The following is a 286,863-nucleotide window of genomic DNA, read 5'->3' as shown; positions in this document are numbered from 1 at the left end:
CACTTAGGGGTTGTACACCATCATTTTCACATCTGCAAGATTTTATAAATGAAAAAAGTTTCTTACAGGATTTTTTACTCCCTCTCTGGGCTGACACAGTTCTCGCCAAAGCTGTTAAATGCTGATAAGTTTTCCTAGATTCCTTTGTTAGTCGTTTGAAGCGCTCCCAATTGGCAGACTTTGATAATCTTTTAACAAGTCTATTTTCCAAGTCACTTTTCTTTTGCCGAGATAGTTGTTTGCATTTCTGTGTTATCCATGGTTGAAAATATCGAGTTGATGTATACTTTGAAGGAACATAGTATGGCATTTTCAATGACAGCTTTGAGTGCCTCCAATATTACATTCTGGGGATTTTTTGTCATAAATGTGATGGTGAATTCAGCAATTTCAGTACAGATTCGATCTCAAATGGACCCAATATTTGCCATTCAATATGAAAATTTTGTGTTTGTTAGATTGGGAATGAATAGGATAGTACACAATATCAAGAGGGACAGAAGTGTCATAGTCACAGAATCCTGTTGACGAATATTGGTCTGTTTGGTGGAATGTTTTTCTCACGCGTTGGAACTAGTTGTTCATCAAGTGTCAAGGAAACTCACATTGATATTGATATTTTTGGTGTATTGGTTTACAAGGAATGGCATTATTATTCCAATCTATGTCTGGGACATTCAAGTCTCCACCAAACCAATGAGGAAAATTTTTGAGGTGTTATTCAAGTCTTTGATTTCATTACAACAATGTTGGTAGTTTCGAGTAGGTGTTCGAGCTAGGAAGTTTGTACAACGAAGTGATGATAACTGTGAGCTTTTCTGTCTGGATTTTGATTGAAATGAGTTCAAAAGTGTCCAATTTCTTGAATTGCACCAAACTTTACAAAACATATCACTTCTGTTATGTCTTGCCTGTATTGACGATAAGTCTGTTTAGATGGAATCATTGACCAACCTCAGACTATTGATCTGAGAGCTACTGAGAGATCTTTTTGAGCGTCATTGGACAACCAGAGCTACAAGAGCTAATAGCAATGGTTGTATATCACAGTATATCAGCATAAAGGTGATGGAAAGAAGACTTTTGGACAAATGCCGAGTTGGTTTTTCTTGTTCCCTTATATCTACTGATACTAAAAATTTTACTCGGCATCCGAAAATTTTTTTAACGGACACGTCCGGTAGTAATTTGTCAACTGAAACACCAAAAATGAAAATTTGATTTCAGCACATAGTAATGATATATACTTTTTGACACCTTTTTTTATGTATATTCCAATTCACATCAGTCTCAATAGGTAAAAATTTAGACTTCAAAAGTTATGACTTAAATTCGACATGTGAATTTGGTCAATCATGACCTTTTAACCCGATAAAAATGTCAAACTTCAACGTCATCAAAACGAAAAACAATTTATACCAGTCGAAAGCTTGTCAAAAACTATTAAAACTTAAAATACAAACACTATCAACTTGAATGTTATTATTATTTTTATCGCTATTGTACAGTTCGAGGAAACTGAACGGAGAATCTCGCCTGACTGCTTAGTCGGCCTTGAGCAAGGTATAAATAGCCAGAAAAAGCACTCCAGGCATGCTCCACGTCCATACCAGGATGAAAGCACCCATTCTCATCAGATCACAGAAGTTAAGCATCGTCAGGCTGGCATAGTACTTGGATAGGGAACCGCCTGGGAACTCCCGGTGGCGTGGAGTGGAGGTGGAGGTTTTTCTTCAAGTAATGCTATGCTATGCTTTTGGGTGGTGGTCTTTACTTTTGCACCTTTAGACGTTTCTACAACCACTGTAGGCCTAAAGCTCTAAACCAGCATCTAATAACATGAAAACCAGAATATGATTCTTCAATGGGAATCAAAACTATAAAGTGCACTTACAAACATCAATTTGTCAGATCTAACAAAATCAATAACCGCACTGTCATCATTGACAATAAAATAAACGATTTTCTTTCAAGAGCCTTGTAAACATTCCAACAACTTCCATCGAAATTATCTATCAGCGCTCAGTCTACCATTTTTAGCGCAGTCCGAGGATTGAGCTCCGCAAACTCCTGCGCGGATGAAAAACTTCAATCTGTCAATCATTTTCTCAAGCGAAGAGTATGCGAAGCGATTCTAGCTTTACGATAGTGCCGCGGATCATCAATGGATAATATTCAATTATCATTATCCCTTTATTTTCATTCCAAGAACTTTTGCAAAAAAAAAGGAAAAATAGAAAAGTTGTTTTTTTATTGCTCTATTCACATACTGAATTTTAAAGATCTTATATGTGGCGTTTTTTTGCAAACTTCAAAAAACAGATTTTTGTCCCGCCTTTGCGGGACTTTGGCTTAAGTGCTTGAGTGCAGCATACTGTAGGGTACAAAGCCCAAACATGCGTTTCCCGTAATTTTTGTGTGAAGAGTTAGGCCTACACTGACAACTCGTGAACCACTTGGTGCTGACGTACACCTTCAGCCAAGTTTATAAAATACTTTGAAGGGTCCCTATTGAGCTATGGGCCAAGTCAAGCTAGCGAAAGAATGACATCCCTCAGAAATTTTGCCAGCGCACAGTTGGAAGTTGGCCCAGTGATATAAGGCGTTGGGTTCACGCACTAGGGATCCCCAGTTCGAATCGGGTCAGGGTCACCTTTTACATTTTTTATCCAGGTTTTGATGTTTTTGTTGGGTGTAGATGCGGAGGACCATAAATGACCCCCTCCCCTAGCGCCAGACTGGGTGGGTCTCACAAGGGGGAAAGCATGCCAAATTTCATTGTTCCACCGTCACCGGTCATGGCTCCGCCCCCCCCACTCATTTGGGGGGGGGGGTGTAAATCTAAAATTGGCCTAAAAGTGGGTGGGAGCTGTCTCATTTTTTAAAATCAGGGGGGGGCCTAAAAAAGTGGGGGGACCTGAAGGGCTGCACTAAAGTTCTGGGGGCTAATTAAAATAATTAAGAAATTGTAAAAATATCTTTTTGTTTGATTGTAATGTTCTGTTTTTAAATGTTCTACCGTTTTATTTATATCTGCGTACGAGAGGGGATGGTACACACACCACAAAAAGAAGACATTCCATTGTTGCGAAGCGATTCGATAAAAATATATAATATATTGAAATCGAAATAATTTGGTGCCAAATTATTTTTCTTTGCTGGGACCTGAACCTTGAAAGTTCTTTTTGCAGGGACCTGAACCTTGAAAGTTCTTTTTGCAGGGACCTGAACCTTTAGATTTCAACTGGGACCTGAACCTTACTGAAAAAAGGGGGAACCTAAAACTTAGGGGGGACCTAAATTTGTTGGGGGGACCTAGAACCCCATTCAGAGCCATGCTGGTCACCAGGCTACGGGCCACGAAAGGTGTACTGCAGGACGTCCCTGTAAATACGATTGCCGGGCCGTACAGCGTTTTCAGCCGGTCAAACTGGCTGCCTTGTCATACAGTGTAAGTTCCACGAAGAGCCCATATAATGCGCATGCGTAGACTAAAACCGCAAGTCATTATTACACGCAATATACAAGGAAATGTACCCTTATCCTGTCTCATATTTTTCGAAGTTTTCGTTTATGTTTGCAATTTTTTAATTTGTTAGTGTTTGCATTTTTAAGCTATTATTGTTTGCATTTTAGTTGAAAGTGTTTGCATTTTAGTTGTTAGTGTTTGTAATTTTAAGTTGTTAATGTTTGCTTTAAAGTTGTTAGTGTTAGCATTTTAGTTGTTAGTGTTTGCATTTTAGTTGATAGTGTTTGCATTTTAGTTGATAGTGTTTGCATTTTAGTTGATAGTGTTTGCATTTTAGTTGTTAGTGTTTGCATTTTAGTTGTTAGTGTTTGTAATTTTAAGTTATTAGTCAGTGCAGCTGGAACCTCGATATTCCAGGATTAGAAAAAGCTATACCTGTCATCTTTTTTCTCAAATCAACAAGCCATCAACATCGATAAATTACACACATTTCCTACATTGGGCTCTTCCAGAAAAAAACCATTCATGGGGGGTGGAGGATATATTGTCCAGGGGTATTGAAAAAACCCTGAAAAACTACCATGTCCATGGGGTGAATCTGCGATTTCCAGGGGTAAATATTTGTGTCCAGGGGGTCAACTTGATGCTTGTCCAGGGGTAAAACACCTGTCCAGGGGGTGAAAAATCGAAATGTCCAGGGGTAGATCACAGAAAAAATAATATATCCTCCACCCCCTATGAACGAATTTTTTCTGGAAAAGCCCATTACATAACTTTCAAAATTATCTGCCATTATGACTTTCTTGAAGCCGTCCCAAAATTAACCAATCGGACAGTGTATTGGAATTCCTATGGGAGTTCTTTTCCGAGATTTGTAAAACAGCTAAGTTGACAAAAAAACTTTTTCCGGGGGTTTAAGGAAAAAAGAGAACTGCATTATTTGCTTTTTATTTAACTATGTATTTAAATTTGCGCTCAAAAATACTTAAATAAATAAGGTATATAATAATAATCAATATACTATTTGTATCTCTCAGAAAATAAATACTTACAGAACGACATTGTTTATCATTTGGAATACCCCCGTATTCGGACCATTCTATTGTGGGCGCAAAATAGGGCGGAAACTAAGTAGCACCCTCAGTGCAAGATTGGCACCTCATCTTTATTTGCCCGCGCAAGAACGTGAACTAATCATTTTTTTCTTGCCCGCTCAAGGGGAAAAGGAAAGTGAAAAACGTCAGTTACCTTGAGTTACCTTGAGCTTGTTTCGTAATATCTTTACGCATCCATCCTGTGAGGACCGATGTAAATTTTCATATTGATGATGCTGTTTGTTTCAGCTCGTCTCATCATAGTGTAGCCAGTCACGAGTGGCTCGTCGGGAACTGTAAAAAGATATTTATCCAGCTCAGTTTTGAATTTCAATTTCTTGCACCCAGTGAGATCCCTTAGACGTTTTGGCAGCGAGTTGAAAAGCCTTGGTCCTTGGACTTTAAAACTTGAGTATATGACTTTTTGCCAGGGCCCCCTTTTCACTAGTGGTATGTGACATTTTCTTCCTTGTCTGGGATTGGCATAGAACGTGATTGTCCCAGGATTTGGGACAAGCTTCTCAATAATACACCAAGTGTATATGATAATATATCTTTCACGCCTTCTCTGCAGTGAAAACAGTTTTAATGTTTGTAGTCTTTCCCAATAGTTTTGGTTGTGTAGGTTTTTAATCCTCCTTGTGAATGATTTTTGGAGATCTTCGATCTGCTGGATCAGATTAACTTCATTGGGTGACCATAGTTGAGAACAGTTGTCGATGTGTGGTATGACTAAAGACTTTCAAAGAGTGAGCATGACATCATGTTCTCTTGAGCTGAATGTTCTCAGAATCCAACCAATGAGTAGCTGTACTTTTTCTACAATGGTTAGAATATGTTGGTTGAATTTCCCATCGTCTGACATGGTAACACCAAGATCCCTTGTTGAAGATTTGGTTTGGATTATCTTTCCTTCACCTGTGAAATAACTGGTGGCTGGTCCGTTTCCATAATGGAGATGCTCGAACTTTTTTCCATTTAACATCATTTTGTTTATGGTCGACCATTGATAAACATTGTTAAGGTCGTTTTGTAGGTGAAACTGGTCAATGATGTTTTGGATTCCTTTCTTTACTCGTGTGTCATCAGCAAAACTTGCAAGTTCTGCTTTGGTTGTCCCTTCATCAATGTCTGATATCATGATGATGAAGAATAATGGCCCAAGAACCGATCCTTGAGGTACTCCTGATTGAATTTTTGCCTGGTACGACTTGTGACCGTCTACAAATACTACTTGGTTTCTGTCTTGAAGAAATGACTTAATCCATTTAAGTAGTTTGTCTGTTATTCCAATAGATTTCAGTTTGATAGCAGTATCCTGTGGTCGACTTTATCAAATGCTTTTGAAAAATCGAGATATACAACATCTACATCCAATCCTTCTTCTAGTTTTGATAGGATACTGTCATAGTGGCTGAGTAATTGACTAAGGCATGATCGCCCTTCCCGGAAACCATGCTGTGTTGGGTTGAACAAGTCATTGTTGTTGATAAATTCGACTATCTTCTTTCGAACTATTTTTTCAAACACCTTGGTGAGATGGGACGTAAGTGATACTGGCCTGTAGTTAGATGGCTCTCCTTGATCTCCACCCTTTGATATTGGTGTGATATGATTTCTTTTGTGAATCTCCTCTGTTACTCCATGGTTCAGACAGTTCCTCCAGAATATTGCGAGTGGCTTAGCAAGTTCTTCTTTGCAATTTTTCAGCAAAATCGCAGGAAATCCATCAGGACCTGGAGCAGAGTTTGGTGACAATGTTGAGATTGCTTCAATGAAGTCTTTTTTGTCAAAGTCTATGTCTTTTAGCACGTTTGGACATATTGTTGGATGAGTGACGTCATTTTCCGATGGTACACTGAAAACCGATGTGTATTGGTCTTGGAGTATATTAGCAATACGGTCAGCATCATATATCAAAGAATTATTTTTGTCACGCAGTGGTCCAACTTTGGATTTTGATTTACTATGCTTTTTTGCATATGCATAAAAAAATTTAGGATTGTTTTTTAGTGATTCTGTTGCCTTCCTTTCCTGGCTTTTCTTCTCTGATTCGTAGGATAGCTTTAGTTTAGTTTCAATGTCTATTAATTTTGTTTGGATTTTGCATTTTCATTGGGTTTGGAAATTTTCTAAAAATGTTTTTTCTTTTTCTGAATAAAATCTTTCGCTCGCGTGGTATCTTCTGAAATTTTTTAGTGTTTGGTTTTCGTTTTGGTACATATTCCTTAATTATGTCTATGATCCAGTCTGTGATTGTTGACAATTGGTCAGCTGTCGGTTGATCATGAAGGTCTGTCCACAATTTATCCTTCATTTTTTCCTTGATTGATACCCAGTTTATTGTTTTTGAATGAAAATTGTACTCATCAAATACATTACGCACAACAAAGGGATCCTCCTTTTGGAAACTTGAGTGTAAATCAAAGTGAATTTTAACATTGATCATTGAGTGATGGGATATGTAATCTGGTGATGGGGCTGATTCATAGCTGTGTATTAGTAGAGGGTTATTTGTGAGCATTAAATCCAGTGTATTTCCTGCTTTGTGTGTGGCTCCTCTAATGTGTTGAATCAGATTATGGTCATTCATAAGAGTGAATATTTCACTAGTCATTCTTTGTTCCTCTGTAGATGCCCCAGGGTTTGAGCACTTGCTGTCCCAATTTGCGTGTGGCAGGTTAAAATCACCCGCTATGAAGATGTCTGGTGTTTTTCCTTCAGTTTTGTCTAGTTCTGATTTAATTAACTCTATAACTGGTTTGAATTGTTCATTCTTAGATGGATTTCCGTTTGATGAGTCATCTGGCTGTCGGTATATTCCCCATATTTGGATATCCAATGTATTCGAACTCAGACAGATGACTTCGATAACGCCATTTGAGTGTGTAACGGTCTGTTTGAAGTGTGATGAAATATCTTCTCTCATGTATATAGCGACACCACCACTACATCTTCCAAATCGTGACTTTGGTCTTTTTCTGTCGGACCGAAATATTTCATAGCCTTCTATGTGTAACTCAGCATCATTATGGTCTTTGAGCCAAGTTTCTGTTAAAATCATAAATAAAAAGTTATTCTCAATCAACTTGTCTTTGATATATGGTACTGTTGATTGAACTGTTTGTGGTTTAAGTCCTTGAACGTTTAAAATTGAAAATGAATTTAGCGAGACGGGTTGATCATTGACGGGTTTATTCCCCAGTTGGTGTTCTGAGGGGACATCATTCGTTGAGGATACTGGTATTGTAGTGGTATTTCCTTCCTCACTTGTTTGTCCATCAGTGTGGATATTTTCTGATCGATCTCCAGCATTAAGTCTTTTTTGAATTTTTGAAAAATAGCTAAAAAATCCATTTCTTTGTTTGTATTCTGGTTATTCCTTTGATGGGTTTCTTGAGATCCATACTCCCTGTTGTCATGCTGATAGTGTTGTTCCTTAAAATCATTTTGGTACTGATTTTCTTTGACATCCCATTTGTTTTGATATTCTCTCTCTCTCTGTGGGTAGGTTTCGGTTTTTCGTCAGAAACAAACCCAAAGACCAGAAGATGTATTTCGTTGTTGAGAATCAATCCTGTGAAGATGAAAAAATTTCTGCTATGCATGCATTTTTTTCGGAACGCTGAAAAACTCTAATTTCAATCTTCCATAAGGTAAAGAGGTTGCAAGATTTGGGTTAGCGAGGCAAAAATCGCTAAAAAGCTGGTTAAATTGTAATCCTCAAAAATCGTAGTTCCAGCTTCACACTGTTAGTGTTTGCATTTTAGTTGTCAGTGTTTGCATTTTAGTTGATAGTGTTTGTAATTTTCGTTTGTGTACTTCGAACTTGTACTGTATATTTTAATATATATGTTTGCATATATGATGGGCCACCGAAGAGAACCCCCTGGAAGCCTTCAATAACCCCCTTGGAAAATCAAAGCTTGGACCCCCTGGAAAAGTTCGTCAATACCCCCCTGTGCTGTATGGTTTAAAAATGGAATAGTCAAATTCATAAATTATTTTCAGACACGTCTGGTAAAGATTTTTAAACACGCCAAGTAAATTTTTCTGACTCTCTAAACTATTATATGGATTTCAAAATAAGTACTCAATATTTGTCCCTCAATTTTCACTTATTTCACTTTTTTTGATGTTATCAGCTGCCTGCCTTTTGTGTCTAATGCATTAAAACTAATTTTAAAATGTAAAAAAAAACAGCTCTTCCAACTTATTCATAAAATGATTAAATGATGATGATACCTTGCTTCCATCTTTGCATAAAGATAATCAAAGTTAATATGTTATTATTCATGCATTCATGATATGCATCATATTCATGGTTTCGTTATTTTGATTGCCACTTCCACTTCTGGACTTTTTCGTCTGTTTCTCTACCACGTGCGATATAAAAAAACTTTCGTATTTTCTAAAAAATTCCCGCTTCGAATTTAATTTATGGGATTCATTTCCAGTCCCCTTTTTCCTTTGCCTTCCGTGGGGGCGTGAGTAGAGGAAACTCGGGCGGAGAAATATAAATCTCGTGTTTCTCCTCTCGGCTCTCGCCCATATTATTCTGATTATTCATCCGTCATCTACAGTATTCTCCTCGTCATAACTAATTTGATCAAGATCAACTCAATGACGATTGTAAAAGATCTTTAATAATCGGTAATGGAAAAATGAAGCCCTGCCAAGATTTATTTTAAGCTTTTACTATAAGCCCCGGGGGGGGGGGGGCAGCTGGGCAAAAGGACCGACGGGTATGTGCGGGTGCTAAGGGTACCTTTTCCAATATGTTTAAAATGCACTGTAAGGGTCGGAAAAACTAGAGATGCACTGTAAGGATAGAAATTTCAGAAAATTCTTGAAAAATCTAGATATTTTGACCAAAAATGCTAGAATTTTGACAATTTTTTGCACAAAAGGGATCGAAAATTTGGGGGAAAATGCACTCTAAGGGTACGATTTTCACTGATTTTTGCTGCACTGTAAGGGTGCAATTTTAAAAGCCAATTTTTGGCCCGCACATACCGTCAGTCTGCAAACCCAGTGCCCCCCCCCCCCCGGGCTATAAGCTTGTCTTCTCTGTCTGTTCTGTGTATTGCCCGCGCCGTCATATTTATTATTGATCAAATCTCTAGTCATTAAAAATCGATACTTTTTTCTTCAGCTGCCGCTCATGTTTACGTCCATGTGGTCGAGATTTACAGTTTTTCATTCATTAGAATCCGGGATTAAAATCCATTTCGTGCTCTTGGTGAAGTTGCTTTATGCATGAAGGCGGGCGGGTTGGGCGGTTGTTTGCTACGTTATAATTCCAGGAAAAAAGATTCACATGTGAAGGAGGGCGTCAAAACAAAAAGCCTCCGGCGGAGGGTTATAACTTGTGCGGACGCGAACAGCAAATAAAAACAAACATGGCGAAATTCAAATTGGGCCCTGGTTTGGTGTCTTTCTTCTGTCTTCAATTCATCTAAAAGTTTCCTGTCCAGTCATTGTAATATTCAATTAAACTTTTTTTTTATGTACAGGTACAGTTTTCATTTCACAAACAGTTGGGTGTTTATTATAAAAGGCAATTGTCGAGCGAGTTGTTGCTCTTGCTTTTTTATTTAGATAATTGAGAAAAATTGCCATTTTCTCTGTCTTTTTTTAACTTTTTTTTCCAATCGAATTTTAAAACTGCTCTCTGTGTTGCGCGGAGCGTACTTTGGCCTTTCACGGGAAACGCAAAAGTCCGCTTGGTCTAATTACCGTTCCTCTTTGGCCTCTAATGGACCGGTCTCTTTTTACCGCTAACTAAGGCCGTTCAAATAATGAAAGGGGCCGATGCATTATATATATATATAAACAAAACTCAACATCCTTACAAAAGTTGTCTTTTTAATTTCCCAAACATTGGTCTTAAGCGTTCACTTCCACAATAATTTATGTAAATTGCAATTTCGGCAGTCACGGAAATCCTTGCATTTGCACAGGGTTCGACATGCGGCAAATTCAACGGGTCGGAAACAAAAGTGACGAAAAAACCCCGCACAAATACACTCGATCACTGCGACCGTTGCATTTACACAGAGTGGAAAAATGTTACACTTGATCATAAAAAAATGCACAGATCTAAATTTTAAAACCCGTAGACAAAAATTTTCTAAAAAGGCTTAGGCAAATACTTTTTTATTTACTGGTTTACGGATCCGCCGACCCGCCGACGTTATTTTTGCCAAAAAAAATAAAAAATAAAATAGAGATTTCAAAAACTTTTATTTAGTTTTTCACCTCCGACCTTCAAAAAAGACAGTTACATCAATATGCCTTCTTACCTGTCTTTAAAAATATAAATAAAAGTAATCACGGAAAAGGACGCGAAAAAAAAGACATAAGTGTGAGAACAGAGTAATCAAACTCGTTAGAAAAAGTACCATTAGAAGTCATAAAAAATCAACCTGAATAAATGCAATCGAAATCCCAGAGAACTTCATAATTCCCCAAACAACATTACATTACTATGTCAAACTCCCATTACATAAATTGTACAATTACGTCAGAGTAGACTACGCTCGCCACCGAAGAGGTTTATTTGGAAAGGGTAATTACATTTTATTGTTCGCTTCTTTTTTAAAGATTGGCCGGGTTGGAAAAGTATGAATTTCTTTGTACATATTTTACCTACCCCAAATATTTAGGAGGCTGAGTTTTAAACAAATGGTCAAGTTGAAACGAACGATAAATGTATTAAGGTCTGTTTTATTTACCCCCTGGTGACTTAACAAAAGAGACTTAACTCGATGTTACAATCCAATTATTGAAAGTTTGTCTCGGCCTTTTTATAATGAGCGAGACATACGTTCTCTGATTACGCAATTTTCATATTGACATTTTCGAGGCATTTTGATGTAACTGAAAGAAGAAAAAAATAAAAAAAACCTTTACTTAAACAGGAAAACAAAAGAAAAAGGGGGTTAAATGATCTAACACAGCTGTGCCCTCTTCTGCCAATGTAAAGATACTCCTTCCCTTAATGTCAGGGAACTTCCCCATGGAATTTCCCTATCCACAAAAAACAAACTAAATTATATAACTCTTTGTATACACAATGGATTTTCTTCATTTTTTTCTTTCTTTTGTAATTGTTTTTTATTTAAAGTCCTTTATGTGATTGTTAAAATTCAAGAGTAGATATAAAAATAGGCATACCAGAAAAGTGGGATGAGGGAACCTAAGTGGGAACCCTAATAAGGGTGAACCTTAAATGGGAACCGTCTTACATATACAAGTATCAGTCTTTATGTGTACATTTTTATGTTTCAGTTTATTCTTAGTGTATTTTATCCATAGACTCTGTCTATAACAACATCTTGCACTTTATTCTTTTGTCAATATTAAATCAATATTCAAAAACTGTTACTATATTTGGATATAAATCTAAAATTGATCGCTTCCTTACACTTATCAATAATCTAAATTATATCCAATCATAGAATATTGATCTATTATAATTTGGGCCCGTACACTTGCTCAAAATTATAGGTAATACTGCAAACAATAGCAACACTTGCCCTTTGTTCAAGAAGAGAATTTTTTCTGTCTCTCTTGGAGAAAAAAATGAATGAAAATATTTGTTTACATTAGCGAAATCAATAGTTTTTCCTAACTCTTCATACTAAAATTATGGGAAACGCATGCTTGGACTTTGTACCCTATGCTAGATCTGACAAATTGATGTTTGCAAGTGCACTTTATAGTTTTGATTCCCATTGAAGAATCATATTCTGGTTTTCATGTTATTAGATGCTGTTTTATAGCTTTAGAGCTAGCCTGCTAAAGAGAAAATGAAAATGCCATTCGTCTTTGTTTTATGCCATTTTCATTTTAAAGTTGAGATTTGTTAATTTTTGCGCATTTTGCCTTACACGTTCTAGCTCATTTGCACAGGGTCGGAAAAAATCGTTGAAACTGTTGCAAATACACACCCCGTGCAAATGCAAGGATTTCCGTGACTGTTCGGTCAGTCCACAGTCGGGTCTAGACTATACTATCGTTTTTAATCGATATTTAATCAATCAATTAATTATCGATTAACTATAAATTTTAATTGATAATCAATTTTATCGATTAGTAACGTCTGGTCGTGTTCAACATATACGCGTGTTTTTATTCACGTGACCAAAGTGTCTACTAAAACAATCCCGGGGTAAGTGACGAAACAACACCGCAGATCATTTGTAAAGTAAAAAAATATATTTTGGCTTTGACAATCAAATATAATATATTACATTATGTTTCCTTAATTCAAAAATCAAAAAATTCATTTTGCATTCCTGTGCATTCGCAAAAAATAAAAATAAAATAAAAAAGAATTTAATATTACATACTAAAATACCCCCGTCTTTTACTCTCGTCTAATTTCCAATCTCGGAACGTTCAAAAACGCCCGTCCGCCCAATATCCACCCAATCATCTTAAATTCACTTTAATTGTCCTTTGACTTTCAAAAAATAGTATTTAAAAACTATGAATTTATGATAATTACAAAAAACAAAAAGTTTGATACTTCATTAGTGAAATATTCAATAAATTCTAGTTTCAATTTTCAGTGGGCGTTTTTCTAGTGCTTTGTTTTATCGCGCGATTTTTGTGTCACTCAAACTTCATTTTTAAAATGAGTAAACGATTCTGACAATTAACAAAATTGACGATGATGATTTTTTTTTGGTCAGGCAAATGTCTCATATTGTGGGTTCTAGTCTTGACCCCTAAGCCTACGCAAGATTGAAGCGTTTGGGACGAGACAAAACTTGAAAAAAGCTGGTGTTTTGAAGCGCTTCTGTGGGATCGAAATATCGCTCATTGTGACGGACTGCTAAAGGGGCCCTAGAACGGTCTGGTGCGCTTCGTTCCGATGGCTGCAATTTAGTGATAGAAACTTATCGATAACAATAACAAAATTTGCAATAGAAAATTAGCGATAAAACTTTATCGCTACAACTTAGAAGTCATTGTAGTGTTTTTAAGTGTTCTTTTACAAAGAAAAATGTCTTAAAAGTATAGTAGGTTGCTGCTGTTTTGGGTGGTGACTTATTGCGCGGACAGTGCGTCTCTTTTGGTAAGAGTTTTGTTAAACCATGACATTGAGCCATATACCGCAATTCCATTGGTCAGTTCTGTGTCAATCCTGTGTCGTTTTTTGAAAACTTTTTGGCTTTTCTGTTGTTGCAAGTTAGAGAAATGGACAGAAATGGACTTGTCGACTTTGATGTTGAAGACTTGTCTGAAGATGTCTGGTGTAGTAAATGCAAACAGCAAGGGTGGTGCCTAAATTCTTTTTCTGAAAACAGTTACTACCCAGGTGTAGTAACTGTAATGGGTGGTGGTCCTAAAAAAAAGTGCTGAAAAGGCACTTATTACACATACTGTTTTGTAGTAACTGCGTGGGGAGGGGCTAAACTCGTGCTAAACTTTATTGATGTCTCCTCAATTATATTTCTCCTAGAAAAGGCATTAAAAATTGTTTGTGCAAATTTTCAAAAATTTTGCAGAAAAAATGTGTATTAAACAGACCAGAGTACAATTTTCTTACCGTCGAAAAAAGATCTTTTTCTCTCAAAATTTGTCTTTTTGTCTGAAATGAATTAGTGAAATGATGCTTACTAAGGTTTAGAGCCACTCGATTCTTCATATTATACTCAGAGAGGTACCTGGGGAATATATAAGGGCTAAATGTGTCTGGTTAGCACTTTATAAGCATGTTTTTTTGGTAAGATTTGATCCAAAAAACGGTGAAACTTCCAAGCTATTACTCAAATATTTGACAAAGTCTCTCATTGTATTTCGACATTAAACAAAGTTGAACCTTATTCTTTAGTTTGACACATGCAAAGAATCAAGAATACATGTAAATCGCTGTGTGTATACAGACCAGAATTAAGTGCTTCTAGGTGGTTATATTGCCCTAAAATGTTTAGACTTACCACGGAAAAACCCGAGCTGGAGAATTTTACTGAGTAAAATCCGTCAAGATCCTCTAATTCCTATATCTTTATTATTCATGCATGTAACGAGAAATCTGTGTAGCCTATCTTTGAGACTTCGAGAAGTGCTTACTACTTCCAGAACTGCGTAGCTACATAAGCATAAAATTTTGATGAAATTACTCGAAATTAGTCTGGCTTTGAGACCACTAAGCCTGGATAGCTTTGTATGCGCCAGACATCAGACTTTGAATTATTTTCCTAAAAAAGAGCAAAGCCCCAAAGTTTTTATTTCTTGCAAGCTTGCTAGACACTAGCACAGATTTGTCGCACAGTCACTGAACGGCCTGTAGAGTTTCTGTCCACCCTACGACCATCACATGGTATGGGTTGATCCTAGCAAAGTAGCATTTACTTTTCATTAAGTGAAACACAGCACCGATATGGAGTTAGTCCTGATCTCCTAGACGACGGTCAATACTTGGTACACTACTGCGCCTTCACATGGGATAAATCATAACTGGACGTCTATCTTCCATTGTGTCTTTGAAGCGAGCTTCGTTGCCGCTTGATAGTTTGAAAATCTATATATTAATATGCTAAAACGTGTGTGTTTACAACGTTTTATAAAAAGCTTTCGAAAATCTAACAAAGCTCTACAAAGCCTCCTCTTCATGGCGTTGAACTTTTTTCTCCTTTCTTTTATAAAATCAAAATCTTATCATCAATCAGCAGCTATCTTTCTTCCGTTGGGTTTTTTTTAGATGTATAGTGGGAAACGCAGCGTGCGACGCTGCGCATACGGCTAGTTACTCTCAAGTCACAAAATAATTATTTTCAATTTTTTTTATACGCTGAAATGGAGAATTTCAACTGCGTGTATACTTTTGAATCACTTTTGTCATTCCAATAGCATACCGTAGTATGAACCCCCCCCTTTTTTAAGGGGGGGATCCGAGTTTTCAAGGAAGGCTTTATAGGGGGGGATGGGCAATTTTCCAGTTAAAATGGGGGGTTTGAGCTTATAGGGGGGGGTCAAATAAAAATGGGGGGGATAGTAACTTTTTGGTTAAAAAATTATTAGTTTACTGTTTATTTTTCAAGTTCATTGACTATTGGTACGAATTCACACTGAAAAATATATTTCATTCATCAAAATTCTTCCCCAATACTGGGAGTACAAATTATATGCTGGGGGCTCGGACCCCTGTAAATCGTGCGGGATCAAAAAATTTTAAAAATAGGGGGGATACCTTTATAGGGGGGGATGAAATATTAATGGGGGGGTTCAGACCCCTCTGCACACTATGGAATCTAAAAAAAGACATTGATTTTTCTGTTTGACCGAAATTCAATCCCGTCAACCTTTGCGTCAATTATGCTTGCACGCAAATTACACTCAATTACAAAGAAAAAGTAATGAATTTCACGACTTTTGAATTAAAACAAAAAAGGATTGTGGGATTGAATTTTGGTCAAATGAGAGGGACAAGCTGGAGTTTTTACAAGCTCTTATTTGATTTGGTTGGTCGTTAAGATGTAATAAAAGAATCTTATTACTTTTTCTAAAGAAAGCGTCATCTCTATCACTTTAAATGACCAATTAGTGAAGTATCTTGTAAAAACTCCAAGTCATCTCAAATGAGAGAAGTAATAATCGTGACGTTTGCACGACGACGCGCTATTAGTTTTTTTATTGACTTGAAAAAAAAGTATGCCAAAGTTGTGAGCCTGTTTCATAAGAATATCATAATTTGAATCCTATACTCTCAATCCTATATACTCGATATTATTTCATCGGAGTTTTGAAAAATGACGATGATTTCGCATCTGTTATCTTTGTTATGATATAGATAAAAGACTGGAGAAGAGTAGAACAACAGAGACTTTGTATAAGTTTTGACGTTGTTAGCAAGGTATTCCCAAGGTAGATCATCAATACCTATTGTTTCATTTTATGTTTTAACGAGGCGGCAACGAAGCTAGCAGTGCTTGCCAAGGAGAAGGATGTCCAGTCGTTTGTTCATGTTCTGACAAAGCCACAGAGACCAGATGATTCTCATGAGGGGAAAGGAAAATGGGATCACCATCAGCAAGCCATCTCCGAAACAAATAAGAATTTTAAAATCAAGATTTCTTAATATTATACTTAGATTTTTGTAAGAAAACGGGGATATTTTGGACATGTAGCTTAAAGCATTATTTTATATGGCAATAGCTTCTTTAAAGCGCTTTAAGTTAAAATTCCTACAGTCTGACTAGCTGAAGGCATTGTGTTGTATTCATGTAGTTAAAGCGGATACACAATGATGCATTGGACCATTATACGCCTCTTATAATTGTAACAGTAACCAGAATAGCCCCAAGCAGGTTCACAAATATGGCTCCATCACTAGGCTTCCTACAATAGCCTAGGATTATCGCCTCTCGAAGCCATATTATGCCGACGTTTTTTGGCCCTACAGACAACACAGATTCTAAGCCCTCTAAATCTCGTTTCATGCATGAACAATAAAGATAAAGGAATTGGCGAATTTTGACGGATTAACTCAGTAAATTCTCAAGTTCAGGTATTTCTGTAGTAATCTAAAGCGTTTTAGAACAAGACAAGCTCCTAGAAGCACTTAAATCTGGTCTGTAAAATACACACTGTAACGATTTACATTATTCATAATTCTTTGCATTAGTCAATCTAAGGAACAGAAGGTTCGCGTTTAATGTTGAGATGCAATGAGAGAGAATTTTTCATTAATTATTTGGAAATTTCACTGTTTTTGGGATCATGTCTTACCATAAATCATACTTATAAAGTGCTGACCGGATACATTTAGCCCTTACTTGTTCCTAAGTACCCCTCTGAGTGAGATTACGAAGAAGTGATTGGTTCTAAACCCTATTGGGAAACATTTCGCTCATTCATTTCAGACAAAAAGGCCAATTTTGAGAGAAAAAGATCTTTTCTCAATGGTAAGGAAATTGTACTCTGGTCTGTAAAATACACATTTTTACTGCAAACTTATTGAAAATTTGCACAAACAATTTTTAATGCCTTTTCTAGGAGCACATGAAGTTTTGATATGTTTAAAAGCATATTTCTTGAGATATGACTAAAAGAATTGCCTCACTCCATGAAAGCCCGCCTACAACTGCAGCCAAACCTGAGAAAACGAAAGTGATTTATATCTCGAGATAGAAAAGTTTTCAGACCCAACTTTGTATCTCAAAATTAATCAGTATCAAATTTCCGATCGATTGATATATGATATGCCTATATTTGGGTTGGAAGAATTTTCAGTTTTGCCTACGGGGGTCACACACATGACCAAAAATCCGCCATTATGGATACCCAGGTGAGAAATCCAGGTGGCCCAGAAGCTTAAAATATTCTTATTACCATAAGGAACAAGAAAAACCCCAAGAAAGTTAGTCCACCAAATGGATAAGATACTTCCCGGCACGTACCTGTCTAAAATCCCCTTTTTCGATTTTTAACCAATAAAAAATGAAACTTTTCCATGTTTCACTTTTTTGCACCAATTCTTTAAAATGAAAATATTTAAGATTTGAAAAAAGTTCTCCTTTTATTCAATGGTTTTTTACAGTGCTTTGTTGACAATCTAACTCTTGCATCAAATTCCCGCTTTCTTCCACTTGTTTTTTTGTAAATCAACACACTGTGTTATTTTCTTTTTTTTATAATTATCTACTTACATATAAAAAAGAGTGTGTAGGTTTAATCTTAGTGTTGACTTTGCATTCATTAATCTATAAATTCTTCTTCTATGTGAGTCATAGATACCTATTTGTATATAAGTTTTCATTTTACTACTGAACTTTGATTTTGATGTACACATTTGTAGAGATGAAATCTGTCTAATTTAAAAAGATATTTATGTTTTATTTCTTTTTTGGTTAAGTTCATATTGAAAGTTACTCAAATGTATTTTTAAACAAAAGCTTGTTTCATATTACGATTCCTCTGAATTCAATTTTGAATACTTAAATTTATTTCAGAAAAAGTAAACAAATTATTGGTATTGATTGCAGTAGTAATGGATAGTAGAGATCGTGAGTTCTTGCGTTCAAATCGCAGAGAAATATGTCTTATAGACTTTGATGCACCCAATGTTGCTTCAAAACTTCATGAACTTGGTATCCTATCGAAAAATGAGAATGAAATGATTTCATTAGAGGAAAAAGACTTGAGACAAAAGGAGAGGCTGTTGGATATTTTGCCAAGAAGGGGACCAAAAGCTTTTGCAAAATTCATTGAAACTGCAAAAGAATTAAGAATATTGAAATTATATAAGATACTTGGTGGGGATCCAGCATTGTATGGTGATGAGGAAAGCAAAGTGTCTTCAGAAGAGACAGGTAGGCTTCTTGATATCTTGTTGATTCATCATTACCATAGAATACTCGATTAGGGGCTGTATGTTTTAGAAAATTCTGGGTGTTGAATGTTGTGATAGAGCTGGAGGCAGAGCTAATAGGTTACAAATATTTAAAATTATGTTAAAATCTAAGTTGGGGAGAAGGTTTGGACCCCTCTTAAAAAAATTTTGCCAGCAGGGCAATAAAATTGAGAATTTACATGCAAAGTTTCTTCGACATTTTGCTTTGTGAAGGTGGGAGCTACGTTTTTCAAATTTCTTTAGCCCCCCCCTGAAAAAGCTTTGGGCTGGACCCCTCAGCATTCTATGATTACTCTTTTTCGATATATATTATTTTGTATCATCTTTTATATTTCTTTCGTTTACTTTTCCTGTTCACTTAAAGGATGTTTCTGTAATAAAGGATCTAAAAACTAGCACAATAGTCTCAGGAGGAAAATTACATAAAAAGTACATTTCTTTTTGTCTAAATAATTCTATAATTGGCCTTTTATACCTACTTAGAGGACCTTTTCGGTTGTTTTCTTGATTTAATAATTTGTATCAAATCAAAGGGAACATTTTTTAATACAGTTGATATTTTTTCTTCATTTTTGTGAAGAAAATATTTGTCTATACTTTCAGAAAAAGGTCTAAGGTAGCTCAGCATGAGATCACTTCCTGATGTTCATGATAAAATTCTTGATATTTTTTCTTCATTAACAAATGGAAGAAAAAAGTTTCTCTACTGTGTATTCGATCATCATTCTCATGTGTTTTGTGTTACAGAATTTTATATTTTGAGATAATAGTTTTTTTGGTTGGTTAGCAGGCATCGGCTATATAAAATTGATATATCATGTTTTTCATTCTTGTTCAAAGTCTTTTGTCAAGATTCTATTGTTCAGGTAATATTCTTTTTTTTGTGTTGTGAAAGTAGTTTTTTGTATGGTTTATTTTTGTAAAAGGTGCAAGTAGTATTTGTAAAGGTTAGAGAGGATTTGAGTATGTGACAAAGTCACCCTGAAATCTCGTGAAATAAAAAAAGAATTAGTTTTGTCGTAAATAGTGGGTACAAATTCTCAATCATAAAGTCCTCTAAACCAGTTTTGGCAAAACATTGAATCGGGTACTGTATAATTGAGTAATAATCTAGATTTTAAAGATCTGATATTTATTTCAGGAGATTTTCAAAGTAAAATAATGTACTGACTTGTTGTGATTTGTTGAAATTTGAGACTTCTTTTAATGACAAATGCTTAACCTTTCTTACTCTTATGGAAACAAACATTATCAAAATACTTTGTGAAAAACATTACACTTTTATTAAAGCAAACGTCATTCAAAGTAACATACTTAAGCTTGAAAAAAATTCTCTTTTAAAATATTGATGCTCTGGCATGTTTTCTGCTGTCTAATGCTTGACTGAAAGGGAATTTTCAAATTCGAATTCATGGAAATGACTTTTTTGTGCTTCAGTATATTGATAGTATGGTGCTGCTTAATCTTTTCAGTCAAAAAGTTTTAGAAACATTTTTAATGATTTAAATTGATTCTAACAAATTATTTTGCAATATATTTTGATTTTGTCTTAGTTTCTCAAACTTCTAGTTTTCAGATTGTGATGAAATAATTTTGAAAAAAATTTCGGCTTCTCCAGAAAATGGGTTTAGCAAGACTCTTTCTGTTCCAAGGAAGGAGACTCCGAACTCCATTGAAGTAAAAAGGGAAGTCCCAATGGATTACCCCTGGAATCGCCTGGTATTCAGGCGTTAAATTATTTTAGTTAGAATTTCCAAAGGGGAAGTGACAACTGAGGTGACAATGTTATAAAATCTAAAATTCTTTGAATTTCAAAAACATGGAAAAACTCATCATTTTTGCGCAGTTTTGAATTAATGCTTACTTTCGAATGTTATTTTGATTTCAAAATTCTACGAAGCTCTTAGTCAGACTAAATTAAAAAGGTACTTAACATTCTTAAAAACTTACCAAATTAAGATAAGATCTCGTGAAAGGTCTTATAAAAGTTTCAACCTTTCGTATGTATTTGAAAATTGTACTGCGTTTTAAAATAAAGATGGTTACCTCAAGTAAGTCAACCACTGTTTGAATGAATTAGATTTTAAGATTTAGCTTCTTTGATGTCAATAAGCATTTCAAAGTACGATCGTTGACATTGAACATATTGGAATTTTGTTTAAAAAGTTTTCGCAGCTAAGGTTTTTTCCAATTTCCATTGCCGCTAAACTCATGAATTTTGTCTAAGGCTTGGGTTGAGCTTTAGAAGCTCCAACAGAAAGTTTCAACCAAGTTTCCTTTGAGTAGCCTGGTATAGCCAATGTGCTTTATCACTTTATTGTTGCAATCATTTCTAGATTCTCAGTGTTAAAAGAATAAATAGTACTCTACTCTCGGGTACCTAATAGCCGGGGGGGGGGTTGGAATAAGAATGTCCTGGGTGGAAAATTTTAGAAAAATTAATTATCGGGGGAGGGGGATATTAGGTACCAGAGAGTAGTATTCCATAGCCCACACACTATCTTACATATCCGTTGATTTCATTCCAGACAAAACAAAAATGGAAGACGATAGAACTGATGGTCCACCAAGACAATTACCTTTGAAAGAACAAAACCCTGATGATGAAAAACCAACAAAAGACACGGTTGATACTCCTCCTGGTATGTGCTTAAAGATTGACCCGCCGGAAAAAAAAAATTAAGTGGCTGTTCAAACCGTAGAGAGAAAGCGTGTGAGATAAAAATATGGATGTTGAAACCGTTCTATGGAGCTTTTTCTTGTTTTCTTAAGTTGCGTAATTTCCGCCATTATGGAAGCAAACGTTCGAATTGTGCATCGAATCTTCCTATTCGAACATTTGCTTTCATAATGGCGAAAATTAACAGGTTTTTCTTGTTTTGTTAAGTTACGTAATTTTTGCCAAACTGGAAGCATACGTTCGATATGAAAAGTTTTGAACCTTTGCTTCAATAATACTAATTTCAATAATGGATTATTAAATTCAATAATAGCGAAAATAACCAAACATGAAACACCTCTATAGCTTTAGAAGAAAACCGAAACGGGATACTTAAAATTTTTAGCTTTTTTCTTTCACAGACATACCTCACATTGAAAAAAAAACATGCTTGATAGTAAGATTTTATTTATCTTTCTTTTCAGAAACGGAGACAGACGGCCGACCAAGTTTGTTCGGTGGTAGCGGTAAAAAGAAGACCAAAACTTCGTCCACCTCTGAAGGGGATGAACGTGTTCCTCTGTCACCTTCAAGCTTTATAGAAGCTCCTATTGACCTGAAGGAATGCTACGCCATGCAGTCAACACCGCGCGGTCATTTCATTTTGGTCAACAACAAACACTTTTTGCCGTCTTCAGGTAAGGACTCAGATTATCAATATCTCTTATCGAGTCATGTTATGGTAATACACAGGTTGTAAAATTAAAGTCTAAAGACAAAATCACGTTTTACTCGAAATATTTATGTGTTTGTTACATTACATCTATTTCCGATTTGTTCGAATTTATTGACACTAATAAAGATATCAGCTGTAAGTTGTAAAGCAAGTAACATAGGAATAAGATCACGTGAACTTTTTCGAGTAATCACATGTTTTGACTGCATTGGTATGATTTTGCAAGCCGTGTATACAGCTAATACTGAATCCAGGCCTCAAATTCTTGTATTCCCTCATATACAGGTATGGAAAACTATCCACGTAACGGAACGGATGTAGATGGTGCTGCTATTACGGAACTCTTCCAAGAGATGGGATTCCTCGTAGAAGCTCACAGTAATCTCTCCGTCTACGAAATGCGGAAAGTTTTCAAACAGGCCGCACACAAAGACTATTCCGGAGTATCGTGTCTAACTTGTTGTATACTAAGTCACGGACAAGAAGGTGTGATTTACGGTACAGATGGTACGATTGAGATTCGGGAGATTACGTCATTCTTCCACGGAACGAATTTATCAGGAAAACCGAAATTGTTCTTTTTCCAGGCGTGTCAAGGTATGACTTTTTCATTTTTCACCTCTTCTTAATGATTGTTTTCCCATTGTTTTCAAATGGTTTTCGTTATCCGAATTGTGAGATTTTTTCTTTGTCAGATTTTTTTATCAATTCCATCATTACTTTTGTACCTCGATGACCTGGGAATCAGCTACTCCTGATTATAGGATGACTGAGGCACAAAGTTTCTATATTTGCCTCATTTGCCTATCAGGTCTGGGTTTCAGAGGCTTTTCCGTCTCCAAATTCAACAAAATTCTGCAAAACATGAAGAATCTGGCCAGATTTGTTTGCAAAGTCCATTTCTGACTTTGATGAAAACTTTGCTTTATGACCACTGTTTTATGTTTATTTTGAATTCAATGTTTTCTATTGATCACTTGTTTACGAATTATTTTACCTACATGACCCTTCATCCTTTCAAATTAATTTCTGTTTTTGTCTCGTTCTCCCAGGCTCAGATTATATGGATTCAATTACACCAGACGAGGTAATGGAGACAGACGGGCCAGCGAGTGAAGGGAATGATATAACACTACCATCAGAAGCAGATTTCTTATACGCTTATTCAACGGTACCTGGATATTATTCGTGGCGAAATTCTCAAAGAGGATCTTGGTGAGTTTCTAAGAGAATGTTCATCTAACGTTTCCAGACAATCTAAAAAGAACGACAAATCACTATTAAAAAGCGACATAAAGAACAATAAGCCCTAATCCTAACTATTTTGCCGTCCCAAACCCCGACGTTGGTCAGTGACTACCACCCCTACATTCATTAATTTTTGTACTTAACGCTATTTAACGACTAGCGGTTTAAAGAACGATAAATTACGCATACGTATAAGTCTCTATTTGGGTGAGCTGGAAACATTAGATGAACTATTCTAACTCTAATACGTTTTTGACGCTTTTAATAACACGCGTCAGTTGTTTTAAAGATTTCATGAATCACTCGTGATGCTCCAAAAGTGAACGGGCAAATGTCCTCGTCCGAAAATGTTTAACACAAAAGGAAAGTTGTACAAACAAAATAGGTGTCATTTTCTCAGACAGAAACTCAAACGCACTATTTTTACATAACTCAACGATAGGCCAAGAATCTCAAAGAAGAGGAATACGACCCTAACACAACATCAAATTGGTTGTGTGTCATTTTCCTCGGGGGCTTAATTGTCTTAAGTAAATTACGCGATTCTTTTAAAAATTAGTCAATCACAAAGCCGTTAAACCGAACAGATACCTTTAAGCTTGGCAGATGTTCTTTCGGCCTTCAGATCACACGGGTAAAATGCATGAAACAATTAGGCTGTTCGGATATTAGAAAACATAATAGTAAACACCAACCGTTTATGATTTCAGTGAAGTGAAATGAACCCAATTAACACATTCATTTGGTCAAAATAACAGTGGTACTTCAAAGGGCCATAACTTTTTATATAGAAACTTTTGCATGTTTTATTGTATTTTTGGAACTTACTATACGCGTCGAGCCTCTGAATGTCAAACTTTTTATAAAATTCCAAGAGGTCAATTTTTTTGGCTTCTAAAAAGGGCTCTGCAGTTAACGTTAATATATCATTATTTTTAACTCTTTTTTTCTCAGGTTTATTCAATCCATTTGTGAAGTGTTCCGTAAGCATGCGCACAAAATGGACGTGGTACGTATGCTAACACGTGTCAACGCAATCGTCTCTACGAAGAAATCACAAACGGGACAACGTGCTTCACACCACAAGCGTCAAATCTCATCTATAGTTACGCAGTTACGTAAAGAACTTTATTTCTTCCCTATGCACGGGCCGTTGGCTACATATCAAGGGAATTATTAATTTTTTGGTTGGTTTGTTAAGGGTCGTTGATGCACTGATGACTGATTTAGACACTAAATGGAGTTACTCTACCGCTTCCAGGATCTTGACCTTAAAGTAAAATAATGAGCCATCTTAGACCATAAGATAACCTGTTTTCTTATTGCTGGCACTACAACGGCATTAAAATATAAAGGCATCTCATGAGCAAAAACGTGGCTTACTTAAGTTGACACAAAATTTCACATCACCAGAGAGAAGCGCCATCTAGTGTTTTATGAAAGGAATCTGTGTGTTTAAGGCCTCGTTACATTTCTTGAAAAATAATAAGTACTCAAACTTTAGGGTCCGTATAGACTGTTTATTTTTTTCTTCTTACTTCATTTCAAAAATGATACTGTACTTTTTTGGGACAATCTGGAGTTTTTACAAGCTCTTATTTGATTTGGTTGGTCGTTAACCAGTAATAAAACAATTTTGTTACTTTTTCTAAAGAACGCGTCATCTCTATCACTTCAAATGACCAATTAGTGAAGTATCTTATAAAAACTCCAGCTCATCCCACTTTTTTGTATGTGCGTGGTCTACGATTTTGGTTCAAAGTTCTGCATTTTCAACATTTAATATAATTTAGTTTAATTTAGTAATAATTTAGTTAAGTTAGTATTTTTCCATATTTTTTTCTATTCACCTTTGATTGGTATTTGTTGATACTCGCTTCGGTTTATTGCCGGAAAAAGTATCAATTCATATTGTTTCTTACAGCGTGGCATTCTACCAAGAATTGCTTTACTGCTGGCATCCAATATAAGGGTTTTTGTTTCAAACTGTATTATGTGGTTTAGTACATACTAAGAATTAAAAGCATTGATTTTTCTTTGCGTTTTTTGTACGAAACTCTTCTGGACAGTATTCTTTCTATCTCGGTAAAGGCTTTTTATGACCAATTTTTTAAATCAAGATTTATTAAACGTTATTTTATTATATGATACCAGATTAATTTTCTATGTCTTTCATTATGCTTTGCTCGTTTCGCCAGGTTTGCTAATAAGATACTGAATTTAGGGTTTCGAATCTAAACATATTGTTGGATTCTTACCTAATTTTAGAATGTGACTGCGAATTCTACAGATAGAAGTCTTCTTGACGATTTCTCGAGTAATCGTTTCTCTCAAAGTCTAATCGCTTTAAATGTGGACTCTTCTTTGCTACCACATGGAAACTAAGTCAGCGTAATTAAACTGACTCCCTTGAGAGTGTTTTTGGAGGATATAATAGAGGAAAATAATAGGCTACAAAGCAAACACGACTTCGCTTAGAAAACTAAAGTCTGTCCAGATATAATTGGCAGTGGAAACAAGAATGCCTCTAACTTTTGATAGTCAAATATAATTATGGAAATTTTTTTTTTTTTTTTTTTGTTTCAGAGAATCAAAAGCGCTATATTTGAATGTACTTTTGGTTGAAAAATTCGCGATTTTTAGCGGTTAAATTTGCGATTGCAAAAATTGAGCTTTTTTTCTACCTATGCTATAACGTTCATTTTTACACCAGTGGTAGTTCAACCTTAGGTTAAGAAGTTTGTTAAATTTAAAGGCAAACAGAAAAGTCCTTCGGAAGATATGGGACCCGAAATACCCCTTGGTATCACTTTTCTGTGAAATATCGAATCTCCAACTTATTACTAAAAACGGGGGTAGTGATATGATTGATAAAACAGTTTTTCGATCATAAAACATTTTACGATCTCTTTAATGACCTCATAGCCAAACTGTGTTTAGTGTTTTGGGAACTAGCAAAGTTCTTTAGACTTAAAAATAACAAAGGCAATATAAGTTCATGCTTATCTTTTCAATAAAATCAATTATACTGTGATTTCACTTCGTTTCGAAATAATAAATGGTACCAATAGCAATAATACCAATGCACCAACACTTAACATTTTCCAACTTTTAATTGCACTGTTCAAAAAAGATAACATAACCCCCGTTTTTAGTAATAAGTTGGAGATACGATATTTCACAGAAAAGTGCTACCAAGGGGTATTTCGGGTCCCATATCTTCCGAAGGACTTTTCTGTTCGCCTTGAAATTTAAAAAAATTCTTAACCTAACGTTGAACTACCACTGGTGTAAAAATGACCGTTATAGCATAAGTAGAAAAAAAGCTCAATTTTTGCAATCGCAAATTTAACCGCTAAAAATCGCGAATTTTTCAACCAAAAATACATTCAAATATAGCGCTTTTAATTCTCTGAAACAAGCAAATAAAAATTCCATAATTATATTTGACTATCAAAAGTTACAGGCATTCTTGTTTCCACTGCCAATTATATCTGGACAGACTTTAGATGAAAGTATAGTTTTTGGACTCTACCAGGTTAAAGGAGTAATCTTCGGTTGTTATTTTTCATAATTTCAGTTTATATGATAATAATTTATATAGATACTGTATAAAAATATTTACGCCTAACAACCCTTAATGTTACAATAGGATCAGAGAAAAGTTTACCAGGGTATTTTGCTTTGTTTTTGCTAAGTTGCCGAATTCCTATTTAGTAAGCTCAATGTTTTGATTATTTCATCAGCCGTTAGATCGTTGCAAATCTCTCCGTAACTTGGGTCTTAGCTCGATGTTTGTTTGGCAAAAATTGACTCATGCCTAAGCTCGGATCCAATCCTCTTTTAAGGGTTGATAGGCGTATTCATTTCCCATCTTCATTCATCATTAATATTAGTACGAACTTTTAGTAAAAATTATTGTATTTTTTATAAAATTCTATACATTAAAAAGATAGAAATTACGTTGATTTTGAAATCTTATTATTTGATTGTTTTGCATGTCGAAGACTTGAACGTAAAAACCATGTGAGAACCCATTTTCAGAAATTTCAAATTGTGATATCTCGACTGACTTTGGAAAATCGTTTGACCAAAATACTTAGAGGTTTTACTCAGGACCGTAGAAGGTTTCTGCAGGCCAAATATCTCAAACCATCCGATTACTGTATATTTCCTTTTTAATGATTTTTTAAATCTTGATACGCGTTTGAAATTAATGACACTCAAGACGTAATGTTTTTTACGGAAATACCCCGGTTTTAGCCCGTAGTGACAAATTTAAACTAAACAAAAGTTGTATAAAATTTGCCACTACTGGCAAAAACCGGGGTCTTTTCGTAGAAAACATTACGTCATGAATATCATGAATTCTACTAAAAAAGAGCTGGTATTTTGCGGATTACATTAATTCTGACATAGGTGTATCGAGAACAAAAGCTCGGATTCTTCAGTACAAAGCATTATTTTTAAACAACTTTTCAGCCGTTCGAATTAGAAAAAATAATTGAAAAGTAGGGACTCGAATTAAAGTGCGAGAGTTGACTTAATCGATTTAGAATAAAACGAAGAATACTCGAAATGGTGTTAGCTTTTCAAAAAAAGTCACCTACTTGGCTTGCTATAAATAAATAGGAAAAAGAAAAAAATTTGCTTCATGCCGTTTTAATTCAAACTAGAATCATATCAATATGAAAATTGATAAACTTTTATATGATTGTTTTCGATACAAAGATATATTTAAAAAAAGTTGAAATATTCCGTTATATTTTATATTCACATTTGCCTAGCTACGTTTTGAAACATTAGATTGAAAATTTTTAAATATTTGATATTATGAATCCATATCATAATAATCAAGTGTCTTGTTGCCAATATGAATTTATATTTTGCTTTTTGGTCGAAATTTTCTTTCTTCACAACTAGGATTTTTTTAATGTTTCATATTGCGTGATCGTTGGAATTTTGAAATATTGTGAAGTTAAGTAGGTCGTTTTTTTTCTTTTTTAGTGAAAGAAAAAGCTCTGGCACAGTGTGGTGAAAAAGTCTTATTTTCACTAGACTATAATATTTATCTGTAGATGATTCAGTTTGGATACCTAGAAAGGTTTTATATAATGTGGGATTGGTTAGATTTTTAGTTCAGAAGTTGCTGTTCGAAAAATGTTTTACGGAATGTACAAGGGAAGAATCAAACTTTTGAACTTCATGGAAATGTCTGATTCCTGCGCCCGGGGGCACTACAATTGCGAGCTGACGGGCATGTGTCACCCGACTTTTAACTCCCTCGGACCCTTAGCGGGACTAAAAAGCAGGAAAAAAAGAGAAATTTTGTGAATTTTACGATCTTTATTGGTCCTAATCTGACCAAATTTTGATGTTTTTAAGGGCAAAAAATTGAAATTTTCCTTTTTTCCCGACCTTTAGTGGGACTGAAATTTGATTTTTTGATTTTTCCAATCCGCACTCTTCATTTGCCTAAATAAGAACATATCCCTGTCTCTATCGCTGATGGATTTGTGAGTGAGCAAGCTTACGACCGCATTCAAGAGTTTTCTAAAGGACTTAAAGGCAAAGGAGGTCACCGCTCTTGCTCGCCACTGGATTTTCATCTCGTTTCAACAGTAGAGTTGGAGTGAGAAATCGTAGAAAAGGGCATGTGTAAAGTAGGAAGATTTGCATGAAGATATTTCAGCACTATGGACCGTTGAAGAAGGGAAGTTTTTGCACATGAAATTTTTCACATATCAGATATTTGCTTTTCTAAGACAACAGATTGTTTCTATGGAATATGGAAAAAAGTTCTTTTGTTGGGCGTTTAACATCTTTGAGAAAACAGGCAAGTGTGAAATTAAAAATATTGTAGAAAATTTTATAATTTGAAGATGAAGTTAAAAAGGTTTTAGATTTTTTTGCTTTCTTGTAGATATTAAGTTGGAAAATTGAAAAAAATCGTGGATTTCTGAAAACAACTAATTTTTGTAAGTAACCGCAGAATAATCAGGCGGAAGATTGTTTTGGAAGTACAGTTGAGTCTCCATAACTCGAATACACACAGGGAATCGAAATTTGTCATAGAAATTTTGAGTTATTAAAAGTCATTTATAAGCCATTAACTGAGGGGACAAGAAAACTTGTTCGAGTTAAGAAGACCTTTGAGTAATAGAGGCTCGAGTTCTGAAGACACCAGTGTGGCAATAGGATATGTAATGTAATTTCAATAATTTTTTTACAAGACTTAATCAAGACGTAATCACCGAATCAAATCCATTCCAAAATTGTGGTTTAGTTCAAAGTCATATTTAGCTACAAATTTGAAATCATTTTCTAATTTCCATAGGGTAAAAGAAATTGAGTGAAAGACAACACAGAACAAGATTAAGAATGGTGTCAACCTAAAAAGTAACGAGTATCTCGAAAAAATTGCAAAATTGTTCTTGAACACAAATATAAATCAAAATGAATATCGAAAATATGATGGAACAACGCCTCAAGTCCAAAAAAGGCGGAAAGATTAACATTTGTGTGATCTTATCATGGTTCCTCATTATTGGTGGTACCATGTTAGAATTGGTTGCCATAGCGACATCTTATTGGAGAGGGAACACACCAGATTACCATGAAGGGATTTTCCAGAGATGCAATGGAGCTGATTGTGAAAGTGTGACTTTCTTCAATGGGACGGGTAAGAAATTTTGTAAACTAGAGAACAAACTTGTCCCCGATCCCTTCTCCGCTTTTTGTGATCTTAATTGTTCTCACGAAAGTTTGTACCGATGCCACGTACGTCAGCCTTTTACTGAGTGGGGTTGGAAATTGTCATAAAATCTTTTTTATTTCAAAACTGCCAGTTTAGGATGGTATTGGAGGATATATTTCAGTTCTCGCTGACTTTTCAAAAGCATTTGATACAGTTGATTTTGAAACTCTTATCAAAAAACTTCACACACTACGATTCTCAAAAAAGTCACTCTATGTTATCTCCAACTATCTGAGCAATCGACTTCAGTACGTACAGATCAACGACAAGAAGTCATCCATTCTCACAGTTACTAATGGCGTCCCCCAAGGAAGCATACTTGGACCCATTCTCTTCAACATTTACGTGTACGACATGGCAACAAAAACCACCGCAAAATGTGTTCAATATGCTGATGACACGACTATATATCGCCACACCAAACCAAACGAGCTTGAAAATTGTGTCACTGAAATGAACTCTGATATTAGCGTAATTGAGAAATGGTCGCTGGATTCGAACTTGATATTTAACGCCAGAAAAACTAAATCGATGCTCTTTGCCACATCTCAAATGGCAAGGAGGCATAATTTTGAATTCGAAATCAAGTCAAATAACGAAAATGTGATTGAGCGTGTTCCCCTATTCAAGCTGTTAGGAATCATCTTCACCGAAAACCTAACATGGAATAAACATGTCAAAAAAATCGTCACTAAAGCATATGGCACGCTGAAGAGTCTATCCCTCATCAAACGATATTTACCATACCGTGTACGACGCCAATTGGCAGAATCTCTTGTATTGAGTAAAATAGACTATGGTAATACCGTAATTCACAAAGCACCACAATATCTATTCAACCAATTACAACGAGTCCAAAATGCCACAGCTAGCTTCGTCCGGAAGAGCTACTCTCGCAAGTCTGACGTAATAGATATGAAATGGCTACCTGTCAAAGAACGGACCGAATACAGTTTGGCTAAACTTGCGTGGAAATCAGTGAATATGAATGACTGGCCCAAATTCCTCCCTATGGAGAAATATGTGCAAGCCAAGACTCGAACGGATGTAATTGGTGGAACTAAATTGCGTGAAACCTGTAATGTTAGTGGTTCCTTTGAATCTGAAGCTTCTAAAAATTTTAATGAACTACCTGTTAACTGTCGTGACTCAGAAACTTACAAAGCCTTTTGTCAAGAAACAAAAAAATATTTTTTCGACAAAGCCCTAGCTAGGAGCTTACAGTAGTACCATATTCTACCAACTGTAGTCCCTGCGTTGCTACTCGCTATTTCCTAGCTGGTGCTTTCTATGTTATATTATTTCTTATACCTAGTTTTAGTCTAATTCTCGATTTGATTCACGCGCCATTTTAGTTTTAAATTAATTCTGATTTCAATTCTTCTAATATCCCTACTCGTAGCCTTGGTTCCCTAGTCTCCATTCTGATTTTTAGATTTAGCCCATCTGTTCTTAGGTTTACTTAGTCTGTATTTTCTTCAGTGCATATATATGACTTTATTATATTCTAGTTCTATGAAGTTTTTTTTTTTTTTTTCCATTTGATGTTTAATTATTTTCAATTAATTTAATTTAGATAGTTGATAGCTCACTTATTTATGTCAAAATACTGGTCGTGTTTTGCAAGGTCCAGTACACTTTTACACAGCCTTCGGTGTTGCAATCTATGCAAGTTTTACTCATTCTATCTTACGCTCTGTCGTGATTCTCGGGTGAGTTAGGGCGTGTCTAGATTTTTAAAAATCACAAATCCCGAATCCGCGACCAATAGCAACCATTCTCAGGGATTCACTTATGGATTTTTAGATGACCTATACCTTCAAGTTTCAGGACCCGGTGTTACGTAATTAAATATTAACCTAAAAATTAATTATTAAAGAAAATGTGAATTGTGACGTCATCAAATTATGACGTCATAAATCGTAAATTAGCTCTAACTCTATAAGTACATGTCAAATCTTTGTCAAATTTGGACCAAAGACGCATCTTAATGGTGCCGAGCTTTTCAATGAAAAATATTTTGAAGATTTTCATGACGTCAGCAAAAAATTCAAAAAATTGAAAAATGCAATTTTTCGCTGACGTCATCAAATTTTTCCAAAATTTTTTTTTCAAAAAGTTATATTTTAGTTAGATGTATCTTTGGTTCAAATTTGGGATAGATTTGACATGTATTTTTTATATTATAGCGATTATACGATTCATGACGTCACTAAATTCGATCAAATTATGACGTCATGATTACAATTTCTTTAATAATTAATTTTTAGGTTAATATTTAATTACGTAACAACCGGGCCCTGAAACCTTAAGGTATAGAGGTACTTTAGAGCCCTAAGTGGATCTCTGAATCTGGCTGCTATTGGTAGCGAAAACTTAGGGGAAACTGTTAGGTTTTTGAGACTTGCCCTAAGTCACTCGAGTTCTATCTCACCGAGTTCTTAGATCTATTTTGTCGCTTACTTTACCTCTAGCCACCAATAGTACTTGAACCTTAGTCTAGTCTAGCTTATAACATTATGTTAGTATTTTTTTTTTTTTAATATATTCGTTAATTTTTTATAATAGCACACATTGCGATGGCCTCAGCTAGCATACTCAGATACTCGGATTTGTTTAGGTTTTAGTCTAGCTCTATCACTATCACTATTTACATTTTACCCCTTATACTTCTTAATCCTAATCATTTTATTCGTCATACTAGCCCACCGCTTCGTCCCTATCTGCTTGTCCGCATACAGTCCCAATTTTTCTTCAGTATACTATCAGGTTATTTTACAATTTTTTTTTCTAGACATTGCACATATATTATATACAGAATTTTCAGGTGAAGAGCCAAATGTAAATTTTGGAAATGCCAGAAATATATCATTATTATTATTATTATTATTATTATTATTATATATTTTCCCATTTTATTTCCAATGGTCCAATGGGGAGGAGATGTCATAGTATAAGGATAAGCGTTTTAAGGCTGTCTACTTTTGAGTGAAAAAATATATTTTCTTCGAATTTTGTTCCATCGTGTTACCAATTTTATGGCTTTAAACTCGCGTAGTAAATCAATACTTCTATAGCCCCTGGAATTGCTCTACTTAGATTTTGAAGAAAGTCCAACCTACTGTCCTCACAATATGCAGCTATTGTTGTATATTCTTTTGCTTTTTTTTAGACGGTGAATTAGATCTTGTACGAATCTTGATGTTGATTGGTAACTTCTACATTTTTTTGGCATTGATGTTAGCAATCTTGAATATTGGTCCTTTGACTGCTGGAACGATTCTTCGTGTTCTATCCTGTAAGTCTTTACTACCTTAAACTATCATTTTCAATTTTCTGAGCTACTTTTTCAAAAGAATTATAATATGATCTACACACTTAAGGTAGCTTTTCTTCCTTGACAAAAAGTAAAATCAAACATACAGAGATTAACATAAAAACTATCCAAAATTTTTCCCTAGTGTAGTTGGGTGGACGACTGTTTGGACTGTTTGTCATCCAATTTTGTCCTGTGGATCTTCCCTTGGACCTTGGATATCCTCCCTTTAAAAATACACTAACACGAGTTTGAGTGCTAATATCAGATAAAGTATGAATATTTCCTTCTTCAAATTTCATTATAGTTGTCCATTGTATCGTGGCAATGGCTTGTTATATCGTTTTCTACAACGACCTTCCCTACCAATGGTCTTTCTACGTTTGTTGGATTGGCCTGTTCTTTTTGTTCGTTGGTATCGTCTTAAGTGTTTATTTGGATATTCGAAAGTCACGTGACAAAGATTTGCCGGCAGCCGAAGAAAGTGAAGAAGAGTTGGACGATGACGAAAGTATTTCAAGTGAAAAACATCGATGAAAAAGCAACAACAAATCAAAACAATAAAAATGATTTCCCAGCTAGCACACAACGTTGCTTCAACGTTCATCTAACGTTATATGGACGTTATGCGTTAGATAAACGTTAAAACAACGTTGTGTGCCAGCTGGGTTGGGATCTTCCAGCACAGTCAGTTCATGGGGATGAGAGGAAGGACATAGTGATGTCAAGGGGGGCGATGCATTGTTCGGCAGTAAATCTCAGAAGCAAATATATCCTCTGAACCAACCATGCATGTATTCCTACTGGATTAGCACATTGTTTTTTTGCCTTGAAACTTGTCACTTTCCCACGACTTTTCTCTTAAATTCTATTGATCACATAAATTAATGTATGATTATCCTAGAAAAGGTTCAGCCAAACAACTAAAATACAAGTTGCTTTTTTGCAAAATATACTTCCCGAAGCTTCCCTAAGATCTGTCTAAAAGACTCGATTTTAAAGGCCTTCCTGAGATCGACTGAATCCCTGCTGGCTTGATGTTTCGATAGTTTACTCGCTAATTCATCTAGTATGATATCTATTTTCGAACTGACTTATGCAGACAACCGGCTGTTATAATATATACTAACCATATTTTTAAAACTGAAACAAAAAAGAAGTATTATTTATTAACAAAAATCAAAACAAGTAATTTATCAAAACTAATTTGTAACTATGAATGAATTGTCCGAAATATAGATCTTGTCCAAAATATGGATCTTGTCCGAAATGTGTAATTGGAGATTTCTAAGTTTTTAATTTGATTTATTTTCTTTGTAAATAGAATTTGAAATACTGAAGGAATAAAAAAAACCTTAATGTATTCCTTAAAGCTTTGCTCTTTGGTCAAATATTAGCAGTGAAAATTATTTGGCGCCAGCAATACAGGATGTAAGATTTATTGAGGCGTCCTGAGGATACTGACAAAAAATTATTGATAAGTATCAATTGTTTTTTAAAAATGTCATTCTTTTTTCCGAAAAAAATGAAATAAAAATGAGTTATAAAAATCCAAACTTAGTTTAAAAATATTGATTGATACTCCTGTTGTGGATGTACCGACCATTAGTACTATCAGTGGTCACTTTTGTATCAATATTGATCTCTTATGCACCGAGATTGAATTATGTACCGAGATCGAAATCACTCCTGTACTTGTCCAGTACCAGTCCCCATTCGATGAGGATCTTGAGACGGGTAATGGACTTGGGTACGGGGAGGTCGGCTCCCACTATCAGATGGGTTGCGTGGTGCAAACTGTGGTGGTGGTGGCCCCATTAGGCTGGGTGGAGGAGGGAAGCCACCAGGTGGGGGACCGGGCATCCTACCCCTAGGAGGTGGTCCATAGTTATGTGGTGGCGGAAACATATGATGTGGTGGTGGTGGAGGTCGGTTCATTGGAGGTGGCATACGTTGGGAGCGGCTTCCTCCTGACTGCTCAGTGGAGGATGCCCCACCACCTACAGAGGGTGGTAGGGGGACGTCGGTGATGTTACCAGATACAGGAGGCAAAGCTGAAGAAATGAAAGTGAAATTAAAAATTAGTGTGTTCGTAGATAGATATCGGCATTTCTAACGTTTTTAAGCTAATTTTTGCAGTTTAAAGCCAAGGTTATAGAATGATTTTGTTGACCTCTGCCAGAGGCTTCGTAATGCTTGTACAATTCTTGGGGAGTTGAATTAAAGCCAAGTGTACACTGCAACGCTACCACCGAAAAAACTTTGTGCGTGTGGCCACAAGATATAAAATCGAAAACATGCTTTCTCCATCTCGGCGTCTTAGTATATCCCTTGCATATGAGCAGCTAAAACTTCTCTTGCTAGGCTAAACAAAAAAACAAAAAACAGGTTCCTAAATATCTAACCTCCAGGTAATCCGGGTACTGGTGCATAGTGTTTGGAATTTCGATCCTCTTTGCTTTTTCCAGCGTTTCTTTCCTCTTGAGATCTTCCCCATGACACTTTCAATCGTTTGCCTTTGACGATTGCTTTATTGAATGAGCGATCAGCGGCAAATTCGGCAGCCATACGAGTCGTGTAGCAAACGAATGCACAGCTTTTCCCAGTGGCTATGTTGATAGAACGGATTTCACCAAACTGGTAAAAGTAATCTCTATAAAAGAAAAGTTTTAAGAGTTCTGCAAAAGACACCTCCTTGAATAGTTATTTTGGGGGGTTAAGCAAAAAAGTATTTTTCTCGGGTACCTCAAATCAAACCTCAAAACATTGAGATGTAATAAGTTTAAATAGGCATGTCCAAGTGGGAAGGCTTAGGTACCCGAGAGTAAAATTATAAGATAGTTAACTCAAGGGAAGAAATTTTCGCGGTTTTTTGAAAAATCTACAAAATTCAATTCCGCGAAACACGAATATTCTCAGGATTTAAAAAATCACCTTTAAAATTGGTCTTTCCAGGGCAAAATAGGCCATATTGTAAACAAAAAGGTTCTCTCATCCGCGAAACTTCCAAATTTTGAGCTGTGCGAAAATTTCTTCCCACAAAAATTTCTCCCCTTAAGGTACTAGTGGTTATTTCTAAAGAAAAACGAATTGAAAAGAAAATTCTCTCGCCACTTGGTTCAAATGGTAACAAAAACACTCACCTCAAATCTTTGTCTGTGATTCGATCGTCAAGTCCACCAACATACAGCGTAGTGACGGTTTTGTCTGACGGTTTCTCTAGTTTCGGCATGGCTGCTGCCCTCTGCATCATCTTATCAGCTACTGGGTCGTTAACACCATAATAACGGTCTTTAATGTTCTGGTTGGCCAGTGGATCGTCAGGAGCTCTCGGCATCTCATGTCTACAAATAGTAAAATGAGTGTGAAAACATTTTGCATCCATTTTGAGATATCTTAAAAACGACTTTAAAGTGCCAATTATTGGATAATATTTCCAACCCTTAAGATCGACGAAAGAAATGAAAAGGAAAAATTGAAAAAAAAACCAAATCAATTAAAAATTGCCATCACCAAAAGCTTATAATAATTTAATCAACTAATTTAGTCAGATGATAGGTAACAACTATTGCAGAAAAACTGCAGTGAAAGCTATACAATAAACTCTTTATTAGCAGAAGGCTCACAATGTCAACGAGCTTTTTCAAAAAAGATTTTGCATTTTAATATGGAAGATATGCTGTTGTGAGATCAGGTGGGGTAGCAAACATATTGTCAAAATTTGATTCATCCAAAGAGGGAAGGGACTATTGAGGGAGTATCAGGACTGAAAGAAACATGTCAAATGTATAAAAAGAAGGGACTAAGAAAGGGGGAAGAAACTTCACCTCACCTAGGACTGAAATGCAGTAAATCACACACCTATAAGGGCATTCTTCACCCCTCTTACACTCTCCTTTCACCCAAAATGAACAGATGTGTGGTCGATTCCTCTTGTAATAAGGCGTGGTACGTGCCAACTTCATTAGAAGATCACTGGATGCTTGAGCCTTACCAACAGCTCCTGCAGCTACTGTTCCATCGGTGTTGGCCAGCTGTTTGTTGATGAATTAAGTGAGATTAATGTCATTCGAATGCAGTAACTATAGCAATTTTTCTTTTGTCTCTCAGACAGAAATAGACTTTTAATCAACAAGTTAGTAAGGCAAGATTCATTAAATTTTGTAGAATTTTGTTGAGTTTGTAGGTGGAAAAGCCACTTTTTGTAACTTGCTGAGACAGGAATCCGCCTTAGAGGGAAGAAATTTTTACACTGCAAATGTGATTTAATGATCAAGATTAGTTGAAAATTACATATTATCCTGATTATCAGAGCTCTCTGTAAATTCAAATTCTCACACGAGTTTTCTGCAGAAAACGTTGCCCATCCTTGATGACTAAAAATTGACTTTATTCCATTTCATTAAGGGCTACATACACTAGACTACACAATTACGGTCCGACAAACAATATTGTCAAATATTGTTTTCAATATATTGTGTAGTCTAAGTAGCCCTAACTAAGCATTAAGTAAGCATTAACCATTTCATTAGAGTAAGCATATTTTGTCAGGTAAGCCAACAATCATACCTCTTTCTCAATATTTTGTGTGAAGAATTCCTTGTTAACATCTGACTTTGGTAAATTATCTTGGATGGCAAGTGCTTTATCCCTTACTTCAATGGGTAAACCATATTCCAGATCAAGTAAACACGTTTGACAAACATTTTTTAGTTTAGAGCATGTTTGACAGACTTCAGTCTTCTTGTAACGCATTTTTGCACCTGGACACCACTTGAAGATGGTAAAAGGTCTTTGGCAAATCTGAAAGAAAAATCAAATGACTGTGAGGGAAGTGCCTATGAAAATAGTAACTGTCAAGAAAATTTAAATCCTTATTTATAGAGGCATGTCAGCTAATTGCAACCGATGGGTAATTTTGCAAATGAGATAAAACTAACAAATTTTTTAAATTTCTTTTCAACTTTTGTAAAGTCCAACTACTTCCACAAAATTTCATTCACAGAAACCTTTCCATCTTCGAGAAATGTAGTAAAGTTAGCGTCACGTTGTAAAAATGCAAAAAAGTGAGATCATGGTTTCTGCCTACTTTTTCAGCAGTTTTCAGTCCCCCCTTAAAATGCAATTTTGCCCTGAAAGAAAACTTCCCCTTAAATCGAACAAAAATTACCAGTACCCCTTGTTAGAATGTCCCCCTCAGATTTTTCTCTTTAGAGTTTGACAATAGCGAAGTACAACGATTGGTTTGATATCGATGCCATCAACATTATACCTACTGATATCCAACTAAATAAAACTCAATAAATAAAAAGAAATTGGAAGATTGGAAATAAGCTGGATGCTATAATCAAATGATACAAATAAAACTTTTTATTAATAAAAGCAATCAAAAGATGCAGTATCTGGTATAACAGTTGTGTTTTGCTAATATCTTAGGCCTTGCAAATTAATGTCTTCTGTTTGTAGTCCTAGTTTAAGTTAGGTCAAGCAAGAGGTCCTCCCAAGTAAAAAATTTAGGCAGTAAAACACAAGTAAAAAATTTCATGCTTATGACATTGATTTTGGATGTGACAAAACTTGTAAAAATAAGTCTCTGCTGCAAATGTCAAAGATCATTGATGTCGACCAACTATTCAAAGAAAATCTTTGTACCCTTCAGCAAATATTTTTTACAATAGAGAGAGAGGGTGCAGATTCATGGGCCCCTAGCAGCCATTTTGAGTGGGGGGGGGGCAAGATTTTAGAAAAAATGTTGAAGAAATTCTCTTTTTACAACACCTTTTTACTTTTTCAAAACACCTTAAAACGTTATCTAATTAGGGAGAATAATAGTTTTTATTTGGTCTGTTAAAAGTTGTTCTAATGTACATAAGTTTCAATATAGCATGGTCTGCAAAAAGTGGGTATGAAATTGGGAGCATGAAAACGGGAAAGAAGATATTATTAATATTCAAGACATAACATCTGAAATTCAATCAACAATTTTCAAATTTTAGTCCCCCCTTTTTTCTTGTTTTAGTAGATTCTTGCAGGCCTTGATAAAGAATCCCCCTTATTTTAAAAAAATTACAAAAATCCCCCTTTTTTAAAAGGCAATTTCTTTACTCCCCCCTTATTTTAAGGGGCAGAAACCATGGTGAAAAATTACCTTTTAAACATTTTGGCATTTAAAATGCTCATCTACTGAAATAGTTTAGTTGACTGAAAAAGTATTTACTATTCAAATGATGTGTTCACAAAGAAATTCGACATAACATAACTTTGTTCGCAATTCAATGACATGACTCTATAATAGTAATAATAAGCCATTAAAAACAGAAAAAATATTTATATCATACCTTACACTCTTTGCCATATTTGTCTTTTATCTGAAAAGGTAAAAGAGTAATTTAAATATAAAATATAAACACAGTCTCGTTGATCCTTTAAGTAAAATTTGTAAAATTTGTAAAATTTGTTTGGTTTCATTCGCTTATTGCTTGGATACAAAAAATCAATCTCAAACTGAAGAATAATAAGGCCTTCCTGAAGGGTTGCACCTTCACAATGATACTTTCTGACAAGATAAAAAGTCTCAAGGTTCGATTGCTTGATTGTCTCTGAATTGTCCTTATTGTGTAGGTGTTTGAAGCATTATTTTAAACAGAGTCATCTTTTCTGTTGAGCGTTGACTTCTATAATTTGGAAATTTTTTCTTCAAAAAATTGGAGAATGCAAAAGGGACTCTTGTATTTGTGATTTGATTAGATGAAAGAAATACCGTGACATCGGGTAACTTGCATCAGTGGAGGCTAACATGCATAGCCCTCAAATGAATGACCTGGCTGGTCATTAAAATACAAAATTGAATCAAAACAAAATGAGTAGAGCTGAGAGCGGAGCTGCGTAGTTCATGTCTTTTTAAATTTTACTGCTTTGATTAGTCAGTCATTTGATGCCTATGCAAGTTTCTCCCTCCAGTGATGCAAGTTACCCGACCATTACATCAACAGAAAAAAGGAGTCATCAAACTAATTTACAAGTTTAAAAGTCCATTGGTTTTTAATATTTGAGATATTGCAAAAAGAAGTAATTTATATCAGAAACCAACCAATGATACTACACACAACAACTGAAAGTTATATATCATATAAGAAAATATTTATCAAAAAAGAGGTATACAGAAATTAAAGAGAATGAAAAGAAAAAGACCTACCATTCGTACATATGGATTATCACCAAGACATGTTTGACATAGAATGGGAAAATCCTGGAAAAAAATGATAAATTGAAATTATTTGTCAAAAATAACAATCAAAGTACTTTCCAATTTAATTTAGCTTAGAGGTTCAGCTGAAATGTTTGTGAAACTATCGTCACCCAAGAAAATGTATTTTCATACCCTTCAAGCCTCGAAATAATGATTTCAAGTGGGTCCGACAAAATGTCTGATCAGGGTTGCTTTAGCTTGAAAATTATAATTTTTAGGTCGGACATGAAGCTATTTGGGTAGGACAATGTCCGATGTCCGACCGTTATTTCGAGCCCTGCCCTTTGGATTAGTTTATAGAAAAAAATGTTGCCATTGACAGGGTTTTAAAGACTTCCTCATGTTTTGTCATATTTTTGTCAAGGTTAAAAACAAAAATGTCTTTTCAGTCAGGGTTACTTAAAAATTTAAGGCAAAATTTTAACAGAAAAATTTTTAGCTTAAAAACCTTCTTTTTTTACGATATACACCTCTATGCTGAACAAGCAAAATAGACTAAAGAATTCCTCAAAATTTGTGCTCCTGCTGCTCTGAAAGGGGAGAAAGTTGCTCTTTCTTTTTTTAAGCAAATGGTTGGATATACCTTATATGATACTTTCACTTTAGAAAAAATATATGCCTTTTTTAAGGGCTAATTGAAAGTCTGTAGTTTCATAGGCATTTAGGATAGTTTTGGGACAAAGCAAATTGGCTGAGGGAAAGTAATGTATGTGGAGTAATTTGTTATTCAATAGGCCAGTTGGGTGTTTAAGATAAAAATGGCAATTATTGCTCTTTTCTACAACTATTGCCAAAAACGGCATCTTTTTTAACAATGAAATGTTGAGTCAGCAGAAATGTGCTGTCCTTATAAGGGCAAAGATGTCAAAGGTGTTTGAAAAATGTAAAATTATATTGAGGGAAAGGTTTTACGGATCTTTAAAAGTGATTTGTTCAATTTTTCATTGCTCAATAACATAAAAAGTTCTGAAATGATATGTAAAAAGATCCTGCATTGATGCCGAAACACAGCTAGAAGGAGAAAACCGAATCCCCGTTGTAAGTTTGTTTACATATGACTTGATTTTGTTATCTCCATTTCCAACAAAAACCAGTTGAAAACAAAACTAAACGAGGGTGTCAAATAAAATACCACGTGTTCAATAATAAAATCAACCTTTCTTTCCAAAAACGGCAATAATTGCCGAAAACGGTAATTTTCATTTACTTACTTTTTTTACTTTTCTGCTGATTCAGCATTTCATTGTCTAAAAAACTGGTGTTGTCAGCAATATTTCCCAAAAAGAGCAATAATTGCTGTTTTTATCTTAAATAACCAACTGTTTAGTGAATAAAGCTGCTATTTCAAATTCTGTCAAAAACCACTCCAAATGAATGGGCCATTCCAGAAAACTTTTGTTAGCCCTGTCAGACGACTTACATTTTCTATTTTTTTCTAGCCTCTGAAATAGTTTTTTTCTTCCAGTGGTGTTCGTAAATTCCGATGGAAATCCATGTTCTTTCACAAAATGTGTCAGATATTCCACTCTTTTTTGCCGTTTTTGTTAAAAATTCAATTGCCTTGGAAATTTTGAATTTTGGTAAAAGCTTTTGTCCTCGGAAATCCTGTGCCGTTCGCCCTCTTATTACAGACAAATTCTGGAATGGCCCAATAAATTTCAATCTCATAGAAGTTTTACGTGTTTGCCTTTAATTCAAAGGAGCCACTGTTTTAATGCTGGGGTTTTTAATTATTCAACACAACATCCTGATTAGCAAAAGTTCTATTCTTCTGTTTTAAGATTATAATAGTCACCCAGTTGCTTATGAGCCCAAGATGATTTTAGGCCTGCCTGCCTGAAAAAAACCAGACACGATCAATCGAACTTGTCAAACCAATCGAACAATCAAACTAATCGAACTCCATCGAACGATTAAAAAAATTAATCAAACTCTAAGATTTTTAACAAAATTGTGAGTGTTCGATTAAGTTTGATCAATGGGGCCAAAAAAAAAAGTAGTCTTGTTTCCGGAAATCGGCCGGGTGAACTTTTTTTTGGAAAAAAATATATCTCACCAGGCCGCAAAAGCAAACAAACAGCGAGCTCGTCGCAATAAAAAAGATACATAAAGAGTTTATTTTCCATTTTACGATTTTACGATCCATTTAACGATTGTATTCAAAGATTTATAAAGAGTTTATTTCCCATTTTATGATTTTACGATCCATTTAACGATTGTATTCAAAGATTTACGTATGTCACTTGTGTTTTGAAAAAGAAAATCTTCTGTCACAAATGTTTTCTACTTTCCTGTTTTATGTTGTTGTGAATAGAATTACCTTAGAGTACAGCTTCTTCTTAAAATTTCGTTTTTTCAAGTAAAGAGACATCGAACCTGGATTATTTTTTCGTACACGTCAATTAGAGTTTTTCTAGGAAAATTGAAAAAAAAAAAATTTTCCGGCCGCCTGGGTGAGATTTTTTTTCGTCACCCGCATTTCCGGAAACAAAACTTTTTTTTTGGCCTGGGTTGCGGTTCCATCAGTAACCCAATTTTGTTTGACAAGTTCGTGCCGCTCCGCCACCGTATTTTAGCTTCTTCCCAATGCCAAATTCGACCAAATTCTTGTATTCAAAGATTTACGTATGTCACTTGTGTTTTGAAAAAGAAAATCTTCTGTCACAAATGTTTTCTACTTTCCTGTTTTATGTTGTTGTGAATAGAATTACCTTAGAGTACACCTTAAATGTAAATCGGGAAATTACTTTCCGATAACGGAAATACACACTTTTCCTGTATCTGATCCTTTAAACGCCAGAGGCAGTTTGTTGGGGCGTAGTATTCTGCGGCCGCGGGTGAAATCACAACAGAGGGGTTACGGACTTCATTCTGGATGGACGAATTCGGGGTACAACAAACCTTAAGTCTGGGAACTGTTGAAAAGGCGATCGCGTGCCACAATAAAAGTTTTTGCAAGTGAGGGGGAAGATATGATATGCGGATTTAATATCATCAAACTAATCTAACTTTTTACTGACCGAACTAATCAAACTCCTCCTATTGCTATAAATTGTGAGTGTTCGATTAGGTTCGTTTAATTTTTTTAATCGAACTTTAATCGTTCGATGGCAGTTACATCAAAATGCCTCAAAAATGTCAAAATGAAAATTGCGTAATCAGAGAACGTATGTCTCGCTCATTATAAAAAGGCCGAGACAAACTTTCAATAATTGGATTGTAACATCGAGTTAAGTCTCTTTTGTTAAGTTACCAGGGGGTAAATAAAACAGACCTTGATACATTTATCGTTCGTTTCAACTTGACCATTTGTTTAAAACTCAGCCTCCTAAATATTTGGGGTAGGTAAAATATGTTCAAAGAAATTCATACTTTTCCAACCCGGCCAATTTTTAAAAAAGAAGCGAACAATAAAATGTAATTACCCTTTCCAAATAAACCTCTTCGGTGGCGAGCGTAGTCTACTCTGACGTAATTGTAAAATTTATGTAATGGGAGTTTGACATAGTAATGTAATGTTGTTTGGGGAATTATGAAGTTCTCTGAGATTTCAATTGCATTTATTCAGGTTGATTTTTTATGACTTCTAATGGTACTTTTTCTAACGAGTTTGATTACTCTGTTCTCACACTTATGTCTTTTTTTTTCGCGTCCTTTTCCGTGATTACTTTTATTTATATTTTTAAAGACAGGTAAGAAGGCATATTGATGTAACTGGATGGCATGGAGTTTTTGGAAAAAAAGTATCTGCAAACTGTTCTGAGATCGGACTAAAAAAAAAACCTGGATTAGGATGAGGTTCCTATCGAAAGGGTCCCATCTTAAAGACCATATTGAGCATACTAATCATCATACAAATGTTAAATGAATGTATAATATCTTACCGCTTCTTCCCAATTTTGACGATTGTACGTATTTGCTCCTTTCGATACCGCCATTTTTTTCTTAAGCTTTCTTTTCGCTGGTTCAGCAAAACCCGTACTGTATGTCGTACTAAAAGTTCAACTCTCCAATTAAAAGAGTCCAATTTTACTTGACAGCATAAGTGCCAACCCGGTTCAATATCTTCTTTCAATGCCGCGACTCACGCGGGTGAACAGAATCAAGTCGAAGCTTCAAAGATCGATTTCGTCCCGTCCAACTTGAAAAGTCGAACAACAGACACATTAAGGCAGTTCAATCTTCATCCTAACAACAGTATTTCAACAGGTATAAACGTTCAGAACTTTTATAGATTTTCAATTTTCTTCTTTCAAATCAATTTAGTGTTAGTGCAGTTTATCAGTAATACTTGCACAGGATGCCAGTTCAAGACTGTAGATTTTCAGTTGACTCAATTTTTCCCAATAGTTCAAGTGATTCAACAAGGAAATCCCGTTCAAAAATGATTTTTGCAGCAGCTCCAATTGTTGGATGTGGCATCGCTTTGACGGAGACCATAGTCTATAGACTTAAACCATGGCTCCGACTGGGGTTCTAGGTCCCCCGGCCAAATTTAGGTCCCCCCTGAGAACAAGGTCCCCCCAGCCTGATAAAATTTTAGGTCCCAGTATAGGGGAAAAATTTTATGGCATTCACAAAGCTCTATTTACATGTGTGTGCACTTTTAGAGATGAGAATGCAATAGAATGTCTTCATTTTTGCATTTTAAGGATCAGATCACACTTTGCATGAAAACATAAAGGTTTAGAGAAATTAAAAACCAACAGTAAAGAAAAATATTTTGGAAGTGTTATTTAGCCCCCAGAGGAGTTACATAAACAAATGCAGGTCCCCCCTTAAGATATTAGAGCTCCCCCCTCCTGTTGGGAAAAACAAGCAGCTCCCACCTCTTATATGGCAAATTTTAGGTGTAGCCCCATATAAACTCGTACATTAAGATTACGAGATTTTGAAGTACAGGCTGATTCTAGTTTTGTTTTGAGTGGTTTCATTTTTGATTTCAAGCCAACATCTTAGCAATGGGGTGCTCGCCCATAGTTACAGGGGTTTGTGCAAAAAACAGAACATAGAAAATTTTCCGAATCCCCCATTTCAATTAAAGCAATGAAAAATGAAACTTTCTATGTTTCACTTTTTTGCACCTATTCTTCAAAATTAAAATATTTAAGATTTTAAGTTCTTCTTTTATTCAATGATTTTTTACGACACTTTGTTGACAATCTAATTCTCGCATCAAATTCCTGCTTCCTCGGTAAATTGATGATGAGAAAAAACCTAAGCCACGGATCACAGATTGAAACAAATATATGAAGGGTGGGATTTTACAGCCGCCAGTCGCGCAAGGCACTGAAAGGACACGTGTGCCAAAAAGAAGGGCTGTTTGAAATGTGGCAACCTCATTGGTGGAAATTTGATAAACAGCTGCAAAGGAGTGCTGGGAAGATAAAACCAGACGGTACTAATTGAACGTTCGATTTGGTAGTTAAAAATCATGTCTGTATTATTTGTCAAAAGAAAATCTAAAATATTTCCGTACAATACAATGCTGTCAAGTTGACACATCGTGATTCTTGACAAGTAATCCCTATGAGAAGTTTATATATCAAAATCTGCAACATAAACGGAATTGGTCTCTTCTCTACTGATTGCTTCCCAGCGCTTCTTTGAGGACTGTTATCAAATTTCCACCAATGAGATAGGCACCAATGAGCATTTCAAGTGACCTTTCTTTTTGGCACTCGTAGCCTCTTGCTTGGTGTCTTGCTACTTGCACAATGGGTGGCTGTAAAGACTCGCCTCGTATATTTGTTTCAATCTGTGATCCTAAGGCTTAGGGCTTTTTCTAATCTAACGTGGAAAAGTTAGCTTTTTTTGGTTTAATTATTGAAAAATATGGGATTTGGAAAACTTTCTATGTTTGTTTTTTTGCCCTTTTAGGGCACCAATAGGGTTGGGAGCTTTTTTAATTAAGGTGTAAGGGGTCACTGATGAATCAATTTTTGGACCTACCTCCCGGTGGAGGTCCTATAAATTAACCTGTGTCCGTTCGTTCGTTCGTCCGTCTGTTTGTTACCAGCTTTTCTCGAGATTGGCTCATTAGTTTTTTCTGATTTTTGGCACAAAGATGCAAAATGGCAATGCCCAAAGTATGACGGAGCCCGATTTTGGAAAAAAAATATATATGGGCAAATTTGGGCCAAAAACTGCCTAAAAATTAGGTTTTTTGGACTTTGTGCAAAATCCTGTCATTACTTTTTTCTGATTTTTTGTACAAAGATGGAAGGCAAGATTCTCTAAAGAATGGCTGAAGTGGTTTTTTCCAGAAAATTCTTATTCACCTTAAAAAACGGATTTTCATATTTTGGGGAAATTCCCTTTAACCAAATAAGAAAATATAGCTTTTCTCTATGTTGACTCATAATTTTTTTCTGATTTTTTGCACAATAATGCAAAATGGCAATGCCCAAAATGTGACTGAGCCAGATTTTTAAGGAAAATTTTTTTGGGCAAATTTGGGCCAAAAACTGCTTACAAATAGGGTTTTTTGGGCCTGAATGGTTTAAGTGATTTTCGTATTTGGGGAAATTCCTTTTTACCATTTTACATTATTCAACACACAAGCTTTATTTTTCCATTCTGAATTTTGGTACAATTATTGTCACTTTTTTCTTATTTTTATCTGATGTTAATCATTAGGTAGGTCCATTCTGCATGTTGCTTGTTGGTTATAAAAATGTCAATTGAAGTTTCAAAAGCAGAGAGTGTCATAGTGGAGTCTTTTTCAAAAAATTGGAAAGGGGGGCAATATTGTTCTCAAAAATCAAGGGGAGAGAGAAAAAATCAGAAGAAACATCGCAGCACTTTTATCTAAGCTTTTAAAGAGCCATTGCTATGAGTAAATAACCCATTGCTAAGGATTTTTCAGGCATAAAATCTTAGTAAACTAGACTCACTTCTAGGGCTTATTCTGACTCAAAGAGACTAGGGCCCAGGGGGGGGGTCTTGCAGTTACTCCTTGACACTATGTGGAGTAACTGCAATTTTGGACATTTTCTACAGACACCACCACCCTTGCAGTTATTCCATAGTGTACTAACTGATTTTACCCTCAAAATTGGTGTATACCACCCCCAAAAATGCCAAATTTGACGATTTTTTCACTGAATTCCTCATTTTTGATACCATTTTACTGGGTACGTCTTATTAACGACCGTTCAAGAGTTAAATATCTCAATCATTTTCCAAGTTTGTTAAAATGTCTTTCATGCCTTGATTGAAGAAAAAATTTTGTGATTTTTTTTTGACTTTCGAAAAAAATATTTTGAATTTTTTTGCTCCCGGAATTTTTAAAAACCTAAAATTTTAAGTGAAAAATTGAAAAATGTGCTCACTTAGTACACCATATCCTACCAAAATCGACAATTTTGGGCTTAGTCACCACCCATGTTGCAGTTAGTCCACTGGTGGAGTAACTGTTTTCCCAAATTTTGGTTTATATACCACCACGGTAGTAATTGTCATAGTGTTTATATAATAACTGCATGACCCCCCCCCCCTGTAGGGCCCATGAATTTCTTTTCAGATATGGAAAGGGGAAGAAGGGTAATAGCACCTAATTCTTCAAAAAAATATTTGTAAAAGTGAGGGCCATTATAGACCGTGAAAGTGGGAACATTTTTTAACTTTAAAAAATTTCAGAATGGCGACAGAGGCCACGCCCATTCTCTTTACATTCCTCTGGTCTATAGGCACTGCTATAGGTGGCCACTAGTAGCCCCCACCGGGAATTGCTTATTAATAGGTGTAAACATAATAGACAACTTTCACAAAAGATGTTTATCAATAGAGATTTCAAATAAAAGAAAGTTTAATAATACACAGCTGATTGGCTTAGGTTTCGAAACTATCTATTGTATCATTAAAACCTCAGTGCGCATGCGATTTATCCAAAGAATTTCAATATTCAAAACAAGAGCAGTGCTCATATCCCGGAGAGTATGAGTTTTACGCTCAAAACGAAGGAAGATATGACGTAGCCTAAGAGATGGGCTACTAAGCAAAAAGTGTAATTTATGGCCCTGGGTTAAGTTGACCTGTGCTGATTTTACTTAACTTAAAATCATTCACTCTCAACCTCAGATTAAGAATGAGTACATATGTCATCAAAGCAAGAGGCCTGCCATGGTCTGCTACACCAAGCGAAGTTACCAAGTTCTTTTCAGGTAAAGTTTCTGCTTTCACTTTAACTTATAATATTTCAAATCAGGGAAATTTAACCTGAATAGTGAGGCTTGAAATACTTATGGTAGACTTCTTGTCACATTGAAAACAATACCAAATCACATTAATGGGTCATCAAGGGGCTAAAGAGTTCATTCTAAATGTTATGGGCACTCTGTTTTCCTATCATGTGGGAACCACTCCCAACAAAATTACTATTCCACATTATAACAAAAAAGTCGAATTTTAAATTCACTGAAAACATCTAGGGTGGTGGTGATTAAAACTTTGGGAAAATGTGTATTATTAAGAGATTTTGTCCAATGATGATGACTTAATCTTTTTCTTATGTAGATGTGAACATCTTGAATGGAGAAAATGGAGTTCATTTCACTTTCAACAAAGAAGGACGACCATCAGGAGAATGTTTCATTGAAGTTGGCACTGAGGCTGATCGCGAAGCGTAAGAATTTTGTGCTTAGTTGAATAGTTTCAGTTTAATCAGCTGCTCGTTCGATTTTGATTATTTTTGTTTTAGACTTCACTTTTTTAGTGCTACTAAACAATATAATGAAAACAATGGCATAACTAATTGTTTACTGATAATTTCTAATACACGTTTTTTTTTTTTTAAGAAACATACTTTTAAGAAACATGAGGCTCAGAATGCCTAAAAACTAAGAAACATCTAAGAAACATGCTGAGGCTGAGAATGAGAAAATAACATTTTTTAATTCTGTTTTTCTTAAGAACCTTCCAATCCAGCCTTCCATGAGGCTGATTATGTCAAAAAGTTTAGAAACATGTAAGAAACATTTAAGGCTCAAAAGGCCGATTTCTTAAGAAACATTGAGGCTGCTTGGTAAAACTAGTTTCTTAAAAAAAAAACCGTGTACCTTCCCATTTCTGCCTTTTTCTCAACTCTCATCTTACACCGCTTTTTCAGCTAGATACAGTTTGCATGCATCTATTTTTTAGTGCATTGGCCCATGACAATGAACACATGGGGAAACGATATATTGAAATCAAGGAAGCTAAACACACTGAAATGGAATGGGTTGTAAATAAAATGGGTCATGAACCAGGAAACACAGAAAACATTGTTCGTCTACGAGGTCTTCCTTATGGTTGTACCAAACAAGACATTGATGCGTTTTTCCCAGGTATATCTTTTTACATTTAAATAAAATGCTCCGAAATCTTTGTTAAAACTTGTTTGTAGATTTAAAATATTACTCAGCTTTTTTTCAACTCATAGCAGCATCACTGTTCCTAATTTTCGACTTAATTATTCTTATACCTGTGACTTCTTTCCCAGATCTGTCCAGGGACTCTTTAGCAAGACTTACAGTTTAGCTTCCTTATTCCCAAATTCATAATATCCATGAACCTTTTTTGAAATCACAAAACCTTCTTTCAATAATGAAAGTTTCAAATTTTAAATCTTTGTTTTTTAAGAATGAAGGTTTCAGGACTTAAATTTCTAAAAAAAAACTGAGCAAAATCATTTTAAAGTTATTGAAGTTGCTAGAGATCTGTCACATGGTTTGCACATGAAGTCTAACTGACCTTAGTGGAAATGATATTCTGCTATTGAAATGTCTCTCAATTTCCTTAAAATCTTCAGCTTTTGTTTTCTTTGTTGATAGTCCATGGCCTTTTCCATTTCAATCGATTTTTATCATGATTTTGAACTAGCAAAATTAATAGTGCTTTTATTGAAATTTTTCTTATAAAATCAATTTCGATCATTGAAGTTGCTAGAGATCTGTCGCCTGGTTTGCGCATGAAGTTCAACTGAGCGCCATGTGATAGCCTTAGTAGAAATGATATTCTGCTATTGAAAAGTCTCGCAACTTCCTTAAAATATTAAGTTTTTTCAATGGTTTGTCCTTTGAGATCTACCATAAAGTTTCGCAAGTAAATTTAGCATTCCAATGAATCATTTGAAACTTGCCTTAGTGTCTAGTATAAAAAAGATGCTGTTCGCATTGAAATAGAATATAAAAAATACCATGGATATTATGAATTTCCCCCAGGTTGGATAAACAGCACTGTTATATTAACACAATACCTCACTCTTATTCTTTTGGGTCTGGTTTTAAGGGTTGCAGATAATTCCTCATGGGATAACTTTGACAATGGATCAGGATGGACGGGCTTCGGGGGATGCTTACATAGAGTTTGCCTCATCAAGCGACGTAGAAGAAGCTTTGAAAAAGCATAAAGAAAAAATGGGGCACAGGTGGGGTCATCATCTCTCGTATCATGCTTTGTGATCGAGAACGGTTACTTTGGTTGGTTTAGTTGGTTTATTTTCATTGTCCTACGAAATGGGTCTCTTACATTTTTATTTTCTTTGGATAGGGACCTTTAAATAACACTTCATGTATGGCTTTTTGGGTGGCAAAATCATATGAGCTTTTGTAGCTATAATTTGTTCAAATATTAAAGGAATGTGTAAATGCTTCAATGAAAAGTACACTTTGAGGTTACAAAATTAAGTTTACAATCAATTCAAGTCCTTTGCATATTGTAATCAAGTGAATAATAAATTCTTAGTGTTATGAAAAAATTCCTATTACTTTTGAAACTCTTTGAAATTTTAGTTAAAGCTTACCTTTTATTAACTTTGTTTTTCAATATTTACTTTAGATACATTGAAGTCTTCCGTAGTTCCAGGAATGATATCAAACATGTAGTTGGTCAAAGAAATTTTGGTGGTGGACCAAAATTTATGGGCCAGAGGCCAGGACCTTATGATAGACCAAACTTTCCAAGGTACATAGAATTTTTGACTGAAACTCCAGTCTTTTGAAATAGCTGTAGTCAAGTCTATTCAAATAGTTTTGAATAGAGGGTTATAAGTACACTCTCTTTTTTCTAAATACAGGAAAATCTGGTCGAGGCTCAGTATGCTTAGCAAAATCTCATTTTCAGCCTTAATTTATGCTTATTTAAATGTTTAGACTTCGTTTTGTTGATTTTCTTTGGGTTCTTGGAGAGGTATGCTTAGCATTATGCTATATTTCTCGCCGAGTTTGACCCTAAGTATGCTTATAAACGTTATGCTTACAGAGAAAGAGTGTATTCTTTTGCGATTATTAGGGGAAGAGAAAGAAATATTGTAGTCTTACTCCTCTAAAATTGTGTGAAATATAAATGAGCAAAATCTCAGGTTCTCGGGTCACCTTAAATAATGATACAATGTCATTAATAAATACATTTAGAGAAATAGAAATTCTTCCATGCTTTATGTTATGCTAAAAATTCATCTTCTAATTTTAAGACGTGGTGCACCAAATCTTGGACCAAGTGGGTTCAATTCAGGAGGTGGTGGTGGCGGCGGTCGCCCAATGCGTGGAGGTCGAAGTGGACCCATGCATCATGGTGGTCGTGGTGGACGAATGGGTGGTGGCTCAATGGGAGGTATGAAACTTCTCTCGAATTTAATCTTTGGGATATTACAAATCCTAACGGGTCTTTCAAAATTCCTTTTATATTTAAAATATTCAAATATTCGTTTGAAAAGCAATCCCAAACCTAACTGGAATTTTTAATTTTTACATAAAGATGCAAAGTAACAATACTCCAAAATGTGACAGAGCCCAATTTTTGATTAAAAAATTTCAGAAATTTTCAGTTTGAAATATCTCCTTTTAAATCGTTGTTTTTTTTTTCACAAGAAAATACTAATGGTAGCAACCTTGAAGAAGGGGGGATCAGAGATTTTCATTAAAAAGGGGGATAGCAAGGAGGGGGATCGTTTAAGAAGGGGGGGCTTACATATATTGTAGATTATTTTCCAGCACTGTTATGAAATTTGGTCTGCATGAAAGGAAGTTCTTTATTTTCACTAAAAAGTGGTATTATATTTGCCAGACTTAATTTTTCTTTACTGTTTCCCTTCCCTTTTTACCATAAAAAATTTAACCCAAAACCCTTGGGGGATAGGCAATTTTAAATATTGGGGGGATGCCAAGAAGGGGGGATCAGACCCCTTTCCACACTATGCTTAATTTTCAACAAATGCGATTTATTTTTGCACAATTTTTTAGAAGTTGCTAGAGCAACCGATTATTGCCCTTTAATTCGTTCTATATTCTGTCAAGATTTTGTCGATCAGCTTTTTATTCTCATTGGGTAGGTCCAATCAGTTTGCAACTGTTAGGTTTTGAGTTTTCTGGACTTTGTTTTCTTTCAAGGCGGACCAAGCAGCAATATGCCACAAACAGCTAGCAAAACAGGTATGTCTTTTTGCTCAAATAACTGTAAAACCCCAAATTTTTAACAGAAGAGGGCGGTCAATGAAAAATCTCGTATAGTAAAGATTACATCATTAATAGCATAATTAGTATAATTATGCTATTGTTTCGGGCTCCAACCCTAACCCTATCTGGGATGATCTATATTCTTATAAAAAATGTTTCTTATAAAAACATCGATATTCGTTAAGAGTGACCACCCTTTAGTCTTCATTTCGTGGTATATCATCGCGTGTAATAATCACTTGTGGTTTTAATTTACGCATGCGCATTATATGTGATGTAGAACATTTATATATACGCAATGGTTTCTTCCAAATATGGTAATACGAGATTTTGCATTGAACTGACTGGAAAGTTAAAAGCAGTATTTTACCTGCTAGACAGTGATCTTAGCATGCGAATATAATAACGCTGTAACGTCAAAATAAATCTATAGAATTATTTTCAAGGGGTTCGGTACTAACATCTCAAACGTCGTGTCGTTTAGTGACGTGGTGGTATACCCAGAAAACTATAATTCTTAAGTACTGTAGGGTACTTCAATTCCAAAAAGGTCTTATGCTGACAAAATTTTGAGAAAGAAACCTTTTTAGTATTCGTATGGTTTTAGTATCGACCTTCCTCTGTCATTTTCAATTTCAGAATTTTTCTTTTATTGAGATACCAATTTCTGTTCAACAAAATTTGTTTTTTCGTCTGCGTGACCGAATTATTTATTAATTTTCTGTTAAATTACTTCCGCAGGTCACTGTGTACATTTGCGCGGTCTGCCGTTCGAAGCAACGACCAAAGATGTTAACAACTTTTTCGCCCCACTCAACCCTGTTGATATTCGAATCCTATACGATCAAGTCTCGGGACGTGCGAAGGGTGAATGTGATGTCGACTTTTCCACACACGCTGATGCAGAAGCAGCAATGCAAAAAGATAAACAAAATATTGGTGAGTATTTAGGGAACTAACTTTCGTGAGGTGTGGGCATTAAATGGTGTTTTTTTTTGCTGAGCTATTTTTAGCTAAGCTATTTTTGGCAGTCGACAATCTTCCTTCATTTTCTAGGGGTTATCGAGAATTTTAATAAATTTCCCTTGTAAAAACTTCTTAGTTTTTTCTGGCTCTTAGTAATGCATTTCATCAAAAACATTCTCTTGTATAGGATTTATTTTGTTTTAAAGAATGTAAGTTGTAATTCTTTTTTTCGTCACCCGGTGGACCGGAAACGAAAAATTTTTTAAGGGTCGGCCCAAGGTTTTTAATATATAATAAAAGCATCACAGCAAGGAAATATATAAATGTTGAGATGCTGAATACACACATTTTCACTAAAGAAGTTTGAGTTTATCAATCCAGTGATATTCATATTTTCGTATATTTTTGTTTTTTTCTCTTTCAGGACATCGATACATCGAGTTGTTTTTGCAATCAAGTCCAATGGGAGGTTCCGGTGGCGGATGGTCTAACAATGACATGAGTGGTGGTAATGGTAAGTTTTCATTTGCTGTGCTTTTTCGTTTTTACCGATTTTTTAACAAAATACTTACGGTACTAAAACTAGACTTGTTATACGAAATGGCGAATAGGTAGGTACTTTAATGGGTTAATGGGATAAATTTCGCGGTTGAGCTCATCCGCGAAATTTTAAGACTTACGGATAACGGTCGTTTCTGGATGTTTTGCGGGGACTTAATTTCGCGGATCGGGGTAGAAATGGCAAATTGGAAAATTGAAAATTTCGCGGATGATACCCAAATCAGCGAAATTAGATCTACCAGAAAATTTATCTGGTTAAAGTACACAAACCAGCACACGGCAAAGCTTATTCTCCAAGTACGTGCTCCTCTATAGCGAGCACCTCACCAAAAACCGGGATTTTCCATATCGTTCATTGGTTGGTTCCACTTTGACGATCTTCTGAAAAAAGAAGCCTTTCAAGTGTTCTGACGCAAATTCGATTTTCCCTACTGCAAGAGCTGACGTCTTTAAAGTGACGTCAAAAATCGAATGTTTTGAACCTGAAAACCCGGGCTCCACGTAAAGTGGAATAGACGTTAATTGTGTAGAAAAAACACGGGTGACGTCTAGTATAGGGCTTATTCCGACCACTTACTTAAAGTGGGCTGAATCAAAATTTACCGTGCTGTGGTGCTGTGTTGCAGATTTTACACGACTTCCCAGCTGCGGGGATCAATATTAAGTTAAATTTATAGATAAATTCGAGGTTCGAATTAAAGAGTTAACTGAAGGAACATTTCCAGGTTAAAAGTTTAGAATTAAAGGGGAACTAAACATTTTTTGAGGTCATGCTTTTTTTGTCTCCAAGAACTACACAACACAGTATAACTTCGAAAAAATATAATTTCCACTCTCAATGTCTTTCCTATTTTGTATAAAACCTTCTTTAAGCCTTGTGTCCACTCCGGAAAGTTTGCAACGGATCGGTACGGTTCGGAACGGTTTCTATTGTTCTGGGGATTATCTTCAACCCATTTGCCACATGTTTGTTTCACGTGAACGGTTCGATTGTTCACGTGATTGGATCAAAACGGATCGAAAAAAAAGTTGGATTTTTTCAACTTTTTTTGCGATCCGTTTCGATCCAAAACGGATCGAAATCTTTTCAACCAATCAAATGTTTCAAAATAGGTCACATGACTAGAAAAATATGTACAAGAAGAGCAAACAAGATTTAAAAGGGCATAAACAAAAATTTAAAGAGATAAAAAACACTACGAAAGAAAATCTTTTTATTTTACTTGTTTTTCAAAAACTTTATCATAAGAAAGCTGTGTGTATGTAGTGCGTGAAAGCAAAGTGAAGTCGTAATGGATGGAAGAAATATTAGCCAGGACCAATATAAAGGACTTGGGGAAAGCAGCCAACTTAATCTACCATCACCCCAGAGCAGAAATAACTTTAGAGAATGGCAACAACAGTTTCGCCAAGAGCAACATTTCAACCAGCTGTACTATCCCTATCAGCACTATCAACAACCGAACCCACAATCCAACTTAACTTCAACTCCGGTTAATACAACAAGATCAACGAATTTCCTCGTCGAAAATATCACTACCCCTGCAGATGCTAATGAAGGAGATCACGAGGGAGATCAATCGTCCAGTGATAATGATGAAGAAGAAGAAGACTTTGCTGAGTCACTCGCCTCCCCTGCACCAAGCGAGGTATTCGATCAGACAACAAACACAAGTCTGGCATCCCGTATCGTTGATATCATGCAGGATTATCCAAGCGTTTGGAAAACAGACCTTCGATCATACAAGGATCTAAACTGTAGGGAGCAAACGTGGAAAGATTTAGCAAAAAGTCTAAACGCAAACAGTAAGTTTTTTGTTTTTCTAGATTATTTTTATAAAAACTATAAGATTCGAGTCCTCCATTCTTATTCCAGTCATATTCGTCTTATCTTAGAAAAGCCAAGGTGTTGTGATATATGAAATATTTCCGAGCATATTCAATAGATGAATTTTATATATTTTTTTCAGTCGATGAAGTGAAAAATACGTGGACAAGACTCAGAGAGAACTTCCGAAAATGCCTGAAGAAAAGAGCGCTTCAAGGAGAAGGAAAGTCTGGTAGTCGAGGAAAAAAGAAATTTGCCACATGCAATTTCTTCAATGAGTTGCAATTCTTGAAAGACACTCTTTTGAATAAACAGACTGATAGCAACCTGATGATTTCAAACGAAAATAAGGAGAATGAAGCTTCAGTTGAAACTGATAACGAAAACGCATTAGCGGATGTCACACCTGTAAAACCATTACCCAGCAACAAGAAATCAAGAAAACGAAATCACCCCCAAGCAGCAGAATCCCTTGAAAAAGTCAGTCCTATTGATCTAACCATCCTGGAGACTATGAAATCATTAAAAAAAGATGACGATGATGATGAACTGAAAGAAAGGGACGGAAATCATTGGTTCTGTATGAGTCTCGTTGACACATTGAAGGCTTTGCCTCCAAGAAAAAATGCTCTTGCGAAATTAAAAATTCAGCAAACCCTTTTTGAAATAGAATATGAAGAATGAAAGACAGATTTACATGGGTTTTGATATTTTTCTCAAAAGATCATATATATTTTTAAGGCTGTAAGGTTTATATTTTTCTCAAAGTAGTATATATTTTTTCAAAATCTGAAAACAAAGTTAGTAAAACACTAAAAAGGTATGTTTTTAATATGGTCGAGATAAATACTCTTTATCAAAATAATCTAAATTTCTATGAATACGATCTGATTGCCAAGAAAGAGCTCCTTTTTCAGACATAAAGTAATCCTTGAAATCATCTCGAACATTTTTCGCATCATGTGATGAGTTATTCGAACCAAGCTGAGTTATATTTAGCAGTCCACGAAATTCGCCTGCTTCTTTTCTCCAGTCTCCGGGCCTATTGTCTGAATCAATTAAATTCTTAAAGCAATAGCCATTATCATCAATCAAGAAATTATGCAGTGCTACTGCTGCCTTGGTAATGTCCTTAACCCTATGTGGTCTACACATCATGGGTCTATGGAAAATTCGAAAACGGGAAGCCATGATTCCAAAGGCATTTTCGATTACCCTTCTTGCTCTTGAAAGTCGGTAGTTAAATATTCTCTTTTCGTCATCTAGAACATTGCGAGCATAAGGCTTTATCAAATAATGTTTGAGGGGAAATGCTTCATCTCCTACAATGACATGTGGAAATTTTTTTTCACTCCCTGGCAATTGACAGTCTTTTGGAATATCCAAAACGTTAGAAGAAAGGGCGCTTCCAATGTTACTTGCAGCAAATACACTACCATCACTCTCTCTTCCACTGTCACCAATATCAACAAGAGTGAACCTATAATCGAAACTGCAAATTGCCATTAAAACAATGCTATGAGTCTTTTTGTAGTTGAAGTAGGATGACCCTGATCTTGGAGGAGCTTGAATTACGACATGCTTGCCATCAATAGCTCCTATGCAGTTAGGAAAGTTCCACATGGCATCAAAACCATTTGCAATTTTGATCCATTCTTCTGACGTTTTAGGAGCTTTGATAACGCCTTGATCTAAGAGAACCTTCCATATAACACGACATGTTTCGTATACAATCTTGTGAACGGTTGAAAGGCCCACTCTGTAGCTACATGATATAGTAACTGCGCTGTCCCCACTGCACAAAAAACGAAGCGTGATACATAACCGTTCTGCTGGGCAAATTACATTTCTTCTCTTTGAAGATTTTAACAGAAACGGTCCAACCAGTTTCAGTAATTCATCAAATCTTTCTGGGGACATCCGAAATTGTTTGTAAAATAACTCATGATCATGGGATTTTAACTGTTGAACAAGTACCTGAAATTCTCCTTTCCAGGATCTTTCGGCAAAAATCCTCCTCACCCAAAACCTGTGTTGTCTTATTTTTAATGTCTGTTTTAGTTTTTTTTGATGATCACGTTTCTTTTTTAATAGCAATGCTAGCAGCAAAAGTTTTTTACTTTTCTTCATTTTACAATCATCCTTCTTCCTTACTCGCCATCAACTAACTGTTATTACTTACACCACTCATTATAGAAAACATTAAGTTGAAAACCGTTCATCTCTTTTTTGAGTGGATTTCAACAAACGGATCGGTACGGATCGGTACGGAACGGAAAGTTGAACCGAACCGTACCGATCCGTTGCAAACTTTCCGGAGTGGACACTAAAATGAACCCCCACTTTACACATGTTTGTGACGTCATATCGTTCATATTTTCTATGAATTTTCTGTATGTTCATCAACTTTAAAGCTTGATATTTCGTGAACAAGAAATAATAGGAAGATAGTAAAATCATTTTTGATTTCAGGAAGGATTCAGTTTTACGTAAACTAAATTTGGGGTTTTCAGCTTATTCCAATAAAAAGTTCAATTTTTTCAATCGACTCTAAAATCATTTTCACTCACTTGTTTTCGAAAGTTCAAACATAGTTTTACTCCACTCAAAAATGGCTTTTTCGTGAATTCTGTCTCTTGGTTAAACCATTTGTGGATAAAAAGTTATGGCTACACTAAAAAGTTAAAGGTTCTCTATCAACTAAAAGTAAGAGCTTTTCCAATTACTTTCTGAACGTATTTACGTCAAACAGATGGCTCGACCTATTCCCCTAACAAAATACGCATTGCTTTAAAAAGATTAGATTTTCTGTAAACATAAAGAGCTATATCTTTTGATAGAGAAGTTTTTAGAGAAAAATATTTTCAGAGGTCATTCCTTGGAAGTATGTGATGTGATTTAGGTATTTTCAAAAAAAATGTTTAGTTCCCCTTTAAGGTTTCAAAATTTTTAACGTTCTAACCTGTGTGCTGTGATATGTGCTTTAGATGGAATTGTTGGGAAGAAGAAACATCCTCTACAATTTATCTTCTTTTTTTTCAATTCTAGATGTGGCACCTTTGATGGGTTCTAACAACCGCCCACCAAGTCTCATGAGCAGTGGTGGAGCGCCCCAACAAAATTACTCGCAAAACAGTTATAATCAATATGGTGGTGGCTACAATAACTCTCAACAGAATTCCGGTGGATATGGTGGCCAACCGAACAACCAAGGATACAATGCGGGCAATCAAGGATACGGAACTGGTGGCTACAACCAACCCAGTGGTGGTGCTATAAATAATATGTCGTACCCGGCTGTCCAACAAAGCGGTGGTACCGGAAATAACTATTACGGAAGTATGCGTTAAGTAACTACGAAAAAAATGCGAAGTTTTTGGTGGGTGATTTATTTTGCGATTAATCCTTGTCTCAGAACATAAGCTAACTGATGATTGGTTGAATAACAAATCGTAAACTACGAGAGTCGCCCTGTACAACGCCCTGTTTTTACAACTTCCAAACGGATTTTCTTGTGTAAATATTTTTGTTTTTCGAAAGATTTTTAATCCAGTGTCGCAAGAGGAAGCACGTACTGGTGTTGCAAAATAACTTTTCTGACAAAGGAGCTTTTTCACTTATTATACTGAGTCATATTTATAGCCATTTATATTAGCTGGAATAACAACGCCTTGCAAGCAGGTGGAATAACTGTGCACTTTGTTCATTTTTTTATCGTTTTCCCTTCTGAAGAGCTTTTATTTTTTAATTTGTTACACTTAGGAGTTGTATTTGTATTTTTCTTCTAGTGTATTTTACAAAAATGATCAAAAAATAAACTGAACATTAAAAATTTCTGTTAATCTATAAGATTGTGTGTGTGTCTCAAACCATGGAGTTTACATCCCCAAACAATACCTAACACCCTGATTTCTAAAATTCTTGCCATATCCCGCGGGAAAAGTGACCATAGGAGTTAGGTAAGCCTATTCTTGCAAACGCCCGCCCTCTGACATGATTAATTAACAGACTAGTTTGCTAGTCTACGTTTCAGAGAGTGCTTTGCAATCCCTGCTCTGACACTTTTACCGTTCAAACATACCCTTAGCCTACTTTGCCTAAAGTTGCTGCCTCCCCAGGCGGAGCCTAAACCATAAAGAGTTGGTAAAATAATTGCTCAAGGCATGCCAGCTTTGACTTTTGTTAGGTTTCAATATATAGGTAATCAATATCTCTCCGTACGAGGTGGTTATAGCTTAAATATCAGCCTTCCTATATGGTCGGCTCAAAGCGGCCTGGTTGCATAGTGACGAACCACGTGGTTGCTGGGAAAGAAATCGAAATACTATGCAGCTACAGGTATTTTTATCTATTTTATTTGGAGATGACGGTGTCCTTCCTCCATACATAGATCCAGTGAAAATCATCGATGATATCGGCCGCTCAGAAAATGTTAAAACGACTTAATATGTTATCTGGTACCAGATGTGGAAATATGCTACGACACGCTTTGCTCTAAAGGTCGGGCATATTTTAACATCTGGAAGGTTTGCATTACGGGATTTGACTTGACCGCGTTTAAACATTTTGTGAGGAGCTTGGAAACGATCAACATAACAAGTTAGCATCTAATTCCTGTCGGATGCGAGTGCTAAGCAGAAAATAATAACAATTTGTTATATTCTCTAGGCTAGCACCATATTCGATATTAGCACCACATTCGATATGGTTCGGAATCATATTCATGTACTAGTAAACAAACATAAACAGTCCCTAATTTAGCTTCATTTACATGAAAATACAACTTAAAACATGAATTTATTGCTTTTTCCTACTTACCTAGACATACTCGATAAATATTACACTAACCTTCATAGTTTTCAGGACCTCAAAAGTGAATTTTCAATGTGCTCTGTAAAATTACAAAATTGGGCTGTTCTGTTGGTACACAAAAAAAGTGAGGTTAATCGTTAGTAAGATACAAACTACCTATACAGAAGTCTGTAGATCTTTCTGAAGACAAAATTATCTGTTTTGTACACATATTTGTACTGCTGCTAGAGACTTTGACTGACTTTGACTGTTGTCGGTCAGTCGGTTGTGTTCAGTTGTCTGGCGGTCAACAGTCGTTTTGATATAGGACCGCACAAGATTATACCAACATGAAACCAAAGATTTATTATACACTGGATAAACGACTCATAAAACGATGGAGAGCGATCATTGTATTTTCATTGTTTCAGAAAACAATTGATGTTCTAGCTTTGTCCGCAAAGGACAACTGTCATGGCGGCTCGAAGATGTCTAATTTTTAAAAATGTTTATCAGTCTTATTTTTAAAAAGTTCTCTAGCTCTTTATTTTTGTACATTTGCAGAAAAAAAGTTTGAAAGTAAGGCTAGCATTCCGAGCTGGATACATTTGTGAAATGTAATGTGAGAAAAACATCATTAGACAAGAAATTCACGCAAAATGCTTATAGTGACACGAAATTTTCAATTGGAAATATCTTTCCAAGACTGTCCCCAGAAGAGACTAAATTAACATACATAAGACTTGAGTGTCTTGGCTCCACTGTGGTATGAAAATCCTTTGGAAGCACGTGGTGGCAAAGTGTTTTTTTTTGAGGTTGAAGTTTGAAAATTTCCGGTGTCAACATTAAATTTCTTATACACGACACGTCTTTTGCATCTTTCTCACAGCTTGAAACGTCATAACGACTTATAATTAGCAATTAAGTGGAAGAATCTGACTCTCACAGGAAAGTTTTAAGTCTCTTTTGGGAATTGGATGAGTGATTTTCGATAAAAAATGCAATAAAAATGCTTCGAAAAATCATTTAATGAGGGAAGGAGAGTGAACAATAATAAAAAAAATCCACCAAAACAAACCAAAAACAACCAAAATCTAACAAAAGTTCTTCACTACGTGCCCCTCTTGAATCGAAATTTGCTTTGTCATTGAAGGGCCAAACCTGTAAATAAAATTAGTTTTTGACGGTCGGCGCAGCAGACATTTTCATGCTAAATTTTGTTCAGTCGGGACGAACAAAATTCTTGACCAAGCGAAGATATAGCCATTGAACCCGACTGTTGTCGGCACATCAAAGGGCCACTACTAAACCTCTCCGATGGTATATTGGTCCGCTCCTTTAGAGCTTCAGCGTGGGCGGCCGCCAATACGCCATCGGAATATCAGATAACTTAATATGTTGAATTAAGGGCTCTGACCATAGTGAATTTTTCATAATTGCCGTGTTTAAAATGTTTTCTAACTGATGTAACCAACAAAACTATGGCATGTTATACATTTTTTGTTAGACAAACTATTCCTGAATCTGAAAATTCAAAAATTGCATTGAAAAAATTTGATGAAGAAGAAAATGAAGACTTTTGCGAGGAAGAGTATTTCAACTTTGAAGAGCAATTTTGAAATTTTTTTTGCAGTAGATGGTGTATCTTTTACCGAACAATAAAAATTTTTGCGGAAAATTTTTGTAAATGCTTCTTTGTCTCGAAATCTTCAAAATAGTGGTTTTTCATCAGTTTTTCATCTGGATTTTGCTTAAAAAAACAGTCTTATTAACTTTTGACACATCTTTTTAGAAAAATTTTCCGCAAAATTTAAAATAGTTCAATTCTTTGCGGACAGTGTAAAGAAATTTTGAAACAAAAAAGTTAATTACTAATTAAAACTAAGCAATTTTTGTAAAAGAGGGTGATGCAACATATTATTAACATCTTTTTAAAGTTCATAACATCATTTTTGCAATTAAATTCTTAATTACTCTTAAAGGATTCGATTAAAAAGCAATTTATAAAGGTAATTCTTTGTTAAAAGTGTTAACCTGAAATATAACTTTTATGTTCAAATACCAAAATCAATTTTTGGACTATGGTCAGAGCCCTTAATATGAAGATCATCCTGAAAATTGCCATGTAAAGTTAGAAACACGCAGTATGTAAGATTTCCGTGTTATTATGAAGGAGAGTTCAAAGCGGAGTGGTGACCATTTATTTGAGAGTTCTGAAGCCAGCTCCTAGTACGTCGAAATCTTAAACCGTACCTAAGTGTGACTCGGTATATACTATGTACCAGAGTGTATTTGGAAAACGTTTATCGCTTCGTACACTACGGCAATGAATTTTGAAATAAGCCGTAGATACTGTGTACAGACAAAACTCAGTAGCGCCATAGGTAAAAACGCTGCACTTCGAATCCAGTGTGTACTTATGTCACGGGTTCCATTCCGGGTGAGTCAATCGGAATGACCAAATGCTGTACTGAGATATTTCCTATTCGAAAAAGCAGATTGAGCATGTGAATACGCGCATGAGTAACTAAAAACCGCAAGCGGTTAATACATGAAAATATATAAGCATAATGAAATGCGGTAGCATAATGAAATGCGGTAGCATAATGAAATGCGGTAGCATAATGAAATGCGGTAGCATAATGAAATGCGGTAGCATAATGAAATGCGGTAGCATAATGAAATGCGGTAGCATAATGAAATGCGGTAGCATAATGAAATGCGGTAGCATAATGAAATGCGGTAGCATAATGAAATGCGGTAGCATAATGAAATGCGGTAGCATAATGAAATGCGGTAGCATAATGAAATGCGGTAGCATAATGAAATGCGGTGGGTTGGACGGTCGGGGAGGAGGTGTCCTATAGTAACTCAATAATATATCCAAATCACTTAAAGAATTGAAGTACCTTAGTTTATCTAGAATAAAAATAGGTGGTTTTTGTTGAAATTTCTTATTTTTCTATTCAATTTTCATATTTTAAGAGTGTTATGAAAAAGAGTGTCCGGGACATAGCGCATCGCTGCCTTAGGGGTGGTCTAAGGAAGGCGTACGACCACGCCCTTCCAGACACCTCTATGGTGGGTTTCGAGCAATGCACTTTTGATACACCGGTCGTCAACGGTACTGACTGTGCACGCACAATCAAGCAACTATGTTGAGAGCAATGGGTATCGCAAGTACTCGAGCTTCGATTGAACAAGTTCTCAACAAGAAACAGGATGCCATAACATTCCCAAGAACCGGCTGTCGCATGTTAAACCATGGTTAGACGCTTACAGACTGGTATGGACTGCAGCGTGGAAAGTTCTATTTTCCTGGGGACGGGCCCTGTCGCTTGTCATTTGTCGCATGTCAATTACGACAATCGTAATATAATGTAGAGATTTGCTTCGACCCACTCGATGCGCTATATTATCGCTTGTGGTAGTGAGTCAAATTCAATGATAACTACCGATTATGGATTAACGATATTCTAATTCTTGCTTGAGCTTTAAGGAGAGAATTCAAGTGTCATAATTCAAAGGCTTTGATTCAACCAGGCTTGGGGATTGAACCCACAACTTTACGTACCGTAGCCAGATCTTTTGTGCTACGAGTACTGATTGTAGCATGGAATTAACATTTGATTAGCCACAGTAGATAGCAGTGGCGTTGTGGGAAAATTTTTCTGGAGGGGCCAAAGTCAATTTTTTTTTAAATGGCGCCCCCCTTCAATTTTCCAAAGTGGTGCCCCCACCCACCATTTTCTAAACTAATTCATTTGCCTACGCATTATGAGGAAGGAAATATTTAGTGGAGAAGAGTAGATATATCTTTGATGAATGGAAAAGCAGGCCCCACCATGGTTGGGGCCGACTAGAAAAATTTTAAAAATCGACTGCCAAGACACCCTAAATCACTAAATAAAAATAGACAAATCTGACACTTGCTAGAGGGAAAAGAAACTTAAAGAAACAATGTAAAATGCGAGCGAAGCGAGCAAAAAAATTGATGTTCTATGATTTCAATATTGTTGTCAGCAAATTGGTCTTGGGGCGCAGTTACATTCTCATTTAATAATGCTATATTATACACAAAAAAACTTATAAATAAGCTAGATTGCAAAGAAGTTACCAATTAAACTGTATTGCGAGCGAAGCGAGCGAAAAAAATTGAAAGTATTTTAAAATTATCTCAGTAAAGTTGGTCCTGTGCGCAATTTAAGGCGCATAAAGTATGATTTTTAAGATTGGGCGTTAAAAAAAATCTCTTTTGGCGCCCCTTGCTCTTCGGCGCCCCTTCAAAAAAGCTCCGCTGGGGGGGCCATGGCCCCCCCGGCCTCCCCCTGCCACAACGCCACTGGTAGATAGTCTAAACCTTTATGAAGCATGTATAATACAGCCAATCATACTTTTGTCATTGACTTCCAAGCCCGAAAGGCTAGACTCGAGACTCCTGGGTGGGAAATGAAACCACTTATTTCCCATCCAGAACGCCTGCGACCTGCTTTTTACACATATGCCGGATATTAAAACTAAAGTCTATCGCTAGATTTCAAAAAATGCAGTCCTCAAAAAACAAAGGAACCACTAGATACAATCCGTCCGTCATTTTATTACAGCGCGGTTACGGTGTGTTCTGGATTGGAAATAAGTGGCTTCACGTTTTCTTGCCTGGGAAAGGTTGGATATTCTACTCTACTAGCCCTTCAGGATTTAAACTCAATGACTTTTGTGTAGGGCGTAATAAAACCCACGCGAAGGATAAACAATGCTGACGATTTTTCCGTGAATATACCTTTTTGGAATAATTTGAAAAGAGTGGAGATTTTTGTTAGCAAAAATGATTTCACAAAGTCATTCGGAATTAGAGTCCATTCGTTCAGTCGATCCTAAATGATACCATCAGTTCATTCTGCTACCCTCCTTAAAATTATAAAACCGGTCTAAAGTCTGCCACATTAGAGACTTACTCGATTAAAATTTGTTGTTTAGTAGTTGCTAGAGTTGCACTTTCTTTGTATTGATCCTTAGACTACGTCATATCTTCCTTCGTTTCGAGCCTAAAACTCTTACTCAAGAGTAAGGCCTAAAAGCCTGGAGCTGTCTATTGGGTAGACTAATTGATTATCGCCTTTCTCATGTACTTCTCAGAATCCCATTAAAAGTCAACCGACACAAAATCATAACAAATCATTGATTGACAAAATTCTATTTTATTTTTCTTAAAAGAATATCTAGATTGATACAATAAATTCACAAATGACACAAAAATTATTTCGAAAAATACTTTGAGTTTGACTAGAAATATTTAGTGTCCGAAACAAAATCTGTGAAAAATATTTAAGAAATTGCAAAAATAAAGACAAACTACTTTAAAAACAGATAACATTTGAAAATCAGTATTCTTACATGAAATAAGCCAATTAAAAAACAAAAACTGAGCAAATTATATCTAGCTTAATAATACCGATTTCATAGAAAATCACTTTTCAATCCGATGAGAAAAAAACGTCAATCATATATTAAGTTTCGGTATAGCATTATAAGTGGTATCATTTTGCAATGTCTACAAAAATGACAACAAAATACAATCAAATGTAGTAGAAGTGATATTCTGTAAAGTACTTTGATAAATTATTAGGTGTTATGGTAAAGTTCGTTTGGTCTTTTGGTATATTCAAGGCTATATCCCGGGGGCACTCAAGGTAAACGACCTACACTTTCTTTTTTATAAGAGCATCTAAATCTTTTTAAGCCTTTGGATGTTCTTAACTTTTTCGGTTTTAAGCCTAGAAATTCTTAACATATTCTTATTTTCACCATTTTGTGACCATTTTTACCCATTTTCCTTAGAAATCGGATGTTTTCGAGTATGCAAAAGAATAGAATTTGCAAAGATTTGTGTAAAATTTGGAAAATCTGACCATATTTTGCCTTAAAATGGTAAAAAATTTACAAGAAAATGCACCGTAAGGGTCACTTTTTCTCTGTACTGTAAAGGTACAATTTCAAGGGCCTATTTTTGGGTGCACGTACGGCCGCTTTTGAATCAAGTGCCCCCGGGGGCATATGTAAGTTGAAAATACATACAGCTTGAATAGTGAATAGTTCGTTCAGGATAGTTTTTTGTCTAAGCTTTCTAGGTGGGAGAGTCCCTATTAGTCTGTGATAAAGGGGTATATAAAATGAGTGGAGATAGTGATATTAAACGCATGCCTCTAACCTTCAAGGAGCTTCATGATGTTTTACGATACAAGAGAGGTTGCTAAGACTTACCAAATCAGTATTGCTCAGCTCTGGCTATGAGGTTGTTGTACGTATCCAGGCTGTAAGCTTGAAACCAGATTGGGTAAATAATGCGCGTCTAAAGTAAGAGAAAAATAGTCATTAACTAGGTAATAATGATTGCTAAATTCAGAGAAATACCAATTCAACTTTTTTGAGGTTTGTTTATGTTAGAGATTAGAACTTTTTATTCTGTAAGAGTTTCACTACGAAGTTCCGTGTATGTTAGTTCACGCTTTGACTTGCCGAAAGTGAAACATACTTTCTCGTTTGTGTGAGACACAAATCAAGAGGTAAAGTGTTTTGATCGAGCAAAGGGTAAATATGATATATGGTGGAAGAAATAGGAACAGGCGTTCCAAATGGTGGATCCAAAGTCTACAGTTTATGATCCAAAGATAGATACAGAAATGTTATAGAATACAATCAAAGTCTATTTCAAATTAGCTGGCAGTGTTTTTTCAAACCTCAATAACTTTTGATAGAATTTGAATTAAGTAGCGATTTTGTGCTCGTTGAAAAGACAAACTGGATAGTGGAATATTGTTATATAGAGGAAACTTATTACTTTCGGCTAAAGTTACAGCTAATTTGAAATAGACTTTACATATTTGGAGCTATTTAAAATTCATTCGAAAGAATCTTTTCATACCTAAATTCTGAATATTTTTAATCTAGTGTCAATTTGCTCTGAATCAGGTCATCTCTTTTGCTACCATGTGGACACCATGCCATTGTAATTTGAAAGATTCCTATGAAACTGGTTTCCACATCGGAGCAAAAAATAAATACATTCTTAAATCAAATGGATTTAAATGCTTGTTACTTTTTCACAGAGCCAAAGTGAAAATAATGTTTCGTAAATATGAGTTTACCACTTAAAAGCTTTGCCTGATAGTTGATGTCAACATTTAATGGAAACCTTTGAGATCTATTGGACGTCAAAAAACGTCAAGCAAACGTCGAAATAACGTCAAACAAACGTATTGGACGTATCAAAGGTATTGGAGGTCAAACAAACGTCAGACAAACGTCAGACAAACGTAAGACAAACGTCAACAAACGTCAAACAAACGTCGAACAAACGTCAAACAACGTGTGCAGATTGCATCTCCTTCCTGGACAGTAAAAGATAAATACGGACAATGAAGGCTACGGTGCTTTTTCTATTTCTGATTTTCGTGACAGGTAAACTTTATTTATAACTTTTTAAGTATTGCTTTTCGAAAGAAACAATTTTTAACCTATTATCGGGATATTGGGAAACGAACGTCCTATCCAGGGATTCTACGGTTCTCTTAGTGAATTCTATGAGGGGGTGTACGAGGGTCACGACCACCGAAATACTGAAACATTGACGCCTTTCTCGGAACACCACACCAACGAAAACAGGCTTAAACTGTCAAACTAGTTCATCCCCTTCTTACCTAGTAAGTAGTAAGTCTGCGACCAAAGTCGGAGGTGACCCGAAGGCTCCTCTTTCGATAGCTATCTATCCGAAGGTAGAGGAGGGCGCCACTCTTTCTCCTTGATCCTTCTCTTAATTGCTGAGCATCAAGCAAAGAGGCATCAAGTGCCATTGTGAGAATCTTTGGTATGACCCAGCTAGGGGTTGAACCCAACAACATGGACCTAGGTTCAGCCATGACTGCTATCATTTCTCCAGATTCTCAATTATTAGTAGAAACTTATAATCCGCTTTGTTTTAAATTCATAAAACCTGAAATTGACTCAAAACATTCCTGTTTACAGAACTGGTAATCAAAGCTGAAAGTCTGGCCTCATCTGTTATACCCACAATACATTATAATAATTCTAACAATGCAACAGTAGTAAAAACGCCAGCCAAAATAACGGCACCGCCAACACCAAAACTTAAAATTGATGTCCAATTCATAGTCAGCCTTCGAGATGATAAAGAAGCAGAAATTTCTTGCATCATTACCACTTGGAATAATATTTCCTCAACCAAAGGTTTTTACAATGTAAGTAGTGCCTTATGTTTTTTGATAAACTGGAAATCTTCTTAGTGTTAAAAGTGCAATGTATAGTGTTAAAAGTGAAAACTAAAATTTGAATTCATTCATTTCTTGATGTTTCGGTGTCTTCTTTGCACCATGATCAGATGAGATGGAGTTTTTATAAGATACTTTAATAATTGGCCATTTAAAGTAATAAAAATGGCGCGCTCTTTAGAAAAAGTAACAAAATTGCTTTATTACTGGTTAACGACCAACAAGCAAATCAAATAAAAGGTTGTAAAAACTCCATCTCGTCCCACCATGATCACAAGTAGAGTAAAAAATCTTCTTTGGACAGGAAACTAGACACGCTTTTTTTTATAAGAATGGTACCATAATATAAATCCATTTCATCATGGATATTCTTTTTTGGGCAAATCATCTTAAAATATTTTTACAGCATTCTTAGGTTAGGACCCTAATTCAGACTAGATGTAACATTTAGCACATACGTCTCAAGCATAAAATGGCATTTTTGTGAAAGCAGTGAGCCTTACTTGGGGGTAATTGACAATTTCTAATTGAAAATGCTCTAAAAATGACATTCTTAGTTTCAGTAGCCAAATTCCATGATGGTGATATTCTTAGCATTATTCTTAATTTTTTGGCCATTTTCATCATGGACATTCTTATAAAGTGTATTCTTATAAAAAAAGCGTGTATCAGTAAATCAAATAAGTTTCTCAATGCACCAAGAGAATTCGCTTCGAGTTAACAAGAATCAAATACATTAATTTTTTGTGAGTGTATAATACACCTCTGTGTCAAAGACCCGGTTGAGCCCTCGCTACTACAAAATTTCGTCCCCAGTAGAAAAAATACCCTACAATTTCAGTCCTACTTGGAAATTACCTTTGTTTTCATCTCCATTCAAAATTCACTCCAAAACCATCCCCACTGGACTTTCTGAGCTGGCGACAAAAGAGTTTCTATTCCTATGTAGTTTTTCCCTCGCTATGGGAAAAAGCTTCACTGGGGCTATGAGACATGGGTGTTAAAATATTTTCTTATCATCTCATAGGTAGAATATTATCAAAGGTTTCAGATATCAGGTGTTGAAGACATTCTACAGACGTACCAAACATCATTCCAACTTTCGCATAAATTATGCAAGAAAGAGACAATTCAAAGTTCAACAGGAATCAGAGTCAAAGTCATAAGACAAGTGTCTGGTGGTTTCAGATATAATGCTTCATCAACAGAATTCGATCTAAATACGTTCAAAGAAGCAAGTAAGCGTTTTAATTACCCTGGTGTTATTTCCGCTGGATTTTTGAGCTGTAATAACAATAATTTTACCAATGCCTTTTTGTCAAAACCGTACATAACTGTCACCTATTGTGCCACAAAGGGGAGATTGAGTGAGGTTCTAAGGGTTAGGTCCCTTTTTGTTATTCTGATAGCCCTCACGAAAGTACAGTACTCTTCACAATGTCATACCTAGAATCACAAAAAGGAACAAATGGACTGGGTTCGAGTTTGCACTCTTCAATTAAAATAGTTTGAACATGCTCTCGGTTAGCTCTTGGTATGAGATTGTAATGATAAACTTTTTCTATGATTTAGTTAACCCAAAAGCCAAAGAAACTACCAAAAATCAGATTTGGATAGCCAGTGCAATCGCTGCATTTCTGATCATACTGAGTATTACTTTAACTCTATACATCTGCAAGCTAAAAAGATTGTGTTGCTGTTCAAAAAACACAGGTTAGTTCACTTGATAGGGATAATAGACCTGATCGGAGTTTTTGATTTTTAGTATTACAATAGATCCCTCGAGGAATTCCTAAGAGATTTCTTCAAAAAAATGTTTATTCCAAATTCGGTTTTGATATAACCAGGTTAGATCATCACACTCACAATATCTCCTTGAAGGAGTGTTTGGTGTTCCGAGAACGGGTGATCTGAGGAACCAACCATTAAACATAAAACAGCTCCTAAAATTTTAAACAAACTTTTCATTAATCCTAAACATCAATTAGGTACCAGAATCCAAGGGGAATGCCTTGTTCACTATACACTTTGACCAATCACTATCTCCAATTCGTTTCTATGGTCCCCAATGCTGGAATCAAAACTGTTTGCAATTCAGTTCTTTGACAAGTCAAACTTCGTTTTCATCCAAACTCAAATCCAAGATCATGAATAACGTTGGTTCCTCCGATCACGCAATCACGCATAAACGCATCTTCTTCTTAGATGACAATCCATCTAATAACAATTCTAAGATTGAAAGGTCTTTTTAGCGCTCTGAGTCGCTGATATAAGTCTCAAAATTTGATTTTTGAGAACCTTCCAAACCCTTTTTTCGTTCTTTAAGGAAAGTCCAGATGCCATAATGTGAGCCAACGATCGGGAAATTTCGAAATGCATTCTGGGTATAGAATGAACAACAACGAGGATCAAAACCGTAGTCAAGGAAACCTCTATGAGCCAATTCCAGACACGGACCATCATAAAAAGCGTGAGATATTTTTTTTCTTTAAAAATACATTTCATGTCCTGAAGCTCAAAATAATATGTTCTTGGTAAAAGTTTTAAATTTTGATCAATTTTATGCCGCTATTCCCCAAAATTGTGCTATTTCGTGACACGAGTTTTTTTGTTGGTCCGCTAAATTAAATTTCCGCAAAAATTTCTTCCTTTAGGTATCATAAATTGTAAGTCACAGTACTGTGGACTCATCTTAGAACGTCCTAGCTCCGGGTAACTGAAGACATACTGCCCTGATTTTACTCAGCAGGAACTAAAAATTAGAATCCAAAAATTTGAAATTTCGAATAATTGAGGGAGTCTTTGCGTGAGTCGAGTAAGGGGAAAGCCACCTGACTTCTAGTCATACTGTTCAAAAAAGTAGTTTTGAGTTAGAATAGGACTGCTTTTCAATCTACACCGCTGAAAAAAAGTCTGCGACAATTACCTTTAGTTATGTTAGCCAATCATAAAATTCGACATTATTTGTTTCTTCTTTTATAGCATTGGAACAAAAACAGGATGAAAGTACATATGTTGATGTTGATAAAATACGCGATAATTCACCTCCTCAAAAGGGTCAGGAACTTTACTTTCACTAGGGGGCCGTCCACATAGTACGTACGGACTAAGGGGGGGGGGTCTTCTCAGAAGCGTATGCTTGCGTACAGGAAGGATCAAAGGAAAATGTACGTAAGCAGAGAAAATTTTTCATGGCCCTATTTTGCTTGTTTTTTGTCGACTTTTACGATCTTATACGCATCAAGGAAAAAGAAAAAGAAAGTTTCTTAATAAACATTATGAGTTTCATGTATGAAATAAAGGTCCGAACCAAACGATTTGAACTCGAAATTTTCTTCAACCGAGGGGGGGGGGTGAATGAAAAAGTATGTACTTACCAGGGGGTATAGCCATTTGCGTACGCTTCCGTACAGGGGGGAGGGGGTACTCGATTTTCGACATTTTATTGCGTACGTACTATGTGGACAGCCCCTAGACGAAACAGATAGATTTCAAAAAATGGAAATTTAGTAGAAAAGATATTTCCTTATCAGTTTTGAAAATATACATATTTGACTATTGCATATTTACAATTTCTAGGAAAACTTATATTTCCCTGCATTTCAAGGAATGGAAATATCGTATTTACTAAAATGTAAATTTCAACGTTGTGAATTTTGTGTTAATACACGCTTATTTTTATAAGAATGGTGTTTTTTCATTTCATCATGGATAATTTTAATTTTTTTGGGTATTATTGGCAATTTACACGTGACAATGCTTTAAAATGGAATTCTTAGGTTCAGTTGCTTAATTCCATGATGGTAATATTCTTTGGCCATTTTCATCATGGACATTCTGATAAAGTGTATTCTTATAAAAAAGCGTGTATGATAATGCAAATCGTTAAAATCAAAAGGAAATATGATATTTCTAAGACCTCATAAAAGGGAAAGGTATTTTGGTAAATCTTTCAGTGGGAGGGGTCCCACCGGGTCTGTGAGAAGAGGGGGTAGAGTAAGAGTAGAAATCAAGGGGTGAAGTCGATCTACGCTCCTAGTTTTAGGTAGTCATCGACGAAGTCTACTACTTTACTGAAATTTTTAAAGCCTTTGGATGATTTTAAAGCCTAAAAATGTTTATGTTCTTATTTTCACCATTTTTTGAACATTTTGGCCATTTTTCTTAAGAAACCGGCTGTTTTAGAGTCCACAAAGCTTTAAAATGTTCTTAAAACTTCTTCTTAACATTTCGGTCATCAAAGCCTTATGTTCTTATATAGTTTGTTCTCATAAAAAAACGTGTACTGAGCCAGTAGCGAGGTTAAGCAAGTGTTTATTTACATTGTTCAATGCGATATCGTAGGCCTGTACATAAGATTTCACTTGCATGGTTTGCTTTGGCAAGTTATGTACAGGCCTACAGTATCGCACTTTACGGTGCTTAACCTCGCTAGTAACTATGTGCAGTAGTTGTGATGTTGTTTGGAGAGCGTTGTAATCTGTTAGATTACCTTTGCCCATTGCGGATTTTGTTATCAACAACTTAGTTTCTGCATTCAGCTTACTGAGAAACTCGCTAGTTACTATGTGCACTTAATAGTCAAAACCTTTTTATTTCAGCGACTAGAGCTATGGCTGAAATAAAAGTTATACTAGCCATAATTTTCATTAAAGTGCCACCGCAGAAGAACGATCAAGTTGTTGAATTTTGAAAGAAATGTTACTGATAGCCTTTACTTCTGTTAGAATGGCATCTCATCTGAAGCAAAATTTAGTCTACAAATATTAGCAAGTTGTGTCTATCTCATAGATATCTTCTTATAGAGATAAGATAAAGTTATTTTTACTTTTTTTTTGTCATCTCTTTTATTACCAAAATAATGGTATATAATGGCTTGTTTATATCATAGTAAACGCTACTGTACTAATCTGCCTTTTTAATGTAATAGTCACGCGACAAGTTTTAAAAAGACTCAAATTTTCTAATTTGCTTTGCTCAGAGCGGTTAATAACTACTTGTGGTTTAAATAGGGAATTTCCCAACAAAAAAGGAATTTCCCTTAATTCGACTCCCTGAGGTAATAAAAAAAGACATATAGAGCTTTGAAAATGGGTAATCAGATCAAAACTAATCCGGAAAAGTGTTTTTAATGATGATAAAACAATAGAAATGCAGTCAAGCTAAGAATGTTACGGTACACCATTTAACCGGAACTAAAATACTGAAACGCGCGCGCAAAATTATGAGATGTTTTCCCAACTTTCCCTCACGAGTGAAGCTATGAATGCCATCCTCGGAAGCTTTAGGCTTCCTGCGGTGGCAATGATATAAAAGTTGTAAAATTTATATAAAAGTTATATGATTTTATACGTTTTCAGATGGGTGCGCTATTAATGACGATTCGGCATATGATGATGTAACTTTGAAGAACGGCAATGAAAATTATGCTGACTCAGCATACGATGACGTAGCATTATTACGTAATGATGAAAATTATGCTGACTCGTCATACGATGACGTAGCATTATTACGTAATGATGAAAATAAAGAATCGAATAGAAAAGACGAAGCTGTGGAAGAAAATGGATGCAAACAATATACTCATTTGAAAAAAGTCAAACCAGAACTGTACGTGGACCTTCAAGAAGATGGTAAGATTGGATGAGTTTTGAAATATGAATTCAATTCGGCAAATGCATTGACATAGAACGATAGACGTGAGACCCGGGGGGGGGGGGGTACTTAGGCAAAATGGGTGCCGGGTATGTGCGAGCCATAAGGGTACCTTTTCTCATTCCTCAAAAGTCTCTCAAAGGGGTACAAATTCAAAAGTTAGTCTCTGAAAGGGTCCCAAAATCACAAAAATCAAAAATTTCTCTCTCAAAGGGTCACGATTTCCAAGAATTTTGACCAAAATTCGGTGAAAATCAAACCAAAATTTGGAAAAAATGGACCAAAATTTAGGAAAAAGTCTCTCAAAGGGTCCCAAAATCACCAAAATTTTGTCTCTCAAAGGGTCGATTTTCGATTTTTGGCTCGGACATACCCGTCACCTCGCAAACCTAGTACCCCCCCCCCCCCCGGGCGTGAGACCAAGGAATTATAAGAGCCACTGGATAAATGACTCGTAAAACGATGGAGAGCGACAATTGTATTTCCTTTGTTTCAGAAAACAATTGATGTTCTATTCTAGATATGTCCGCAAAGGACAACTGTCATGGCGGCTCGAATGTATCTGATTTAAAAAAATATTATTAATCTCATTATAAAAAAGTTCTCTAGCGTTTTCTTTTCGTACTTTTGCAGGGAAAAAAATTGAAAGTAAGGCTAGAATACCAAGCCGGATACATTCAGCCAGTTCAATGCAAAATCTCGTATTACCATATTTGGAAGAAGCCATTGCGTAATGTTATATAAATGTTCAACATCACATATAATGCGCATGCATGCGTAAATTTAAACCACAAGCGATTATTACACGCGATGATAATGACGGTCGGGGATGTGGCGGTTACCTAATTTATACGATGTTTTATAAAAAACACTGCTTATAAATATCGATGTTTTATAAGAAACATATTTTATAAGAATATCGATGTTTTATAAGAAACACTGCTTATAAATATCTATGTTTTATAAGAAACATTTTTTATAAGAATATCGATCATCCCAGTTAGGGTTAGGGTTGGAGCCCCAAACAATAGCATAATTATACTAATTATGCTATAAATGACGTAATCTTTACTATACGAGATTTTTCATTGACCGCGCTCTTATAGTAACACGAAATTTTCAATTGGGAATATCTTTCCCAAACTGTTACCACAAGAGCTAAAAGTAACAAACATTAGACTTGAGTGTCTTTGGTGTCAAATGTGGTATGAAAATCTTTTGGAGGCACATGGTTGCAAGGTGGTTTTTTTGTGGTTGAAGTTTGAAAATTTCCGGTGTCAACATTCAATTTCTTATGCACAACACAATCTTTTGCATCTTTCTCACAAAAAACGACATAACTGCACATGATTGGCAATTAAACAGAAGAATCTGACTCTCACAGGAAAATTCTAAGTCTCTTTTGGGAATTGGATAAGTGATTTTCGATAAAAAACGCAATCAAAATATTTCGAAAAATCATCTAATCAGGAAAGGAGAGTGAACAATAATATCATTACTGCGGACATAGCTAGATCATGAGACATCAGCAAAAATCAGGTACTTGTATATCCAGTGTATAATAAATCCTTGGTGAGACATATAAACACTCGGGCAAAGAGTACTCTCATCCTTATCAAAACCGTTTTAATACTACAATCAACTCTCTCTAATTCGAACTTCTATTATTCGAAATATTGTTCCCCTCAGCCGAAAAGTAGTGTAAAATACTCCCTGTAATTCGAATATTTCTCTAATTCGAAGAGAATTCCTAGTCGAAGATCGAATTAGAGAGAGTCAACTGTACTTGACTTCAATCAATCATTATGCTTTTAACTTCTTAATTTCAGTGCCTTTCTCGTGTTTAGTGTTCATGTTTTTTTTAAATAATTTTTTTCTTAGAACGTTTAGCCACAGTAGGTTTGTCTTGCAAATCCTGACATTATAACACGCATGCGTAATTAGTTGTTTTTTTTAAATCACATGTAATTAATTCCCGTGATAAACAAAAAGGAATGAATCTGTAAGGATGTACATAGCCAATTTTGGTCGGGCTTGTGGACGGCGAAATTTGTCGTTCTTTGTCGTTCTTTATGAAATTTGTCGTTTTTTTTGTCTATTTTTTAGTAAATGTATGATTTGTTTCATAGACCCTCTCTCATCCAACACCCCAAATAAAAATCACAATCCTCATTTTCCGATTTTATTCGGTAATTTTTTGCATTCTAAATTTTTACTTCAGATGAGAACGAAAATGAAGAAGAAGCACTCCTCAAAGATGCTGAGGTGAAGGTTTTGCCGCAATACAAAAAAGATGGTTCAAAAAATGTAAGGAAATAGTTTGATCAATCTTCTTAAACCAGGAGCCGCACTGCACGGGACAAAAAAATTATACATCTTTCTTGTTCAGCAAAATCGATTTGGGTTTGAGTTTGAGTGAGTGAGAGTCATGAAGACTGAATTTGAGATATTGTTGACTGAAGGGGGGCTATGTTATGCTGATCATGCAGTGAAAATCTAAAGGATATTGTTAACTGAAGGGAATGGGACAAGATGGAGTTTTTAACACGCTCTTATTTGATTTGGTTGGTCGTTAACCACTAATAAAACGATTTTGTTACTTTTTCCAAAGAACGCATATCAAATAACCAATTATTAAAGTATCTTATAAAAACTCCATCTCATATGAAGGGACTAGAAAACTTCTTCGAGTTAAGGTAATACTCGCTCGAGTTATAGAGGTTCGAGTTATAGAGGTTTCACTGAATTATATTGTGATTGCACCGATTTCCACTCATCTACAGGTTGAAGTGTACAATCCAAAACTTTCGAAAAAATCCAAGTTAAAAAGTGGCCAAGATGAAGATTATGAGAAATTCAAAGCCATCAAAGGGAAAGAGAAGAATTGGCCTCAAAATGAATCACAACATATTTATTCTGACCCGACAGATGAGCAAGAGAATTCTCAACTGAAAAATGAAGGTATGGCTATCTGTACGTATTTATACTGAATTTTGGGCCTTTACAGTCTGAAAGCCATTCCGAACGGTCCGAATCATATTTTGTCGGTGCATTCACACGATTCACACTGAAATCTCACGTTTATCGTTTTGTAGTATTAAATTGTTTGATAAAAAAAATTCCCGTACGGAAACTTCTGCGATGAAGTATGATTTATGATTTATAAATAGCAGCTCTAGTCGTCCCTCCTCTCTCACCCGTATTTCATCGAAGCGGTCGGTTTGAAAAATCTAAAATCTGAAAAGACAATGACAAGACCCTCAACGGCAATGAATTTTGAAATTAGCCGTAGATATCGGGTCTGCGTATAGTTGAAGGTAGACTTTAGAAAAAGACTAGAGAGGTATCAACATCGAATTTAATATAAAAAATGCATCAATCTCTAATAATCAAAAACATAATACGATGTAACATTTCCGTAGAAAACATTACGTCATTAATATCACTACTTTTTTTAACACAGGGCAAGAGTTTAATTACGGCGGTGGCTTACCGAAAGGACCAAGTGTAAGACAAACTATTTACGAAATGAATGAAGACGGAAGCCACAATGAACAATCCGAAAAGTCGAAATCGGGAAAATCGAATCTGGAATCAGATAAACAGGATACAGGACTAAAACCTTCAGAAAGTGGAAAGAAAAAACAGAGTGGCAAGAATGCAAATGGTTATGAACTTGCGGATGTTGCAATGAAGCGCGGAAAATCTACACCTGTGGAAAAGGGGAAACCCGAGAAAATTGGGAAGAAAAATCGGTCAGTTGTAGAAGATAGGAAGAAGTTGTTTGAGCAAAGGGGAACAGAGAATTCTACGGGACCGAAAAAAAGAACCAAAACTGGTGAATCTAAATGCGAAAGAGAATCGGTCGCAATTTAGTGAGAGACGTGGTTTGAAGGTTTTAAGAAAGCCCCATTGAACTCAATTTTTTATTTCCGTGTATTTGGAAAACGGCCTGCACTATAAGACTTTAATTTGAGATCCCAATTTTTTGCTGAATTTAGGATCAGCCCAGATTGATTATTCTCTCCCAAGGAGCCTAGCTAGCCTGCAAAGATAAAGCAAAAATCACAGTCTGGGTCTGGTAATGTGTCTCAGACAACACTCATAGGAAAGCAATTTCTTTCTAGCTTTGATCAAATGACAAAGGGCTGGCAAGATATTCGCCGTGGTAAAGGTTAAAGACAAGCTTATGAAATTGCTCTAAATCATATGCGACCGTAGCATAAAGGTAGAGCATCCAGCTGCGGTGCGCAAGGTTGTGGGTTCAATCCCCAGCTGGGTCATACCAAAGATTCCCAAAATGGTACTTGGTGCCTCTCTGCTTGATGCTCAGCAACTAAAGGGTAAGTGGAGAAATCCAGGGAAAGGAGTAGCGCCCTCCCCTACCTTCGGGTAGACATCTATACGAAAAGGGAGCTTTCGGGTCGCCCTCGACTGCGGTTGCAAACTTACTTACTTACTTACTAAATAATATTTAGCCAGTTCAGGAACATCATTTGGACAATCTGGAGCAGTTTCAAAGCCTCTAAAATTTCTTCTTAAGTTTTTTAGCCCTTTTTGTGCTCACGGGGAAAAATGGCAATAAAATTGACAAAGATTTTCGAGGCGATGCAGTTTTTTTCGGCGGGAGAAAATGAAAAAAGTGTTTTGAGCAGCCGATGGCATGTATATTTGTCCTCATCAGTTGTTAGCCGCCAGGCCCAATGTCAAATATACTGGACATTTCTTTTTTGCCCAGTTTTTTTTTGTGCAGCTGCTCAATTCATTCTAGAAAAACATTTCGCAATCATTGAAAATACTTGAGACATGGGCACGGAAGGGGTTAATGTTATAACATTGTATAAAGTTAGTTTCAATCATTTTTCGTTCAAACATTTTACAAATCTTTATATTGTACAGTACTTAGAATTTACATCTTCTTATAGAAAGAAAATCAAAGTAAAATGACCATATGACCCTTGTGCCAAACCTCTTAATAATAAACAGGCCCGGCGGGATAATCTTGAAAATGAGATAAAATGCGCCAAAAATTCGAGAAAAAAAATCTCCGTTACTCGAAAGTGAGGAGGCTGACCCTCCCCAGCCTCCCCGCTTCCGCCTGGCCTGACCAAGTAGAAAAGAAGGGCGCAAAATTCGTGAAGGAGAAGAAGATTTTCATGACACTATCAATATCCAATCATAATATAAAAAGATAATTACTTAACTGTGTTAAAAGAATAAACTCTCCAACACAATTTTTGTATCCCTCTTACCAATGCGTAAGAGCCACCAAAAGTATTCCAAGATAATGTGGATTTTAGGAAAAAATCAATTTTTTGCCTTTTTGAGGAAGAAAGATTTGCCAAAATTTCAACATTAATAGTTTCAGTCCCCTCTCAATATTTCTATAATTTAGATCTCTCTTTAATTCGAGCGAAGTAGATTTTCTGTTAAAGGTTTGAATTAGCTAGGCTGACATTATCCCTCAAACGCAAATCAAAAGGCGCTCTCAAATATGTTTAGACGTGATTGAGGTAAAAACTTTAGAATTGGAAGCAAAAATATCAACCGCAAAGTTCTATTGCGCAACTCTCACACTTGATGACAAAGTCTATAATGATATAAGAATTAACAGAAAATTTAAAAAGGTGAACGAAAGTAGTGTAAAAGTGATAGCTTTACTTTCGAGTTTATCTACAATCATAGACCAGCGGCCGAGGTAGTGAATTGTGTCACTTCGTAGAGATATTTTGGTTTAAATATTGAAAATCATTGATACTTTTCGCTGAGTCAGCAGTTTATCAGCATATTTACCATCCTTAAAAATGAATGCGCATTATGGATGTTTTGTATATAGTAGAAGGGAATTAGGTTATGACCGGAAAAAAATACATATAAAGCTGAAATTTTGCACATAGTTAGGGAAAGGTCTTGGGAACCTCCCATTAAAACCCCCCACCTTCAGCACCTTGGCGTCACGAGCTATGACGTCATAATCCATAATGGCTGCGCTAAAATTTGTTCAAATTTAAAGTTGTTCAAACATAGGAATATTATATACTGTTGGAAAGCTTATTGAATTCTGAACAACTTTTTTGTTTACGAAATTTTCGAAATATGTACTGAATGTGAGTAAATTGGGCTTAAAGGTCTATGACGTCATCAGGTCAAAAACTTCGGAAATCAAACTTCTTCAAACATAGGCATATATATACCGTTGGAGCCTTGCAGAAAGCTGAACAACATTTTTGCTTACAAAATACCCTATAAATGCACTGAATAACAGTAAATTGAGCCTAAACTTATGGCGTCATAATGAGAAAATTCCATATTAAATTAAGTTAGAGCTTATAGCAAGTCGAAAAAAAGTCAATAAATCTGCTATTATGTCAGCTGCTTTTGTTTTTTATATTCTAATTATAATAAATATTTTCATTTTGTTTTCTTATAATTAGTATATGTTTTGATTTTCATATTTTCTTTATAATTATAGGCCATGTGCGAATATCTAAATTTATTCCAGTTCCTACACGAAGTTTTGTTAGATCTTTGTTGTTAGTAAAAAGCTTTTGGTGTATGAAGGAGACGCTTGGATTTGAGTTTTGGTTGTTTGAGTATTGGAATATCATTCTAGTCTTACTTCGATTTTCATTTAGAGTATAAGAAGGAAAAATTAAAATAAAGTTATGGAATATTGCATTATATGTAAGAAAGATTTCAGCGATGTCAAGAAAGTTACCGTTACAAGAAAAGGTCTAAATACTTTGATCAGAGCATGCAATTATCGTGGTTTGGATATCTTGCTCGGGTAAGCTTAATTTTTAGTTTAAATGTGGACCTTTATTTCCTTTTAATATTGGACTAGAAGCTAGAAAGAATGTTGACAAGTTTAAAAACCAAGTCTGATCTAAATTAAAGTTCTATAGGAGCTGATAGGAGGTGTTGTGTTTGTGATATGTAACCTGCTAGAAATATTTGATTGTTGATTTCTCCTTTAAGTTTATTTTCATTTCACTTATTGTGTAAAGGGAGCTAAACGATGCATCGAATTCAGAGTCCAGTATCGCAGTGCATGAATCATGTAGGAAAAAGACAATCGATAAGCGTACCCTTCCAGTTCCAGATAACCTCCCAACTCCACAACCAAAGCGCTTACGATCATCGTATGCTGCAAAACCTGTTTTTGATTGGAAGAAAAACTGCTTTCTATGCGACGAAAAAGCTAACCGTAAATATTCGACCGTTATTGCTATAGAACTCTAGAACTCTACCGATCAAGAAGCAGTTGTTGAAATGTTCACGAGAGAGAGATGATGGGTGGGGAGGAAAGGTAGAGGCTCGTTTGAACTCCATAATCGACTTACCGGCTGAAGAAGCCGTTTACCATATAGTTTGTATGAATCGATTCCGTTTAATCAAGCCTACTAACGATAAATCCTCAGGTAGACCAGTCGATACCTCTTTGATGGAAAATTTTTTGAAAGTGTGCCAGTGGCTAGATGAAGGAGATGGGGAATTGTATACGCTTACTGAGATTTACGATAAGATGATTGAACTGAGTGAAGGGACTGACTGTTATCATAAAAAGTATTTAAAAACAAAACTCATCGAAAACTACAAGGAACATATATATTTCTTTCAATCTGAAGGACGTAGCGACATCATCGGATTTAGACATATGAGCAAATTCAAATATATAAGAGAAATATAGACCAAAAGTGCCATAAAATGTTACCTTGAATATCCAGGAAATGTAAATCCTGGTGTTCCTTCCCAGTAGTCATAGCTTCACGCATAGATATTGGAAATGAATCTCGATTTTTGCGCTTTGTGTGTTTGTGTCTGACATACATCGGCGTTCCGGCCAATTATTAAGGTGTCCGTAATAAATATGGCGGTGAATTATACAGCGGTAAATGTTATACATATTTTCATGTTACATTATATGGTATTACCATTATTACGTTGATTTAGCATTGAAAAGCTGAAGCGAGTGTCGAGAGTGTTATAAATGCAAATTATAGACACCATAACACGAATTACAATCTTGCCCAAATCAAAACAAACAAAATGGCAGACTGGTTATATGATGATGAGCTGATTCATTGACTGGAAAAAGTGTTTTGTATCTCAAATTTTGTTTCTTGTCTTTGAAACTGAATACTAAATACTGTAATTTAGTCAGAAGGCAGTAATGATTTCAATTCTTTTTCTGGAATTTTTAAAGAAATTTGCTCAAGTTTTCAAATGTACATTTGATATTTTTGTTCTAACTGTAATTGATCTTCAGTTAGTCACAATAGGAAATCTAGCTTTCAGAAAAAACAACATCAGTCATCTACATGATGTATTTGCAACAACAAGGATGAGAGTTACCTGAATCAAGTTTGAAACAAAATAAAACGTGCAGCAGCCAAAAACAACTGTAAAAACGGAAATTTATGTTAATTCCTTTCAGGAAAATCAGGATAGTCACTTCAAACAATATGTTCAATAAATTTCATGATGCACCTTATCTTCTATAAAATACTGAAATAAGAGAGCGACCTTCTAAACACGAGGCCGTTATAAGTGAAAAATTAGCCAATAAAAATAAGTCACAAAAGTCACGTGATAAACTACCAAGCAAATAATAAGAAAATTAAGTACATCGAAGCGAGCGCTTACGGCGCGTGCCAAAAATAAAGAAAAAGTAGAAAATTATTTATAAGAAAAAATAACTGTAAAAAGTGAGGTTTTTACATCCTCAGCGACCAAAGAAATAAAAGTTCATGAAAAATTGATATGATATTGATTTCGTAATCTTCGCAGGTTCTGTCCCTCGATTGCAGCCCTTCTCGTACTGGTTCTCCCCCGATTATGTACTACTTTCTCACAGTTTTCAACCATTTGAGCTGGTTCGGTAGCGGTGGGTGAAACAGGTGTCTCAGGCGTCTGTTGATGGTTATCGACGATTTCAAAAGGAATGATTTTGGCCAGTGGGCGGTGAATGGATCCTCGTTTTTCCATTCTTGGTGACGGTAGATAACTTTGCACCGCGGATGTTGCCATCTTTTCCACTGACAAGTTCTTCAACTTTAGCGATGGGCCATCTTGATCTCGGAAGGTGTGTGTCGTCTTTGACCAAAACTATGTCTCCGACGACGAGCTTACGTTTATCCGGTTTGTTGATCTCTCTGTACATATGTGATTGACGGAGTTCATTTATATAAATCGACGAAAAACGGTTACGGAAATGTTCTAAAATTTTATGTAAGTGACGAAGACGTTTAACTGGAACGAAAGTGTTCGCAGAAACAAAAGAAAAATTATCATGAATGTCAGTTCCAAAAATAAGATGATTAGGAGTATGATGGTTTCGGTATCATCCTCGTTAACGTAGGTTAGTGGCCGTGTGTTGATGGAACTTTCAATTTCAATCAACACGGTCTCAAGTTCTTCATAAGTAAGGAAAGAAAGTCCTAAAATCTTTTAAGTGAGGATTTAACAGATCTCACCAGTCTCTCATAAAATCCTCCCCACCAAGGAGAAGCTGGAAGAATAAAACGTTGTTTAATGTTGAGCGATGTCATAAATCTTTTGACGGTAGACGAACGGAATGTTTTTGCATTGTCACTAATAACAAGCGAAGGCGTACCCCTTCGGGCGACGAAACGTTTGAATGCACGGATGAACGATTCTTTTGACAAGTCCGGTACCAACTCTAAATGGACTGCTCGAGAAGTAGCACACGTAAGGAGAAGAATGTAACATTTCAGACTGTCCTTTTTGGTTTTATCATTATCTAAAAAATTTCTAAAATAAAGGGGACCTGCAAAATCCATGCCAACAGAATTAAATGAACGTTCGTGAAAATCAACCCTAAAATCGGGTAAGTCCGGTGTTGGAGGTGAACGCAATGTTCTACCTTGAAAACGAATACATACGACACATTGTCTGATGGTGTTCTTCACAGCTTTTCTTCCTTGCACAATCCAATATCTTCTTCGAACGTCGGCCAGAGTTGAATCAATCCCCTGATGCTTTGTCCGTTCGTGTGAATTCCAAATGACAAGCTTCGTGAACGGGCTGGTGGCGTTGCGAATCAATATTGGATGCTTTTGGTCTGGGGTGATATCAGCATTGTCAAAACGACCACGGACACGTAATAAATCGTCTCCCTCGAAGACACCAAGTGATTTCGTCAGCTTTCGATATGTTGGAATGGACTTCATTAGGCGTTGTTCCTCCTTGATCCAGTTGGTAAGAGCAGCTTCTTGTTCTTCAGATGAAATGACATCTTTGATAACATGGCCATTGTTGCGTTTAGCTTTGATGTTGGAGACGAAGCGGTATACAAGTGCGGTAACTTTAATCAATTTTTGTAAGGTGCTGTATCTACCAACATCAATGATTTTGCTCAGGCCGATGTCATTGTCAGATTTGTCAGTCGTAAAAAGAAAAGAAACGCTACTCAAAACTTCATCCTTGCACTCAAAAGGATCATAAGAAGAACGACCATCAAAGTCAACAAAACGATTTCGAGCTTCAGAAAGAACGTCAGACTTATCAGTGTCGAGAAGAGAAGATTCGTTAGAAAGAAAAAAGAAAGCTTATCTTCGTCAAAGAGTATCTCCGGTCCTTTAAACCATTTCTCACAAAAAGCGTCTTTAAACTGAGGAACCATCCTTGTAGGGATATCCGCAGGATTATCCTTTCCAGGGATGTGATGCCAATCCTCCTTCTGAACAACCTTTCTTGCAGACACTACACGGTTCTCAACCCAAGGCTTCCAAGTCTTTCTATTCCCTTTTATCCAGCACAAGGCAACCTTTGAATCAGACCAACATCGAGTAGCATCAACAGAAATACGACCGGAGAGAGCAGATCTAACATTATTCAACAAATCACTTAACAACACACAACTAAGAAGTTCAAGTCTAGGAATCGTCACCTTTTTCAAAGGAGCAACCTTACTTTTCGAAGTCAAAAAGAAAACACTGATCCCAGTCTCGGAAATCAGTCTCAAATAAACAACACTACAGTAATCTCAGAACTATCACAAAATCCATGCAACTCAACTCTCAAAGTATCACTGTTGCAGGAAACAAAAGCAAATCGATCAATTTCAACAATCTTCACACTTTCCAAAGCGTCTAAAAAACCATACCAAACACAAGCTATGTCTGGTGGAACCTTGTCGTCCCAACCACACTTAACTTTGCAAACAAGCTGAAAAATAGTCTTCACTCTAGCAGTGATAGGAGTCAAAATTCCTAAAGGGTCGTAAATAGAAGCAGCAAGACTCAAAATGGTTCTTTTAGTTAAGGTTATCGTTCGACCCTTTTCCAGAAATGAATCAAACCTAAAGACAAATACATCTTTGGAAATATCCCACTCAACACCAAGTACCCTTTTGCATTCATCCTGAGATTGAAATTGGGATTGAGCAAAAGAGCTATCATCTTCAATACACTTGGGTTGTAACGGTGGTTCTTTAGATGAGAAAATTCTTGCAGTTCAGCGTCATTGGAAGTCCATTTCCTTAACTGAAGTCCTGCATCAGACATACTAGAAAGTGCTTTTTCACAGAAAATCTTACCACTTTCCACGGTATCAGTACCAGTGGTTATGTCATCGACATACAAATCAGATAAAAATTGTTCAACAAAAGCTTTGTCAGACTCGAGGTACTTCGACATGTGTTGACGAATCGTACCATTGAGTAAAAAAGGACTAGACGTCAAACCAAAAACAACTCTCAAAAAACGATAGACAACGATTTCTCTATCAGAGGACGAAGGGTCTCTCCAGAGAAATCTCAAAAAGTCTCTATGATCAGGATGGATGCTGATATTCAAGAAAGCTTGCTTGATATCAGCTAAAATACCAATCTTGTTCATTCTAAAACGTAGTAAAATGTCAAAAATCTTAGCAAGTAAATTTGGACCAGGATAAAGGCAATCATTCAAAGATACACCATTGACAGAACAAGAAGCATCAAACACGGGCCTTATCTTAGTGGTGACCTTGTCTTCACGGATAACTGGTCTATGGGGAATGTAATGAACGGTACCCTCCTCTTTCGCAATCTGCGCCTCAGGCACACGTTCGATAATTCCGTCTTTCTCATAATCAATAAAAATTTTCTCGTAGTCAGCATTGATACCAAGACGATCGAGACGCGAATTAAGGGATTCCAGACGTTTCACACAGGTCGAAAAGTTGTCAGGCACACTCTCGTGGTCAGGCTTGAAAGGCAGTTTCGCGACATACCTAGTACCATCATGGTAAATGTCTTTGGTAAATTGGTTAATCACTGAGTTATCCTCGGCACTCTCTGCCTCCTCTATCTGCCAAAACTTATGGAGCTTGGCATCAAGTGGATCAACAGTTTGTACCTCAACTCTCATTTGATGACTATAAGTCACTTCAGTCAAACCTTTGAAAACAACAGATCCACTCAAAATCCAACCAAGTGAAGATTCACAAGCCACAACACCTTCCTTGCTCTCACGTCTCTTACCAGTAAAAAAGCGAAAATAAAAATCGATACCAACCAATACACCTATACTCAAGTCAAACTCCTCGGAAACATCTGCAAACACCAAATCAGAGAATTCATTTAACTTCTTTGCACAATCCAACTTCTGGTTTGCAATCGGGCTACAAATGTCCGGAACACAAAGAGCTTCAACCAAAACGTATTTAGAAGACTTCCGATGTTTCACTTTGAATTGAACAACTTCCAAACGTTTGATTTCCGCATTATTCAAATTTCCAAAAGTCTTAATCACTACATTCTCTTTTCTCACGCACTTTAATTTTAAACGGTCTTTTAAGGGCTCTGATCATAGTCCAAAAATTGATTTTGGTATTTGAACATAAAAGTTATATTTCAGGTTCCTTAACACTTTTAACAAAGAATTGCCTTTATAAATTGCTTTTTAATCGAATCCCTTAAGAGTAATTAAGAATTTAATCGCAAAAATTACGTTATGAACTTTAAAAAGATGTTAATAATATGTTGCATCACCCTCTTTTACAAAAAGTGCTTAGTTTTAATGGGTAAACTTTTTTGTTTCAAAATTTCTTTACACTGTCCGCAAAGAATTGAACTATTTTAAATGTTGCGGAAAATTTCTCTAAAACGATGTGTCAAAAGTTATGACTGTTTTTTTAAGCAAAATCCAGACGAAGAATTGATGAAAAACCACTATTTTGAAGATTTCGAGACAAAGAAGCATTTACAAAAATTTTCCGCAAAAATTTTTATTGTTCGGTAAAAGATACACCATCTACTGCGAAAAATTTTTCAAAATGTTTTTTCTTCGCCGAAACTAAGCTCTTCAAAGTTAAAATACTCTTCTTCGCAAAAGTCTTCATTTTCTTCTTCAACAAATTTTTTCATTGCGATTCTTAAATTTTCAGACTCACGGATAATTGGCCTAACAGAATATGTATAACATGCCATAGTTTTGTGTGCTACATCTAGTAGAAATTTATATTTTGTACGTGGCAAATCTTAAAAATTCACTATGGTCAGAGCCCTTAACTCTGTCGTAATGTAGCTTCTTTGGCTTCCAGTGTCGAACAACAATCTTGTTTTCACACTGTTGTGACAACTGGAACCAAAGATCTCACTAGTTGCAGTCTGCAACAAAACGCTACGTGAAGAAACTTGAGCACAATTTTGAGAAACAGGAGTAGGAACAGAGTTGCAACTACAACTACAAGGAGCTTTGGATTCAGACTGAGGCTCACTATTTGCATCAGTCAAGATCGAGATCTGATTGTTAGAAATGTTATCAGCTTCAGATCTTTGTTTACCTTCATCGCAAATAGAAATGTGATGCCTCTTGTTACACCTATTACATGAGTACTTATCTCTACAAGCATTGGAACGATGTCCACGAGCCAAACAAACAAAACACCTCTTTTCTCTAATTAGAATATCCCGACGTGACTGTGTATTTGTGACCTTTCGACATTTAGCAGAGCTGTGACTCTTTTTACAAAAGACACAGACGTTCTTCTCAGTATTAGAAAAAAGACCAAGGGCACTATAAAGTGGATCACTCTCATCAGTTCGCTCAGCTTTTCCGCCACCAGAATTGGTGCAATTTTCCTGAGCTCTAAGTTCTTCATTGAGATAAGTGAGCAATAAATCTAGTGTCCAGATGGAACTTCCAAACTTCCTAGAGATCACAATTTTTAGCTCGTCAGGGAGTTTTTCTTTTAAGATAGGGATCAAAAGACTGCCATAACCTTTAGCTTCGAGCTTCAAGGCTTTCAAATTTCGCACACAGCTTCAACGTGGTTGTAAAGCGTTCGAAGGCTCTTTATGTTGTCTTTTGATCTTATCTTCTGTATCCTCAAGAGGGATTGCATGTGTGACGAAATCAAAACTTGCTCGTTCCCATACCTCTCGCATAATATTTCCTATGGCTTCCTTGTAATTATCAGAGTTAGAGTCAACCTTTAATCGAATCCAAGGCTTCGCCAGCCAAATATTTTTCAAAAAATTAAAGCGGTCAATGTCGTTTATGCGCTCATTTTCGTGGATGGAAATCTTGAACTGATCCCCAAACCCTTGCCACTTGAGCGGATCACCTTTAAACGTAGGGAGCTCTATCTTTGGAAGTCGAGAAACACTTGTCCCAGAAGAAACGGATGCAGTTGGCAAAGAAACAGACGCGGAGCCATTCGATTTTGCTATCTCCAAAAGCTTAATGTCAAGACAAGCATCGATCTCAGTTGCAGGAAGCATTAATCCCATGCTTTGAACTACATCGTCCTGATCTTTTCAGGGTCTAAAAGTGGGAGAATCTCTTCATTGATGTCGGAAAGTTGGGCACAAGTGGAATCTAGCATAGACTTAAAGGATCTTAACTTTGCCTCAGAAATGTCATCACCTTTAAGATACTTTTCGATATTCTCCATAGTGGATTTTAAGAAGCTCTAAGGCCTTCTCTCCGCTTGAGTTTTCGATCCAGTGTCATGGTGATATAAAAGACGGAAACTTCAAACAAAAGCCAATTAAATCAGAGAAAGAAAGATTTGGAAATTTTCCGACGCGTGCCAATCAAGGAAAGGAAAATTTCAACACTAAATCAAATTACCAAATTTAAATAAAAAATCTCAAACACAGCTATCACACAGCTGATCTAAAAACGATGGGGAAACTTCAAACAATAGAATTCCACCAACCCTCACCTTTTGAAAGAAAAACTCTAGCGAAACACAATCACAATAGCCAAGAGTAAATAGAAAGAGAGATTCACTATAGCAAAGCAGGAAACTTTAAAATTGGACAAAAACGAGAAAGTATAAGCAAACTTCTCTAGCCAAAAAAATCTACTTTGAACAGAATTTCTTGAGTGCAAAAAATCAAAACAAAAAAAATATCTGTCAAAAAAAAATTGTCAGTAAAATGTCCAATAAAACTACGAATTCAGACGGAATTTCGAAAAAAAATCGTCAAGAAAAAATTCAGAATCGCAATTCAAAACTTTATGTTCTCCTCTTCCCACAGGAGAAAAAAAACAACCGGGAAGAATAAGGAAATACTTTGAACAGGCCTAATCCTATGGACCGGAGATACAGAAACAAAGCCCTTTCACCACCCAGGCAGAAAGGAAAAACGAGTAAAAACACAGATCTTGGAGCAAAAAAGTCTCAAGAATCAAAGATAAAATCTTGGAGTAATGGTCTCAAGAATTACAGAAAAATCTCAGCAGAGAAAATCACAAAATCTCAAATATCAAGAAAAAACGAGACAAGAAAAAACTTCTCAAAATAAAAAACTCAGAATGTCGAGTAAAAAACGGTCATACGTTTGTAAATCGTAAGTCGTATAGCCAATGAGCTTTAAATCGGATGCGGTATCAACCAGTAACCAAGCTGCTGTTGCGCCATGTAAAAACGGAAATTTATGTTAATTCCTTTCAGGAAAATCAGGATAGTCACTTCAAACAATATCTTCAATAAATTTCATGATGCACCTTATCTTCTATAAAATACTGAAATAAGAGAGCGACCTTCTAAACACGAGGCCGTTATAAGTGAAAAATTAGCCAATAAAAATAAGTCACAAAAGTCACGTGATAAACTACCAATCAAATAATAAGAAAATTAAGTACATCGAAGCGAGCGCTTACGGCGCGTGCCAAAAATAAAGAAAAAGTAGAAAATTATTTATAAGAAAAAATAACTGTAAAAAGTGAGGTTTTTACAACAACCAACCAAGATTTGTCTCAAACGAAATACGTTTTGGTAACTTTTGGCATCCAGCCAGGGGTTGGGTGAGCATTAATGTTTATTGACAATTGTACGATATCATGAGTGATAGACGGTGTGGATGATTGTAGTTATCAACTACAATTGCTCAGACCCGGTTACCGCAACCCCCAAAATGGAAAATAGTTAGATTGTTTTATTTTGTTCGAATCGCAAACACTCGTGAAAGCGCCAAATATTTTACTATCCAATCACGGCGATATCAATTGCTTTTCATTCCTTTTTAATTTTATCCAATCAAAAAATTGCCATGCGGTTGTTTGAAAATTTGTATTTTAGAGTTGAACTGTTCTTTTAACGAAGGCGGGTTGATGTAGGTTGTTGGCGAGCAGGGTGGGATTGTACGGCGTACAGCTTCACGGGGATTCGCGAATACCGAAATATCGCATCGACGCATTTTTATTGAATCACTGTCAACACACTCCGATCCAATACGGAAGTTTCAACATTCGTGACTGCAGAAAAATGAATACACACGGGGGGCTGTGTTATATGTAAGACACAATCTGTTGTGTATCTCAACACCGAAAATCGGGTGGACTATTAATATTGTACCCTCCCATTCGCAGATTCGCATCGTGGCAGGACTAACAGTATTGAGCAGTTCTTTCTTTCATATTTCCTCTAAAGGGTTTTGACTGAAATTTGAACTGTATTTTTTTGAGAGAATTTTCACAAAAGTAAAATAGTGAAAATTCGCGAAAGAAAATAAAAATCAAAAAAATCATTAAAATCGTGTTGTGAATGACCATGGAGGTATAAAGAAACAGGAGAAGTATGCTATTGTAACCATGCTCGCCCTACGATTAAAAAAATTACGAGGTATGCATGCTCATAATCTCATATATCGTGCATTTTTAATGAGCTCTTTTGTTGATAGGTGAAATCTTATTGGCTAACTTAAGTGTTGGAAATAAGATCAGACGAGATTCATTGTTTCTGACATTGGTGTAAGAAAATATTTGGATTAAAAAAAGGGGGGGGGTTTCATGGTTGGCGGAGGAGCGGAATCGGCCCTTTTTTCGGACGGAGTGGCGGAATTCGGCGAAAATTTAGACGGAATTACGGAAATTGGGTTCTCTGACGGAGACGGAAAATTAGACAATTTTAGTGCGGAAAAACGGAATTTAGCAAACAAATTTGCGGAATTTCGGAATTGGTAAAAGATATTCAAAATTTGCGGAATTTTCGACAAAAATATTGAATTTCAAAGGAATTTTTGGTGACGGAATTTTGGTTCAATTTAAGACGGTTTGACGGAAATTGGAGAAAAAATTGGCGGAATTGCGGAATCGGGTACCCCCTGAAACCCCCCCCAAAAAAGGCCTGTAAACTTTGCAATCCTTCATCAAAGGACAAAATTTTTCGATCAACATTTTCTTCAAGGTGAACTCTATTGCTTAAGGGCTCTGACCATAGTCAGAAAATAGATTTTAGTATCTGAATATAAAAGTTATGTTTTAGATTCTTTAACACTTTTAACAAAGAATTGCCTTTATAAATTGCTTTTTAATCAACCCCCTTAAGAGTAATTAAGAACTTAATTGCAAAAATGACGTTATGAACTTTAAAAAGATGTTAATAATATGTTGCATCACCTTCTTTTATAAAAAGTGCTAAGTTTTAATTGGTAATTAAGCTTTTTGTTTCGAACTTTTTTCAAATTTTCTGCAAAGAATTGAACTATTTTAAATTTTGCGGAAAATTTTTCTAAAAAGATGTGTCAAAAGTTATGAATGTTTTTTTAAGCAAAATCCAGATGAAAAATTGATGAAAAACCACTATTTTGAAGATTTCGAGACAAAGAAGCATTTACAAAAATTTTCCGCAAAAATTTTTATTGTTTGGTAAAAGATACACCATCTACTGCGAAAATTAAAAAAAAATGTTTTTTCTTCGCCGAAACTAAGCTCTTCAAAGGTGAAATACTCTTCCTCGCAAAAGTCTTCATTTTCTTCTTCATCAAATTTTTTCAATGAAATTTTTGAATTTTCAGATTCAGGAATAGTTTGTCTAACAGAAAATGTATAATATGCCATAGTTTTGTTGGTTACATCAGTCAGAAAACACATTTTAAACACGGCAAATATGAAAAATTCACTATGGTCAGAGCCCTTAATACTTTCCTCCAACAACCTCCAGCGACTTTTGTCTACAAATTGGGTCTGAAATTGTGTGTGCTTATACATAACTTTTTATTTTCTGGCTGGAGAAAATATCTTTTCAAAACAATATTTAATGGATGACAAAATTGAACGCAAACTTATTTCGTGGAGCTAAACTTTATTTTATTTTCGTATATTAGAAGGCTAGAAATCTTCGATGCTGATACTGATAGTAAGAATGTTCAGATCAGAGCAAACTTGAGTTCTACTAAAAAGTCGTATTTCTTCGGGCGAGCCTAGAATTTCTTTTGATTTATTACATAAAAGAAATCAAAAGACTTTAACGACCAATTACCCACAAATTCATCTCCTGTCTTTCTTTATACCTCTATGGAATGACAGAGATTACTTTTGCATATTTGGTTGGCGCCATTTTGCCGCATAAAACGATGTAAATCCGATTCGGGATCATTTTCAATGTAAACAGAATCGGGGACAAAAGATAGACAAAGAGAAAGAGAAAAAAGACCATTACCAGTTTAGCGCCATCCGCAAATCATAGGACGTCTTCCGGTTAAGGATCGTTGGTTAATTTCTCTTTGAAGTCCCTTGATTGAGGAGCGTGTAACGTCTGAGTAAGCACCTTTCCTTTCTTCTCGCTCTAGATCGACCGACGTGATTCGATCGTGTGAAATAGTACCCACCTGATCAACGAATGCAGAGACAGCACCAGTGCCAGTCCACCATCGATCTACAGACACCACGTACAACAACATCTGATACAGGATAACAATTCGATATTTTCTGGTGAAACTGGAACTTGAATGTGTTATATTGTTTATTTTTTTGTCCTGGTAATATTTGCTCACCGAAGACCCCACAGTTTAGCTGCTACACAGCTCAAAACAAGTAAGCGCTATAAAAAGGTGAATTAATGGGTGTTCCAACACGAGAAGTAGGGAGAACTAGCCAACCTATTCACTCAGTTCTGCATACCTTAACTTGGTCTAATGTTGATATTGTGAAGTCGGGTAACTTGAATCAGTGGAGGGAAACTTGCATAACCATCAAACCAGACCCGATCAGTCAGGCACATCCTGGCAAATGAACGGGGTATTTTTGTTTTTCAAGCTTGTGAATTGGTGGCAAATGCAAGGGGTCGAAAACAAAAGTGATGTAATACTGCTGAATACCACACGCAATTGAACCGGGTTTGAAATATTTTGCTTCATTTTGAAGAACTGCATAGATGAAATTTTTTTTCCATGGGTCAATTTTTTCTTCGAAGATTGAAGAAACTTTTAACAAAAAAATAATTTTTTTTCCCCATTTTCAGTTTGAAGTTCATTTTTATTCATTTTCACGCTTTTAGCCTGAGACGTCCTATCTCATTTACACTGGGTGGCGAATACCCCATGCAAATGCTCACCCCGCCGTTCATTTGCCCCAGACCCCCGCGCTCGATAGGATCGATCATCGGAACGGCTCGATGACGGATCGATATGTGATCGATGGATTACTTATCGATCCGGATAGGAGATCGATGGAAGATTCAGCCATTAAAAAGTCTTGAGTATCGATCCTTCGTTGATCCATTATCGAGCTAGTATTTCAATCGAGTATATCGATTCGTCATCGATCGTTAATCGATTCGTCATCGATCGTTAATCGATTCGTCATCGATCGTTAATCGATTCGTCATCGATCGTTAATCGATTCGTCATCGATCGTTAATCGAGTATGCATCGATCGTTAATCGAGTATGCATCGATTATAAGTCGATTATGCATTGATTATAAAATTAATTAGCGGGTTGGGGACGCTTATTATATTAGGTACCCGAGAGTACCATATCGGCCATTTTTAAGCCGGGCCCCTCCGCTTTTTTAAGTTCGGAGCTAGGGCTCAGGCGAAATTCCGTAATCTAAACCTTCCAGCAGATGTTGAAAGTTTTCCCGACCTTTTCCCAGAGCTTGCTTAGCGTGTCGAAAGAAAATTTCTACATCGGGTGCCAGATAAGTACCGATAAGTAAATCCGGTTTGACGCCATTAGATCGATATGGATCGATTAATCAATATAAAAAAACGGTCGATATTTTGATTGGATCGATAGAGGTGTCGACAGGTAATCGATAGGTGTCGATAGGTAATCGATAGCGAGAAAGATCGATTAATATTAGAGCTCGATTTTTAGAAAGAGTCGATAGGGTCGATAAGATCGATGATAGATCGATGATAGATCGATAACTAATCATAAGCTTAAAAAAATCTTGAGTATCGATCCTCTATCGATCTCCTATCCGGATCGATAAGTAATCCATCGATCACATATCGATCCGTCATCGAGCCGTTCCGATGATCGATCCTATCGAGCGCGGGGGTCTGGTTTGCCAGGATGTGCCTGACTGTCGATTAATCGAACTTGTCGAACCAAACAATCGAACTAATCGAACTCCATCGAACGATTAAAGTTTGATTAAAAAAATTAATCGAACTCTAAGATTTTTAAAAATATTGTATCGATCAGTTCGATAAACCAATTTTGTTAGACAAGTTTGTGCTGCCCCGCCACCGTATATTATCTTCTTTTCAAAGCCAAATTCGGAATATAAATTGGGAAATTACTTCCGATAACGGATTGCACACTTTTCCTGTATCCTTTTAGCACCAGAGGCGGTTTGGTTTGTTGGGGCGTAGCATTCCGCCACTCGGCCGCGTGTGAAATCGCAACAGAGGGGCTACGGACTTTATTCCGGATAGACAAATATCCGGGTACAATAAACGTCAAGCGGTAAAGTCCGGGAACTGTCGAAATGGCAATCGCGTGCCAGGACAAAGTTTTTGCAAGTGAGGGAAGATATGAGGATTTAATATCATCGAACTAATCGAACTTTTTACTGACCGAACTAATCGAACTGCTATTGCTTCAAAAATTGTGAGTGTTCGATTAGGTTCGATTAATTTTTTTAATCGAACTTTAATGGTTCGATGGAGTTCGATTAGTTCGATTGTTCGATTGGTTCGACAAGTTCGATTGATCGGGTCTGGATCAAATGACACTGTACCAATCAAAGCAGCATTGGGCCATTCCAGAATTTGTCTGTAACAGGGGGCGGACGACACAGGATTTCCGAGGGCAAAAGTTTTCACCAAAATTCGAAATTTCCAAGGCGAGAGAAGAAAATGTATGAATTTCCAAGGCAATTGAATTAAAAAAGGCAAAAAAGAGTGGAATTTCCGATGCATTTTACAAAAGTTAATGGATTTTTATCAGAATTTCCGACCACCACTGGAAAAGAAAAATTATTTCTGAGGCTGTAGAGAAAATTAAAAAATGCACGTCGTCCGACGGGGGGTAACAAAAATTTTCTGGAATGGCCCATTGTCAACATCCCTCGTCTTAAATTCAACACCCTTATTTACGGTAGGCTTCTGCTTTTGATTTACTTTGTATTTTAATGACCAGCCAGGTTATTCATTTTCGAGGGCTATGGAAGTTTCCCTCCACCAGGCTAGCTCTGAACTAAAACTCTAAAACAGCATCTACAGATAATATAAAAATGAAAACGAAAATATGAATCTTCAATGGAATGGGAATCAAAACTACTGTCAGCTGCTCCAACTTGAGACTATCTGACAAAACATGGCAGCATGGGAGAGCAATTTGGCCACCATTTGACCAAACCTCCAAAGTCATTTAATTTGAGTTAATGAACGGAGTATTGAAAAATACACGATTTCTCTTTCGCACCGAGTGCGAGTAGGCTTTTAAATTGAAATATGTAAAATATCTGTAGTGGAACACATGCGAAAGCTGACAGGCTAGCTCTAAAGCTCTAAAACAGCATCTAATAACATGAAAACCAGAATATGATTCTTCAATGGGAATCAAAACTGTAAAGTGCACTTACAAACATCAATTTGTCAAATCTAACAAAATTAATAGGGCTGCAGATGCTAATCAAAAATAGTGTAACATTGTAAAAAATGCTCAAAATCAACTTTTTGGAATAACTCTTCATATGTTTTGAGTCAGCCATAGAGATTTCACAGGGTAATAGACCTCAACGTGGAGATATGATTAAAAAAAAAAATTTTGTTATTTGAGTCAAAATTGTGGCTGCAGTTCAAAAATTCTAGTTTTTTTTAAAGTGTAAGCCACACGATATTGAAAAGTGATCTCTGAATGGGACCTTCTAGACTTGAAAGAAGAAAGGCTGAATTTTCCAAAAAGTGTTAAATGTACATACTTTTGGGTTGTTAAATGTACTTTTTTGTGGCTTTTTTGTCAGCCACATATTTTACTCACACTTCATGCTTTAATATATTTAAGTTGAGTAAGCCACAAAATTTCGTTCTTTTTGCAACAGGTAGATAAATTATTCAGCTTAACCATGGATGTATTTTGACATGTAAGCCACATGATGGCCTCATTCTATGAGCAAAATAGTGGATGACATAAAAAATGTCACAAAACAGGGGTTAATTTTTGATAAGCATCGGCAATCAAAAATATGCTGCGTTTGGGTCATCCGACCAACTATTTATTTACAAGAAAACCCGATTCGGAAAGTCAGTATTTCGGGTTTTTTTGGGTTCGGATCTTTCCCATAATGGCGGGCACAGGCAAACGAAGACATTCTGATAAATAACGAGATTGCTCATGAGAATCTTAAACCTGTGCGAGCAAATCCGCACCTGTCAATCATTCTTTAGACCTGTCAATCATTTTTTAGCTGCTTTTCTTTTCACTTGTGGTTTTGTAAAAAGTGATAATATATCCCTAAAAAAAGACAAAAGTGCAAAAGTGCAAAAATGCATTTTTTTAGTTGAAAGTTTTAGAATACTGGATTTTCAAGAGAAGGGAAAGTCATGACTCTTGACTCTTGACTCTCCACCCACTAACCAACCTGATCTATTTTGAAATACTGTACTTGAGTCAAACTGCACTGAGGTGACACCACTTAGAAAATTTTCGTTTCTTAAAAATATATATTTAAACGGGAATTTTCAGAAATGTGACTCCCCAAGCGATTTGAAGTACATAAAAGTCCGATCGGTAAAAAGACCGATCTTCTTTGGCCTCTACTTGACCGGTAGCGGCCTTTATCGGACATAGCGGCCATTAGCGGCCATTAGCGGCCCTTAGCGGCCATGAGCGGCTCTTAGCTTTGTTTTTTAATTTACTTACATTTTCAAGTACATTTGCAACAAAGAAAGATTTTTTCAGAAATCAAAAAAGGGCAAAACAAAAAAAAAGATAAAAGGGTGGGCGCTCGAAATAAAGAAGGACCTAAGAAGCCATCAAATGTTGTAAAATAAAATGAAATGATTGCTTCCCCAGTAGAGAAGGGGAAAGCTTCCAAAAGGGCATCTTGCAGGCTTTGCTTTCTTATAAGCTCCTGATTTGTCACAAGCTCCTGATCTGTGATGTTTCGAATGCTTGATGCAACTTTTAGAATGCGAGAGAGAAAAAGTGAAAATCACGTGAAAAGAAAGAGACACACTCAGAAGGAGTGTATTTCATCACTATTTTTGGTAAAAGTTCACGTGATAACAGGAAGGAAAGCACGCAGAGGGAGTTCAATGTAAACAAACATTTAGTAAAAGTCTGCACTCTGCTTCGTTCGTTGTTATGATTTGAAAAGAAATGTAAGAGAGCAAAGTATTTCGCTATTCAAAAATACTAGATAAACAAATTCAGAATATGTAAGTAGTTAAAAGAACAATTTTCAAGACAACCCTGTCTCACCACGAACGATCATTTTGTTAATATCCCCGTCTCAGTCAGTGGAATTCTCTATTATTATTATAGACAGTGTAAAATTCTTTATAGCCGAAATTCGGTAAAACTTTAACTGAATTCCACAAGCTTAACCCTTTCAGTCCCACGCGACCGCACTGCGGTCCCTTTGGACCCGTCGTTTTTTCCCAGAGGACTGCATTGCGGTCCCGGATTTATTTTTTAAATTGTGATTTTTTGGCGGGAAATAAAGAGATGTCTTTAAACAGCTTTCAAAGAAGATAAGATAGCGCGTCGTCTGCAAAAGACCGCGTAAAAAAAGCTTGTTCGAGTAAAAAGTTTTCTTTACAAAAGTATTTACAAAAATTTTTGCAAGCAAAATCTGTAATGCCGAAAATTGGATTTTTACAACTTCTATCAATCATTATGATTTTTCTATGAGGGCTAATCAAACAATTCTTTTTTCAGTTAGTAGATACTGTTGTGCTAAGAATTTATCAGAAGAATGAATGGGTTTAAATCATTTTTTCATAGAAAAAATTACCATTGAATGGCAAAAAAATGCTGTTTTCAAATTTTTTTTTGCCTTTCTCTGGTCGCGTGACACGCTGATGACGTTATTTTGCAAATTTTTTTCTATCAAAATGATCCTCATACTATAAGTGAAAAAGGGTGAAAACTTAAGAGGACTAGGTTTAGTGATTCCAGAGATATTGAAGCATGAGTAAATGCATTCCAAAACTCGTTTTACGGCTCTGGGAAAGTAGCTGTGAAAACTCTGGGACTGAAAGGGTTAAGCCAAATTCAATAATTACTTTTACCGAATTAGTTAAACTTTTTACCGAAGCGATTCGGTTAAACAGCCGAATTCAACCAAAACCATTTTACCGAAATTTGGTTATATTTTTGAGAAGATCCCTAAGATATAAGCGAAAAAGGATTAATTTATCGAATACAACAAGGATTAAATAATCGAATAAATGGGAGATTAAAAATAATTGAATTAGTAGGGGGAAATTTGTAAAATCGCTCGATTTTTTTAGTCAAAGCACTTGTTATACATTTTTGGAAAGCTAAGGGGTAGGGGAATCAAAATAACTTGGGTGCCAATTTTCTTTCTTTGGTGTGATTTTCGGACAAATACGACGGTCTCAGGCAAAAATCATAGAGTGAAAAATTAATGAAAATTTTAGCTTGAGAAAACAGAGACCTGTTGTATATTTTTGGAAAGCTCTCAAAAAATTAAGATTAGTGATATATGTGTCCTGCCAAGCGATTTCCATACAGCAAAAACACACACCGGTTTTGACTCGCAACACACCGGTTGAGATCGGTTTTTCCCGACTTAAACCGGTTTAAAACGGTTGAGAAATCGGTGTCAAAGTTTCTAAAATTGAGTATCTTGAGCTTGTTGATTTTTACATACAAACCGGTACAAACCGCTGCAAAACGGTTTGAAAAGCGATCTCTACCGGTTTTGGAACCGTGTCAACCCGGTTTACGGAGCCGACAAAATAAATTTAAGATTTAATCAGTAGCAAAAACTGTAAATTGTTTCAAATTACTGACTCAAATCCTGAGAAATGGCCGGTGTTTGGAAGGTGGTTGGTTGCTGTCACCCAATCCTAAATTTAGGGAGGTGGGTCTGATGGTCTACAGTATCTTGAAGATTATAAAATTTTGAACAAGATTTTTTACGATCGTTAAATTTAAGATGAAAAAGCTTCTTCAAAAGTAGTTCCTCCCAAAATAATACCTTAAGGGAACCTTTTTTGGTGAGCACTAATTTTGACGAACGGACGAATCTAAGATTTTTTAATTTCGGCGAGAACTAATTTTGGCCCATCCCCACTTAATCTTCTGACTTGAAAACAAAAGAATTGAAATCCCCAGCAATAAAGAGTATGGGATTATTAATCCCCGTCGAGTTTTAGTCCGTTATTTTTACCCCCACTGGCTGAAAAAATCCCACCGGGACTGTGAGAAGGGGGTGTCTTTAAAAAGATCGATAGTGATACAGGGGAGAGTGAGTGCACATTGAACAATATTAATTAAATATGCAAAAGTTGTTTATCAAAACGCTTTATTAAACAACTACATTCCTCTCTCTTTGAAATTCAAAAGAGAAGGTAAATGTCTAGACTTGTAAAATGTAATAGGAATTTTTTCGCATGTGCTTCTCACTCGTTACTTATCGTTACTAAAGATAATAAACAAAGATAATAAACTTTACTTTTTATTAAATAAACGCATGCGCAGTATATTATTTTGGAACTGCCGGCAGCCGAAATATATTGCAAAACCGGTGTTCTTCTCTTCCAAACCGGTAGCAACCGGTTCTGATTGACTGAGATTTCAGATTTTTTGGAAACCGGTTTAGATCGGTTTGAACCGGTTGCACGAACGATCGGCACCCGTGCGAACCGGTGTGAACCGGTGCAAAGATCGGTTTTTCGATAACCGGTTTAAATCGGGTGGTATGGAAATCGCTTGGCAGGACACATATTGCGAGTATAGGTGATTTCAGTACCTAACTCAAGATATTGAGCTTCCGAAAGCGCAAAAACTGGACAAAACAGCTGTTTCTGGCTGAAAAACACTGAAAAACACTGTTTTTAAGCATTAATATCTCGAGTTAGGTAAAGAAATCACCTATACTCGCAATATATCACTAATCTTAATTTTTTGAGAGCTTTCCAAAAATATACAACAAGTCTCCGTTTTCTCAAGCTGAAATTTTCATTAATTTTTCACCCTATGATTTTTGCCTGAGACCGTCGTATTTGTCCGAAAATCACACCAAAGTGTCCGAAAAAAATTGGCACCCAAGTTATTTTGATTCCCCTACCCCTTAGCTTTCCAAAAATATATAACAAGTGCTTTGACTAAAAAAGTCGAGCGACCTCAAAAAAACGAACAAATTTCCCCCTACTAAATATAGGAGAATAAATAGTCGAGTCATTAATCAAACTTCATAAACGAAAATCGATTATATCTTTGAGAAGATCCCTAAAGAAAGCCGCTACAGTATGTGGCCCCCAAAACGGCGATCAAATTTAAAATTTCTCTCAAAGCTAGAGGAAAAGACGTTTTACAAAAATTTTTCTTGCATGCAAAACTTTAACATCTCTACTTTATTTCCCGACAGTTCTTTTTCAAAATTTTCAATTTCAACAATATTTTTCAATCGCTTAAAGATAGGTAGCTTTTTTCAAATGGCCCCCAAAACGGAGGTTTGCAATTTTAGCGATTTCTCGCGATATCTTTAAGATAGTAATACAAAATTTTGACCATAGTTTTGAAATGTGATTTAGAGGGTTTTGGGCATAAATTAGTTTGATAAAATTTTTACAGTACACCCCTGGTTGTCAAAATGCAGGTTTGGGGCCCCCAAAACGGAGGTGTAGCTAAAATCAAATTATTAATCCCAGTGGTAATAGGAGGAAAAACTATGAACATATTTGTGTTTACCCTTAAAGGGGCAATCCGCCACCACACAACACGGTTTGTTATTGTTTTTCTAAAACTCGATTACTTTTAGGGTGCATAGAGGGAATTTCCAGTTGAGGCGGAGTGATCGAGATAAAAATATCACGTGACTTTTGACGGGAAAAAAATCAAAACAAACTTATGAGAACTGATGGAAGGCACAAAAAATTATCTTCCTTTCTCAGAAAAAAGCTATCATTTTGTTTCAGCTGAAGGCTTCATTTAAGATTTTTATAATTACTCCTAGTTATCTCAAATTATCTAAATCTCCCTTGGTAGTAGCAACTCAATATGATTTGATTTATAGGGAAAAAAGAAATGGTTTGAAAAACAAAGAGAACAGGATAATTTTTATAAGTAGATGTAAAGATGTTATTTTTTATTGAAACATACAAGTGTCTGAAATGTTACAAGAAAATCTATGAAAATTTTAGATTATAAATTTAGAATTTTTAATACAAAAAAGGTTCCTCAAAGCTTTGTAATAATAGCACCAAAAACCGAAAACAAAGGCTCCTATGTCTTTTTTTCCTTTTAAACTTATATAAAGTTAAGTAAAGAAAATACTTATAAATCTCTTTGACAGGCTTTGACATGTTTTGACGAAACATGGGAACCTCGAAACAATGCTTTCGTGGACAACCTATCACATAAACACTACTGAAATTCTATGAAATAAACACGAATTAATTGATAAAAATGAAATTGAAATAACCTATTACATTGGAGCACTAAAAGATAACACTACAACAATCCAAACAAGAAATGATGTCGCCGTTAAAACATTCAAAAATATACTCCAAGCCAAGATGCAATATGTTTATTAAATACACGCTCACAGTATCTCTAGTCAGGGAAAACAATCACACATCCAAAAGTGTCTTTAGTCAGGAAAACAACCAAAACAATCACTCAAGTTTCAAGTTTAGAAAATCCACAAAACCTCTGACCTCATGAATGTAAGAACCAAGCATTAAAGACTTTGTTTTGGGGTCACTCGGTAAACAAATCTCATATAACTTGTTCCAGAGATATTGTCCATATAAGAGTTTGTATTTCAAAGCAAAAATATTTCTCGTACTGCCCATTTTTCTCATCAATTTTTCAACTTGAACCAGTTTCACATCTCAATAGAATGTTAATACCATTTTGCCGACCATTTAATGTCCGAAGTTATGGGGATGTAGCGTTTTCTTCATGTCAAGCAAATGTCTCTGAAATCTTTAAGTTGGTTGGTTTGGTATTCGGAAGAGGTAATCCATGGATATCTTTGTAATCAATGATGAAAAACTCTTGAAATTACTGATGATTACAGTTGAAGTGTTAGCCTCACATTTCATGTAATTATTGGTCGCCAATTAGATGAAAATTGTATGATTTTTGTTCGTCAGAAAAGAGTTATAACTTTTTAAAAGCCAAGAGTGAATTTTCGTCCATCTTGTATTTTGATCTGAATTATTCGTGTCTTGATTACTCAAAAACATGCGCGTAACATCAAGGTAAATCCGTGCGATTTTGTCTGAATAACTAAGGCAAATGAAAACAAAAACAAACTTTGCAATGTGGTGGCGGATTACCCCTTTAAATTTACGACCCGATAGATGTAAAATTTATGATTTTTATGAAATATTTCAAGATTTTCGGTATTGCAAAGTCCAAACTGAAAATTTCGAAATTTTCAAAATGACAATTTAGATTTAACAACGCCTTAATCAAGTTTCTGAAAATCAATGTCTTTTGAAAATAGTTCCATTCATGTATGGAAAAAGCTGTGAAAATTTGAGAAGAAAAGCTTAACTGAAACTGAAAATATTAAGCTTTAAAGGTATTTTTCTCCTTTATTTTGCAGAAAAATGACAGAATTTGCCATTTTTGCTGATTCAGCGAAAATTTTTATATATAATGTTAATTTTTTGTTATAAGCTATTAACTCAACCTGATAGGAATGGAATTCCAAGATTTTTTGCTGTTTCTCATATTTAGAATTTTTGGTTTTATCAATGCTGATTCTAGGGTCCCAAAATACTGGTTGACCTTTAAGATGCTATATCTTTTACCCATCCTCCAAAGTCACAGATGTATCTGCATTTTCTGAACGGCATTAGGTGTAGAAAGTTTCCTATACCCCATTTTCATAACTTATTTCCAATATCCAAGGAGCTAGAGTGAGTTATATGCAATTTTTATTTAATTTTAGTGTTAAAATATTTCCTTCATTCGCAAATATGTTATTTTGAATCCGTCTCAAACCATCAAAAACATACTCATTTTTTAGTGTAACCATCATTCTTTCTAAATAAACAAAAATCGTTTAATTCTGATAAATCTACAAGTCAGAATCCTCATTTTAATGAAAACCTCCGTTTTGGGGGCCGTCTTCGTTTTGGGGGCCGTCTTCGTTTTGGGGGCCATATACTGTAAATAAGACGCTGGCCGCTAAATAGGACGCTGGCCGCTAAATAGGCCGCTGGCCGCTTGGCCGGTCTCTCGATCAAGAAAAAGCCTCTAATAGAGGCCTTGAGGCCGTTCTTGGAAAAATTCCATTGGCCGCGCTTCATGGCCGATCTTCTAAAATGTTAGGCCGCTTGAAATTTCACTTCGCCCGCTATGAGACCGGTCTTTTACCCGCTTTAGCTGATCGGACTTTTGTGTACTTCAAATCGCTTGGGGAGTCACAAATATCAATAAGAGCTCATAAAACCAGAAAAAGTATGGTCAATGCTGACAAAATAACACAAACTCCAACGCACTGTATAGGATTCAAACTCTCGAAAATGACTTTCACAAACTTACCAGCTCATCATCGCCTTATCCACTCGGCCAGACTCGTCCACTCAAAATGTAATATTATGTGAACAATGATAAAACATACCATAACTTAATTTGCCATGACCTGTATAATTTTATTTACCCTGTCAAGGTATTAACTTCTTAAACAAATGATTTTAGATCATTTCCAACATGCGGGAGCCAATCGCCGATTCTCAGGAGATTTACAGGACTTTTTAGTGGGACTGCTGCAAACGCGCTGTAAACCCTGCTAGTGCCTGTAAAATTAGAATTTCCATCTGGGGGGTTAGGACACTCTCAAATCTCCTTAAAGTCTCAAAAGACTGATGAGAGGAGCTTTTTCTTGCATACAGTACCCATATACAGCAGACAGAATTCACAGAGCGTACACACGCGGGCAATTAAACACGATTGCGGGTCAAAAAATTCCCGTGAGCAATCTCGTTATTTATCAAAAAGTCGAACGAAGCATGTCTTTGAATCATTATTTTTTGTTTACTTAACCCACATTGAGTCCCTTTCAAGTTTTTTCCAACCAACTGGATTTAAAGATGTTTTAGGACCCGAACGGAACGCATTTTCAGTGGCACTGTCATCATTGACAATCAAACAAAGGATTTTCTGTCAAGAGCCTTGTAAACATTCCAACAACTTCCATCAAAATGATCTGCTAAAGCTATGTCTACCATTTTAGCGCGCGGTCCAAGGATTGAGCTGAGAACAGTCGCAGAACGCCCGCCAGCTACCGCACGAGTGAAAAACTTTAATCCGTCAATCATATTCTCAAGTGAAAAGACGCGAAGCGATTCTAGCTTTACGATAGTGCCGGGGATCATCAGTGAATAGTATTCAATTATCATGAAGTGAATACAGTCGCTCTCATATTGTTTTCTGACCAGCCACCAGAACCGTTGGAAAACAAACGGATCCGGCAAGACTCGAACTCACAACCATGTCATTCGCAGGCATTTACTCTACCATTGAGCTGCGGGTCCATTTGGAACCGGATGACTCAATTGCCACTCGGTAGAGCTGGAAATGAATTCTTGTCTACTGACTGGTCAGAGACGGTGAATTGGGAGAAATCCATCTCCACATTGCTATGACAGAAAGTATGATTGATAAACTTGGTGCAGTTATCAAAACAAATTTGCTGTCAAAGAGATTTAACAGTAAGTGAAAATACAGGCCAGATATTTAAACAGTCCCATGTTTCAACCAATCGTCCCAAGTTAGAGCAGTTGACGGTCAGTATAGACTTTAAACTCTTATATCAAGATTACCTGATTTTGGAGTGCGGACTGATTTTACTTTCGTTTTCAGTGGTAATTAATTTTCTATTTCAAGCCAATGTCTTAGCAACAGGGTGCCTGTCCATAGTTACAGAGCTTTGTGCAAAAAGCTAAGCATAGAAAATTTTCCAAATTCCCCATTTCAATTAAAGCAATAAAAAATGAAACTTTTCCATGTTTCACATTTTGGACCAATTCTTCAAAATGAAAATATTTGATATTTTAAGTTCTTCTTTCATTAAATGATTTTTTATAGCACTTTGTTGACAATTTAGCTCTCGCATTATATTTCTGCTTTCTCTGCTTTCTTCGTAGAATCAAAATCAGCAATAATATTGATCTACTGTAAAATAAGTTATGACGTTTTTGGCTTTAACCAGTATTTTCATCTATTAAAATGAAATCAGAAAAACATCCCTGTATTATTTAGCTTTTAAAGGTAGAAATGGACAAAGAAATAAAAATAAAAATAGAAGAAGAAGACTTTTCTTATGATGGAGCAGAGTTTACAGAAACAATAAATATCAAAATAGAAACAGACTCCATTGGATGCAATAATGAACAAGGTAATAATGAACAATCTGATACAGCTGTCAGCCATGGTACTGGAATGCAATTAGAGGAAATCCCTGTGCAGCTTGATACTTTTGATTCCATAAAAGTTAAAATTGAAACAAATGATTTTGATGTATTTGACCAAACTATAGATACAAATGTGCAAAGTAGTTCAAAGATTGATCCTGTTGAAACTAAAACTGAATCAAACCTTGGCACAATTGAAAATGAGTTGTCATTAGACCTTAACAAAGCTGCATCTACATGCCTTAATAGTGAAGGTTCAATGTCAAAAGCAAAATTAGAAGAAGATAATGATAGCTATTTTGATGTTTCTCGATCAGCCGATATGGACGAAAGTATAGAGCATGATACAGATAATCCTGAATTGAATATAAAGATTGAAAAGGATTGTGTATACATTTCTCAAATTGCTAAACCAAATGAAAATCGTAACAATAAGGACACAAACAGTAATGGGATTAATGCTACAAGAAACCAACCAAACCCATCACTACAAGACAAAAGAATTGGAGCTGTCAAAGTAATAACAGGCAATCAAAGGCCAGGTTCTTCAAGTAATAGATTTACTGCAGTGGCTAGTATTTCACCTTTCATAGATAAATTGAATCAGACTTTGGTTGCAAGTCCTTCCATTCCTGCTTTAATTCCTATCACAAGCTCTATTATCCCTAAACGAAAACGGAATGAAATTTATGACACCTTAGACAGTGATAAAAACCAAACAAGAACTGTGTTTTATGAAGAAAAAGAAAAAGAATTTGGCTGTACAAAATGTGGTAGATATTTTGCAAGTAAACAAAAACTTAGTACTCACATTAGGATTTCTCATAAGCATTCAAAAGCTTTCCAATGTCAAGAATGTGGTAAATGTTTTGAATGGAAGGCACACCTTAATAAACATTTGAAAAAACATGCTTCCCAGAAAGAAAAGTTTTTATTAAAATTAAAAGGTGAATCTCATTCAAATGACAAGGTGCCATGCCATATTTGTAACAAATTTTATTCAAAGCATAATTTACAAAGACATATTAACAATAAACATTCTACCACCACTCAGTTTAAATGCAAGAAGTGTGAGGAAACATTTCCAGTGAAAAGTGCTCTCAACAAACACTTAAAGACACACGGTGACAATTTATATGAATGTGATAAATGCAACGAATCTTTCAAATTCAAAACAGAACTTCACTCGCATAAAGTCACAGTTCATAATGCTTCAACATACGCATACAAGTGCGGTGAATGTGGAGCTCATTTTGAAACCAAAGACGAGCTGAGTTTTCATTTTATAATTCATCAAGGTGCACAGAAATATCAATGTGATAAATGTTGTAGGTATTTTGGAAGCGAAATTGAGCTTAAGTTTCATGCCGATGAACATATGACGTGGAGTATACCACTTCCTTGTGAAGCTTGTGGTAAGGAGTTCACAGAGAAATTTGATTTTGAAAACCATAAGAAATTTAGTAAATGTAGAACGTTTGAGTGTGCACAATGCAATAATTTTTTTGCAACAAAACTGGAGCTAAAGAATCATCAAAGAGAACATGATGTTATTGAGACTCAAAGTTCTTCCAAAAAACAGTCTTACTACCCTAAAGAAGGGTTTTCTGAAGATGTGTACCTTGGTGTTATGAGTGTCACTAAACCTTTCAAATGTAATGTTTGTGGAGAACGGTTTTCACAGGAGGAAAAATTACGCACCCATAAAAGAACTCATTTAAAGCAAAATTGAAAATGAATATTTGGTTTTATTTTTTTATAAAGAGTAATTTTGTATTAAAAAGTTTAATTTTGAAAATTGATAAGATTTATATAGACTTTAGGTTATTATGACAGTGCTAGGGTAGCGTTGGTGAAAGGCCCCTTTTTCTTTGATTTATTCAAATCCTGTTTTTAGCACATTTTCTTAAGATATCAAGAAGGGTAGTTTTTCATTACTGGATATAAAAAGTCTTGACTGCTCACTCAAAAACGGAAACAAGCTTATAATTTATACCCAAAGGATTGGTTAATGAGAGCTGGCTAGTATTATCCTAACTCCTACTTACACAAACAGGCTAACTTAAAATTTTACTTGAAATGTTATTTTCAAACATTTTACAACTATTTTTTCAACTTGTTATTTATTGTTGCATTTTTTCAATTAATTAGCTTTCATATGAGCCTGTTTCTTACCCCAAGCTCCTCTAACGTGTTTTTGTTTTCATGTTTTGATCATTATCATAAGGTTGTTTCATTTCTTCCTTTACCAAAACAATCAATCTGTTTGGTGCAATATTACAGTCAAACTCACAATAGGCTGTCTCTAATTTTATTCTTTTTCTTATTTTTTCAGATAAAAAATGAGACAAATTGAAAAATAAAATTTCATATTGCTGCTGTTGAGGCCAAAGGTCCAATCTCAAAATAAGTGTCTGAGAAAACTAATTTTCTAAAATTCAAAGATGTGTCCTTTTCTCTGACAAGAAAAGGGCTAATGTAACAATTTTAAGTTAGAAAAGCAAACTAGTTTCAATTTTCTCAGACACTAACTTTGAGATTGAACCTTTTCCCTTGACGGCACCGATATTGATAATGTTAATGGAACTTGGAAGAACAAAAACTGTGGGTCTCTGTGGGAAAGGATCAATGAAGGTAGTACTTTGAAATTAACAACAGCTTGGCTTAATCTGAATTTTCATGCCTATAAATAAAGACAGATAAAGACAGTGAAAAATAGTGAGAAATCAGGGATATGTAATAGCGGAGCTGGATGAAGGACTAGAATTCCTTAGCGGATTGCTTCTTTGTCTTTTCTATTGTAAACTGTTGATAATAGAAATCCATCTCTGTCCCCTTGAGTGTTCTGTTTTTATAAGAAAAATGAAGCAGACAAAGTATTCATGCAGTACGTTTGCACATATTTTGCTATGATGTTCCCGCTTTTCGTTAAAATGATATTTGTAGAAGATACACAAAGCTTCCTTGTAAATGAAATCTATTTTTATCAGCGGGTGGGATGAATTTGAGAAGCTTTCATGATTTATCTTTAAAAATTTCGGATGTAAATATTTTGACAAATATTGTTTCAATTGACTTGAAATTTTTTCCATAATCAGACATACCGAATTGCTATCTGAAAATATCAGTTAGAAAGTGAGGCACCCCGCCACGCACCCCGATAAATGCAGCAGCAGAATCATTAGCTAAGAGGAAATCCAAATTTCACGAGTTTGTAATTAAAAAAGTTAAATTTCACATCAAATTTTAATGTCAGGGACAGAGATAGAACAAGGCTTTTTTAAATGTGCGTTATCCAGCTCCGCTATAACATATCCCTGGAGAAATTAAAAATAAAACATTTAATGCCATTACTCAGAAGTTTCAAATTCTCAAATAATTTTTTATTTTAAGTTTGTGGAAAGGGGTTTGATCTGGCCCTTCTAGGCATCCCCCAACCTTAAAAAATGCCGACCCCCAAGCTTTTTAGACTAAATTTTCAAATCTTTCTTGGTCTATGCAAAAAGGGAGAAGAGAAAACAGCTTTAGCTTGACTCGAGCTTAAGTGTTTGCTTGCAGCATTGGGCACAAAGTCCAAATATGCGTTTTCTGTAGATTATGTATGAAGAGTTAGAGCTACACTGCTGGTACAGGAATGAAAAAAATAATGAATCAGGACATGATTATACCAATGGCACTTGATAGGTTAATAGGGCTGGATTTGAATTTGTTGCTAGTAGATCTTCTATTTTTCTTAGTTGATGAGAATACTCACTAACCCCTTCATTAAAATGCTTTTCTAAAAAGAGAAGTTTTGTCAGCAAGATGCAAATGGATTTGTTCGTTTTAGCTGAAAGAATTCTTTATGTACTTTTAAAATATTGCTTGGACTCGGAGATTCATGTATTACTCTCAGAGATTTAAATGATAATTCAATTAATTGGAATCATAACCAACATGTGGATAAATCCATTGCCTGACCCTTTTTTGCATTCTTATTATCCAGGATTGTTTCCACTGCCCTCCATGGTTTTTGAGCTTTGCACAAATTTTCTCTACTCTAAAAGAAACTCACAGGAAGGAGATTTTAAGTTGATGGCTTTCATTATTTTTATAGATACAAAATGTACCGGCAAATTGACTGAGAAATGGTTTTCAATATTGAGAATATAATATTCAAAGAAGATTTTGATGTAAATCTCTATTGCTCATTGAAATTCGCATTCGGTATCAAAATAGAAGAAAAGTTAATTGGTAATTGTAATATTTGCATTGATAATTTGTTTGATGTCCTCAAGCTTCAAGATGAAAAAGGTAACCATTTTTCATTTGATCCCTCAGATGGGGAGGTGTTACGCGCCGATACTTCTACAGCTACAATTGATGATCAGTTGGAGTTGATTGAAAAAGAATCAGAAAGTATTATTGTTTTGGAGGAAAACTTGACAACTAAACAGGTAACCGGTGAAACCAATGAAAACCAAAACCATAATGATTTCAATGAACCCCATACTGATTTCAATAGAATCCAACCATTTAATGACAACTCCTTGATAAATTGTACAGAAAAAGGAAACACCAACAAACTAGCTCAGGGTATCATTGAGGATGACGAAGAATCAGATTCCACTTTTGATGAAAATATCAATATTACTAAAACAATTAATGACATTCAAGAATCTGTTACATTTGAAGATGAAACCATTGATTCAGTCGAATTAAAAGTTGAGGAAGATATAGATATTGTTGAAGAAAAGAATACCACCCAAGTTTCATATGTGGATGAGAGTCTATTAACTGGGATTGATAATGCAGGCATTGCAGCGGTAAAGAACGAAGATAATACTTCTCATGAATGTACAGTAAATCTTTCCATGTATCCTCTGCCAGAGGACACCACTTCAAATCAGGATTCAGAAAAAACAAACAAACTTTGATGATCATTGTGAAAATAATCAAGTAATAACTTTTGTTGGCGATCCACCTAGTGGAAATGTGAATTCTGATATAGAATGTGACACAAACATGACTCAAGTGTCATCTGAAAGATTGAATCAAAGTTTTTCCAATTTCCAATGCAAGGAATGTGGTAAATTTCTTTCTTCAAAGGGTTCGTTGAAAAGGCACATTCATTGTATGCATAAAGAAATAAAGTTGTTTGAATGCAAGGAATGTGACTGTTACTTTATGCAAAAGATTGACCTTCTTCTTCATATCAATAGTTTTCATGAAAAGATCATCCAATACAAATGCAAGGATTGTGGAAAAGTTTTTCTTAAAAAACATCATCTGCAAAGACATGAAGAAATTCATATTGGTATAAAACCTTTTGAGTGTCAAGTTTGTGGTAAGTCGTTCATGTTCAAATATCACCTCACTCAGCATCAAATGATACACGCTGGTATCAAACCTCATAAATGTAAAGTTTGCGAGAAAAGTTTTATCCTTAAAGCGAGCCTTTATCGTCATGAGCAGATCCATAGTGGGAAGAAACCTTTCAAGTGTAAGGAATGTGGTAAAAGTTTTTCACAAAATAGTTACCTCCTTGAACATCAAAATGTACACAGTAATGTCAAATACCAATGTGATCAATGTGACAAATGTTTTTCTAGGAAAAGTTATCTATCTAGACATAAGAAAATCCATGGTGGAGCTGGTAGCTAATAAAAGATAATTTAGAACCACATTAGGTGATACATCAAGGATAGATGTTAATTGTTTCAGCTGAAAAGCATTTTCTCAAAAACAAGAATGTTGCAAGTCCAAAAATTATTAAAAACCTTGACTCGACTTATTTTAAACTTACAAAAGTGGACTTAGGACACTTTCATCTTAAAGATTGTTTTTCGTTATTACTGTTATTGTTTTCATTGTACATATTTATGGATGATTCAGATGACATTGCATGTTGTGTTTTTTGTAGATTTAGCCTGGAAGAATGGTAAAGAAAATCTGTTGAAAGATTCAAAGAAAAATTCAAAAAAAGAGTTTGACAGGTCCAGATTTATCAGATTGTCTGCTCTTTAATTCTGCAAAATAGGGTGGGCTAGTACAAAAATACAATATTTCACATTGCAATTTAATTTGAAATATCTTCTCAAAAAAACATCTTAAAAGTGCATTACTTAAAGTCTCATGTTTACCCAATCGTCAAATCTACCTTATGATTTTGACAATTATGATAGAGCTCTGAATTTTGTGCAGACACTTGCAGTAGAATTTGAAGTTTGTGAATATAGGGTAAAGAACCAAACATCCCATCATGTACTTTTTTGGAAAAAATGGCAGCCTGTAAGATGAAGTCATTGGTCATTGATTATCATGGCAACAAATATTATTTTAAAACTGTTTGATCATCCATTTTTGATTTCATTATATTAATTATTTTCACCTTTCTTTTTTAGAGTAGCTACAAATTGACAAAAAAGGGAACAATGAATTTCGTAATCCAAAACTTACAATTGAGGAAGGATCCAAAAATAATTGAAGAGACTTTCTTTGGAATAGAGTTTTCATTTGATATTAATTTGGATGACAACATCATTGGTCATTGCAATGTGTTGATGAAAAATTCAATTCAACATATGAAAATTACTGATCATGTTGGTAATATCTTTACGTTTAAACCAAGGAAACAGAGCTTTGTAGAGATTGAGGATATGGGAAAGAATTTTTCAAAATTAAGTCAATGTCATATTGAAAAGAACTCTCAAAAATCTTCTTTAGACAATAAGGATGATGTTCTTACTCAACATGATTTGAATAGAGCTGCAAATAATTTGACTAATGAGGACATGTTAGTTGAGGATAATGATTTAGAAGTTTTTTCACCGGTCACTGAAAATGATAATAGTTTACCAAACAATAATGATGTGTCGCCAGAAACTGTTGATTCTTCTTCAGGGAAAAATTCTCAGAAAAGTCTTACTGAAATCAATTTCAATGGAGAGGAGCAAAAGTTAAACAACACAGAAGGAAATTTGGAAACGCATTACAGAAAGATGGGTTACATCCAAGACAAAGAACCTAGAAATTTGACTTCTGAAAATGAAGTGAATATTTGTAACTCAACTGAAATAACTACCAGCCAAAATAATCAAAATTTCACAAAGGAGCAGCAATCAGCAACTGAAAGTGAATCTATTGATAGATCCAGGGGCAACAATTTTCAATCTGTTGGAAATAACATCAGCAGAGAAAAAAGTCCCACTGAAATCAAAATTGAAGATTTTTTTGATGAGCAGAGGAAGAACAATATACAGCTTATGTTGTTAATTCAACACCATCCAAAAATCCTAGTAGAAATGATATGGATTTATTGCCATCCATCGGTGAACAAGAAATAACAAATAACACCAATGCTGCTTCTTCTGATGCCCCATCACATCGACGGTCTAGAACAAAAAAAAGAGGGTCTGTAACTAAAATGTGTGACTGTAATGTATGTGGTAAGTCATTTGCACGGAATGGTGATCTAAAAAGACACAAGCTGAGTCATACTGATTTAAAACCATTTAAATGCGAGGAATGTGGGAAATCCTTTTTGTTGAAAGGAACTTTGAAAACTCATCTTATCACTCATACAGGTATCAAGCCATTTCAATGTGAAATTTGTGAAAAACGATTTTACCAAAAACATCAGTTAAAGAAGCACATTGCTAGACATTCTATAAACACCCAATCTTTCAATTGTAACGAATGTCGAAAAACTTTCAAGGCAGAGAAATCCCTGTTAGAGCATGTAAGGTCTTTTCACAAAGGAATTAAATTTGAGTGCACAGATTGTGGGAAGGGTTTTACCAGAAAGAGTGATCTCAGGAAGCATGAAAACAGTGCTCATAAAGGAATTTACTCTTTTCAATGTGAACTTTGTATGAGAGGGTTTTCAAACAAATCTCACTTTAACTACCACCAACGTACATCATGTCAAAATGATGAAAGCCAAAACCAAAAACAGCAAAATAATGATAATCTACCATCAATCAATTTACACCAGGAAACAGATGAAGAGTACCCTGTGATAGTTCTAGATACTGCTAGATAACAGTTATCTGCAAACGGATGAATATAATGGATAAAGAAAATAAAGTGGTTGATTTCTTTTCCTTTCAAAGCCCTCTTAAGTTTCGAATTTTCTACTTTTTCTATTTTTCTATTTTTCGGGATCTTTTCAAATGGTCCCACTCTACCCTTGTTTATCTGCACAATGGGATATTCTGGTGAATTTTCTCTGAGATCGTCTGTCTTTGTAATTTTCTTGGAATCAATATTTATGGTGTTTTTTATTTATGTGACTTATTAATCCATTTTCTTTTTCTTTCCAGATAAGAAACAAAATAAGAATAAAAATTAGAAAAATATAAATGTGATGCTGGATATTGTATAGTGAGTGGAATATTATCTGCTTTGTTGTCATCCAGGAGAATATCCAAATTCATTGAATGTAAAGAAGGTTGGAAAGCACTTCCGGGGATTCAAGATTTGAACAGACTCCAAAATAATTGTATTATATCATTTTTTCTTAACACATTCACTGCCAAGCCCTTTTCAGAAATTGAATATTTGACTTCCTGGAATTTGTCAAAAGTTTGACTGTCAAAGCCTTTTTGCCTCACTTGCCTTCAAATTGTATACCGAGTGACGCATAATTTTGCATAGATTGTAAAAATACAATAAAAGAGCAAGTAAAAAATTCTTAAGGAAGCCTAGTGACAATTATTAATGAGTTTTAATGGGTGTTTTTTATCATTAGACATATCTTGAATTTGATGTGAACATTTTTTGGGGGCTTTTAGAATTTTCATAGAGCCCTGTTAACTCTCACTCATTGACCAGGTTCCTTGAAGTATACTTCACTTCGTTACTAATTGCCTATATTTGTTCACTTTTTTATCTATTTTCCTTTGAATGTGCTGCATGTTATATGGTCTTTCATTGTTGTTTTTTATTTTTTTTTTAGGAAGTACAGAATGAATTTTGAAATCAACAATATAAAGATAAAAGAAGTAGCTCAAGATGAGGGAGAATCTAATATCCCAATCAAATTTTCATTTGATATTCGGAAAAACGATGAAGTTGTTGGTACCTGCTTTGTATCTATGGATAATTTGCGTGATCTAGTTAAGCTTGTCGATGATGGAAGAAATGATTTTCTGTTCAAGCCGAAATCAGCTAAAAAACCAAAACGAAAACGAGTGAAACAAGCCCGAGTGAAACAAGACCATCAATGTCAGGATTGTGGTGAAATATTTCCCACAATGTTGGGACTCGTGGAACATTATAATGCATTTCACGAAGGCTTGAAGCCTTTTAAATGTGATTTGTGTGGTAAAGATTTTACCAACAAATATAGTCTTCTTAATCACTTGAATCTACATCTTGATATCAGACCATTTGAATGTGAACAATGTGGCAGATGTTATTCTCTAAAAACTAACCTTATCAAACATGTAAATACTATTCATAAACGTATTCAAAGATTTCAATGTGAGCAATGTGGGAAGGGTTTTTACCAGAAATGGCAACTTCAGAAACACGTAGATATAAACCATAAAGGAATAAAAGCATTTAAGTGCACAGAATGTGGTAAATCTTTTGGACTGAAGAGATCATTGGTTGCACATCAAAAAACTCACACAGGCATTAAGCCTTTTGAATGTCAAGTTTGTGGGAAAAGTTTTTACAGGCGATATTGTCTAGACATTCATTCAAAAATTCATGAAGAGACAAGAGAACTTTTTCAGTGTAATGAATGTGATCAAACATTTACCTTAAGAAGTAACCTCATTGCTCATCAAAAGAGACATACTGGGATCAAACCGTTTCAATGCCAAGTCTGTGTCAAAAGTTTCTTTAGGAAATCTTGTCTCCTAAAACATCAAAAAACACATGAAGAAAATCAAGAACCTGCTAAAGCGTTTCAATGCACTGAATGTAGTAAATCGTATGCAAGTAAAAAAGCTCTTGTTCTTCACCAAAAAACTCATGAGACTCGAATAAGACCGTATAAATGTAATGTTTGTAGTAAAACTTTTTTACGAAATACCCACTTCCAAGATCACCAAAAAATTCACTTAGAGAATCGAGAACAATTTCAATGTTCAGAATGTGAGAAGTCATTTTTAAGCAAAAGCAGTCTTCTAGCTCATCAAAGAAAGTCTCACGAAGATGCGCAACTTCTCAATGAAGCATCTGATCAGGCAGAAATCTCAATAGGAGACGATGGAATAATAAACGATGAAGTATCAGTTATAATGGAAGTACAAAATTATGAAGAAGTACTGAACGAGAAAGAAGAACTGAACGAGGAAGAACCATCAAATGACTTGGAGGAACCATCTGAGAAAGCTCCTTCTTTTGAATGCACAGAATGTGGTAAATCATTTTCGCATAAGAGATCGCTTGTCAGTCATCAAAAGAAACATACCGGGAATCGACCTTTTCAGTGTGAAATTTGCAGTAAATCATTTTTCAGAGGCTATGACCTTCAAATTCACATGAAAGTTCATTCAGAAGCTCGAGAACGATTTCAATGCTCAGAGTGTGACAAGTCATTTTCTAGCAAGGGCAACCTTTTAGCTCATCAGAGAAAGCCCCACAAAGAACGATCAAATGGTTTGGATGAATCGATGAATGAAGATCAATCCCTTGAATGTACAGAATGTGGTGAATCGTTTACAAGTAAAAAAACGCTTGCTAGCCATCAAAAAATTCATAACGGAATAAAACCATTTAAATGTGACATTTGCGATAAGTCTTTTCTACGTAAAAGCTCATTGAAAACCCACCAAGAAATACATTCACAGACTCGAGAACGATTGGAATGTCAAGATTGTGGTGAATCGTTTACAAGTAAAAAGACGCTTGCCAGCCATCAAAAAATTCATTCAGGAGTAAAACCATTTAAATGTGACATTTGTGATAAGTCTTTTCTACGTAAAAGCTCATTGAAAACCCACCAAGAAATACATTTAGAGACTCGAGAACGATTCGAATGTCAAGATTGTGATAAGACATTTACATTAAAGAAAAACCTTTTAGTTCATTGCAAGAAATACCACAATGATCTCTCCCACGAGGAAATTGAGAACAGTGATGAAGATGAGAATCAGGAGGAGACAACTGGTTCTACTACTCAAAACAAAAGTTTTGAATGCACAGACTGTGGTAAATCGTATTCAATTAAGAAATCACTTTACAATCACCAAAGGACTCACACAAGTATTAAGCCATTTCAGTGTGAAGTTTGTAGCAAATCATTTTTTAGGATGTATGAGCTTAATGTGCATCGAGAAGTACACTCAGAAAACAGAGAACGATTTCAATGTCAAGAATGTGATAAATCATTTTCGAACAAGTCCAACCTGGCAGCTCATCAAAGGAAATTTCACAGCACGACTTCAACCAAAAAGTGATAGATTATTTAGTTTTACACCCCTTGATTATGTTCATTTCTATTAGTATTATTATATTGTTAGTGTTGTTCTTTATTCAAATATAAAATGCTTTAAATTTCTTGTCTCGTTGCATTCTCTTCTTTGGCAAACCTATAAAAGAATAAAATTTACATCATTAATTGTTTCATGAGTCTAAATATAGGCTGAATACTCGTTATTAGCTGATTTTTTGCACAAATATGTGTAATCATAAAAACAATAGAATGTAACGGAAGAACATGATTTTTCGTAAAAAAAGAAAAGATTTTGATGCTTGTCCACTCGCTCGCAATTTTTCTCCCTTTCTTACTTTCTCAAAATATTTGCTGGTTTAAGGTTGAAAATGACTCGTCTTTTGATAAGATATTCATGTTTATTTATTTTATTTTCAGAATTGAGAAAAAAAAGTATTTAAAAAAAGATAAAAAATGGCAGAGAATAATGAAACAGTCGAGAAGAAAGAGAAAAAGATAAAATTGAAAATCGACAACGTTTCAATCAAGGAAATCGTGGATAAAAATGAAGGCTCTAAAATCCCAATCAAATTTTCACTTGAGATCAAGAAAGGTGGTAAGATAATGGGTACGTGTCATGTAACTATTGATAATTTGTTTGACCGTGTCGAGTTTGGCGATAATCGAAAGAATGATTTTTTATTTAAGCCTTATGAAAGTAAAAGGAAAATTTCCAAAACTCCAAAGCCTAAAGAAGGGTCTAAACAATGCGAGGATTGTGGGAAAGTATTTAAAACAAATTACAGGCGGCGAATTCATCATGATGCCATTCATAAAGGTCTCAAACCATTTAAATGTACAGAATGTGGTAAATCATTTGCACGAAAGGAAGAGCTAGGCAAGCATTTACACGTTCATTCTGAAATTAAACCTTATACATGTCAAGTTTGTGGTAAAGGTTTTGTACACAAATGCCGAATGGAAACACACGTAGATATTGCTCATAAAGGTCTTCAACCTTTTCAATGTCAGGAATGTGAGAAACGTTACTCACACAAGTTTGATCTCAAAAGACACGTAGATGTTGCTCATAGAGGTCTTAAGCCATTTAAATGTACGAAATGTGAGCAATCTTTTGCCAACAAATACGACTTCAAACGACATAAAAAGACTCATGAAGATATAGAAGCGGTCGTAAATCCTCCTCGGGAACCAGCAGCTGTTGTCCTACATAAAGACCATCAATTTAATACCATCAATCCTCGCGAGACACCTATCTTTCCTCGAGAAACGTTAACTTTTCCCAGAGACGCTTCAGTTTTTTCTCGGGATGTGTTGACGAATCGTCCAGAACCACCATCGTCAATGGTAGAAATGGTTGTCTGTGATAATGAAATTGCAAAACAGAATTTGATGGTCTTGGCAGGGTTTTCTGGAGCTAACCAACCAATGGCTACAAACATGAGTCACCAACAACCATAATTTCATTTGTAAAAATGTTTTTTTCTTTTTTACTATAGTAGATCTCTTTAACTCGAACCTCTATAACTCAAATGTTTCCTTAACTCAGTTGTCTCCTTAACTCGAGTGTCTTCTTAACTCGACTGTCTCCTTAACTCGAACAAGTTTTCTTGTCCCATTCAGTTAACAATGACTTAAAAACCTTAATCCATAACTCGACATTTCCTTAACTCAACAAATTTGTGTTCCCGGTGCAGGTTTGAGCTACCGAGTCTCCACTGTAGTATCACGTTACGTTATATTCTTTCATCCTGCTAAATGAGAGAAAAAAGTAGGGTAGAGAGGTCGTTTTTAAATTGTTAAATCTATAACTTTAGAAGAGGGAACTGAAGTTTTCTAAATAATTTTTACAGTAGATTCCGTTACGTAAGGTGTTTATATCACGTGTCACTATCAAACTTTGTCTTAAAGGTTACACCGGGTGCGCCACAAAAAAGTTTCCCTCTTTAAAAATAATTTTCTCAAAATCAAAAAATTTTAAAAGAACCATTCTTATTTCATTGGAAAGAAGAAAGATAAACTTAAATTTTGATAGGTCATTTATTAAATTCGATTCATTAGATCAAAAGTTATGCTTAATTGAATAAAAAAGTTGCTTTCAGAAAGTGCTCGAAAACGTTAAAAATCGACCTATCAAATCCTATCTTTCTTCTTTCAAATGAAATAGGAATGGTTCTTTTAAAATTTTTAGATTTCGAGAAAATTAGTTTTAAAGAGAGAAACTTTTTTGTGGCGCACCCGGTATATATTTTTACATAAGTGTTCCCGTTTCATATCAGACACATATTTCATATCTGGACAGTGTCTGCCTATTGTTATATATGCTTATATAAGCAAAAAAATGTTTTTCTTTTTCTCTTTCTGACCAATCTTGCACCACATCTGTGTCAATTCAATGTGAAAAAAGCTTGTGAATTAAAGTTGATGAGTAAGCAAACGATATCACTCTTATATTTAAAAACAAAACCTTTAATTCATCAATTTTGGTCTTTTATATGTAATTATTCCTTATTGTTTATTTTTGGACTTTTTCATTTTGTATATTTTATATAAATTTTGAATTTACAGCTTTTGAATGAATTTATACTGCTGACTGCTCCGAACCGTTACAAACTTTCCTAAGCTAGGTATACAATATTTCTTGAATGTGCCATAAGTTATTTTGTATTTGTTTGCAATTTATATTTGAAGTTTCAGCTGGACAGTCAAAATCTGAGGTTTGGAACTTACAAGATTTTCCTGAATTTGAAAAAAAAATTACTATTATAAAGTAAGATGACGTTCTTTCAATATTAATTTCAATCCTTGGTTTGTTTTGTTTATATCATGCTAATAATTGTCTATTTTTCTTTCAGATAAAATATGAAAAAAGAAAAAAAGTGAACCTGAAATATATGTGGATCATTGAAAGTGTATCTAATTCAAAATGGAGTAATTTATTGTGGTGGATGATAAGTATCTCGTGTTGAAATTGAGTTTGAATCCGGTGGCTTCTTAAAATCCAAATTTTGCGACCCAGCACGATCTGGATTTACACTAGGTGAATGACAGGGATGTGGTAAAGATTTTACATCTCTTAATATTTTACTTCTTTTCTTTCAGTCTAGAATTTGATTGCATGAAATTTACCTTTGTGAACAAAATATCTGTGTGTTCTTCGATTAACCCTGTGTAATAAAATTTTGTTTTTTTAGGATTATATTATCTACAAAAATGGATTTTTTGTTTGAAAACCTGTTTGTCAAAGAACATGCTGAGGGAACTAGAGAATCAGATATCCCAATAGAATTTTCATTTAGCATCAGAAAAGGTGACCAAGTTATTGGCACTTGTTGTTTGCAGCTAGAAAGCTTTCTCAAGAATATTGAGATCGGTGAAAATGAGAAAAACAAATTTTTCTTCAAGCCAAATCAACCTAAACCAAATTACAAGATTCTGCAGATGACTTCTGAGAAATGTAAAGATTGTGGTGAGTTCATTCCATTTGACAAAATTGAGGAACACCAAAATGAAGTTCACAAAGATTTACGACCTTTTGAGTGTAAGAAATGTGGTAAGATATTTAGACTGTTAGAAAGCCTCACAATTCATCAAAGAGTTCATGAAGAAAAGCCTCATAAATGTAATGAATGTGGAAAGAGCTATGTTCATAAACGCACCCTACAATGTCACATTAAAAAGGTCCACAAAGGATTCAATAAATTTCATTGTGAAGAATGTAGCATGTGTTACAGCGAGAAAAATGACCTTAAGAGGCATGTCGATGCAGTTCACAAAGGAATTTTACACCACTGTTGTGATTGTGGGAAAGCTTTTTCAAGGATGGATTATCTTAGACGTCATCGTCAGGTTACGCATGAAGGCACTCTATTCAACTGTGAGGTGTGTGGTAAAACATTTCCACGTAAGGATTATCTTGAACGACACCACATGATTACACATGAAGGAATTAAACCGTTTAAATGTAAGGAATGTGGAAAATCTTTTACAACAAAAGAAGGCTCAATAAAGCATCTGAATTCTGTTCACAATATAACGCTGGATGAAAATAATGGTTTAAAGGATTAAAGGATTGATTTAGAAGGGGAAATTTCCTGATATGTTGAAATTATTGTAAAATCTAATTCTTATAAGTGGAGTGTTTTATGTACACAATGTAGTTCAATGATTGTAATTTATCCTTTAACTTTGCTTCTAAATGGGAAACTTTATTCCATTCCAAGAAGATTCTTTCCACCCATCATGCTTATTCAAAACCCCCATCTTTTTTGTTGTTGGAGTAAAGGCCGGCGCAAATGCATCCAACATTTGATCCAACATAAAAGTGACGTCAATCTCATAAAATATGTTGGGTGAAAAGTTTGACGAGGATCAAACTTCATCCCACCATGATATCCAACATTTTTCTTAAAAAGTTGCAATTTTATGACTTGCGCAAATGAACCCAACATTTCATGCAACAATAATGTTGGATACATTTGATCCGGCCTTAATGATTCAGTGTTCCTAATAATCAATAATAATAAACAACCCCTAGCCCTATTCTGTTTCATTAAACTATTACATAACACTAATGGTATTCGTAGTATGCACCATTGCAACCAAACTTACAACCAAACAGCTAATTGGTTGCAAGTGATGTATTGACTAATATTTTACGCCACTTACAACCAATCAGCTGTTGGGTCAGTGATGTAATGTCAGAAGACATCGTAGTGGTGCATATCATGGATTTAACTCCCTGTTGAAATTACAAGTCAGTTCTATAATATCAAGTGGGATAATATGTAACGATACATCTTTTGGTTTACCGCTCTACCAATGATTATAATATATGATGATACATTTTCCCATTTCATTTTTTTCTAGGATAAAGATAAGAATTCAAAAAGTCAAGATGAATTATAGAATTGAGAATATCGGGATAAATACAGTGAGTGAAGATTCAGATTCAAAGACTCCAATCAAAATATCATTTGAGCTTACTAAAGAAGGCAAACGAGTTGGAACGTGTGAAATTGATATGGATAATTTACCAAGACTAGTTGAACTTGAAGATGAAGAACAAAAGAATAAGTTTGTTTTTAAACCTATTGGTCGTATACCAAAAAACAAAAAGTGCGAGGAGTGTGGTAAAATTTTTGGAAATCATTATAGACTTGCTGTGCATGTAGATACAGTCCATAAAGGTCTGAAGCCTTTTCAATGCGACGAGTGTGGCAAATGTTTTGGGCGAAAGTATGGTCTCAAACAACATCAACGGTCTCATTCGGGAAATAAGCCACATGTATGTACCGAGTGTGGGAAGTCATTTTTACATAGATCACGTCTTATAGCACATATAGATATCACTCACCGTGGGCTTCAACCTTTTAAATGTCAAGAATGTGGTAAAAATTATTCACAGAAAAATGATCTGAAGTTACATATACAGAGAGTACATAAAGGCATTAATCCAATTCAATGTAAGGAATGTGGTACACAGTTTTCACGGAAAGGGGAGCTTGACAAGCATCTGAAAAGCCATGAGGAACATCAACAGATTTTGCAAGTTTTACAGGAGAAAGCACCAGCCAGAGTTGAGGTAGTTGAAGCTGCTGAAGATGAGGAGGAAGAATGGATAAGTGGATCTGAAGAAGAAGAATCCGAAGAAGAATATTCAACCATTGATAATAATTGGGATAAAATTATAGGATGAATATAAGAACACGTTCACACGCTAGGGTTCTATTTCGCTCCGAAACGAAATAAAGCTATTCTAGCTTCTATTGGTTTACGTCACTGCTAACCAACTGGCGTTTTGGACCAAAACAGAAACCGTTAACCATAGCCTTTTAATTCGCATTTCCCGAAACCATTAGTCTCTTCTGACCTCCTATCTGTATAGCAGAAATATTGTGCTTTTGTACAATTTTTTTACATACAGTTGACTCTCTCTAATTCGATTTACAAGGGAAAGAGAATTTTCTTCGAATTAGAAAAATCTCGTTCCGATATTTTACCGATATTTTAAAATATTACGGAAAAATCTCGGAACTTGTAAAATATTTCTCGTATTGCACTCGAAGTCATGCGATAACTAGTACTAATTCAAATGGTTCTCTAATTCGAAGAAAATTCTCTTTCCCTTGTAAATCGAATAAAAGAGAGTCAGCTGTATGTAAAAAAATTTTCCAGTTGAGGGGACCTATGTTTTAGATCGAATCACAGAAAGGTTTGAACTACAGAAGATCGAATAAGAGAAAGTTGACTGTTTGTTTCTTTTAACTATTGAATACTCAGCTTTATTAATCCCAGACCTAATTTAAATCATCTATGTTGTCTTGAGAATCTTGATTAGGCTTGTTTCATTTACTCCTTTTTGATTTGATTTTGATGTTTATTTCTTACTCCAAATTTATTGAATATTAGTTTATGCGAAATGCAGATGTCATTTATTTCAATAAATATTCCCACGGCTTCCAGTATATCGTTAGGGAACACCATTTTGAAACAGTGTTTTTGGGGCAGGCCTATTATTCAGTTATTCAGATTTTAATTAAATTATACTGACTACTATTCTGCTAATAGCGAGTTTATGTATTTACACTTTTGAGGACGGTAGAGTGACTGAAGCGATTTGGAATAGCCCGCAATTCTGACCCGCAAAATCGAGGACGGTAAAAGTTCTGATTTACCGTTGTCCTCAGTCAGTCAAAACGTAGTCAAATTAGAACCTTACCGTCTCCGTCGCAGAAGAACACACATAGACATACATAAACTCGGTATTTTATCCTACTCCCTCTTTTGAAACTCAATGAAATGTATTTGCGGGGTATCTTCACTCACTTTTTAAAGTCTTTACTGAATATATCCTTATTAGAAATTATCATCCCTTTTTAAAATTTTGTTCTATTTATTTTCAGAGGTAAAGAAAAGTTATTCTAAAAATAAAAATAAAAATGGATTTTCAACTTGAAAATCTAATAATCACTGTTGAGGTCATTTCACGACTAGATTCACAACTGGAATTAATTTTACCAGTTGATAATATAGCTCACTCCTGGCTGCTGGCTTCTTGGTGACTTTAAAGGATAAAGATGCACCATTTCCTTTGGCTTTGTCGTTTTTTTACTTTCTTTGACTATGTTATTTGAGATTACAAAAGATAGCATTAAAATGGGTACATGTCAGCTTTCTATTGGAAATTGACTTCATGGCGTCAAACTTACATTTATACAGAACAGAATGATTTTGTGTTCAAGACTTTCAAGTCAACCAAAACTCGAAGACAAAACACACACAGGAAGGATTGATTGTGATGTATGTGGTAAAACGTTTTCCACTAATGGTATATTAAAAAGGCAAAATGATGCAGTCTAATTGGGTATAAAACCATTCCAATGTGAAGAACGTGGTAAATGTTTTGCACGAAAGGCGGACCTTGAAAAACACAAATTTACTGACACTTGAAACAAACCACGTGTATGCACCGAGTGTGGGAAGTCGTTTTAAATGTCTAGAATGTGGTAAGAATTATTCATAGAAAAATGATCTAAGATTACATGTACAGAGACAACATAAAGGAATAGATCCATTAAAAGGAGTGTGGTGCACAGTTTGCACGGAAATGCTTAAATGCATGAGAAGAGTCACAAAGAATATCAGCATGCTTTTCAGGCTCAGAATCAAGAATCAAGCGGGTGAAAGAAAAGGAGGTGCTAATTCAGGTGGTAAGTTAACAAGCTCAAGAACAGGATATGAGTGTACAGTTTGTGGTGAACAGTTTTCAAGAAAAAGAGAGTTTAACAAGCATCAAAGGAGTCACGAGGAACAAGAAATTGTTGTTGTTGTAGAGGAGGAGGAGGACGAAGAATGAATTAATAGTTCTTCTTCAGATGAGGAAGAAGAATCTGAGGAATAGTATTCAACAATTAATAATAATTGGGATTAAATCTTTTGATAAGTTTTTGCTTTTCGACCTCGAGATCTTCCACTTTCTTAATCCATTTTTCTGTCCGCTTGAACTATCTATTCACTATAAGTTTGGCTTAGTGTCATTATTAGTTTGGCCCGATGTCATTTGAATAATCTTTATCAAAGTTGGTTTGCAATTATGGTTTGAAAGAAGCCATTACCCAGACAATAACTAACTAATCTTTAGGGGAAGTCTTCTCATCAAAATTTTAGTAATTTCATTTTGAACAACGGTCTTCAACTGCAAAATCAATTCTGACAGTCTTTTGACTTCTAAACTATTTTCTGAACTTCGCAAAATTAAATTTTGAAATTTTACAAGGCATCTCGCCAGTTCATTAAACAATTTCTATGAGAGCATTATGATTTTTTGAGCTTTTCATATTTTTGAGCTTTTTTTATACAGTGTTATTAAAACGGCACCTCTCCAAGCTTAAAATTCTCGTTAAGTTTTTAATTTTCAGTTTGTTTTTATAATAATGAACTAAAATAATTCAAGGAACTGTTTTTAATTCTCATTTATTTCTTTTTAGAGAAAATTATTCAAAAGTATCAAAATACAGAGAAAAAAAGATCAATAATGAATTTCCAACTTGAAAATTTGATTATCAAAGACGTCGATTTAGGGCTTGAGTCATCAATTATACCTTTCAAATTATCATTTGAGATTACCAGAGATGGCAAGAAAATGGGATCATGTCAGCTATCAATTGTAAATTTACTCAATCAGGTACAACTTGAAGATGTACATAAAAATGATTTCGTTTTTAAGCCTTATGTAGAAAGAAAAAAAGGCGGAAAAGGAAAACCGGAGTGTGATATTTGTGGTAAAACATTTTGGGATAGTCACAAGGTAAGAAAGCACAAGAATGCGGTCCATCTTGGTATAAAACCTTTCAAATGTAATGTTTGTGGTAAAGCTTTTGCTGATAACGATCTTCTTAAAGGACATAAACAGACTCACCAGAAGGATAAGAGGCATAAATGCAATGAATGTGGGAAATCTTTTGTAGCTAGAATTCGACTTCAATCACACATAGATATCGTCCATAAAGACCTCATCCCATTTCAATGCCAAGAATGTGGTAGAGCATATTCCACAAAATACGATCTGAATAGACATGTTAATGTTGTTCATAAAGGTGTTAAAGTACATGAGTGTGAAGAATGTGGGGAACGTTTTGGTACAAAATGGGAAATCAATAAACATATTAAAAATCATCAAGAGAAAAGGCCAGCTACTCATTCACAATCTTCCGTCCTCAAAGATTCATCTACTTCAAACTCGACTACAAAATTTGATTGCAACGTATGCGGTGCTTATTTCGTTAGGAAAATTGAGTTAGATAAACATCGGAGAAGTCATGAAGAAGAACATCAACCCAATACTCAGGAGCAAATCGAAGAATCCTTAAATATGGAACAAATTAGTAGCTCCAACTAGTTGGAAAGTTCGGATAGAGAATGTTCAACGATTGATAAAAATGGAGATCAATTCCTTGAATAGAAATTAGGCTTTTCCAATTCAGAAACATATTGTTCTACTTTCGGTTAGATGAGTCTATTTGGTCATTTAATAGCTAAACCATTTGACTGGTCAAAGGTTTCAAAGCAATCACAATAATTAGGCTAATCTAATCTAACAAAACTGGGCAACGACTGAATTGGTAAAGCCTTTATTCTTTAGTATCAATTTCTTTTCATTTGTGCTGCTCTTTTGATTTGTTTTTCCCTTCAGCTATGCATCAGAATGCTGTTGGTCTCAAGCCTTTTCAATGTAATGTTTGTGGTAAATCATTTTCACCTTTGAAAATATTATAACGGTCAGCTTCAGTGAAACAATTCTTCTCCTAGCTTTGTTTGCACAAGAACACGAGATATTGGAAGAACTAGTAGGGCTATAGGCAAATAGAATTCTACAAAGAATTTTGCAACGAAAATAGACCAAACGCGTATTTTGTATAAGCAAATGAAACAATTGCATAATTTGATTTTTCCTTTGTTCGAGAAAATACAATTTCCTCAGGAAGCACGGTTGATTTAATGCGGTTTGCGTTTTCTGGATAATACTGCATGCACTAATTTTTTTCTTTTTTTTCTTCAGAGATAATAATAAAATCAAAATAAAGAAATAATCAAATATGAATTTCCAACTTGAAAACTTGATTATCAAAGATGTTGATTCAGGGGTTGAATCGTCAATTATACCATTCAAATTATCATTTGAAATAATCAAGGATGGCAAGAAAATGGGTACTTGTCAGCTTGCTATTGGTAATCTTCTCAACCGAGTTCAACTTGGAGACACACAACAAAATGATTTCCTATTTAAGCCCTTCGAAGAAAGGACCAAGGTTTCACAAGTTAATGGGATTGGTGGAAAAGAGTGTGAAGTTTGTGGTAAAGTCTTCATCAATAATTACAGGCTAACAATGCATCAGAATGCTGTACATCTTGGTCTTAAGCCATTTCAATGTAATGTTTGTGGTAAGTCATTTTCACGGAGAGCTGGTCTTAATAGCCACAAACAAATTCATGATGAAGAAAGAAAGTTTAAATGCACAGAGTGTGGAAAGACCTTTGGGGCGAAGAATCGACTTCAAGCTCATATAGATATTGTCCATAAAGATCTGATTCCATTTCAATGTCATGAATGTGGTAGAGCTTATTCAGCAAAAGGAGACCTTACCAGACACATTGATGTCGTTCACAAAGGTGCTAAACCTTATGAATGTGAATGGTGTGATGAACGGTTTGGTAGAAAATGGGAGCTTTATAAACATGTCAAAGTCAAGAAGCATGAAGGTACACCAAAGAAACCACCAGTCCCAAAAACAGTGTACAAGAAAACTGCCCCTAGAGATTTACGTCCTCATAAATGTGACGAGTGTGACAGATCATTTGCACATCGGCACCGTCTTTTAGCACACGTTCAAAGGAATCATAGAGGGTTAGAGCCGTTCAAGTGTCATGAGTGTGGTAAGAGTTATTCTCAGAAAAATGATCTTAAGCGACACATTGAAGGAGTTCACCAAGGCATTATCCCGTATCAGTGCTCAGAATGTGGTGCTCAGTTCGCCAGGAAAAGAGAATTCGACAAACACCAGAAGAGTCATGAGGAGCCTGAAGAGATTGAAGAGCAACCAGAGTATCAGGAGGAAGTTGTGGTTCAGGGCCAAGACGAGGATGAGGAATGGATGGATGGATCTGATGAAGAGTCAGATGAAGATGAAGAATATTCGACAATCGATAATAATTGGGATAAAATTATTGGATGAATAATGAATATTAAAGCCCAGGTAAAAGTAATTTGTAAATAAGTTGTTGTTTCAGAACTTTCAATACAAATAGCTCTTCATGTAGTGCTAATGGCCGCCATACACACCCTGTAATAACGTGCTACGTACTACATTAAAGAAGTCCACTGTAAAGTGTCATGTTTGTGGTAATGTTTTACAAGATATATTTATCAACACTACCCTCTACGAAATGAATGGTAATGACTTTATTAACACATTTTAGAACTTTTTATTATTAGACCCGTCGTGTTTATTCTTTCCATTTTGTCTTACTATGATTTATTAATGTATGTTTATTTCAAATTTTATTCTTAGTTTTTAGGTGCTCAATGATTAGTATATTATTGTCTAGGTATTGTAAGTTAACAATATACTATTGTATAACTTGTTCTTCCTTTGTGTCTTGTCCGATCCCAACCTTTTGACGGGGGTTCTTTTTCATTGTCTGCTTTGGTGTTCAATCCATCACATGGATATCCCGTTATTTGAATTTAAAGGTTTTGTTTTTACATGAGAGTGATATCGTTTGCTTACTCATCAATTTTTCACAAGCTTTTTCACATCGGTTTGACACGGATGTGGAGCAAGATTGGTCAGAAATAGGAAAAGAAAAACAATTTTTGTTTGTATCAGCATAATATAGACAATAGGGAGACACTGTCTTGGTATGAAACATGTGCCTGATATGAAACGGGAACACTTATGTAAAAATAAATCCTTTAAAAGTATTCATTTTCTTTCAAATACATTACGTTCTAAAATAATTGCCTTTCGGCTGCAGTTTTCGGTGAGTGGTTAACTAATAGAAAGTCCTTATAAGGAATTTATCGTTTCGTTGAAATTGATTAAGTTATATTTTTCTTTTTAGAGATGCTAAAAAAGAATAAAGAAAAAAATGAAAAAAGAATTTTGGAATTCGAAATTGAAACATGTTTATAAACAAAGAATGGTTAACGATTCCACTGTATTAGATATTACAATCCATCTCAGCTCACCATGGAATATGTTAATGTCAAGTGTGTGGTAAATCATTTTCATGGTTAATTTTGATAATGAAGTGTACGAGGGTTCTTTTTGTTTTACGAGTTAGTGATCTTGCTTTAAATCTAATATCCCTGTAGACGATTATTCTCCAAACTCTAATCGAAACTCTCAAATTTTATACATTTCGTTAACTTCAATTTAAAGCTCCTTGTAATTCATTTTATATGGGTTTAGATAGCTTTGAAAAATAAAAGAAAATGAGTTATTCAATTAACAATGTCTTTATGAAAACAGTGACCGAGCATAATGGTGGATCAAGCATTTCGATGCAATTCTCCTTTGATATTCGTAAAGAAAGTCAAATTATTGGCACTTGTTTTGTTTCCATGGATGATATACTGAGCCGTGTCCAATTAGGAGATGATTTAAAAAATGATTTTTTGTTCAAACCAAAAAATGAGATCTTTATGAAAGAAAATGAAACCGAAAAGCATCAATGTGATGATTGTGGAAAAGCTTTTCAAAGAAATATTGAACCTCAGAATGATACCAATCTCATAAGTATCGAACAATCTCAATGTCAAGAAAGTGGTAAATCATTTTCACGGCAAGAAACTCACATTTCACATGCTGCTTCGCACGCTCCTAACAAATCGAACGACAGCATTGATCGGGATAATTTATTGGCTCTCAAACAAAATGTTTATTTGCAAACTGATAATGCTTTTTGCAACCCTCTACCACCTCAATATGAAGAAAGTGCTGTAAGTATTCTTCCACGGAATAACGACCTCAAAAGGCACACTGATTATAGTTCTTGTGAAGTATTTGAAAAATCGTTTTCAAGCAAAAGAATTGCCCAAGATACTATTCGTAAAAGGATAACATACGAGCATAAGGCATTGTATAGTGAGGTTTTTGGAGAAAGTTTTGCAGAAAACGAACCCCTTAACACACAAAGTATTGAAATCGATTCTCTAAGTCAACATAGAGAAGAAGAACAAACGATATCCAGGGAGCCAGACTTTATAAAATATGTAAAAGCAATTACTAATGCACCTGGGTCTCTTTTAAGTGATAAAGGTTCAGAGGAGAATTTTAAATGTGAAGAATGTGGAAAGAGCTTTAAAAAAGAAAATGAGCTTTCAGAGCATATATTGATTCACAAACCCAAGAAATGTCAGGTATGTGGTGAAATCTTTGGCGAGGAAAGTGATCTTTCAGACCATTTATTGACTCATGAAATGAAAAGGTTTAAATGCCATGTTTGTGGAACATATTTTACAAATGGACACAGTCTTTCGTTGCACATATTGACTCACAAGACGAGTCCGTTTAAATATCAAGAATGTGGGAAAAGTTTTCCAAGTGAAATTGATCCGTCCAAGCACTTATCTACGCAAGAGAATAAACCTTTTCAATGTATGGTATGTGGTGTTTGTTTTGCAAGAAAAAATGTTCTTGATATACATTTGATCACTCATAAAGGGATTCCCATTACCCCACTTGACGATGATGAATTCCCTCCATGAAATGAATGCCAGGTTTGTGGAATACGGTTTGCAAGAAAATGTTCTGGATATGATTTACGTTTGATCAAACGACCATGAATTTTAACTGCCTCTGTGATGATAATTGTGATGATAATACACCCCTGTCTCAGTGACCTAGTGTGAACTTTTTAGCCGGTGGGGATAAAATGAAGAGACTGAATGCCAATTGGGATTGAAAATCTCATATTTTAAATCAGTGAGAATTCAAAAAGTGGCCTATTCTTCCGAGTGAGTAAAGGTCCCACCAGGTCTGTGACACGGGGCTGTAATGATGGACTCCTTCAATAAATTATGTGTTTTACAAGATCAGTGTTTTAGAGTTTTTGTTTTCTACAAATTTTAAAATGATACTTAAAAAACTTTGCGATGTTTATAGTATTTTTTATTGTATTCGAGCCTGATAATATATTTCAATTGATGTTTAAAAGAAACACCCTTTAAATCTATATGCATTTCAGGATTTTCAGGGATCTTGCTCATTCAAGAATGTTTTTTGTTTATAGCATTTTTTCTTTACAACTGAAGTCCGTTCGCTCTAAATGTGCACGCTCTATTACTATAGTACGAAGGCTACTCCCCAGAGAGACTGGCGTGATCTTTAGCAAAAGACAATGGCAACTTAAGGCGAATGGTTCTTCAGTTTTAGCTAATAGTATTATCTTTAAGTTTTTCATTGGTCTCAATCTGATTTGTGTGTTCGTTCTATTCTAACATGTTTTTTTGTTTACTTTTAGATTAGATAAAAAAAAGGAAATAAAATAAAAGAAAAATGAGTAATTTTACAATTGAAAATTTGAATATCAAAACATTTGGAGCAGTTTTTGGTTTTTCATTTGACATCAAAATCAATGAAAACGTGATCGGTTTTTGTGATATATCCATTGAAAATGTACACAATCAATCACATGTTCGAGCAAATGGTGTGGACTTTACGTATTATCCAAACTGGACTTTGAGTTCAGCGAATCGATTTTCAGGTGGTGAATCTGAACAGTTGAACTTGCCACCTGTTCAAAGCATTATCCATAGGCAAGGAGCTGCGTCTTTTAGTTCCCCACAAACAAACGGAATTGAGCCAACTGTAATCAGGAATTACACTGCAGAGAATCATATTCAGTTTCAAAAAACAGCCAACGAGCATTCTTATAATCCTTTACTTTTTCCTTTACCTGGCGAAACACAAGGTAGCTCATTACAAAGTGGGGCATATGCGTCTGTTCAAAAAGAACCATCTACTTTAAATGTCAATATAACTAACGTTGCTAAGAAAACTGATAAGGAAAAAAGGGATAAGTGTATCCCATGCACGCAATGTTCAAGATTATTTTCTTCCGATTCTCGTTTGATTTTACACATAAAAGCTGTTCACGAAAAATCCAACAATCCGTCAGAGAAAGTCAAAAGGGAACCTAAAGAATACAAATGCCAAGAATGTGGTAAAACCTTCACTGGCTCTCGTAGACTTAAAGATCATCGAAATTCAGTTCATCTCAACTTGAAACCTTTTGAATGTCAGGAATGTGGTAAATGTTTTGCTAGGAGAGATAATTTTGCAAAACATCAGAGAATCCACACAGCAAATAAAGCACATAAATGCGAGGAGTGTGGGAAAACATTTTCACAAAAATCTGTCATGCAAGGACACATAGATAGAGACCATAAGGGGTTACAACCGTTCAAATGCCAGGAATGTGGTAAGTGCTATTCGCAAAGGTATGATCTTACTAGACATGAAAATATTGTTCATAAAGGACTAAAACCATATAAATGTCAAGAATGTGGTAAAACATTTTCACGAAAACCTGATCTTAAAAATCACGAAGATGTAGTCCATAAAGGAGTTAAACCATTTAAATGTAAAACGTGCGGTGATGCTTTTTCAAGCAGAGGCGATTTATTCAGTCATAAAAATATTCACAAAGAAATTTCAGCAGCAGTAAAAACATCCTCAAAACGAAGTTCGTCTGCGGCGAACAAAGTGATGACAAGAAAAATACAGACAAGAACATCAAAATCAATAACAAAAATCAAAAGAAAAGTACCCAAAAGATCATTAAAAGTAAAGATAAAATTATCAAAAATAAAATTAAAATCAACAGCAATTGACGATTCAAAAACGATTCTAGGCGATTCTAAAGAGACAATAACAACAACCCAACAAGAAGCAACGGCACCACCACAAGTGATTATTATAGATGACCTACAAGACGAAACGTCCGCGAATCAAATCTTGCCAGAAACAACAACGTTGACCGTATATCAACAAGCAGCAACTGAAAATTCTAAAGAGACAACATCAGTGAGAGACCTTCAAGTAATAGAGACAACACCACAACACAAGCAACAGAAGATTCAACAACAACAGAGGATTCAACAACAACAACACCATCTCCAACACAAAATACACTAGAGGTAGCAAGTTGACATTTCAAGTTTGTTTTCCGAGTGTTCAAAGACAAAGTTTGTCTGTAATGATTTTGACCAGTTCTGAGTTCTGATGGATCAAGAAGGCTGTCAAGTCGGAAACAGAAGTTGGAACAAACTATTATAGCACCAGTGACATTATATGGGTTTTGAAACTTTTTTTAGCGATGCGTGATATGTTATTAGCGAGGTTAAGCAAGTGTTTATTTAGACCGTTCAATGCAATATCGTAGGCCTGTACATAAGATTTCAATTTCGCATTGTTTGCTTTGGCAAGTTATGTACTTTACGGTCAAAATAAACCCGTGCTTAACCTCGCTATTGGCTTTATATTTGAGCAAATAGCGTTGTTTTTGGACCTACCTCCGGGTACCCCGGTTCGTCCGTCCGTTCGTCTGTTACTAGCTTTTCTCGAGATTGGCTACTTAGTTTTTTCTGATTTTTGGCTCAAAGATGCAAAATGGCAATGGCCAAAATGTGACGGAGCCCGATCGGAAATCGCCTCCTCACCATCAAGCATGTTTCAATTTTCAATAAAATTGATTTTTGAAGCCGGAACTATTTTAAAATCGCCGAAACAACCTTATTTTCGCCGGAAAGACAGTATTTCTTGAATTTCTCGAGCTGTACTTTATATTTTTTTATGAAATTTTGCATACAGATGCAAAATGACAATACCTAAAATGTGACGGAGCCCGATTTTCAAAAAACATTTTTTTCCGGCCGAAAATGCCGGAACTGTGCCGGAAAAACATAGTTTTTTCTGATTATTTGCAGAAAGATGCGTATTCGCAATGCTCAAAACATGGCCGAGTTCGATTTTTGGGAAAAAATATTTTCCGGTTGAAAATGCCGGAAATCGCCGTTTTTGCAGATTTTCATTGGATTTTTTTCTTATATTTCTATGTTTTTCACTTAAAACATTATTGATAACAATGCTCACCATCAAGCATGACTGATTTTTGTGACCAGAACTTTCTATTTATTTTTTCCCTACAACCCTTCCCTCTCCCCCCATCAACGATCAATGATGAATTTATTGCGTTATGCATTTTCGCTAAACGCTATATTTTCTGACTGACTTTTTTCATTTTTCTCCTGGCATTGCTATCTAACTTTCATCATCAGGTATGTCCATTCAGCATCTAGCTTGTTTTTGTATATTTCACTGTTTATTAACATGTTTATATATTTTTTAAGTTTGCTCTAGGTACTTTAATTTTTTTAATTATCAATTTTAGCATTAATATAGTATTTATTCCAGTCTATTCATTAATATAACACATCAATAGTTTTTAATGTTTTAATATAATTATATCGGTTGATAAAGCTTTAGTCTTGGCCATTAGTTGGTCAAATTTTACTAACCCTCAAATTTATAAATCATGCCATCGAAGTTTTATATTTTATATTGATAATCTGCTAACAGACAAAACCAAAAAATCAACTTTTCCATCTGAGACGATATATGTTAACCATTTCTTTAATCTATATATTTTCAGCAAAAATATAATAAGAAAATATTACATTGATAAAATGATCATTACTGTCGATTATGTATCAATTACAAAACTGACGGAAGAAAAAGTTGCACAACTGTTGAAGTTTTCATTTGATATTGGGATAATGATCAAGTGATTGGAAAGTGCCATACCTCTATAGACAATATTGTCAAAGGTCTGGAGATGGCAGATGATCAGAGCAACGATTTCTTAATCAAACCAAAATTACAACCGTAAAAAACGACATGAATGTAATGAGTGGTGTAAGGCTTTTTCAAAGCCATCAAACCAAAAATGACAACTGACATTAAGGTAATGCGTGTGGTAAGACTTTTTCAAAGCCATCAAACCAAAAATGACAACTGACATTAAGGTAATGCGTGTGGTAAGACTTTTTCAAAGCCATCAAACCAAAAATGACAACTGACATTAAGGTAATGAGTGGTGTAAGGCTTTTTCAAAGCCATCAAACCAAAAATGACAACTGACATTAAGGTAATGCGTGTGGTAAGACTTTTTCAAAGCCATCAAACCAAAAATGACAACTGACATTAAGGTAATGCGTGTGGTAAGACTTTTTCAAATCCATCAAACCAAGCATGACAACTGACATGAAGGTAATGCGTGTGGTAACAGGTTGTAAGACTTTTTCAAAACCATTTAATCTGACCTAACATCAAGATAAAGTTCTTCTTGGTATAAAACCTTTCGAATGTATGATTTGTGGTCGAGCATTCAAAAGAAAACGAATTCTTACTTCTTCTTATGTAAAGAATGTAGAAGCACATTTCCATATAAACATTCCTTAAAATGGCATATTAAAACAACTTTTATCAGTTTCAAACCATTTATATAGCCTTGTTTTCCTAACATTTTTCTTCTTCTCTTTATAGACTAGACGAGCAAAATGAATTTTGAAATAGAAAATATTAAAACAAAATCATTGTCGGAGGCAGTCTTTGGATTTTCATTTGATATCAGAATCGATGAGAATGTAGTTGGATCATGTGACTTAGCAATTGAAAACATACATAGTCAATTGGATCTTCGCTCGAATGGTAGTCGCTTTACCTACATACCCAATTGGGCATTTCAAACAGCAAATAGATTCTTTAATGTTGCTCGCGAAATGAATTTCCCGTTTGTAACGAATGGACAAGAAATTGCGTTGAGAAATCTTCATGTTGACAATCACCAAGTTGAATCAAATGAAATGGAACCAACTTATTCTACAAGAACTGGGATTTACCAAAGTAGTATTACAGAACCAGATTTTTCTACAAGACCTGAAACTCACAAAAGTCATAGTGTTGTACATGCAAAGGATTTAAATTCTACAAGTTTTCCACTCACCAGCGAGGGACAATCTTGCTCAACAATAACTCATACTTCTCACACAAACCAAGAAACATCTTCGTCTCATGAAAGTTCGGTTACCGTAGAAATTGAGCCATCTAGTATTTCACAGATGCAAAAACCGAACAAAAAAGATAGATGCTTGTGCGAAAAATGTCCGAAAACGTTTGCTTCGAAATATCATTTACAGAGACACATAAAAGTGGTTCATGATAAAGTCAAAGAATTTGAATGTAAGGAATGTGGTAAGTATTTTGCATTAAAGAGTGATCTAAGAAGACATACCCAGTCTGTTCATGAAGGTCTCAAATCGTTTCAATGCGTAGAATGTGGGATGGCATTTGGACGAACGCATCACCTGAAGAAACATCAATTGACGCATACAGGTCTTAAGCCCTTTCAATGTAATGAATGTGGTAAGCTCTTTACAGACAGTTACAGTTTGAAAATGCATAAAGCTTCACATAGTGGTAATAAACCTCACAAGTGTGGTGAGTGTGAAAAGTCCTTTTGCTATATTGGCCAACTGAAACTACACATTGATATCACTCACAAGGGTCTTCAACTGTTCAAGTGTCAAGAATGTGGTAAATCCTATTCACGTAAAGTTGACCTCACAAAGCATGTGGATAATATTCATAAGGGTGTCGTATATCCTTGTAAACAATGTGAAAAGACGTTCAAAAACAAAAGAAATCTTATACTTCATCAAAAGAAAATGCATAAATGAAATATTTTGAAATTGTGTTTTTCATCGACTAAGAGCTCAGAAAACATCCATTTCTGGATTAGCAAAGGGTATTATCGGAGACGATATTTATCTTTTAAGTTCTGTAGTGGTTTGCTTTTCACTTTATCAAAATTACAATTCGAGTTTCGGAAAGGGTAATTTTCTTTGCTATTTTTTTTATTCTTGTTTATAAGGTGTATTATATTTATTTTTACTAACAACTTATTTTTACCTTTTTTTACTAAAGTAGTTTGTTTTGCTTTTGTTTTTTTGTCAGTAGTCCTGTTATGGCCCTAATAATATCAAGTCCGTTTTTTGCAAGATCATAACGCGTCATATTGACCAAATTGAGCGTGAATTTTGAAAGTTTAAAATTCAACCCTCGCTTCTTTTAGGTTAAAGAAAATAAAGAAAATGGATTTTGGAATTGAAAATTTAAAGATAAAAGCATTTGGTAAAATCTTGGCATTTTCGTTTGATATTAGAATTAAAGGAAATAGAGTCGGGTTTTGCGATATTTCAATCGAAAATATAAATAGTAAGTTGTGCTTTGGTGAGCACGGAAGTATCTTTACATACAAGCCAGATAAGGAAGTCGTTACCACAAACAGTGCACCAAAAGTTTCTCAAGAGTTATATTTGCCCTGTGTAATCAATGAACATGGAATCTCTGGTAGAAATAGAACTAAATCAGTTGACATTGCATCTGATCAAGAGTTGAATTTGCCTTCTGTAATTAATGAGCAGGACAAAGCATCGAGTAATCAACCTGGAAGAAATAGAACTAAATCAGATGACATTGAATCTGATCGAGAGTTAAATTTGCCTTGTGTAGTTGATGAGCAGGACAAAGCCTTGAGCAATTTACCTGATAATAATAGAACCGACCTAAATGAAATTGTATCTGTTTTGACTCAAAGTAATAATAGTTTGAATCCTGTACACGTACCTCTAACACGTGAAAATGTTGCGAGTTCATCAAGCCAATGTCATGAAAATGTTGCTAGTTCTCCAAGCCAATGTCAAAAAGATATTACCAGTTCTACAAGCCAATTCCAAGGAGAAGAAGTAATGATACCCGAGGAAGAATCAAATAAATCAGAAATTGAGGAAATAAATAGCAAATCATCAAATCCGACTAAAAAAACGAAAAAACGAAAACGCTTCCATTGTGAGAAATGCGACTCTTTGTTTACCTCGAATTCAGATTTAAGAAGACACGTAAAAATTGTTCATGATAAAATTAAACGATACCAATGTGATGATTGTGATAAAACGTATGCACTCAAAGGTGATTTGAATAGACATACAAATGCTGTTCATAAGGGTATTAAACCATATCAATGTAATGTTTGTGAGATGTCGTTTGCACGAAAGGCGCATCTGACGAACCATCAAATGGTACATACAGGTATAAGACGATTTCAGTGTAACGAATGTGGACAGCTAACAAATGACAAATTTCATTTGAAAAAACATCAAATGACACACAGTAGAGAAAAGAAATTCGAATGTAAGGAATGTGGTAAATCATTTGCACTCCAATGTTACCTCAAGACGCATCAAACTATTACTCATAGCACTAATAAAGATTTCCAATGCAAGGAATGTGAGAAATCGTTTGCGTGTAAGAGATATCTCGTCAAACATCAACGAATTCACAAAACAAAAGAACCAACTTCTTCAAATATATAATGATAATAAAGTCTATTCGCTTTAAGCTTGGACTCTGCTACCATGTGGAAACCAGCCCCAAGGGAATTACTATAATTACACTTTAAAGTGAATTGACTTCAGTAACCTTTCAATAAAAAGATTATTTTTAATTTTTTTTTGCTTCACTGATTTTCTACCATTCTATTTGCCTTCTTCCTCAATTACTCTTGTCTGCCGAATAGACGCCCCCTCCCCCCGCTCTTATTAACCCCCCGCTAATTAAATTCGAAGAGTTCAATATTTTGTTACAGTGTAGATAGACCTTAAACTTGTTAAAATTTCTCTTTTTGTTAGTATTAGTTCTTATTTTACGTGTTCATTTGTTAAAGTTTCTTTTTTGCTGTTGAAATTGATATCAGTTAAAAAAAATTCTGTCTTCAAATTACCCCCCCCCCCGCCGCTTATTAGAATTTAGAAAAATTTCCTACCCCCTGCTTATTCGGACCCCCCGTCTATTCGGGAGACAAGAGTACAGTGTACAAAGTTTCCAAATTCAACAAAATTCTGCAAAATTTGAATGTTTTTTTGTTGTTCAAAGTCCATTTCCATATGAGACAAAAAACTTTGCTTTGGCCATTGCAATAATAAAACAGTCAAAAAACGATTTTATTTTTCATTTTAATTCTAATTGCTCTAATACCAACTCTAATATTTTTTTGGTACAGCGTGTTCTTTAAGTTTACTTCCTTATTCAGTGTGTGCTTTTCAAAATTCTAATTTTTGTTCTTCTTTTTTTAGATAAAAATATAAAAGGTTAAAGTAAATGGATGAACAATGAGTATTAGTATTGACGTTACGCCATTCAGCAGACATCCAACAGACAATGGCGTACCAAATGGAGAATTGCAACCGCCTGGACCACCCATTAAACTCTCTATTGAGCTTAAATTACAAGATTTTGTTGTCGGCACCTGTAATTTATCCCTTGAGAATCTCTACAAAAAGATTGAAATGACAGATGCATTTGGAAGTGTTTTTTCATTTACACCAAATGAAAAAGTTCATGGAAGGATATTTAATTCGAGTGATGATAATGTATGTGGTGACCCATTTTCAAATAGTAAAATTCACGGACAGGCGTTTCATTCTATTGATAACAAGCAAGAGAAGCGCATTCCAAACGACTTAATGAAATATTCTTCACCGCCGCAACGTTATAGTAATGGAGGTGCTCTTCCAAACGAAAAAGCTCATGGAAGAATATTTCTTTCGGATGATGAAAATGTTTGTGGTGACCCATTTTCACACGGTAAAATTCACGGACAGACAAATAATAGTTTATCATCAAACAAGAGACCTATTAGAGACACTAACCACCAACCAAAAGGTTTGTCTCATAAGAAGTTCAATATTGAAAAGATTGCTGATACTCTAAGTCATAGTAAAATTAATTCGAAGAACTCTTTTACCAACCACACAGTCATTAAAAAGGAAGAGCCAGATTATGACTCTAAGGAGGGTTTAATACTGGATAGAAATCATTTCGAAAGTCCATCTAACGGAAGTTATATCACTGTAGTCCCGGTCGAAAATCCTACACAAATAAATAATTTTTCAATAAGGTTTCCACCAAATACATCTCACAATGCTGGTAGCTCTTCTCAAGATGAAACTAATGATATGATGCCTAGCGTGACATACCATTCACTGGATAGTTCCCAAAAGAAAGCTATTCTTAGAGGAGCTTTGGAGAGTTTACCTTTAACATGTCACGTTTGTGGTGAAGGTTTCGAACGGACCTGTCATTTTGAGACACACATGAAAACAATGCATTCTAATATTAAAGCATTCAATTGTAAAGACTGTGAAGTTGGATTTGCACGCAAAGGAGATTTTCAAAAACATATTGTTTCCGTTCATAAGACGGAGGATAAAAAGATTTATGAGTGTCAGGTTTGTGGTAAAAAGTTTTGGAAAAGGTGTTACCGGGATAAACATAAGCATTCGATGCACCCGATGTCACAATATTTATAAATTAGTTCCATACTGAGACGGAAAAATCGTCTGAGACGAGTAGTTTGAAAAATGTGATCTGTGGAGGAGATCCTATTTATTGAAACATGAATGGAAAGTACACACCTCCACAATGCTCATTTTCTAAATTGCTCGTCTCAGACAAATTAATCGTCTCAGTATAAATAGAACTATTGTGTTGTCATGTATGTGATGAGTGTTTTTCGTGTAGGAGCTTCTAAGTACTGAAAAGATAATTGTCCATTGGCATTTAGGATATCATTGCTGTTCTGACTTACCCCAGGATCTTTTTACACTGGGTTTTTTGAAAAATTGATCCCTATGAGCTATTTTTCTGCGAGGGCCGTCAATTCGTCCATAATTTACCAGACTGGATGTCACAAATAAATTATTCATTTAGATTTTAAAAGACATAAAATAAGCTTTTAAAACTTTTCTCGTGTACATATTTTCTATATATTATATTTTATGCCTTTTTAATGATCCGTCAATCTCATTTAACATATATGTATTTTTGTCACAAATTTAATGATTTTTTTAATTGTCTTGCTACAACCAATGTGTTGAGAACATTTTTCATTGTTTTTCTTCATTTTTCTTTTCGATTTACATTACTCGATTCTAGAACAAGTAGTATTTGGATAGCCATGTTTGATGTTATGAGATGTACTTTCAAAATAACTTAAAAATCTTTTGTAAGAATAATCATGATAAAATTGGCTAAAAATTTAACCATGGAATTTGGTAACAGAACTTAAATATGTCATTTTAAAAGCATTTTTAACTGTAAATTGTCAATTATCCCCCAGTAAAGCTCAAAACATCCACAAAATGCAATCTTTTTCATCAGTTGTGTATTACTTGTTAAATTTACGTGGAACTTGGATCCTAACCTATGAATACTGTGACTCAGGTAAATTAATGCATGTCCAAATTTTCAGTAATTGTTCGCACCCATTATTAGTAGTCTGATGAGTCATACATCAAAACAAGCGTATTCCGATGTAGAAAATGAAAATCGCTGTTACTTATATTTGATTTTTGTCTTTTTTGTGATTTTGGCTAAAAACCTGTTTTTCAGGCCATTTGTGATGACGTCATAAAACAAAAAAATTGAATATCTCAAGAACTATCTACTCCGTAAATCTTCATGAAATTTTACCTATGATAGCCAATATTTCAAGAAGTATTTTGATTGAAAAAATTTTCAAATTTTCTGATGACGTCAGCAGAAATAGCAGAAAATTGAATTTTTGCAATTTCTGCTTACGTCATCGAAATCTCTTGAAAATTTTGAAATTGAAATTAACCCTTTGATTTTTTTTGTATAATTTAAATTTTTTTTTATCCTTAGACAAAAGACAAAGAGAACTACTTGAAATAAACAAAGATGAACATTAAGATTGAAAATTATCAGTATGAGAAAAACGCTGAATCAGCAGTCAGCCTTTTATTTGATGTTCAAATGGAAGATGGTGTGATTGGTACATGTAATATTTGGATACAAGATATATTTCATCAATTGAAATTTGCTGATGGAGTTGGTAACAAATTTTTGTTTCGCCCGAAGCATACTGGTGAGATTCACAATGATGACGTGGAAAAAAGCATTAAAAATATCGAGAAAAATGTGCACGAGGAGAAATTTAGAATTAGAATTGGTGAAGAAAATACCATCAAAGTCAAAGAAGAAATAAGTACAGATGTTGAAATCCAATATTATGACAAGTTTCGTTATGATGTTGAAAATAACATTAAAAATATCGAGAGAAATGTTCACGAGCAAAAATTTAAGATTAGAATTGGTGAAGAAAGTGCCATCAAAATTAAAGAAGAAATAAGTGCAGACGTTGAAATTCAAATCGATACAAAAACATATGAAGCCTCCCCAAAATCTTTAGAACAATGTAACGATTTTAACCGATTAAAAGACCTTCAAACTGGAAATGAAAGCTCAAAGCAATTACATAAAAATAGTATCCAGGAAGAGGTTGACAAATTAATTGAATATCAAGAATGTGGTGAGTCGTTCACATCCACAAAACTCACTTTGCATAAGGGAAAACACAAATTAAAAGAATATAAATGTAAAAAATGTGGAGAGAGATTTACTCAAAGAGGAGATCTTAAATCACACCAAAATAAAAAACACCAAAAAAAAATTAAAAAATTCAAATGTCAAACTTGCAAAAAAAAGTTTCCTTGTAAATACAGTTTTAATGTTCACGTAAGTATTCACACAGGTCTCAAACCTTTTGAATGCAAGGAATGTGGTAAGTCATTTGCAAACAATGCTTATCTATCGAGACATCGTAAAGTTCACGAGGGTAACAAATATAAGTGTGAAGATTGTGGTAAAAGCTATACAACAATAGCTCACCTTAAGACTCATAAGAAAACTATTCACGAAGATATTAAACGTTTCAAGTGTTTCAAGTGTAGTAAGTGTGATAAATCTTACTTTAGAAAAGGCCGATTCGATGCTCACATGCGTGCTCATTCAAATATCAAACCTTTTGAATGTAAAGAATGTGGTAAATCTTTTGCATGGAAAAGATCCCTCATATCGCATGAAAAGCTTCATAAAGGTGTTACATCTTTTCGCTGTGGAGAATGTGGAGAACAATTTGATAGACGACATTTTCTTATGCTGCATTCTAAAGAGAAACATGACCATCCTGGACCTTTTACTTGTTGCGAATGCGGAAAAAGTTTCAATAAAAGGACAACCTTAGCAAAACATTTTTCAGAGCAACATTGAAATTTATTTTGAAATTAGTTACCTCAACATGAACAGTGGAACTGTTCCTTTTTGATTTCATGGAAAAACTGAAAATAGCCTCGTACAAAGTTGGATAAACTAATATTTTTGAGTATTTGGCGTATTGAAGATCATGTATTTTTTCTACTTTTTTGTTCCCTTTTGATTTCATGGAAAAATTGGATAATTTTATACTTGAAACTATCGGCATTAAAGATTATGGTTAATTTGTTTTGTTTTGAACTTAAAAAGTTCTGATGCTGATGACTCATGGCCCTTTTATTTTTTTTGTTGTAGAATATTTTTGGACCTACCCCGGTGGAGGTCATATAAATTAACCTCTGTCCATTTGTCTGTCCGTCCGTCCGTCCGTCCGTCCGTTCATTACCAACTTTTCTCGAGATTGGCTCTTTAGTTTTTTCTGATTTTTTGCACAAAGATGTGTAACTATAAACCCTCGAATGTGACGGAGCCCGATTTTCGAAAACAATTTTTACATGAAAGGAGGTGAAAGATGACTCAAGCAGATTTTTGTAAAAAAATAATTTTTCAGCACAAAAAAACTTATCTTTATCTATAAGAATCACTATTAATAAGCATACATCAATGTTCTTAGCCAAATTACTCAATTTTTTGATGAGATAGATATTTTTTTTTGCTCACGAAGTATTGAATATAAAAGAATATTTCAAGAGCATGAAATTTGGTTTCTAAACGTTTTTTTATACTTAAGAAACAAACGACTAATTTTAAATATATTTATAAATTAGTTCCATACTGAGACGGAAAAATCGTCTGAGACGAGTAATTTGAAAAATGTGATCTGTGGAGGAGATCCTATTTACTGAAACATGAATGGAAAGTACACTCCTCCATAATGCTCATTTTCTAAATTGCTCGTATCAGACATATTAATCGTCTCAGTATAAATAGAACTATTGTGTTGTCATGTATGTGATGAGTGTTTTTCGCGTAGGAGCTTCTAAGTACTGAAAAGATAATTGTCCATTGGCATTTAGGATATCATTGCTGTTCTGACTTACCCCAGGATCTTTTTACACTGGGTTTTTTGAAAAATTGATCCCTATGAGCTATTTTTCTGCGAGGGCCGTCAATTCGTCCATAATTTACCAGACTGGATGTCACAAATAAATTATTCATTTAGATTTTAAAAGACATAAAATAAGCTTTTAAAACTTTTCTCGTGTACATATTTTCTATATATTATATTTTATGCCTTTTTAATCCGTCAATCTCATTTAACATATATGTATTTTTGTCACAAATTTAATGATTTTTTTAATTGTCTTGCTACAACCAATGTGTTGAGAATATTTTTCATTGTTTTTCTTCATTTTTCTTTTCGATTTACATTACTCGATTCTAGAACAAGTAGTATTTGGATAGCCATGTTTGATGTTATGAGATGTACTTTCAAAATAACTTAAAAATCTTTTGTAAGAATAATCATGATAAAATTGGCTAAAAATTTAAGAGTATGCTAAGAATATCACCACCATGGAATTTGGTAACAGAACCTAAATATGTCATTTTAAAAGCATTTTTAACTGTAAATTGTCAATTATCCCCCAGTAAGGCTCAAAACATCCACAAAATGCAATATTTTTCATCAGTTATGTATTACTTGTTAAACTTACGTGGAACTTGGATCCTAACCTAAGAATACTGTGTCTCAGGTAAATTAATGCATGTCCAAATTTTCAGTAATTGTTCGCACCCATTATTAGTAGTCTGATGAGTCATACATCAAAACAAGCGTATTCCGATGTAGAAAATGAAAATCGCTGTTACTTATATTTGATTTTTGTCTTTTTTGTGATTTTGGCTAAAAACCTGTTTTTCAGGCCATTTGTGATGACGTCATAAAACAAAAAAATTGAATATCTCAAGAACTATGTACTCCGTAAATCTTCATGAAATTTTACCAATGATAGCCAATATTTCAAGAAGTATTTTGATTGAAAAAATTTTAAAATTTTCTGATGACGTCATCAGAAATAGCAGAAAATTGAATTTTTGCAATTTCTGCTTACGTCATCGAAATTTCTTGAAAATTTTGAAATTGAAATTAACCCTTTGATTTTTTTTGTATAATTTAAATTTTTTTTTATCCTTAGACAAAAGACAAGAGAACTACTTGAAATAAACAAAGATGAACATTAAGATTGAAAATTATCAGTATGAGAATAACGCTGAATCAGCAGTCAGCCTTTTATTTGATGTTCAAATGGAAGATGGTGTGATTGGTACATGTAATATTTGGATACAAGATATATTTCATCAATTGAAATTTGCTGATGGAGTTGGTAACAAATTTTTGTTTTGCCCGAAGCATCCTGGTGAGATTCACAATGATGACGTGGAAAAAAGCATTAAAAATATCGAGAAAAATGTGCACGAGGAGAAATTTAGAATTAGAATCGGTGAAGAAAATACCATCAAAGTCAAAGAAGAAATAAGTACAGATGTTGAAATCCAATATTATGACAAGCTTCATTATGATGTTGAAAATAACATTAAAAATATCGAGAGAAATGTTCACGAGCAAAAATTTAAGATTAGAATTGGTGAAGAAAGTGCCATCAAAATTAAAGAAGAAATAAGTGCAGACGTTGAAATTCAAATCGATACAAAAACATATGAAGCCTCCCCAAAATCTTTAGAACAATGTAACGATTTTAACCGATTAAAAGACCTTCAAACTGGAAATGAAAGCTCAAAGCAATTACCGAAAAATACTATCCAGGAAGAGGTTGACAAATTAATTGAATATCAAGAATGTGGTGAGTCGTTCACATCCACAGAACTCACTTTGCATAAGGGAAAACACAAATTAAAAGAATATAAATGTAAAAAATGTGGAGAGAGATTTACTCAAAGAGGAGATCTTAAATCACACCAAATTAAAAAACACCAAAAAAAAATTAAAAAATTCAAATGTCAAACTTGCAAAAAAGAGTTTCCTTCTAAATACAGATTTAATGTTCACGTAAGTATTCACACAGATCTCCAACCTCTTGAATGCGAGAAATGTGGTAAGTCATTTGCAAACAGTGTCTATCTATCGAGACATCGTAAAGTTCACGAGGGTAACAAAAATTACAAGTGTGAAGTTTGTGGTAAACGCTATACAACAAAATATCACCTTAAGACTCATAAGCAAACTATTCACGAAGATATTAAACGTTTCAAGTGTTTCAAGTGTAGTAAGTGTGATAAATCTTACTTTAGAAAAGGCCGATTCGATGCTCACATGCGTGCTCATTCTAATATCAAACCTTTTGAATGTAAAGAATGTGGTAAATCTTTTGCATGGAAAAGATCCCTCATATCGCATGAAAAGCTTCATAAAGGTGTTACATCTTTTCGCTGTGGAGAATGTGGAGAACAATTTGATAGACGACATTTTCTTATGCTGCATTCTAAAGAGAAACATGACCATCCTGGACCTTTTACTTGTTGCGAATGCGGAAAAAGTTTCAATAAAAGGACAACTTAGCAAAACATTTTTCAGAGCAACATTGAAATTTATTTTGAAATTAGTTACCTCAACATGAACAGTGGAACTGTTCCTTTTTGATTTCATGGAAAAACTGAAAATAGCCTCGTACAAAGTTGGATAAACTAATATTTTTGAGTATTTGGCGTATTGAAGATCATGTATTTTTTCTACTTTTTTGTTCCCTTTTGATTTCATGGAAAAATTGGATCATTTTATACTTGAAACTATTGGCATTAAAGATTATGGTTAATTTGTTTTGTTTTGAACTTAAAAAGTTCTGATGCTGATGACTCATGGCCCTTTTATTTTTTTTGTTGTAGAATATTTTTGGACCTACCCCGGTGGAGGTCATATAAATTAACCTCTGTCCGTTTGTCTGTCCGTCCGTCCGTTCGTTACCAACTTTTCTCGAGATTGGCTCTTTAGTTTTTTCTGATTTTTTGCACAAAGATGTGTAACTATAAACCCTCGAATGTGACGGAGCCCGATTTTCGAAAAAAAATTTTGCATGAAAGGAGGTGAAAGATGGCTCAAGCAGATTTTTGTAAAAAAAGAATTTTTCAGCACAAAAAAACTTATCTTTATCTATAAGAATCGCTATTAATAAGCATACATCAATGTTCTTAGCCAAATTACTCAATTTTTTGATGAGATAGATGTTTTTTTTGCTCACGAAGTATTGAATATAAAAGAATATTTCAAGAGCATGAAATTTGGTTTCTAAACGATTTTTTATAAGAAACAAACGACTAATTTAATAGATTGTCACTACTTGTGTTCTGAATGATTGTTTAATGGTCACGCTCACGTAGATATCAATTACATATGTGTTAAATGCATAACCAGGTAGGTCCATAAAAGTATAACTTGTTTTTTTATAAATGTATAATATAGGGGTAAAAAGTTTCACGACTTACTAATTTCATAAACTTTAGAATTCTTTGCGAAAGTATTAGACGATGCTATCGTCCGTTTAAAGGTCAGTAAACGCGGGAAAAAGTTCGGGCGTCAGGGCGGTTTACGGGAAAAAAGTGGCGGTAGAGTTTTGGAACACTGTAAACATCTCCGCCACTGCTTACTCCACCCGAATTTATCACGCCTCTCTTAAACTATTCCCTTTTTTAGTGATCTTGTGTAGACGATAGGATCGTCTACGAAAGTATTTGATCGCGATAATTTTTTCAACAATTGAAAATGAGTATTAATAAAGCCATTATTCAAATGAAAGAGATTACGCCGTTTGCGCAATGTTGAATATCTATTTGCTTCATAAAAAGTTGCAGACAATTCTTTCAAATGGTCCATAGAACAATCAACTGATAAACTATCAATTTTAAGACTTAAATTTTTTATGCTTGCGGAAAATTTATTTCTGCTCTCGAAATTACGCCAAATGCAGTGTTCTTTGTCAAACAAGACAGTTTATAATTGATGTGTCACCATCGATGGGGGTCAGTATTCTATACCTTTTTTTCTAATTTAGGGAGAGCTAACTTTTTTGAGACCTAATGTGCACAGGATCAAATTGTTGTTAAAATTCTTTCATTGTTGTTTGTTACAAATTAATTTTTTCCATTTCGATCATGTCATCTTAATCATTTCTTCTCTCGTTTAGATAAATCATGGATTTAATATAGAGGGTCTAGAGAATATAGAGACATTTATATATGAAATCCATGGATGAATGAAATAAAAGAAAATGAATTTTGAAATATGACGGACTTGTGGCGTACGAACACAACAACAACAACACCATCTCCTTTATTATAGCATGGACTATCCTACATTTGCAAACTCACACGCCCACACCAACATGAAAAACCGATACATCCAAAGATCATTCTCACGCCAACACAGACAATCAATTGTCAACACTATAAATGGAGACGCCTTCTTCCCAATGGACACGTGGCCACAACATATAAAAAGAGCTTTCAGAGCTCAACCCATCAGTGATAGACAGGCGTTCCAGCTAATCATCTTCTTCTTTGGAAATGGCTGTGCACCGGAGCTAGCTGCACACGTTATATATTCATCGCAACTCAATGAAAAGAAAATAAAAAAACGTTTTGACCAATTTCGCTGGGTCTCTAACAACCTATCTGCAAAAGGACATACTTGGTATTATCATGACATATATCGCCAATCACAGTGCTACCTGAACGGCACACCTAAAATTCAACAATGATAAACTCTATACACAAATGGTTTCCTACAAATGCTTTTTTTTTTTTTTTTTTTTTTTTTGTCGTTTACAAGTTTTTAATATTACCAACAAATTTGTTAATAATTTACGTTATAATAGGCTTATCATTAATATCATGATTTAACATTTCACACTTCATAACACTAAACTTTCAATTTGCCACATCAGAATAACAACTTCTATCTCATTCTAAACATTGAAGTCTGCTGGGACATATAAGATTTCCTTTCCCTCTAATCTTACTAAATTTAATATTTTCTCTATCTCTTCCAATCTTTCAAATATTCCCAAACCATAAACTCTGGTCCTTCTGTTTAAAAATACATCCTCCCATCGCCACATATATCCCTTCCATCCATATGTGTGGATATGGAGGCACCTTCCTACTTGTTCCTCCACACTCAAGTGCCTTTTTGACATCACTTCTTGACATCACTTTTGGTTTATTCAACCACTTTTCAACCTGGTCCTCCACATCTAAGTTAGCTTTTGACATCACTTTTGTTCACTCAGCCACATTTCAATTTAATCCTCTAAATCCAAGCTAGTTTTTGACATCACTTTCTGTTTATTCAGCCACCATGCAAAGACCAAACAACCATCACCCAAGAAGATATCATTTCCCAAGCCTCCATAACCTATTTCCACACTCTCATCACTGGCATCACCGTAAACCGGAAAATTCAATCAGAAAATCAATCATCCAGGAACACACCAACACCTACAACAACACCCTAATACACAACCTTTCCACCTACCAACTCTCAAAATATGAAATCGACGTCTTGGCCAAAGGACTTAACTTCTCACCAAATATTCCATCATTCAAAAGACAGTCAAATCCAACAGAGGTTATTAAAGACTTGAAAAGAAGAATTGACACCTCCCTATACTTCAACCAACTTAACCCAATGAACCAAATCAATAACGCCCACCAAGAAAACCAAGACCGGCAACCACCTGCAAAACTACCAAAAAAAGGTCCTACCGCATGGAATCCCCCTCCCAGCAACCACCCAACTGTCAACAACTTTTTCCAACAACTCGATAATACGCCACTGGTCCCATTCGAACAAGACCTCCAAACTGAGCACTACCATTTCCTCCCATCTTTTTTTAAATTAAAAAATAACCGGGACCTCATAATAAAGAAAGCCGACAAAAGTGGTGGCATTGTCGTCATGGATAAAGATCAATACATCAACAAGATCCTTGAAGAGCACCTCAACGACAGAAACACGTATCGTATATCTGATTTCGACCCAACACCCCACATCACACACGATACCAAAATACTTATCAACTTCCTTCATAGTAAACATCACATCAACGACCACACTGCTAAATATCTCAAACCTCATGATCCACCACGCACACCCATATTCTATGGCTTACCAAAAATACATAAGGTTAACAACCCACTTCGCCCCATTGTCTCTGGCTTTGATGGTCCCACCGACAACATTTCCCGCTACATTGCCCATCATCTACAGCCACTTGTTGAACACCTACCCTCACACATAAAAAACACAAAACATATGCTCACTATCCTCGATTCATTCGGCCCACCACCTCCCAATATCACCATGGTTACTGCAGACGTCATCTCGTTATATACTAACATACCTCATGGGGATGGACTGGAAGCCACCTCCCGACATTACAAACAATCTCCGCACCTGCTTCACTCAAATGCACCTCCCCCTTTTGCCATCAAAGTACTACTCGAACACGTCTTGAAACACAGCAATTTCCGGTTTTTGAATTCCCACTACATACAAAACAATGGTACCAGCATGGGAGGACGATACGCACCCCAATATGCAAATTTATTCATGGCTGATGTTGAAGCAGCAATACTCATGGAGTTCCAACAATACATCCCACTCTGGAAACGTTTTATTGATGATGTATTTTTTCTTTTCATTGGGTCAGATGAAGACTTAAACCGTCTCAAACAATTCATGAACATAATCCATGACACAATAAAATTTACATTTGAACATTCCAAAGAAAGAATCAACTTCCTAGACCTCTCAATCTCTATCTCTAACCATCAGTTCCACACTTCTATATACAGAAAACCCACGGACCGCTCCCAATTCCTTCACTTTCAATCAAATCACCCCCTACATGTCAAAGAAGGAATCATATACTCACAAGGACTACGATACAACCTCATTATCAGTGATGACCGTAATCTAACAAAAGAACTGAATTTCCTTACCAAAGTTTTTCTGGCTCGTGGATACCCACTATCCCTCATTAACCGCAACATTGCAAAGGCCCTGGCAATACCCCGTCACACTTTGCTCTATGGTGGCAACCGAAATCAAGGACCTTGTGCACCCCTTCTCCCTCTCATTCTACACAGAAACAAAGATGAGTACATCAGATCTACCATCAATGAACACTGGTCCATCATAGAAGAGGATGAGGAATTGTCAAATGCCATCCCACGACCGACCACAGTTTACAAAAACAACACCACCATCGGAAACTTGCTCACGTCCACAGACACCAAAAACTAGCATCTCTATCACAAAACACCTTCATCAAGCAAGAACTTTAAACATTTGGAGATACTTGTTCAATTTCTTAATTATAACTCAATTCCTTAATTATAACTCCATTTCAAAACGTTATATACTATCTTTGTATAATAACCATTTTCAAACATTTTTTCATTTTATCCAACTTATATTGGAGTTAAGTATACACAACTTATGACTATAATTCCAAAGAAGCTACAACGACTCCAGATCAATGTTGTCAACTTCCTTGTGGATCTCCTTTTTCGTATTCCCATTCTTTTTCCCAATTTCTTATTTTCCCAATTTCTAACTCAAGATTCACCATATTTGTTTTTCCAACGTGTTCACTGACTGGCACCACTTCCTCTTTTTTCACATTGGAGAGATAATTGCTTTCTGATTACACCGTTGTAGCCCTGCCACCTTTATCTCCTTCATACTCCGTAATAGGAACCACTCTCTCCATCTTTCTTTTTAATTCCTCAGTTCAGTTCAGCCTCAATAGCCTTTTGCTAGCACTCCCATCTCGGGCCGCAATGACCCGGGTTCGACCCCCAGAGGATTCTATTTTTCTTCCTCCAAATTTTAAATTTAAAACTTTATCTCTCTCCTTCTTTCCCTATCTCTCACCACTCCTTTTACCTCAAGACCTCTCTTCCCACTCCACTTTCTAATTTGCCTCACTCCAAACTGATACTACTTTCAAAATTGGCTAGTATCTACCTCCGTCATACCCGTTTGACCCGCCCATCACATTTCCGCCACACACGCCCTCTCACCCGATTGGTTAGAATCTTTGAACAGGAACCTCCCGATTGGTTAGAATCTCTGAACAGGAACCAATCCAAATGTAGTCTCTATGGTTACATCAAGTTGTTTACAACAGCGCCAAATTTCAAAAAAAAAAGAAAAAATTTTTTTTTTTCGCTCTTTGCATCCAACACTGAAGACTACTGCTAAACTTCACCTCAATGTAAGAATATTTCTATGTTCATTTACCCACAATCTAATTTTCCTCACTGATTTCAAAACACCTATTTCTTTCAACATCTCTTTTTCTTTTTCTCAATCTTCTCACCCTCCTCTGGAAGCTTCACTCAGGCACATAACAGTCTTTGAATCCCTCCACTGATAGGTCATGTCATGTTCCATGTCTACAGGTATAAGTTGATGAGACATGACTCCTGATCGAATTCATGTCTCTTGGTAGAGAAGATGGGTGGTTCTAGAAAAGCAAAGAGTGTTTACTCCTGCCGGCACACCTAACTCTAGGGGAAGTCCTAAATGCTTCTTCTTCTTCTCGCCTAGACAACTGTCTACAACTCTATTCCATTACGGCCATTCAAAAAGCCTAGACAGCCACATGACTTTGTCTCCTCTCCAACACTAAAATAGGTTCTTCATCTTTTCAAAGTTTGTTCTATGGCCCACAGCCCCATGTTATGATTTTCTAGCATACACGTCTGACATTTCCATGACACCTGAGTTCAAAGCCCATCTTCTTTTCTTCAAAACATTGTTCTGATTACACCTTCTATGCTCAAGCAATCCCTTTCTATTCATTGTCAAGCAGCCCAATCTGCTCTCAGCTCTTCCTTAAGCAGCACTGACTTAAAAAATTTTTTTTTTTTTATTTTTTAATTTTTTTTTTTTTAAGCAAACAAACCTACTACTGGTAATTAGATTGATATAGATTACCCGTCTGCTTTCAGGGTTTCTGTGTCGTGGGATAGATCTTCCCACGCTACCGAAACCCTGGACAGCATTATAGTAAAAGTTTCAATAAAAGGACAACTTAGCAAAACATTTTTCAGAGCAACATTGAAATTTATTTTGAAATTAGTTACCTCAACATGAACAGTGGAACTGTTCCTTTTTGATTTCATGGAAAAACTGAAAATAGCCTCGTACAAAGTTGGATAAACTAATATTTTTGAGTATTTGGCGTATTGAAGATCATGTATTTTTTCTACTTTTTTGTTCCCTTTTGATTTCATGGAAAAATTGGATCATTTTATACTTGAAACTATTGGCATTAAAGATTATGGTTAATTTGTTTTGTTTTGAACTTAAAAAGTTCTGATTCTGATGACTCATGGCCCTTTTATTTTTTTTGTTGTAGAATATTTTTGGACCTACCCCGGTGGAGGTCATATAAATTAACCTCTGTCCGTTTGTCTGTCCGTCCGTCCGTTCGTTACCAACTTTTCTCGAGATTGGCTCTTTAGTTTTTTCTGATTTTTTGCACAAAGATGTGTAACTATAAACCCTCGAATGTGACGGAGCCCGATTTTCGAAAAAAAATTTTGCATGAAAGGAGGTGAAAGATGGCTCAAGCAGATTTTTGTAAAAAAAGAATTTTTCAGCACAAAAAAACTTATCTTTATCTATAAGAATCGCTATTAATAAGCATACATCAATGTTCTTAGCCAAATTACTCAATTTTTTGATGAGATAGATGTTTTTTTTGCTCACGAAGTATTGAATATAAAAGAATATTTCAAGAGCATGAAATTTGGTTTCTAAACGATTTTTTATAAGAAACAAACGACTAATTTTAATAGATTGTCACTACTTGTGTTCTGAATGATTGTTTAATGGTCACGCTCACGTAGATATCAATTACATATGTGTTAAATGCATAACCAGGTAGGTCCATAAAAGTATAACTTGTTTTTTTATAAATGTATAATATAGGGGTAAAAAGTTTCACGACTTACTAATTTCATAAACTTTAGAATTCTTTGCGAAAGTATTAGACGATGCTATCGTCCGTTTAAAGGTCAGTAAACGCGGGAAAAAGTTCGGGCGTCAGGGCGGTTTACGGGAAAAAAGTGGCGGTAGAGTTTTGGAACACTGTAAACATCTCCGCCACTGCTTACTCCACCCGAATTTATCACGCCTCTCTTAAACTATTCCCTTTTTTAGTGATCTTGTGTAGACGATAGGATCGTCTACGAAAGTATTTGATCGCGATAATTTTTTCAACAATTGAAAATGAGTATTAATAAAGCCATTATTCAAATGAAAGAGATTACGCCGTTTGCGCAATGTTGAATATCTATTTGCTTCATAAAAAGTTGCAGACAATTCTTTCAAATGGTCCATAGAACAATCAACTGATAAACTATCAATTTTAAGACTTAAATTTTTTATGCTTGCGGAAAATTTATTTCTGCTCTCGAAATTACGCCAAATGCAGTGTTCTTTGTCAAACAAGACAGTTTATAATTGATGTGTCACCATCGATGGGGGTCAGTATTCTATACCTTTTTTTCTAATTTAGGGAGAGCTAACTTTTTTGAGACCTAATGTGCACAGGATCAAATTGTTGTTAAAATTCTTTCATTGTTGTTTGTTACAAATTAATTTTTTCCATTTCGATCATGTCATCTTAATCATTTCTTCTCTCGTTTAGATAAATCATGGATTTAATATAGAGGGTCTAGAGAATATAGAGACATTTATATATGAAATCCATGGATGAATGAAATAAAAGAAAATGAATTTTGAAATATGACGGACTTGTGGCGTACGAAAATCCAATCGAAAAACTTGAAATAAAAAAAAACAATTTTACAGTACACATCATTAAAGATGAACATGACATCGGAACTTGAGGTATTTCTTTTAGAAATTCATCCCCGAATTCATCTAAAGATATGGATTGGAGAGATCCTGAAGGGAATGTTTTTCAATTCAAACCAAATGAAGTTTTTAAAAATGAAGACCTTGAAACGTATGACCTTGAACTTTTTACATGTTTTTTTATAAGTAAGTATCTAATAACAATTGAGTTAGTGAAATCAAAATCGAATTTGCTGTAAAAGCAGATACCTAAAATAAGCACTCGTCAAAGGCGGGGTCAAAGGAAAGTGAAGCTGATTCTTGAATGTCACGAATGTGGTGAATCGTTTGCATTGGCAAAGATTTTTAAACATCAAAGGGGTGGGTCAAAACATGCACACAGATCTTGAACCATTTACATGTAAGGAGTGTGGAAAGTCCTTTACACAAGAAAAACAATTCAAATCCTATCATAAAAAAGAATCTGATGATAGAAATTATGCAACAGTCCATCAATTGTGGTTTGAGTACATTTGAACGACCAAAACATTGGTTTTATGCACCGAAAACATGAATTTTCTACTTAAAATATGCCTAATTCGCGCGAAAATTTATTCTTTCTAAAATATTTTTTTTGTCAAACTCGCGAAAGTAAATGTTGTAGATTTTGCGATTTTTAGACCTCGCTTAGTTTGTTTGCCACTTATGATCAACGAGTGTGATTAATTACGTGCGTCCCGTGCCCTCGTGGGTCGTGCTCCCGAAAAAAATCACGTGGGTCCTGAAAAAATTCTCATGCGTGGGTCTGGCAGAAAACTGAGAAAAGTCGTGGATACGAAAAAAAATTCTCGTGGTGGTTCGTGCGTCCCAAATAAATGAAATGAAAATTTTTTGTTTTACTCAAGTTGATGGCTTACATATCGAGATATATAATCCCTACAAAAACATTTTTTTACAAGTCGTATATGTATAAAAGTTGCGAAGCGATCGAGGCAGGTCACTAAATTCGCAAGTTGCAAGCAAAAAGATAGAAAGTATTGAATGAGCCCAAAAAGTTTTTTTTTCTAACGTTATAGGGGTCTCACCAAACAAAAATGATTTATACGAGTGTGATTATTTATGTGGGTTCCGTGCCCTCGTGGGTCCCGTGGGTCCCGTGCCCTCGTTGGTTCGTGCCCCGTGGTTTGCCGGTAGAATTGAGCCACGAACCGCCCAAGAACTACTTATGAGATTTTTTTCTGACCCACGAACTACCCACGAAGTTTTTTTCGGGACCCACTATACGAGGGCACGGGGTAGGGCACGGGTAAGGCACGGGACGCATGTAATTTTGAAATCACACTCCACAAAATGGCTTTTCAACTGTGCAGTCGGGCTCAATCTAGATATATTTTTAACCGAAAGACTTACCAGCCGTATAATAAGACTTTTATGATATGTTTTAGATCCGTGATAATAATGCGATCTACAAAACCCGATGTATGATCTTGTTGAAGGCGACTGGGATCAAATTAGTGTTTATCCTGAGCTGAGAATAGTGTATGTAATGGCACTTCCATTCCACTTCAAAATCAAGGTGCATTTTTTTTTTTTTGGGGGGGGGCTAGCTATATGTTCGCGCTCTAGGTTGTTGAGTATTTGTCATATTGCCTCAATTTTTCCATACATTTTTTTCAACCATCCCTGGCTTATATTCAGTTTGAAGAGTGGAAGAGTCAGAGTGTGGCACTTTTGCACGACATCTCAAGCAAACTTGGAAAAAGTTGAGTGCAGGTGCAAAATTTGAGGTTTTCAGGTGCAAGTGCAGACAGTTTTTTAACCCAAGTGCAGAGTTCCGCTATTTTCTCCTTGAGTGCAGCTAATTTTAGCAATTTTTGGCCTTATTGGGCCAATTTTCGAGAAATAGGTGCACCAAAATTTAATCGGGTCTTCTTCGAAGAGCGGAACTTGGCATTTTCGAATTTTTTCCTCAAGTGCAGCTTACCATACTCTGCAAACTGGGCTTATATATACCATACCCCTCCCCTAATTCCAACACACCCTTCTTTAGAGAAAGGAATAATAGACCTTTTTGCCTTTCCATCTGCCATATTGAATTACCTATTTTGTATGCAAAAATTATGGTGGCCAAATTACTGTGGTGAAATTCCCTTAGAAAGTATGCAAAACATATGCAAAAAGAAGTATATACCGGGTGCGCCACAAAAAAGTTTCTCTCTTTGAAAGTAATTTTCTCGAAATCTAAAAATTTTAAAAGAACCATTTCTGTTTCGTTGGAAAGAAGAAAGGTAAACTTAAATTTTGATGGGTCATTTATTAAATTCGATTCGTTAGATTAAAAGTTTTATGCTCAATTAAATAAAAAAGTTACTTTCACAAAGTGCTCGAAAACGTTAAAAATCGACCTATCAAATTTTTATTTTAAATTTGGCAATCGCAATAGCCTTTACATGATTAAGAGCATTTTTCAGTAACTAAACACATAAATTTTAAAAATGAAGGGTCGAAAGGGTTTAAAATCTTCATCAAAATCAATTTAATTTACTTTTACCGAAATTTTCCTCACGTTTTTGGTGCTAGACTGGATAAAGTCTATGTAAGACTGGATCTACCTCGAAACCCATATTTGATGTATTTTAATGAATTTTACCAAATTTTTTGGCCTTTTTCGACGATTTTTCTTCTTTTCATTGAAATTTCAATCTTCCTTTATATAACAAAAAGTCATTTAGACATCTAATTATCATTTTTAACGACTGAAACAAAAATACTGATGTATCATGTAATTATGCTTCTGTTTAATTTGATAGGTCGATTTTTAACGTTTTTGAGCACTTTCGGAAAGTAACTTTTTTATTCAATTGAGCATAACTTTTGATCTAATGAATCGAATTTGATAAATGACCTATCAAAATTTAAGTTTATCTTTCTTCTTTCCAATGAAAGAGGAATGGTTCTTTTAAAATTCTTAGCTTTCAAGAAAATTAGTTTCAAAGAGAGAAACTTTTTTGTGGCGCACCCGGTATTAGTATAAAAACTTACCGTGAAAAAGGGTAACTTGCATCATAGACCTTTTCGCCTTTCCATCCGCCATATTGAATTGTATGCAAAAATTATAGTGGCCGAATTGCCGTGGTGAAATTACCTTAGAAAGTATGCAAAACATATGCAAAAAGAAAGTATTAATGTAAAACTTACATGCATAATTGGCATAATATTAAAGTATAATCTTGTAGAAGAAAGATTAAACTTGCTTCTTTTGAAAACTAGAAATAATCAAATTCGCTCATCTCTTAGAACAAGCACTTCAAACAACCATAACATTAGACTTAAACTCAAGCTGAAAAATCACCCGCGAAGGACAGAAATATTCCTTATTTGGCTGGTACGGTAAATTATTCTCATGGGAATAGAACCGTCAGACGATCAAATCAAAACATTGATCTGAACCCACTGAATGTGTGACGTCATAATTACTGCTTTCAGTTTGCGTGTTTTGAAAGTTTGATGTGTGTACTCCGTCTTGGTGGAATTCTTTAATGGCATGAAAACAGAATATGCAATGTCTTTAAGAACAAATTTCTAAAAGGCTTTTGTTGTTCTGTAAATATTTCTTTTTGGATTAAGAAATTCCATCTTTTATTGTTCTAATGAGTATAATATTTCTTTATAAGATGCTTTTTTGTCTTTTTAATCTTTGTGTAAACTTGCATATGTTTTGCATATTTTCCAACTAAATCCAACCACAGCTTTTTCGTTCCTCTATTTTTGCATACAATTCAAGATGGCGGATGGAAAGGCGAAAAGGTCTATTGGAGGCTAACATGAAAGACCCAGCTGGTCATTAAAATACAAAAATAAATCAAAACAAAAATGGTAGAGTAGAGCTGCGAGCGGAGCTGCATAGTTGTATTTTAATGACCAGCCAGGTCATTCATTTGAGGGCTATGCATGTTAGCCTCCACTGATGCAAGTTACCCTTTTTCACGGTACAGTGTAGACCTAAAGCTCTAAAACAGCATCTAATAACATGAAAACCAGAATATGATTCTTCAATGGGAATCAAAACTATAAAGTGCACTTACAAACATCAACTTGTCAGATCTAACAAAATTTATAACCACACTGTCATCATTGACAATAAAACAAACGATTTTCTGTCAAGAGCCTTGTAAACATTCCAACACTTCCATCGAAATGATCTATCACAGCTCAGTCTACCATTTTTAGCGCGGTCCGAGGATTGAGCTGAGAACGCTCTGCGAACTCCTGCGCGGTCGAAAACTTCAATCTGTCAATCATTTTCTCAAGCAAAGAGTACGCGAAGCGATTCTAGCTTTACGATAGTGCCGCGGTTCATCAATGGATAGTATTCAATTATCATTATCCCTTTATTTTCATTCCTAGAACTTTTGAAAAAAAAAGGAAAAATAGAAAAGTTTTTTTTTTTACTGCTCTATTCACATACTGAATTTGAAAGATCTTCTATGTGGCGTTTTTTTGCAAACTTCAAAAAACTGATTTTTGTCCCGCCTTTGCGGGACTTTGGCTTAAAGTGCTTGAGTGCAGCATAGGGTACAAAGTAGCATAGGGTACAAAGTCCAAACATGCGTTTCCCGTAATTTTTGTTTGAAGAGTTAGGTCTATACTGACTTACATAACCGTGAAATTGGGTAACTTGCATCAGTGAAAGCTAACATGCATAGCCCTCAAATGACTGACCAATCTAAGCAGCAAAATTTCAAAACAAATGAACTATACAGCTCTGCTCTACCATTTTTGTTTTGATTTAATTTTGTATTAAATGACCAGCCAGGTCATTCATTTGAGGGCTGTGCATGTTACCGTCAGTTGGTCTAATATTGACATCCCTCGTCTAATTCCGACACCCTTCTTTAGAGAAAGGAATAATATGAAAGCTTGAATCACTGATTAAAAAAGGATTATTCCTCTTTGACCACTAAGCAAAGAAAAACAGTTTCAACCTTTCTATAAATTTCAGCTGTTAAAGAGGGTGTCAGAATTAGAAGAGGGGTGTCGACATTAGACCAAATTATGGTAGCCTCCACTGATGCAAGTTACCCGATCTCACGGTACATAAATTGCCATTAAAGGGAACTTACTTTGGCGGAAACTAATTTTGGCGAGCAGCAAAAATCCTAAAACATTTTGGCGGGAACTTATTTTGGTGAATAGTGAATTTTTTTAATTTTGGCGTGAACTAATTTTGGCAAATGACAGCGTAAATCTGTTCTATTTTGCCTTATTTTGAGCAATTTTGATGAATTTCAGGGGTTATTTAGGCAAGGAAACAAAATTTAATTTTGGCGGGAACTTATTTTGGCGAGTGAGCAAGATATTTAATTTTGGCGGGAACTAATTTTGGCAAATTTTGTATAAATTTGCCAAATCCGCCAAAATTAGTTCCCGCCAAAATAAGTTCCCTTAAGATATATTAAAGTGTAATCTTGTAGAAGAAAGATTAAATTTGCTTCCTTTGAAATCTAGAAATAATCAAATTCTCTCATCTCTTAGAACAAGCACTTCAAAAAACCATAACATTAGACATAAACTCTAGACATAAACTCTAGACATAATCCTTATTTGGCTGACGGTAAATTATTCTCCTGGGAATAGAGCTGCCAAACGATCAAATCAAAACATTGATCTGAACTCGCTGAATGTGTGATGTCATAATTACTGCTTTCAGTTTGTGTGTTTTGAAAGTTTGATGTTTGTACCTTGTCTTGGTGGAATTTTTTAATGGCATGAAAACAGAATATGCAATGTCTTTAAGAACAAATTTCTAAAAGGCTTTTGTTGTTCTGTAAATATTTCTTTTTGGATTAAGAAATTCCATTTTTCCATGTTCTAATGATTATATATTATATATATTTCTTTATAAAGATGCTTTGTTATCTTTTAAATCTTTGTGTAAACTTCCATATGTTTTGCATATTTTCCAACTAAATCCAACCACGGCTTTTTCGTTCCTCTATTTTTGCATACACGCTTTTTTTTTATAAGAATAGTGTACTTTGGTTGAGGGTAAGCATTATTCTTATTTTTCTATTGTTCTAAACAATAGGCCTATTGTTTTAAACCCGAAATCTCACCCTGATATTCTTATAGAAGTTATTCTTATAAAAGAAAAAGCGTGTACAATTCAAGATGGCGGATGGAAAGGTGAAAGGTCTATGAAAGTTTGAATCACTGATTGAAAAAGGATTATTCCTCTCTGACCACTAAGCAAAGAAAAACAGTTTCAACCTTTCTATAAATTTCAGCTAGTAAAAAGGGTGTCGGAATTAGAGGGGTGTCGACATTAGACCAAGTTATGGTACCCTCTTGGCTGGATGGGCTGTATTGTAGTTGGTAGATCTATATCTACACCGTGAAGTCAGGTAACTTGTGTCAGTGAAAGGAAACTTGCATAGCTAGCCATATCAAATGACTGACCAATCAAAGCAGCAAAATTTCAAAACAAACTAACTACGCAGCACCGCTTGCAGCTCTACTTAGCTCTACTTTTAGAATCTCAAATTTGCTGTGCGAGTAAATAAAACAGCGTGGTTGGATAATTAAAAATCATGTGAGATCATAAATTTCAAGTTGGACGGGAATTCCAACGTTTCTTCTTATGCAATATTATACATGATATGACATCACTATTATGATTTGGAGATATACATTTTACCACCCGCAGATTTTGTAAATCAGGATTTGATTTTACTTTGTATTTGAATAAGCAGCCAGCAGGTCATTCATTTGTTGAGGGCTATGCATGTTAGCCTCCACTGATGCAAGTTACCCGATGTCACGGTAATTACCATCAACCTAATGTTCTAACTTGGGATAATTGGTCGAAACATGGGACTGTTGATATCTGGCCTGAATTTTCACTCGTATACTGTTAAATCTCTTTGACAACAAATTTGTTTTGATAACTCCACCAAGTTTATCAATCATACTTTCTGTCATAAAATGTCACTGTAACTTTCACTGATTGCGCACCCTTTTAAACTTTTTTGTTTTCACTCAAAATGACTGGACGCCGATTGGAGAATTAGAGAACACCCATGGTATGACCGCCTATCGCCCATGGGATTAACAAATAACAAGTGTGTAACTTTACGCGCGAATGACCTCAAACGCTCCATCGTTTTGCTTCTAATTTGGTCTTCTTCGTTCCAGACGCTCGGGTGTGTTCCACTACGGATTTTTTTCATTTAAAAGCCTACTCGGTCTGAAAGAGAAATTGTGTGTAAAAAATGTTTTTATTAATACGCTGTTCATTAACTCAAATCAAATAACTTTGGAGGTTTGGTGAAATGGTGGCTGAATTGCTGTCCTATGTTTTGTCAGATAGTCTCAAGTTACAAAGTTAGAGCAATTGACAGTACTCTGATAAAAGTATACTTTGTGAATGAAAGAGAAGACCAGTTTTCAATAGTTCGTAGGTATGTTGTGTAAAAAGTTTAATTTGCATTTTCTTACTTTTGTTGCCAATTTGACTATATATTTTCTTTTACATTAACCTTCAGTTACTGTAGGTTCATTCAACATGTAACAACAGTTTCTGGAACATTTTGCAAAAAAAGTTAAAAAAAAAAAGTTTCATAGTAACCTTCAGACAAAATACACAAAAAACAAGTCTACCTATGCTATATTATGTTTTCTGTGTATTTTGTCTGAAGGTTTTCCTTGTTCTTTTTGGTTGATAATATGATGTTAGCTCAGATAGATAAAATCTGCCTGACAGTCACACTAGGAAATCTAGGTTTCAGAAAATATCTTCTACAGAATGTGATTTGCAAAAACAAGGATGTGAATTACCTGAATCAAGTTCAAGATCCATACCAAAGACAATTTAACTTGATTTCAAGAAAATAAAATGATTAAAGTTGCTATCCTGCAACAGTTACCTAATTTTTGAAAAATATCTTATACAGCAATGTACGAAATCTAAGTTCTTATTTTCTGTAGATCTTTTCTTGTGAAGTTGTTTTTCAAATTAGTTTTCAAGGTTGACATGGCTCAAATCTTTTCATGTAATGGCTCAAATTGTTTATTTTGCTTTTTTTATAAGTTAAGCCCATTAAAATAGACAAAATCAAGATTTTACTGTTGAAATTGAAATTGATGGGTTTTTAAAAGTTTGTAATCATGAATGCCAGATTCCAAGAGCTAAAACTTTGTACCATTTTCAACTTTATTCTTACTTTCCCTCCTGGGAAATAAAAATTTCTGCTGGAATACTTGAATTTTAATGCTTAGTTTTGATAAAATTCTTCCATATAAAATTGTAGGTTCAACTTTCGTCATACTTGTCCTCCTGAAATGAAAAATTGCTGCTGGAATAAGTATTTTAATGTTTTAGTTTTGATTAAATTCGTCCATAAAAATTGGTTGTACTTTTATTTTAGCCTAAAATAAAAATGAGTCTGGAACTTAAAAATATAATAATCAAAGAGCTTGGCATCCACATCAAATTCTCATTTGATATTAAAGTAGAAAAAAATATGATTGGTAAATGTAACATCTCTATTGATAATTTACTTAACCAACTTGAGCTTGTTGATGATGAAAGAAGTTATTTTCATTTTATACCAAGTCATGATAGCTGTCAATCTAAACAAAACTCGAGGAAGAATGATGATCAATCCAAAACGACAGAAGATCTCTCTCAAGAAAGCATGCTAGAAAATGATGCTGTCACGATTTCGGAAGAAAATAATGCTGTTACGATTTCCGAAGAAAGTATTTACCAACCAAGTAGATTGTCAGAAAACTATACAGAAAGTTCCACGAGGCTTAGGTCTGCTGAGAATAGAAATAATGATTTAAGTCAAATTGAATCACTTATACAAAACAAGAAAACTGTGGAAAATGATAATGTCAATGCACTTTACCATGACACAGAGAACCAAACAAATGATGAGATAGAAGCTTCTGTTGAAAAACAGAAAGTAAAAAGGAAATCGCAAACCCTAAAATCTCAAGCTAATGAGAAAATAAAACCTGCTTATCTATGCAAGACATGCTTGAAGTATTACACCTCTAAAAGTCGTCTAGATCGGCATATTCAAACACATACTAAACCTTATCAATGTAAGGATTGTGGTAAATTCTTTTCACAGCAGAAACATCTCAAAATTCATCATGATAATATTCACAAGGGTATCAAATATTTTAAATGCACTGAATGTGATAAGGGGTTCGTAACAAAGATAAGACTTGATGCTCATATGCGATCTCACCAAGGTATAAAACCATTTAAATGTCAAGTTTGTGGGCTATGTTTTTCATGGAAGAGAAGTCTGGTAACTCATGAAAAAACTCATCAAGGAGATGATCCATTTATTTGTGGAGAATGTGGGAAAGAATTCAAAGAGAGGAAGGAACTTAAAGTACACACTGGAGAATTTCATAAAGGAGGTAAACCATTTTATTGCTGTAAGTGCAACAGAAACTTCAGCCGTAGGAGTCATTTAACAAGACATTATGCTTCTCATCATAGATAAATTATTAGTCTGAATTTTATTTATTTATTCTTTTTCTATTTATTTCTTTTTTTAAACTTACCTACTATGCGTTTACTATGTGTTTAGCTACTGTGTTTTTTATTGAGTCTATTACTTATTCAATAACAGACAAATCATACAAAATTTCATTTAATACAGCTGGAGCTTCACATATTTTTCATTTTGAAGGAATTTTGCTGAACTTAATAATAATAAAGTTTGTATAAGAAGAAAATATTGATTGGTTTGTCACTAAAATCAAATAAAATAATTCTAAAAAAGTCTTTCCATTATGTTGCCAATATCCATCTAAACAGTGAATTTATGGGGTCGTGTATCTACTTTTGAGAGAGAACCGAGTAACTGACAGTTATTCTTGTCAATAAAGGTCTTTTGGTCTCATTTATTTTTATATGTAGAATTTCAGAGAGTGTTCATAGGTGTTAGAATAATATTTTGTATGCACTTTTATTTATTGCTAGGGAACTTTTTTACAAGATTTTATACTTGCGGTCCTAGAGGTTGTCACAGAATATTGTATATATTGTATAAAGGAAGGCTTTCAAAGAAATTTCAACAAAATTTCTAAAAAAAGTATTGCATCATGTATAATTTTAATGACATTTCAATAGCAAAATTTTGTTGGAGCAAAACATAAATCACAGCAAATTATCTCCTCTAATATATTCAGTTGATATTCTTATTATTACAAAAAACAGAAACAAGCTTTTTGACTTAAAAGGGGAAATACCCAAGGGAAAGCTTCAATTACATCTATATCAATAAACAATGTGTTTATAGAAGTCAAATTTTATAGAGTTGTCTTGGAATACTATTGTGATTATTTCATCAAATATTAATTCTTTAAATCTTTTTTTTTAGAAAAAGGTAAAAAATGAATTTGAAAATAGAAAACATTTTAACAAGTGGAATCACAAAATATGGTGATACATCCATGGATGAGTTTAAAAATTTTCCAATCAACATTACATTTGACATCAAAATAGAAGAAAGGAATATTGGTAGTTGCAATATATCAGTGGTTAACTCGAATTCCCCAGTGGAATTTTTAGATCAGGAGAATAATAATTTTACCTTTAAGCCAACAAGATCACCTTTCACTTGCACAAAATACACAACTGATATCAGCAATCTGGACAGTTTAGTCAACCAGAAGGAAAATGGTATTTCCCAGGAAATACGAAATGAGAGTGAGCAAGAAACTTGTGGTGATCTTTCAGAAATGAGCAGAGTGAAATTTTCTCAGAATTTGGAGGCAATGCAAGGTAAAAAGGATGATGATATGACTTCAATTACATTCAAAATCGAATTAGACGTAGATCTTTCAGAGAACAATGTATTAAATGAACGAGACGATAATCTAAAATTTGTGTGCAAAATCTGTAAAAAGTTATGTTTGATAGAGTTCTTAGATAAAAGTAATTCTGACAATTCATTGATATGCATCAAGTGTTTTGAAGATGTTAATCCTAAGAAAATTGACGCTGGTGGAAAGAAGGTTAATAAAACAACAATAAATGAAAAGAAATATGCTTGCAAGGAATGTGGTAAGTTTTTTGTAGACAAACAAAACTGTGAAACACATCAAAACTCTCATAAAGGTTTGAAACCTTATGAATGTAAAATCTGTGGGAAACATTTTGGAGGAAAAAAAAATCTTTTTAGCCATCAGACAGTTCATAAAGACTTAACCTTTCCGCCACGCTGTTTTTTATATTTTCACGCTGTCCCAACGCAACTTTTTTTGAGAAAACGCAGCGTTTGGGAAAAGTGCCATATCTCAAGAACTAGAAATCTTGTGGTAAAAAATAAGCTATCCCTGAAAAGCTAAGCTAATTCTGCAGCTTTTAGGTTGGGTGAAAGTTCAATTAAATTACTCTAACTAAAATGGTAGCTCTACATTCAACAATGTTTTTTTCGTCACTTTTCGGCAATGTCACTTTTTTGGCATTTTTCACTTCCTATGCAAAAAAAAGTGGGGGGAACTTAATTATTAAATATTTCTTTAGTATTTTATCAATATGTACTTACTCCTGAAGCCATATACCAAAAATAAGTATCCAAAAACAATTCTAGTGGTCACAAGGGCTTTTCAAACATTGCTCACTTTTCTCAGAAATCAGTGTTTTTCCGTCCGCCATCTTGAATCAGTGTTTTTATTTGAAAAGTGCTGACTCACACCGTTATCATAACATTACATCATTATATATCAACGGAAAGCTTAGACTCTCTACTTTCTTTTTCTTCTTTTTTCAACGATCAGAAAGCAAGCCAATCAAAGATATTGCGCGAGAAAGACATGCCTATCAAATTGCGTATATGTACGGCATTCGGGACGTCTCAAGGACGTATATGTACGGCATTCGGGTTCAAAAGGTTAAAACCATTTAAATGTGAAGAGTGCGGTAAGAGCTTCTCGCGTAGAGGTTCTTTGAAAAGTCACCTTGTAATTCACAAACTGAAAGGAACTAAACCATTTGAATGCAAAGAATGTGGGAAAGTGTATGCAAGGAAAGGTGATCTCAAAAAACACTTGGAAGTTCATGACAACACAACGTTTCAATGCGAGGAGTGTGATAAATCCTTTACGTCCAGGGATGGCTATAACAAGCATAGGAAAATACATATTGAAGGAGTAAAACCCCATCTATGTGAAGTATGTGGGAAGTCTTTTTCTATAGAAAGCCGACTATCTGATCACCAGAATATTCACACAGGAAATAAACCTCACGATTGCAAGGTTTGTGGTAAATCCTTTGCAAGTAAAAATAATTTAAAAGCACATCAACAGATTCACGACACAAAATCATTTAAATGTCCAGATTGTAACAAATGCTTTATATCAAATAGAAAACTTACTCTCCATAAAAGCGTACATTTAATGGAAAAACCTTTTAAATGTCAGGAATGTGGTAAGAGTTACTCACATCAATTTATGCTGGCAAAACATGAATCTGCTGTTCATAAACAAATTAAACCTTTTAACTGTGAGGAGTGTGGAAAGTCATTTGCCAACAAGGGTAATTTAAATATGCACCTTGTTATACACACTGGAATCAAACCATTTGAATGTAAGGAATGTGGTAAATCGTTTGCAAGGAAAGGTGACCTATCAGGTCATCAGCGTTATGTTCATGGGCTAAAAAAACCTTATCAATGTAAGGAATGCGGTAAATCTTTTGTCAAAAAAGTTCAATTTGAACATCATCAAGAAAGTCTTCATAAAAAAGACACTATTGAATCATGAAACTTTTTTCAGATTTTTTATGCAAGACAATGTTTTCTTTTGAACTTACTGAAAATTCATAAGTGCTTCAATTCAAAAATTTGTATTTTTTGTTTCAATAATATTTTTTCAAATCGATAAAACAATCTTTTTCAGTTAGAATCTGTGTGTGTCGGTCCCAAATACCTTAAAATGGTTTTAAATTTCATGTGTTATTGAATTTTGTGTGTTACAAATTTTTTGAGGAAACGTGTTTTGCATATACAGTATTAAATTTCAGGATTGCCAGTTTCGGGAAATTTTTTTGCGTGTTTTAAATTTAAAAAAAAAATGACATGAAACACAAAATCTATTTCTACAGTAAAGAAATATCACAACTTGAAAATTTCATTGTCTTTAATTTTTGAAAATTTCGTGATTTTAAGCTTATTTTTAAAATTTTTTGTGTGTATTTAATTTCGCGATTTTGTATTTTTGAAAAATTAAAAGGTATTAAACTTCGCCAAATTTGACCTAAGAAATCGCAAAATTAAATACCAGCAAAAATTTGTAACACGCAAAATTTAATACCGTTAAGGTAATGGTAGGATTTGACTGAAATTCTGCACACTTGGTCCTTAGGTTAATTTCTGGGGTTTTTTTTTCTCATTTTGGAGTCAGGGCTGGTCAGGGAACTATTTTTTTTCGGTTTATTTTTACTTCAATCAGACAAAGACTTCCCCAAATTCATTTTTCAAGGCTTGTTGCCAATAAAATTCAAGTTTTGTCTTAAATCTAATGTAAGAATCAACTGACTTTTTTTATGTTTTAGAGAAAACAAAAAAGAAAAATGAAATTAATAATAGAAAACATACAAACAAGTGATGTCACTAGAGATAAAGAATCGTCTGGTAAATTCGATTTTCCAATCACAATCAAATTTGACATCAAATTGGATGGTGAAATAATTGGTAACTTTGATTTATGTGTTGAAAGTTCTACAAAATCTATCAAAATATGTCGGATAGCAAGAGAAATCACTTTCATTTCATTCCAAAGAAACGTTCATCAGAAGACAACCCGGTGCTAAAGACCGTTCCGATTGCTGATATCGTCATCAAACCAAAAATGCCAAGCATTGCAACAATGATAAACACACAGTATCAACCTTTACCATCGAATCAATCAAATCAATTTCATAAAAATTTGATTGAGCAACTCCAAGCAGTCACTTGCCATCTTAAGAAAAAGAAAGGATTAAAAACTACACCGATTCAAATTTTGCAGCAAAGGCATCTAAATATTGCACCAAAACCAATAACAACACAAAATGAAGAGAAAAACACAATTGATCTTCAAATTATTGAATCAAACAATGATTCAATGGAAAAATCGAAATGTGTAGTTTGTAAAAAACCTGTGAAGAACCCAGACAGCATCAATCGATTAACCGATTAACGATTTATTAACGGGTCACGGATTGTCTCCTCTCAAAATCTTCTCAATTAAAAGATCAAAAAATCTTCTCAATTAAAAGATCAAAAAATCAACTCCTATCTTTACAATTATATCATAACTTAATCATAACTTATTATCTACAAACCCATATTAAAAAGAAAAACTCTTAAATTAATGAAAAGTATATTTAAAATTAACCAAGAAAATAAACAAAACAATAAATGTTCCATTGACTTTCAAATGACTAATTTTATTAAAATATTTTCATCTCAACACAAAAAAAGAAAAAATCCTACTTTTACAATAAAATAACTTACTATCCACACTAAACATCAAAATTAACCAAGAAAATAAACAAAACGATAAATACTTCGTTGACTTTCAATTGATTAATTTTATGAAATCTATTCATGTCGACACAAGAAAATAGTTCCACTCCTATTTTTACAAATAAAATCACAATTAATTATCCACAAAATAAAAAATAAAAAATCCACTCCTATTCTTATAAAACCACAATTAATTATCCGCAAATTCATATCAAAAAGAAAATACTCTTAAATCAATAAGTAAACTGACCAAGAAAATAAACAAAACAGTAAATATTTTGTTGACTTTCATATAACTAAACTTTTATTAGAATCTATTCCTTCAACCCCGATAAACCAATAAATTCGAAAACGCCAAACAAGAGTTAATTTATCCATTAATAATTAATAATAATTAACCAGTAATCAGTAAACACCAATTGAAAATCCCAAACAATCAAGTGCCAATTATAATTAAAATCAAAACATAAAACATATAAAGATAGAATTCTAAAAAAATTTTAACTTTCTTTTGAAAACATGATGACGAAATTCAAGAAAGAAAATTTATCGAAAACATGTGAAATTTCAAATAACACCTTAAAAATTAAAAAACAATGCGCTCTCACTGAATTTCGTAACACCAACATAATATCCAAGATCGACATATCCAAACACGACAATAAAATAACGTTGTTAAGGCATAAGCCTTAGTTTTAATCCATTTTTGGTCAATCAAACACTCTCACCTTTTTCAGTGTGCAGCCATTTTGTTTGTTTTGTTTGGTCTGCATTTTATTTCACTTTTCCCACCATTTTGGTTATTCTGCATTTTTCTGTGTTTGATAAGCATTTGGTCAGTATTTTATTCATTAATTTTATTTCAATTTGATATGCATTTCCTTTTGTTATAATTTATTTAAATTTTTCTCATAATTTATTTTGGTCTGTAAATTAGACTTTTTGATCTGCCTATATAAATGCCACATCATCACTCAGACCTCACTTCAACAGAGACTTCAAGGAGTGAAGACCTCCTCTGACATGATGTCAACTCAAATCAAATGAAATCAATCAATAGTCTCTTTAGTTTCTCACACATACAAGCACATTCAATTTTCATTTTCACACAGTTGGTGTTAGTCTTGACACACCCTGTGTTCTGCTGCCTGCTTACAGCATTCTACCTCAGGCCAGCTGGTGAGTTTTTTGTTTCTTTTCTCTGTCTCTATTTGTGGCACCTAAGTTAAGTTAGATTTTCTTTTACATTATATTAGTACTTCAATCATTCATTTATACATTTGCTGTTTTCTACTTCTACTTTTGTTCTCATAGACTTACATCCTTTTGTACCTAAGTTAGATTATTTTATTTTCATTCATTAGACTTAGTATTTTTCAATTTTTATTTTCAGTTTGAACACTACATTACTACACATCAATAAATTAATGCACTGAACAGTGTTACAAACACGGCGTTATTGTTTATTCAATCTCATCCTGACGCTACATTCAAACAGGACCGTTCAATCAACATCACTGCTGTTTGTGGGCGCGGCCAATGAACACGAGGAAGAAAGATCGTATTGACTATCGCATCCTTGCATCAACCGGAGAAAAGGTTATCGCTCATCCGTCGTCCGACACTTCAACTCATCCGTCGTCCGACACTTCAATTCATCCGTCGTCCGACACTTCAATTCGTCCGTTGTCCGACACCTCAACTCATCCGTCGTCCGACACTTCAACTCGTCCGTCGTCCGACACTTCAATTCATCCGTCGTCCGACACTTCAATTCGTCCGTCGTCCGACACTTCAATTCGTCCGTCGTCCGACACCTCAATTCGTCCGTCGTCCGACACTTCAATTCGTCCGTCATCCGACACTTCAATTCATCCGTCGTCCGACACTTCAATTCGTCCGTCGTCCGACACCTCAACTCGTCAGAAAACATCCATTCACGTATATAAAACATTTTAGCTAATCATGATGAAATCAAAAAGAAAATTTATCGAAATTAAACATGTGAAATTTCAAATCACACCTTAGAAAATAGAAAACAATGCGCTCTCACTGAATTTCTTAACATCAACATACCCAAACACGACATTAAAATAACGTACAAAAAACATCTACTTCCATATGTACATATATAAAAAAAGCCAAAACATTTTAGCCAATCAGAGCTAAAAAAACAATCACATGACACATCAAAAAAATTTTCAACCAATGAAATAAAATAAAAATAAAACAATAGCATCTCAGTCAACAGAAACAATAACAGCCTAGCCAACCAGAATGCAAAGAAACTACCACGTGATATTTTGAAATAACTTAAACCAATGAGATCGAATAAATTTAAAAACAAAAGATACAAGCCCACCACCACCACTCAAAGTCCAGAAACAAGCACCCACCACCATACCACCTCAAAAAACGTATCAACCAATGAAAAATTGTGATACTAGCACGTGACACACAAGAAGAAACTCCAACCAATAAGATAAACCTAACATTTTTTTAAAACAATAAAACAATAGATATTAAAACTCACAAACACAATAGACATCTAAAATGAAAAATAGAGACAATAAAATTAGTATGTGAATAAAAACCCCAAGAATTTTAAAACACCATACATTTCAACTCAAGACTTTCAACTCAATACTTTCAACTAAAGATTTAAAGCAAAATGGCCAACGCTACCACAACACCAACACATTTCGAAAATGAAGACGGTAAGACATTAATACTCTCCTAATATACTTTGAAATACCTAAGATTTCTTTTGAGTTATGCCACCATTCAGCTGTTAGTGTTTCCGCTACCTCATGGCTAAGGTTTATAGCATAGAGGTAAGAAACATGGTTCCTTAGCACTCATTAGAAAAAATTTAAATAAGTTTATACCAGAAAACTTAAACATGATATACCAAGAAAACACCCTTTACTGAAAAAATTTAACATACTTCTATATATATATAAAAAAAGAAAAAATCAAAGCTCCAACTAATCAACCAATTATTTAATCTTTTTTATATATGACATCTTCAACAAAGACAAAAGTAATCTAGACCAAATTCGATAAAAGACTGTTTTAAAACAGTTATCCAAAGGGTATGTACTCTAGCTGTCAGTGTTAACCAAATTATAACCAAATTACAATCAAAGAAAAATCACTAAAACTATCATATTCAAATATATTTATGCGGAAAAATTTTTTATCGAATATAAATCGAATCATTTACATATTTAAAACTAAACCCGTTTTTCTAAACAAATTACAGCAAAAATCTGGTGACCACTGATAGCACGCTATGAAAATAGCAACAATCTTTAAAAATTCAGTTGATATTCTTATTATTACAAAAAACAGAAACAAGCTTTTTGACTTAAAAGGGGAAATTCCCAAGGGAAAGCTTCAACTACATCTATATCAATAAAGAGTAGTGGTGAACATTATAAAGCTGAAATCTGATTGGATGATATCAATATATACGATATAGATTAAAGACACCTTAAAAATGCGTGCTTGTCGTACTTAGCGTTCTCTATACATCAAACCATTACTATCATACTCTCCTTGAAACAGACGTAGAAACGTGGTTGTCTGACATGCCCACTAAACAATGTTTAGTCATATACCCTCGAAGTCCGTGTTTGCCGTGCTCAGCGTGTCCGTCAAAATATGTTTACTCGCAGTCCGTGCTTGCCGTGTTCAGCGTGTCCGACAAAATATGTTTAGTAATACACCCTCGCAGTCCGTGCTTGCCGTGCTCAGCGTGTCCGACACAATATGTTTAGTCATATACCCTTGAAGTCCGTGCTTGCCCTGCTCAGCGTGTCTGAATTGTCAAAGAAAAATTCTTACACCCTACCTTTACTTTACACCCTACTCATACACACCCTTTACATCCTACTCATATACACTCCCCCACACACACTTGCTTGCCGTGCTCAGCGTGTCCGTGAATTTCGAAACAAAAAAACGTGGGCCTTTTGTTTTCAATTTCCAAGACCAGAGGAAGGAAACCCTTGGGCGGTCCGGCAACTGGTAAGGCAAAGCAGTCAGAAAGGAAAACTTTCACAAATCCCAGACCGGGCAGGATTGGCTCTGGTCATTGAATTCTTGAAGTTGAAGTAACTTAGAAGTTGTAATTTTAACTAGAGGTCGCGTTGGGTAGTTTTTAGCTGAACATGGCATCGAATTATATTCAAAAGACTGGTAGCAAGAGGGGCTATGGATCCTGTCAGAGTTCTGGGCAGGAATACCACAATCGGAAAAAGCCGAAAGTTTGCGATTGCGGAAGAGAACTCGGTAGGTCTTTTGTTTGCGACAGTGACAATCGTAACAACCTGAAATTGGACGATAAAAAAGTTCTTCCATTCTCCGTTGTTGTTTACAACGATGACAGGGGATGTCTAAAATCTATTAAAATGAACAATAACGGAGACAGGAAGTTCTTGTTCGCAACAAATTCCGATTTAGTTTGCTACAACAATGACTGTCGCGATTTGAGGTCCGCTTCTGTAGCATCAAAAGTTAGCTTTGAATGCAAACATTCGAAGCACCCCAGTGTGCAGCCAATGTATTCAGTGACGGAATTTCAGCTCTGTGATATCACAGAATTTACTCCAGACCTGAAAAAACAAAGTGATATCGTTGAAATGCAGTCTCTTCTAAACAAGTTTGACTTTAAATATCCTGCCGTTGCTAAAGTTTCCTGCAAGAGCTACGCAGTGAAAGCTTTCACCAGCACTACGGCAGAAATGAATTATGTTCACGTGAAGGTTGCTGCCATAGAAGGTACCGGAAAGAACCAAATTAGATGCATGGCCAACCCGGGGGGGGTACTAGGGTTGCGAGCTGACGGGGGGATGCCGCCGTTGTTACTAAAAGAGGTAACGAGTGGTAACGAGTGGTAACGAGTGGTAACGATGTGGTAACGAGTGGTAACGATGTGGTAACGAGGTGGTAACGAGTGGTAACGATGTGGCAACGAGGTAACGAGTGGTAACCAGTTGAAAACGGTGGCCCTAAGTCTCCAAATTTGAATTTCTCGATTCTGGTGTTTTTGCAACAGATGCTGATGGCTCTTGAGGTTCTGCAGCAGGACCTGGCAGATCTGGTGAATGTGCAGTAGGAATTGGAGATATGGGGGAATGTTATGGTGGAGTTGATGATTCTGGTGAATATAATGCTGGTGTTGATGGATCTGATGAATCCAATCGTGGAGTTGGTGATTTTGGTGAATATGCATCAGGAGTTGATGCTTCTGCTTAATGTACAGCAGGAGTAAGTGGCTCTGGTGAATGTGCAGCAGGAGTTGGTGGTTCTGGTGAATGTGCAGCAGGAGTTGATGCTTCTGGTGAATGTGCAGCAGGAGTTGGTGGTTCTGGTGAATGTGCAGCAAGAGTTGGTGGTTCTGGTGAATGTGCAGCAGGAGTTGTTGATTCTGGTGAATGTGCAGCAGGATTTCGTGGTTCTGATGAATATGCATCAGGAGTTGGTGGTTTTGGTGAATGTGGAGCAGGAGTTGGTGGTTCTGGTGAATGTGCAGCAGAATTTGTTGATTCTGGTGAATGTGGAGCAGGAGTTGTTGATTCTGGCGAATGTGTAGCGGGAGTTGGTAATTCTGGTGAAAGCAATGGTGGAGTTGGTGGTTCTTGTGAACGCAATGGTGGAGTTGGTGGTTCTAGTGAATGTACAGCAGGAGTTGGTGATTCTGGTGAATGTACAGCAGGAGTTGGTGATTCTGGTGAATGTGCAGCAGGAGTTGGTGGTTCTGGTGAATGTGCAGCAGGAGTTGTTGATTCTGGTGAATGTGCAGCAGGAATTTGTGGTTCTGGTGAATATGCATCAGGAGTTGGTGGTTTTGGTGAATGTGCAGCAGGAGTTGGTGGTTCTGGTGAATGTGCAGCAGGAGTTGTTGATTCTGGTGAATGTGCAGCTGGATTTGGTGGTTCTGGTGAATATGCATCAGGAATTGGTGGTTTGGTGAATGTGCAGCAGGAGTTGGTGGTTCTGGTGAATATGCAGCAGGATTGTTGATTCTGGTGAATGTGCAGTAGGAGTTGTTGATTCTGGCGAATGTGCAGCGGGAGTTAGTAATTCTGGTGAAAGCAATGGTGGAGTTGGTAGTTCTAGTGAATGTACAGCAGGAGTTGGTGATTCTGGTGAATGTGCAGCAGGAGTTGGTGGTTCTGGTGAATGCAATGGTGGAGTTAATGATTCTGGTGAATGTGCAGCAGTAGTTGGTGGTTCTGGTGAATATGCATCAGGAGTTGGTGGTTCTGGTGAATGTGCAGCAGGAGTTGGTGGTTCTGGTGATTGTGCCGCAGGAGTTAGTAATTCTGGTGAATGTGCAGCAGGAGTTGTTGATTCTGGTGAATGTGCAGCAGGATTTGGTGGTTCTGGTGAATGTGCAGGAGGATTTGGTGGTTTTGGTGAATATGCATCAGGAGTTGGTGGTTTTGGTGAATGTACAGCAGGAGTTGGTGGTTCTGGTGAATGTACAGCAGGAGTTGGTGGTTCTGGTGGATGTGCAGCAGGATTTGTTGATTCTGGTGAATGTGCAGCAGGAGTTGTTGATTCTGGCGAATGTGCAGCGGGAGTTGGTAATTCTGGTGAAAGCAATGATGGAGTTGGTGGTTCTTGGGAACGCAATGGTGGAGTTGGTGGTTCTAGTGAATGTACAGCAGGAGTTGGTGATTCTGGTGAATGTACAGCAGGAGTTGGTGATTCTGGTGAATGTGCATCAAGAGTTGGTGGTTTTGGTGAATGTGCAGCAGGAGTTGGTGATTCTGGTGAATGTGCAGCAGGAGTTGGTGATTCTGGTGAATGTGCAGTAGGAGTTGGCTGTTCTGGTGAATGGTCATCAGGAGTTGATTGTTCTGGTTAATGTGCTGCAGGATTTGACGGTTCTGGTGAATTTGATCTTGGCATTGATGGTTCTGGTGAATTTGATGGTGGCATTGAAGGTTGTGATGAATGGTTGTAGGAGTTGATAATTCTGCTGAATTTGCAGCAGAAGTTAATATTTTGATAAATTTTTATTGAGTTGTCATTCATGGATGTAATGAAAATACAGTTATGGTGAATCTGAAATTTTTTGCTAGTTAATGAACGTGTTGTTATTACATCCATGAATAACATCTCAATAACAATTTATCAGTATATTAACTCCTGCTGCAAATTCACCAAAACTATCAACTCCTACAGCACGTTCACCACAATCATCAATGTCTCTATCAAATTCACCAGAACCATCAACTTAACCATCACATTCACCAGAACCATCAAATCCTGCAGCACATTAACCAGAACCCTCAATGCTACCATCAAATTCCCCAGAACCATCAATGCCACCATCAAATTCACCAGATCCATTAACTCCACTATCATATTCACCAGAACCATCATTTCCTGATGGATCTTCACCAGAATTAACAACTCCTGCTACATATTCACCAAAACTATCAACTCCACCATTGCATTCACCGAAACCATCAACTCCACCAGTGCATGCACCAAAATCACATCCACCAGAAGCATCAAAGCTTGATGCAAATTCACCAAAACCATCAACTCCACCATTGCATTCACCAAATCGACCAACTTTACCATTACATTCACCAGAACCATCAACTACACCATTGAATTCACCAAAACAACCAACTCTACAATCGCATTCACCACAAGCATCAACTCCTGATGCACATCACCAAAACCATCAACTCCACCATTGTATTCACCAAAACAACAAACTTTACCATCACATTCACCAGAATCACCAATTCCCGCTGCACATTCGCCAGAATCAACAACTCCTGCTGCACATTAACCAGAATCAACAACTCCTGCTGCAAATTCACTAGAACCACCAACTCCTGCTGCACATTCACCAGAACCACCAACTCCTGATGCACATTCACCAGAAGCATCAACTCCTGCTGTACATTCACCAGAATCAACAATCCTGCTGCACATTCACCAAAACCACCAACTCCTGATGCATATTCACCAGAATCAACAACTCCTGCTGCGCATTCACCAGAACCACCAACTCCTGCTGCACATTCACCAGAACCACCAAATCCTGCTGTACATTCACTAGAACCACCAACTCTACCATTGCTTTCACCAGAATTACCAACTCCCGCTGCACATTCGCCAGAATCAACAACTCCTGCTGCACATTCACCAGAATCAACAACTCCTGCTGCACATTCACCAGAACCACCAACTCCTGCTGCACATTCACCAAAACCACCAACTCCTGATGCATATTCACCAGAACCACCAAATCCTGCTGCACATTCACCAGAATCAACAACTCCTGCTGCACATTCACCAGAATCACCAACTCCTGCTGTACATTCACCAGAATCACCAACTCCTGCTGTACATTCACTAGAACCACCAATTCCACAATTGCTTTCACCAGAATTACCAACTCCCGCTGCACATTCGCCAGAATCAACAACTCCTGTCGCACATTCACCAGAATCAGCAACTCCTGCTGCACATTCACCAGAACCACCAACTCCTGCTGCACATTCACCAAAACCACCAACTCCTGATGCATATTCACCAGAACCAACAAATCCTGCTGCACATTCACCAGAATGAACAACTCCTGCTGCACATTCACCAGAACCACCAACTCCTGCTGCACATTCACCAGAACCACCAACTCCTGCTGCACATTCACCAGAAGCATTAACTCCTGCTGCACATTCACCAGAACCACTAACTCCTGCTGTACATTAACCAGAAGCATCAACTCCTGATGCATATTCACCAGAATCAACAACTCCTGCTGCGCATTCACCAGAACCACCAACTCCTGCTGCACATTCACCAGAACCACCAAATCCTGCTGTACATTCACTAGAACCACCAACTCTACCATTGCTTTCACCAGAATTACCAACTCCCGCTGCACATTCGCCAGAATCAACAACTCCTGCTGCACATTCACCAGAATCAACAACTCCTGCTGCACATTCACCAGAACCACCAACTCCTGCTGCACATTCACCAGAATCACCAACTCCTACTGTACATTCACCAGAATCACCAACTCCTGCTGTACATTCACTAGAACCACCAACTCCACCATTGCTTTCACCAGAATTACCAACTCCCGCTGCACATTCGCCAGAATCAACAACTCCTGCTGCACATTCACCAGAACCACCAACTCCTGCTGCACATTCACCAAAACCACCAACTCCTGATGCATATTCACCAGAACCAACAAATCCTGCTGCACATTCACCAGAATCAACAACTCCTGATGCACATTCACCAGAACCACCAACTCCTGCTGCACATTCACCAGAACCACCAACTCCTGCTGCACATTCACCAGAAGCATTAACTCCTGCTGCACATTCACCAGAACCACTAACTCCTGCTGTACATTAACCAGAAGCATCAACTCCTGATGCATATTCACCAAAATCACCAACTCCACGATTGGATTCATCAGATCCATCAACACCAGCATTATATTCACCAGAATCATCAGCTCCACAATAACATTCACCAGAACCACCAATTCCTGATGCACATTCACAAGAATCGCCAACTCCTGATGCAGAACCTCCAGAACCATCAATCTTTGATTCACATTCACGAGAACCATCAATTCCACCATTTCATTCACCCAAACAACCAACTTTACCATCACATTCACCAGATCCATCAACTCCACCATAACATTCCCCCAAATCTCCAATTCCTACTGCACATTCACCAGATCTGCCAGGTCCTGCTGCAGAACCTCAAGAGCCATCAGCATCTGTTGCAAAAACACCAGAATCGAGAAATTCAAATTTGGAGACTTAGGGCCACCGTTTTCAACTGGTTACCACTCGTTACCTCGTTACCACATCGTTACCACTCGTTACCACCTCGTTACCACATCGTTACCACTCGTTACCACATCGTTACCACTCGTTACCACTCGTTACCTCTTTTAGTAACAACGGGTGCCGCCCGACTTTCGAACTTTGGACCCTTACCGGGACTAAAAAGGAGAAAACAAAGGAAAATTTTGGGAATTTTACGACCCTTAGCGGGACTAATTTGACCAATTTTGACACTATTTAGATCTTTCAGGGGGTAAAAAGTTGAAATTTTCCTATTTTTCCGACCCTTACTGGGACTGAAATTTGATTTTCTGATTTTTCCGACCCTTAGCGGGACTTTGGAAGTCCAAAAAAGGTACCCTTAAGGGCGGCACATACCGTACCCTCCATTTGCCTAAGTACCCCCCCCCCCCCCCCGGGAAGGCCAACGACTGCAGGAAGAAGAAAGGTCGCACAAAAACTGTAAGTAATTTTTCACTGTTTTTTATAGGAAATAGCATTCTTTGCTTAGCTTTTTTCAATTTTCTCAAACTTCACAGGTTTAAATTTGTGGGTAGGTACAGTATCGAACTTCTTGAACCTCACTGTAAGTCCCGATAATAGTTCTATAACTTTGTTTGGCGGGAATACAATGGGTTTCCTCTGACAGACGCGCGTGCGCACTAGTATCACAACAGAGGAAGCACCCAACAATGGTGTCCTTGAGTTGAACAATGAGATACTCAGTTCCCTAAAAGAGCTTCATCCAGACCGCTCTCAATCAACCGCTGAAACACTTCTGCCAGGAGAATTTACGGAAATTGATCCTTCAATCAACCGCTGAAACACTTCTGCCAGGAGAATTTACGGAAATTGATCCTATCGTGTTTGACTCAATCGACGGCCCTGCCATCCTATCTGCTGCTCTGAAAACCAAAGGCTCTGCAGGCCCTTCTGCCATGGATGCTGACGGTTGGAAACGTATCTTAGCATCCAGAAACTACGGAACCGTTGGATCAGACCTTAGGACATCCCTTGCAAATATGTTGAAGTTTTTATGTCGCACTCACCTTGACCCATTGTCCGAGGAAAGGAACATTGAAGCTTTTTTGGCGTGTAGACTAGTACCCCTCGACAAGAATCCAGGAGTTAGACCGATCGGCATAGGAGAGGTTTTACGTCGGATATTTGGGAAGACATTGATACGTGTAATTAAAAAGGACATTATGAAAGCAGCAGGCTCACTCCAAGTCTGCGCTGGGCAGCAAGCAGGCAGCGAAGCAGCTGTCCATGCAATAAATGAAATTTTTGCGGAGGAAGGTACAGACGCAATTTTGCTCGTGGACGCATCTAACGCCTTTAATACCCTCAAACGGGATGCATTCCTTCATAACATCAAGCTCTTGTGTCCAGCCCTATCGACTTACATCACCAATTGTTACTGTAGAAACTCTCGACTTTTCGTTACAGGAGGCTCTGAATTAGTATCATGTGAAGGAACCACGCAAGGTGATCCAATGGCTATGCCAACCTATGCCATTGGCCTTTTGCCATTATTAGACTTACTTAAGGAGGACCCAATTTCATGTGAAGTTAAGGAAGCTGCTTTTGCGGACGATCTTGCAGGTGGAGGAAAGCTTGAAAACCTACTTAAATGGTGGACCGAAATCAATAGAGCTGGGCCATGCCTGGGCTACTATCCCAAAGCTAGCAAATCATGGTTGATAGTAAAAGAAGAGAAATTACAAGAAGCTAAAGACTTATTTGAAGGAACTAACATCAAAATTACTTCAGATGGTCGAAAATATCTTGGAGGTTCAATTGGAACAGATGAGTTCAAAACCGAATATCTTGAGTCAAAAGTACAGGACTGGATAGAGGAGATAAAAACTCTAGCTGAAATTGCCAAGTCACAGCCCCACTGTGCCTACAGTGCCTTTGTTGGAGGTATTATCCAAAAATTCACATATCATATCGTGTTTTGAAAGATATATCCCCTGTTCTTCGACCGCTGGACCAAGCCATCGATCAATACTTAATCCCTGCCCTGACTGAAGGTCACGTATGCAGCCCAATGGAAAGGAAACTACTCAGTCTTCCGGTGAAGCTAGGAGGTCTTGGAATCCCCATACTGTCAGATATTTCGGATGTGGAGCATAGTAACTCTCTGAGAATAAGTGACTCATTGAAAACAGATATTGTTAATCAACGCAAGGAATTTAATGTATATAGATGGAAACGGAAATGGGATCAAGTACAAAGTTATGCGCGAAAAGGATGCCCGTCAAAAACTCAAACTAGAAGAAATACGTTCTCAGATGAATCCTGAAGAACTAAGAGCCAATGATCTTGCCCAAGTGAAAGGAGCCTCGAATTGGCTGACTGCACTACCTCTTCAAAACGAGAACTTTGCGTTGACGAAAAGAGAATTTTATGATGCCATCACAATTCGGTACCGCTGGCAACTGAAGCACTTGCCCACCCACTGTGCATGTGGAAAAGCATACACCGTAGAACATTTGCTATCATGTGCGAAGGGTGGGTTTGTCTATCAGAGACATAACGAAATTCGAGACACTCTTGCCCATTTGATCGGCGAAGTGAGAAAAGACGTTATGATCGAACCACAATTGGAGCCACTCACAGGAGAGGAGTAACCATCGGGAACAATATGTGAACCAGGAGCAAGAGCGGATATAAGCGCTATGGGGTTCTGGACTAGAGGCCAAAGAGCATTTTTCGACGTTAGGGTATTCAATGCCTACGCTCAGCGGTACTCTAGGAAGAGCCTCCAAAGCGCTTTTGAAGTAAATGAAAGGGAAAAGAAGGCGCACTACAATCACCGCATTATTGAAGTTGACCGAGGATCCTTCACACCACTGATCTTCACCACGAATGGTGGCACAGGGAGAGAAGCTGCAAACTTTATTAACGCTTTGGCTGCCCTACTCGCTGAGAAAAGAGACGATCTGTATTCTCAAACGCTCAACTGGATCAGAACGAAACTTGCATTTGCCCTAATTCGATCAACTGTGCTATGCATCAGGGGGAGTCGTGTTGTCAAGAGAAAAATTGACAGTGGTAACATTCAAATTACAGAGACCAATTGTTATGTGACAAATTGAATTTAGTTTTTACTACACTCCTGTAATTATTTTTTTAGTATTTCATGGAAGCCAGTTTAAAACGAGGTACTGGCAAATATATTTTTGAGTTTAAAAAAAAACAAGTGATACTTTTATGGACCTACCTAGCTGGGAGACCCGTCTACTCTGTTTGTGTGATTTCGGAGTATAGCATTTAGTTAAAACGAATAACAATATAGAAATAACAGAGTAGCCGGGTATTTTTGTAGATGCCAAATCTGGTCGCAGAATTCTATTGGCTGTTAAACAATTGTTGAAATCACGTGATATTATTGTTTTGATTGGAAGTGCGCGAACCTGATTGGCCAGCCTTATCAACGGCTTTTTTGGCACGAAATTCAAAGCAAATGTAAACAAATTCAAACTGGGTCAAAAATACCATACTCTCAATGAGTAGCTTCTGATGGGACTTTTACTTATGTGGTGTAAGTTTGAATAGAGAGTATGGATCTCCAGACTAGGACCTACCTGGTTATGCATTTAACACATATATAATTGATATCTACATAAGCGTGACCATTAAACAATCATTCAGAACACAAATAGTGACGATCTATTAAAATTAGTCGTTTGTTTCTTATAAAAAAACACGTTTAGAAACCAAAATTTCATTCTCTTGAAATATTCTTTCATATTCAAGACTTCGAGAGCAAAAAAACATCTCTCTTTTTAGCTGAAATTTACCCCAAAATTTTTTTCCAAGAATCGAGCTCCGTCACATTCGAGGGTTTATAGTTATGCATCTTTGTGCAAAAAATCATAAAGAATAAAAGAGCCAATCTCGAGAAAAGCTAATACCTAAGTAATTGATAGTGTGCTTATAAAAAAATATCGAATTTGGCCAGCTTTTCTATAAAAACAAGCCAAGCAACCAAAATTTCATGTCTAAACACATGTATTCTTTAAAAGTAAGCCCTCACGAGCAAAAAAAACATCTCTCTCATAAAAAAATTTAGTAATTTGACTAAGAACATTGATGTATGCTTATTAATAGTGATTCTTATAGATAAACATGCGTTTTTTGAGCCGCAACTACTATTTTTTTGCAAAAATCTGCTTGAACCGTATTTTACCTATGATGGTACCTTACTTTCCTGCAAAAAAATCAGAAAAAATTAATGATCCAATTTTTCAAAGTCCAAAAAAACCATTTTTTAGCCGTTTTTTGGCCCAAATTTGCCCCCTATTTTTTTTTGAAAATCGGGCTCCGTCACATTCGAGGGTTTATATTTATGCATCTTTGTGCAAAAAATCGTAAAGAATTAAAGAGCCAATCTCGAGAAAAGCTAATACCTAAGTAATTGATAATGTGCTTATAAAAAAATATCGAATTTGGCCAGTTATTTTATAAAAACACGCCAAGCAACCAAAATTTCAAGTTGAAACACACATATTCTTTAAAAGTAAGCCCTCCTTAGCAAAAATCTCATAAAAAATTGAGTAATTTGACTAAGAACATTGATGTATGCTTATCAATAGTGATTCTTATAGATAAACATGCGTTTTTTGAGCCAATAAAATTTTTTTGCAAAAATTCGCTTAAGCCATCTTTTACCTACGATGGTACCCTACTTTCATGCAAAAAATCAGAAAAAATTAACGACCTAATTTTTCACAAAGTCCAAAAAACCCGTTTTTTAGCCGTTTTTTGGCCCAAATTTGCCCAAAAAAATTTTGTTTTGAAAATCGGGCTCCGTCACATTCGAGGGTTTATAGTTCTGCATCTTTGTGCAAAAAATCAGAAAAAACTAACGAGCCAATCATGAGGAAAGCTAATAACGAACGAACGAACGAACGAACGAAAGACGAGCGGACAAAGGTTAATTTATAGGACCTCCACCGGGGCAGGTCCAAAAAAAAAAAAGTATCACAACAAAATCATCCAAAACTTAGAATGCGAAAAAAAAAACTAGCTACAAACAAACCTGAACAAACAGAGAAAAATGACTGTGATGTGTTTTAAACTTGTAGCTATTTGAAGCTAGCTAGGCTATAGCCTGCTTATTATCTAAAGTCTGGAAAATTTGGTTGGTGTGTTTCCATAGAAAGAAGGTATCATATTTTGGTTTCAATTCTCGAAATCTGTGTCACTGTGATAACAGTACGTACCAACCTCAACAAAGTTCATTCAATGTCAACTGTTAATTGGCAACCTTCTGACCTTACACCAATGTAGCAACTGCAAGATCATAAGTTATATATACCATGACTTTCGTTACAAATAGCAGATAACAGATTGTTGGTGGTCATAAAGTGTTGAAGTCAACCAAAAGAACAAAAATCACTAAAGAGAACATACACATAAATCACTAAATGTAAGGAATTATGACTGATTCACTGCCACTGTACAAAGATGAAAAATTTTGCCCAACCATTGTGAGTTATCAACTTAAAACTTAACCTGATCTGAACAAACTTACAACTGTCCGCAGTAAAGTACCTTGTTAAAAAGAGAAGTTGGGAGATTGAAATATTTCCGCTTGGATTTTGTTGAGATTGGGGGGAACCTTTCCATTCAACATTTTGTTACCAAAGCCAATTTATGACCTTATGTACCATACATCTTCCTCTATGGATTTTACTTGCCAAATTAAGTTTTCTTTCTGCTAGGAGCCTGAACCTTTCATGTCAAAAAAGTCCTGAAAACACTGAAAACACTTTTACCTGAAACACCTTTCCTGAACCTTTCATGGTTTTCTGGGTGTTTTTGGCAAAAACTTTTTACCAGAAACACCTTACCTCTCGAGGTGGTGTGTTTCCAGCATTTCCTGTGTTCCTGGTATTTCCATAAATCAACTCTCAATTTTCTCCACTAAACTCAGGCAAAAATGCCATTTCCCAGAAACACCACCATTTTGTGAACCTTTCGAGACATTTAGAAGTGTTTCCGGGAATATTATTCGGATAGTCACGTGACTTAGCAACGCATAATCGGCATAAATTATTCCGTAGGGAGGGTGATTATGTAAACAAAAAGGGGGCGTCATCGGATCAAAAAAATAAAAATACACAGGTTCTGATTGACAAGTTTCAGCAGTCAAGATTCAAGATGGAAAATTTATCATCATGTCGTCGGATTCTGAGTCATTGAGCAGCAGTTGTGAAAGCTTACTGGAAGAGTCACAAGATGACATTCGAAACATCAAGCTGTCTGAATATGCAGACATTAATAAAAAGAAATCTCTGAAGTGCCATATCAAATGTCGACCAGGAGCTGTGGAAGCTGCTTCTTTGCAATCGAAAAAAACAAAAACAAAATCGTCAAAAAAAACCACAAAATCTTCTAAAAAACAAACCAAAAACAATGCATTGGATATCGAACAACAAGTGGTCCCGGGCAGTGAAACACCAACTTGCTCCAAAAACCTTTCTACTGATAACGCTCCACCATCGTCGTCGGCAAGTAACAAAAAAAAGGCATATCGTTGGTCAAAAAACTGGACACTTTATCTGATCCAGGTCTACAAAAAGTACGTACCAATGATTGATTCGCCTCGATACACGCAAACAAAAGTTTGGAATATAATTAGAAATGATGTTGTGGCAGAAATGGTTAAACGTGGCGAGAAAGAGGATGATTTGCCAGACGCAGAACAGTGTTCGACACGTTTTGACACAATACGCAAGCCGTACAAAAAAGCAAAAGATCACAACCGTTTACAATCAGGTGGTTCACCAAAGAAGTCAAAGTTTTTCGATGAGCTAGGTTCGTGTCTTTGGTTTGTTTACGTTTCATACAGTTAAATCTGGCTCCCTTTGAATCACTTATACGACCTTTAGTCTTTCGAGTACTTCATAAATCTAAATGACTTAAAAACGCTTGATTTTCACTCCCTTCATCATAGGTATGTCTGCTATTCAGTATTGGAATTGTTTGTTAACTTGTCGACTAGTCTAAATGAAATAGAGAGAGAAAAAAATTAATTTTGTTATCAAGCATAAAACGAAATCCTCTAATAGATACTGCCCTGTAAAATAGAAGTAAATCAGGTGACTGGATCAAAACAAGATTTAGTCGCGCGGCTGAGGTCGAAAAACGTTTCATTTCGTGATACATCTTTTAAATTCCAAAAAAAACAACGGAAACTCGCGAATTAGTATGTGTAGATTACAAAATCAAAAAGTTTCCACGATATTATCGTGCAAGTAACGAGTAATTGGCGATTTTTTGCGTTTCCAGGCAAAATTGCAAGGCCTGGAAATTCATGATTCTTGGGGGGTCTTCAAATTAAAAAAAGACCTATATCACATGATAGAGCTCTTCAAACTGAGCAAAAAAGTGTATTACACCAAAGTCCCAACTTCTCTAGATCAAAAGTTATGGGCCTATTTGTGGTAAAAAAACTGATGGAAAACAGTGAATTTCCCCACAATCTGCATTAATTTATGCAAAATTAAACACCTTTTTGACCACAAATAGGCCCATAACTTTTGATCTAGAGAAGTTGGGACTTTGGTGTAATACACTTTTTTGCTCAGTTTGAAGAGCTCTATCATGTGATATAGGTCTTTTTTTAATTTGACGACCCCCCAAAAATCATGAATTTCCAGGCCTCGCAATTTTGCCTGGAAACGCAAAAAATCGCCAATTACTCGTTACTTGCACGATAATATCGTGGAAACTTTTTGATTTTGGAATCTACATATACTAATTCGAGAGTTTCCATCGAAAAAAGTGGAATCTAAGAGGTGTATCACGAAAATTAATTTCTAGCCACTTTTTTCGACCTCAGCCGCGCGACTAATTAATTTCGCATTGCGAAAGTATTACAATAGGCTTTCGTGGTGGCGGTGGCGGTGATGAACAAAAATTAGAAAACGAAAGTGCTTTGGAAACTTCTAGAACATTCTCGAATAGTCTAAAGATGGACTCACTCGCTAAGGTAAGATAAAATCTAACGTTTTGTCAGTCCGCAAGTCCAGGTAGACGTAACCAAGCATTTTTAAACATCGCTCGTTTTAAAGAAATGGCAGTTTTCAGCATGCTGTCAGCTGGTTGTTTGTATTTCTGTCATGTTTTTTGTGTTTGTTAGAGTATTTACGAAGGTTTTTATTTCTTTTATGTGTAGTTAGTAAATGCACCAATAAAATGATAGGAATCTTACAATTAAAGAGACATGACATTTAGCCAGACCCGATCAATCGAACTTGTCGAACCAATCGAATAATCGAACTCCATCGTGTATTGAAAAAAAGCACCCCATGATATTGACTCAATGAAAAAGTGTGCCAAATTTCAGCCAAATCTGACAACTATTTTTTCGGTTAGTGTAAAACGCAAGTCACAGGTCACAGGTCACGGGTCACAGGTCACAGGTCATACAAATTACAGACCGGAAAACTGTAACGCACTCGTAACATACAACTCATAACATAAGCTCCAGAAAATATTATATGTAATGTAAATGTAATATCAAAACATGTTATTTAGACGACTTAATGACTAATCATAAACCCCAAATATTGACAACAAATGACACTTAAATTATGTAAATAATGATGTTATCTCAAGGTATGAGGTTTTGTACACCAATTAACAATAAAATATTCTTCATGAATCATAGGATGCTGACGCTGCAAGTGGATATAGATTGACAGGTTTCGAAAACAAGAAATACTCCAAGAGAGCTGTTTTAGAGAGATGAAAATAGTGACGTCATTTTATCAAAAATACAAACCAGGGGATAAAAATGTTGAAACATTTATGTCATTGACACTATTTTCATCAATTCTTGTTATGATACCCAAGGTGATGCAGGAGATAAAATGAGATATGACATGGTGATTGTGAAATAGCTATTTTCCTGATAGGGGGCTGTTTAAAGCAAAGGTGAGATCGATATTCGAATATTTCTTTACTCTTTGTATATAACATACGTAACATGCGCATAACATTGAAAAGATATTTTGTTTACATGTGTGATATAGATGTAATATAATACAAGTATTACAGGTCCGTGTTATACACGGCATAAAACGCGAAATCACGTGGTAGGCACTTGGGTAGATTTTTAGCTTTAAAATAGTTCTATATCAATAAAATACCCTTGGAATTATATTTTTGACATCAACAACTGTTTTTCAAACATTTTCTTTGTGTTTTACAGTAATTGAAGCTGACCTGTCAACAATGACTTGTGACCTGTGACCCGTGACCTGTGACCTGTGCTTTACACTAACCGCTATTTTTTAAGTGTCCAGCCTGGGAGTCTGCCCTAAAGTTTTCGGACAGAAAACATCGTCAGATTCTAGCTCAACTGAAATTGAAAATGTCTATATGGTCCGTAGAATCTTCTATACTAATTGAGTCTGATTGAGTTTATGAAAAATTTCCATAACGCTAGCCCATTAACATATTAAGGTTTCTAAAATTTGAACGCCGCGGCTGGAAAACCTATCCTCCTTCGATACAAAAAGTCTCGCGATATTCGGTTTCAAGACTGTCACGACGGATTTGCATGATTTCGAACTATTTTATATCAACACACGCAACAAAATCCAACATTGTTGTTTGATGATTAAACTTCGTCTAACATTATTTAAAAAGGTTTCAATGTTGGTAGCATTGCATGTGCGCCGGTCTTAATCTGTCTGCATGTGAAGCCAACAAACGGGTAAACCTTCAGTGCTCAATCGCAAAGCGCGAGCCTCTCCTTCACAACTAAGGCTTTTTCTTTCCTAGAAGCAACCCTCTCACCACCTCAGACACCTTTGGACGTCTGCAACGACGGGTACCCTCGATAATTTTGACAGGGTCACTATGGCATTTCATTGAACACAGACTTCCGTTATCTTAAAAAGACATATCATCGAGGCTTACGGACACAAATTTTTGACTAATGTAGAAAGTTTAGAAGTATAATTTTTATTATTGTATTCGGCATTTTAAGCCGAAGCAATGTCAGGAATTAAACCCACATTATAGTATTTTAAAGGCTTTTGATGTGCAAGCAAAACCGTTAACCAGCGTTTGCGACGACGTCTAGTAATATATATTAAAATTAACTGGATCAAAACGATAAAACTCAAATTTAAATATCCATTATCTATCACTGGTCAAAACTTGATGCACGTAGCCCTTTACAATCATAAGATACATACAATCACGGACAAAATGTTGTAGACTTTTCAAAATCGAGCACGCTTAGTACGGCAAGCACGAGATCTGAACACACTGTGTGTGGGGGTATCTGTGTATGGGGTATGCGGGTGTGTGTGTGTGTGGGGGCACTCGTAAAACTTAAAGGAAAGGGGTGTAAAATTTTAACTATTTCAACGAGCACGCTTAGCACGGCGAGCACGAGATCTGAACACACTGTGTGTGGGGGTGTCTGTGTATAGGGTGTCTATGTATAGGATGTATATGGGTGTGTGTGTGTGGGGGCACTCGTAAAACTTAAAGGAAAGGGGTGTAAAATTTTAATTAATTCAACGAGCACGCTTAGCACGGCGAGCACGAGATCTGAACACACTCTGTGTGGGGGTGTCTGTGTATAGGGTGTCTATGTATAGGATGTATATGGGTGTGTGTGTGTGGGGGCACTCGTAAAACTTAAAGGAAAGGGGTGTAAAATTTTAATTAATTCAACGAGCGTGCTTAGCACGGCGAACACGAGATCTGAACACACTGTGTGTGGGGGTGTCTGTGTATAGGATGTCTGTGTATAGGGTATGTGGGTGTGTGTGGGGGGCACTCGTAAAACTGAAAGGAAAGGGGTGTAAAATTTTAATTAATTCAACGAGCACGCTTAGCACGGCGAACACGAGATCTGAACACACTGTGTGTGGGGGTGTCTGTGTATAGGGTGTCTATGTATAGGATGTATATGGGTGTGTGTGTGTGGGGGCACTCGTAAAACTTAAAGGAAAGGGGTGTAAAATTTTAATTAATTCAACAAGCACGCTTAGCACGGCGAGCACGAGATCTGAACACACTGTGTGTGGGGGTGTCTGTGTATAGGGTGTCTATGTATAGGATGTATATGGGTGTGTGTGTGTGGGGGCACTCGTAAAACTTAAAGGAAAGGGGTGTAAAATTTTAATTAATTCAACGAGCACGCTTAGCACGGCGAACACGAGATCTGAACACACTGTGTGTGGGGGTGTCTGTGTATAGGGTGTCTATGTATAGGATGTATATGGGTGTGTGTGTGTGTGTGGGGGCACTCGTAAAACTTAAAGGAAAGGGGTGTAAAATTTTAATTAATTCAACGAGCACGCTTAGCACGGCGAGCACGAGATCTGAACACACTGTGTGTGGGGGTGTCTGTGTATAGGGTTCTATGTATAGGGTGTATATGGGTGTGTGTGTGGGGGCACTCGTAAAACTTAAAGGAAAGGTGTGTAAAATTTTAATTAATTCAACGAGCACGCTTAGCACGGCGAGCACGAGATCTGGACACACTGTGTGTGGGGTGTCTGTGTATAGGGTGTCTATGTATAGGGTGTATATGGTGTGTGTGTGGGGCACTCGTAAAACTTAAAGGAAAGGTGTGTAAAATTTTAATTAATTCAACAAGCACGCTTAGCACGGCGAGCACGAGATCTGAACACACTGTGTGTGGGGGTGTCTGTGTATAGGGTGTCTATGTATAGGGTGTATATGGGTGTGTGTGTGGGGGCACTCGTAAAACTTAAAGGAAAGGTGTGTAAAATTTTAATTAATTCAACGAGCACGCTTAGCACGGCGAGCACGAGATCTGAACACACTGTGTGTGGGGGTGTCTGTGTATAGGGTGTCTATGTATAGGGTGTATATGGGTGTGTGTGTAAGGGCACTCGTAAAACTTAAAGGAAAGGGCTGTAAAATTTTAATTAATTCAACGAGCACGCTTAGCACGGCGAACACGAGATCTGAACACACTGTGTGTGGGGGTGTCTGTGTATAGGGTGTCTGTGTATAGGGTATGTGGGTGTGTGTGTGGGGACACTCGTAAAACTGAAAGGAAAGGGGTGTAAAGCCTTGAGAGCTATTACTCCTATCCTGAATTATTCCTAATTGGTATTTGGGTTAGAATTTTATTGGTTTTCTAACAGCCAATCAGATTGCAGCTTTGTAATGTTCACCGAAACCCTCAATAAACAATGTGTTTATAGAAGTCAAATTTTATAGAGTTGTCTGTGGAATACTAATACTATTGTTATTATTTCATCAAATATTAATTCTTTAAACCTTTTTTTAGAGAGAAGAGTAAAAAATGAATTTGAAAATAGAAAACATTTTAACAAGTGGAATCACAAAATATGGTGATACATCCATGGATGAGTTTAAAAACTTTCCAATCAACATTACATTTGACATCAAAATAGAAGAAATGAATATTGGTAGTTGCAATATATCAGTGGTTAACTCAAATTCCCCAGTGGAATTTTTGGATCAGGAGAATAATAATTTTACCTTTAAGCCAACAAGATCACCTTTCACTTGCACAAAATACACAACTGATATCATCAATCTGGACAGTTTAGTCAACCAGAAGGAAAATGGTATTTCCCAGGAAATACGAAATGAGAGTGAGGAAGAAACTTGTGAGCTATTGAATTGTGGTGATCTTTCAGAAATGAGCAGAGTGAAATTTCCTCAGAATTTGGAGGCAATGCAAGGTAAAAAGGATGATGATATGACTTCAATTACACTCGAAATCGAATTAGACGTAGATCTTTCAGAGAACAGTGTATTAAATGAACGCGACGATAATCTAAAATTTGTGTGCAAAATCTGTAAAAAGTTATGTTTGATAGAGTTCTTAGATAAAAGTAATTCTGACAATTCATTGATATGCATCAAGTGTTTTGAAGATGTTAATCCTAAGAAAATTGATGCTGGTGGAAAGAAGGTTAATAAAACAACAATAAATGAAAAGAAATATGCTTGCAAGGAATGTGGTAAGTTTTTTGTAGACAAACAAAACTGTGAAACACATCAAAACTCTCATAAAGGTTTGAAACCTTATGAATGTAAAATCTGTGGGAAACATTTTGGAGGAAAAAAAAATCTTTCTAGCCATCAGACAGTTCATAAAGACTTAAAACCATTTAAATGTGAAGAGTGCGGTAAGAGCTTCTCGCGTAGAGGTTCTTTGAAAAGTCACCTTGTAATTCACAAAGGAACTAAACCATTTGAATGCGAAGAATGTGGCAAAGTGTTTGCAAGGAATAGTGGCCTCAAAATACACTTGGAAGTTCATGACAACACAACGTTTCAATGCGAGGAGTGTGATAAATCCTTTACGTCCAGGGATGGTTATAACAAGCATAGGAAAATACATATTGAAGGAGTAAAACCTCATCTATGTGAAGTATGTGGGAAGTCTTTTTCTATAAAAAGCCGACTATCTGATCACCAGAATATTCACACAGGAAATAAACCTCACGATTGCAAGGTTTGTGGTAAATCCTTTGCAGCAAAAAATAATTTAACAACACATCGACAGATTCACAACACAAAATCATTTAAATGTCCAGATTGTAACAAATGCTTTATATCAAATAGAAAACTTACTCTCCATAAAAGCGTACATTTAATGGAAAAACCTTTCAAATGTCAGGAATGTGGTAAGAGTTACTCACATCAATTTATGCTGGCAAAACATGAATCTGCTGTTCATAAACAAATTAAACCTTTTAACTGTGAGGAGTGTGGAAAGTCATTTGCCAACAAGTGTAATTTAAATATGCACCTTGTTATACACACTGGAATCAAACCATTTGAATGCAAGGAATGTGGTAAATCATTTGCAAGGAAAGGTGACTTATCAAGTCATCTACTTAATATTCATGAACTAAAAAAACCTTATCAATGTAAGGAATGCGGTAAATCTTTTGTCACAAAAGTTCAATTTGAACATCATCAAGAAAGTCTTCATAAAAAACACTATTGAATCATGAAACTATTTTTCAGATTTTTTATGCAAGACAATGTTTTCTTTTGAACTTACTGAAAATTCATAAGTGCTTCAATTCGAAAATTTGTATTTTTTGTTTCAATAATATTTTTTCAAATCGATATAAAACAATCTTTTTCAGTTAGAATCTGTGTGTGTCGGTCCCAAATACCTTAACCCTATTCAACCTAGGTTTTTAGGGGCGGTTCAGAACTGGGGGGGGGGGGGCTTTTCCTGTACCACCCCTTAACTTTTGATCTAGTGGGTCTTTTTGGATGAAATTTGGCACACAAAATTCTTGTGACGTAAGGTAACTTTTGACAAAATTTTGATGACGTCACTCATCATGCCCAAAGTGAGCAAAAACCGAAAATTTCCTTTGTTCTTATAAATAGCTATTGTATTCTGACAAAGGCTTTAGAAGAAAGTTGCCTGAGTTTAAAATGCTTATTTTATCCTCAATATTCAATAAATTACAGTTTAAACGATATATTTGACAATGAAAATAACTTTGTATTGGAAAAGTGTCAATTTTTGTGACACCTTACTGTCAGAAATGTCATCATGCTCAAGGTGTGAAAATATTTAGGTGTCAAATTTTTTTTTATTTTGAAGCTAAATAAAAGTTAGGAATTTACAGAAAATTTCACGGCAAAAGTTCTATTATTTCAGGAGCTATTAGCAATAGTTTGACCTCCGAACAGAAAGAGCCCCCCCCCCCTAGTCCGAATAGGGTTAAAATGGTTTTAAATTTCATGTGTTATTGAATTTTGTGTGTTACAAATTTTTTGAGGAAACGTGTTTTGCATGTATTAAATTTCATGATTGCCAGTTTCGGGAAATTTTTTTGCATGTTTTAAATTTTTTAAAGAAAATGACATGAAACACAAAATTTATTTCTACAGTAAAGAAATATCACAACTTGAAAATTTCATTGTCTTTCATTTTTGAAAATTTCGTGATTTTAAGCTTATTTTGAAAATTTTTTGTGTTTATTTAATTTCGAGATTTTGTATTTTTGAAAATTTAAACGGTATTAAACTTCCCCAAATTTGACCTAAGAAATCGCCGAATTAAATACCAGCAAAATTTTGTAACACGCAAAATTTAATACCATTAAGGTAATGGTAGGATTTGACTGAAATTCTGCACACTTGGTCCTTAGGTTAATTTCTGGGTTTTTTTTTCCTCTTTTTGAAAATTTTGATTGTTGGAGTCAGGGAACTATTTTTTTCGGTTTATTTTTACTTCAATCAGACAAAGACTTCCCCAAATTTATTTTTCAAGGCTGGTTGCCAATAAAATTCAAGTTTTGTCTTAAATCTAATGTAAGAATCAACTGACTTTTTTTTTGTTTTAGAGAAAACAAAAAAGAAAAATGAAATTAATAATAGAAAATATACAAACAAGTGATGTCATTAGAGATAAAGAATCGTCTGGTAAATTCGATTTTCCAATCACAATCAAATTTGACATCAAATTGGATGGTGAAATAATTGGTAACTTTGATTTATGTGTTGAAAGTTCTACAAAATCTATCAAAATGTCGGATAGCAAGAGAAATCACTTTCATTTCATTCCAAAGAAACGTTCATCAGAAGACAACCCGGTTCTAAAGACCGTTCCGATTGCTGATATCGTCATCAAACCAAAAATGCCAAGCATTGCAACGATGATAAACACACAGTATCAACCTTTACCATCGAATCAATCAAATCAATTTCATAAAAATTTGATTGATCAACTCCAAGCAGTCACTTGCCATCTTAAGAAAAAGAAAGGATTAAAAACTACACCGATTCAAATTTTGCAGCAAAGGCGTCTAAATATTGCACCAAAACCAATAACAACACAAAATGAGGAGAAAAACACAATCGATCTTCAAATTATTGAATCAAACAATGATTTAATGGAAAAATCGAAATGTGTAGTTTGTAAAAAACCTGTGAAGAACCCAGACAGCATCAATCGATTAACCAGCACATTTAATGTCAACAAAGAAGTCAAATGCATTAAATGCATTACAATCTTTGAAAGCACAAAATTAAATAATGAAAAACAGAAAGACCTTTTGCGTGTTAATATTGGAGTGAAGATACCTAAGCCTAAGATTATAAAAGAATTTAAATGTCAAGAATGTGGTAAGATCCTTATGGATGGTGGTAGTTTATTAGCGCACGAGAATGCTCATAAAGGAATCACACCATTTGAATGCGAAGTTTGTGGAAAGTGTTTTCCAGGAAAGAATAATCTGAGAATGCACTTGAAAATCCATCGAGATGAACATAGCTGTCAAGAATGTGGTGGGATTTTTACCTCAAAGAGCGATCTTATAAAACACAACCGATCCGCCCATCAAGGAACTGCACCTTTTGAATGCGAAGAGTGTGGAAAGGATTTTCCAAAAAAGGCCCACCTGAGAGTGCATAAAAGGATCCATGCAAAAGAATTTAATTGTACAGAGTGTGAAAGAAGTTTTGCCTTAAAAAGTGAGCTAACATTACATTTTCAAGTGACACATCAGGGAATCAAATCATTTCAGTGTAATGATTGTGGTAAAATGTTTGCCAGAAAATTTACACTTCAACTACATGCAGCTACTCATTCAGGAATCAAACCATTTCATTGTGAAAGATGTGACAAATATTTCAGTACTGAATGGCATTTGAAGAAACATGTCAGAATCCATAATGGAAAAATAAAAAAGAATCATCATTGTGAACACTGCGATAGATATTTTGTTTCTGGTGCTGACTTGAAAGACCATAAAAACAGCCACACTGGAAATAGACCATATGAGTGCAAAGCTTGTGGTAAATCATTTTCACGAAGGGACGCTTTCTATACACATAAGCAGAGTCATAATACAATTGAATGTTTTGAATGTCAAGAATGTGGTAAAAGCTTTACAACAAAACGCAAACTTACTGTTCATGGATACAAGCACCGAACTGACAAACCCTTTAAATGTACGGTGTGTGGTAATTGCTATACACACAATTATATTCTCACGAAACATATCAAACAAAGCCATCATTAATTATATGAATTGTTACGAGTTGTTGATAAGTTTTTCAGTTGACTTTTTGGACCTACCGGGAGGTCCTTTAATTTGACTGTTGTCCGTTCGTCTGTTACAAGCTTTTCTCGGGATTGGCTCATTAGTTTTTTTTAATTTTTTGCACAATGATACAAAATAGCAATGCCTAAAAAGTGACGGAGCCCGATTTTAGAAAAAAATTTTTGGGGGGCAAAATTTGGGCAAAACTACCTAAAATAAGGTTTTTTGGACTTTGTGAAAAATTGCTTCATTACTTTTTCCTGATTTTTGGCAGAAAGATGGAATTTTTTGGGGCAAATTTGGGCCAAAATATGCCTAAAATGGGGTTTTCTGGACTTTGTGAGAAATTGCTTTATTAGTTTTTTCAAATTTTTTTGGACAGAGATAAAAGGTAAGGTTCTCTAAAACACGACTCAAGCTGTTTTTTCCGGAAAATTTTCTTTGGCCGTAAAACTCGGATTTTCTTATTTGGGGAAATTCCCTTATGTCATTTTTAGGGAAAAAGAACATTTCTCGCGATTGGATCGATATTTTTTTCTGATTTTTTGCACTTTGATGTAAAATGGTAATCTTTAAAATCTGATGAAGCCCGATTTTCAAAAATTAATTTTTTGGGGCAAATTTTGGCCAAAATGTGCCTAAAAATGGGGTTTTCTGGACTTTGTGTGAAATTGCTTCATTAGATTTTTCAAATTTTTCGGACAAAGATAAAAGGCAAGTAACTCAAGCTGTTTTTTCCGGAAAAAAGATTTTGGCCGTAAAAATCGGAATTTTTTTATTTGGGGAAACTCCCTTTTGTCATATTTAGGGAAAATGAGATTTCTCGAGATTGGCTTGGTGTTTTTTTCTTATTTTTTGCATAGTGCTGTAAAATGGTAATATTTAATTTCTGATGGAGGTTGATTTTCGAAAAAATAATTTTTTGAGCAAATTTGGGCAGAAAAGTGCCTATATTCAAGCTGCTCATTACTTCTTACTCTCTTGCTATTTGTCCTATTTTTATCTGATTTTGATCACCAGGTAGGTCCGTTCAGCATGTTGCTTGTTTTGTTTTTTTGTTTAAAAAATGTGGACTGAAGATGAGTGTCCAGTTTGGTTAATTTTATTCTACACTTTTTGAGGATTTATATCATCTAGGTTTGTTTTCAATTCATTTTCAGTCTATTTAGAGGTTTCAGGTTTTTATCTGATTCTTTGCCACAGGTCTATTTTCTTCTATCTGCCGAGAGTGCTCGATGATATCAGAGCTTGTTCAAATTAAATAGAAACTTTTTTTTACTCTAAAAATCGTAGAATTACTTTGTATACTATAATTTATAGATTATTTATGCCTTGAGCGTTCAATGAAATTAATTTGACATTATTTGTATCGACCTAAAGTTTGTTCCAAAAAACATTAGCAGACCGTACTTTTTGGACCTACCCCGGTGGAGGTCCTATAAATTAACCTTTGTTTGTTCGTCCGTTCGTCTGTTACCAGCTTTTCTCGAGATTTGCTCATAGTTTTTTCTGGTTTTTGGCACAAAGATGCAAAATAGTAATGCATAAAATATGACGGAGCCTGGTTTTCCAAAAACATTTTTATTCCGGCCGAAAATGGCGGAAATATACCGGAAAAACCGGTCTTTTGGCATTTTCTCGAGATTTCATCATTAGTTTTTCTGATTTTTTGCACAAAGATGCCTTTTGGAAATGCCCAAAATATGGCCGAGTTTGTAAAGTCCTTTTTTCAAGTAAACTGATTAAAGTTATGAATGCTTGATATCTTCTGTTTGAATTTATATAAGATTGCGATCCTTGGTTTAATGTTGAATTGTTGTTATCGTATATTGAATCATTTTCCTACTTTCGTTTTCATTCATAATAAGAACCCTAAGCTCTAGTTTAGACGGTCGACTTTCTACCCTCCCTATTCTGATTGTTACAAAAAAGAGGGCAATGCATTGATTTTAGACAGAAAACTTTCTACCCACTTTAATTCACAATTCGAAAAAGACAGGGTCAAAAGTGGGCCGTTTAAACCAGAGCTGAGGAATGATGATCTAGTTTGAATTTTTTTCAATTATTTGGAGCCTGGAGGTAACTTGAGATCGCATAAAATAAGCATTGTCTAAGCGGTCAGTCTCAAAGTGTGGAAAAGGGTCTGATCCCCCTTTTTGGCACCCCCCTAACCTTTAAAAATGCCTACACGTTTTTTTTTTAAGAAAGTTTTACCAAGCAGCCTCAATGTTTCTTAAGAAATCGGCCTTTTGAGCCTTACATGTTTCTAAACTTTGTCAAGCTTAAAGGATGCATGCCGATAATACAATAGTCTAATAGACTAATCTACAGTACTTTCCTATCTTCTATATTGATTTTCTGACGTTATGTAAGTATTTTTTGGAACTTTCCCTTGATTGGAAGGTTCTTAAAAAAAAACGAATTAAAAAATGTTATTTTCTGATTCTCAGCCTCAGCATTTTTCTTAGATGTTTCTTAGTTTTTAGGCATTCTGAGCCTCATGTTTCTTAAAAGCGTGTTTCTTAAAAAAAACGTGTATCCCCCCCCGGGGGGGGGGGGGGGTACTAGGGCAAGATGGGTTACGAGGATGCTCCGCTGGTCAGGGTACCTTTTTTAAACTCCACGAGTCCCAGGTAGGGTCGCAAAAACACCAAAATAGAAAAATCACTCCCTCGTAGGGTGCCTATTTTTGGAAAATTTGGGAAAAAAGTAGAACATTTGAGAAAATTTTGGAATTTCAGTCCCATTCAGGGTCACCTTTTTCGCAAATTTCGAGTCCCACGTAGGGTCCATTTTTCGAACCTCAGCGGAGCACCCCCGTCGGTCGACAAGGGTAGTACCCTCCCCCCCCCCCCCCCGGTTATCCCCCAAGCATTTTGGACTTTTGAAAAAATAGCTAAGAAATATCTTCAGATTGAGAAAGCAAAATAATAAACTTCTTCTTTTTGACTCAGACTACTCTAACAGAAAACTTTCTTTCAGGAAAACCAAATTTCATAACAGTGCTCGAAAATAATCTACAATATATATGTGAGCCCCCTTCCTTGCTATCCCCCTTTTTCATGAAAATTTCTGATCCCCCTCCTTCATTTTTTCGCAAAGTGTCATCCCCGAACTATGGACGAACTATGCAGTCTATTATCATCTTTTTGATGAACAGTAAAACAACTTATTCGGGTGGGGGATACACTGTCCAGGGGGTAGCAAAAAATTCATAAATTGCCCATGTCTGGGAGTAAAGTTGTAGGGTCAAAACCCATTGTTTGGCAAGCATGTTGTCCGGGGTCAAAATTTGCATGTTTCAGGTTTTGTTTTTCTTTTTGACAGATATTATAGATTTTAATGTAATATGTTAACTGTAATAAAACCTGTTTTTCTTTTTACAGATATTATAGATTTTAAAACTAATAACAAGCTACCTCACATTCTGGTATGGAAATGGAAGTTAGTATTCACAACACAAAAACAAACATTTTAAAGGAGAACCAGATTGGAGATGGTCAATCTTACTATCAAATGAAATTCCTATTTGAAATACGAGTTGGAAACAATGTTATTGGTTCATGCGATATTTACATTGATAACTCAAAAGGTCCTATCGCATTTCTGGATAAAACTGGAAATACTTTCATGTTTATGCCAAATACTAAGAAAATTAATTTCTGTGCTGAGTCTAAAGAAAGTGATGAAAACAACAATAGAATGCCACTAGAAGAAGTCACATCCAATGAACTGACAACTACAGATCATAAGGTGATTCTACAATCCCACGAGGAACGGTACCAAGTTAATACAAATGTCAATGACTTAGAGCCTTGTATTAATAAATTCTTGACTAATGAAAGTGACTTAAGCACCAATGAATTGGAAGGTTGCCATGATGAAGTTGGTGAGAATGTCAACCATTCAAAAGTCAATGAATTCACCAATGAAGAGATTGACGAAGGTTCGGATGAATTTGTAGAACAATATGAAAGTAATCCAATTTCTAATGATCCAGAAATTTTAAGTGGAAACAATGATGAACTTTCAAATGATAAAAGTAAATGTTCTAAGCCATCTGTTGATTTGTTTTTTGATATTACTCGCCATGACAACACTAATGAAACAAGCGATCATCAAAATTATGAAGTTGGAGTCAAAATTGAAAAGCTCGTTCCGGGGTCTCATGCTTTGCCCATAGTTAATGATTCACCTCTGAGCTCTCTGAGTATAGAGAACAGTAAGAAAACTTTAGAAAAGGCGAATGAGAATAATCTTGTAGAAAATCAAACAAACAAGTTTCAATGTCAAGAATGTGGTAAATTCTATTCCACAGAAAAGACTTTGAAAATACATATTAATACGATTCATGAGGAGAATGGTCATTTCAATTGCGAAGAGTGTGGTAAGACATTTGCAACCCTCATATATCTTAAACGGCATGAAAAAATCCATGGGGTAAAATTACATATATGTGAGGAATGTGGTAAGTCTTTTACCCAGCGTTGTATTCTCCTTAAACACCAAAAAACGCACACTGGAGTAAAACCTTTTGAATGCAAGGAATGTGGAAAACGGTTTGCATATAAAGCATCTGTCTTTGGACACATCAAAGCAGTCCATAAAGGTTTGAGACCATTTGAATGTCCGGAATGTGGTAAATCATTTTCACATAAATCAAGTATGATACATCACTGTCTTACAATCCACAAATGATACTTGTTATTTGTTGAAACAGCAACTACGAGACCAAAAACGTTTTTGAAACGAGCTTCATTCTTTTCGACATGTCCATTTCCAATTTATTTTTGTATAGTATTTTTATGTCTGTAAATATTTTACATTTCATATTTCATGTTTTATATTTCTTCCTTGTTCCAACAAGTACCTATTTCAATTTTAATCTAGGGAAAGTAAAGGCCTGGACATTTTTTCGACTTTACCTATTATTATTATTATCTGTTCATCTTAAACCTTGCGTCATAATGACAAAATAACCAATAAATACACGTTTTTTTTATAAGAACATCCAAAGATTTTGAAGCCTTGGGATGTTCTTAACTTTTTGGGTTTCAAGCCTAAAAATGTTCTTTAAAATGTTCTCATTTTCACCATGTTTACCCATTTTTCTAAAGAAAACGGGTGTTTTTGAGTCCAAAGCCTTAAAATATTCTTAACTTAATGTTCTTAACATTTTGGCCATCGAAGCCTTTTGTTCTTATAAAAAAACGTGGAAATACAGAGAACAAATCTTAATATTTATTTTCTTTCCTTTTTCAGGAAAAAATAGATATTGATATCAAAACAATAGAAAATACCACGAAAGCAAGTTATTCAATGAAAGACCACAATACAAAGACTGCTTGAGGAAGACTGTAAGGAAAACAAATACTCACAAAGCAAGAATGGAAGTGAATGTATTATGAACAAAATGAAGATTTTTCTGATTTACACGCTTTTTTTTCATAAGAACCAATGAATTTTGGCTCAGACTGGGGCTTTTCATTCTAAATGTTCTTACGATGTTCTTAAATTCTCAGCGTCGTGTTCTTAAAAATTCGTCGTGAAAACGATTTTTAGGTCATACAAAAGTCAAAAATGTAGTCAAAATAAAAGAAACTGTATGTGACCAAAACTTTGAGGCAAGGGTGGCTTTTTGGTGAGTTACCTGATATGTGATTGCTTTCAAAATACAGATAAACTAAATTGTCCAACGCCCCGACTCAAGACTTGATTAGAAGTATTTGTCTTATGAATTTGCACCGACTTACAAAATCAAGTGTAAGGAATGTGGTAAGCTGTTTTCGTGAAGTTTTTTAAGATGTTTTTTTGTTACATGAAAGCATATATTGTATCAGATGAGAGTGTTCGTTTGCTATTTATTGACAAAGAAGGTTTAAAAAAGAGCTGAAAAGAGTACATTTTAATATGTTTCCATCGCAGAAGTATAAAAAACCTCTCATTTCGCCAAACCATTGCCATTTCAATGCTTTCTAAGTGTTTAACATTTTTGGTGTCACGCTGTCACATTTAGGTGGGGTTTCTTCTCGGTAAGATCCCTGTTTTATTTATTTTTCATTCTTCAATTCTGATAAAAATTTTATAAAACGTTCATCCGATTAAAAAGGCCAATATGGTTAACACATTTGATAATAATCACCTCAATGGAAGTGAAGATGAAGAATCTTCAGACTTATATTTCGATATTACTCGCGGTGGTGGATTGAATGATAGCGACAATGAATCTGACAGCAAAAATTCAGAGGAAATAGAACGTCCTAACAAAAAACAATCCATCAAAATCGAATTAGAACAAGATGATCCTAACTTGGATTTTCAACATGAATTGAATTTTAATTTGAGAAATGATTTCAAGGTTGAGGATGAAGGTTTATCTGGTGTAAAACACCAAATACTGAATTCAAATGATTTGGGAGAAGGCGTGAATAAGAATGAATCAATCGGTGGTTCCTCATCTTTAGCCGATGACCTGCTCGACAGGAAATACAGCACGGAATGTGGTAAAGCATTTTCACAAGATGATCCAGGCAGTTTTCGATCTAGCTATAATGAAGTTATAAATGAACACGGCTGGAATATTGATAATAAGACTAAGGAATTTTCCGAGAAACAAAAGCCAATGAAGTTGTATAACGGTAGCAAACCTAAAGTTCAGTGTGACGATTGTGGAAAACTTCTTCATAAAGGAAGTCTCAAAAGACATGAAGCTATTCATAGAGGGATCAAAGAATTCGAATGTAATGAATGTGGTAAATGTTTCTTTCAGAAGGTGAATATGTTAAAACATCAAAGATTTGTTCATAGAGGTATTAAGCCTTATGAATGTAAGGAATGTGGTAAAGAGTTTTCACGTACGGCTGATAGACGTAAACATGAAAACAACGTTCATAAGGTATTAGAAGTCCAAGTGTGAAGAATGTGGAAAGAATTTTACAGAAAAGCGATCACATGTAGAGCATGCTAGATATTTCATGAATGTTTTGTGAAAAAGTGTTTTCCTTAAGCAATATCTCAAGGATTTTGTTAAGACTTTCACTCATTTACCCCTTTAAAGAATAATCTATTTTTACGGTATATTTACGACCTATTAAATACCCTCAGTGTCCACAAACCGATTCATAATATTGAAAAATTTGGATCGTTAATCTAGCTCTTTTTTAACTTAAAATTATATTGTGTACACTGCAATTGTTTCAAGGTATATTAAAGAGATATATATATTATAGATATATATAAGAGATACAGATTAAGATCCGATGAAATAAATAAAACTATGGATAAATCATGTAGTGATAGTGAAAAGTCAAGTGAAATAATTGAGAATGAAGACATTTTGGTTGCAACAGGTTACATTAAAATCGAAGAAGAACACATTATTGGAAATACATGTTGTGAAAACGGAAGTCACGGTGATCCCCATGAAATTAAACTTGAAATTGATGATTTTGCTGATGATGAAAGTACTTTCTATAACGAAAATGAAATTATGGGAGAATGCTTCGAAATAAAAATTGAGGAAGATGACAATGATAATGTTCCTGTGAATGGAAAAGATGATTTTACTAATATCCGGGATAAAGCAGCCTTTACGAATGGAATTTCCAGGGAGACTGCGAATAAAAATAGTTTGATGGAAGTTGCAAACTTTATAGTCCAAGAAGAAACAGATCGTCGGTATAATGTTTCTAAAGTGAAAAAATCCAGATCTTTTGAATGCACGGAATGTGGTAAATGTTACAAAGCGAGACGGTCTCTCAAGATTCATCAGAGAATTCACACAATCCAAAGTGATAATTTCCAATGTAAGGAATGTGGTAAATCCTTTGCACAATTTGATGAATTACAATTACATGAAATCGTCCATAAAGACACAACAAATAAGTTTGAATGTGAGGAATGTGGAAAATCATTTACACGGAAAGGAAACCTAAAACAACATTTAGGTACGCACACTGATCACAGGCCGTTTTATTGTACTGTTTGTGGTAAAGCCTTCAAACATAGGTGTAATTTAGTAGAACATAGTAGAATCCATATTGGTTTCAAACCCTTCAGGTGTAAAGAATGTGGTAAATCTTATAGAACAGCAACTCATCTTAAATCGCATAGTAGAACACATTCAAACTGATGAAAATACAGCTATAAATTTTGTATTGTAATACAGAACAATTTTCTTAATTTCTCATACAATTTGATTATACATTTTCATTCGATCATTTTCCAAATAATTCTCAGAAAAAAAATCTATTTTTCTTTCTTGTAGTAGTTATTTAACCTAATGGTCAATGTTTTTTCTTCTTCACTACTCAGGAATGTATATCAATATATGTATAACTCAATATATGTTGACTTTTAGATTTTTAATGATAATTTTCTTGCATCGTCAAAAAAAACCAGCTACCTTTTAGTAATACTTAAACTTAAACATGTCCAAAAACATCGCTTTCCTTGATCAAAGATTTATGTACACTGCTTCACTACTGGTCGGGTCAGTATAATGGACAGAATGAAGAAGTTAAATCTCGATGGAGACAGAAAGTCGTTCACAATATATTGGGGGTGTAAATTCTGTATTTTCTTGATGGTGAAAAATTAAGTGGGATACTTTTTGTTTCCGAGCAGGGGTTTAAGTTCAGTGTATTTTTGTTATTTGGATGAGATTTCAGAATATTTTTACTCCCTGAAGGCGATTTCTTTACCGATATTTCTCAAACCAGGACTGTTATGACACAGGGTTGTTTGTATGTTGTTTAACTGTTAGACAAATGAATAATAAACCTTCAATCCAATCCAATAAATACTTTCTTGTTTTTCAGAGAAAGATCATAAAAAATAACTCTTCTTTAATGAAGTCTTCTATGTATAGCTACAATGGTGGTTTTATTTTGCAAAAAGAAACATTAGTGTCAATTGGAGAAGGAAGGTATATATCGTTCTTTCTAAACAGAATAGATAAGCTGGCCATTCAAACACCCAATGTCATAGCCATCCTTACGTTAACAAGCTTTCAAAACGTAGGTTGGATTAGGCTGCATGCATCCCCAAATTAGTTTTGATATAGGGGATCAGAGGGGATCTGGGCAGCCTAAGGTTGGATCTAATGGAACTTTTAAATTCTGAGAATAATTCACGATATTCCCGGACAACTTTTATCTCAAGTTAGGTACTTATAGTAGACAACTAGGATCGTTTCGGACCGTGTACCATTTGATAGAACCTATCGATTGGCGCTCGTAAATTGTGGTGGAAAACGTAGATGTGAGTTTGAACAAAAATATTTTTTGCTCCCAGGGGATTGCCAAACGTTCTAATTTTTTACTCAACCTCTTCTCTCTTTCCATCTTTTTACAGATGTATGAGTTCAAAGGAGATTTCATGGATACAAATGGTGCTTGGTGATTGATTGTTTATAAGTAAGTGAGTCTGTGACCACATTCGGAGGTGACCCGATTTTGTATTAAATACGAAGTCTTTATTATGGGTCAACCTGGGTTTGAACACACTCCTTTGCGCATCATAGCCAGATGGTCTACTATAGAATATATCCTCAATATTCGACACATTATTCTCTTGTTTTACAATATCCAGGGAATGAATAGATTGCTGTATTCTCAATCTTGCACCAAGAGCTACTTGTACCACATTTTTGATGGACGTGATACAATCAACAAAAAGGGAAATTAAAGGACTCTGTACGAGTTTACAGCGTTCCAGACCGCTTTAGAAAATGTATTGAGACATTGAGAAAAACTAAGTACGGAACATATCAAACCTTTTTTGTAAGTGAGTTTTTAGTTCTTTTTTATTAAACCAGTAAATTTGGGATAAATCTGGAAAGACATTCAGATAAATAACGAGATTGCTCACGGGAATTTCTAACCCACGCGAATAAACTCGCTCCTTTATCAATCATTTTTTATACCTGTAAATCATTTTTTAGCAGCATATTCAGTCACTTGTGGTTCTAAAAAAGGTGCTTGTAAGATAGCAAAAAAAGTCGAAAGTCGATTTTTGTGTAATTTTTTTAGTTGAAAGTTTTGGAATACTGAATTTTGAAAGTCATGACTCTTGCCTCTCCACCCGCTAACCAACCTGGTCCATTTTGAAATACAGTACTTAATGACAAGGTCAAACTGAGGTGACACTACTTAGAAAATTTTTGCTTCTTATTAAAATACGGGAATTTTCAAAAATATCAATAACGAGCTCACCGTTTAGGATTCTTACTCTCAAAAATGTCACCTGGACAGATGGCAGTTCAACGCCTCATCCACTCGGCCAAGCAGACGTGAAAATTAGTGCAACAATGATTAATCATTTCATATGTTTATTTGATCTGTATAACTCTACCCAGTCAAGGTATTAACTTCTTAAAGAAATGATTTTAGATTTTTTCCAACATACAAGAGCCGATCAATCATCGCGATTTTCAGGACTCTTTAGTTGAAGAGAGTGACTCTTATTCCAATTTAGGACATTCAGTAAAGTCTATTAAATTAGAAATTTCCATCTGAGGGGTTAGGACACTCTCCAATCGCCTTTAAAGTCTCAAAAGACTGAAAAGAGGAGCTTGTACTCGCATACGGTACCCATACAGCAGACAGAGCGTACACGCGCGGGCGATTAAATACGATCGCGCGGGATGCGGGTCAAAGAATTCCCGTGAGCAATCTCGTTATTTATCAAAAAGTCTGGAAAGTGTTATCAACTCTTTTTCTACCGAGCAAAATGCTAGAAATTATGAGGAAATTCTAACACGGGGGTTTCTAAACGTTTTGAAAGAGTGTGGCTGTTTTTTTTTTAATTTTCTGGGGAAGGCCAAACAAAGGGGCTGACCTACTGGAGTGACTCCTGGAAAGCTAAGACCCTGGGGATTCACCCAGATCTATATGAAGCAGATCCGTGTCCGTGTCAATTAAGCTCTGTGTTCCAAAGTCTAGGTTTATTTTCATGTTTTCGGGTAATTGTTTTACTTAGCCAATCAATGTTCTTCAATGGACTTCAAAAGCTTTTTTGATATTCATCCTAAATCTGGATTAAATGATGAAAGCATTGTTGCGGCAGTGCCGTAGACACAATTTATATTTTAGGGGGGGGAGCTAGAAAATTGTTGGACTTTATACCCTCCAGATTGGCTAAAACTGCCTCTCCGAAAGTCAATTTTAAAACTTTTTTGGGGGGCCAGGCCCCCCCGGAGGCTACGGCACTGTGCGGTGTTGCCTTATTAAACGTGTGAAGGTCAATTATGTGATTTAACGAAAGTTTTTCCTCATGTGAAATCGCATTCCGTCTCGATTGGTGGAAATGTTAAAACAATGACCTTTACAAACAACAAAAAGTATGTGTTTTGCTCTTCCTTTTTAAACAAACAAAATTGACGTCAAATAGTTAAAATGGTTTGTTTTGATGTTATCTTTTCAAAATAATATATTTGACGTCACAAATATAGCAAAGAATTCTATATATCCATCGCAACCATACGAAGAAAGTTACAAATGGTAGGAAGTTTGAACAGAAAAAAAAAATCAAAAAAAAAACACAAAAAGAGGCCGCACTGCTACATCAACACGATGATTACATAAGCAAACAGATTTTTGACAAACCTTCGTATTTTTTTTTACCGGATTTTTCTTTTTGGTTTCCAAAAAGATGTAGCTGATTTTATATAAGCATGAAACTTTTTTTTCGTGCTCTTTTGTTCCTGAGCTTGATCACAATACTTCAATGCAGGGATGGAGGATACCCGTATAATGCGTATGACGAATATCTAGGTATGTATGTTTTTGTTGTAAGTAACTAAGAAGGTAATTCTTGTAGAATTTATGCAAATGAATATATAGAAATAGAAATAGTTGAAAACATATATCCTCTCGTTTGATATTCTTTTAATTAGACTAGATTCACGGTTGAAAAAATTCGGTCGTATAAATTCATTTCACAGGAACTTAAAATAAAACTTTTTCTTTCACTTCCCTATGGTTTATGAAATCGTCGTTTTTGCGAGCTATGCAAAGTGTCGAAATTTATAACTCTGCTAAAATGTGATTCCCTTCATTATTTCAGGTTGACTCTATATTAAAATATTTTTCTTTAGGATTTGCGTTTTTTCTCGGAGTATGGATCCAGGCTTAAGCGATGACTTAATGTGTCCCGAGAGTGCACTAATTTCTCTAAATTTTTTTTTTTTTTTCAGAACTCGCAACTACGTCCAAGCCTGAGTCGTCGGGAATGGCGAAAAGAATTTTGATTCCCGTGCAGATTATTCTGGTGGGGGCAATTGCTTCATTCGTTCTTTATCGGAAATGTCGGTAGTAAGTGTGGTTTTTTTTTATTTCTATTTGGTTGAGTTGCAGGAGGCTTTAGAGGCCTATTCTCGTAACGCTTACTAATGAGCGTCCCGTCAGCACCTTGAACTGACTACCCAATTCCCCACACATGGCATGGGTTGACCTGAGCGAAGGAACGTTCACTTGCCAAGTGAACTGCCGTGAGTGGGAATCGAACCCTGGCCTCCTGCACAGAAGCCAAGGTCGACTACCACAATACCACGGCACATTTATTTTACAGTTGAGCTTCGCTAATTCGAACTTGAACGAGGAATCTAATTTGTTGGAACCACAGAAAGATTCCAATACTAGAAAGCATTTTACGAAGGCTTCTTCTCGACGGGGACTGAAAATTAGTTCAATTTATAGAAAGATTTGAATGATAGAATTTCGAATTAGAGAGAGTGCACTGTATATATTAAAACCTTCACAGCTTTTGCCGTGCCAGATTTCCTTCGAAATACGGAATTCGCTAAAATGGTCTCCAAAACTCATGTTAAAAACATGAATGAAACTCCTGGCACTGTTCATCCATTAAAAAAATTACATTTATAGTCTATATATTTTCTCAAACTTTGCTAAGACCAGAACTCTTCGGCAATATTGACAAACAAACTGACATTCGACCGCATCTATCTTTATGTCAAATATTTTTTAAGAATAATTTTTAGATTTCATTCGCTTTAAATCATAAATATTCCCGTGCTACCATGTAGGAACCATGTCATCGTAATTCATTGCCCCCGTCAACGGGGGGGGCCAGGGGGGCCATGGCCCCCCCAATATTTTGCAAAGTATTTTTTTTTTTAGTTTGAAAAATCTTATATATACCGTTTAGAGGGGTGAAATAAGGGCAAAAAGTCGAAAATTTTCTTCGTCGCCCAACCATGGTGGGCGACATATTTTTTTGGCCCCCTCAATTCGATGCGCACGCCGGGGGCCATGTAATTTAGCCTAATTCCATTGAAAGTGATTCCATATGGTAGAAAAAAAGTTAAAAAAGAGAGCAAATTTAAACCGAATGGACTTTGTTTGTAATTTTTAGTCCAGACCTTGGTTTATTTGAGTTTAACAAAAAGCCGCTGGAAGGCTTCACGAATGCTCGCGATGATACCAAAAAGCCGTATGTAGAGCTCTCAGAAACGATGAGCTCCCCATCTATGACGTTGACATGCCCTCAAGTCAAAGATCAAATTTGGACGAAAGAGGCCGAGAGGCATTTCTTACCGCCGACTCGTGAGGATTTTTATGAATCGCCGCAGGATGATGAATATTTAGAACCCGTCGTGGACAACGTGGAATCGCACGAGTATGTCTCCATAGGTGAGTAAAACACACATTTTCTTATATACACGTTTTTTTATAAGAACAAACTATATAAGAACATATGACTTCAATGGCCAAAATATTAAGAACAAGTTAAGAACATCTAAAGGCTTTCAGGACTCTAAAGCACCCGATTTCTTAAGAAAACGGACAAAAAAAACGGTCAAAAAATTTTAGTTGTTCTTATAAAAAAACGTGTACCATTTTGACAGACTCGTGTCTTTCTCGACATATCCTCTTTAAGCGAGGTTATATTTATGCGCTCTCATCCCCCCTTACAACATCGGCACTTACACTCTTTTTTATAAGAACCAGTGGAGAGTAGGTTGTTCTTATTTTTATGGCAATCCCAACTTCAGTTCTTATCCTGTTATAATTTTAGTGCTAAACTGAGGTTTTTAAAGCTTTATACTATGTGATCCTTTGATTGCTTGAAACTCAGCGATTCCAGTCTCGACATTTTTTTTAAATTGTCCTCATCTTTTGACGGTTTTTGAGCCTCTCCTTGTTCTTATGAAAATACTCTTTTTTTTTTAAGAGTGTATTGGTACAGATAAATATATTAACATTGATAAAGTATCAATGACACAAAGGATACAAATTGACTCCAATCATTGTTTTCACTTTGCTTTTTTTAGAAATGGATGATCCTTTTATACAACAGCGGAATAATAAAGATATTCCGGATGTAGAGAATCTACGGATAGACCCGGTTAAGCGGTACGTCGAGCCATATGAAGAAGATAGGCGACAAACCAATGGTTATTCACCTGGTTACGATTGTTACTATGACAACGTTGATCATATTTTGAGTAACCATGAACAAATGAACAACAGGTAATTAAAACAACTTTTCCGGGCGAATATTGTTATTTACGATAGTCGAACTAGTTATCATAGTTGAACATATTTTGATTTGGGAGGTAGGATTTTCACACCCATATCCGCCTTGGATTTTTTCTATGACACTGTTGATCATGTTTCAATAATGAAAAAAACTAAGGTGCGGAACTTCTTTGTCTGGACGATCGAGCATCAAATTTTTCAGGGTGGTTTCCTTAAAGGGGTGCTTTTATTGCGGTGCTCTTAAAAAGTGGTGCCCAAGCAAAGATAAGTTGAGCGAGCAAGGTTGTGGGTTCAATTGAGTTTGCAGCGGGGCTAGAGATGGAGCAAGGTCATACAAATGATCGGAAAATGCTCTGTTAAATTATCAACAACTAAAGATAGGTCAACTGTAAAAGTACAAATCAATGGAAATGAGTGGTGCCTTCCCCTACCTAGGCTTGGCTGCCATGTGTCCCTCCAATTTGTTTTGTTAAACGGAAGCAAATAGGCCTAAAAAACGTCCGCTTTTTTGCTGAATAAGTTTTATGAGATGGAACTTGTTGACCTCATTCAAATTTAGAGGAAAAGAATACTATGATACGGAAGGTGTATTCACATGCAGTAATGTGTGTTTGAACAGAAAAAAAAAATGACGACTTGAAAAATATTTCAGTCTTGGAAATCTGCAAGTCTAAAGCTTTTAATCTGGTTATAAGCGTTATGCTCAAATCAGCCCTCTAACTACTTGATTGAATCCGGCTACCAGTATATAGGAAGCTTGCCTAGGTTTAGAGTTGACTAGTCCGTCATCTTGTTTTCAATTCTGGTCGCTAACAGCGTGATTCGAATACAATGTAAATTAGAAAACAACATAACAGACTAGTCGATTTTCACGGAAAATCTGCGAGAAATTAGCCTATATCTATTGTGTAAAAGAATATGATATCTAATATGATATATGTGGTTATGCTTGTAAAACAACATATTGGATATCAATTTTTATCTTCTAGACAGGCGGTGGTGGAGGAGGAAGGAGACTACACAAACCTAACGAACAATAATACTTATAACGACGATGACGCATACGAAACACTTGATTCTGTGCGCTCTGTCCGATCAATTGAAGCTGCTCGATCAATTGAAGCTGTCCAATCAGAAAACATCTACGAAGAAATCAACCCAGGGTTGCCAAATACTGAACCTGACCCTACGTTACCTTTCCCGCTCTTTTTTGCGCTCGCCGCTTACCGATTCAAAAACGCGGCACTGCGTACAAAAGAAGAGTTGGAGCAACGAATGTTCGGTACCGTAAAAACATCTCAAGATGAAGCCGAAGACGATAATGCTTATACTAATATCAATCCATTGCCAGATGTCGCGAAAATCAAAGCCAAATATCGTAGTAACGAACCCGGTAGTCGGGTGCCTGTCCCTGCGATTAATAAGAATCGAGGAAATAGTAATGTCTTTGATGCTTATAGTAATGTTATCGATTCATTAACAGCTAAAGCTGAAAAGCTCTCTAATCAAGGTAAGAATTCTTTAAGGAAAGAGCTTTTGAAATTTATTATACATGGTGCATATTAAATAAACTATGCATCTTTGCATCATCAACTTTCACTAGCTTTGGTATACTACATTTTTTGGCATTTTGCGCTTCGTAAATATCCCATTTCTAAATTTTCCCAGCTTCTTTGGTTATTCATGCGTCCGAAGCATAAAAGTAGACATTCAGCTACGGTGCACAAGGTTTTGGGTTCAATCTCAGTCGGGTCATACCAAAGGTTTCAAAAATAGGACTTGCTGCCGTTGTGCTTAATGCTCACAGCAATTGAAGAGAATAGCGAGTTTATGTATGTGTGTTTTTCAGCGACGGAGACGGTAAGGTTCTAATTTGAGTAGATCCTGACCAGCTGAGGACGACGGTAAATCAGCACTTTTACCGTCCTCGATTTTGCGGGGCGGAATTGCGGGTTTTTCTAAACCGCTTCAGTCACTCTACCGTCCTCAAAAGTGCAAATACATAAACTCGCTAATGTACATAGGTGTGTGGATCAGTCCAGTGGGAAGGGTGGAGCTATCGGGTCGCTATTCCGACTGCAATCGCTCTAATATGGTACATTTTGAGTCTCTATAACTCGAACACGCACTGGAAACACAAATATGTTCAAGTTATGGAGTAAGGTTTATAAGGCATTGCAAAATAAAGGGACCAAAAAACTTGTTCCAGTTACGGAGTCATTCGAGTAATAGAGGTTCGAGTTAAAGAGACTCCACTTCAATTTTTTATAGGTAGTAATCAAGTATCATCTCGTACAAGGAGTAAAACAAAGAAAATGAAAAGTGTAGATGGCTCCTTCGACCAAACAATACCAAAAGAAAACTCACGATCTAGGAAGAAAACAAATCCGTCTTCCAACCCACAAGATAATCCGGAAACCCGATCTTCTCCTAGTTCCGGTAAACGGAAACCGCCCCAAGGACAAGATTCCGTTCTAGAAAATAAATCAGGTTTGTTTATTCAGTGTACAAAGTTCTTCCGTCTGAAGCGGATTTCCGTCTCAGCGAGGTACAAAAATAGGCTTGTCCGTCTCCGAATTCAACAAAATTCTGCAAAACATGAAGAATCTGGCCAGATTTGTTGTTCAAAATCCAATTTTCCGCCTGAGGAGGTTTTACACAATGTTGAAAACTTCAAAGGATAAAAACTACTTTGACGGGGATTACATACTTTTGCAGGTAACAGTCAATGTTGACTGCTATGCTCGGCTGTTCTTATTTTCGTGATTTCCGGCTCAAGTGTTAAGATTCGCAAGCGGCTGCCTTCCTGAAGCACATAATCTTAAAATGGTTCATAATTTAGTTTACTTATTGATTAAGGGGACTTCAAATCAATATTAGCCATTTCTGAAATTCGTTCTTGTGAATGGACAAATAAGTTTTTTTTTTGCATGAAAAAAATACTGAAGAGATGGCAAAGTTTGTCAAAACTCGGAGGAGGCCCAAAATACTTTCCCTTCAGGGTTTCATCTTTTCAAATCATATTTTATAGTCATTCATTTTTGAATCATTGAAGGTATATTTTAGTAGTAAAGGAGTAAAGTTTTTCTGGAACAAGTGAAAATCTTATTTTTGTACTATGATTATTTATTCATTAGCCTAGCAAGCTAGATGACTAATTCAGACATAGTAGAAATAAAGCAAAAAGTAATGAAGGGAACAAAATCCCGTAACAATAACTGTATTATCATATAACGTCTATACTACTGTGTTACACACATTAACGTAATATACATTATAAACGACTCCAGTCTATTTATTCATATAACTCATTTGTTCTCGTTGTTTTTTATAGCTCCGGGTAGAAGGAAACCACCTGACTTTTCCCAGCCTCCAGCCATAGCTGGAAACAGATCTGGATCCTCTCCTACCAGGAAGAAAGGTAGGGACCCACAACCAAAGAGGAACTCCATGTCGGAAGATGAAGGGCGTTCACTTTCTCTGGTGTCCAGTCCACCAGAGAAACCAAAGTCTACTGAGACAAACAACAAGAAAATGGTGAGTGTGCTTAAAGGGGGTACAACATAATTCGTGAAGTGGGTTAATAGCATACCGTCGCGAATCTAAAAATAGACATTGATTTTTAAGTTTGACTGAAATTCAATCCCATCACCCTTTGCGTTTATTACGCTTGCACGCAAATTACACTCAATTACAAAGAACAAGTAATAACTTTCACGACTTTTGAATTAAGACGAAAAGGATTGTGGGATTGAATTTCGGTCAAATCAGAAAAGTAATAATCATGACGTTTGCACGACGAAGCGCTATTCGCGGTGACTTTTTTTGCGCGAATCGAGAATTTAAAAATTTTGAAGTGAATTTAAGTTCGCGAATCAGCAGTCTTATTTGTTTCACCTAATTTCTTTTGTTGGCCAAATTTCGGAATTTAAATTTTTCGCGAAGACTAAATTTTAAGGAAAAGGGCCAAAATTGGAGAAAATGAGTAAAATTAATCCATGCAAAAGATAACAATGTAATAGTTTAGGTACAAGCTATATTTCGAAATCCTCTTATGCGCATACCTTTACTACACTTTTTCCGATCGGTTTTTAAACATTTCATAGTAAAATCTTTCAAAAAAAAACTCGATAGTAAAATTGAGAATTTTTGTACTACACCAAACCACCTGGGCACAGTTTTATTTGTTTATTTTGTTACCATAGCAGCAGCCAATCAAAACGCTAGCACCTTCATCCAGTGAGGACGATGCTTGTGAGAACGTTGAAAATACGTCATCAGTTGATTCCATACCGCAACGTCTTCAAATCAATCCAAAATTAACAAGCTACCTACCCTTCGGTCAAGACCGCACACGTAAGAATCGTTTCACTTTTCTAAGACCATGTTCGCACGTTACCGTTCTGTTTCGCTCCGGTATGATTCCGTTACTGATCGAGTGTCTTCATATATTGGTTTCGTAGCGTTTCGGAGCAAGAAAACGGAGCAGTTCCGTTCTGATGAAAAAAGTGGAGCGAAACTGTTTCGATCTGTTTTGCTTTGTAACGTCTTCTTTTTTGACTTTTCGAATTTTGACGTTTACATTTGTTTCGGAATCGTTTTGGAACGGAACGGACCCATAACGCTCTGAAAATGGTCTAAGGTTTAAGGCTCTAAGGTTTCTTTTCTACCACGAAAACATCCATGAATTTTGATCTAAGAAAGCACAAACAAAACTCAATCACATGACAGAACAACTACAATCGAGAAAATGTTAAAACTATCTATAACAAAATTCGCACCAAAAAAAAAGTACACAACTTTGTCGAGATATTGTGAGCTTCAGGATTTAAATTTTTTGTTCATTCTTTTTTTATCGCATAGAAGATGCTCTAACTTGAATTTTGAGCTATCATACATTAGGTTTGAAAAAGTAATTCGAAAATTATTTTAAAAAAACTGACTTTTTTTAATGTCGAAATTTCAAAAAATCATCAAAAACAGCGAGCAAACTTTTCTCTTGGCACTTACCTTCTTTACACATAAAAATACCAAAAAATGCAACTGTGTTCATCAAAACTCGTTACGGAATTTAAGAATATGGTAAAACAAGCTATTCCTATGTGAAAAAATATCTCCAAGAGAGGTGTGGTGTGCTACGTGAGAAAATTTTTGAAAAAATAAATCACCATTCCTCAACTAGTTGCTCAAAGAACTTGGGTCTGCATTGAGTTTACTGCTGTTGGAAATATTCATGACGTGTAAATAAGATGGACAAACCGTTGGCAAAATATAAGATAGGAGAAAAAAGAATCAAAAAGACAATGAAATTGTGTTTTTGTCATTTTGTCTTATTTATAGCGTGATTGCTGTTTTTAATGATTTTTGAAATTTCGACATGGAAAAAAAGTCAGTTTTTTGGAAATAACTTTCGAACTACTTTTTCAAATTTAATGTATAATAGCTCAAAATTCAAGTTAGAGCATCCTCTATACAATAAAAAAAGAATGAACAAAAAATATAAATCCACAAGCTCACAATATCTCGGCAAACCTGTATACTTTTTTTTGGTGCACCCGGTACATTCCGTAACTAAAACAGTAGCCATTTGATTTGAAGGAAGAGTACTGCTATATCAGTAGGTTCGTCTTGCGATTCCTGCATTAATAACACGCATGCGTAATGTGTCGTTCTTTTAAACCACATGTAGTTAATTCCCGTGATAAAAAAAAGACGAATGAATCCGTAGGGGATAGGGGGATAGTCACTTTCGGTCGGGGTTGTGGACGGTAAAATATGAAATTTGTCGGGTTCTTTTTATTAATTTTTAGTAATGCAGGGTTTGTTGGATTAGACCCCCTCTATAATTGATCCGGGGTGGTGGTACCACCCAATTTCTTGTAACCCTTGGCGGGATTTCTTTGGTCCAAATAAGCCACGTACCCTTAGCCTTACTAATTTTAAGGATTTCTACAAGCATCATTATGTAATTTCTCTTTTTTCTAGACAATGAATTATTAGAGAACAGTAAATGGAAGGCTGTTCAGGATGCATTACATCATCATTCGCCAATTTTTCCTCCAATCAAATTGGTTGAACGACAAGAATCGAATTCTGATTGGTCAACTAATTCAAAGGATGATCTTTTGGAGAAAGAACGTCAATATAGGATTGCTAGACGCGTTATTGCACAATTTCAAAGTAAGTTATCTACAATGGTGGTCAGAATATGCTCGGTATTTTAGCGTTTTGCGTTCAGGCGAGAATTACATTTTCAGAATTTCTACTTTATTTAATCGGATATTTTGATTTGGGAGGAGTATAATGGCTTCTAGGCTACCTTATTGGTATATATTTTCGCGTGTTACAAATTTTCGCGGGTACTTAATTTCGCGAGTTTTTTGGTCAATTTTCGCGAACTTTAATACTGTTTAAATTTTTCAAAATTACAAAATCGCAAAATTAAATACACGCGAAAAATTCTTTCTTAGTATTTTGTTAGTATTTTTACATCAAAAGCGTTGTGTTTCAAAAAAAAATCAGTCTTTTTCTTGCTTTATATTCCCACTTTCTGAAAATACCTAGTTTAGTGAATCGCGAAATTTAATACACGCGAAAATTTTCCAGAAGTCTGCAAACGCGAAATTTAATACACGCGAAACACGCGAAAATATATACCAATAATTCTCAGCCTAGTCGGACCATTCACATGGTTATATTGTAAAAAATTGTTTGCTGAAGGGAATTAAAAAAATCTAGGGGGGGGGCTGTTTTTTTTTAAGGGGGGCATTCTAACAAGGGATACTGGTAATTTTTGTTTAAGGAAGGAGTTTTCTTTAAGGGCAAAATTGCATTTTAAGGTGGGACTGGAAAAGTAGGCAGAAACCATGATGCAGAAACCATGATTCAGAAGCTTTTGGATCCTCAGATCAAGCTCCCAACTCTTAAGTCCCATTTTAAAAGTCACAGCTAAAGTTAAGGCACCTACAAAATACTTGCGCTTTTTAGAATTTTCCCTGGAAAATTCCATTTGTTCCAGATATTATGGCGAACACTGTATTTCTAGCAATAGTCTTGTGATCACATCTTAGAGGGCAGCTTGTTTACCCGGCACGCTATACTTGGCATAAGAGACGTTTCGTCACAGAGTAAACAGAAATCTAACTTATATTTTTTGATTATTTTTGCCGTTGTTAAAGCGTAATCCATTGAGTTTAATTAAAGGTTAAAGGGCAAGAAAAAGCGAGAAACCTTTAAGATTCTGGATTAGAGTTTACCAGGAAGGGATTACGTCAATGACATGAATTTGATGTGATTTCTTTGTAAATTCATTACCAGTCCCTTCAGAGGCCGACCGCGCAGTTAAGCATTTATAGGTGTATACACCTTTTCGACCGTAGCCGCCAATTGCCGTGCGTGCATTTTTTTGTGCGTTTTGCCACCCTAAAACTGTCCCAGCCTTTTTTCGCACCTATAGGCAATAGAAAAAAGTGTAAAAAAGGATTGGATCGAGTTTAGGGTGGTAAAACGGACAAAAAATGCCAACGCAGCAATTGGCGGCTACAATGCAATTTAGAAAATTTAAAAATTTCATATTTCTATGGTATTTGTTTCTTTGTCTTTTTAGATTCTGCAATGCCTTTGGGTGAGAAAGATAGTGATTTGTCATCTGCTGAGTCTCTTCATTTAGAAGAAATGTTAGAGACAGAACAAAAACGTCGTATGACTCTCACAAATGAATTGTTAGAACAAACATTATCTGAAGGTAAGTCATTTGACATACAACGTTGTTTCAATGTCCTTATAACGTCCATAACGCCCATTCTAAGGGTTTATTCGAGTTTAAAAACACCTTCAAGAATCGTAAACATAGAAAGGGACAGGGTGTCAAAATATTTTCTGGAGGAGCCCACCGCTATGTTTTTCCAAGATCTTTTTGTGTTTGGAAAAAGTAAAACAAAAGTTTCCCTTCTGAAACATTAAATCTATTTAAAGATAATCTTAACAAAAAGGTTTTTCTTAGATATTTCGTCCACTTTTAAAAGACCACTTTGTACTTTTTACCAGTACTTTGAGCCCCCCACCCCTTTGATTTTCGCCAAGATTTTCTAGAGACTTCTGATAATTTATACTGATCGGTAAAACCTGTAAGATATTTCTTGTTTGAGATGCCTTAGTGTTTCATCAAAGCGAGTTGACGCCGATGATGATAACTTTGATTTCCAGGAAGGGATATATCTAACGAAGCTGTGAACAGAACCCAACACAAGGATAAATTTCAAAATTTATCCGGTAAGTCCGCAGCTGACACACAACGTTGTTTTAACGTTCAACTAACGTTATATGGACGTTGTGAACATTAGATAAATGTTGAAACAACGTTTTGTGCTAGCTGGGTCTAAGTTATTTAATTATTTTTCCACTCTGCTCTTTCAATAGTTAAAAAGAAACGGCGTGGTTCCATCAAGGAGAAACTAAAAAACATTTCCCCATTCAAAAGAGACAAGAATAAAGATAAAGACAAAATAGCTGCAGCCAGCTCATCGACAGAATCCAAATGGTCCCTAAATAGAAGGTAATGTATTTTGAAAAATTCCTGTAATATTTTTAGTCATAGATACAGTTGACTCTCTATATTTCGATATCTTAAAGAAAGAAAATCGAATAAGAGAATGATTCAAATTATGGAAGGTATTTCATGTCACTTTCAAAGACAATTTAGTTCGAATCATCGATGTTCTAATTCATGATATGCACCATTGCAATGTCTTCCACGGACCCAGCAGCTGATTGGTTGAAAGTGACGTATTGGCTGATTTTACGTCACTTGCAACCAATCAGCTGTTGGTCCCGTGATGTAATGTCAGAAGACATTGCAATGGTGCATATCATGAATTAGAGAAAGTTGACTATACTTTGAAATGTCCCTGTTAAATTTTTTACTAGGACATCAATATTATAATTATTCTTGACATTAAATTTCGCAAAATTGATGAAAACTATTTTTAAAGATCATAAACTTTGGCGGGTTGCCTTGTTAAAATTTTCCAAGACATCAACTTTCGCGATAAACAGGCTAAAAATCGTGGTTATCGTGAAAGTTTCTGTTCATGAGAGTTTTTACGCCTAAAGTTAACTCTTGATCATCCAATAAGTTCGAGCAAAGAACTTTGTTCAAAGTTTTATTTAGTTGGGGTTTTTTTTCGTCGGGGAAAAATTTCGTCACCTAGAGGTATTTTCGTCACTTTCCCCCGACTTTTTTTTCCCCGATAAGGTATAGATATGTTTGAAAAAAAAATCGGATGTGTGTTTTTAAATACCCAAAACTTTGAATAAGAATTGGGGAGATTAAATAAACATGGAAAATGATTGAACCTGTGATTAAACTTCCAGTTTTGTCTATAACAGTGCCCTAGCAATTGTTATTTTGCAAAATGCAAAGTTTTTCTTTTTTAAATAATAATAGATTTTTATGTTGTTTTTTCTCGAAAGCATTTTGTTTTGAGTGCATTTTCAAGCAATCTAGAGCTCAAATTTTCAACCCCCCCCCCTCGCGGTGTCACTCCTACGGCACTGCTATAAGGTACATATTTCTAAATCTGGCATCTTTAAATGATTTGATAACCTTGACCGTAAAATATGACGAGAGTATGAAGGTTTTAAGGGCTCTGGACATTTGAAGATAAAACCTTATGTTTTCGCTGCTTTGACATGTTTAAGAACAAACTGCTTTTGAAAAAATAAATTTAATTAATTACATCATGAGTAATTGAGGAATAAGTGTGGCATGGACCTTAATAAAACGTCATAACGACGCTATTCATATACTTTTCACAAAAAAAGCCTAATCTCCTTGGGGAAATCATTTTATTGTTTCAAACCTTTTTTAAGTTAATGACAATAATTTCTTTGTTTAGATATTTTCGGAAAAATTTTCTATTTGGCTTCATCCCAAGTAATAGTTGTTTTCGTATGGAAATTTAGTGGAGAAAATTGCCAAAAATGAGGTTTTTTGGAGATTTTAAAGGAAAGATACTTCCATAAAAATTTCCGAAATTGTATTTTTAGATACTAAATAGATACATCACCTGAACCAAAAAAAATTCCAAAATGTTTGATTTTTACCGAGATTAGGGCTTTGAAAGGTGAAATACTCTTCTTCGAAAAACTCTTCGTTTTCTTCTTCATTTAATTTTTTCATTTCAATTTTTGATTTTTGAATTCTAAAAAGGTAGGTTTAACAGGACATTTAAAAAAAGTTATACATTAATCTTTTTAAAATTCAGAAATTGCCATTTTAGTTGGTGTAAAATCGAAAAAATGTCCAGAGCCCAAAGGCAAAAGTTTATCTAGTTTTTAGTATCTTAGCAGACAGATGCACGGCTAGTCTTTAGCTTAGCACCTTAGACTAATCCCAAGTACTTTTATAATTCTTTTAAAAAAGGCGCTGGAAATCTCCAACCAAAGAAACATCGCCGAAAGTCGAAAAAGAAACGTCCAAAAGTAGTAAAAAGAGTAAAAAAACTAAATTCGGTAAAAAGCAGAAACAGCCCACTAATGAAGAGCCGTTAGACCCTCGTATGATTGGTATACCAGTCTACACCCCTAAGTCACATGTGAGTTTCGATAAATTAGAAGAGAATTATAATTCAAAGAAGAGAGCGTCCGAGAGTGATTCTATTGGAAATGGAGAACAAAGCTCAGGTAATTTTAAACTTTTTTTGATAATCTAATATCCAGTTGGATTACTTTAATTCTACTTTCTGCTAAATGATCCCTGTTCGATTTACAGGAAAATTGAAATCAAATTTTTTTGTTAAACTTTAAAAGTTGATAGGGCAAACACTTTGATTGAGTGCAAATAAGGAATTTTTCGAGATATTTTATCTAAAAGTTATTACAAAAGGCAAACCATTATCCATCGAATATCGGGTCTAGTAGTAATATACTTTCAATTCTAAACGATTTTTAATGTGAATACGATCTTTATAAAAATATTTTATTAAATTTTCTTAACATCTTTTTTTCTAGGTTCAAATTACCGTGATCCGCCCGCCACACCCGCCATTGACAGAATATCAGAGGAAGAAAGCTGTGAGCCTGCTGCCCCTGCTCCAAAGAGAAATCTGAAGAAAGAAATCTCTGACGCCCTAACGCCCACAAAAAAATCGGGAAAAAAATCACCGAAATTTAAAAAAGGAAAGAAGGGCGCTGTTGAAGAACCACCGGAGCTGCCGCCCTCTAGAAATTCTAATGTCAATGCCGCCCCAGGACCACCCCTTCCACCTAGAGGCTCTCAACCATAAAATAATTTTTTTACTCCCATTTTTGTAAATACTTTTTAAATAAATTTTCAAACAGAGAAATACAAATCATTTATACAAAGATCTATATCTCCTCTCAGCTTGTGTAAATGATGGTGGTTTTTCTGTCTGAAAATTTATTTTGAGTAACTTTTTTTAAATTCTTTATAACTTATTAAATTATATGAAATATATTTCTTCGAATTTAAATTCAAATTTATTTTTTGTAAGAAAAGTGATATCGTTTGCTTACTCATCAATTTTAATTCACAAGCTTTTTCACATTGACACGGATGTGGAGCAAGATGATCAGAAAGAGGAAAAGAAAAACATATTTTTGCTTATATCAGCATAACATAACAATAGCAAGACACTTATATGGAATATGTGTCTGATATGAAACGGAAGACCTTTAATTCCACAAATCTCCGAATTCCATTCTTCAATATTATAATGATGAAGAAATTCTTTTCGTTGTTAAGTCAAAAAATTGCTTAGCGACAGACTGTAACACTTGGCGTGTCTTCACCTTTTGAAAAATTTTATTGTTAAAATTTATACAACTATTTTACTTATTTGTTGTTACCCTCGAAGTTTTCCTTTATAAAACATTTATATAAGCTTCAACAGTATTGACATACAGTTGTGTCTCCATAACTCGAATATGCACCGTCGGGTACACAAATCTCTTCGAGTTATGGAGTAAATGGAAATTTTGAGTTATGGAGTAATGTTTCTAAGGCATTGTTAACTGAAGGGGCCATGAAACTTGTTCGAGTTATAGAGGTTCGAGTATAGACTCTACTGTATTATGAATTTTGCCAAAAGGAACGAGTTTATAGGTTCTGTTAGAAAATCTTGATTTAAAGGGGTGTTTTATCTGTAAAAAAAATCTGATCTACGGAAATTTCAGAATTCATTGGCATTGTACTACACTACGTTTTACCCGAGATACACGTTCTTTTTTTATAAGAACATCCACAATTTTTGAAGCCTTCGGATGTTCTTAACTTTTTCAGATTAAAGTCTAAAAATGTTCTTATCATGTTCTTATTTTCGCCATTTTGTGGGTATTTTTGTGCGTTTTTCTAAGAAATGGGGTGTTTTAGAGTCCCCAAAGCCTTAAAATGTTCTTAACATTTTGGCCATCGAAGCCTTATCTTCTTATATAGTTTATTCTTATAAAGAAAAACATGTACACTCTGGGGTAGTCGAGACTTTTGGATGATACAAAACTAAGAGATTTATTGTCAATGTCGATTTGCTGTATGAATGCTGTGAGCGTCGTTCTGAGGGATTACTGAATTTCTACACCCCTGTCTCACAGTTCTTGTGGAATTTTTTCCTATGCAGTTGGGATGAAAATTTCTTTCAAAATCCCAATGGGGATAGAAGTTCTATTGTTCTCAGGAGAAAAAAATTCAGCGAGGATGGTTTTCAGGTTTGCAGTTTTTTAAATTAAATTTTAAATGATTAAATTGGAATAAAAGCAACGTCAAATTTCTAGTAAGGCTGAAATTGTAGGGTATTTTTCCCACCGGGGACGAAATTTTGACCAAATTTTCCACTGATCCCACCGGTTCTGTGACACAGGGTGTATTTCTACACTGTTCTTTTTCTCAGCTACAAAATGTCTCATACTGTATGTACTTGTGGTTGTGTATTGATCGACATTTTCTTAATGTCTTTTCCTCACTTGAGTTATAAAGATCTAAGATTTTTAATTCACTTATAATTTATAGTTCCTAAAGTTTTTCAGTGTAACTGTACAGCATTTCTAAAATCTTTGACAATGTTTGATAATTTTTGCTCTTCATAATTAGAACTCAATTCTTACATAGCTTCAGCCCCCTTACTTTTTGGGGGGAGCTAAGAAATATTTTGGCCTTTAAAGAACCTGGGGGCTAAAATTATCAAAATATTTGGGGGGACCTAGATTGTTGGGGGGGGGGGCTAGATGATCTGACTGAGACCCTGGGGGCTGTTCAGCTAATTTTAAAAGATCTCTATCATATCTATACTATTAAATCAAATATAAAAAGCAAAAGATTTGTAAACATAAATATTAATACAAGTAAAATTTAGTTTTCATTTATCAGTACTGTACTTAGTCTGAATCGCAGACCTCTACAAAACCCCAGGTAGTATATAAGGTGCACGAATCCGTTAGTACTGTACTCGCATATATTTTTTATTGACTTCTCTGTACGGGGGCGGGAGAACAATGTTTTTGTTTTCTCCCCAAGTGTTAGGGAACCTAGCACAAGGCAATTTTTTGGGGGAGTAAATTGTTGGGGGGAGCTAAAAACCTGGCTGAAGCTATGTCTTACTATTTCTACTTTCGTGATGTTTTGACACGAAATCCTCATGCTTCCAACGGTTTCTATGGTGATCTTCTTTTTTCCTCTTTCAAAAGAAAGAAAACACGTGTTTGCTAAGTTTTGACAAAACTATTATTTTGGAAAGAACAAGATTCTTTGGACACGTGTTTTAATATGCAATTTCCATTTTATTCATTTTTTTATAAGAAGAAAGTTCAGATTCTATACTTGTAGGGGATGATCAACTTTTAACCCCTTGATACATGGTCCCCACTGCGGTACCTCTTCCTATTTAAAAAATTGCCAAAATTTTAACCCCACTGAAAAATTATAATCTAATAATAATCAGATCAGTAAATCCTCACTGTAAAATATTGTGCTCTTTTTTTCCTCTCCATCGAGTTTTAGTCCGTTATTTTTACCTCCACCGGCTGAAAAAATCTTTACAAGGACTGTGAGAATGGGGTGTCTAATAGCCTAACATTTTCAATCGAAATGAAAGCTAAATCTCCTTTAAAAAGCTTTACGATAAATAATACCTTAAGAACATAAGGCTTTGATGGCCGAAATATAAGAACAAGTTAAGAACATTTTAAGGCTTTGTAGACTTTTAAACACCCAATTTCTTAGGAAAAGGGACAAAAATACTCATAAAATGGCGAAAATAAGTACATGTTAAGAACATTTTTATGCTTGGAACTCTAAAAGTTATGAACATTCGAATGCTTCGAAAATTTTGGATGTTCTTATAAAAAGAAAATGTGTAAGAGCTTACACTAATGTCTAACAAAGAAAATACTAAAAGGTTTTTATAAGCACACAGATTTAAATAAAACCTAATCTTTTCAGGAATTCTTAATAACCATAAAAGTCATGCTGTAAATTCATCGAATATTTGTCTTAAAATCGGTCAAAACAGAAAAACATTTTTCTCATAAAACCTCATATAGCGATAATTTTGATCTATTATCAAAATTTTTGTCTATTAAATTAACTGAGATTTTTGTATCGAACACAAGATACTTTCACTTTAATAAAAAGCTGTCAAGGCTTTTCAAAGTAAAATTTTGAAGCATCGTAAATGTGCATTAGTCAACTTTCACACTAAAAATCAACACTCGCAAAATCAGCGACTTAAATATCGACGGTTAAATTCATCGAGTGGTTTTTTGAAGTATTTGTCACATAATATACTGCGGTGTCTTGGATACATAAAATTGAGATTGAGGAAAAAAGATAAGAAAATTTCAAAATAGAAACTTGAGAGTCAGAGTCAGAGAAAGTTGAACTTCAAATCCTCACCATGTTTACTGCTATATTTATGATTTTATTTTATCAATTCATTTTGATTTTAATAATTATTGATGAAGATGATCCGGAAATGTATTGGATAACAAACCATCACAATTCAATTTCAACGAATTTTCAATCTATATCTAGGAGGAATAACATCGAGTTTGAAAGTCATGGTTGGGCTGGTTAAAGACAAGAAGTCTATCTGGTGCCGTTTCTAATATCCAAACTTTTTCCACAACTCGTTTCGGACAACGTACGAATTTTCTATAACCTGCTTCGGACAAATCGCAAATTATCCAAAACCCGTTTCGGACAGCTCACGCATTTTCCAAAACCCGTTTCGGACAACTCACGAATTTTCCATAACCCGTTTCGGACAAATCACGAATTCTCCATAACCCGTTTTGGGCAGCTCACTCACTCATGAATTTTCTTATCTAGATCTGGTTTTTGAGTTTGTAAGCCATGCTTGGGCTGGCTAAACATAAGATGAAGTTCTGGTGTAGAGTGATATCATTACTAGGACTTTTATTTGGAATTGCTAACTTGCTTTGGTTTTGGTATTTGACGTATCGGATACAACAAATTCAAAATGGTAGCTATAGATTTGATATCTCCATGGAAACTGGCGTGGTAATACGTCAAAATGGAGTAGGTAAGGATTTGGCATTCTTATCGAAACGGGAAGAATTCGTTGGAAATCCATTGGCGAAAAACTCAGATAATGTTGCCAAGAACTTAATTAAACCTTCTCCCGAAAACAGGTTATTAGATGCTAGAAATAAAGACACTGTTGGAGAGTTTGTCCGAAAATCAGATGTCGACCCTTTGATAAAAGGGAACATTCGTTCAAAATCCATCAGTGACAAAGCTGGTCAAAACAAAGATGTTGGGAGAGACGTTCAAATAGAAGCACCAGAATTGAGGACGATAGTTATAGGGAATGTTGACAAATTGACTGTAACAAAACGGCCAACTTTGTTATCACCCAGAAGAACTGATTCTCAGACATCGCTGAAATCACCAGAGAAGTTTCAACGTGAATCTGATCATATTGGTAAAAGAAATGAGCAGTCAAAATCGCCAAATCCAAGTGAATCTTTGATAAGGAGAACTTTGGTTTCACCAGAAACAAGGAAATCAGAAATAGAGAAAAGTAAAACTGGCGTTACCACAATGTCACCGAATCAAGCAACAACTGGCTCCACCAGAATCAATGAATCCAAACAATTTCAAACTAACGATGCATCAAATTCACAAAACAATAAACAAACTACCATATCTGGACATCAGACTCTGAATAGAGTTGTCAATACTGAGATCAAGCCAAAGAAAAATGAAAACGACCAAAGCCTACCAACAAACTTGATATTGTTGAACCACAAAAGACAAGAACCTCACAATGACCCAACAATAAAAATAACATCTCCAAAATCTACAGTATTTGGCCATCTCCAATCAAAAGATTCATCTCAAAGTAACCCAACAATAACCATTCCTACACCAGAATCGACAACTGGTGGCAATCGTCAATCAAAAGTTTCACCTCAAAACGAACCATCAAAAAAATCTCCAACACCAGAATCACCAACTCAAAGCAATTTTAAACCATCTCAACAATGCATTCTACCAGATCTAGATCCATTTCATCCAGATATTAGAAAGTATATTAATGTTGAATGGAGAACTGCTAAAAAATGTGGCATCAAACAACATTGCCAGATCCTTCCTGGTGGACGGTTGAAATTGAAATTAAAGAATGTCCAACGTGCTGGATTTTATTACATCCAGCGAGTCGATGATTTCAACGTCAAATTATCTAAATGGCATCCACTGAAACCAAGCGATGAAGAACTGACTGATATCAAACATGGTATGTGATTTTGTGTTCTTTTTTAACTTTCTCGTGTATAAAACGGCAGCTGTGCCAGGCCTAGATATCTTTCGTTAATCCATGGAAAAATGCTTGGTACTATCTTGTCCCCTATTTGATTCCCAGCTTATCAGTCTATTTAACTGGGTCCCTGTAAAGCACTAATGTTAGAAATTTATTTGTATCGAGCTATTATACTTCTTGAAAGCTTTTACTATGTATTTTGGTGTCGCATTTTCATGAGACGAGCACAAAATTAGTCTGTTCTAAAAACAAATATATGAGACAAGTAGGTCATATCTTTTTTTTCGATAAAATTTTCATAAATATTTCAGTTTTTCGACCCGCTGGACTGGACATTTTTGTCACCCCGGAAGGTTCATCCTCCAGCATGAATGAATTTCTTAACAAATAAAACGAATCTTTGTCTTCTCTGGCAGGTGAAGAAAGATGTCTTCGTGTATTTCAAGGAAACTTTGCAGTTATTGTTCAGAAAGATGGGAGCTTAGCTACTTCAGATGATTGGAAACTAAGCTGCAAACGATCACGTCAGTTCACCTTCGGCAAAAATGGACAAATTTATCTAGCAAATTCAAAGAAATGCCTTCAGCTTATTGGCGGTAAGGTTTTAGTTCATGTATAGCTAACCACACAAATATAAACTTCACTAAACCCAAAAGAATACAAAATTCTCTGATCTGCCATACTAATTTTCCAGGGAAAATTTGACCTCCTCTACTTTCGAGTAGATAGCTATTAAAACATTACGGCTTGGAATCGCTCCGAGATGGTCTTTGTTGAAAACAAAGTGTTTCGGAACGTTTCGAAACATAAAAAACGGCCGAGTATTTTCCCTTTCGATAAAAAAATCGTTAAGCAAAAACATTTCGATCCATTTTGCTTTCTAACATCTTGTTTTTCACGTTTCGAATATTTGGTATCAACACATTGTATCGAAAACGGTACGACGTTTTGTAACGATACTGGAATGTAATGGCTAAACGTGGTTTAATCTGACCATAGTTGTATGTTATCTTTTTAGGATTGCCTAGTACTTACCAAACATCGATACAGCTCCACACAGTACTGATCGTTTCTGTTTCATGCATAACCTTTTACTCTCATTAGAAACACTGAAGTTTGCCAACACATCAAAATGCAATCAGAAAGATTCAACATTTCTCATCCAGCAGAACGGGAATATCGAACATATTTCTACCAGCAAATGTATTTTACAGACCGGAAAAACGTTCAAGTTAGACACGTGTGATTCTTACACTGCAAGATTTTTCGTACAGTCAATTGGAAACGAGACACAATCAATAGGTAATAGCTATTTTATTTTTTAACCTAAATGAGTTTTTCGTAGAATCAATCTCTTTATAATCGAGTTATCAGCATATGAGAGGGTTAACAAATTACCAAAATTATAGATAAATATATAGATAAATCTGCCTGCTTCCTTGAAATTTGGGCAGCCGCCCATCATGAATACACCCTAACAATCCTGATGAACACAAACGAATTGGGTTTGACCATAGTCCGTATAAAAACTCTGTTCTGGAAGCTTATTGTTTTAATTTTTTGCTAGCTTTTTCCTTTGTTAATATCAAAACATAAAAATCGATTTGCTCAATTTTTGATCACGTTACCAAGTATTCCTCTTGGGATTGGTTTAAGATTTAATCACATGATCAAAAAGCGAGTAAAATAAACTAATTTCTCAAACGCAAGTTCAAGTCAGAAACAATTAAATGGAAAGAAACAAAAGGCTTCCAGACCAGGATTTTTTATAGTGACTATGGTTTGACTTTATCAGATGAATGACATCAAAATTCTGTGTCTTTGATAATGATGATATCAATGGGACGACTTCAAGCATTTTCACGTCAAGTCTCTCTGGTTATCATTTATTCAGTCTTGTTCCCTGCGTATTATCGGCTTTTTTATGCTTACTGATAGCGCTACCGCCAGATAATACCGAGTTTATGTATTTGTGTTTTTCAGCGACAGAGACGGTAAGGTTTTAGTTTGACTAGATCCTGATCAACTGGGGACGACGGTAAATCAGTACTTTTACCGTCCTCGATTTTGCGGGTCAGAACTGTGGTTTATTCCAAATCACTTCAGTCAGTCACTTTACCGTCTCCAAAAGTGCAAATACCTGAACTCGCTAATACCTTGGCTTTGTCTGGTATTGGAACACGTATAATTATGCAATTCGAAAACAAAACGTCACATCTCATTTGTTCTTGGATTATGAAACAATAACATTGACATGACATCCTCGCACTGTTCAGATGAGATGAAGTTTTTATAAGATACTATTATAATTCATTATTTGAAGTAAGAATGACGCATTCTTTAGAAAAAGTAACAAAATTGTTTTATTACTTGTTAACGACCAACCAAATTAAATAAGAGCTTGTAAAAACTCCATCTCGTCCCGTACTGTCAGATATTTTATGACGTATCAGCCAACACCAGGGTATTCTCTTGCGTCCATTGGTAACGTAAATCAAGCCTGGAAAACATATTTACGAGGTCGACTCTAATATCAAAACATCTAAATCCTAATGCTTTAAAGAGTTGTTAGATGTACCTTATCGGGGAAAAATATGTCGGGGGAAAGTGACGAAAATTTTGAAGGGGTGACGAAATTTTTCCCCGGCGAAAAAAAAACCGACTAAATAAAACTCCGACATTTTTTTCCCCGATAAGGTATATCAGATAAAACAACATTTATGTTTTAATCTCTTCTTCGTTTTTAGATATCGATAAAGAGATCCAACTGGAAGAAGATTTCATACTTGTCGATATCATACACAACCATAAATCAAGTTACGAATTCCACATGTTTCCTGTCCGGAAAAAGACAAAACTGTCCGAAAATATTCGTTCTCGAAGGCGAGATGACCAGCTGAATGTTATTATGGTCATGTCTGATTCGATTTCGAACTCGGATGCTCAACGTTATTTGAAAAAGACGTATTCCATGTTAAAGAAAAATGCTGATTCAGTGATTTTAGAGGTAAATAATTGTCTACCGCCGGCTTCTATGACTTATTATTTTCTTACTAGGCGAGGCCAATTTAATTTGTTGTTTTACGGGCCAAGCTACCCAAAATAGAGGTTCGTTCGGTTGGCGTAAAAATAAAATTAAAAGTAGAATTTCACCTATAAAATCTCCTAAAAAGATACAATAAGCTTGAATTCATAGATAAAATGAAAAATTGAACATAAAATTCTCGAAACCTTGGAAAAACTACCAAGATTTTGAAAATCTAGCAGTCTGTTTTAAGTAATGTAAATAATTTTTTTTTCGATTTTTGAAATTTCAGAATCGGTCGGGCCCGTAAAACAACTAATCAAATTGATCTCGCCCTGTGCGAAAACTCTTGGTCCATTGGATAGTTATTGGGTAGTTTATACGTTTTAAAAGATTTTTTATCATGTGGCAGAATTTTGTTCACCTATTTTAATTATCGTAAACGAGAAAATGACCACGTGAAAAAAGGTAGTCTAAATTAGGTGTTTAATTTAGAAGGTTTTCTCAAATGGATTTAAAACGTACAGGTTTTTCTCTTCACAAACAAGAACGTCCAAAATTTCGGAAGCTCTTAACTTTTTGAGTTTCAAGCCTAAAAATGTTTCGAAAATGATCTTCGCTATTTGTGATTGTTGTTGTGCGATTTCCTAAGAAATTTAATGATATAGAATCCGCGAAGCCTTAAAGTTATTCCTAAATTGTTTTAAATATTTTGGCCATCAAAGTCTTGTTTTTTATATAGTTTGTTTTTATAGAAGAAAACGTGTATTCTCTAACCAGCTTATGTTATTGATTTTCAGGGACATACGATCAACGGAGACGGTACAACACCTCAACTCTGCACGCTATTGGTCGGTAAACAAGAACACGAATTACCTGAAGCACGGCGTGGTTTTCCAAACTCTCAAACGGTCGATCGCTGGAATTTCATATTCAACGATTTTCGTAAAAAAGGTATTTACAATCAACACCAACTCGAATGAGTTTTTATAACAATTTTACATAGAAAACTCAAAAAACTTTGGATATGGGTAAAAATGAAAGCAGAAATATGGACCATCACAATCAGTTTTGTTTTTCATTGCGGCTTCAAGCCTCTGTTGGCTTCGCCTGGTTTGGCCCGTGAAATAACTTTTCGACTCACCGCTTTAGCTACTATACAAAATATTGGCAAGCAATATTTGACATGATGTACAAAGTAAAAAACTAATACTCTTTTAAAAGTGAATTTTCTTTCTGTAAACAATCCCCTTATATTTTGAGAATATTGCGGACATCCTTCAATATATTGCCGGCACTCAGCAATTTCCCGGCAATATGTTATTGTAGTGTTGTAGCCCTATAATTAGTAGCTAAGTATTTTTTTCTCCCCATTACTCCATAGGATATACAACTCTATTCAGTGAAGACGAAGCATGGGTCAACGCCTTTCACTATCGCCTTCACGGTTTCAAGAACCCACCCACTGATAAATATTTACGCCCATGGTGGATAGCAGCTGACCGATATGTCAGAGAAAATTCGGGTGGATCTATATCATGCCCGTTTGAGCTCGGCTTCAAATATCTGAAGAACTTTTTACAGGAATACAAAAACGTACCCAGTTTCTCATACACTGTTTCGTCCGCGCTGACACATCAAGAGCCCGCGCGTATTGCGCTCGTGGATTCCGATATTACCGATTTGTTCACATTTCTAGAAAAATCGGGTTATCGGAATAACAGCTTGATTCTCATACATGGCGATCATGGTGACACGACATCGAAATTCCGAAGCACGGTGCAAGGGAAATTAGAAGAGCGTCTTCCATTTGTCTCGATCACTCTCCCGCCATGGTTTAAGAAACGAAATCCGGAAAAATTCCGAAACTTAAAACGGAATTCGAAGCTTTTGACCACTTATTATGATATTTATACCACCTTTAAAGAAATCCTTGGAATTGATACAAAGCATAAATACGGAACGAGTTTGTTTACAGATTTGACACCTTTAAATCGGACGTGTCAAAAAGCTGGGATTGATGAGCACTGGTGTCCTTGCCTCACTTATACAAACATTAATGTCTTAAACTCGATTGTTCAAACAATTGCTGGAGAGCTAGTGCAGAATATTAATACACGTTTTCAGAAATATAATGAAAGCCGAACTCAATGCGAGCAACTTCGGTTGAGTAAGGTTTTGAGGGCAAGCCGTCAATTACCAAATAAGAAAGTTCAACTTTTCGAGAAAACATTACGGACAGCAGAATGCGATAATTGTGAGATCAAATTAAATTCAAATTTTACGGCAACCGAAATTAAATATGAGATTGTGTTTGAAGTGTTACCTAGTAATGGTGTATTCGAAGGCTCAGTGGAGTATAATGTGAAGACATCTAAAGTTACGGTAAACGAAAATATCAGCCGTTTGAATATGTATGGAAAGCAACCAGAGTGCATTGCGAGAAAATATCCTTACTTAAGACCGTTCTGTTATTGCAGACATTAGCTTTTATGTTGTTTTAATTGGTGTGGAAAATTAAATAAAGATATTTTTGGTGCATAAAGAATGTTTTAAAGTGTTTTTCTCAAAATTCCTAAAATGATAAAGTAAGGTTTTTCTCCAGAGATGAAACAATATTATCCTTTCGAGCATCGTCCTATTTTTGTACTAGGAGAAGTATCCTCGGGCTTGGGGGGGGGGGAGGCTCGAGGTCTCCTTAAAATCTCTAGATTGATAAGTGCTACGACCTTGACATTTTGAACAGTGTTGGATATGAATGATTGAAGATGATTTGGAAAATATTGGTTCGCTTACCTGCCTAATTGTTGTTTTACAGACAGGGATGCAAATTTAGCTCAAATGAAATACATGGCCGATCGGCTCATTCCATTTGATCGAAATTTATCAAATAAGAGAGTAGTAATTGAAAAGAATTGGTCCTGGAACTCATTTTTCGACTTTCACCAGTGGTAGGTATTGACCATCTAAGGCAGTCTTGCAGTCTTGAGAAAAATCTTTTTTGTCTTTTGAAAAAGCAGGTAACTGATACGTCGTGGCTTTAATTTTATGTTTTAAATTTTATTTTTCACATATGATTGAGCGAGAAAATTAGCACTACCCGATAAAACTCCCGTCCAAAAAGGGATTTGACTTTCGAATTGAAGAAGCCCTTACAATAACTTTCTAATGAAAGTGTGACGTCGTTGCAAATTTTTGAATTGGAAAACGTGCAAATCTACAGCGACCATACAAAGGTGTCAGAAGGGGATTTCAGGAAACCATTGTGCTTCCAGATATTGAACATTGAATGAAAGATCTATCTGATATTTCGATGGCGGATTGGCGGCCGCCCGCGCTAAAGCTCTAAAGGAGCAAGCCAATTTCCCATCGGAGAGGAATGATAGTCGGCATCTGGTGTGGCGCATCCCAGTCCTGTTCAACTACCCTTTCGCCTAAACCTGAAGATATTTCGGTTGGACTCGCCAATCCCCACCGAAAAACGAAGGCTACGAGTTACCAGACCTCCCGCTGCAAAATCCTTGACGTGGTGTTGCATAATTCTGTAATCTAAACCTCCCAGATGTTGAAAATTTTTCCGACTTTTAAAGTTTTAGCGTGTCGTTGGTTTTTCATTTTGGTGCGATTGTTTTGCTTTTAGCCATTTAGCGTGCTCAAAAGCTCGTTTAATATTCGTCCCAAATCTGAATCAATGAAAAAGATCAAAGTGGTGGACCAACCTGAGCTGATTATCTTTGGAGTTTGGAGCTATGGCCTTTAGAGTGAATACGTGTCATGCGCGCGGAGTATCCTATCAGAATTGTTTATCTGACCCCAAATGGTGAAATTTCTATCCGACATGCTAAGGCTCTAAATGTCGGGAAAATTTTCAACATCTGGAAGGTTTACATTACGGAATTTTGCAAGACTGCGTCACAAAGATTTCGCAGGAGGTTTGGTAACCCAGCCCTCGTTTTGAGGATGCGGCACACATCATCAAAGACCGACTATTATCATTCCTCGCCGATGGGAACTTGGCCCGCTCCTTTAGAGCTTTAGTATGGGTGGCCGTAGCCTATATCTACGGTGGCACAGAAAGTTCAACAAGAGAATATCGATTTGTAAGAGAGTAATCTCGTTCCGTAAGAGAGGAATCTGGTTCCGTAAGAGAAGCATCTCGTTTGATAAAGAGGAATCTCGTTTGATAGAGAGGAATCTCGTTTGATAGAGAGGAATCTCGTTCCGTAAGAGAGGAATCTCGTTCCGTAAGAGAGGAATCTCGTTTGATAGAGAGGAATCTCGTTTGATAGAGAGGAATCTCGTTTGATAGAGAGGAATCTCGTTCCGTAAGAGAGGCATCTCGTTTGATAAAGAGGAATCTCGTTTGATAGAGTAACAAGAGAGGAATCTAGTTTGATAGAGAGGAATCTCGTTCCGTAAGAGAGGAATCTAGTTTGATAAAGAGGAATCTCGTTTGATAGAGAGGAATCTAGTATGGTAGAGAGGAATCCCGTTTGATAGAAAGGAATTTCTCAAACCCTGGCTGGGTACATGGCAGGCAAGGGCGGCCGCCAATCCGCCATCGGAATAATATCAGATAACAGAATCGTCCGTCCGTTGATGCATCTCGAAACTGTACCAAAAACAGCCAAAAACGCTCTATTTGTAGGTGATTTTTTCAAAACAATCGGGAACCAAAATGGCGCAGTTTTTGCGTTAGATTCATCATATCATGTGATTTTCTTCTCTTATTCATTCTTTAGCATAATCAGGTATTCGTTTCGTTTTTTTTATATCAAGTTCACAATGAGCTTTCATTATGCAATAGTTTTCATGCCAGACTTCGTTTTTACATGTCCTGCTTTTGTATCTACAACAATACAAAACTGATCTGATTTTTTATAGATATAGATACACACCCCGAATGGTCAATGGACGGTGGTGTTTATGTATGTATTGTATAAGGGATCTTCGACAAAAAACTTTCGAATTTTTTATCGGCATTGGGCCGATAAGGGGGTGAGGGGGGGTCCAACTACATACCGATAAAAATACAAGTATCGAGACGAAAATCCTTTCACTTTCAGCCAATTCCTTTCTGATTTCCCCCACAAACTCCACTGAAAGCATATGATTTCACTTGCTTTCACCTTTGCGCGCAAATTCGCAACTTTAAAAGTACAGTTTTGAAATAGCTTTGATAAAAAACTCATTTTTCATTGGCCAGTGCTGCCTTTTCCTTCGAAATGTTGCAAGACTTCATCCCGTCATTTTAACTTTCGTTTTGATTAACAATATCAATGCGGGTATGAACAAACTCAATGTTGGTGCACAAATAGACAAAAATTCAACGATGACGGGTGGGAAGGCGATGGCGGACAAGATTGGAGGAAATTGTGTTTTCAAAGATGTAAAAGTTGGATTTGAAAAATTTAGGCCGATAAGAGCAAGGGGGGGGGGTCCAGTCAGGACCTCATTTCACTTTATCGATATTACGCAAACGGCAGTGTGCGCTAAATAATCTTGGTTTCGCTTTCGATTTCAAGCAAAGGTCTTAGCAACAGGGCGCGTGTACATAGCAACGGGGCTGGGTAGAAAAATCTAAACATAGAATTCAAAAAAAATAGCGATCATCGTATAAAGCACTAAAAAATACCCCCTTTTCTATGTTTAGTTTGTTCTACCTTGGATTATAACTGAAAATATCTTCAAAAAAACCTTCGTCCGCTATCAGCCGCGCGGTAATCTTTGCCCGCTTCAATTCTTAGATAATGAATAAGAGAGGTGCGCTTAGCTAAGCCGTGCTCGCGGGCGATAAATTTATGTTTACTTATCTTGTATATTTTAGTGGTATTTATCCAATGAGAAGGATGTTGACAAAATATGCACGGCGCTGACAAAATATGCACGGCGCTGACAAAATATGCACGGCATTGATTATGACATCATTAAATATGTCAATGTCGATTCAACGCCTGTTAAAGAAAATAATTCGTAGTAGTTCTTTTTATCTTGAAATTTAGAAATACGAGCAAAAAAAGATCAAATTTAATATTTGTTTCCTATCTAGATTATATTAGCGTTAGATTTAGAATACGGTAAATTTTCACGAAAAATATTTCGCGATGGCGGTATGCCCAATCGCGCCCACGGGAAAGTTCCAATTTTTAATTATCGGGAAATCGGGGAAACCGGTTCACCACGTGGATAAAAAACGTACGGAATGAAACCTGATAGAAGGTTTTCAACCAGATTTATTCAGATAAAGCTATAAAAGAGGTTTATTACTTGTGGATTTTAAAACCTACATAACCAAAAACGAAAGTTGTTGTGAAGGAAAGAGTAAACGCAAGACAGAAGGTTTGGTTGTGTTGATCAGGTATGTTTTTATTCTATCCGAACTAATGTTAAAAAAGACCAAAGAGGTCCTGACTGGGGGGGTCTGAAGCTTATCGGCCCAATGCCGATATAAAATTCGAAAGTCTTTTGTCAAAGACCCCTAATATTTGATGATGGGGAATATTTGATGTCAGCGGAAAATTTGATGCGGGCGGGTGACGCGAATAGAACAATTTTTCGATGACCGCCTTAATAGAGGGGGGCACCCAGTGCACGAACGGCAAACTTATTTTTCTCTTTTCTGACTTACTTTTGGTTTTTACATAAATCCTTTTTGACCTTCTTGTAAACAAGCTTGAAGTCCTTCTTTCAGTTTGTTTTTACTTTATTTGAAGGCTTCTTCTTTGAATAATAAGTCGTTAAAGCGAGCGCTATTCAGACCCAGTCCGCGAACAAGGAACTAGTGCGCGAACAATCTTTTGAAAGAAAAAATTAGAGTTTCGCTCGCAGGTAATACTTTAACTCTCTTTCGAGATGATACAGGGGTATTTGAACTTTTCAAAACCACGCCGTTTTTCACCAAAATAGCGTCTTTTTTATAAAAGAACTTTAGCGTTTTACTAACCTGTTTATTTTTGTAAATATTTTCTTGTCGTCCATTTTTTTGTTTTCTTTTTCAAGTTTTGGTCGTCGAAAAGCGTGAAAATGTAGTGTCTTCTTTTTTAATTGAGATCGCCAGCGCTTTCGAATGTCAGAGGAAAGTCATTTTCAGAACTCTTCTTGCGCAAATTTTCTTATAAAAAACATTTTCTCTCGCGATCAGCCATATAATTTCGTGATTTTTTTACTTGGCCTCGTTCAAAATCGATTTGTTGTTGTTCTAGTGCTCCGTTTATTTTTAATTTTTGGAGAGATTGCAAGGAATAGTTTGAGGATTCTGCTGCACAAAGGAAGTATTATAGAAGTTTGTTTTTGGTTGTTTTTTCAAATTCAAAGACGCTCGTTCGTGCACTGGGGCCGTTCGTGCACTGGTGATATGACTCTACACCTTTCCCATAATTCGTATAAAAACTAATGCGCGCGCATTATTTTGATGCTCTCCAACGTTTGGGCTCTGGAGGTAAACAAACCCATTTTTGTCTGTGTTTCCTTAGGGAAAGTTGATTTTTTGAGCTTTTCTTAAGTTCTGTCAAACAAAATCCTCTCTCTATTTGTGATATTATACAATGGTATATGATATGATATGATATAATGGTGGAGCGCACATTTTCCCGGGCCATTTCTTAGAAGTTTGAATTACGGAAAAGGTGTATTGCGGGCTTGACTCCCAAGGCTAGAGGCTGTAAGTGTAGAGGGGGGGTGCTCATCTCATTGAGACCATTTTTACTTGATGCTTGATTTCCTAGTGTGACTAACTGTCATAGTCAATCAATTTCTGTCTGTTTATCGTAAGTTGTCCTAATGTTGACATCCCTCATCTAATTCCAATATCCTATTTTAGAGCTGGGAATATAGTAAGGTTGGAATCATTGGTTGCTAATTAGTGGTCAGAGAGGAAAAAATGTTCAAAAATTCCTACTTACTTTTTTTAATGCTATCTATAAGAAGGGTGTCAGAATTAGATGAAAGATGTCAGCATTAGACTATCTTACAGCAATTTTTATCATATTATTGTGTTTCTTAAAAAGAGTGTCCATGCACAGCCTGTCTAGATGTGCTTATTAAGATTACATAATTTTGAGTGTTAGCCAGCCTTACTTTTATTTTCAACTGTTGATTGTTTTTTTTATTAAGTAATGCTCACTCTCGTTTCTTAGATAATGTTTTTTAATGAGAGTATCTTGACTCATCAATATAATGTATATGCTTTGTCCAACAATATTTATCTATCCTTTTCTAATTGTTTTCTTCCTTATTCAATTGAAATCCTATATATTTTCTCCAAGCTTTGTTAACATATAAACAATTCTATTACAGAGAAGTTTTTATTTGCAGGTCATAATTATTGTGACTGATTTTTTAAGTAACTTGTTTAGATATCTGTGCAATTGAAAATGTTAAAATTAATCATCCTGTTGGTTGCCATATCCTGTGTATTTGGTGGCAAACCAACACTATCTGACAACCGCGGATTAAGGGATGAACGACTGAAGTATAACTTTCGTGTCAAGGATTATGTGTTTGGAAGTTTGTTTCCCAAACCACAAGAAGAAGCTAAAGATGCTACAAAATTGATGTCTCTTGACCCAGAAAAATTCAGGTAACATTATAACTATAATACTTAGAAATTAGAGGCCAAAATTTTTAGAATAACAAGCAGCCTTTTTCTTTTTGAGTGTATATTATATAATAAAATATGATTTTGGTGACCTTTTTTCCTGTAAGATCTGAATATCTTTGTTCTACTTATGAATGTCATTTTATTTACAGATGGCTACTTTTTTTTAAGTTTATTTTTAGAGGTAAAAAAGGAAAAATATCCCTTTTACTTCTAGTTTAACTTTATGGCCTATTCAAATTGCTATATAAACCTTCACTTTTAGTTTCACTAAAACTGGTGAAGATTCAGATGTTATCCAAGCAGCTCTGGTCAGATACAAGATGATTGCCTTCCCTGATGCACAAGTTGGTGGAGCTGACAGCAATTACCCACAAATCACTGGCTTGAATGTCCACATCATCCAACCTTACAAAGCAATGGACTTCAAAATGGACGAGTCTTGTAAGATTTTAAATTGTTTTTCATCATATTAGAATTTCCATCTCAAATTCATCAAAATGCGACGAAATGTTTTAAGAGTTTTAGCTCTAGTTAGACGGCCCACTTTTCGCCCTGTCTATTCTAATTGTGAAAGTTAGCATAAAGTGGGCTGTCTAAAGTTAATGCATTGCCATCTTTTGACATCAATGCAATGACTTCTTTCAAACTTTTCCAAGTAAAGGTTTTAACTGCCCACTTTCTCCCCACTTTCTGCCTACTCTAACAATTAGAATAGGCAGGGCAGAAAGTCGGCCGTCTAAACTAGAGCTTGGCTTTTTATCATCCTTTATGAGTTATGATGATCATCGGAGTACTTTAGAAAAAGCTATGTTCATCTTTCCTGCTGGGTTTGGATATTGTAGCAAGTACTTCAATGTGCTATTGGATCAAAGAACTTTTTAATCCCTAGCTTCCTATGATGTGCACTCTATTCAAGGTTGATTCTATCATTTTTTTAGATAATTTGGTGATCGCTGCACCCATGGCCTCGATTGAAGCAAATACTGTTTGGGGTGCTCTAAGAGGTATGTTATAAATGGTTTTGGATCCAAATTTATAGGGAGCAAAGTTTTAAGGTTTACCACAAAATTCTTGGAATGTTTTTTTATCAAGTTTATTGGTTAGCATGCATCTTCTTGTAGGAAAATAGTTTTGAAATTGTGGACTTGGTTTTATTTTGTCTTCCATTCGTATTCTATTCCTAATTTGGTTTTATGGTTCTTTGTCACCAAACCTTCTGTAGAAGGATAATATCTGATCAAACCTCAGTCATAAAACTCTCACTTCCTGTGTTTACAAGGTGTTAACTACTTTATTATTTTTGTTTTACTATTCAGGCCTTGAAACATTCAGTCAAGCCGTTTACCAAAACATAAGTGACAAGGTATGATTGGTTCTTTCACCTTTATTATGTTTTATTTTCGTTTCCTGAAGGATAATTTTCTCACACCTCCATCGAATTGTTGTGTGTGGCAAATTAATGTTATGTTTAAAAACAAAGTATATGCACCTCATTTGCAAAAGCTTGTTATGATTATGAAAATATCCTGTCTCTTCTTATAACCCCTTTATTTAGGAAATTTAGGATTTCAAAACCCCACATGTGAGAAATTTCATTACCTTAGGATTATGAACACTGTTACAAAGACCAAATTTAGAAAGCCTACTGCATGTCCCCTTTTGTTCGATGTAAAAGCCGACAGTTTCAAGCCTTTGCATTTAAAAGATCAACTAAAACCATTGCATTACACCGTCAAAAGTGAGGGTATACCAGGTATAAATTTGACCAAAACTCTAATAATATTTCTATTATTCACAGTATTACGTCAATTCGAACAAGATTCACGACTTCCCGCGTTTCCACCACCGTGGCTTTTTGATCGATACTTCAAGACATTACCTCTCCGTTCAAACCATCGAGCAATTCATTGTAAGTTTGTTTTGTTACTCTATTCTTTCTAGGAGAGGCTCTATCTTACAATTCCTGCATTACTAAAAATAGACAAAAAGAACGACAAATTTCATTATAAACGCCAAAAAAGAACGACAAAGAACGACAAATTTCATCCAAATTTCTTCACATGTATTTTTTTCATTTTCAGGATGCATTAGCATACAGCAAATACAATGTTCTCCACTGGCATATCGTTGATGAAACCTCTTTCCCTTTTGTCAGCAAAACCTTCCCAAGTTTGAGTGAAATGGTATTTATATACTTTATACCGTGATATCAATATAGTTGTACACAGTAGAGTCTCTTTAACTTGAATCTCTTGCGGCTTGTTCCAAAATATATTTTTCTTACTTTATTTAGATATGTCTCAAATGTTTCGTTAACTCGAACAAGTCTTCTCGTCCCCACAGTTTAACAATGCCTCATAAAGTAATCATAGCGTCAGCCCCCCTGCTGTTTGAGGGGGGGGGGTTACACCCTAAATTGTTTCCAAAAAAGGAGGGGGCTGGAAGTACACCACTTTTTTGGGGGGGACCTATGTACTTGGGGTGAGCTAAAATCTCATCACTTAACGTGAGAGCTAAGATAATTCAGCTTAACAGTTGGCTTCATCTACTCAAATTGAAGCTCATGAATCTTGAAAATTTTCTGGATCAATTTTTTGAAAGTTTCTATAGGGTCAAAAGTCCTGGGGGCTAACAAAAAATTCATAAATCTTTGGGGGGACTTAAAACTCAGGAGGGACTTAAAACTCAGGGGGGACCTAATTTTGCCTAGGACCTAAACCCAGCTGACGCTATGGTAATCTGAAACACATAAGCTAGGACCGCTATTATAGGTTGACTTTTTGACTTTAATTCTTAAACGACTCGAGTGTAAAGATAGATTGTTCGGCTATGGTGCCCGAGGTCGTGAGTTCAATCCCTGGCCGGGTCATACCGGGTCAAGACTTCTTACTAGTACTTGATGCCTCTCTGCTTGACGCTCAGCAATTAAAACAAGGATCAAGAGAGCAATCCAGGGAGAAAGAGAGGCGTCCTCCCTTACCTTCGGGTGGATAGCTATCAAAAGAAGAGCCTTCGGGTCGCCTCCGACTGGCAGCCTCAGAATCACTTGATAATTCTTTTGAATCTCCTTTAGGGATCGTTCAACTCTACCACTCACGTATACAATCCAGAAGATGTGCAACGCGTTATTGAGTACGCCCGTATGCGAGGAGTTCGCGTCCTCCCTGAATTCGATACACCGGTAAGTTCTAGTTTAGAAAGTCTACTTTCTGCCCCCGGTCTTTGCTAACAGTTAGAATGTAAAGCGAAAAGTGGGTAGAAAGTTGGCAATTAAAGATTTTGCTTGAAAAAGATTTTAAGAAGTCATTGTATTAACGTCAGAAGAAGGCAACACATTGACTTTAGACAGCCTTCTTGAATTCACGTTAGGTCCGAGAGGGCAAACTAAGACATTTAGACATAGGATTTCCCTTGACGGCCGTCTTTCAGCCTTGACTTCTTTAGAAACGACAAAGGATCGACAAAACGTTGGTAGTACAAAAGGTTGAAGGGTCGAAGCCATTGCATTTATGTCAAAAGGGGGCATTTAAAGAAAAGCGACTTTCTGCTGACTTTCGTCAAAAAAGATAATTGAAGGCAATTCAGAAAATCGACTGTCTTTTAAGCTTTCTGGTAACTAACTATTAATTTCATAGAAACATTTTTTATGAGTTTACGTCTGGCTAATTCTAAGTATCTAAAACATTTTTCTTTCGTTAAATTTTGAATTTCTTTTTTAGGGACATTCAGACTCGTGGTACAGTATTGAAAACCTTTTGACCAAATGCTACTCGAGTGGCAAACCAAACGGGTTAGTGAGCAAATAAATTCTTACAGCCACCTGTTCTGAGTTTTTTACATCCTATTATAGTACTAAATTCATGCCATAAAAGAATATAAAATAATTTAGAGCATAAGCAGCTATGCTCGATGTTTGTTACGCGAACATTACAGTTTTATAAAGTGTGACCAACCACCCTGAAACCCGCGGGGAAAGGCTAATCTGGACGGTGTACGATGGTCTTTGATTGTAAACTTTAGGGAGGTACTGTGTGAGAGATTCCAGATTTTATGATGATTGAATCTTTACATAATAATAAAGTAAATAATACAATAACTAAAGAAATCTGTAATAGAGTTACGAATAGAATTTTTAAACTTGTGGATTTGATAGTTTCTCGTAGCTTAATAAGTAATTATTTGAATTACCGAAATCTAGAACCAAGAAATCGACCAATATTACTTAATCTCTTTACTCGATTACTTTGTAGAAACACTGGACCAATCGACCCTACTGTCGAAAGTAACTACGAATTTTTGAAGAACTTTTTCAAAGAGGTTGCAGAAGTGTTCCCCGATGCTTATCTACATCTTGGTGGTGATGAGGTCTCTTTCAGCTGTTGGTAAGTAGTATTACTGGTAATTCAAATATATGTTGAAGGTTTTTTTTTTTTTTTAATCTACCAAAAATAGTTGTTTTGGCGAACGCGACGGTCTTTTGAATAACTAACTCCACAGCAGTTACCTAGAGACAAGATAATTTATCATGTTTTTATTGGCTGAGGGAAAGTAATATGTATGTGGAGTAATTAGTGGAGTAATCTATTTTACCACGATTGGTATACAATGTGTGTCGGTATTGCAAGATGACAGCCAGTATAAACCATAGCGAAGACGATTTTAACAAGACGACTCCTAGACTAGAATACAGAACCCTCTGTAAAAGAGAAGCCATCTATCACTAAAAGTCTTTATTTTTCCATAGGGAGAGCAACCCGAACATTGCAAAATGGATGGCCGACCATGACATGGGAAAGAATTATTCACTTTTGGAACAATATTACGAACAAAGGTCTGTTTATTATTTTATCCTATAAATTATTTTCGTCGACGGCAAAATTACAAGCTTAATCTGGCTTAATTTCATTCTGAATACTATTGTACCAGTGTTAAAAGTCCTTCCGTCCCATGTGTGTTTTCAGGTTTACCCTTATAAAAATACTTAATTGTCGACAGCAAAGTACAATTAATATTTGGTACTATACTGTACCAGTGTTAAAGTTCTTCCGTCCCAGGCGGGTTTCCGTCTCAGTGAAGTATATAAAGAGGCTTTCCGGCCCAAAATTCTGCATAATTCACCGAAATTTCAAGAATTTGTGTTGATCCTCTGCGTAAAAGTCATTTTACGAACGAATAACACTCCGTTAAGTTATTGGACATACCTTTTTTTACTCTACTACTTTTTTTATCACGAGAAAGTCGAAAAGTGTAAGTCTAATTTATAGAAAGTCCAATTTAATTTTGGACTCCGGTTCGTTTGAAAAACGGAATAATGTTACTCAGTAGTGGATTAGTTTTTACAATCAGAATTCGGACTTTAAGACCTTTCTCTTGATATATTTTAATACTAAACTGATTATCAGGGTGGTTTTGGTTTTGGTAGCTTTGTCTTATATTTTAATACATACAGACCTTCTTTCATTATTGTTTTCTATCACGTCATAGATTATTGGATATTGTTGGTGCTCTTGGAAAGAATTACGTCATCTGGCAAGAAGTCGTCGACAATCAAGTCAAGGTTTGAAAACGCTATTTTATATATGACGGGACTTCTTCCATTTAGGTTGAATATGCCGTCTCCATTCGGTTTTGCAAACCCTAACCGTAAATTTTTCGCTAAAATACTAAATTACTAACTACCAGTAACTACGCTAATTATGTCTACTATTAATTAATATCAATTTAACATACGAGGGAAATTATCTCTTAAGCGAACTATTTTAACCTGATTGAACATTAAATAAAGAACTAAAATTATTAGATTGACTTATTAGTTCATCGACTTGTTATCTTGTTAATACCCCGGGGGCACTTAGGCAAAACAGCTGACGGGTAGGGGGTACAAATTTATAGGTTAGTCTCTCAAAAGGGTTCCAAAATCACATAAAATCGAGAATTTTCCCTCTCAAAGGACCAAAAGTTTTGAAAAAATCACCAAAACTTTGACAAAAATCCCTCAAATGGTCTCATTTTTTGTCTCAAAGAGTCGATTTTAGATTTTATGTTTTTACCCGTCGCCTCGCGAACCTATTAACCCTTCAGCCTACAACCAACATTTGAACTCTACAAGTAGTATTTGAATATTGCGGCCCATATTCTTGATGAAGTCTTTAACCAAGCAGTGTCAGATTTAGAGATTCTAAATTAAAATTTGTTAAAAAAACATCGTAAACTCCATCTTCAGTAAACTGGGTTAACATTCACATTGTCATATTTCCTAGTTTTGACTGGGGTTTGCGTTGGTGTGCGTCACGCTGTTTTACAGTTTTAACCATACGGCTTAAAAGACACCTGATTATATGTTTTATTAGGCTTCAGTAATTTCCCTTGAACTTTTGACGACTTCGTAATATCGTTTTATTAGGCTAATTTTCCTGATATTTAAACATGAACGACTTAAATTATTTGTTCAAACAATTGGGTATACTTAAATCTCCAGAATTAATCCCTTTTAATGGAATGGGTCCAATATTGTCCAAATTTGCAACTATTCAAAAGGACTTATTTTTCTTTCAGTAATTATACTTAAACTTCTTGGAGGTTTAGGAAGAAACCTTGGCAGCTGATATCATTTGTTTTCGATGATAGAAAACGCTTATTTTCAGCAATGAATTCAACTGCTAACATGTGTGTTAAAATTGTAACTAATGTCACTTTCAGCCACTTCCCACTTATAATTAAAACATCACGCGTTAAAAGAATATTAAAAAAAATTTAACTCCCTTAAAACACATCTCTCTCACACGCACATCCAGGTTAAAGCAGACACTGTTGTAAATATCTGGCGAGGTCAATAACGATGAATGGAAGGCCGAAGCGAAAAAAAATCACAACTAGGGCTACAATGTCATTTTGTCTTCACCTTGGTATCTCAATTATATCTCGTACGCCCAAGACTGGCCTACAGTATGTATTTTTTGTACCTCCATTCAGTCTTTTTCTTTCTATTTTTATACTCGATGTAGGTCAAACCTGACACAGTTGTTAACGTTTGGAAGGGTGGATGGAAAAACGAGATGGCGAAAGTTACCAAGCTCGGCTATCGTTACAATTTTATCTAGCCCCTGGTATTTGAACTACATCTCGTACGCGGCTGACTGGCTAATGTATGTTTTTCTGAATGTTTTGATTGAGTTATTGAATACTGAAAACCTCTGAAAAATGCAAATATTTCTAAGCCAAAACCGTTGTCACTTGGCTCAAGAGACTATTATAAGAATGAAAATTTCTTCCGAGATCCTCGCCGATTTTCTGATTAGTCTATATCCTGATTGGCTGAGTACTAAAACGTCGGAGGACGTCCGTTACCTTACACTGTTTGACTCTAGTTTCTATGCTAATACACAATATGCATAGAATACTTAAAGATAAGTTTAGGCGTATAATCTTTCGCGAGCAGAAGCTTACGCGGGGTCGAAAATTCGCGAAATTTGCGACATTTATTTCGTGAATTTGAGGAAAAATATTTTTCGCGAGCATAAACTTTTGCGAATCATATGATCAAAATGAAAGTGACGTAAATACTCCTTGAATTTCATTAAAACTGGTATTCTATGAATCATGACACTTTAAGGCTTAAAAATGCAACAATTACTAATTTTGATTTGGTTTGGAAGCTTTATCGATTTTCAACTTTTTAGACAATTTACTGCGAGCCCAACGAGGAAAATAATAGATAACCAACTACCTCTAGAAGGCAATTCTCCCAGAGAACAACCATTGTTTCCTATTGAAATGACACTCCTTTAAATAGCTGTGTGCAGTGCGTGTTATGCTTTTAGCTAGATTTTGACACACTTTTTGACATCCACTGAATTGATAGAAAATTTGAATTGTTATTTACTGCAAATTTTGGAATTTTTTTCAAAAGATAAAGGTACCAATCTTTAGACAAATTGACTACAGATCGGCCTGATACCACTTAATCTTCATCTGGATAAATAAACGCTCATAAAATGATGTTATCTGAAAAATATATGTGTGATTTGAAGTGCGATATCTCACGAATGAAAAGTGCATGAAGGTTGCCTGATACAAAATAAACAGATGAATGTTTATAGAACAATAATATCTAATTAAAAATTCCTTCTGTGAGGCTGCCTATAGGAAAATACACTTTTTCTAACCCAAATTTTCGAAAAACATACATCACGTGATCGATTCTGGCCAATAGAAGGTTGCAAATGAAGCAAGTTTTTATTTAATTGCACTTTTTACGATGCAAAATGTCATTAATATTTTTACAACCGTAACACGGATGTTTTTTGAGAATCAAGGCAAGTTGGTTATCTATTATTTTTACATCGTTGGCGAGCGTAAACTTTCGCGAATCACCTTGTTAAGAATTTTCAAATACATTTACTTTCGCGAAAAGTGCTAAAAATCGCGAAAATCGCGAAAGTTTCTGCTCGCAAAAGTTTGTACGCCTAAAGTATTCTTTTTTATGATATAAAAGTAGGCGCGCCTCTTTGTTGACAAAGCAAAATAAACGAATGAAATTGTTTCTCGTTTGTTTAAAAATGCTGAGTAAGCAAATAGTTTTTAGCTACGTTAAATGATGTCTTTTAATTATTTCAGTACTACAAAGCAGACCCGCAATCGTTCGACGGTACACAAGAGCAATTGGACTTGGTTTTGGGAGGAACGGCTTGTATGTGGGGTGAATGGGTTGACGCTACTAACCTCCTCGCAAGAACATGGTATGTTTAAATACTTTTCCCATATTATACGGTTTTGTGTGAACATACAGTTGACTCTCTCTAATTCGATCTTCCAGGGACTAAAAAATTTTATTCGAATTATAGAAAGAGATTCGGATTACGGAGAGTATTTTATACATTCCAGATGAGGGGACCAATGTTTCAGTACTAATTACAAAAATACTCGAAGAATATAGAGGTTCTATTTAGAGGGGGTTGACTGTAATTTAACAAGCTTTCTTTCTTGAGAGATGTATAGCCTCCCCGAATTCACAAAATGGGCGGGGTAACAGATAATTGTCGTTAAAAGGGAGGGATGAAAGCTAAGAAAAACAAGGTTTGTAAAAATCTAAGTTGACTTGCAAATGTACATAGAATTTAAAAAGTTACTCTCAATAGAATTCCAGTTATTTTTTACAGATTTTTGTATATCCCTGTGGAATTCCGCCACAAATCAAACCTCACCCCCTCGGAATAGAAATGGGCCTCCTCAACAGGGGATGTACGTTTTCTTTCTTGAAAAGCCCATTTTACCGGCTTTCGAATACAGTAGACTCTCACTCATTTTTTATTTTTCTATAATTCGAACTTGCCGTCAAGGAGAAACATTTTAAAATACGTTCTAAAATTCGAATCTCTCTGTAAATCAAACAAATAAGATTCTCCGACCAAGCTCGAATTAGCGAGCTTCGACTGAGCTTCTTTTTTTCATTCACAGGGCACGTGCTTTAGCTGTTGGTGAAAGATTATGGAGTGCAAAAACTGTGACTGATGTCTCCGATGCTGGATTGAGAATGTGGGAACACAGATGCCGATATTTGAGGTATGTATTTCCTCTGTTGAAGCTCGTTTGAAGTGGGAGTAACATTTCTTCCCGCATACTGACTGATTCTTACTTTGTTGCAGGCCATTTTAGTTATTTTAGAAACTTCGTGTGTTGTAAGCTTTTTTCACTTTCCATATGTCTGAGACATTCTGCGCACGCTGATCGATTTCGCCTGGCCATATTTATTTTTTGAATAAGTATTTGATATATAATATGTTCTCGCGGAGCTGCTCAATTTTGGTAATGGTGTTGAAAATATAATACCAGTGCCGTAGGAAGCATTTTGATATTCGGGGGGAGGGGCTGAAGTTTTGTGAGACCGCGAGGGCTAATGGGTTTGGCCCGAGAGGGGGTTGAAAAATTAGGCCCCTTCATCGCTGGAAAATACACCAAAAATCCTTGAATTCAAGCCAAACATTTATATTTTCTTTGAAGTTTTGAAAAGTTGTCTTTAAGAAAATACCTTTGAAAAAATTATCGGGGAAGCCCCCCCCCCTGGCTCGGTTGCTACGGCACTGTAATGTGACATCATCACGATTACCAAAAAACTGAATACAGTATTCAAGACATTTTTACCGTTGTTGACAAGAAGTATTGTACATCGAGGATACTATACCAAAGTAATGAAGGGACATCAATTATGAGTTCAACACTGCATGAAAACTGACAAGATAGTGGAGTACTGATCGACGGTGACTCGGTCACTGAATTTAAAACTTGAACGAGACTAAATGAAAACAAAACATCAAAACAGCAAATTAGCCTACAGTATTTCATAGGATTCGTGTTATTAGTACATGTTTTTTTCCCAGCAAATAATAGAAAATAACATGTAGCAGACGCACGAATCCTATGAAAAATATGCTAATGAGATACTCCTGACCTCTGGATGGAAGGTTGAGCTGACATTGACCGATTGAATCGTTATTGACCGATTGACACACATAGCTAAAACTATATACTGCACTGGACACACTGTACAAGACTAAGACTAAAAGGTAATGGCTTCCTATTCGTTACAAACTTTATGGTTAGTTTACCAAAGTGGAAACTACAGTTGACGCTCTCTAATTCGACGTTCTACTTTTCAATACGCTCCATTATTCGGTAATATTCAAAGTCACCGTCAAAATGAAACTCTTTTGGGCATCGAAGCCTAATGTTCCTATACAGTTTGTTCCTAAACAAAAACTACGTATATCTTATCTCTTTGTTTTTACCTTTTGTTCTTTTTGATTTCATAGACGTGGAATACCAGCGGAGAATGTTGTCGATTCACAATATTGTCGACATGAATGGAAAGTCAATTATGAACCCTTGAAAAACTACGCCAAGAAAGATGAATTTTAAAGCAGGAAAAAGGTACTCTCGGGTGCCTCGTAAACGGGCGGGCTTAGCTTTTAGTCTATAAGTACTTTATTTTGTGAGTATTTAGAGTTACGATTTCCAATCCTCTGTCAAATAACCCCAATCCCCTCCCTTCGTTTATTTCGACCTCCCCTTTATGCACCTGAGATTACACTATTCATAATATGCACCGGACCTTATAGCTGATTGGTTGTAAATGACGTAAAATCATTCAAAACGTCACTTTCAACCAATCAGCTGTTGGGTCCGTGGAAGACATCGCGATGGTGCATATATCATGAATTGATATATGATGATAAGGATACCAAAAATTCTTTTGGTGTGAAGAAGTGTATGAGGGGAGTGGAATCGTAAAACTTGGAGATAATCTTCCCAAAACAAGTGCTAAAAAACTTCAATATTTTCTTTTATTTCATGAATTATATGCCTCCTTTTGTTGTTGTTTTTGATATTGTAACATATATATTTCGATTATTGAGAACATTTTCCTTAAATTTTATTGGGATAAGGCACTGTAAATAGTTTGTCATGCTCTAATTTTTTTGTGTATTTCATATATATATATTGATTTGTTTACATTTTGATATTTTGTTTAAGGTTTTGACTAGGTTATGTATTTATAATATTCAGTTTCAAAAAGAAAATTTGAACAGATTCACCTAGTAGATTTAGTCTTGTTTTTTTCTCAACTTAAGTTGAGCTATGTAGAATCTGAGAAAAGTAGGATAACTTTATAGTAATATATTTCGCAGGTCTATTGACCTCTACGAGATAAGTTTTGTTTTTTACTCGACTACGAGTCGAGGTGGTCTGGGGATATTTGCTTGGTAGTCTGAGGATATTTGACTGGTGGTCTGGGGATATTTGCTTGGTGGACTGGGGATATTTGCTTGGTGGTCTTGGGATATTTGCTTGGTGGACTGGGGATATTTACTTGGTGGACTGGGGATATTTGCTTGGTGGTCTGGGGATATTTGATTGGTGGTCTGGGGATATTTGATTGGAGGTCTGGGGATATTTGATTGGTGGTCTGGGGATATTTGCTTGGTGGTCTGGGGATATTTGCTTGGTGGTCTGGGGATATTTGATTGGTGGTCTGGGGATATTTGATTGGTGGTCTGGGGATATTTGCTTGGTGGACTGGGGATATTTGCTTGGTGGTCTGGGGATATTTGCTTGGTGGTCTGGGGATATTTGATTGGTGGTCTGGGGATATTTGATTGGTGGTCTGGGGATATTTGACTGGTGGTCTGGGGATATTTGATTGGTGGTCTGGGGATATTTGCTTGGTGGTCTGGGGATATTTGATTGGTGGTCTGGGGATATTTGATGGGTGGTCTGGGGATATTTGATTGGTGGTCTGGGGATATTTGCTTGGTGGTCTGGGGATATTTGCTTGGTGGTCTGGGGATATTTGCTTGGTGGTCTGGGGATATTTGATTGGTGGTCTGGGGATATTTGATTGGTGGTCTGGGGATATTTGCTTGGTGGTCTGGGGATATTTGATTGGTGGTCTGGGGATATTTGCTTGGTGGTCTGGGGATATTTGATTGGTGGTCTGGGGATATTTGCTTGGTGGTCTGGGGATATTTGATTGGTGGTCTGGGGATATTTGATTGGTGGTCTGGGGATATTTGATTGGTGGTCTGGGATATTTGCTTGGTGGTCTGGGGATATTTGCTTGGTGGTCTGGGGATATTTGACTGGTGATCTGGGGATATTTGCTTGGTGGACTGGGGATATTTGCTTGGTGGTCTGGGGATATTTGCTTGGTGGACTGGGGATATTTGCTTGGTGGTCTGGGGATATTTGATTGGTGGTCTGGGGATATTTGCTTGGTGGTCTGGGGATATTTGACTGGTGGTCTGGGGATATTTGCTTGGTGGTCTGGGGATATTTGATTGGTGGTTTGGGATATTTGATTGGTGGTTTGGGATATTTGCTTGGTGGTCTGGGTATATTTGATTGGTGGTCTGGGTATATTTGATTGGTGGTCTGGGGATATTTGCTTGGTGGTCTGGGGATATTTGATTGGTGGTCTGGGGATATTTGATTGGTGGTCTGGGTATATTTGATTGGTGGTCTGGGGATATTTGATTGGTGGTCTGGGGATATTTGATTGGTGGTCTGGGGATATTTGATTGGTGGTCTGGGGATATTTGATTGGTGGTCTGGGGATATTTGATTGGTGGTCTGGGGATATTTGATTGGTGGTCTGGGGATATTTGATTGGTGGTTTGGGATATTTGCTTGGTGGTCTGGGGATATTTGATTGGTGGTCTGGGGTATTTACTTGGTGGTCTGGGGAAATATCAACTGCTCCTGAAAGCAAAAACTGCAAGGCTTTTAATTTGCGACCTGATACTTTTTTGTGGTGAAATAAAACTCAACTTAAAAATTGTCCAGATATATTGTAAAGAAAATAGCTGGTCATTTTATTAATACTAATTAAAAAATTTCGTGTTGATAAAACCCCCTTAATTAAAACCAGCCATGGTGTCCTTGAAAAAGCAATGAAATTCGTGTTAATTTCAAGGCCGTTAGATATTTTCATACTTAAATTCGTGTAATAAGGTAACTTGTGAAGTTCCATCTATTGGCTTCCAAGTCCGAAGGGCTAAACTCGAGACTCCTGGATGGGAAATGATGCCACTCATTTCCCCATCCAGAACGTCTGCGCATGGTTTTTACACAAACGCCGGATTGAACGCAAAGTATCGCTTGATTTCAAAATGCAGTCCTCAAAAACAAAGGAACCGCTAGATACAACCCGCCGTCATGATTGCGGTGCGTTCTAGACACATTCTGGATGGGAAATAAGTGGCTTTACTTTTTCTTGCCTGGGAAAGGTTAGAGATTCTACTCTAGCCCTTTGGGCTTTTAACTCAACAATTCCATCCTCATTTGAAATTTGCATTTACTATTTTGAGATCCACTTGGATTAGGCTTGGATTAAGGATTAAGGGTTTGAATTGTGAATGTCTTCTGACATTACATCACGGACCCAACAACTGATTGGTTGTGAGTGACGTACAATCAGTCAATCTATCACTTTCAACCAATCAGCTGTTGAGTTGCAATGGTGCATATCATGAACAATAACAATTCTCTCCCTTGTTTTTCTTCAGACGTGGTATTCCAGCGGAGAACGTTATCTCATCAAATTACTGTCGCCACGAATGGCAACCCAACTATACGCCCTACAAGAAGAAAGATGAGCTTTAAAACGCCCAATGTGTAACCGGGGCCTAATGGTGTATCGATACTATCTTTGAGTGATATACTGTGGAAAAAACGCGTCTACGCGTCCAACGTGTAAAAGGGGCCTAATGTATCCACTTTGAACCAATTTTCCAGGTACTTTTTCTTAATTTATTTTAAATGGTTACTATGAAGGATAATAATTTTTTTTTAACATGTGGAAAATGTGTGGAAAAATTTATGATTGGATTTTTGTTTTAGTTTTTTCTAATTTTTAGCATTTCATAATTTAATTTGAAAGTATTCGTTTTTTGGGTGGCTCAACCGAGACTCAATTCCAGTCTTTTTCGAATCTCTAATTTATTTTCGTTCATTGTTTTAGCTTTTTTTATTTGCAATTTTTTTTTCTAAATCTCTAGGATTTTCTTGTTGTTTAAAGTTTAAGATAATTTTTAAAAGTTAAGAAAAGTCATCTATTATTTTTCTTTAAAAATCACAATCAATTCCTAGGTGTTTGCTGAAATTTAGCCTAGGATTTGATTTTAAATTTTAACACAACTTTGAAACATGTGTGTTAAGAAATATGAAATGCAATAACGCTTCGTTATGCAAACGTCATGATCATTACTTCTCTCATTTGACCGAAATTCAATCCCTCAATCCTTTTCGTCTTAATTCAAAAGTTATTACTTGTTCTTTGTAATTGAAAATAATTTGCGTGCAAGCATAATTAACGCAAAGGTTGATGGGATAGAATCTCGGTCAAACAGGAAAATCCATGCCTATTTTTAGATTCGCCACGGTATGCTATTGGTAAAGGATTTTTTGTGTATTTTCGTGACTAGGTCACATGAAAAGTTGTATAGAATTGTACTTCTGTCTTAATGCCTCAATATGGCGAATTCAAAGTACTGAATAACGAATTCATTTTGGCAAGTCATTTTATGAATCGAATATAGGCTGATAAGCACAATTTATAATTTATGCAGTTTTGCATAATTCATGTTGGAGTGTTTCTAATGAAGCAAAAAAGCAGCAAGGGTACATAGACTGCCTCTTGTAGTGTAAGATGATTATTGAAGACAGTAAAAAGATTTTGCCAAGAATTTTGAGATTTTGTTACATACATATTTCTGAATATTTATTTTCAAATTTACGGGTTCTGCAATTTACATCTGCAAATTGCAGGATGTGTATACTATTGGGAATTATTCAAGACTAGAGTCAAAATTTTTGACACAAAGACAATGCAAACGATTATCTTCGATATAAAATTCTTCTGTTTTTTTTTGGACAAAATCAAAGAATTAGAATTGTTGAGTTTTAGAGCTATACACATGTATTTTGATTCATTCTTTTGCATCTTATCTTTTTTTACTATTTGATTTAGATAAAATTTTAGCATAGATAAAACAGATTTGAAAGATTGTTTAACGGTCTCTGCTGTCTACAAAACACAATACTGTGTCAACCACAGCCATCATTAAATTGCATATTCTCATCAATTCGAAATGAATCGACAATTATCTTATACTTCAAATCAGATGAATGCGGACGGTTGTTTTACCGGATCATATCAATTACGGAATGGAAACAGTCTTAATAAAGATATTGTGAATGAAGTAAAATCAGCTTTTGATCAGGTAAATAACCATTGACTTCCAAGCCCGAAGGGCTAGAGGCGAGACTCCTGGATGGGAAATGAAGCCACTTATTTCGTATCCAGAACGCTCGCGCGTGGTTTTTACACAAACGCCGGATTGAAAGTAAAATCTATCGCTAGATTTCAAAAAATGCAGCCCTCAAAAACAAACGGACCACTAGATACAATCTGTCGTCATGATTGCGGTGCGTTTTGGTAAAATATGTAGAATAGCGTGCGTTGTAACTAGGACAAAGCGTTGAATCTCCTGCCGTAAACCTTTCAGTCCAAGAGCTTAAAAAAAGAAATTCAAAAGTTTCTCACCGACGTCCTGCATCAGCAAGGGGTTAAGGACACCTCATAGATCCGAAGATATAACGTGGTAAAGTCTTATTTTATTCAAAAAATAAAATAAGTAATAAAATAAAATAATAATAAAAATAAAATATAATATCCCAATTTTGGGTTCTGAGCGATGAAAACATGTTTTGGCAACGTCCTGAGCCAATTTGAAAATCTTTTAATTTTTGTTTCTTCTCTTAAAGAGAATTAAGACTAAGTGACGACGTCCGAAATGTCCGAAATAATTACCTATAGCCCTTTGAGCTTCATGAAAAACGTACCTATTAAGTCATTCTTAAGTTGTGTTTGCTAACTGTGTTTGCTAAAGAGAACTGTATGGTATCTGCTTGATATTGATAGTAAAGTTAGATTATCGTAAAAATGATAGAGTAATTTTTTATAATTCCGTTGTTTTAAATTATTTCCACATTGAACTTTTAATCTCTTCCGTTATTATATTTTGACATCATGCTAATTCATCAATTGTGTTTAGACCTCCAGCAGGACGAATGATAAAAAGATAAACTCCATGATAATACTTTCTTCACAGTGCCACCGCCTGGTTTGCAATTAGTTGATGATAATTTAGTGAGGTCTGTTAGCACAAAAATACTTCAGATGGTGATTAAAGCATGAAATTTGGTACAGATGATCCTTAGAGGGTCTAAAACTTAATTTTAAACAGTAACACCAAATTTTGCCACCTGGCCACCTGCCAGATGACGTCATCAGGTGGCCTAGCAAAAATTTATTTTTTTTTAAATATTTAAAATCTGATGGTATCAGCGGAAAGAGCATGAAATGCTGATGAAAATCGAGGTATAAAACATGCCTTCAAAATCTTCCTATCAAAAGTTATGAAGGTTTAAAGTTTTGTGATGACGTCATCATAAGCCTTTTCAGGCAAAACCAAAAATCGCGTAATAACGGAACTAGTTGACCAAATTTAGTGTTTTATACATGAATCCATGTCAAAATTTGAAGTTCCATCTGATGCTTGGGTCTAAACAACATAGGAAGGCTTAAAACATCCAAAAAAATTAGTTGGTTGTACACTGTGTTCCTGAAGGGAAAACGCTGCATTGATTTGCCTTGTAAACCTCAAAATCTAAGTTTTAGTATTCTGTAGGATTTAAAGCTTTTAATTCAATTTGAACATCAGAATCAGAAAAAGCAATGAATTTTGATATGAATTCATGTATAAAACATGAAATTTGGTCAATTTGTACCAAAATTACGAGGTTTTTAAGTTTTGCCTGGAAAGGCTTATGATGACGTCATCACAAAACTTTAAACCTCCATAACTTTTGATAGGAAGATTTTGAAGGCATGTTTTATACCTCAATTTTTTCATCAGCATTTCATGCTCTTTCCGCTGAAACCATCAGATTTTGAATATTTTCAAAAAAATAATTTATTGCCCAGCCACCTGATGACGTCATCTGGCAGGTGGCGAGGTGGCAAAATTTGGTGTTACTGTTTAAAATTAAGTTTAAGACCCTCTAAGGATCATCTGTGCCAAATTTCATGCTTTAATCACCATCTGAAGTATTCTTACGTTTTTATGTGCTACCTGACCTCACTAATTTGCTTTCGCTCATTCATTGTTTCATTTTCATAAAAATCTACCTTATCGGGAGAAAGGGAATTTTTTAATTTAAAAATCTATGATGTTTGTTGTGTGCATTTTGTCCTGCTTTTATGACGCTGCCAAGCGGTAAGTCTGATCACGATACCACGCAATTTCTTGTCTTCAATCACAATCACGAAAATCAGCAAAAAATTTGGATAATCACACATCCCTTCTGATCACGCAATCACGAAAAAAAAATTCCAAACCACGTAATCACGCTAGAAAAAAGTCCCTATCACGCCATCACGAAAACTGCTTGAGAACCTCTTCTTTTAATGGTGGATGACCTTAATCTCACAACACAGATCATCCATTTTGCGCATACCACGTTTTGCTCTATAAATTCCTAAAGGGATATGGCGATTGTGATGATTGGACCTGGTTGTTTTAGCCAATCGCAGCACAGCGCGCTCAAACGCTCATTTGATTCCAAATATGGGATGAAAATGATTTGCTAGTCTAGAAAAAGATCGTAGCATTGTGCTAATAACCAGGTAGATTCTCTTGCGGAGCCATGGCCTCATAAGAGTGCATACGTAAGTATCAGAATCTGCTTTGAGATTTATGATGGCCCATAGATTTGTAAAGCCTGAAGGTCATGCTTTAAGCTTTTCCACAAAAAAAAGTGAATACATTGCAAAAAATATTTCTGCTATTGTTTTCGAAAACCTGTCAAGCGCTAAAATTCTATTTCAATTTCACGTGACCTAGGTAGGATTTCCTACCTAAACTTGGTACACTTTTCAGCCGAAGCACGACATATCTCAGTCTTGCCCTTCGGACTTTATTTTTATTGAATTTATGAAATAAAATTTATGGAATGAGCCCGCGCTTGCGGTGGCATTGACTCTGCGGCGGAGAGGTTCAAGAAAATTTAGCTAAAAGGGGGAGGGTCCCGTAAACGTCAAGGTATGACGTCACAAGAAGGAGGACAAAAATAAATCTGCAGCAGCAGCTCCTTGCTCAGAATTTTCGTCATCAAAAAGTCACTGTCATTTTCTGACATTTCTGACCATTTCATAAATCACATAAGTTTATTTGGAATGGCTTCCTTACCTCAAGATACCATAGACGATATACGAGAGACTTTTAATGAGGTTTGTGGTTTAGAATAAATGAGGTTTTTTTCTAAAAAACTTTTTGTTTGTTTCTAAATTTTTGTTTTTGTTTTGTTTTGATTTCTCACAACAGCTCAGTGTCAGATTACACTTTCTTGTCTTGAATTATTGAAAAGCCTCCTAAAGTTATCACAAAGTTAAGAGTTTAATATAGTTTAATACTCCAGTATAAATTATAAATTTGTTGTTTGTTGTTGTTTGTTTTTACAAAGATGGAGTAAACTTACATTCAGTCTGGGAAATCCTCTCAATTGCACGCTTATGTTCCCAGGCCATAAGCGCGCAATTGCACGGTTATCAAAATGGCAGAATTTTTAACCGTGTAATTACACGCTTATCGAAATTTTTCTGAAACGGGCGGTAAGCGTATGACCGTTTTTTATTCCTTTCTCTAAAGAAGGGTGTGTTGGAATTAGAGGAGGGGTATGGTATATATAAGCCCAGTTTGCAGAGTATGGCTTGAGGAAATACATGTTTTTTCTTTTATAAGCATAACGTTTATAAGCATACGCAGGCTCAGTTTTTGGTACCTAAACAATGGCTCTATTATTTGAGAACAATAGAATGCTAAGCATAATGCGAGCCTGATGTAGGGGCAGACACTTGCTTATAAAAAAAAGAACATGTACCAAGTTCCGCTCTTCAAAGAGCGCACCCGTTTAAATTTTGGTGCACCTATTCCTCGAAAATTGGCCCAAAAAGGCCAAAAATTGCTAAAATTAGCTGCACTCAAGGAGAAAATAGCGGAACTCTGCACTTGGGGTTAAAAAACTGTCTGCACTTGCACCTGAAAACCTCAAATTTTGCACCTGCACTCAACTTTTTCCAAGTTTGCTCGAGATGTCGAGATAAAGTGCCACACTCTTCAAACTGGATAACTAAGCGTGCAATTGCACCCTTTATTATTCTGACACGCAATTCCTTCCGAAAGCTCTGTTGAATTTCAAAAGCCTAGGGCAGTTTTACTCAAAATTTATTGTAGAAGATTCCGTAAAAATGGATTGCCCGTTAAACCATGCCTTCGCCCAAATTAGAGAATTCTGAACCCCTTGAAATCCCTAAGCAATTTCAACCGGGGCGGGAGCGGGCGTAATTTATAACCATGCAATTGCGCGCTTACGCCCTCGGAACATAAGCGTGCAATTGAGAGGATTTCCCAGACTGACATTTCAAATGTAACAGGTAGAAAACGAAAGTGACCAAATGAGTCAATATAGAATAGAAGATTTGGCGAACCTGACAGTCTTGTGAATAACTAATTACCATGAGTGGTCCTAAATCCGTCAGCCCTGCCTAAATCCAATGGGGTCTTTCAAAGATACAAACTAAAATAAAAACAAACCTTACACTGTGATGCAATGAAGATACCAAAGTGTAAAAGTAAGATGTGATGTCATAATCAATTTTGTCAACATCCTTTTCATTGGATAAATACCACTAAAATATACAAGATAAGTAAACATAAATTTATCGCCCGCGAGCACAGCTTAGCTAAGCGCACCTCTCTCATTCATTATCTAAGAATTAAAGCGGGCAAAGATTACCGCGCGGGCTAATAGTGGACAAAGGTTATTTGAAGATATTTTCAGTTATAATTCAAGGTAGATCAAACTAAACATAGAAAGGGGGTATTTTTTAGTGCTCTACACGATGATCGGTATTTTTTTGAATTCTATGTTTAGATTTTTCTACCCAGCCTGATTGCTATGTACGGGTGCCCTGTTGCTACAACGTTTGTTTGAAATCGAAAGCGAAACCAAAATAATTTAGCACACACTGCCGTTTGCGTAATATAAAAAAAATGAAAGGGGGCCTCCTGACTGTATGGATGGGGCTCCGAGTTCAATTCCGATGGGTGTCCAATTTTTCAATTCTTCAATTTTCTTTTTTTAATTCTCTTTCTTTTATAATGAAGGTCAATCGAACAAGTAACTAGCATATATTACCTCCGCTCTCTGTCTAAGGTTTACTTTCTTCAGTATACTTTAGTTTAATTTGATGATATTCATCTGTCCAGCTCGTTGAGCCCAACACGTATAATTTGATAAAAAAGAGCATTTGATTCAGCCAATCTTGTTTGTCGCGACGTAGTGTGAGGTTCGTCGGGTATAGAGCACAGATATTTATTGAGTCGTTTATTGAATGAGTCTTTTGAACAGCCAGTGATATTTCGTATGTCAGAGGGAATACTGTTGAAGAGTTCTGGATTCTGTACAGCTAAGCTCTTCGTTGGATTGTTCGTAGTTGGCATTTTCGACCATGACGGCTTGTAGTTGAAGACGAGACACCACCTTTTACAGTGCCATCTCCTTCAGTGTGGCTGAAATTTGGTACTATACCCTCTAGTATCGACCAAATATAAATAATTCTGTATCTCTCCCTCCTCCTTTGTAGAGAATACATTTTCAACATTTTCAATTGTTCCCAATAATCGAAAGCACTAAGGCCTTTGATTTTATTGAAGAAGTTCTTTTGTACTGATTCAATCTGTTCAATTTGGTGGATGCTGTTTGGTGACCAAAGCTGAGAACAGTAGTCGAGGTGAGGGAGAACTAAGGATTTCCATAACGTTATCATAACATCACTGCTTCTGTTGTTGAATGTTCTCAAAATCCAACTAGAAATGTCCTTAGCTTTTGCTATCATTTTATTGATGTGATCAGTGAATGAGCAGTCACTACTCATCCACACTCCAAGATCTTTGACAGAGTTTTTGTTTTCAATTACAGTTTTGTTGTTAGTGAAATAGGTTGATAAACTTTTTGATTCAGTATCTTTACCGTATTTCAAATGTTCGAATTTACAACTATTTAGTTTCATGTTATTGTTCTCAGTCCAATCATAAACTATGTTGAGACCATGTTGCAACTTGAACATGTCAATTATTCCTTGGATTTCTTTAAGCATTCTAGTATCGTCAGCAAAGCTTGCAAGGATTGAATACCTGATATTATCATCAATATCAGAAATCATCAGAAGAAACAAAATTGGCCCAAGTACTGTTCCTTGAGGTACTCCTGATATGACAGGGGCACTTTCGGATTTGAAGCCATTTACAACAACAGATTGTTTTTTGTCTTTCAAAAACGATTCAATCCATTGCAATAGCTTTCCTTTGATCCTGAGCTGAGACAATTTGTGTAACAAAATTGCATTATCAACTTTATCGAATGCCTTACTGAAGTCCAAATAAATTGTGTCGACATTAACATTAATACCTCTCTCAAGGTATGATAGTATTGTATCATAATGTTCAAGGAGTTGACTCAAACAACATCTACCTTGTCGAAAGCCATGTTGGAAGTCATTAAAAATGTTATTCTCTTCTAGATATTTTAACAATGTTTTTTCGCACAATCTTTTCAAAGGTTTTCATTATGTGCAAGGTTAGTGACACTGGCCGATAATTTTGGGCTTCACCTTGGTCCCCACCTTTGTAAATAGGAATATGATATGACTGTCTTTGAAGAGATGTGGTGTTTCCCCGTTATCAAAACACTTTCTCCAGATTGAACAAAAAGGAGTTGCTAGTTCTTGACTACAATTTTTGAGAAAGATAGCAGAAAAACCATCAGGTTCTGGTGCTGCATTTTTGGATATTGTTCCAATCTCCTCAACAAAGTCCTCTTTCGTAAAATCAATATCAGTCAAAACAAAATCACTGTCTTTATCATTATATTTTGCGTTTTCGAGTGATGTACTGAAGACTGATTGATACTGTTTTTTGAAGAATGTCTGCCATTTTTTTACTGTCAGACACATAATTGTTTGTTGTTTTATCTATTAAAGGACCAATTCTAGCTTTGGTCTTACTATGTCTTTTAGCATAAGAAAAGAAATATTTTGGATTTAGTTTGATCGCCTCACAAGCTTTCTTTTCTGCAGTTGTATTAATTACTCTTCCTGTATGAGGTTTATAATTGTTTTTCAATATCAACAAGTTGGGTTTTGATTTTTTTAATCTGAAAACATTTTCTTGCCGAGATGAATCTTTTTTCTAGCTTAGACCGCCTCCTCATTAGAATCCTCCTTTCTCTCAGAATTATTTTATTTTTGTTCGTTTTGTAAAGGTTTCCTAATTGGAACAAATTTTTCTACGATTTTTTCGCATATTTTAACAGTTTTTCAAATTTTTCTACAGATTTTAATTCATAAAATTCATTGTCCCAGTCAATTTGAGACAGTTCATTTTTTACAGATTCCCAGCACCCAGGCAATTTCTTCGTGATAGATATTGAATTTTTCAAATGAGTTACTTGGAATTCTGTTGCTGTTTCAGTTACTGCTTCTATAGTTTTATGAATGTTAATATTTACAGATGCATGAGTAGCTATGTACTAATTCACGGTTGTTTGTCCATACTAACTCAAGTATATTGCCATCCTTGTGTGTTTCCTTAAGGATACACTGTTGTAACGTAAATTCATTTGCAAGTGCACTTAACAGATATAAACATTGCTTCTCATCACTAGAAGCTCCTTTTGTAGAACTCCCACAAGGCCAGGATGCATGTGGAAGGTTAAAATCTCCTAGCAAGAATATGTCTGGTAAGATATTTTCTGCAAAAGTATTGAAAGTATCTCTCATCTTTTTTAATATTTCAGAAAATTCTTTCGAGGTTGATGGATGACCGTGAGATGAGTCATCTGGTTGTCAATAAATAACAGATATCAATATGTTTAATTTCTTGGAGTGAACAATTAGCAGTTCATTCACACCGTTTGAATACTGCAACACTGGTTTAAAGGTTGAACTGATGTTGTTTCTAATGTAAAGTACTACTCCTCCACTGAATCGACCATCTTTCTTTTTGGTTTGTGATCTATCAGCTCTAATTATGAAGTAGTCATTAATTTCAACTTCTGCATCCTTGTGATCAGCAAGCCACGTCTCAGTTAGAGCGATGAAAAGTGAATTTTTCTCATGTAAAATATCACTTACAAATGGAACAGATGATTGGACAGTTAATGGTTTTAGTCCTTGAATGTTGAGTAGCGTGAATGATTCTAAGCTTGCATCATATGCTGGTTGTGCATGTGGTGTTGAAAGATTGGTTGAGTTGACCATTGGTTGAAATTTGGGACTTGATTCATAAGCCTTGGTGGTGGTTGAGGTTGATTTTTGTTCATCTCTGCAAACTTTTTGTCCATTGTCTGTAAAATCTCGTTTTTCAGATTTTGGATGAGTATTAGAAAATCCCTCTCCTTATCAATGACATCAGGAATTTCGCCAGGGTCTCTCAAATTTGTATCTTTCCTGTATTTTAACGAATTCTCAGTTAGTGTTCCCTTGACATGTACAAATTTGCACATTTGTGAAGACATTTTTTGTATTTGATAGAGTTGGAACACATCCTTGGATGGAAAAATTCACAGTTTTTTCCTTCATTACATCCCCTTGGTTTTTTATTTCCATGTCTCAAAAGTTTTTTACAAGCTCGGGGGTGACCAACCTGACAGTTCCCTCTCAAATAATATTTGCACATTATATCCTTCTTCTCCTTTGGATGCTCAGTACCAATATTTAAATGTTGTTCGGCTTCATTGGCGTTTTAAAGTTCATTGCTTTGAGCATTTAGTGAAATTTTAGCTACTGCTTTTGAGAAGTTCTTGTCTATAACATTAAGTTCACAACTCTGGCAGATATAGTGGAAGCCTGGTATCGATTTAAAGAATAGCTTGGGCAAACCTTCGTTGTCAAGTAATTTAAATTCTGAAAGGATTTTGCTATAGCATTCACGATGAACTTCTTCCCCTTGTCCACAACTTTCACAGCAAAGGAATGGTTGACTTCCATGTTTGAATCTATATTGTTCATCTCATATCTGACATAATCAAGAAAGAATGATTTTACTTTAACAATAAGCATATCAATTGCATCATCTTTCAATACTTTTTCAGTTATTTCCTGGTTTGGACCCAAATAAATCAAAGTCTTCAGGATATCGTCCTTTTTAACTTTTTGGATGATTAATTTAATCTTTGACGATGGAATGGATGGATCGTAAAGTCGTAAGCCGTCACGTCACGGATTGTTATATTAGGTGCATTAGCACAGAGTTCTGCAATAATCTCTCTCCAGGAATCAATATCGCTTTCCATGGGATTCGACGCCATTATAAACAAGATCAAATCAATATCCAAGGCCACTTTGTAAACATCGTTTTTGTGTATCTAGCATTCTTAATTTGTACTTGATTCTATGTTACAAAGGATTTTGGACAAATATTTTTCTGCAATTTTTAAGTAAACAGGATACATTTATTTTTTACTAAAGTGACTTGATTAATTTAAAGTTATTGTTGAAATTTTTTGTTGAAATTTGTCGGTAAATTTATGTTAAGAAACCAGTGAACTGCTATCAGATAGAATAATATCTCACTTTGGCTACTTCACCATCTATTCAGATTCCCTTTGTTAAAAGTGATTATTGGTCGTAAAAACAGTTTCTCAAAATCTGATGCGTGGATAGAAATCTCTTTATAAGGGTATGTTTGCACGGTATTTTTTCTCAGTTTCGAAATTTTTGGTTTTGGAAAACGATTGATATTTACAAATCTATTTCAGCTTACAATCTGGAATTTTAGTAGCTGAAATTTAGTGATTCCATCGATTTTAACTCCTAAAATTAAAAAAATCAATTTTAGTCTATACGGAAAGAATAACTAATTTAGGTGAAAACTTGACACCCAAATTTCTTTTCTTAGAAGTGCGTTCTCAAATAGTTTTCAACACTGGTGAATCTATAAAATGGGCTGATTTCAAATATGTAATTCTTATTTGCATTGAGGGGACCGAAGTGCCTGAAATTTCCAGTTGAAAATAATCAAATTATGTGCATAATTTTTTGAGAATTCAAAAGAAACCAATCAAGCATGAGAAAAATATGCAATTAAAATACGATAAGAACAAAGAAATGACATTATCATTGCACACGTGCAATTGAATTCCCATTGCAACTAAGGGACCCCTTACAGACACGCTTCATTTTGAGGAAAAAAGCATGAATTCATTCTATCTGATAATAATTCTATGAAGAAACACGAGAGAGAGAAGTAAGAGAAAATGTTATCCGAACGGAAGCCTTCCCGCTTTTTTGTTCTGAATTTCCCCTGCTTTTGATTTTTTTTGAATTTGCTTTAAATCTTTCTATAGAAATAAGAGGCAAAGTTTTCCTGGAAGATTCAATCGGTTGCCCATAAGTTTCAAATTATTTTAGGCGTACCAAGGAACTTTAATAAAACTCTCTTTTATTTAAGTTCCTTGGGCGTACAAACTTTCATGAGCAGAAACTTTCAAGAAATCAAAAATCGCGAAATTTGCGACATTTTCTTTCGCGAGTTTGAGGAAAAAATGTTTTTTGCTAGCATAAACTTTGAATATAAATTGTATTAAAAGTGAAAAATATTCCTTACATCCGATAGAGACGGTTGCTCTTCGACATTCAGGATAATAATATGCCTGAAATTTGATATTTATTATGATTTCGAGGTTCTATAGATTTCAAATTTTTTTGTGAATTTTTCGCGAGCATAAACAAGAATTTTCAAAGACATTTACTTTTGCAAAAAAGGCTAAACTTTACTTTCTGCTCGCAAAAGTTTGTACGCCTAAAGTTTCTTATTCCTAGAAAATGTAGATCTGTTTTTCCTCAAAAGCCAAAATTTTAATTTCAACTGTCTTCCCTAGAAATTCCAGAGTTAGAATTTTGATCTGTTTTCCCAAGGAATTGGATATCTCCTTCTTCTAAAATTTGTACGCCTAAAGTATGGGGCCGTCCACATAGTACGTACACACTAAAATGTAGAAAATAGAGTAACCGCTCCCCTCTGTACGCAAGCGTACGCAAATGGCTATATGTAAGTACGTACTTTTTCTTTCACCCCCCCCCCCTTCGGTTAAAGAAAATCTCGAATTCAAATCGTATAGTTCGGACTTTCATAAATGAAACTCAATGTTTATTAAGAAACTTTTTCTTGATGCGAGAAGAGGCGTAAAATTCGACAAAAAAACAAGCAAAAAAGGGCTATGAAATTTCTTTTTTCTGCGTACATACATTTGATCCCTCCCCCTGTACGCAAGCATACGCTTTTGAGAAGACCCCCTGTTGTGCGCAGATTTGTAATACTTGCGCAGATTTGTAATACCTGCGCAGATTTTTAATAAATTTTGCGCAAATTTGTAATACTTGAGCTGCGCAGAAATGTAATACTTGAGCTGCGCAGAAATGTAATACTTCTCTGCGCAGATTTGGAATTTGGAATTTAGATTTTTACTTTGCATATGTTTCCCACAAAGAAAAGTTTCGAAAAAAAGACTTAGAAAATAATCAGAAAATCATACAAAGGTTGTATATCTTTAGTATGAACATTAACTTTATAAGAAACGAATCAATATATTTTAATCTAATGAAAATTGGCTTTTGGCAGTTGGTTCTTTTACTACAAACGTGGATTGGGAATAATTTTAAGCATTTTCATTTTTCTTATAAGCATCAACTTTATAAGAAACGAAACAATATCTTTTAATCTTATGAAAATTGGCTTTCGGTGCTTGGTTCTTTCAATACAAACATGGAATTGTGAATAATTTCAATATTTTCATTTTTCTTATTAAAAGCATCAACTTTAAAAGAAACAAATCAATATATTTTAATCTAATGAAAATTGGCTTTTGGCAGTTTGTTCTTTCAATAAAAACATGGATTGGGAATAATTTTAAGCATTTTCATTTTTCTTATAAGCATCAACTTTATAAGAAACGAATCAATATCTTTCAATCTAATGGAAATTGGCTTTCGGCAGTTGGTTCTTTCAATACAAACATGGGATTTTGAATACAATTTCAATATTTTCATTTTCCTATAAGCATCAACTTTATAAGAAACGAATCAATATCTTTTAATCTAATGGAAATTGTTCCAATCATTTTTTTTTTTTCATCTTTATGTATTTTTTCTATCTAACAACAACAAAAACATACCGAAGCTTCAACCATCAAACTCTTTTTGAAAGAAAGTTAACTCCAAATAATTTCACTTGAGATATCATGCTGGAATGTAATGCAGGTGCTATGAAAGGTTATAAAAGAAATCCAGTCAGAGGGGACAGGTTTCCTAGCTAGGTAGAAGGTGATTTTAGAGCAAATCAATATTTTGATAAAATGTTGACAAAAATATTTTTATATCATTAATTGTTTTTTCATATATATATATATATATATATCGGACGGAGGATCGAGACAAAAATACCATTAGATGCTAGAAATTTCCTGTTTCGGCCAGGGCCGTTTTCAAGGTATATTTCTAGCTAAAAAAATTCAGTTTTTTTTAACAAAAATAAAAAAAAAATTTTTGACGTCAAATAAACGCTTTTTTGTGACGTATATTTATGAGCCGTCTGTAAGTGATCTGGAAAAAATGGACGTGTAAACGATTATTTATTCGATGTGCTCAATAATCACAACTTTATTTGGGTATTATTTTCTAAGTCTTTTTTAATGCATTTTGTTCGCAGAATAGACTTTGGTTACCAATGAAAATATCACTTCCAAATTACAAATCTGCGCAGAGAAGTATTACATTTCTGCGCAGCTCAAGTATTACAAATTTGCGCAAAGTTTATTACAAATCTGCACAGGTATTACAAATCTGCGCAGGTATTACAAATCTGCGCAAGTATTACAAATCTGCGCACAGCACCCCCTCCCCCTTTGTGTGTATGTACTATGTGGACGGCCCCTATTATCAAAATTTCTAATTCTCTTTTCACCATTACAAAGTAATTTTGGTTAACTCTAGCTTGACTTATTGAATTTTGAAAGAAGTCATTCCATTGCTGTGTTTTTGGACAGAAGAAAAAGAAAGAAGTGCTCATTTCAACAAACTTTTTTTCCTACATTTTTAATTTTATAAATTGATTTTAAAAATTAAAAAACATAAAACGTCATCATACAATTCATGATAAAAATATTAACATTTTATATAAAATAGAAATGTTCTAAGATACGGGTAAGATACTGAAATCTTTGCGCATCGTAGATGATTTGACAGTTATTACCAATTTACTGTTTTTGCAAAGCTCTCTTTTTAACCACTCTCGCCCAAACCTCTACCTACCAAAAATATGTTTAAAAGAAAAAGATAAAACAAACAACAAGTAGGAAAACAAATGTCGATACAGTGCTCCATACATCAGTAGAGCTTTTCAAAATATAAAAAAAAATTGAAAATTGGATGCAAATTAAGATTGATTTTTCACCTTTCTGTCTTCTTCAATTTTTTTATACAAACTAGAGAAAATGAAGAACGAATGTCAAAAATTGTAATCTAGGTTCAAAGTTTATTTTGCTCTCCGGTATTTTTCCCTCCAGTCTGTAAACCTCAGGAGTTTTAACCAGAATCTTTTACTATTCAGGTACTGGTTTGAGGAATTTTAAAAATTTAGGAGGGAATCCTTATTAAGTTTGGGGCAACCTTTTTCAGGTGTGCGTTGGAAGGCCACTGCCCACTATGGTCACCGTACAATATCATCACGTACTCTGGATCTCCCGACATGTCATCTGTTTTTTTTTCATCATCAATGGAATTCTGCAACAGACACCCATATCCCGGGTCATCTCTTCAGTTGTCCACTTTCGTTTTAGACGATCATAAGCACTGTTTATGTTCGAAAAAAAAAACTTCTTCATATCAGTATCAGGTTCAGAAGATTCGTTTTGTTGCGTTGGTGTCTCGAATCTAAATTCTGCTTCTGTTTCATGGATCGGTGTATGGAATTTCTTCGGCTCCGAGTATTTGCTTTTTACCTCGTCAGTTTTAAGGTCATGCATTTCAAACGATTCTGTTTCAGGCCAGTTTTGGAGAGATTCTGCAACGCCGGTCATTTGATATTGCATAGAATGCGTAGAAGAAAAAATCTTTTCTGGAACCATTTTCATACCAGATTGAAAAGAGGAGCCTGTCCATTTCTGGAGAAGCAGGTATATTCGCAGTTTAATTCCGTGTAAATAGGGCTGTGAATATCCTGCAAGTAGATTTATATCCTCAACGAAATACGATGGTAGGAAACATTTGTTTAAACTCTCAGCGAGTCTCCTGTATAGAACCATTAAAACATGCAAATAACTTTGGTGCATCTCCCAGCTCTCCCACTGTGCTGGTGGAGTCTGTTCAAGAAAGTAAAGCATTAAAGTCTTTAGGAGATACGAAGATATAGAATACCCTGATTTGTCATCTTTGATATGTGAAAGATCTGCATAGTAGATATTTTTTGCCAACAGAAAACACTTGTTCTGGAAAAGTGTTTTCCGATTAGCTAAAATGACTTCAGCTTTTGAGAAAGATATTCTCCATTCATAATTTGTGTTTGAACCAGGAGTCGATTTCAAAACTAAATGGCATTTACTGGCTCTAATTTCTTCTATGGTTTCCGGGGAAGGCCAATATCTCTTCCTTCCAAACCAAGGTTGCACAAAGTAAGGCAAAAATGACAATTCAATACATGGAACAATGTCTTCTTCTATCCTCAACCCTGAATCTACTTCAGAATATATATTTGGTCTGCCTTCCTCAATGACTCCATGTCCTTGTAACCTTTTAAAATAATCGAGGATTCTGTTGTCTAAATACTGATAAATTTCAACATTGTTTTCTTTCATTGGTAAACAATCAGAAAACTTAGGATAGAAGCAAGAATTCAAAGTTTCATTCCATTTCAACCGATAATATCCAGTGAATTTTGTTGGAACAAAGATCGCAAGACTTTTTTGTTTTGAAATAGACGCAAATGGAGTCATGACATCAAATTCAAAATTTGGTTTATCGTTCCACAGCGCACGACATATAAACGCTCCTTCGGCCGCGCTGCCAGTCAAAAAGGAGCCATCTTGGGTATCGCCCCAAGCAAATAATTGTCTGTAGCTGAAATCATACTCGTAAATTTTGTCAATCAAAGCTGTTAAATCTGAACCCATGCTTCTCATAGAATAGAAAAAAGTGATCATTAAGCTAAAGTGATATCCTTATATCCTTGTTGAAGGTGAAGTCCCTTAAACACTGAGTATTGACGTACTCGAAATTTGAGTAGTTTCAATAACAAACAAAAGTACCTTAAAAAAGAAAGCAAAATTAATTCAACTGTGACCAGAATTTTAGTCTTTGTGGTACATATGGGATACTATAAGGTTTTTTTCAGAACTTCTTGTTATTTCTATGGGAATTAAAAAATAACAATATATCATGCCTTGGTCTTTATATTTGCTTTGATATGCACCTGGTCAATAGACCTCTAGACACCATCTCGTGTACTCTGTCATCAGGCGCCTACGGGGGAGCGGCTATTAATCCTGTGTACTCGAGTACTTGAAACCAATGCGATAGGGGGCACTGGACCAATGGCCCCTCCATTTATCTGCTAGTAGCTTGTGAAGGAAAAAGAATACAACATTTATCATTATTCACAAAACATAACTGATTCATTACTTATATTATAAAAACTGATACAGGTAGAATCATAGAGAATGACAATACAGAGAAATTGTGTTTCAAAAAGGCACGACATTGAACCTTTTTTGGACCTACCCCGGTGGGGTGGAGGTCCTATAAATTCTGTCCGTCCGTCCGTCTGTTCGTTACCAGCTTTTCTCGAGATTTAGTCATAGGAATCATCTGATTTTTGGTACAAAGGTGCAAAATGGTGGTGGCCAAAATGTGACGGAGCCCGATTTTCGAAAAAAAATATTTTTGGGCCAATTTGGGCCAAAAAACTGCTAAAAAACAGGTTTTTTGGACTTTGTGAAAAATTGGATCATTAATTTTTTCTGATTTTTTACATGAAAGTAGGGTACCATCATAGGTAAAAGATGGCTCAAGCAGATTTTTGCAAAAAAGTTTATTTGGCTTAAAAAACGCATGTTTATCTATAAGAATCACTATTAATAAGCATACATCAATGTTCTTAGTCAAATTACTCAATTTTTTTGCTCATGAGGGCTTACTTTTAAAGAATATTTGTGTTAGCCATGCAATTTTGGTTGCTTTGCGTGTTTTTATAGAAAAACTGGCCAAATTCGATATTTTTTTATAAGCACATTATCAATTTCTTAGGTACGTTAGCTTTTCTCGAGATTGACTCTTTCATTCTTTATGATTTTTTGCACAAAGATGCATAACTATAAACCCTCGAATGTGACGGAGCCCGATTTTCGAAAAAAAATGTTTTTGGGCAAAATATCGGCCAAAAAACGGCTAAAAAAAGGGTTTTTTGGACTTTGTGAAATATTGGATCGTTGATTTTTTGCATGAAACTAGGTAAAAGATGTGTCAAGCAGATTATTGTAAAAAAAGAACTTTTCAGCTCAAAAAATGCATTTTTATTTATAAGAATCACCATTAATAAGCATACATCAATGTTCTTAGCCGTATTACTCAATTTTTTGATGAGATAGTTTTTGCTAACGAAGTCTTGAATATGAAAGAATATTTCAAGAGCATGAAATTTTGGTTTCTAAACGTTTTTTTTTTATAAGAAACAAACGACTAATTTTAATAAATCATCACTATTTGTGTTCTGAATGATTGTTTAACGTTCATATGCTCACGTAGATATCAATTATATATGTGTTAAATGCATAACCAGGTAGGTCCATAAAAGTATCACTTGTTTTACTGCATTTTATCATACAATCTTGTTTTTCAAAACCGTCTTTCTTTTACTTTCGCGGGCAGTAACTTTCGCGTTTTTTGTGATTTTGATCCTTTTTCGCAAAAGTTTCTGCCAGGTAAGAAATTAAACCTGAAAAAGTTTTTTTTCCGCGCAAAATAAACATTCCTACTCAGTTTTGCACTGTTAACTAATTTTATGGTGTTTTATGAGATTTTTGTTACCAAAAAAGGTAAATTTCACATGAACTCGGGAAAGTTATATCTGTGAAATTTCGGCTAGAACCATAATTCGCGAAGCTTAAATAGACCTTTTCATAAATTACGTCACGAACATCACTTGCCTCGTTTTGAAATTATTGCCATAGTGTTAACTCCCAGCAGATTTGATTAAAACTACTTTATATTTATAAAAAAATCATTCAGTGTCTCAAGGGACATAATCACCACGGTAATTGTTTGAATACGAGGCAAGTGATGTTCGTGACGTAATTTATGAAAAGGCCTTTCGCTAAATTTCGCAACTTTTTGACTTCGTGAAACTTTCTGCTCTTAAAGTATAGAGTGGTTTCGCCGAAAGCTTTGTTGAAACTATTTTCATATCGGATCGAAAAGAGGAACTTGTCCATTTCTGGAGAAGTAGGTTTATTTACAGTTTAATTCCGTGTAAATAGGGCTGTAAATGTTCTGTAGGTAGATGTAAACAAAACACGATGGTAGGGTAGGAAACCTTCAATTAAACTCTCAGCATAATTTTGCCATCACAATGATTGGGCAAATTCTGCAATGGTGTTTTTAGTCCGTCTGAAAAATCTTTTCTTTCCGCAATATCAAAAACAATGAAAATTAGGTGCTTGTAAAAACCGTTTAGTTGTGGAAGAACTTTACTTGTTAAACTTACATTTTCTAAAAGTACGACAACAATGGCAAGAAGATCTAATCGACTTTTGAACAACCGGGCCCTGGTTGTTACTCGTGTTTCTATATTACTGGCAAGAGAGCCAGATACCACTTAAACACTCCTTTTCAAAACATTATAAAGTGATCAACACTATATAAATTTTTCATCTGATCTCTTTGCGTGAAAATTACTAAAATCATTTCGTGTATATATAATTGCTTTCTCTAAATTATTTCTAAACGAATCAAAATACGAGCGCAAAAATCTGCGCTAAGTCAGTCGTCAGTCTAAGGGACCAAAACGGGATTCAGCAAACGGGTTTTCGTCGCCAGGTTTCAAGGTTATGGTATCTCTGCATAAATTGACAGTTTGTAATCGGATTGATTAAGTGAAAGATCTAAGCAGGTGAAAAATAAAAACCAAAGTAAAAATGAGATCTAAACTTACAATTTTGTCGATGCATTAGAGTCTGATGGTTTTTCATCCGTCTGTTTTTTGCTGTCTTCTTTATTCCCAACTGAAATAAAAATCAGATCATATCCTCCAGATATTACGGAAAGAAGAATCCTTTTCAGTTGATTTTTTTTCTTCATAAACAGACCTAGCAAGCACCTAGCCAAAAACCAGGATTTTTCATCCCGTTTCTTCTAAATACACTTTGACGATTTTTAAAAAATAGAAGCCTTTCAAGTGTTTTGGCGCAAGTTCAATTTTTTTGATACTGCAGGAGCTTCAAACGTTTAAAGTGACGTCAAAAAATCGAATGTTGAGAACCCGTAAACCTGGGCTCAAAACATTCGAAAAAGTCGCAAAGTGGAATAGACGTTACAGGGTAGAAAAAAGCCATGACGTCTAGTATATAGGCTAAAATAGACCCATAAATGGAAAAAATTAAATCATATGGAATTCTTCCTTTGTTACAATAAATTCTTTTTTAAAGACACAATATCTTTATTTTAGAATCAGTCAGAATATCTGAGGTTTTTTTGAGGGGGTATTACTCTTGCAAGTGTATAATGCAGATGGCTGCAAAAGGGTGTGATAGCAAGCAATCATAATAATGATCGAAAACTGGTTATTTTTCAAAATTGAGAAACTATGAGTATGACATTATTGTTGCTATAAAATGAATATGATATTCACTACGATCTAAGTTAAGATTAGAAAAAAGAACAAATATCCTTTATAATATCCTCTTCTTATTGGACCATTCCATTTTCTATACAGGGGGTGGACAAACATTTCCACCCTCACTTTAAGGTATAAAAAAATTTTTCCAAGGGTATTTTTGCAAATTATACAATTTTCCAGGGGGTATTCACACATTTTCATTAATTTTTTTTGACTTGAAAAGGTTCGTCCACCCCCTGTATGGTTTTTAATGGAACAGCCCATTGTAATGGGTTGATAAAAATGAAAGAACTATGGTATTTAAATGACCTAAAATGACTATATAATTATAGGTTGCCCAAAAGTCTTTCTAGAAAAGAGAGGAGAGATTGAAACAGGCTTTCAAGCCTAGGTAAGCTGGAGTGTAAGTTTTAATTTCTTTCTTGCAGTTTGATTTGGACCACAATGGACACATCACATCATCTGAACTTGGAAGTATATTCCAAGCATTGGGTGAATCAGTCCCCGGTTATAAGCTCCGTGAAATGATTGCTGAAGTTGACACTGATAAAAATGGGACTGTTGAATTTAATGAATTTATAGAGGTTAGTATATCGTAGTTAAAGTAATGAAAATTATTTTTTCAATACTGGCAGTTTCATGTTTTTACAAACAATCCTCAGTTGAAAATAAATTTTTTTTTAAACTAGAATTCCGTTGCTCTTACAAAAACTATCATTGCAGGGTCTTCGTCAAAATTGACGTCATTTTAGTCCTTGGTGTCGTGAACTTTTAAAGGTTAGTATATATTTGCTAAGTGAATGTGTTCATATTAAGCACCAATTCATGATATATACCAAGCATACCACAAAAAAGTTTAATATATAACACTTTGAATAAAAGTTCCAAGAGCCGTTTTTTTTAACAAAATAACTATTTGCATTAGGAAGAAGATGTATGATTGATTGAATGATTGGCTGTGAGATTAGCCAAAAAAAGTCTTGTTTTTGGAAAATGTGGGTGACGAAAAAAACTCACATTGCCTTCTTGGACAGCTCAAAAAATTGAAGCCGGGGAACTCTCAAAAAAAGTTCACCTGGTCAATTTCTGGAAACAAGACTTTGGCCTTTAATTTTTGAGTATTGCTTTCCCTTTCTAGATGTACTGCAAGGTATCATCCAAAGGTGTTTTTGGTCAATGGACATCACTAGTAACCCGCAGAGAGGGAATTAAAGTTCAAGGTGGCACCACAGAAGCTTCAGCTGAAGGAACGACTCACACATCATCAGATGCTGAACAGCTAGCTTTCAAAGATTGGATCAATTCGCAATTACGTGAGGATGCTGATTGTAGACAGTATTTACCTATTGAAGCTGCAAACCTATTTGAACGGCTCAAGGATGGAATTATCTTTTGGTAAGATGGCTGCTTGTTTTTATTTGTCAGGAATTAAAAAATTCGTACTGTTGTTTGGTATAAAGTTTTGAACATTAAAAATTCATCTATTTTTAAGGCATGATGTTTGACAATCATGTAAAAATTCATTTTTTTCTCAAATTGATTGCTGATTGTAGACAGTATTTACATATTGAAGGTGCCAACCTGTTTGAACAGCTCAAGGATGGAATTATCTTTTGGTACAATGGTTGCTAGTTGTTTTAAAATTAAAAAAATCTGTTTTCAGATTTTTTATCCTGTACTTTCTTCAAAATATGATAGATTTTTATGATAGCCAAAAGATTTTGAGAACATTTCAAGCATTTAAATTTGAACATTTTTTGAGACATGACGTTTGACACTCATTTAAAAATTTACTCTTCTCAAACTATTTTTTCAGTAAAATGATCAATTTGTCAGCTCCAAAAACTATTGATGAAAGAGCCATCAACAAGGGACGATTGAATGCATTCTTAATTCAAGAAAACAATTTGTTGGTCATCAATTCTGCTCAAGCTATCGGTTGCAGTGTTGTCAACGTTCATGCTGAGGATATCATCAAAGGGAAACAACACTTGATACTTGGTCTACTATGGCAAATTATTAGGGTAACTTCTTCTTTACATCTTTTGTACTATTTTGAAAAAAATATTTGTAACTTCCTGGCACAAAATTATTTAAGTAATTAGCTTTAATTTTTGAATATGGGAATATAATTTCAGAACTTCTTCTATATATTACACCCCAATTCGTCAGTGCAACTATGTAGAGCAAATATTGGTAAAAGTGCTGAGTGTTGTGTATGTAATGGCTAATTAAACTTTGTTGGATATTTTAACATAATAGATTGGTTTATTTGCAAACATCACACTCCAAGCCAATCCAAACATTGCTGCCCTTCTTGAGGATGGAGAATCAATTGAAGACTTGCTCAAATTGTCACCTGAAGAACTCTTGTTGAGATGGGTCAATTATCATTTGAGGAAATCTGGTTCCAACAAACGAATCAACAATTTCTCTGGTGACATCAAGGTTGGTAATTATTTTGCAAGAAGATTTTATGTGATGTGAATCATGAGCTGATGATGATATTCTTTCTTTGAAACAATTGAATATTACTTCTAAAAAAATTCTGAAATATTATAGATCAGCCTTATTTCGAGTATAAAGTCTGTTTTCCAGTCAGATCCTCTAGAGAACAAATTATTTTGAAAATCTCTAGAGAATGACTGGAGAAGATTGTTAGGCGTAGGTCACTGCTGAATCTCTATATGGGCTCTTCCAGAAAATGTCCGTACATGGGAATTGGAGGATATAGTGTCCTGGGGGTAGTGAAAATTCGCAATGTACGAAGAGTAAATTCTTAAAAAATGTTATATCCTCCATCCCCCATATTCAATTTTTTTCTGGCAGTTTTGAATTTTACATAAATGAAAATTATAAGTATTCTTTTTCTGTGTGTTTAGGACTCAGAAGCTTATGCCATTCTTTTAAATCAAATCTCACCACAAGAATTCGGAGTTGACCGCCCTGAGAGAACCATGCAGGTACTTTATTTACATGCTCTTTATAAGCTGACCTTTTCCCCAATTGATTTAGATAGATAGATAGAGTCGATTTTCTAGCCCAGTAATCTAGGACTTTTAGACAGTCTTTCGATTGTTTTCACGGGGTCCACGGCTAGCCGGCTCGGCTATCTTTGAACTGAACGGAACATTGGAAGGAGCGGGGATTCGAACCGCAAATTCCTGGTTTGGGATGCAAATGCCGCTCCTCATTTCTTTTTCGAATTTTAGGTTATATTTTACTTTTGATGTTTTTGATTGCCTTTAATTGTTGTATCCATTACGTGACATTGGCATTATATCATTTTCTCTACTGTACTGTGTGAGTCGTTTATTCACTTTTAAATTTACACTTGTTTGACTGATTATAACTTTACAACCTTTTTAGATTGGGGATAGTACCAAAAGAGCAGATTTGATTTTAAAGAATGCTGACAAAATTGGGTGCAGGAAATTCGTCACAGCTAAGGTAAAATTATTTTCATAAGCAACCGAATTGCTAAAGCCCTCTAAACCAAATTCCGTTGTAACGATAGGGTTTGATTTGTGCACAAAGATAAAGTTTTTACATACTTTTTTTAGATCCTTTCCCTTCAGGACATAGTGGGGAAAATAACACGTTAAATTTTATATCATATGATTCCTGTAACTTGAGCCCAAATCCCTTTGTAACGTTTAAAGGTTTGGTTGGTCAACAAAGTTTTTACATTCTTTTTTTACATCTTCTCCTTTCACAGGACATTGTGGGAGGAAATAGTAAGTTGAATCTGGCCTTCGTTGCCAACTTGTTCAACCATTTCCCCACCCTCGATCCCAACGACATCGAAGAAGACGTCGAATATGAACCTTATGAGGAATCACGAGAAGAGAAAAGTGAGTATCATTTGAAATATTTTTATCCCTTTTACTTTGGCTGCCTCTCTTAAAGGCGCAGTAGTGTAGTGGTCATCGCTCTTGACTTCCGTGCTGGATATCAGGGTTCGATTCCCACTCGGTGCTGCGATTCACTTGGCAAGTGAATGTACCTTGTCCCGGGTCAACCCATACCATGTGAGGGGAGAGGGTACCATCACTCTGATACAAGAGTATGGGGAAATATGCTGGACATTGCATTTGGTGTGGCGATGGTACTCATATGTTCAGGTTCTCCCGTACTGTCCGAGTATCATCATCAATACAGCACAGCTCGGATGTGCAATGTCTGGTAAGCGCTGTGATTTCCCTATCTAGGGGTAGGAAACTATCCCGGGAAAGGGCCCGGTCCGATGATATCGGAAGGTCAGCTTCTCTCTCTTCTCTCTTCTGCCTCTCTGAAAATCGCCAAGTTCTTTTGAGGAAAATCACTAACAAAAAGTGCCCTTTTTTGCTCCCAGCAGACACCTATTCCTTTCTAGAATATGAATTTTATCGCAAAAATCTTATCTGAAATATTGGGCTTTTTCCAGAAATAGTCTGGAGCCCCTTTGTCGAGGAGGTGTAACGTCAAGGGTGGTCTGGAAAATAAGTTCACCTCTTCAAAAAAAAGCATTTCTGCCCTTGAGGGCAATATAGAGGGTACAAATAGCCCCGCCCAACTAGCCCAACCCAGCTAGCCTAACTTTTACCTTGTTCTTTTAGCTTATCGTAACTGGATGAACAGTTTGGGCGTCAACCCCTTTGTTTATCACCTATACAACGATTTGAGTAACGGTCTTGTTTTATTCCAGGTTAGTTGTGTTGTCATTGTTTTTCAAACTTTTTGTATGAATGCTTTTAAAATTTATTCGACACAGTTTTTATCTCTAAACAATACTTTGGCCTCCCTTGTGAAGGTTAACATGTAGATTTTTGTATGCAAGTTTTAACAATTGTTCTCCTTTCGATATGGAGATACTATATCCTGAGAAAAGAGTTTATGGTTCGTTATAAACACCGGGCATTGTTTGTTGAGCTACATTACTATCAAGAACAGAGCAAATCAACTTTTATTTAGCATAAGCTATTCACAAGAGGAAAAGGTTACAGTTGGTGAGCTGAGGGTAAAAATGGGATCAACGAGCTTCATCACAGAGGTCTCCGTACAGGAATTTTTTTTAATATGCAGACAATGCGCACAGAGTGTACTACGAAGCGATAAACATGAGATACACTCTGTTACAGAGTAGGTCAGATCAGGCTCATTATATTGACTATTCTGTCATACGAGTAAAGTTAATTATTTCATAGCTCTACGAAGACATTCGCAAGGGAACGGTGAATTGGGACAAAGTCAATAAAGCGCCCTTCAAACTTGCCACGGGTGGTAACATGAAGAAAATTGAGAATTGCAATTATGCAGTTCAACTTGGTAAAATAAAGAACAGCTACTCGCTTGTTGGAATTGGTGGCGAAGATATTTATAATGGAACACCAACCTTAGTTCTTGGTGAGTTTTCCTTCTGTGTAATAATAGGGGTGTTAATTTATGTTTGCTGAGGGATGTGAACCCCCGATATTTATTTCATCCCTCCTCTATCTGTTATAAATTTTGTCCACCTTTTTTATAGAAAATCCGTATCGAAAAAGTTGTTATAAAAATTTGTGATGGCGCGCCCCTAGAGAAAGCAGTTCTTCATTTTGTTAAAAAATACAGTGTGGTAGGAATGGTAGGAAATATGTTTAATGGCGGTTTTTAGTATACTTATTTCCATTTTACAGCTTTGATTTGGCAAATGTTACGCGATTACACTACAAGGATGTTGGCCAGCCTCACCAAACAAGATGGTAGCAAAATTACTGATGGTGCAATCGTGGACTGGGTTAACAATAAGGTTTGGTGATGTTTTTTCCAGAAAACGTCGTTAACTTAACATAACCATTAAGGGCTATTTACACTGCACAAAATATTGTCAGCCCACCCCCCCCCCCCCCCACTGTTATACAAAGTAAAGATTTTTGGTTGCGCCTAATCTATATTAATTCCCCCCCCCACTTTTAGCTCACTATTGACTTTCAACCGTTGGAAAAGTTAGGATTTTTTTGCAAATTGCAGTGTAGAATTTGGGTCTTAACTTTAGATGACCTGTAAAGTGCACACAAAGCGCGTTTGATTGCGTTGTCAAATAAACTTAGTTCAATTTCAATAAAAATTCCTATATTTTGCTGTCATCCTTCTAAATTCCCACATGTAACGCTAGAATGGACTACCGTCGTTCGAGTGTATTTTAGTTATGTTTTCTCTACCTCTCTCCTCAGCTCAACTCTTGCAACAAACGAACCCGTATCGCCAACTTCAAGGACCCAACCATTTCCACCAGCCTGGCTGTTATTGATCTTGTCGATTCTATCAAGCCTGGATCCGTCGATTATAGCCTGGTCACAGAAGGACATTCTGATGAGGTAAACAAATGACCTGTTTTTATTTTTTTTCTTATACAAGACAATAATGACACATTTCTAAAAAAGTTTTCAGCGTATAGTGCCAGTGATATTCATGATATTTTACACAGCTTATCGTGGCTTGGATCACGAGATTTACGTAAGGTTAAGTTTCGAGTGATTCTTCTTCGATCATCAGGCAAGATGATGAATGTTTTTCTCCACTTTTCTCCACTGCTCAGGAAATCTCACAAAATACTCTATTATTTGGTACGGCAATGAAATAAGAGATCGTACGAGCGTGTACGTTAGGCCAAAATTCTTAAAATTCAATGATCAATGTTTGATTTCCATCAAGAAAGAGGTTAACTCGAACACAATTAATTTGTATGTTTACATTTTTTTGTTTACTCAGCAGTTTATCTCTTTCTTGTTTGGTTGAAAAATTATCAATTGGGATGTGCGCTCCTGTTTGTGAACGGCACGATCAAAATACATTTTGTAGCACTGTCTTAATTTCCGAATTTATTTTTTTGCCGTCTAAAACCTCTCTGTAGGTGTTTATCTTACGGAAATGAAGTATTTATTATGACTAATGAGAAACAAGAACTATTTTACTATATGTGCTGTATAAAGTCGGGTTATTCATGATATTCATGACGTAATGTTTTCTACGGAAAGACCCCAGTTTTTGCCAGTAGTGGGAACTTTAAACTAAACTAAAGTTGTATAAAATATGCCACCACTGGCAAAAACCGGGGTCTTTCCGCAGAAAACATTACCTACATCATGAATATCATGAATAAAAGGCAGTTAAGTAGTTGCTTAAATTTTTTGTCTCTTTAGCTTGCTACTTTTAGATTTTGTCCTATTTATCAACACATTCTCTATATTTTTCAAGGACAAGGAACTTAACGCCCAATACGCTATCTCAATGAGCCGAAAGATTGGCGCCAAAACATACGCCCTACCCGAAGATTTGGTTGAAGTCAAACCGAAAATGGTTTTGACTGTCTTCGCATGTCTGATGACTCGTGGTTTGCAACCTAACTAAAAAACAATATTGCTGGTTAGTAGTATAGCTTGTCTAAGCTAATCTTTCTTAAATATCTAGGTAACTTTGTATTCATTTTATATAGGATCTAACTATAATTTTCTATCCGGGTATTCTGTTATGACTTTAAGTAGCAAATCACCTGGAACATATTTACCTTCTTAAACTGGATTAAACTTCGCGTGGATTAATTTTCGCAATTTTCGAGAGCTTTAGCCGTCTTTCGTGAAAAATTTGAAGTTCAAATTTTGGTCATAATCCCTAGGAAAATGAAAGAAATTGGGTACCAAAGGGGCCTATTCGCTAAATTTTTAGATACTAAATTGGCGATATGTCCATGCGAAAATTAACCAACTTAAGGTATATCCATGTTATGCTACAAAGTGAATTGGTTATTTGTAAGTCTCATTATCAAAGTGTAGTTACTAAGACACTTTCGATAGCGCTAGTTAATATAGACTATAATTTATAGCAATTTTTGCACATTTTCCAAGTTGAATTTTTTTTTTGGCTAAGGGCTGTAGATACATTTTTTTTACATTATTTAAAAAATTTCTGAATATAATATTGTAAAGTACGAATTTTTGGGCACCATTGTATAAAATTAGGGTTTTCTAATGCACCATTTTTTCTAGCTTATTTATCATTTTGTTGTTTTTTTCATTTCTCCTAGAACTAATTAATATTACCCTCGACCCAGTACTCTTTTTGAGCAGTTTGAAGATGAATTTTCCCGCTATAGTCATGGAGTTGAGATGTGCTTTTCATTATTTATATGCCTTTTATAAGAACAATTTCATAGGAAAATCAACAAAATGTAAGAACAAACTCAGTTCAACTTGGGCCAGCTTAACGTTTTTTGTATAGACAGTCCGTAAAGAACGTTGAAATAAGAACAGCTGAACAATAAGAAGAAAATAAGAACAGCTAGAGACTTGTGTCGGTTCTTATAAAAAAAGCATTCAGTTTATTTCTTAAATATATTTATTTTATACTTTGTAGAGAAAAAAAATCCTCTTTCAGTTGCATTTATATGAAAGATTCTGTTTGCCGTATTTTTTTTTTCGCGATTCATAATTTTGTCTGCGTGCTTGAGTTGAAAATTCCTTACCTACCTTAAGAACACCTCTTTCTCGCCTTTTTTTTTTACCCATTGGGGGTAATAAATAGGACCAAAATGCTCGATGGGAATAGATTCCCTAGTTTTTTTATGAATTCCATTGTTTTCAAGTCAGAAACTTAATGAATGGGGATGGAAAAGGAAGCACAATATATTGAAGTGAGGATTTATTTATTCATTAAGGATAAAATTTGAGTATAATTTTCCACCGGGGATTTTTTGGCCGATTTTTCCAGTGGGAGGGGGTCCAATCGGGTCCGTATATGGGAAAGGGGGAGTTGTTATGTTCAAAAACGACTGACATCTTAACTTTCTTATTTTTTTTTCTAGAAATGACATGAAATAAAAAAAGTTATACTATTACCTTAAGTGGATTAATTTTGGCGGGGATTAAATTTGGCGCATTCAACAAAATTCGTTAAATTAACTCCCCGCCAATAATTTTATGAAAAATAATATTATCTCGGGTAAGTTATGGCAAAAACTGCAAATTACCATAATTTTTAGTTAGATCGCATTAGTCGACAGCAAATGACTAAACATGAAGAGTACTATGATGAAGTTTTTAACCTGATGTGTAACCTAGAGTCTATCCAGATATAATTGTCAGTGGAAACAAGAATGCCTGTAACTTTTCATAGTCAAATATAATTGCGAAAAATAATTTTGCTTGTTTTTCGACTAGAGAATCAAAAGCGCTATATTTATATTTGAATGTATTTTTGGCTGAAAAATTCGCAATATTTAGCGGTTAAATTTGCGATTGCAAAAATTGAACTTTTTTCTACTTTTACTACGTTTATTTTTACACCAGTGGCAGGTCAACCTTAGATTAAGAAGGTTTGTGAAATTTCAAGGCAAACGGAAAAGTCCTTCGGAAGATATGGGACCCGAAATACCCCTTGCACTTTTCTGTGAAACATCAAATCTCAAAAGTCAAATAAACGTGGTGAGACTTCAGTTTAAATATCGACTTTTTCAAATATTTCCGGAAGCCCCAGCTCGTTTTCGGGGATTGTCGGGTGCAACCAATATATATTCAGGCTCCACACCCACAAGGATTGGGGGACGCGGCACATCACGGCACAATTTTTTTTCTGATATTCACTTTTTTTTTGCCTTTCGGGCGGCAGTCTTTATAAATCTATGTGAGCCAATCCACCATTAGGTAATCATTCGGCTACCGTAAAGCTTGCAAAATCTATCCAATCCCGAAACGGATTTCTCCCGCGCCTTTTGGAGATATAATTTTTGTTTACATTTTCTCATTTCCTGTTTTGACTGTGCGTCAACGTGGACAGAGAGAAGCAGAAAAGTGAGATGACTGGACTTTTATAACTGTATCGTGTCAATTATTGTTTAAAGACTTGTCAACTGAGAGATGGCTTAACTTTTATGAGAGGTATAATTTCTATAGCACGAATGCTAGATTTTGTGACACGTTTTTAATGTCAAAAGACCTTTTGCCTTTTATTTTAGTTTCAACACAAAAGTATTTTTAAGTATTGCTTCTGAAAGTCACCACCCTGCTGGCTGTTGAGGAAGACAGAGGTTTTGTTACAGTCAGTTGGGTTAAGGGTGGTCTTCTTCGTTCAGGCGCAGTTAGTAGAAGTACTTTGATTTTAAGCATGTTCAAAGCTCACACAATAACAGCTTTCTTTTTATTACGGAATCCAAACGAGTGAGAACAAGTCATAAAACTAAATGTCAGCGCTCTGTGTTTGTGACGTAATTTACGAAGTTGTTAAGATAAAACCAGACAGTACTAATCAACCTTCGATTGTGATCGAAGTAATCAATAATGGTCGATAATAATCAAAGGTGATCAGTGACCACTTATCAATTCTATCGGTGATCGAATACTCACTCAACTCCAAATCATGGCATTTTCTTCTACCATTTTCAATTTGTTCAATCGTAGACAAGAGACCGGTCATGTGTTTTTTATAATTTGATGTACACAAGAAGACGGGTTCAAGCTGTGAGTCCAATATTGGACTCACATTTTTTACAGTGGGAAATTCGAATTTAGCGCTGTCCTCACTTACTAAAATAAAAACCAAATTTCGAAAGTTGCGCTTTCTCTAAAAAAGTGTGACCAGTAAAAGAATAACAAAATTTGATTGGCTATGTTTTCAACCATTATTAGGATCTGAGAAATTCAAACTCTCAGCCCATACCGTAAGTTGGTCTAATGTCGACATCCCTCTTCTAATCTCGACATCCTTCTTTAAAGATAGGAAAAATAGGTCAGAATTGCGGATTGAAACTAATTTTCTTT

The 286,863-nt window shown here is 35.5% G+C and overlaps 28 protein-coding genes, 2 long non-coding RNA genes and 1 pseudogene across 32 annotated transcripts in view; 27 read left to right on the top strand and 4 right to left on the bottom strand.

Annotated features, from left to right (window-relative positions):
• LOC136812930 (uncharacterized) overlaps nt 1-8,959 on the bottom strand; it is a 25,579-nt gene extending 16,620 nt beyond the window's left edge. The window contains exon 1 of the long non-coding RNA XR_010847426.1: nt 8,809-8,959. This is a non-coding gene — a long non-coding RNA (uncharacterized lncRNA). The remainder of the gene's footprint in view (nt 1-8,808) is intronic.
• Nucleotides 1,597-1,715, top strand: LOC136813178 (5S ribosomal RNA; annotated as a pseudogene).
• A 9,575-nt stretch (nt 8,960-18,534) lies between the features above and the next one.
• On the top strand, nt 18,535-27,542 carry LOC136813177 (caspase-3-like). Its single transcript, XM_067069708.1, has 6 exons — nt 18,535-18,890; nt 21,460-21,573; nt 22,076-22,288; nt 22,612-22,923; nt 23,379-23,541; nt 24,529-27,542. Exons 1-6 carry the CDS (start codon nt 18,569-18,571, stop codon nt 24,752-24,754), a joined length of 1,350 nt encoding a protein of 449 aa, XP_066925809.1. The 5' UTR covers nt 18,535-18,568; the 3' UTR covers nt 24,755-27,542.
• A 2,367-nt stretch (nt 27,543-29,909) lies between these two features.
• Nucleotides 29,910-34,310, top strand: LOC136813176 (uncharacterized). The gene is made up of 3 exons (XM_067069707.1): nt 29,910-30,256; nt 33,504-33,629; nt 33,955-34,310. Exons 1-3 carry the CDS (start codon nt 30,031-30,033, stop codon nt 34,182-34,184), a joined length of 582 nt encoding a protein of 193 aa, XP_066925808.1. The 5' UTR covers nt 29,910-30,030; the 3' UTR covers nt 34,185-34,310.
• An 825-nt stretch (nt 34,311-35,135) lies between these two features.
• LOC136813167 (pre-mRNA-splicing factor RBM22-like) lies at nt 35,136-44,886 on the bottom strand. The gene is made up of 8 exons (XM_067069699.1): nt 44,781-44,886; nt 40,843-40,896; nt 39,986-40,015; nt 38,217-38,450; nt 37,509-37,681; nt 36,791-36,991; nt 36,053-36,300; nt 35,136-35,701 (listed from the first exon to the last, which is right to left on the bottom strand). The coding sequence occupies exons 1-8, from the start codon at nt 44,832-44,834 to the stop codon at nt 35,331-35,333; spliced, it is 1,365 nt and encodes a 454-aa protein (XP_066925800.1). The 5' UTR covers nt 44,835-44,886; the 3' UTR covers nt 35,136-35,330.
• Nucleotides 44,887-44,969: 83 nt separating this feature from the next.
• Nucleotides 44,970-60,508, top strand: LOC136813166 (heterogeneous nuclear ribonucleoprotein F-like). The gene is made up of 11 exons (XM_067069698.1): nt 44,970-45,105; nt 48,979-49,061; nt 49,414-49,522; nt 50,038-50,222; nt 51,166-51,304; nt 51,715-51,840; nt 52,349-52,488; nt 53,265-53,306; nt 54,072-54,269; nt 54,721-54,810; nt 59,734-60,508. Exons 2-11 carry the CDS (start codon nt 48,986-48,988, stop codon nt 60,033-60,035), a joined length of 1,407 nt encoding a protein of 468 aa, XP_066925799.1. The 5' UTR covers nt 44,970-45,105; nt 48,979-48,985; the 3' UTR covers nt 60,036-60,508.
• LOC136812929 (uncharacterized) lies at nt 56,146-57,490 on the top strand. Its single transcript, XM_067069439.1, has 2 exons — nt 56,146-56,663; nt 56,828-57,490. Exons 1-2 carry the CDS (start codon nt 56,150-56,152, stop codon nt 57,367-57,369), a joined length of 1,056 nt encoding a protein of 351 aa, XP_066925540.1. The 5' UTR covers nt 56,146-56,149; the 3' UTR covers nt 57,370-57,490.
• Nucleotides 60,509-68,580: 8,072 nt separating the features above from the next.
• LOC136812999 (DNA ligase 1-like) lies at nt 68,581-82,658 on the top strand. Its single transcript, XM_067069506.1, has 11 exons — nt 68,581-68,934; nt 69,499-69,731; nt 70,789-70,999; nt 71,334-71,474; nt 72,088-72,231; nt 72,744-72,818; nt 75,122-75,394; nt 77,638-77,723; nt 78,200-78,377; nt 78,880-79,171; nt 82,424-82,658. The coding sequence occupies exons 1-11, from the start codon at nt 68,892-68,894 to the stop codon at nt 82,656-82,658; spliced, it is 1,911 nt and encodes a 636-aa protein (XP_066925607.1). The 5' UTR covers nt 68,581-68,891.
• A 1,744-nt stretch (nt 82,659-84,402) lies between these two features.
• Nucleotides 84,403-87,997, bottom strand: LOC136812998 (uncharacterized). Its single transcript, XM_067069505.1, has 3 exons — nt 86,717-87,997; nt 86,034-86,205; nt 84,403-85,986 (listed from the first exon to the last, which is right to left on the bottom strand). The coding sequence occupies exons 1-3, from the start codon at nt 87,785-87,787 to the stop codon at nt 84,857-84,859; spliced, it is 2,373 nt and encodes a 790-aa protein (XP_066925606.1). The 5' UTR covers nt 87,788-87,997; the 3' UTR covers nt 84,403-84,856.
• A 19,502-nt stretch (nt 87,998-107,499) lies between these two features.
• On the top strand, nt 107,500-119,158 carry LOC136812997 (zinc finger protein 814-like). Its single transcript, XM_067069504.1, has 2 exons — nt 107,500-109,402; nt 116,613-119,158. The coding sequence occupies exons 1-2, from the start codon at nt 107,538-107,540 to the stop codon at nt 119,065-119,067; spliced, it is 4,320 nt and encodes a 1,439-aa protein (XP_066925605.1). The 5' UTR covers nt 107,500-107,537; the 3' UTR covers nt 119,068-119,158.
• LOC136813175 (myb-like protein D) lies at nt 114,032-115,741 on the top strand. Its single transcript, XM_067069706.1, has one exon. It carries the CDS (start codon nt 114,088-114,090, stop codon nt 114,997-114,999), a length of 912 nt encoding a protein of 303 aa, XP_066925807.1. The 5' UTR covers nt 114,032-114,087; the 3' UTR covers nt 115,000-115,741.
• Nucleotides 119,159-119,480: 322 nt separating the features above from the next.
• On the top strand, nt 119,481-120,614 carry LOC136813173 (uncharacterized). The gene has a single exon (XM_067069704.1). It carries the CDS (start codon nt 119,517-119,519, stop codon nt 120,522-120,524), a length of 1,008 nt encoding a protein of 335 aa, XP_066925805.1. The 5' UTR covers nt 119,481-119,516; the 3' UTR covers nt 120,525-120,614.
• A 1,617-nt stretch (nt 120,615-122,231) lies between these two features.
• On the top strand, nt 122,232-128,508 carry LOC136812996 (zinc finger protein 493-like). Its single transcript, XM_067069503.1, has 3 exons — nt 122,232-123,128; nt 123,904-124,758; nt 127,519-128,508. Exons 1-3 carry the CDS (start codon nt 122,277-122,279, stop codon nt 128,461-128,463), a joined length of 2,652 nt encoding a protein of 883 aa, XP_066925604.1. The 5' UTR covers nt 122,232-122,276; the 3' UTR covers nt 128,464-128,508.
• A 616-nt stretch (nt 128,509-129,124) lies between these two features.
• Nucleotides 129,125-130,383, top strand: LOC136813172 (zinc finger protein OZF-like). Its single transcript, XM_067069703.1, has one exon. It carries the CDS (start codon nt 129,161-129,163, stop codon nt 130,295-130,297), a length of 1,137 nt encoding a protein of 378 aa, XP_066925804.1. The 5' UTR covers nt 129,125-129,160; the 3' UTR covers nt 130,298-130,383.
• Nucleotides 130,384-131,190: 807 nt separating this feature from the next.
• On the top strand, nt 131,191-133,316 carry LOC136813170 (zinc finger protein 493-like). Its single transcript, XM_067069702.1, has one exon. The coding sequence runs from the start codon at nt 131,560-131,562 to the stop codon at nt 132,832-132,834; it is 1,275 nt and encodes a 424-aa protein (XP_066925803.1). The 5' UTR covers nt 131,191-131,559; the 3' UTR covers nt 132,835-133,316.
• A 277-nt stretch (nt 133,317-133,593) lies between these two features.
• On the top strand, nt 133,594-135,348 carry LOC136813165 (uncharacterized). Its single transcript, XM_067069697.1, has one exon. The coding sequence runs from the start codon at nt 133,625-133,627 to the stop codon at nt 135,263-135,265; it is 1,641 nt and encodes a 546-aa protein (XP_066925798.1). The 5' UTR covers nt 133,594-133,624; the 3' UTR covers nt 135,266-135,348.
• A 1,431-nt stretch (nt 135,349-136,779) lies between these two features.
• LOC136813174 (zinc finger protein OZF-like) lies at nt 136,780-139,113 on the top strand. Its single transcript, XM_067069705.1, has 2 exons — nt 136,780-137,042; nt 137,224-139,113. Exon 2 carries the CDS (start codon nt 137,689-137,691, stop codon nt 138,865-138,867), a length of 1,179 nt encoding a protein of 392 aa, XP_066925806.1. The 5' UTR covers nt 136,780-137,042; nt 137,224-137,688; the 3' UTR covers nt 138,868-139,113.
• A 114-nt stretch (nt 139,114-139,227) lies between these two features.
• LOC136813169 (zinc finger protein 501-like) lies at nt 139,228-140,693 on the top strand. Its single transcript, XM_067069701.1, has one exon. The coding sequence runs from the start codon at nt 139,282-139,284 to the stop codon at nt 140,560-140,562; it is 1,281 nt and encodes a 426-aa protein (XP_066925802.1). The 5' UTR covers nt 139,228-139,281; the 3' UTR covers nt 140,563-140,693.
• Nucleotides 140,694-141,321: 628 nt separating this feature from the next.
• LOC136812995 (zinc finger protein 431-like) lies at nt 141,322-145,410 on the top strand. Its single transcript, XM_067069502.1, has 2 exons — nt 141,322-142,554; nt 143,945-145,410. The coding sequence occupies exons 1-2, from the start codon at nt 141,358-141,360 to the stop codon at nt 145,316-145,318; spliced, it is 2,571 nt and encodes an 856-aa protein (XP_066925603.1). The 5' UTR covers nt 141,322-141,357; the 3' UTR covers nt 145,319-145,410.
• Nucleotides 145,411-147,458: 2,048 nt separating this feature from the next.
• LOC136813168 (zinc finger protein 260-like) lies at nt 147,459-148,859 on the top strand. The gene has a single exon (XM_067069700.1). It carries the CDS (start codon nt 147,492-147,494, stop codon nt 148,836-148,838), a length of 1,347 nt encoding a protein of 448 aa, XP_066925801.1. The 5' UTR covers nt 147,459-147,491; the 3' UTR covers nt 148,839-148,859.
• Nucleotides 148,860-151,628: 2,769 nt separating this feature from the next.
• LOC136812994 (uncharacterized) lies at nt 151,629-153,578 on the top strand. Its single transcript, XM_067069500.1, has one exon. It carries the CDS (start codon nt 151,629-151,631, stop codon nt 153,576-153,578), a length of 1,950 nt encoding a protein of 649 aa, XP_066925601.1.
• An 11,966-nt stretch (nt 153,579-165,544) lies between these two features.
• On the top strand, nt 165,545-170,025 carry LOC136812993 (zinc finger protein 420-like). The gene is made up of 4 exons (XM_067069499.1): nt 165,545-166,663; nt 167,555-167,560; nt 167,775-168,191; nt 168,957-170,025. Exons 1-4 carry the CDS (start codon nt 165,587-165,589, stop codon nt 169,938-169,940), a joined length of 2,484 nt encoding a protein of 827 aa, XP_066925600.1. The 5' UTR covers nt 165,545-165,586; the 3' UTR covers nt 169,941-170,025.
• Nucleotides 170,026-176,818: 6,793 nt separating this feature from the next.
• On the top strand, nt 176,819-178,664 carry LOC136812992 (uncharacterized PPE family protein PPE62-like). Its single transcript, XM_067069498.1, has 5 exons — nt 176,819-176,912; nt 177,075-177,392; nt 177,946-178,080; nt 178,246-178,380; nt 178,576-178,664. Exons 1-5 carry the CDS (start codon nt 176,819-176,821, stop codon nt 178,662-178,664), a joined length of 771 nt encoding a protein of 256 aa, XP_066925599.1.
• A 315-nt stretch (nt 178,665-178,979) lies between these two features.
• LOC136812990 (uncharacterized PPE family protein PPE62-like) lies at nt 178,980-181,932 on the bottom strand. The gene is made up of 7 exons (XM_067069497.1): nt 181,921-181,932; nt 181,128-181,290; nt 180,732-180,899; nt 180,498-180,635; nt 180,018-180,152; nt 179,718-179,882; nt 178,980-179,374 (listed from the first exon to the last, which is right to left on the bottom strand). The coding sequence occupies exons 1-7, from the start codon at nt 181,930-181,932 to the stop codon at nt 178,980-178,982; spliced, it is 1,176 nt and encodes a 391-aa protein (XP_066925598.1).
• An 11,916-nt stretch (nt 181,933-193,848) lies between these two features.
• Nucleotides 193,849-195,667, top strand: LOC136813163 (zinc finger protein 345-like). Its single transcript, XM_067069696.1, has one exon. The coding sequence runs from the start codon at nt 193,865-193,867 to the stop codon at nt 195,545-195,547; it is 1,683 nt and encodes a 560-aa protein (XP_066925797.1). The 5' UTR covers nt 193,849-193,864; the 3' UTR covers nt 195,548-195,667.
• A 1,220-nt stretch (nt 195,668-196,887) lies between these two features.
• Nucleotides 196,888-205,610, top strand: LOC136812989 (zinc finger protein 107-like). Its single transcript, XM_067069496.1, has 3 exons — nt 196,888-198,584; nt 202,023-203,303; nt 204,721-205,610. Exons 1-3 carry the CDS (start codon nt 196,929-196,931, stop codon nt 205,525-205,527), a joined length of 3,744 nt encoding a protein of 1,247 aa, XP_066925597.1. The 5' UTR covers nt 196,888-196,928; the 3' UTR covers nt 205,528-205,610.
• Nucleotides 205,611-207,434: 1,824 nt separating this feature from the next.
• LOC136813162 (uncharacterized) lies at nt 207,435-208,281 on the top strand. The gene is made up of 3 exons (XR_010847441.1): nt 207,435-207,537; nt 207,966-208,027; nt 208,203-208,281. It is a non-coding gene; the product is annotated as an uncharacterized lncRNA (long non-coding RNA).
• Nucleotides 208,282-210,191: 1,910 nt separating this feature from the next.
• Nucleotides 210,192-224,604, top strand: LOC136813161 (DNA ligase 1-like). 2 transcript variants are annotated; one of them, XM_067069695.1, is made up of 13 exons: nt 210,192-210,385; nt 210,808-210,925; nt 211,986-212,263; nt 212,905-213,103; nt 214,102-214,622; nt 215,384-215,602; nt 216,447-216,649; nt 217,321-217,468; nt 219,098-219,292; nt 220,719-220,856; nt 221,531-221,666; nt 223,536-223,795; nt 224,123-224,604. In XM_067069695.1, the coding sequence occupies exons 1-13, from the start codon at nt 210,286-210,288 to the stop codon at nt 224,395-224,397; spliced, it is 2,790 nt and encodes a 929-aa protein (XP_066925796.1). In that variant the 5' UTR covers nt 210,192-210,285; the 3' UTR covers nt 224,398-224,604. The 2 variants fall into 2 exon arrangements, with proteins under 2 accessions (XP_066925796.1, XP_066925795.1); XM_067069694.1 differs by having other exon boundaries at nt 217,318-217,468.
• A 3,396-nt stretch (nt 224,605-228,000) lies between these two features.
• On the top strand, nt 228,001-235,481 carry LOC136813160 (uncharacterized). Its single transcript, XM_067069693.1, has 6 exons — nt 228,001-229,884; nt 230,325-230,504; nt 231,013-231,210; nt 232,656-232,915; nt 233,734-233,887; nt 234,318-235,481. Exons 1-6 carry the CDS (start codon nt 228,477-228,479, stop codon nt 235,418-235,420), a joined length of 3,303 nt encoding a protein of 1,100 aa, XP_066925794.1. The 5' UTR covers nt 228,001-228,476; the 3' UTR covers nt 235,421-235,481.
• Nucleotides 235,482-241,275: 5,794 nt separating this feature from the next.
• LOC136813159 (beta-hexosaminidase subunit beta-like) lies at nt 241,276-256,133 on the top strand. The gene is given in 16 exon segments (XM_067069692.1): nt 241,276-241,511; nt 241,795-241,973; nt 242,471-242,536; nt 242,849-242,895; nt 243,331-243,441; nt 243,614-243,715; nt 244,606-244,713; nt 245,252-245,322; nt 245,783-245,914; nt 246,277-246,363; nt 247,017-247,089; nt 248,537-248,602; nt 248,604-248,681; nt 250,149-250,270; nt 250,989-251,093; nt 255,593-256,133. Coding segments are annotated over 16 exon segments (1,650 nt in total). The 5' UTR covers nt 241,276-241,305; the 3' UTR covers nt 255,690-256,133.
• Nucleotides 256,134-257,161: 1,028 nt separating this feature from the next.
• LOC136813158 (plastin-3-like) lies at nt 257,162-284,517 on the top strand. 2 transcript variants are annotated; one of them, XM_067069690.1, is made up of 13 exons: nt 257,162-257,308; nt 276,520-276,675; nt 277,230-277,486; nt 277,908-278,115; nt 278,354-278,539; nt 278,974-279,054; nt 279,461-279,541; nt 279,810-279,945; nt 280,690-280,778; nt 281,278-281,476; nt 281,749-281,861; nt 282,286-282,429; nt 283,310-284,517. In XM_067069690.1, exons 1-13 carry the CDS (start codon nt 257,177-257,179, stop codon nt 283,460-283,462), a joined length of 1,935 nt encoding a protein of 644 aa, XP_066925791.1. In that variant the 5' UTR covers nt 257,162-257,176; the 3' UTR covers nt 283,463-284,517. The 2 variants fall into 2 exon arrangements, with proteins under 2 accessions (XP_066925791.1, XP_066925792.1); XM_067069691.1 differs by lacking the exon at nt 257,162-257,308 and adding an exon at nt 260,241-260,379.
• Nucleotides 284,518-286,863: the final 2,346 nt, after the last annotated feature.

The sequence above is a fragment of the Clytia hemisphaerica genome, unplaced genomic scaffold, assembly GCF_902728285.1.
Source record: "Clytia hemisphaerica strain Z4C2 unplaced genomic scaffold, Clytia hemisphaerica genome assembly, whole genome shotgun sequence".
In the NCBI taxonomy this organism is placed as follows: Eukaryota; Metazoa; Cnidaria; class Hydrozoa; order Leptothecata; family Clytiidae; genus Clytia; species Clytia hemisphaerica.
Note: the sequence above shows the minus strand (reverse complement) of the source record. Positions and strands in the feature narration are given on the sequence as shown.

Bases quoted from the DNA above. Each gene is read 5' to 3' on its own strand.
- LOC136813177 (XM_067069708.1), top strand. From the start codon at position 18,569: ATGGATAGTAGAGATCGTGAGTTCTTGCGTTCAAATCGCAGAGAAATA. The intron at 21,574-22,075 runs GTATGTGCTTAA...CTTTCTTTTCAG, and splicing joins CACGGTTGATACTCCTCCTG to AAACGGAGACAGACGGCCGA. The intron at 23,542-24,528 runs GTGAGTTTCTAA...TTTTTTTCTCAG, and splicing joins AATTCTCAAAGAGGATCTTG to GTTTATTCAATCCATTTGTG.
- LOC136813176 (XM_067069707.1), top strand. From the start codon at position 30,031: ATGAATATCGAAAATATGATGGAACAACGCCTCAAGTCCAAAAAAGGC. The intron at 30,257-33,503 runs GTAAGAAATTTT...GCTTTTTTTTAG, and splicing joins GACTTTCTTCAATGGGACGG to ACGGTGAATTAGATCTTGTA. The intron at 33,630-33,954 runs GTAAGTCTTTAC...ATTTCATTATAG, and splicing joins GATTCTTCGTGTTCTATCCT to TTGTCCATTGTATCGTGGCA.
- LOC136813167 (XM_067069699.1), bottom strand. From the start codon at position 44,834: ATGGCGGTATCGAAAGGAGCAAATACGTACAATCGTCAAAATTGGGAA. The intron at 40,016-40,842 runs GTAGGTCTTTTT...TTACCTTTTCAG, and splicing joins ATAATCCATATGTACGAATG to ATAAAAGACAAATATGGCAA. The intron at 38,451-39,985 runs GTATGATATAAA...TTTTTCTTTCAG, and splicing joins AATATGGCAAAGAGTGTAAG to ATTTGCCAAAGACCTTTTAC.
- LOC136813166 (XM_067069698.1), top strand. From the start codon at position 48,986: ATGAGTACATATGTCATCAAAGCAAGAGGCCTGCCATGGTCTGCTACA. The intron at 49,062-49,413 runs GTAAAGTTTCTG...TTTCTTATGTAG, and splicing joins AGTTACCAAGTTCTTTTCAG to ATGTGAACATCTTGAATGGA. The intron at 54,270-54,720 runs GTGAGTATTTAG...TTTCTCTTTCAG, and splicing joins AAAAGATAAACAAAATATTG to GACATCGATACATCGAGTTG.
- LOC136812929 (XM_067069439.1), top strand. From the start codon at position 56,150: ATGGATGGAAGAAATATTAGCCAGGACCAATATAAAGGACTTGGGGAA. The intron at 56,664-56,827 runs GTAAGTTTTTTG...TATTTTTTTCAG, and splicing joins AAAAAGTCTAAACGCAAACA to TCGATGAAGTGAAAAATACG.
- LOC136812999 (XM_067069506.1), top strand. From the start codon at position 68,892: ATGAAGGCTACGGTGCTTTTTCTATTTCTGATTTTCGTGACAG. The intron at 71,475-72,087 runs GTTAGTTCACTT...TCGTTCTTTAAG, and splicing joins TTGCTGTTCAAAAAACACAG to GAAAGTCCAGATGCCATAAT. The intron at 72,232-72,743 runs GTGAGATATTTT...CTTCTTTTATAG, and splicing joins CACGGACCATCATAAAAAGC to CATTGGAACAAAAACAGGAT.
- LOC136812998 (XM_067069505.1), bottom strand. From the start codon at position 87,787: ATGAGAGTTGAGGTACAAACTGTTGATCCACTTGATGCCAAGCTCCAT. The intron at 86,206-86,716 runs GTCGAACGATAA...TCTGATTCAAAG, and splicing joins TGATTCATTTCTGGAAAAGG to GTTGCCTTGTGCTGGATAAA. The intron at 85,987-86,033 runs GTGAGAAATGGT...GACGAAGATAAG, and splicing joins TCAGTTTAAAGACGCTTTTT to CTTTCTTTTTTCTTTCTAAC.
- LOC136812997 (XM_067069504.1), top strand. From the start codon at position 107,538: ATGGACAAAGAAATAAAAATAAAAATAGAAGAAGAAGACTTTTCTTAT. The intron at 109,403-116,612 runs TTGAAAATGAAT...TTTTTTTTTTAG, and splicing joins AGAACTCATTTAAAGCAAAA to GAAGTACAGAATGAATTTTG.
- LOC136813175 (XM_067069706.1), top strand. From the start codon at position 114,088: ATGAATTTCGTAATCCAAAACTTACAATTGAGGAAGGATCCAAAAATA.
- LOC136813173 (XM_067069704.1), top strand. From the start codon at position 119,517: ATGGCAGAGAATAATGAAACAGTCGAGAAGAAAGAGAAAAAGATAAAA.
- LOC136812996 (XM_067069503.1), top strand. From the start codon at position 122,277: ATGGATTTTTTGTTTGAAAACCTGTTTGTCAAAGAACATGCTGAGGGA. The intron at 123,129-123,903 runs TAAAGGATTGAT...TAATATATGATG, and splicing joins AAAATAATGGTTTAAAGGAT to ATACATTTTCCCATTTCATT. The intron at 124,759-127,518 runs TGAATATAAGAA...AAATAATTCAAG, and splicing joins ATTGGGATAAAATTATAGGA to GAACTGTTTTTAATTCTCAT.
- LOC136813172 (XM_067069703.1), top strand. From the start codon at position 129,161: ATGAATTTCCAACTTGAAAACTTGATTATCAAAGATGTTGATTCAGGG.
- LOC136813170 (XM_067069702.1), top strand. From the start codon at position 131,560: ATGAGTTATTCAATTAACAATGTCTTTATGAAAACAGTGACCGAGCAT.
- LOC136813165 (XM_067069697.1), top strand. From the start codon at position 133,625: ATGAGTAATTTTACAATTGAAAATTTGAATATCAAAACATTTGGAGCA.
- LOC136813174 (XM_067069705.1), top strand. From the start codon at position 137,689: ATGAATTTTGAAATAGAAAATATTAAAACAAAATCATTGTCGGAGGCA.
- LOC136813169 (XM_067069701.1), top strand. From the start codon at position 139,282: ATGGATTTTGGAATTGAAAATTTAAAGATAAAAGCATTTGGTAAAATC.
- LOC136812995 (XM_067069502.1), top strand. From the start codon at position 141,358: ATGAGTATTAGTATTGACGTTACGCCATTCAGCAGACATCCAACAGAC. The intron at 142,555-143,944 runs TAAATTAGTTCC...TTGAAATAAACA, and splicing joins ACCCGATGTCACAATATTTA to AAGATGAACATTAAGATTGA.
- LOC136813168 (XM_067069700.1), top strand. From the start codon at position 147,492: ATGAACATTAAGATTGAAAATTATCAGTATGAGAATAACGCTGAATCA.
- LOC136812994 (XM_067069500.1), top strand. From the start codon at position 151,629: ATGCAAAGACCAAACAACCATCACCCAAGAAGATATCATTTCCCAAGC.
- LOC136812993 (XM_067069499.1), top strand. From the start codon at position 165,587: ATGAGTCTGGAACTTAAAAATATAATAATCAAAGAGCTTGGCATCCAC. The intron at 168,192-168,956 runs GTTAATAAAACA...TTCAACGATCAG, and splicing joins TTGACGCTGGTGGAAAGAAG to AAAGCAAGCCAATCAAAGAT.
- LOC136812992 (XM_067069498.1), top strand. From the start codon at position 176,819: ATGGGGGAATGTTATGGTGGAGTTGATGATTCTGGTGAATATAATGCT. The intron at 178,081-178,245 runs GTGAATGTGCAG...AATGTGCAGCAG, and splicing joins AGCAGGATTTGGTGGTTCTG to GAGTTGTTGATTCTGGCGAA. The intron at 178,381-178,575 runs GTGAATGTACAG...AATGTGCTGCAG, and splicing joins AGCAGGAGTTGGTGATTCTG to GATTTGACGGTTCTGGTGAA.
- LOC136812990 (XM_067069497.1), bottom strand. The intron at 180,636-180,731 runs GTACAGTAGGAG...GTGAATGTGCAG, and splicing joins AGTTGGTGATTCTGGTGAAT to CAGGAGTTGTTGATTCTGGC. The intron at 179,883-180,017 runs GTGAATGTGCAG...AATGTGCAGCAG, and splicing joins AGCAGGAGTTGGTGATTCTG to GAGTTGTTGATTCTGGTGAA.
- LOC136813163 (XM_067069696.1), top strand. From the start codon at position 193,865: ATGAATTTGAAAATAGAAAACATTTTAACAAGTGGAATCACAAAATAT.
- LOC136812989 (XM_067069496.1), top strand. From the start codon at position 196,929: ATGAAATTAATAATAGAAAATATACAAACAAGTGATGTCATTAGAGAT. The intron at 198,585-202,022 runs CATTAATTATAT...TAAAACTAATAA, and splicing joins AACATATCAAACAAAGCCAT to CAAGCTACCTCACATTCTGG. The intron at 203,304-204,720 runs AAATGATACTTG...CCGATTAAAAAG, and splicing joins ATCACTGTCTTACAATCCAC to GCCAATATGGTTAACACATT.
- LOC136813161 (XM_067069694.1), top strand. From the start codon at position 210,286: ATGAAACTTTTTTTTCGTGCTCTTTTGTTCCTGAGCTTGATCACAATA. The intron at 210,386-210,807 runs GTATGTATGTTT...TTTTTTTTTCAG, and splicing joins TGCGTATGACGAATATCTAG to AACTCGCAACTACGTCCAAG. The intron at 213,104-214,101 runs GTAATTAAAACA...TTTATCTTCTAG, and splicing joins CATGAACAAATGAACAACAG to ACAGGCGGTGGTGGAGGAGG.
- LOC136813160 (XM_067069693.1), top strand. From the start codon at position 228,477: ATGCTTGGGCTGGCTAAACATAAGATGAAGTTCTGGTGTAGAGTGATA. The intron at 229,885-230,324 runs GTATGTGATTTT...CTTCTCTGGCAG, and splicing joins ACTGACTGATATCAAACATG to GTGAAGAAAGATGTCTTCGT. The intron at 233,888-234,317 runs GTATTTACAATC...ATTACTCCATAG, and splicing joins CAACGATTTTCGTAAAAAAG to GATATACAACTCTATTCAGT.
- LOC136813158 (XM_067069690.1), top strand. From the start codon at position 257,177: ATGAATCGACAATTATCTTATACTTCAAATCAGATGAATGCGGACGGT. The intron at 278,116-278,353 runs GTAACTTCTTCT...TTAACATAATAG, and splicing joins TACTATGGCAAATTATTAGG to ATTGGTTTATTTGCAAACAT. The intron at 279,542-279,809 runs GTAAAATTATTT...CTCCTTTCACAG, and splicing joins GGAAATTCGTCACAGCTAAG to GACATTGTGGGAGGAAATAG.